The sequence below is a fragment of the Mixophyes fleayi genome, chromosome 5 (assembly GCF_038048845.1).
Source record: "Mixophyes fleayi isolate aMixFle1 chromosome 5, aMixFle1.hap1, whole genome shotgun sequence".
NCBI lineage: Eukaryota > Metazoa > Chordata > Amphibia > Anura > Limnodynastidae > Mixophyes > Mixophyes fleayi.
In genome coordinates, this window is record NC_134406.1 from 201,884,861 (window position 1) to 202,173,218 (window position 288,358).

Sequence of the window (288,358 nt, forward strand, 5' to 3'; positions counted from 1 at the left end):
AGCCCTAAGCTTTTAAGAATAATTGCATCAAGAATCACACTGTGAAAGCTTGAAAAGGAAAATTTTGAGCAGAAAAGAACTTCTCCTAGCAGTACTGGTCTTAGGAGATACAAGAAAACAGACGGAAATCTCATGGTACGGACATGGCATCTAATAACAACGCCTGTAAATTCCCCGTCATGGGGCAGTCACTCTCCACCATGTGGCTCAACAAGAATGCCGCCATTCCAAGGAGAAGGGCCTAGCTGAGAAAATCTGCATATCATTATTTCACCCCTCCATAGTGAACACTGCTGCAATAGCTGGAAAGTTTCATTCATTGCATGAAACTGTAGGTTGCTCTGAAGGCCAGGGCACCCTTGGTGCCTCCCTGATGATCGACGTATGCCACTCTAGTGGCATAGTTTGATGACCTTTTAAATGCCTAACTTCATCAGAACAGCATTGTCTAGGGCATTGAAAATCACTCGAGCACTCTGGATATTGAATACAACACTGAAGGGTGGCAGCCTTTCAAATTGGCATCCGTAGACAAAAATGTCCATTTCCTAAGAAAAGGTTGCTCCCTATGGAGGTTGTAATGCCCCAGTGACAAAATGAGCAACTGACACATACTTTGATAGAGCCTGATGAACTGACTGGGCAAGTGATCGTGCTTTTGAAAATATTTTCACCATCTGAAACTCTCTTGGGAGGAACTTTAAAAAAAAAAATAATAAAAAAATGAACAGGCACCCATTTGTGATCTTTGGCAAGCCCCTGTAATGAGGAGAATGTCCTCTGCCAAGAACACAATGCTACTGGGTCTTGGGAGAACTCCTTAGAGCCCTCTTAACCTACCAAAACTGAAGAGCAGTAGGAGCTTGAAGCTTCCACAGATTAATTGAGCAGGCAGATTGCATAATCTTTAGAGGAGATTCAACAATACTCTGCACCAACTTCACCAGATATTCTCCACAAGTTTGTCTGGAGATCAAGCAGCAGAGCCCGAGACCCATTGCTGTGTTTTATCAAAAATAAAGGGTCTGCTTTTAAGATCTACCTTAGGGGGTAAAGGAGGACAAGAACCCGCTTGGGCCCTGGGGAAAAACGAACAGCTACATAAACTCTGCAATGCACTAGATCAAAGCATGACCCATTACAGTAGAACCCACCCAGCTGCTGAAACTATGCCCCACATACGCTACTCCTAAGTGTCAGACTGACCACTAAACAATCTAGAGAAACCACTACATTGACATACTCCCCTTATCTGACATAATAGGAATGATGAGGGGAGATAGAAAGGAGAGCTGCACTACACAATGACAAACTGAAAGTGGATTGCAAAACAGACACAAACTTCAGAACAAAGCAGCACTGCACAATGCAAAACAGAAACAACGTTCAGAGTAAAAATGACAAACAGACCTCTGATCTTAAGAAAGATAAGCTGCTGCTATGAATATTTCTGGTGGGCATATGAGGATCGAGCACCCCCCCCCCCTCCCGTTCCCCCCACACACACACATACTATCCCATGCATAGAGTGGGGCTGCTTAAACAGGGAATCCCCCACCTGACCTCCCTGGCACTAGGGACCCTGCACCAAAGTCCTCCCTGGCAGGGCACAGCTCCAAGGGCTCACTGATTTTGAACAGCTACTCCAGTCAAGTGACTGTCCAGGTGCCCAATGGCACTGGCTGGCACTTGGATCCCAGCCACTACCTGTAGTGGAAGTGATCGGGTCCCCCTCACAAGGGGATGCCACATTAGGAGAAGGTACCTTTCGCTGTACCTCTTCTGCCCACTCAAAGCATTCCACAGACACCAGAGATCTCCCGGCGCACAATGAAAACAAATAAAAATACATTTTAAAGTAAAAAGCTGTCCGTGCAGGCTTCTGGGGGTACAGAGGGGAAGAGAATGCCATCAGAATTCAGTCCCCATGAAGCAGTGAGCAAGCTAGACTGATTCTACTTCTGTTGTGGTAAAACGTTAAGAGGTGTCCATCCTGGATTCATTGCTATCAGCACTATACAATGAAAGTCAACATTTTATCTGCAGACAATTCCTGAAACAGTGGAAATTGTCTGGGATTCCCTTTAAGAATAATATTTGAACAGACAACAGCACAATAAATTTATACCCTTCTGTTTATTTTCACCTAGTGACCTTTAGAGGATACTTCACACACATACACGAGAAAGAAATTCCATCAGTTATGCACACTATTATGAAGATTACATTAACCCAATCACTACAAGAATTATTACCTAAACTAGCAACCACTATTACCTTTTGATGCTGAAATCCGTTTTCTTATGTACACAGCAGATATCTTCTGAAATATGCACACTGCCATCACATATTGCCATGGTTTGCCTTAAAGTGCATTTATATTTTGTACTGAATTGCCAATCTCAGTGGTAAATGAAGACATTTTCCTTGCACTTCTATAATATATTGCTATTTATGTACCAAGAGGGGCCCTTAGCAATGTGCAACATCAATATTACGGTTTGCTGAGACTATTGCTTGCTTTCTTTATAACCCCACTGTAGAAGAAAAGGAGTTAATAGAACCCATATTACAGTGAATTACACAAAAACTAAGGAAATTTTATAGGAGATGGAGAAGTTTAGTTATATAGAACATGCTGTGCTTCAATATATTTATATAGGACCATCATTGTGAAGTGAGAGTTTAGTCTCCTAAAAAAACAAATCCAAACTACAAAACCCAAACAACACTTTATTGCTAATTTCATTTAATTTATTTCATTACAAGCTATACAAATACAGAATACTTTACACTTTTCTTAAAAATTGAAAATACAGCATTAGTCAAAAGGCATTAAAGAAAGTCTTTAGACTAGCCATTATTGCGCACACATTAAATACACACATACCACACGAAAAAGGAGAGAGCACGCTTTGGAGTTCTCTTTTCATACAGGCTAATTCAGGAAATGGACAACATTATGCACCTCCTTTAGAAAGATCTTAACACATCTCCATTTACTTAGGGGAAAAAACCCCCATGATGGCAGTTCAGGGAGTGAAATCTAAGCTGTAAAACAAGTGACTACACAATGTAGTAGGTAATGAGACAAAGTAACTATGTGTCTGCACTGCAGACATAGCTAGGAGAAGCCTACAATCAAGACAATTCTGGAGCTGTTTACTGCATGTGAGGGAGTGATAAAATATTAATTCAAATTGAATCAACACATGGTATACACAACTGAACTGCTACACTAACCATAAGGCACAAATTTGTAGCAATTGTTATGACTAGAAAAAACAGTGCTTAATGGTATAACATAGCAAAATAAAAATATGTGTTTAAAAAAAAATAAAAAAAATAATCAGGATTAGAAAGGGATGCTGGACTTGTGATTTCTCCATTTCCAAGTGTATGTTTTATTATAACCATAGAACATGTAAAAAGATTATTAGACACCTATCCTGTGCGCCAATGTATGTGCAAATCTGAAGGCACAAAAGTGGATTACTTACATGTAGAACATGATGGCTGAACTGTAAATGGCAAGTACAAATATTTAGTGTTATATGTTTTGACATTATGACTATTTCAGCAATGTTAAATGACAGCAGCATAGTGCGTTAGACAACAAAGGACACAACAGCACTTTACTTGGCCAGTGCTTCACCAACAAGTTGAATAGAGATATCTCCGGCGTCTGTCTGTACAACCAGGCGGCCTTCGAAATGGCCAGTGGCGGATGGTTTGAATTTCACTGGCAGGTTGATGTAGTGGTAGGCTCTATAAAAAGAAAGAACAATTAAATACAAAACAGTCAGATATCCATACAGCCTTTTACATGTAAATCCACCACTACAAATCCAATTTAAAGCAAGAGAGATATATTCCACAATACTTCACAAATATTATACAGAACTTGCAATACAGTACATAGATCTCCAAAAGTTAACATCTCAATTTAACAGAGACCGTCAATGACAAATTTTGTGAGTGGTGCTTTCTTTCACAGCAGGTCCTTCAACCACAGATCTGGAGGTTATTGAAGGTACCTACGAAGATGCATTGAGCACTTCAGTAACGTGGAATGCAAACTTCTCAGAAAAATGTAATAGGCCTCCTGGACAGGAATCCCAAAAGAGAAACAGATGATTGCTGTTGAATGATCGGTATCTATTATAAATTATTTTATTTAAGTGCAGAAGAATTTCCAGTAATTTAAGTATATTAATAAAACAGTAACATTTGAATGTTCACAAATAGTTTTCTATGTATTTAGTCTACCTTTCCATGTGGAAGGAACCATTAACATCTGTGATTTAACAAATAGTTGACTGCCACTTTCTCCTCTAAGAGCAGATCTTCCACATCTTAATCCTGAGGGTATGTCTAGAAGTGACCAAGGATTATAACATTGCTAATGGGGTATAGAGGGGGCTTCAAATTCAGTGCTAAATTTGAAAGTGCCCAAGGCTCTAACGATGACTCTATACCCCCAGTGCTCCCCATGGATGTAAGAGAAATACTTAATAGAACGTAAATTACTTAATTCTACAAGACACAAGCCTTAATATAGTCATTAATGCCCAATAGAGTATATGTCTTCTTTAGCATTCAACATAGCATTCTTCCCCTTGTTGGCAAGATGTCAAGTTAATGTCAAAATAAGAAAGGGTATGATAGAACATTAATAGAATAAGCAAACAATGAACAAACAGAAAACTCATGGAATATTCTGCATAATTTATAAAACTAACTTAATTATTTAGTTAACACATTTTGCAAGTACAAAGTTATTAAGACGCTAGGCAATCTAATTACAGGAATCTAAATTCAAAATAGCAAGAGCACCCACCACACACCATGCCAGATACCATTACTCAATGGTAACATTTACTGGGAAAAATAGCACTTCACTCAAAATAGGGAAAAACAAACAAACAACAACTTACCTTAGGGAATACTTGGAATGTTTCATGTGAAATGGCTCTTTGGGACTAACAAATTTCAGCTGAAAGTCAATACAAGATGCTTTTTAAAACACACACACACACATGCGGGTTATTTTTTTTCTAAGTAAAAACAAAAATCATGCAGAGAATATGACTACACATAGTATTAAACCAGTCTATTAAATAATATTGCTTGACAAATTCCAGAAGCCAGACAGCTAATGCGCCTGAAGATATCCACACAAATTCCTCTCTCACTCATTATCCTGCTATCTTTTAGCTTTGCCTGAACAGCACTTGAATACTACATTAATTTTCTCGCACACATGCCACTTTATCAGGTACACCTTTCTAGTACTGGGTAGGACCTCCCTTTGTTCCAGAACAGTCTGAAATATTTCTGGTATGGATTCTACTAGGTGCTGGAAACATTAAAGATTCTGGTCCATGTTGATATTGTTAGATTTGTCTGAACATTTATGATCTAACTTTCTAGTGGATGTGGAGCCCATTGGAGTACACTCATTGTCCTGTTCGTAGAACCAGCTTGAGATGGCATTTACTTTGTGACATGACTCATTATCCTGCAGAAAGTAGCCATTAGAAGATGTGTAGACAGAGGCCATAAAGAGATGCACATGGTCAGTAACAATACTTAGGTATGCTGTGGCATTTAAACTATACTCAGTTGGTATTAAGGGGCCTAATGTGTGCCCCACACCATTACACCACCACCAAAAGCCTGCACTGTTAACACAAGACAGGATAGAGCCATGAATTCATGATGGAAGGGTCAGGATTTGGCATAAACGTATATGTGGAATAGTTCTTGTAGGTGGATTGAATGTGCAGTTATGTCAAGAACAACCTGAGTACCTTGGCATGCTTGTTTGTGGTCATAATGTCCACTTGACAAAGTACAAATTTTAGTATTAGCTGGAACACTTTGTTAGGCAGAGTCCACTCCCCTGGAGGAACTTGTTTTGGACTGAGTTAATGGGCTATTATGTTCTGTTTACAAACTACTTGCAATGCTGAGAGTGACCTCCGATTTTTTTCTGCCCAACACATGATTTTCGCAACTACCACAATTAAGGTTTTGCTTAGATCCTTGGCGATTTAGGACACTCACAACGATCCTAATATCTGACAAAAATCTGAGACATTTGCCTTTTAATTGAAGATGACATGTGCTGAACGGCTTTCCATACTACTCGTGCTACCTGTGCAACAAAGGTGGGCTCCAAAGCCTGCAACACTTTTGCCTGTTGTCAATATGATCCACTCTGGTTCTGAAAGGGACACTCCTCACCTTTAATTTTGGACTTTGTCAAGAACCACCAATAGGTCTATCTGCTGGCAAAAGTGTGATGTTATGATTCAGAGAACTGTTTGTGATCCTACTGTGTTAGTAGTTCCAACTGTAGACTGAGCATGTGCCACCTTGCCACAGGATGATTTCTATGATGAAGGAAAATATTGCCCCCAGGAAATCCAGTCCAATTTCTTGTGATGAACTGCAAAATGCATATGAAAATAGGCATCATGAAAGTCTATTGATGTGAGAAAAATATCTCCCGCTTATGTCGTGGAGGACAGAAGTCACATATTCCATGTGAAAGTGTCTGCACAGACAAACCTGTTGAGTCTTTTCAAGTCCATAATAGTGCAAAAGGCTCCTGCAAATTTGAAGAAGTAGAGTCCGGAACAAAACCTACGTCCTCCTGATCTGAAGGAGCAAGAGAAATTGTTTGAGCCTTTCTTAAAGCTTGTAGGCTGTTGCGTTGAGCCTCAAACTCTGCTGGGATAAACGAAGTCCTGAGTTTGACAAAGAAGTTTCTCCTGGAATACTGATGTAACGATCTTGTAAACATTTCTCACAATGTGCAAAACCCAATGAACTGTGAAAGAATACTGATACACAAAAAATAACCGATCGCTAACTGCAGGAGTAATGCAGGAAACAATAAAGCACTCCTGATTTGGCTTACACAGAGCAGGTGCTCTTCGCTGGGGATGGACTCCTCAAGCTATCAAGTACATTCACAGTGAAGGTAGCAATCACTTTCCCCCAGAAGCTAAAAGCAGTTCAAAGTCCTTTTCTTGCCTGTTCCTTCATTTTGACGACCTGTGACCCATGCCCTGCACATGCATACTGACAGCTTCTGCAGACTGGAGCGTGATTTGAATTACACACCAGATCTCCTCCCGGAGGTAGCAGACTGGTATTCCCCAGGTAGAAAGTCCAGCACTTGGATTAAACAGATGGTACGTCGCCGGGAGCACAAAGTAAGCCCCTGCGCTACAGAAAACAAAAACACTACCTGACCTACCTAACTAGGTACAGGAAAATATGCAGAGGAAGAGGAGGAGGTGCATTGTATAAAGTCTGGGGTGTTTTTACTTTAAGTTCCATTCTAGGTAAGGTAGAAACAGGTATTCACTGTAACGACTGCCATGGATGATGATTGAAGAGAAAAAGGTTAAATAGGAAAGCACACATTTTGACAATATAAGAATCTCCCTACTTAATCTATGGTTAGAACAGCAGCAGCTAGTGCGTTGAGGAAATAGACACATTTGGGGATTTTTAAATTCCTCCTCTTACTAGGCTATGTAAACAGTTTATACCTGATCTACCACATCTTAATATGTTTACATTATGAATAGGAGGAATAAAAATATTACCATATAGGTTGCGAAAGAGTTGTTTTGTAGATTTACTTTCAAAGTGCTGGATTCCCCAACCAATGTAGAGGGAAAGGTATATAACTCTTCTGAGGCAAATACTCCCCGTACGGTTTCTTCTTGTCTGCGATATAAAATGCAAAGTAAGGAAAAACAGAAAAGGACCTTGGTGGTCCTTGGACCACCTTTGGACCAGGTGGTGCCAAAAAGATGCCAATTACTGGGAGGCGCTATATTTTTAAAAATAAAACATGCTGCTCCCACATAACAGTCCGTCTCACCCGTCCCATACATCCTCTGTCATAGCCAACATTGCACAGTGGAAAAGACTTAAGGATATACAACTCAACAAAGCTCAAGTGCAGGTAGACAGGTGTAGGAGTGATGAGGTTCCAGAGATATGTCCTTAAGGGAACTTTAATCGTACTGGAAACATGATAGATCTGTTTACTGATTTTAAAGATCAAATGAAACTAGTCAAGTAAATTGGGTCTGTATCATGCCAAAAGTCAACACAATCATGTTTGATCATTTTCAGACCACTAAGTTCTCACCCTTTCATAACCAGACCAAATTTCCCCTTTTGGAGGCAGGGCTTCTAAAGGACAATTTTTTTTTTATATTTTACCTATGACTCCACACAAGTGGATTTTTATATTGGTATATTTCAAAGTAGAAAGGACTAGCACAGAGTAACCCTGGGCATTATATAGGGAAATAACATAAAAATATAGTACCATACAATTACAACCAGCTCAGTTAGTTATTTAACTTAAAGATTAGTTTGCTACTTTCCTCAGCTAATAGTTACAGCATAATATATATATATATATATATATATATATATATATATATATATATATATATATATATATATATATATATATATATACACTTCTACAAAGTGTGCGAATGTCATGTTAACAATGTTTTTGTTCCATTTAAGGGAGATCCATTAAGAGCCTCCAATGTATCTTTTGTCCACACTAACATTATTAGATCCAGTGATATTTGGATCGAACAGCAGCTTAGATAATTAAGTTTTCATTAGGTCCATATAACTCTGGCAGGGTCATCAGAACTAGGACTCCCAATAAAGGGACAAAAATTGAACGATTATCTGGCAGTCTGGGTCCAACAATGACAACGTACAAGGCACAGTAACTATAGGTCAGGATAACTACATACTCAGCCTGACTCAAGAGTGGTCACAAGTAGTTTAACTACCCCATAAAAGGTAAAATGTTTACATACACCGGTTTGAGAGAAGATGCCTCAGAGCCAGATCTTCTCCTTGGCTTGACTGGAACTTCCGTCTTTAATAGTGAATTAGTTAAACTTGTCACAGATACAGTTTCAGATCTGATACCCTTAAAGCAAAAAACAAAATAAAATAACTGTAGTGTTTCAATGTGTTGATGAAAGAGAAAAGGGGCAAGTCGACAACCCTTCTCTGTCATTTTGAATTTAACCTAAACAATATCTAAAGTAATTGTGTTTTTCTAAACAACTAAACTAAGCAGAATCAATTCTATGTATTTTAAAGTTTGTTTTTTTTTTAAAACAGATTAGCAAAGAAAGAAAAAAACAAGGAGAACAAATTATAACACCCACTACAACGAATCCATCCTTAAATGTTGCGCACAAGCAGTAGGTAATCTGTAAGCCCAAATTAAAAGTTATATTATAGCACTCACAGGTTTAGGTGAGTTTTTCTCTTTCAAAAAATAATGAGAATGAACACAAAGAGAAACACACACAAAACAGCCCTATAAGCATAAAAGGTTGGATAAGGAGACACTGTGCAACATTGTATCATTCATTGCCGTTAGTGGTTAGAGGACACTCCAAATTCCCCAAACTGTATTAAACTTGTCTGAGCTATTAGCAATTACAGACAATTCTTTCCGCTAATCCAAATTTGAAATATTAAGTGAGAAAAAACGTCAAAGAGCATTTTTTTAATATATTTTTTTAACACTAATAACACAGTTTACCTATGTTTTCACAAGTACTAACTACTGCATTTGGTCACATAAAAGTCAAAATCAATACAACAGCTGTTGAGAACAGAATCACACTACTTACTTCTCCACAAAGCTGAAACCTTACTTTGTGCTTCAAATGTGGGTCTGAAATTGGATGACATTCAAGGTCCCAAAATTGAGTATAATCACCTCTATCTCTGGGGAAAAAAGTAACGGCTACCTAAAAAAACAAAACAAAGCGGTGTTTATTTTTTGAAATGAGTTACCATAGCCTAGGTCACTCAGTATAATCAAAAAAACAGTCTAAAACACACATAAGAGATACCTTTAGTTTGTCATGTGCTGCAAGCAGACCAGACACTCGGGAACATCTGAAAGCTGCATAGGTAGCACGATAAATATCACCACTGTTATCAACTCCCTGAAACAGACCAACGCACTTGGATTTAGTATTTTATATTAATGTTGATTACGATCAACATTTAAACAGTTTACAAATGGACTGATCTATTTGTGCCCTGTAAAATAAAGTGGTTTTGGGACAGTGTGTACACAGTTAATTAAACAAATGAAAAAAAAAATACCTTTACATAAGGAGGTGCAAAAGATGAGAGAAGCCATTTCACATCATCTTCACTTGGATTTTCAATGTCCAGAAAGGTCTCTAAAACATGAAAATAGTAAACAACCAACAAAATCTACAACTGAAAGTGTTAATTTTTTTGTCTCTCTCTCACACATCAAATAAGAAACTCAATCTTAAGGTGAGTAACATTTTAGTGCTACAGCGGGTGAAATAAGTATTGAACACATCAACATTTTTCTCAGTAAATATATATTTAATGTGGCTATTGTAATGAAATTTACACCAAATGCCAGCAACAACCCTTGCAATCCACACATGCAAAGAAATCAAAACCGCAGATATCAATAATTTAAGTTTTGTGTAATAATGTGAAATGACACAGGGAAAAAGTATTGAACCAGCTTCCTGAAGTTTAATACTTTGTACAAAAGCCTTTGTTGGCAATGACAGCTTCAAGATGCCTCCTGTATGGAGAAACTAGTCGCATGCATTACTCAGGTGTGATTTTGCCCCATTCTTCAATGCAAATTGCTTTCAAATCTTGAAGGTTCAGTGGGCTTCTTCTATGAACTCTGATCTTTAGTTCTTTCCATAGATTTTCAATTGGATTCAAGTCAGGTGATTGCTAGGCCATTCTAGCAGATTTATTTTTTCTCTCTGAAACAAATTGAGAGTGTCCCTGGCTGTGTGTTTGGGATCATTGTCTTGTTGAAGATGAAACGGGGGTGGACATTTTAGCATCCTGGTAGATGGCAGCAGATTTTTTTATCAAGAATATCTCGGTAAATTTTTCCATTTATCTTTCCTTCAATCATATGCAGTATGCCAGTACCGTGTGCAGAAAAACAGCCCCACACCATGTTGTTCCCACCTCCAAACTTCACTGGTATGGTGTTTTTAAAGTGATGTACAGTACCATTTCTCCTCCAAACATGGTGTGTATTATGGCTTTCAAAGAGTTCAATTTTGCTCTTATCTGACCAAACTATATTCTCCCAGTATTTCACAGGCTTGTCCAAATGTTGTGTAGTAAACTTTAAACAAGCTTCAACATGTTTTTTCTACAGCAAAGGAGTCTTGCGTGGTGAACGTGCATACAGGCCATGGTGGTTGAGTTCATTACTTACTGTTTTCTTTGAAACAATTGTACCTGCTAATTCCAGGTCTTTCTGAATCTCTCCACAAGTGGTCCTTGGTTCTTAGACAACTCATCTGATAATTTCTTCTCACTCCTCTGTCAGAAATCTTGCGAGGTGTATCTGGTCGTAGCCAGTTTATGGTGAAATTCTGTTCTTTCCACTTCCGGATTAAGGCCCCAACAGTGCTCACTGTAACATTCAGCAGTTTAGAGATCCTTCTGTAACCAATGCCATCAGTATGTTTTGCAATAATAAGGTAGCGAAGGTCTTGAGAGCTCTTTGCCTTTAGCCATCATGAGATGTTTCTTGTGACACCTTTGTAATGAGAGTTGAGGCTGAACTAGCTGGCAGGAGTGCTTTATATATATATATATATATATATATATATATATATATATATATATATATATATATATATATATATATATATATATATATATATATATACATATACATATACACACAGACACAGACATAAATAGAGAGGTATAAATAAATTATCTCTATCTATTATCTAGCTGATCCAAATTTTAACAGCTTTAATGCTATTGTGACAAATAAAATATTGTTAACTGATAAAGAGTAAAACAGGTTTTTCATTTGATAGTAACTAAGCATTCTCAATAATGTTTGGAAAGACATTCCAAGATCAAAGAAGGCATTTACTTGAATATTCAAAAATTACCTGAACTTCCACCAGCTGTGGTTTTAGAAAACACTAGGGTCCGGTTTTTTATTTCAATCTTAGCTGAGGGAGATTTAGGTAGAGGCTTAGCCACATGAACTGGCATTTCCTGTCGAAGTGAGACCTCAGACAAAGATTTTGGTCCTACTTCATTTGCAGACACAGTTGTTCCAACCTTATTACTTATTTGAACTTTAACAATCTGTTACAGAGTAAAGAATAAGCCTCATGAAATCCAGAGCATACAACAGCAACTTATCCAAAATTTAAATTGCAAAAATATAAATTATTCTGAACATTAGTGTTAGAAGAAATGGCACAGGTGAGCCAGTGCCTGTAGCAGCCGTTACCCCTGGTACCCAGGAAGTTACGCCCATAGGTACAGTTGCACTACAACAATTAAGAGACAAGCTTCATCAGCTCCCTGCTGTATGACAGCTAACACGAAAAGGGATTTGAATGTCATGTGTGCAAAATTTAATTCTAAGGTTTTTTCTTTCTTAGCGATTGATAAGGGGTGGGGGTTGGGTTGACTCTGCACTAGACATGCTCCCTCTGCATTTGTAGGCCCATTCAAAATTTTGCAACGAAGTCCACAGATTTCTAGTTAGTGCATTGATACTGTTTTTTAAAAAAAAAAAAAAAAAAGAAGAGAGTGTTACAAGGAAATTATATTAGTCGAGACAGATGTCAAACACTATAACAAAAAGTACCTTTTGTCCATTTTCACAATGCACATATATCTGACCATGCCATGGAAGTGTGGTCTGCTTTGTGGACAGAAACGGATTTGGACTCACAAGAATTATTGTATGACTCCTGTAAGAGAAGACCTATATTAACATTCACGGCATGACGCTATAAATAAATAAAACTTTAAAAGGCAGTGTAACTTACTGGGGCTCAATACTTCCATGCTGTGGTGTAATAGTGAGACAATGAGCCGGCCAGGACAGATCAAACTGTAATAATCTTGAAGAAATGTTCACAATTTTTATATGGCCCGTTCCCGCCAAGCCACCTAAAAAAAGAGAATGATTCTTAGGCTGGGTACACTACAGGGTTTATAGCCGATTATTGTGCCGATCAAATGATAAAACGACTGTTCGGCCCTATATCACAGAGTGTATGCTCTAAAGATGTACAAATATCGTTTCAAAGATCATTGTATCATTTCATTTGATTTCTAAACTGAACTAAAAATCTTGTTTAACAATGGAATGACATTTCATTCCTGCAGCGTGCATGTACTTAAGGCTGGCAATGTCCATAGATCTTTATGGAGTATGCAGAGTCACAACCTTTTCGGCCGATGGTTATGACAAATGAAGAGCATAGTTCTTAAGGTAAATCTTGTAAAACTTGTTTAGTGTGTACACATGAATCGGTATGCAGAGTTTTTTTTCTTCCAGTTATTGGTAAAAGCGTTAACAATATAGCAACGGGAGAAATTTTCTGTAGTGTGTACCTAGCCTTAGTCTCTAGAGATAGACTGGGTCTTTTGTTCATGTATTATGAAGTGTATTTTGAATGAGTATTTACAAATTTATCTCCCTCTCCCAATATCTTTATAAAGTCTCCTGCTCAAAAGCATTCACTTGGGAGAGCACTCAGAACTGCTAATCGCTTATCTGGAAGACACATCGCCTATCCAGTTTCACCAGCCCTTCTGCATAAAACTGCTATCAGCTTCTAGACCATTACAGGTTGGCAAAGGGGAGGTAGAACCATAGTGTTACACCTCTGGTGCAGTTTGCTGCATCCACTGTTAACTAAATAACAGTCAATATAGGAATCAAACTCATTTTCTGTACTCAAGAGCAGTGTGCACCCTCTATTTTAGGTCCACAGTACTTCAAAACTGATGTTTACCATAGAGAGAGAAAAAAAAAACCCCCTGTTTATTAACAGTCGCTCTAGCAGAGTCCCTTTGTAGACGCAGCTAACTGCACAGAAGATAACAGTAATGTTACCTAGTGTGTATTTATTTACGTAGGAGAGAAAACGCAGCAGTTAAGAATAGATTGGCAGTAAGTGGTTACTGGGCAAAAGGAAGCCCCCCCAACCATCTCTCTCAATATACAGTGACAGAGAAAACCTCTGTGAGAACAGCACTGCCGAATGTAGCGGAGGAGGGAACGTGATACATGTAAGGACAAAACCCTCCACACACTGTGTCTTACTGGCTTCTTAGGAAACTCCATAAACTTCCATGAAGGATATTGGTAGATTTTTTCATATGCAGTATCTTGCTTTGTAGGCCTAAATAAGGCTTTCATCCCTTCTAAAATAGTCTCTATTTAAGTCCAGGAACTGAAGGACACAGGCAAGAGAAACAACTAGGTGTGGTATAATAGTGGAGCCCTAAAGTGCATTACTGTAATTAATGGCTATCAATGTTCTCACTGTTTAATTACTATATAATAAACGGATTAAGTGTGAGTTTTTTTAATCCATCTTTAATATGACAAACAGAAATGATAAAGAGCCTAATGTAATAATCACCCACGATATGCATAACAATACACACCAGTAGTAGGAGCACTGAGCACTAGAGATTCAGGTTGGACACTCCATGTATGTACAGGGATGTCGCCATTCTGCACAGGTTTATTATTTGGCAAAAGAGATCCCTGTGGGCCCTTTACAGGTAGTACATCCAATGATGTATTAACAATGTGTCTTTCTGCATTTTCAGCAACACTAAAAAAAACAAAACAAAACAAAAAAACTTTAAAAAAAATAAAGTTAAAGGTCAAATTTAACAAATTTGCTACATGTTTAACTTGATGGCACAGCAGAGATCATTTTTTTTTGGTAGTCGTTAAATTGTCTCACATTTATGTTTTTTTTTCCTTTCTTTTTTGAATGAAGGACAGAAGTGCACATTTTTGCTTTAACATTTAGTAAATCGTTTCACATAAATGTACTTTAAGTTTCGCCTTGTGCTTCTTTCTAAAACGGTCTCTCAATAGTGTTGCACTAGGTTTTGCACATACACATATGTGGTTACTGGAAATGTACAAGGTTATTAGATGAAAGTTACAAGGAAAATCAGTTTAATGCCAAAGCAGGAGATATACTCATTTAAAAAGCGGTGTACTCATGCTTCAAAGGGAGATATTCTTCCAAAACAGTCTTCCATAAATTTCACTCTAAATGCTACCCAATGGCATTCCTTTCCAATTGAATAAGTTGAAGACTAAAAAAGGCACCGCTATACTTATTCACAAAGACAAGAGTTACAGTTACACAGTAAACATCCATACGTTGATAAATATGATAGGTTTGCTACAGAATCAACTAGTGAGTTTGCTTAGGTGTCTACCCCTAAAACAATTTCTAGATTACAGGAGATCCAAAACATGGAGATTGCAGATAGAAGTGACTTCAATGCCACTCTGCATGATAATTTAAATATATTAAAACAGATCTTTTGGACATTGGCTCCAATGAACCGCATTTACTTCGGGAGGAGAAACATCCATGCAAGCTCCAGGCTTCACAGATAAATATTACAAACAGTCACATTATCTCTGCTCACCTACTTGCTCACCTTGTAGACCTTTAACATTTCTAGACTGGAAACTTCCCATGGCTCACATGAAAACAGATACTTTTAAAATTATTCCTGAGGAGGGTAAAGCCTCTTCATTGATAGCTACTGGTCAATTTCACTAATCAATTATATAAATTGGTTAACCAAAATTCTTGCCAACAGACTGACTAATTTAATGCTACAGTTAAGTGCACCATAACCAAATGGCTCGGATTCATTACTGTTCGACTTTGCCACATTGACTGGATTTAAAACATTTTTGTTCTCTACTCCTAAGTAACCAGACTCTTTACTTACAGGAATATGCCAGTTACACTCATATCTTTATTTGCTGTCTATGTTTATATGTTTTCTCTTTGAGGTAAGAACTCTGCAAGGTTGTCACTTGATTTTTGTTTTATCCTTAGAAATCTTAGCTATACATCTCAAAGGGTTTACAGTGGAAGATACTGAATATAAAATCCAGTCTTTTTGCAGATGACAAAACTAACCATTACCCTTCCACAGAAAACTTTCCTGATTATCTTGGATTTCTAAACTCTCTCAAGCTATAAAATAAATAGGATTTTTGTACTTACCGTAAAATCTCTCTCTCTAAACACGAGTTGGGGACACTGCTCACCTTGGGGTATAGAGGGTGCTGTGGAGTAATGGCACTAAAAAAACTTGTCTAGCCTGCACCCCTCCTTAGGAAGAGCTCAGTTTATTTACTAACCAAGCCACAAGCAAGGGTTAAAACACAACCAACAGAACTGTCAGAACGAAGGGTGGGAGCGCAGTGTCCCCCAACTTGTGTTCAGAGAAAGATTTTACGGCAAGGACAAAAATCCTTTTTTTCTCTTTCACACTAGTTGGGGGACACTGCTCACCTTGGGGACATTCCAAAACTGCCCCTATGGGTGGGAATGCTCAGAATTAGTGGCAAGTAAAACTTTACGGCCAAAACTTGCGTCTTTTGAAGCAAAGACGTGGAAATGATAAAACCTGGTGAATGTATGAACAGAAGACCAAGTAGCTGCCCTACACAACTGCTCAGCCGATGCCCCATGCTGCGCCACCCAAGAGGCGCTAACAGACCTTGTGGAATAAGCTGTCAGGCCTTAAGCAACACTCCAAAATGTACGCCTGCCGGATAGTAACGGTGATCCATCTAGCCACCATCTGCTTTGGGGCCGGCCAGCCATGCTTGCGATAGTCATAAAGGACTAGAAGACCATCATTCTCCCGAACTGAAGCTGTACAGTCCACATAACACCTCAAAGCTCCGACCACATCTAAAAGAGACCGAGTCCTGACCAGGCGCCAGCGAATCCTAAAGAAGAACCAACAAAACAATATCCTGATTTATGTGAAACCTCGAGACCATCTTTGGTTGAAACAAAGGCTTAGTTCTAAGCACCCGCACTATCGTCATGGAAAATCAGAAGAGGAGCACGACATGACAGGGCTGCCAACGCCAAAACCCGTCTGGCAGAAGCAATGGACAGCAAAAAGGTCACTTTCCACCAGAGAAGTTTTAAAGAAAGACTCCAAAGGTTCAAAGGGCGACTTATGAAGCACCAAAAGGACCAAGTTTAGGTCCCACAGAGCCATTGGCGAAACAAACAGCAGTTGTACATGAAGTACATCCTGTAGAAACGTCTGCACCTCCTGTAGCAGAGCAATAAGTTTCTGAAAATACACAGACAACGCCGCTACCTGGACCTTAAGGAACGACAACCTCAATCCCTTGTCCAGACCATCTTGTAGAAAAGCCAACACACTGGCTAAACGAAAAGAATTAGTAGGCACTATGATCTTCTCACACCAATATATATATATGCTTTTCAAATGCGGTGCTAAATGGTGGATTATGACCGTTTTGTCGCCTGAATCATGGTTTTAACCACTCTCTCCAAAAACCCTTTCTTTCCGAGAATCAAGGATTCAACCTCCAAGCTGTTAAAGCCAAATCGATCGAGGTCCTGATGAAAGAATGACTGAAGATCCTTCCTGAGAGGCAGACGCCAAGGACGATCCACCGACAGGTCTAGAAGATCTGAGTAGCATGCTCTTCTCGGCCAATCTACTGCCAGAATAATCCCCGGAACACTTTCGCCTCTCACTTTCTGCAAGATCCATGGCAGCATTGGAAGTGGAGGGTAAAGGTAACCAACTTGAAGTTCCAGTGTACCGTCAGTGTCCACTAAGAACGCCTGAGGGTCTCTTGACCGGGCACAATACCTTTCTACCTTGCGGTTGTGCTGCAATCCCATCATACTTATTTCTGGCAGAACCCACCAGAGGACTATTTGAGAAAACACCTCCGGATGAAGTAACCATTCGCCTGGGCGAAGGGCATGTTGACTTAAGTAGTCGGCATTGAATACTGGCCGTAGTTCCAGAACAGTTATGGGCAATCGTGCTTCCTCCAGCGTCCAAGTACCTTGCAATCTGAGGTGAAGAGTGACCGCAAACCACCCTAACAGATTGGCATCCGCTGTTAACACTATCCAGTCCCACACCAAGAAAGAACGCCCGTGTTAGGATGTCCCTCCTCAGCCACCAGAGAAGAGCCTTTCTAAGTGGGGTTCCAACCTTGACCACTTTGCCAGAATCTCCTGCTGGAACTTGCGCGAATAGAAAAGAGCAAACTGCAGACCCAGTAGCTCCATACACTGAAGTACGGAGACACGATTTAGAGATAAAAGATCTTTCACCTGACGCCGGATTTTCCTCACTTTGTCTGAAGGGAGAAAAACCTTCTGACAATGTGTGTCGAACAATCATACCAGGAACACCATACATTGGGTTGGTGTCCAACTGGATTTTTGTAGTTGATCACCCATCCGTGTTACTGCAGAATGTCCCTGGTCAGCTGCAGATGTGACTGAAGCCGAGGTACAGACTTGATCAGTAAGTCGTCTAGGTAAGGTAAAATAGTCACCCCCTGTAAACGCAGGTGAGCTGCCATTACAGCCATCACATTTGTGAACACTCGCAGTGTAGTGGCCAAACCGAATGAAAGAGCCCTGAACTGAAAATGCTCCAGACCCACCGCAAACTGCAAGAGACTTTGATGACCTGTCCATATCGGAATCTGTAGGTAAGCATCCTTGATATCCAAGTGTCGAAGTCAGCAAATTGGATAAAGTCATTTCAATTAAAATCGAGCAAACTTGGTTGTCTTTGTTTGAAAAGATGCGTATGGCATGCTACGGCGTACGCGGCCGCAACACGTGGCACAAACAGTATTTACGCTTTTACATGCATTCGCACAAACACTCACATTTGTAAAATAGTACACAGTAATGGTAGTTGCAGCACATAGTTATTTATGTCGAAATATAGTAGTTTATGTGTAATATTATAAGTTATATGCATATCAGTAAAACATATGGTACACGTTGAAGGAATCATGTCATGTGTGGTATCATACTAATCCCCTTCACATTTGCGACTGTCTGGTTCACTCTACGAAGGGATCGCAGAGTGCATACGCAAGTTATTAATGTTAAGGAATTATGGACTATTATGATTAGAAATCTTGGCGGGAAGATCAGAACCCATCCACTGGAGAGATGACCCCCTCCTTTGGATTCCTGAGCTTAAACTAGCCTATGATCTGCAACCCCCTGGACCTTCCTGAAACCTGGACCAATAGAAGCAAGCCACACCTTCGCATTGTTTTACTGTATTCCTGTTTGCATATAAGCAGCAGCTCCTCATCTAGTGTTCAGTCACATAGACCACAGACTTCAGGACTGAATGACTGTTCACTGTATCCAGAGCGCCTGCTATAAGTAACGGCTGTACTTATTATCATTTCGCTTGAATTATTCTGCTACTTTTTGAGAATAAATATTTGTGCGTTGGAAACACAAATCGAGATTTGACAATCGTTATTGAATAGCGACAAAACGCTCTTAACACAAGGATGCCAAGTAGTCGCCTTTCTTCATGGAACTTATCACAGATCTAATGGACTCCATTAGAAAGCTGGGTACCCGTAAGCAAGTGTTGAGGTCATTCAGCTGTTGAATTGGTTTGAAGGACCGATCCCGTTTTTGCACCAGAAAAAGGTGAGAGGGGAAAAGCCTTGACCTCTCTGCCCCAACGGAAATGGAACAATCACCCCGGCATCCCAAAGTGACTGTACTGCCCCTGCAAAGCCTGTCTTTTCTTGGACTCCCTGGGAAAAGGTGTAGTCATGAAACAACGTGGAAATGACCCCACTAGGTCCAAGATGTATCCAGTGGACACTACACCTTTCACTCAGGCGTCTGTGGTGGACCGGAGCCACCACTCCAGAAAGAGCAGCAGGCTCGCTCCCACCACCAAAGCCCTGGTGGAGGATGCAGGAAGTCATGCTGCTTGTTTGTCTGCTGGCTTAGGGGCAGGACGACGTCCTGTCCAGGCCTGTCTGCCTCTTTGTCCCCCTCACCGTGTAACCGGGGCTTGGCTTCTGGAAGAACCACCTCTAGAGCAAATGACAAACTGAAAGGAGCGAAAATGCCTTACTTTTGCTTTTGGCGCAGCTACTGGAAGAAGAGCACTCTTTCTCCCCCGTGGCCTGAGCAATGAATTTGTCCAAAGGAGAACCAAACAAAGCCGCTCCGTCATATTTGACAGATTTCAAAGCTCTCTTGGAATCAGCAACCCCCTTCCAAGATCTTAACCACAATGTGCGTCTAGCTGCCACTGCTAAGGAAGAGAATTTTGAAAACCCCTGACCTGCATCGAGAACCGAATCCCCTAAAAACTCAGCAGCATCTTTAATATGCTCTGCCAAAGGAGCCAACTCAGTTCTAGCAACACCAGACTGAATTCCTGCATTAAGGGTAGTAGCCTATTTTTCAACAGCTTTGACGACCGAAGCCGCTGCCATCACCAGGCGCAGGGACACCAAAGACGCTAAATAAATCGATTTCAAAATCACTGCATACTTTGTCAGTACTGTCTTTAAGAGTCGCTGCATTCGGCAACGGAAAAACAGTAGACTTCTCAAAGTGTGCAATAAGAGCATTGATACTGGGAGGAGTCTCCCATGATCCTACCTCTGAATCTGGGAAGAGGTAGAAAAACTTTGTATCATCTGGGAATATGAAATTTATTACCAGGCTTAAGTCTGGCCTCGTCCCAAATTTCCAACAGTTGTGCAGAAAGAGGGAAGAAAACCGTTCTTTTCTTTGCCCTTTTAAACATGGAGGTCTGTGATACAGACTGATCCCCATCTGATATGTTAAGAACCTGTCGCACTGCCAAAATAAAGTATTCAATGTCCTGCCTATTTGACATTTCCTCCTCACCTGTGGGCAAGTCCTCAGTCAGAATCCTATAGAACATCACCATCTCCCAATTAGGATGGATCAGTGTCCGAATCTACTAACTTCTGTGCAATAGGCACACCCAAGTGTTTACGCTGTCCACCTTCCATACTCAAATGAAACAATTTTTTAAGGGAATTAGACACTCTGGTCAACCCCTGCACAGACCGTTCCAAACTACTCATCCAAACAGGCTCCTGGGAGACCCCTGGACCACCCTGCAGCAACTGAAATGCCTGTCCCGAAAGAATGGCGCCTGAAAATTGCGTACCGGGACAAGAGGAAAAGGTATTGCAGCACCTACCGTCCCCGGGTTGTCTCTCCTTAATTCGGCAATAGACCGTGCCAGCTACTTGGCCCAGGCTAGATGTCCGCCGCACCTGCAGACGAGTGCCCACTAAGGTCCTCAGCATTGCATACTGTGCACAGACCTTCCTGGTCTGATCGCCCACCAAGCAATTTGGACTCACACCTAATACAGGTGGAGTAGTACATTAGAGACAGCCTTGGATTTGGCCCCAGTCACTCTTTCTGACATATTGCAAAACAGAAAGGTAAATGAGAGACACATTGCAGAACTATCTTATAAAGAAGAACTGTACAGTGTATGGCAAACTAACACTATAGAAATACACAATACTACAGTACTTCAGCTAAGACTAGAACCAGAAGTGTTCTGTAATGTACCCCCAAAGGATGTACAGCAGACAGAAAACACACAAACACTGAAAAAGATATAAGAAACACCAAATCCACTCTATATCAATTGGTTCTCAATCCCCAGGGATGTGTCTGAGTGTCCTGCAGACAGGGTGGGAAATGGCTGATAAGCTGCCAGAGCCCTGTAAAAAAAACATGCAATTACATAAACACGCCCACTTAACTCTTTGCTAGCCTGCACAAAATCAGCAAAAACCATACATTTGTAATTGCAGAAAAAAAACACATCAGACCCTGGTGGGGACTGCGCTCCAGTGACAGCTCCCCACTGGCATAATATGCCCCACTATCTGTGTGCACCGCAACTTCTCCTCCAAATGCCGGCTGACAGGCTGGGCAACTGAACCGCAAGCAGCTCTGCCTCCACAGCAGTCACGGGAGAGCGGACCATGCTGCCGCGGCCCCGCATTGCCTCCCTGGAAGCCGATGGGTCCTGGACACTACTGGAGTGCCAGGTGACCCTTTTCCCGGGAGCCCTATATAAATCAGGTGGGGCGGAACTAAAGCTCCTCAGGCGCTCTCCCTGAAGTAGCCGCGGTGGTCACCCGGTGATCGCCACAGAAAAATCCTAGCTCTATAAAAAAACAAAAAAAAAACCTCTTCCTGTGGAGGGGGTATAGAGGGGAGGTAAGCAGGCTAGACAAGTTTTTTAGTGCCATTACTCCCACAGCGATTCTATACCCCAATGTAAGCAGTGCCCCCAACTAGTGAGAAAGAGAAACATTCATTTTGCTTACTGTTGACTTCCAATGGCAATCAACAATATACTTGGAGTCCAACTAGTGGCAGATTTTAATTTATACACCATAGAAACTACTCAGCACTTTTAAGGATACTGGTACAAAACATACACAAATAGAACATTAAATACTTAATGGTCTGCTTGTTTTGCATCAAGTAAAAGTCAATTTTTGAATGTTTGACTGGTAAAGTGTACATTAACTTTTGAACACTCCCTAGAAAATCACAGCCTCTACAAAAATATATTATATCCTTCATGTTGTGTGCGAAAGAAGAACATATTAAAATGCCCATTGTAACAAAATAAAGGAGAAAGGGGTTCTCACCACAAAAATGTATCAGATCAATCCTGAAATGCAATCCTTTAGATAAATAGGAAGGATATATCCAGGAGATCATCTTCTGAATGTACATACATGTAAATTAATTTCATGGGGCAACCATAAGTAAAGTAAGAACATGTACACAAGTTTAGCATGCCTCCTGTAGATGCAACCTAATTATAGACTGAAACATCCCAATAAACATTTCTTAGAGGTGTAGCTTTTGAAAGTACAGGAGTCCTGATATAAAGATAAGTAATAATGGTGAAACCATCAGCAGCACGATGCAGTTCCTGATAGTCTGTTTGTATTCTGAACCCTTTCAGTTGACAGCACTTAATTTGTTTATTATATTGTGAAATATTAGGGTAATGCAACTTTCACATTTATCATAACAGTGTTGAGCTGATTATTTTCAATGTATAAATACTGCTTTGTTTTGAGTGTTATATAAGATACTTATGACATAATACACACGAAAGACCACAATTTTTTTGCAACAAACTTTTACGCACACATATGGGGTGTAAAATGTATGAAACTAAATCAGACACTGTATGTATAAAATCTTGCATTGAAACTTTATGTATGAAACCATGTTTTGTTAAGATTATGCAACTTAGACATTAGAGAAATAAGTCAATACTATATCTAGCAAGATGCAAGCAGACATAGAAAACATACTAGGAAAATAGATTGCATATTGTTTTGCTAGAATGTGTAATCAATATATATATTTATAATGTAAGTCTTAGATGTTGCAATGCCAGCCACTGTTAACAACTTTAATTCTTACAGTACTATTGCCATCTACTGTCTAAAGTTCATAATACACATACATTATTACTATTAGACTAAATAAGCTATAGGGAAGTTTAAGGTGGGGAGTTCATTGGAATGAACTCTAGTAGATGAAGAAACATTGTGCCCACTCTCCTTGATGTGAAGATGGTCTTAAAAGCAAAATGCAATTTAACCTATAACGGGCAACACAGTTGAATCAGGGATTTGTATGAAAACCTTACTCATCAAAGTAAATCCTAAATTTTTTTCTACATCTTTTCTGCCAGTCAATATCCTCTCTCTGTGCTAGCATTTCAATATTGTAATCTTGATAATATTTAAACAAAGTGTTGGTTTCTACTCACATGTGTAAAGTCACTGTGTATTTCTGGAATGTAAAAGTCTCATCTGATCTCCCTTCTATACTCCGCATTAACTATTGAACATGCTTATATGATGAATGTAGAAAATAATCTCCAGAAGACCTCAAAAATGGGAGATAGAGAAAGCCCTCTGTATCGATGAAGAACTTCAGTGTGTGCAACTACTCAAGAGCAAGCATACAAGCTATTGCACATATTTTACTGGTGTACTCAATTGACACTGAGAAGTCACATCTACAATATATTTTATGGGATGTGGGACGGAAGGTTCCATCACATCTGAGGCGCCCAGACTAAACCACCAGACTTCAAAAACATGATGCCAGGAGGTGCTTTCATTAACAGAATTGCGTCACATTTCTTCGATTGAAACTTCCACAATCAAGGAAGCTAGTGATAAAAATAAACGAGCACCACAGCGTTGGAAATTTATTTGCAAAGTAAACTGGATCAGGGTATGGTGAACATTTAATATTAACTGTATGTGTTTGAAGTTTTCTGTTTGAATAAAAAGTGATTTTTTAAAAGATAATGCACTATTAGTGCTTTCCGTTTCTTCCACATATCATCTCTACTTTATACTTCACCGCTGTGAGTGACAACATAATTAATGAAGATTGCGGAACTCATATATATATATATATATATATATATATATATATATATATATCTCTAAGGAAATACAGATTAAAAAAGTGATTATAAAACGGATTATACGGTCAGATACCAGCACTCGCACATCGGGAGCTGTTGCGGTGTTGGCTGATTACCGATTGGGGGAGATTTATTTCCGTTTGGTGAGCATGTCCGCTTAGATCGTGTCCTGGAGGCAGCGGTGAAGTTTGGATAACAGTGCCATTATTGAGGAGCGAACTCCGGAGCGCAGTTCTCATTGTGGAGAGATTCCCAGCTGTTTGATCACGGAGGTCTGGTGAGTGCATTTCCCTAAGGGGACGCCGTGATGTTTTGAAGAATTGATCCATTATTGTGGAAGTTATATTGCTGCTCTATTTTGAAGTGACTTTGTACCCAGCTAGGTCCACTTTATTGCTGATAACTTGGACTTCTATGCCTATTTTAGAAAGGGAATTATACACTATAATATGTGTGATTACTGACTTAGAATTAGTATTTATTTTTAAGCGCCGTTTGATGTATGGGATCTGTGTTTTAGCTATTGTACTTTGTATCAAACTCCGTTGTGGATAGGAGTTACCATACATAGGCAGCTTTGAAATCAAGAGCCCGCGCTGTTTATTCTATCTATATTTGCTTTAATTTAATATTAACTGCTTGATATAGCCTATAGTTTTAAACCTGTCTGACTAGCATAGTATCAAACTAGATTGTTGATTTAATTTGGCTTGGTCATTCCACTGTGCACTTCCTCTCATATCCCCTTCCCCACTATGTATGTTTTTAAGTAAATATTGCTGACCTTCTATGGTCATTTAATAGGGAACTTGCATGCATATGGGAATCTACCAGAACATTCTAGAAGGTGAGATATGTAATTATTCTAGGTGTTCACTTTAACTCTACAATCATTTTAGAATATTTCCCAGCTACATATCAGTGATTGGTCACCCGAGCAGCAGTCAGTCGACAGTTTGCTTGAGAAGCAAAATGGATATACAACATAGCCTTGATTCATCTGTGGGATAGTAGGGTGAAGCAAGATCATTGGAATAAAGTGAAATGGCCTTCAAGAGACAATATGACTGTAGGTGGTGCAGCGATCATCATTAACGAGCCATTGGTTGAAAGAAAGTGGGGGGAAAAAAAAAAAATCATTCTCCCACCACTCCATATCAAGCTGGGACTAATGAAACCATTTGTTAAGGGCTTGGACAAAGATGGCGATTGCTTCAAATACATTTGTAGATCGTTCCCTGGACTGGAAGTATGGAAAAACTAAAAGCTGGGATCTTTGAAGGCCCTCAAATTCGTATACTTATCAAGGATTCTAATTGCACAAAATGTATAAATGTTGTTGAAGCTTCTGTTTGATGCAGTTTTGTGCCAGTTGTCCAAAAATTCTTAGATAACCAAAAAGCAGACAATTTTGCTTGGTGCAAAGAAACTGGTGTAAAACATGCTCCCAAATTTTTAACAATTTCGGTACTAATATGAGCATAAAAGGTACACTTTTTCCATAGCCATTTACACAGATTTCCGAGTAATCTTTGTGATTTTAGTGAGAAACAAGGGGAAAGGTTTCGACACGATATAAAAGGTGACGGAGGAAAGGAGTCAAGACAGGTGGGACAAACACAATGGCTGACTATTGCTGGAGCCTCCAACATGATTGTCCTGATAACCCACATAAAATAAATTTTAAAAAAAATCGTACAAACAGGGCTTTACTATGCACTAATTATCCAAATCAGCTTACTATGTTTATCTTTTATATCTATCTTTAATAAAATGACATTATTTATTTCATATGTGTACTTTTGTATGATTTGATACAATAGCAATGCAACTTGTAAGTTGGCTCTACCTGACCAATAAATTTTTTGCATTTTTGTCGTTTTCAATGGGGTACCAATTATCTAAAAAAAATAGAGGCAATCTAGCAAAACCATTGTCATTCGCAATTAGCAGCTCAAAGTTACCTAAAAAAATCACCCTATTATGATGCTTCCCAAAAAAAAAAAAAAAAAAAGAGAAGGATGAAGGACCTGCAAGATTGCTGGCCTTGCTTCACTTATTACAAGAAAGGTTGGCTTACCACATATGGTCTCACTAATGTTATCAAGCACAGCACTGAACAATGGCTGACCTGGAGGGAAGGATGGGGGGGCAAAGTGATCACTTTTTGAGAGCTGGTACGTAGACTAAAACTTGAGCCACAAAGACAAACTTGCCGCCTTAAGGGGCGACTCACACATATGCTGTCTTGAGGGTTAAGGTGAAACCTGCCACTGAGACGGTGGACTTCGCAAAGCCTTAAGGCCATTTATAAATAGGATCTTTACATGTCATCATGTACATGATGATAATAGTACTACTGTTTGACTGCTGTGAAATGGTTGGTTAATCTGAGGGTCTGACTACTTGTGTCAAGTTCTCCAAGAAAAGGATTGAGAATTGCAAAGCTCTTCGGAATAGTAAACTGTTTATTGTGATGTTTTCATTGGTAGGACAGGGTACCCCTCCAACTCCCTGTGTGTTTGGGAAAAATATGTAGGGACATTCTGACATTGAAAGACGACTTGTTCCTTGTCAGACAGTGGGCTCTCTGAGGCTACTCCTGGAATGCTGTGCCACATTGCCTTGGGCTGGAAAATTCTGTGCACAAATTAAATCACACCCTATGAAAGGACGCTATCCCCACCAGTGCAGAACGGACATGAACTGTGTCTTCTCTGGAGTTAAGCATGTCAGCGTGGACATGCATGGGACTGTCAGGGAGCATTTCGACTTACTGTCCCCAAAAACAAGGAGCAATCGAGATGAATCAACCCTTACATAGTAGTCTCTGGGTGCTACCCATCAACTCACATTCCTTCAATAAATTAGAGTAACATGTTAATGATGCCTGAACAGAGAAGCCCCACAGATCTTTCTAGGCAGAAATTAAAGACGTGTGAACAATATGCTCTTTAAAGTGAAAAAACTATTGGGAAGGCAAGGAACAACAGCCATATGGAGTTACGTGAACTCATAAGATGAATACGATGGAGATGAGAGAAACTATATAATGGAAGGAGTTGGTGATCATAGGTGCTGCAGGGACAGCCAACACTTAACTCAAGTTCTCAAGGGGTCGGGTGAGGAGGATTTAAGTCACTATGCATTCTCTTTGAAGCGCCTTAGATGAACATCTGATTTAGAAGACCTACTCAACTTTCAGGTTGTGTCAAATCTCCTACTTGAAGGGCCTATATTGCTGTGTACCTCAATGAAACAACAACATTATTTTTGCCTTACATACCTCCAAATTTATTGCACTTTCTATTTTGTCATAATAATTAAGTTTCAGGCTGTTCTATCCATGCACCCGGAGTGTGGTAAAGGATTATTAAAGACTAAACTAATTAGTGTCTGCTTAGAACCTTCATTTGGTCAAAAATAGGTGAAATGAATCTCTGTACAGCTGTATTAGAATAGTCAAAAGAGCTCAGTGAATGTGCTTGCCTTATAAATCTCATCAAAATACTGGGAAACCACCATATCAGTGACATTGATCATTATAGAGCAATACGAAACCTACCTTTGCAAATTATTGCTCAAACATGGCTGAGAATATGGATCATTTGTGCTCATTTCTGGAGCACTTCCAACAACAGAGAGTATAGTTTTTTGCATATTTCCATAGAAAAGCAGGATGTCATTTGGTCTTTGCGGCAAGTCATACACTGAGAATTGAAAGCAAACATTTAACCATAATAAAGATTACAGTAAATGATTAAAAAAGTATTAAACCAAAAGTAATGAATGACAATTCAAACATGCATATATTACTAAGATTTTTAAATGAAAAACTAAGCCTAAATATAAGTTTAGAATTTACTTTACCAACAAGAACATCAACAAGAGTAAGCTGTACACCGCATATAAAACATACCCCTTTTTTTCTAAATGGCAGTCCTATAAAATTCAGGGAATATATATATATATCTATATCTATCACACACACATATATACATACACACTAGCAATTATAATCATTGAAAAGAAAACAAATAAGAGAAAAATCAAACATAGGCTCTAGTAAGGTGGGTTTTGAGATAATGTTTAAAGATTTAAATGGTAGGGAACAAAATCTGATCAGGAATGGTGGGAGTGAAATGCTGTTATCATAGTGGAGGTGAGGTGTCAGTCAGATGCATATTTAAGAGGGTGCATGGTGAACGTGGATTTTAAGATGAGCTGTGAAATTTATTAAGGAGTAGTGCTTTTGGTTTCGAGGGTAAAAGTGAGTCATTTGAATTTTATTCTGGAGAATATAGGAAGTTCTTGATTTGCAAAGTGGTGCGATAAGACATGACGATAAGTCTTGTTGCTGCATTTAAGAAGGATTACTGAGTGAGGGAAATGCTTGATAGGGGTAGGTTGTAGTAGTCAAGTTTCACAGCGCATTGGAAACTTACTACCAGGTCCGATCTGTGTGGAGTTTGCATGATCTCCCAGTGTATGCGTGGGGGTGCTCTGATTGTCTCCCACAGTCCAAAAAACATGCTGGTAGGTTAATTTACTTCTGACAAAAAAATAATGGACCCTAAAGAGTGATGTAGGGAATTTAGAGTGTAAGCTGCAATGAGGAAGGGAAAAATGTGAATGATTATTTTATGAAGAGTGCTGGATTATAGGATTTGTGCTATATAAACTATAGTAAGAGAATGGATAAGATAATAACAGTTCTAGCATACATCAATATAAGCTCATTTTATCTTACCTTCAGATACCAACTGCTCACCAGGAAATTCTTCATCAAATCTTGTATTTTTTAACTTTGTGTTTTCTGCAATGATTTTTTGTGCCAGTTCAGGCTTGTATAGTAATGCCCTGTGATCATGTAAAATATATGTTGTGCATAAAAACAAAGTAAATGAAGTCTAGTAAGTCACAATTTCCCAACTACGTGAACTCTTAATGCTAAACAAGCAACACAACCCAAAGTAGAGACATCAAATTAGTAGAGAACACTCAGACTACCATGGTATTTATATTAATACTCCATAAGTCTTTTACTACATAATCTGTACGAATGCTATAGCTTGACATCTGGGTCGGTAATTCTATTTTTTCACACAAATACCATCAATTTGAAAAATTAGAATTTTGTACTTATGTTAAAACCTCTATCTGAATCTAATGGAGGCACTATATGCACTCCCTCTATGTGCTTTGTTGTTGTTTCTGTTCATCCATTTGTTGCCACCGATATAGTTAGGATCCTAATTGGAGAACATTATTTTCCTCCTCTCTGGTTGTATATTCCTAATTCTGTCCTTTGGGGCTTTGTAAGATAAATACGGCAGCCAGTGGGGTATAGAGGGGAAGGAGCTTGAATTTTTGTCAGTACATTTAAAGTGCCCAAGCTCCTGTCACCGCACTCTGAATCCAATGGAGGAAACTGGACCACTGGGGTATAGAGAAAAGGATTTAATCCAAATACAAAAATCTATTTTCTCATTCATCCTAATGGGGGACAAAGAGACAGATTTGGAATGTCCCAGGTGTTCCAAAAGAAGGGTATGATCAGTTTTATGCAAGACTGGCATCTATGGATGCAAAAGTATTGAACAGAACCTCATGAAGATGTGTGCTGAAGATCAGGTGGCTGTCCGACAGAGGCACCTACCGGACAAGTGAATGCGCCTGCACATTTTTAGAAACAAGATATCCTTTCCCATTGTAAGCCTAGCAAATTAACAGAGTAATCCATCTGGCAATTTTCTAACGACGTCCATAAAAGCAAGAGACCTCTTCATGTTGCGGATTACTCTGATGTAAGGCCAGAAGCACAATGTCCTGGTTCAGATGAAACTTGGAAACCACATTAGACTGAAAAGAAGACTTAGTGTGAAGGACAGCCCTGTCCTAAAGAAAGATGAGGAAAGGAGACTTACAAGACAGAGCATCCAGCTCCGAGACTCTCCTAACTGTGAACAAAGCCAGGAGGAAAGTAGTCTTCCAGGTAATGAACTCTAGTTCCACAGAATCCAATGCCTCAAATGGAGGCTGTTGGCACCAGGTTAAGATCCCAAGGAGCAACCAGTGGGATCTATGGAGGCTGCACATGCATGACTCACTGTAAGAAGGTGTTCACCTCAAGTGAAAGTGCCAATTATCTAGTAAAGATTGATGTCTGAACTTTCAAGGAGCCATGTATCAAGCCCCATCCAGACCTTCCCAGAAGAAGAGGAGTACATGGACCAGCCTAAATAAAATGGTGGAGAACCCCTTCCTTCTGATTGCATTACAACATGTAGAACTTGTGATAGTTTCTGGACGAAACAGGCTACTAGCCATGAGCATGATCTAGATCATGCTGTGTGGAAAGCCACTTGCCTAAAATATCATGGCTTCAATAGTCACCCCATTAAAACCAGCTGTGGAAATCTCTGGTGCAGAAAAGGACCCAGGATTAGCAGGTCTGGCCTTAGAGGATGATGCCACATAGAGCTCTCTTCCATGACGAGAAGGTCCATGTAATTATGGAGCCACCAGAATTACCCAAATGCCGACTCATTTTACGTTCTTGAACATCCGTGGAAGCATTGTTGCCAGAGGGGACAGGAAAATCAGGTGAAAATCCAAGGGTAAAGATATCGCGTCTATCAACAATACCTGTGGATCCCTTGGGCTGGAGCATTAGTGCCAACCCTTGTGGTTCAACAGAGATGCCGACACCTGGTGGACCCCACCAGCTGCTTCCCAGTTATGTACTGATGGGATGAACAGAGCATGGACAGCCATAACTTTTCTTTCCACCAAACACTCTCAAAGCCATTAGTTCTTCCTCCCGACAATGGGTAAGCTCTGACTGGGCCATGAATTCCAGTACAATTATTGGAAGTTTGCCCTGAAACAGAAGTGAAGTCTGATGGTCCCCCAGCCTTGAATGCTGACTTCTGTGGCCACCGTTGTCCATTCCTAAATGGTGAATGTGAGACTCCTATTGAAGTTGTTGCTCCACAACCACCATAGAAGCAAATGGCGCACCCATGGACACAGTCTGAGGTGCTGACAGGACAAATGTATGCCAGACGTGTACCATTTCAAAATTAGTTTGATCCTCGAGGGGTACCATGAAACTGTATTGCCTTGAGAAGGATACCGTTTTGCAAAGCACCTTCAAGCAGAAAACAACATATACCAAATCTACAGGGACTGGAACTTCCATATCACACAAAAAAAGGATATTGTCCTGTGTCAGGAAAAACCTCTGCTGTCAGGTGTCGAGCATCTGCCCCAAAAAAAATGCTTATTTGATGGGAAGGATAGAAGTTGGGTATCTTGTAGTTGATGGTCCAACAATGAGATGCCAATGTCTGGAATGTTGCTGAATATGGGCCTAAAAGAAGGTTGGACAGCCCCCCGTGATCAGCAGATTGTCCAGGTAGGGAATTGCAGTCACCACCTGGATCTCAGAGACCAGCCATTACTGTCAACACACTGAAACATAGTGCCTGGAACTGGAACTGCACAGCGAAGCTGAGAGTAAACTGGTGTCCCTCACAGATTGGAACGTGCAAGTATGCATCCTTGATGCCTATGGATTCGCCCCATTTTGAACTTGTCCACCCACAGCTAGACACTCAGGAAATTAAAATTGAGGATGGGTCGGAAGGAACCTTGTGGATACTGCACCAAGGCTTGCATAAAAACAGAACACTCTCTGATCTTCCAGGACAGGGACAACTAATTCTGAGGAGAGCAAGGCCTGAATGGGATTACTGCTCATCATGCTGACTACTTGTTGGCAGGCTTGGGTGCTAGACACCTAGCTTCTCAGGCCTGGTTACTTCTCTGCTGACCTCTGAGAAGCAGAGTCCAGACCTCTAAAAGTCTGACTTTGCACTATTCCTTAGGGGCAAAAGGAATGAAAAATAGATCCCTTAGGTTTAGGGATATTAGAAGAAAGAAAATAACTCTTACACCCTAAGGTCAAGGAAGTCGTCTTGTCCAGCTCAGGGCTGAAGGGCAGGGATTCAAATGACCTCTTGAAATCCACATCTGCCTGCCAGGTCCTAAGCTAAAGGGCACGGCATGCAAAGATCGCTGAGGCAGAGATCCTTGCCATTAATGGCAGACTCGGCTAAATGTTCTGAGGTTTGTCTGATATGGTCCACCAGAGTGAACAATTCCAATCTAGGTCTTCCTGACCACAGCCTCTCCGCCAACTGCTCGGCCTCCTCTCCACTGCCTGACTTATTAACCCAAGCCGAAGCGAACATAAATTTAAGTGAGGACCCCTCTACCATGAAAATAGACTAAGAGTGAGCTCAATATTCCTATTTGTGCTACATCTTAGTGTAACAGCGTTCAGGATCTGAATAATAACGGTCTTTCCATAAGGTAGATGCACCCATGGCTCGCATGTCAGAGATTAACATTTTAATGCATCCACGCTAGGGAATAGATAAAGGGACTGTAACCTGCGTGACACATTATACCTGTGATCAGGCCTGTTTCAACGCCTTACACAAAAAAGGTCCTATTAACTCAAGTGAGGAAATGGGAACACTAAATTTTCAGGAAACCGATACCCTGCTGTTCAAGTGCCTCGCAGATAGCTTGTACTAAAGCATCCATTACCTGTGTACTGCCGGGCTCCTTGTCAGTGTACGCAGGGAGGGGGTGTAAAGTTCTGTCTCCATGACTAATGAGGGAGAGGTGTGAGGGCCCTACAGGGCTCCCAAGAACTTATGACAAGCTGCAAAAGCTTTGCAGTTGCTAGAGATAAAGATTTTTCCCAGGTTGGCTGACAATCTGTGGGGGTACCCACAGTCAAGCACAGTCACTGGTCCCCTGCCACACATGCCGAGCATAGAGTGACCAGGCTAGATTGATCACAGGGCAAGGTAGAGTGCCGCCTGGAATAGGCAAAAACCTTTTTCATCTTTCCTCCTCCAGTATGGGCCCCAGAAATGCTTCCCTTCCCAGAAATAGAGAAAATGAGAATAGAAAGAATAGTTGCATTGCACAATCCAAACAGGTTCCACCACCCTCAACCAATGCATGCCTGCAGAAAAAAGGACAGAAGGGAAGGAGAAGAAGTTGCTGGTTGCTGCCATTGGCTACTGCTACTCCTGCTGTGTGTCTGTTTTGGTGGTGTGACTTAGCCCATGAGGGAAGCTGGTCAAGGAGGTGGTTGTATGTAGGGATGGCACCTCCCACCAGGGCCAGGGAAACAGTGGGACTGCCATCTGTAAAAAAAAAAGTCTCTTGTGCCTCCCATTGCCTAGTGCAAAGCTGCCACCTGATCCTGTTCTTGCACTCAATTCCTCCTTTGCCAGCACAACGGGCTGACCGCTATTGCAAACGCACTTTCCTCTCCAGGAGGAGCTACTTACCTTTCTGCCTCTCCATGGGTTTGTGTCCTTGATGCCGGTCCCAGATGACATAAGGATCTCTGTCACTACCTGTAACACCTGCCCCCCTCCCTCCCCGGAGGGAATCCCACACTGTGGGCAGAAAGAGGTGCCGATTGCAGCACTTCCAGTGCAGAACATCTGTGGCTGAGGGATGCTGATTCAAAGTTAAAATAGCACAGAAAAAAAAAAAAAGTTCAGAGGTTGCCATAGAAAAAAAGAGCCCAGCTCGGTGGGCACTGAAAAACACTGTAGTCCCAGACATACAATGAGGTATAGAGGGGGGAGGAGCTTGAACTTTTGCTGTTAATTTAAAAATGCCCACGTTCATATCATCATACTCTATATTTCAATTTTCCAGTGTCCCCCATTTGGATGAATGAGAAAAGTGTATATTTATTTAACTATGAAATGGTCTTGACTTCACGCCTTACCTGCGAAACTGTTGCCTGGAAACCTCATCACCACAGCAAAAACACACTGTACATAATACGGATGTGCTAGATAGATTAAGATTGTCTTCTAATTCTGTTGCATTGTAGAATATTGTAACCATCTGTTAAAAAAATAAATATACAGATAGAATACACATTTCAAAATATTGAAAAAATATATATATTCCGCAATATTGACCAACTGTGTAGTACAATTATTTTTCCTGTATATTTACTGTAACTTTCTCAACAAATATTATTCTCTGGGCATAACATTTATTGAAGTAGTATAGTGCTTCTAGGTATGGTGAAGCTATACAGTGCAAGACAAAGATGCATCTGCTCAAAAATGCCCCTGGAACTTATTTTAAATACTGACAACTATGTAAATACACCAGAGTCTGTTTGATGATTAACTCTGAAACAGTTGTTCACTATCAGATATTCTCAGTCTCCAAATCAGAAGAAAGAAAAATTAAAACCTACCTCCTGTGATCCTTCTTTTAAAACAAACTTCTCAGGAGTCACGCAACACGAATTTGGATCCATAATGAGATTTTTTTGAAAGTTTGCAAAACATACTGCTTTAACATAAGCTGCTCTGGAACCTGTATTTCTAACGGAGAAGCTAACTTTGTTCATTCTATCAGTTGATAACCCATTTACTGTCACCATATAGCTGTCAGACAGCTTTTTCACACCTTCAAGTATTATGTTACTTGTTCCACCATAGCCAGAAAGTGGTATCTAAATAAAAAATCAAATGTTGGTTAACATAGTTGAAAATTTAGGTTCAATAGCAAAGATCATCCAAACAATAAACCACAGAGCTCTGTGCAAAACTAATACACACACACACTAATATATATATATATATATATATATATATATATATATATATATATATATATATATATATATATATATATATATATATATATATATATATATATATTAGTCGACATGGCACATGAACACACACCCCCCCCCCCCCCCCCCCCACAAAAAACAAATAACTGCTTGTAACAACACTTTCATTATTATCTCCAAGAATGTTGACTTTAAATAAGTGCCATGCTATGAATTGCACTTATTGAGTGGTGGACCAACCCACACTACTAAGAGGCTGTGTTATTTTGGTGTTGAATTTAACGCAGGATATTTACAAAGTCGTAGCTACAAGTATTCCTTGGCTTGCTATTTATGTGCCTGGTTTGTAAATATATACATTTAAAAATATGCAGATATTGAAGTTTAGGATTCATGTCCTCTGAAACTTACAGTAAATTTTATTCCAGGTTGAGAAGATTTAATTCCTGACTGTTTTATTTCCAGCTTGGCCAACATGCAGCCTACATGTGTAGGAGAAAACATCAACTGAATAATGGCATCTTCTTTTGGACGGATAGTAAGTTCACGATTATTGGTCAAACGTTCTTCAGGGCCAAAAGTACTTTGCAACTGTATAAAAAGATCAAAGGAAATGTATAGCATTTTTCTAGACTGCACAAGAAAGCCAAGGGTCTTTTACAGCAAGCTACAAGGCTTCTTTCATGAATAGCTGAGCTCTCGACGCAACAGATTTTCCTCTGAAGTAAAATGACATGTCTAGCAGAAAGAACTGTTCTCAGTATTCACTGATAAAATCAAGAGGTTGCAACAGGAGAACCACCTAGAAATATTAAAATATGCAATTCATCTGGTTCACTTGACAATTACTTGATTAACAATGTAACAATGTGTTATGTTAAAGCTAAGGTTAACACATGAAGGAAAATCTTTTTGTTATATGCACAGAATGGACCAGTCTATTTTGCAAACAGAAAACCATATCCTATTAATTACCGGGGACGTAGTCCTCTATGACCAGCCCCACCTCTAGATTACAACCAGACATTGTGTATGAATATCATTTTGCTCGTTACTTCAATCCACTAACGTTGGGAAGATGATGCTGGGCGTAGATAGATGGAGAGGGGTAAGCCGAGAGTGGATTTAGCAAACAATTATAAATAGGACAGGGGTTCCATTTGCAAAATAAATAATTATGGTCTATTTTGCACATAACAAAAGAAAAAAAGTGGACTTCTCTTATCATAAGAGATCTCACATTTTGCTAGATGTTCAACAAAATATGCAATGTCATCATTGACTAAATCAGAACATTACACTATCGGCCATTATATAAAAGGAGTATCAGTCAAACATCTACAGCTCCAATCTACTACATGAAATTTCGCCTATGCATGATTATTCAACCAAGTTAGCATAACCAATACACTGTTAAACACTTTGTGGTACATTTACTGGATACATTTTATTCAATTACTGAAACTGTCCCTATACTCAATTATAAAATGGAACCCTTGTTTTACATGATCAACTTTAAAATACTGAACAAAGCATACAAAAGAAAAAGAAATTACTAAAAGGTAACTGGAGAGCATATGTCCCAATGTGTAAATCAAAGCGAAAACTAAAGTGGGAAAACGAAAAAAAAGTAAAGTGAAGAACAAACAAACAAACAACCCAAACACACTTGCCTGAAAGCAGTCTTGATCCTGACCCCTTATTAAAAGGCGCAGATGCTGGCTTGCTGCTGTTGAAGTGTTCCTTAATATTAACTTCTGTTGCCTGAGAATAAGGAAAAGATGTGTAATTGTGCTAATCTAAACTACACTTGACTAAATAAAGAAAAACAAAAAAGGGCAAATAACTGATTATACGTATGGCTTACACTAACCTAGGCCTAGCAATAAAAAAAGGGGTTTTTGAACATACCGTAAAGTCCATTTATCTGAATCAATTTCGTGGACACTTAACCACATTGTATATAAAGGCATTGGTGCGGAAGCAAGCACCTATTCAAACTATATACTTGTTTATATTTTATATCCTCCCCTTTACATCCTTGCATTTTTTTTTTACCAACAAATCCCATAGGATAGGACTGAAATAATCAAGCAAAACACCACTCATTATGAAAATAATAATAATAATAATAATAAAACAAAATGGCGAGACTGCAGCGTCACCCAAATGGATTCAGAAAATGGATTTTATAGCTCAGTACAAAAATCCTCTTTTCTCATTCTTCCTATTTGGAAATAGGCATATTTGACCTGTAGAATCTGGTATAGATTGATGCAGCAGGTATGCAGATTGCCATCCTTATGCAGAGCAAACATCAGCATTTAACATAGGCTCCATGCAGCATCAAGAGGCACTCACCAATCCAGAAGAGAGGGCTGTATAGTAAACCAGAACCCGAGATAAAGGGCTCGAGAATCTAACTTCTCACCATCTCGCGACTGCCTGGAATGTAGCTGGCCATTCTCTTTTGCACACAATATTAACAAAAGCAGAGGTCTGCTCTGCATAAGGATAGAAATCTCATACCTGCATTCTCAAGATCTAAGTCCATCATCTAGAAGGTGGGGTTTTGTCACTTTTGGATGCTCCTAACTCGGAGCGGAGAAAACTAGATGTTGGTTCAAATAAAAGTCTGACACCACCTAGGCTGAAAAGCACTATAGTGGCGAAAGGCAGGTTAAGAAATCCTCAAAACAGGACAGGAAACCAGACACTCTTCTTGCTGAAGCAATAGCCAGTAAAGCTTCAGGTTAGTAAATATGAACCACAATTTGTAGAGGTTAGAATGGTGGCCTCTGTAGCACAGAATGGAAACAAATCTTAGTGCTTTTATTTTTAGCGTAGATTTGTAAGGCGCCACAGTGCTTCGCAGCACCGTACAGTAGGGAAAACAGGACATACATAAAACAAGGACATACAAGGCAGACAAAATAAATGCAGACATGAAAACAAAGGGTATTGATGACCCAACTCATTAGAGAGTTTACATTCTAAATGGAAGAGGGCACAGCTGAAACAAAAGGACTTCACTTCCAAACACCCTAGGTTCCAGAGCAAGTCCATGCAAGTTAAGAACCATGTGAAGTAATGTGGAATAGAAGCCAAACTTCTCTGAAAAGCAGATGGGGCCAAACCAGTTATTTAAGAAAGACTAATCTTGGTACACTGTCTGCCCTGTAAGAAAGACAAGTGACATGCCTAATCATGGACAAGATGAACATTGTTGAAAGAAAGGAAGAGAGGAAAAATCCTTTCAGCCAGACTGGTGCTACCACAACAACTGGAAACATCTTCTCCAGATGCCTTCTTTAAGTAAATAATTAAGACGTATCGGTGAAAGCTCTGGAAAGAGGAATAGTTCCCCAGGATGAACGACCTGCCAAATCCAGAAAGTACAGAAAATTCAATTGTCAATCTCCCTGGATTATAGTGCCGAGAATGCTGGGGCAGACAGCCAACTCTTCACAAAATCTTGGCTGTCCCCCCTAGGAGGTTCACACAGGCTATAGCCATAGCATTACTGTGTCAAATGAGGGCTGGTCCTTGATCACCCAAAGAGAAACTTTCTGTGAATGTTCAAGAGTGGAAACGAGCAACAGTCTTGCATCGAAGCAAGGCTCCATTCTCCCCAGTAATATACTACAATGGAAGGTGGAGACCAGAGTGACATAAAGCTTTCACACGTGATCAAATGGTCCCAATCTTCTGCAGAAAAAAAAAAAGAAAAGAAAAGATTCTGACAACTGGTGTTAAAGAGGAGCTCCAAGGGGAAAATATGTACACATAGACCTACTGAGCTGGGACAAGACTGGAATCTGTCACGTGAAACCATTGTTTTCTCAGTCAAGTGCAATGGGTTAGGAGCAAGGGACATAACTTGCCTTATACAAAGAAGGATGGCCAGGTATGGGGATAAGCACCCTTATCTGCTCTGAGTAGATCTCCTAACTTTGTAAACGCCCTTGGTGCAGAGTTTAGATCATGGATTGTCGCTGTGAACCAGCAATAGTAAAAGGAAAACACATTTGACAGAAGGAGCAAGAAAATGGCCCACACCGCAGAAATATTCCCAAGAGATCAGTTAGCTGTGGGGAGGATGGACAGGATTATCTGCCAGAGTAAGAAAAACATTCCAACCACAGTTACCTCTGAATCCTGAGGTCTTGTCAATCACTACCACAAGCTCTTGACAGCCTGACTTCCAGAGGAGTTATGAGGATCTTGCATCCAGTCAGGTCCTTATAACAGAGTGCCCCAGAAACAGATTCAGATTCTCACAGGAAGAAGACCTTGATGGATCTTTGATGATTCCGTGACTTGTTGCATGGCTAGGTCTCAAACCCTACATGCAAGGAAGACATATGAGCCAAAACCCTGTTCTGTGTGTCCAAAGTTTTGAATCCAAGGAGAACCTTGGACTCCATCTAAAGGCTCTGAGACCAGATGAGGCAGACCTATTTGAGAAGGAAGATCCACTGCTGGAGATTCTAGGAGAAAGTTGGGGGGGTGTGTTCACTTACCTCCAAAGACACTCTGCATGTATTGTCAGTTCCATGATGCACTGAGCTAGCAGCCCAGCCCAGGCTCTGCAATCTCGGTTGGGTTCTACCCTCTTGTGTGGACTCTTTTCTACAGGAATGTCCTTTCCTCTGAGAAATCGCACATCAGCTGTGGTTCCAAAAGCCCATTTGGGAACTCAGGCTGACATTTGAAATGGAACATAACAGCTTTACCTCCAGCAGCCTTGGGACTGGAAGTAGACCTATGTTCTGACATGATCGAAAGAAAGAACTGTAGACCCCCACCTGGGAAAAGGGTTTGAACAGGTAGGGAAAAATAAAACATATCCAATATGAACATGTACATACACTGCATAACAACACAATACAATTTTAGGGTGCTAATGCAGAGTCTGAACCCATAGTGCAACTAAAAAAGTCAGTATAGTGAGTGACACAATGGCTAATAAGTAGGTACTTATAAAAACCTATAGGAGAGATTACGGTGACAGAACACTGACTAAATATGGTCAGTACTCTAAAACACACCTCCCCTTACCATGTCAGTTCCTAGTGGGACAGTAGGAGCGCCCATCTGTTCTCTCCAGGCATCTGGAGACCTCGCTGGCTATCTTCCCTGATCAGAACCTGGTGACCTGAGCTGACAGCAGCAAGCCCTGTCTCAGCTCACGGGAGGGAGCCTGGAGCTGCTTGAGAATGCTGCGGCTTGCTACCAGAGTGCAGTCCAAAAGCTGTAAGGGGTGGAGATCTCAGGAGAGCTGTCTTTTCAGATCACTGGTATAATGGCAACATCTGAAATAATAAAACTTTAAGGACTGCCATTGGTAGCTCAAGAGTAAAAAGCTCCTTACTCCAAGAGCACCTAGAAAAACCTGGGGAAATATGAATGAAGGGGTATAGCTGGGAAGGAGATAGAATACAAATGAATTTATAGTTTGAATAGGTGCCTACTCCAGCACAGTGCCCTCTATCTCCCATAGATAGGCAATGTCCCCCAACTATAATGAATGAGAAAAGCATTTTTTAATCCTCTCATGAGAAAATGCATACTAAAATAGTAGCCATCACAAAAGTCATGTATGTTGGAATAACAAACTTATGCATGCTGAAACACAACATGCCCACATTTAAATATTTAATTAAACAATATTCTTAAATCAGGTACATATTCAATTAAACCACATTTGTGTGAAATTGTAAAGTTTAAAAGCAGCACTACCGCCTACTGTAAAATTTTGCTAATGTTTCAGGGGGTCAGGGTAATCACAAGCGGCTTGCAATTGGTACTCCCACTCACACTTACCTCACCTCAAGCTCTCCCTGGTTTTGTCCATGGGCTGTAAGGAAATGAGACGTCCAAAAGGAGCACGTTTTGTACATTTTTTCCCAGTAGGTAATCGTGCAGCTTTAACTAAACTGAAAAAAAAGCATTACTTACACTGTTCTACCAAAAGCTACTCCTCCCCATGACATGAACTGCCGGTTGGAAAGAATTGGGGGAACATCAGAACAACTCATTGGAGTGGAGTTCATAGAATTCTTGTTTCCTGGAAGCTCTGTCTCTCCTACCAACATAACTTCATACTGTGGACCTGAGGGCTGCACCATTATTTTCACAAAACTGTGAAAAGATACAGTGATAAACAATTTGGAGATCGACATAATAGTACTGAAAAAAAACGTTCAAAAAATGCCAACTGCTAAGAAAAAGGTTACCTCTGTTGTGGTTTTGAATATTGAGGAGTGTATCTAATGGCAACTACTTGCTCTTCTCCTGGCACAAGAAACAAGTCCTCAGGATCCACAGTAAAACTTTTGTCTTCATCTGTGCACTGTGAGAAAAAGCAGAAATATAAAGATCAGTATAGGAAAACAATTTTAGTTGCATTTCCATAAGGTTAGAGTTCTTATTGTATGGATACAAGAAAAGGCATGAGATTATATAGGCGAGGCTAAAATAAACTGTAATCAATCAGATCAGAAGAATGTAAGCAGAAGATTATTATTTCAGCTCGGAAACTTCTGCACGTCCATGTGTAAGCAAGCTTAAGTGGAAGAGGCCAACACATATCCAACCTGAAGCGCAACAAAGCTTGACGTATACACCCTCCTCTCATAATTGATTAGGAAGCCCAATTTGTAACAAAGTACTACTTTTAAAAAAATAAAAACATTTTGAAACAGTCTTGGCTATTACTTCTCGGCATGCATTGTAACATTTTATCCTTACATAAACAGTCAGACCGGCAAAATAATTTTTTTAATCTGTAGTTAGAATGACAGAAAAAATTATGGTAACCAAAATGTGTATCAATATAAATACAAACAGTCACTTTCTACACTTTGTTTTCACATCTGCATGTATTCTGTCTACCTTGCATCTCCCAGATGTACTGGATCTTCTCCTCCAGGGTTGAAGCTCCTGGCAGGATTCATCAGGGAAAAATATTGGTGTATAATAAATGACACTACTCTTTCCCAAAGTCAACTCACGCATTGACGTAATGCGTTACACAGCATCAAACCCTTTTCCTAAGGCCAAGACTTCCTTATATCTCCTGGCACCACAGTGACAGGGTTCAACGCAGCAGCTGACTGCAGCAACCAGGTGCAGCACACCAAAGAACGGAGAGGGAAATGGGTGACTCACCTACTCCGGGGAACAGATTTAAGCCTGTTGAGAAAGGACAAGACCTGAAGCCAAGGGGAGATACCAAGCAGCACACTTCTATTTAAATAGTGTAAACTCTAATTTTGGCTCAAATCTACTCTGCTAGATTCCATTTTCATATGCACGACATATGGCCAAAGAGGTGTTTATTACCACCCATAAATTCGCACTACCATGACTATCTTTATTTAATATAAGGACAGTAATGATTTTTTTGCACAATTCATCTCAACTATAAACGGTGTGTTGCCATTTTATTATTGTTTAATTAAGCATTTCGCTGCCTTGGGTTTACGACATCTACTGTATGAATACTTGGAGGAGAGGGAGAGAGACACTAGTGTTAATTTTGATAGTAGCCAATTAACATACTAGTATGTTTTTGGAGTGTGAAAGGAAATCGGAGCACCCGGAGGAAACCCACGCAAACACGGGGAGAACATACAAACTCCACACAGATAAGGCCATGGTCAGGAATTGACCTCATGAACCCAGTGCTGTGTGGCAGAAGTGCTAACCACTTATCCACCGTGCTGCACAATACAGATCACTAACCTACATGTGTCACTGGTACATCTAAATATATTGAATATACACAAATTGGAAACCCATATTGTGTGGGACCAATAGGTTATACACATACAACCAGGGAAGGGCAGACAAGACACTACCTGACAAAGATCTCTCTATGTAAGAAATAATCACTGCAGTAAGTCTATCACTTTGCACGAATAGCAAAATTGATTTAGGAATCAGTTTTTAATGATAATATCAGGCGGTGCACCCAAAAATTACAGTTCAAATATATGTAAAAAGAAAAAAATGTGCTTGTTTGGGGCACTCAGTGATATATCCATATATATGATATATATATATGATATATCTATATATATCTATATATATGTCTGAGAGATCTTTATATGCAAGGGAAAAAAATGCACTTGTTGCCCGATATCTCTATCTATATCTATTTATATACTAAATAACACAATTCGGCTATGTGTCGGGGTCATTGAAGGTCATGTTCACAATGTTTTTCCTGTCTCTGTATCAAGAATGTGAAATGTGTATCGCCCACACTTCCCTTCCTTTTGTACCCCAAGTTTTCCCCAGTACCATTGAATACAGTGCAAGTCCCAGTAACCTTACTAGTGTTAATCAGATCAGGCATGCCTTTACATGCCTAAATAATCAATCATCCTTGAATTTATTAATGTAGTTTAGGGGGTGAGTTTGCTTTTACACCTTGTACATGAGCATATAGAGGTAGCTAACAAGTTTGTAAATGAAAAAGATGGCCTTACAATGGAGCTCTTCCCGTTTTCATCTCCAAATTATACCATGAGTTGAGCTAAAAAACAGTTTTAAAGACGGTCTTTCATGTGCCTAGGTAACGTTTAAATATATGGCATCCAAACAAAAAATGTACCCGAAAGTTTTTCTTTACTACAATTTTTCTCTACCCAATCTCTTTCAAAGAGAAAAATTATTACTAGTCATCATATTTCAGCTAGGGGTATCTGGCAAAACCTATTGTGGCAAAATCACTTTTTCTGAGGTGGCTGCTATCATCAAGAGCAACTTTTTGTTCCCAGCTGACAATTGTCAATTTGTCTCACTTGTATAAGATGTTCCAGAAAACAAGGCAAAAGCATTTTTAAACAGACTGCTGAGGGCAAGTAGAAAAAGTAAATAAAAAACAAGCTTCCCTGTTTGGAAAGAGGGTTAAATAAGAATAGGAGTCACCTCTCTCCCCAAAAATATACTAGAGTAAAGAAAATGAGCGTAATAACATTACAATATAAATTGCAAACCCCTTACCTTTATTTTTAAATGAGTAGCAATATTCCCTGCATTTTTTAGCGGCAGCAGTTGTTTGGCTGATGAACCCATACTACAGTTTAAACGAATAGTCTAAAAATAAAAAAACATGGAAAATACACATTGAAAATATGGATTATACACAATGCTGCATCATGCAAGCCCTGATCACATTGGAACTACTCTAGCCCAGATTTCCTAATCATCACAATGAACGGGTCAACTTAGTTTGGTCTTCTCAATACTTCCGACTAGGATCAGATGACTTTGTTATCGGTCATCTACAGGACTGATCAGGTGTGTGTATGATAATGTGGGAGGCAGTGATGTGTCCATTTGTGTGATTTTGTAAGTTAGAAGAAAGCTTCAAATTATGGGCTAAAGCTTAGTTTCTTCTATACTTTATATATAACACTGAAAGAGTGGAAGCAGCAGTATCCCCAAACAACAATACAGTAAGATTATAAAACCAATCTGGTTTTAAAACATGGTGTGGTCAGAAAGAGTGAACTGGCTTACATAATGGCAAAGATTGAAATAGTTATACATTACTAGCAAAAATAATACATTTTTACTATATTAACAAACCTGCAAGTCCTTAGGAGCATGTATCCTTGCACAACCAGCTCGTGCACGCAAGGGAATACTTTTCAACAAACAAGTAGGACCTGGGCTGTCCACTTCAACATCAACCCTTGCTATAAACTCTTCAGGTGGTCCAAGTGAACCTGTTATAGTGAAAATATGACAAGATAAAAACAAACAGATACCTAAATGCATTGTACCCAGTTACTTTACAAAATCAGAAATTTAAGATATTCCAAAAAGTGTTCTATGGTTTGTGTCGGTCTCATTTGTTCTACATAAATTTGGACATCAATGTGCAGCTATTACTATGGTTTAGCTCTATTTACATGAAAAACAGACAGACTGTTCGAGCCATTGAGTGTACAAATCCAATCTAGGTAGTAGGTAAATAATATACAGGCGAGGCCCAGAGAGAGGAGAGTATAAGAAAATATGATGGCATAGTCCCTGCAGACTGCCTACAGGTCACCACACACAAACTCCATCGGGAAGCTTTAAGATTTTAAATATGCTTTTGAATAATAACTGAATACATACCAGCTGAATTGTATGTTTGCGGAGCATGGAACACAACCCATATCAAAAACAGTTCTGGTTCCTGAAATAAAACAAAATTGGAATTATTTTCCTTTGTAGAATAAAGACCTACTCTAACTAAAAAGACATTGTTTAACATATAGTTCTGGAACACAGATTAATATTTCACTTTTTCCACCCAAAAATAAGACCCGAATAATGGTGCTCTGTGCTCACAAGTGATAGCAGTAACTGAAGAGAGTCCATTCACTCCTAAATCATATCAATAAACTGCTAAAGAACCAGATGCATTAATTACCAGCACCTAAAAGAAAAATTCAAATATTCTAACTACATAGATATAAAGTATATCCATTAAATACAAATCAGTTGGCTTAATAAAATAGCCAGCTTGCTGTTATTTATATAGTCTACTAACATGCAAAAATAAAAAGGGAAGAAATAAAGAAAGGCTGGACAGGCTACTGCATGGCACGCCGCTAGGCAAACTTCTGTGGAAGGCTGGAAAGAGACTGTAGAGGCTGAGTACAGCACTCAGATACCTGGAGAACTGAAGACACGCAGTCTGCATGGGAGGTTCTGTTATCCCTGCACTCCTGTAATTCGCTGGACTGTGTTAAGTGTGCAGAGCACAAGAGTAAGCATCCAGGGAAAGCCCAATGGATACTCACAATTTCACAGACCCCTCCTTCCATCTTACCTACTATCATAAATTGCTAAATAAGCCGTATGGCTGACCCCATTTAGGAACACAGATTGCAATCCAACAAAGAAAAGACTGCCCCTCACAACTATAGTGACTAAGATCAGAGAATCAGCAATGGTCAGGGTTCCACAGCAGTAACCAACAGACCTTGCCATAGGCAGCCAGAGGTCTATTCGAACGGAGGTTGAAGCAATGGACAGAAGTCTCGGCAATGGACTCATGAAGAGATCAGGTGGATGGGAGCAGGATTAAACAAAAAAAAAATTAAAACAAAACAAATTCGCAATCTGCATACGCGCAGTGGCAGCTGTAGCTGTCTCTCAAAGAGTAAAAAAAAATAGAAAAAAAAAGAAGAGGCAAACAGGCCAGTGCCAACATGTACAAGGTCTCTGAAAAATATAAACATATCAAGCATGGATGGAAAACTGGGCTGCCATGGAGAATTTCAAATAAAAGTAATTAACTGTAATGATAATTCACTACTTCCCCTGTTCAATCCTCCATGGCAGCAGCAACAATGGTATGTACACAAGCAATAGTAGTGTGGAGGGCTACAAAAGAACAGATCAGCCACATATGCTGCATAACGAAACAAATTCAGTGACTGTGTGGAGAAAAGGACTCCCGAAGTGAGAGTCCATAAAAAATAAGACCTCCAGATGATAATTACTAGTGAAGGTATGGACAAAAGCCAATGCCTTTCTTGACCAAGAATGTTTCTACAGCTTACGTTGAGTGGGGGCTCTCAGTATTTGACACCTCAGGCCCATTTCTCTTGTATGCCTGTATAAATTACTTTTCTGATCCATCCGTGGTTGGTTTACAAGGGGCATACTCTTTCTTTGGCCCTATAAGAATCACAAAAAGCAGTTCCATACTTCTAAACCCTTTAGTCCTGGATAAACAGATAATTGTTCAACAAGTGCAACTTTATTCCTTTTCATTAACAAAATTATAAAGATGGCAAAATGATCTCTTGATTAATGTGGCATGTAGATTCTACTTTGGGCAAAAACATTCTGTGTAAAAAAATCAGAAAGGCCTCATTGCACCACAATATACACAAAGAGGAATTTAGTGCACTAACCAGATATGGTTGTGTGTGCTGCATGGGATCTAGAGCAGCCCCTTTATCTAGATAGTCACCAATCCAAACAACAGAGAATTTCCCAACGCACAGCTTTATGTCTGTTGGATGCAATTAACTTAGATACCTCACAAATATACTAAGCATTCACATATTAGTTTAAAATGTATGTTAATAAATAAATCGGTATTAATATGGACTACATACACTATACAAATACAGAGCTTATGCTTAATATAAGCCGGCTGTGTGTGTTCTTGACCAACTGACCTACTGACCTAAAACAAAAGAAATATGTTATAACCAATCACTATGTGCAACATTCGCCAGATGCCTGATTTATCCTCTCCCAATGATAAAAAATATATAATGCATGTAAAAACACCTGCATATCACAGGTCTAATGCAAGGACGGAAGTTAGTGGTTGTGCAGAAACACCTGACCGTAACCTGCTGATATTAGAAAAATCTATAAATATATCAGAGGTAAGTGTGTGGTTGTTCATCCAAAATATTTAGGCGCATATAGTGACAATACTTCAGTGTAATAGGTCACGATAGTTGCCGATAATACCTTGCATATATTATGCCGAGTCAGCAAGCAGATGTGTTGGCCAGATTCTGCACCGGATACGATTGACAGGGACGTTCCACTTATTCCCTGGTTAAGTATAGTGTTTTTGAAATCCAAAAAGGTAATCCAGGGTGTAAAGGAATGGTATGTTCTGCTGTGGCCGCAGCCTAAATTACTGTATAATTCCTCCTCCAGATCCCTACCAACTGATTCCCTGTAACACAGATGTAATCCAAAACGTAAAGCACACTGTCCGATAAAGTTTATAACATGAACTGATAACTGTCTCTTCAACGCATTTCATCCACTATGGGGACTTTCTCATTGCACCACAATGCTTGAAATTCACCATTTCTGCAGCACAAGTAATGGCCACTAGAAAAACCACCTTCAGTGACATCCGTCTCCAAGAAATCTCTTTTAATGGTACCTTAGATTGCTGTGAAGTAAAGGACCTGATAGAGAGACATAACATCTTTGTTGCTTGGAAGAATGAAATAATGAACTCCATGTCAATAATTGTACCTTCAAAAGTAGATGAGGCAAGACACTTTCTGACGGAAGTCCAGGGTATGTGAAACAGTCGCTGCCGCTGAATAGAATTTAGAGCCACACCATGTGATAATCTATTACAAAGTTTGGAAGAAGTTTACAAAAGAGTTCTTCTTTCTTGCCTGCAAAAGTGTGCTGATCAGTCTCTGAGACATCCTTATGTCTGAGCAGCTCCTTTTCAAAGGTAGTGATCTGGATTTGGATGAAGCACTGGGCCTTTGTACGGTGCAGATCATGCAGAAGTAGTAGAGGCCATGGTTGTTCCCAGAGCATCTGACAGGCTACAGGAAACCAAAGGCGAAGCAGCCAAAGAGGAAGGATCTGCCTTCTATTTTCTTTTTTAGAATGTGAACAATGAGTGGAAATGGAGGGAAGATACAACCCAAGTGGAACGTCAACGGAACTGTCAAAACTACTAGAGATTTTCGCTGAGAGAAAAACCTAGGTACCTTGGTATTTTTTGTGTGGCAGTGATTGCCCTGTGGGGGGTAGTCTTGCTTCTTAAGGTGTTTGTCCCAAGCTGTGAGAACTTGAAGTGTTCTGGTGTGCTATATGGCCTCGTGTTACATTTGTGGAAACCACAACACAGAAGAATAACACATGATGTACATTCAGGCATAAAAATGTAAATGACCTTGATGTGAAATACCACTCACATGCAGATGACCTTGAGCTGGCTATTGCTGTAATTCTGACATGTTCTTCCATGCGGGAAGGTCAGGGTCTCAAGATGGCGTGGATGAGGTGTTTCGCAGTTGGCGTGTTTAAAAAATAAGGGAAGAAAAATACAGCAATGGTGTGAAGTGTCATTCTAAGTGGAATTAAAGCAAAAAACAAAATTTGTGCCCTCACAAAGCTCTTAAATGTTGTCAGCATAGTTAATGGTAATTGCAAATTTGAAATAAAATTGATGTTGAAAGGGTCCCTCTTAATTGGACTGTTTCAGTGTCCTCACTATAGTTGACTGAGATCTTCATAATGTGTGCTTAGTGGTGATGTCCCATGTCTCACACATAAAAAGAAAGGATAATAGTGAAGTACGTCCAACTTAGGTTTATTAGTTAAAAGAACAGAGTTTGCACTCAAAAAAAGAATGCGGTAGCTCACTATAGGACATGATTCAGCAGGGGATAATGCAGGTAATCCGTTCACTGTTTCAGGTTCTCTCCATGAGTGATGCTCCATTAAGCTTCCGCCGCACAGTTTTTGTGCTTACATTATTGTCAGTGGAAGCTCAGAACTCTTCAGCTATGGAATCAGCAGAGCGTTGGCACCATGCGCCCTAGCAGTCGTTGACCCCACTCTGATTTTATGTGGTCTTCCGCTTCGTGGCTGAGTTGTTGTTCCTAAACCTTCCACTCACAGATGACCATGGAATATGCAGGAGGGATAAACTTTCACGAACCGACTTATTGCAAAGGTGGCATCATATAATAGTACCACGCTTGAAGTCACTGAGCTTTTCAGAACGACCCATTTTGCATCACAAATGTTTGCAAATGGAGACTGCATGGCTGTGTACTTCATTTTATACACTTCTGGCAACGGATCTGATTGAAAGCCCTCAATTCAATAATTAAAAGAGTGGCAAAATATTTTTGTCCAAACAGTGTATGAACCAAGAGGCCATATAGTATTATTATTATTAATTTTTATTTATAAGGCGCGACAAGGTGTCCATAGCACCGTACAGTGTCAAACAAATTACAATACCATGGGAGACAGCACAGTACAGTAAGCACAGTAATTCAATAAGCTCAATGCACAGCTAGAGAGGGCGGAGAAGGGGAAGGGAGGATCCGCAAACGACGGGGCCTAAGTAGGAGGGCGCGGAAGACAGGGAGACCCCCAGGGGGGAGGAGGGAACGAGTGTGGATGTGGGGTGGAGGACCCTCGAGGAGGAGGGCTAAGTAGCTGGAGAGCAGAGTTAGAAGTGGTGGAAACAGGAGGAGAGATGGCCCTGCTCAGAGGAGCGTACAATCTAAGGGGAGGGGTGGACAGACAGAGACGCAGGGGAGAGAGGGAAAGTAGGGGGACGGAGGCAGTAGATAAGGTAGGAAGTTAAGTGGGAGACAGAAAGGCTTTAAGAAAAAGGTGAGTTTTTAGGGCCCGTTTGAAACTGGACAGATTAGGGGAAGTTCTGATGGAGGGAGGGAGCTTGTTCCAGTGGAGAGGGGCAGCGCGGGCGAAGTCTTGGATACACGCATGGGAGGAGGTTATAAGGGGGGAAGAGAGGTGACGGTCAGAGGCAGAACGGAGAGGGCGGGATGGAGCATGAATAGAGGAGGGTGGAGATGTAGGGCGCAGTGGAGTTGGCGAGGGCCTTGTAGGTGAGTGTGAGGAGCTTAAAGAGGATTCTGAAGGGGAATGGGGGCCAGTGAAGGGCTAGGTAGAGGGGTGAGACAGAAGAGGAGCGGCGAGAAAGGAAAATAAGCCTAGCGGCAGCGTTAAGAATAGATCGAAGGGGAGCGAGATGAGAGCGGGAGAGGCCAGTGAGGAGGAGGTTGCAGTAGTCCAGGCGGGAGATGATCAGAGAGTGGATAAGGCATTTGGTGGCATCTTGGGAGAGGAAGGGCCGGATGCGAGCGATGTTACGCAGCTGGAAGCGGCAGGATTTAGCGAGAGAGAGGATGTGGGGGTCAAAGGAGAGAGAGGAGTCAAGGATGACACCAAGGCAGCGAAGTTGGGGGACAGGGGAGATAGAGGTGTTGTCGACAGTGATGGAGAGGTCAGAAGGGGATGAGGTATGAGAGGGAGGAAAATTATGAGCTCAGTTTTGGCAAGGTTAAGTTTGAGGAATCGAGAGGACTATCCAGGAGGAGATCGCAGAGAGGCAGGCGGACACCCTAGAGAGGAGGGAGGGAGAGAGATCAGGAGAGGAGAGGTATAGTTGAGTGTCGTCAGCGTAAAGGTGGTAGCTGAAGCCGAAGGAGCTGATGAGTTCACCCAGGGAGGAGGTGTATAGAGAGAAGAGTAAGGGTCCCAGAACAGAGCCCTGAGGGACCCCGACTGAAGGGTGGACGAGGGGGGAGAGAGACCCAGAGGTGGTGACAGAGAAGGATCGGTGAGTAAGGTAAGAGGTGAACCAGGACAGGACTGGGCCGGATAGGCCGAAAGACTGGAGGGTGTGAAGGAGGAGGGGGTGGTCAATGGTGTCGAAGGCTGCAGAGAGGTCAAGAAGAATGATAAGGGAGAAGTGGCCCCTGGCTTTAGCAGAGAGGAGGTCATTGGTGACATTAGCCAGGGCAGTTTCAGTGGAGTGGAGGGGGCGGAAACCAGACTGGAGAGGATCAAGTAGGGAGTGTTCAGAAAGGTAGGAGGTACACCATTTATCTTATCTTACACCATTTGGAAGGACACAACTTGGGACACACACCTTAAGGAACAAAAAACTATCCCACAGGGCAATTACTGGACACACAAGTGCGACTGTGTGTTCAGAGACACTTATTGACAGTCAATTTACTGCCCTTATTAACCTTACATATTTGCAGCTATTAGCCCATACGGAATCAGTGTAGTGATCGAAGCGCTTGAGTATTTTGCATTAATATACAGTTAATTAATTTTGTATCGTAAAGGTATGGATAGCCCTTACCTCCAGCTGTTCTTACTATTATACTATCATATTCTCAGCACATCATCCTAAGAATATATAAGAGGATATACCTCAGGAATTGACCATATGAATACACATCTGATTGCAAGAAAGGAATTATACTAATTGAGACATCATACAAAATGAACAGGTTTCATATATGAACATTTATGCTATACATCTGATTGCAAGAAAGAAACCATATTTATTGAGACATACAAAATGAACAGGTTTCATAAATGAATATTTATGTATATATCAGTTACGAGCGCCGTTCTTATATTCTATTATAATTTTCCATAAAATTGCCATCCTTTACAATAGAAATTTCTCTCACGTGTTTCCTTATTTCTTGAACCATTACGCATAAAATTCTGAAAAAAGGTTTAGCATACAGGTGTTTGTTCTCTTCCTGGCACCTAAGTAGTTAACTGAAATAGGGGTTGGCTGGCATCATTTTATCAGACATGAGCAGCTGCAGTTCATAAGATAACTCAATATGCCTAGAATTAAATAAAACAGATTAGAATTGATGTATTCTGATCTCTTGAATAGGATTGGATGGGTTGAGTCTTCCTGCTAAATAATAGTAAATAATGCCACACAATAAAGGCTGTGGAGACTTCTTAAGAGGCAGAGTACCAAAAATCTTTGAAGAGTCACAATCAACCAATCAATAGTACCTGCGCACAGTAGAACAGCTTACAACAAATCAGTACAAATCTGGAACAAAAAAATTGCAAATGTGCAAAATAAGATAATTCAACTACTCTCACATCTGTGTTACAAGTGAACCTTAACAATTGATTGGGTACCTAATGAGTCCTTACCTTGACATCAAAGGATGCACGCATAACATGGCTTATAACAGACGGGGAAGACATCTTTAAGATCACATCTGAATGTACAGGAAACTCTTGCACCAGATTTACAGGATCTTTCGAAAAATTGAAGCAACGCCATGCAGTGGCATTCTGTTAACAGAAGATTATTTTAATACTCTTGAATTTCTTATTATGCAATCATTGTCTGAAACTGGGTCATAACATTTTTTTAGCAATGTGCTAACTTACAAAGCATAACTAATAAATACATTTCATTTATATCAAGAAATAAGTTTTTGAAGTGTCAGAAACCAGACACTTTGACAATACTGTGCTCCATCCCACCCGATCAGAGCTTGGCAACTATTTCTGTACATTGCCCATGGTTGAACCGGCCTTCCACATTTAGTTGGATCAAAAGAAACACCACAAAAATGTTAATTGTGTGAAATAAATTCAATAATGAAAAAGCAATAAATTCATTGTATTAGCATTTCACTTTAACTTAGTGGGATAAATGTTTTAAAATGTATGTCAACAAGAGTCCTCCTGGATCATTTGCTTCAAAGCATCAATTTCTTATTACTTAAACCAGCATGTCCAACTCTTACGCGATGGCAAAGTCAAGAGAACACACATTATTTGTATTGAGCAGTTAATTTATTGATTGACTTATTTTGAATCACACTCTAGACTTCAAAAATGCTAATATTTTTAGGGGCATGGTTTAAATGCAGACACAAAGGTGCAATATGGAGCTGGAGAACTGGGTCCTCCTCTTAAAGGAGCAGAAATATATCCCTTTATGGTGGAACTCGTGATTGCTAAAATTCATCTGTAATAAAACAGGCTCACAGACCTAGGAGTCACACAAAGCCCTAGCTCTGTTCCTTATACGGAAGACGATAATTAAACTCAACAACGTTGAGTTAAACGTTTTTTTTTCAAATAAAAAGAACACTCTTAGACAAATGATGTAACCTTCAATCAAAGGAGGGAAAGTCCAGCACAACAAATACAGCATTAGTCTTCAACTTGGCCAATAGATTTATGACTCACGACCAGAAAGGGCACTCTCTCCTATGAAACTATGCTGCAAACAAGCTGGAAAGCAGTCTCATGTGATACAGATGCCTTTATATATTTTTTTAAAAGAGGTGGAGCTTAAGGCTCCTTCTCCAAAATTGTCACATTCTGGTCTCATACCGGACTCTCCCAATCCTGACGTTGCTACACAAGACGCAAGTCAACTCCACAAACTCATGCGAGAAATGACACCTTTCAAACGGAGAACTCAGAGCTGCGGTAAAAGAACTCAAAAATAGAGATCCTATCTATCAGGGCTTGCACCAACATCCTGGACTGCAAAACGTATGACCTCTGTAAATTTCAAGAGGTGATGGACCAAGAGATGACCAACCACGACCAAGTAGAGGATCTTGAGACATAATAATCTCAGTATCAGAAACAGAGTCCATTGAAACCTCCAATTACCTACTTGGCAGGGTTGTTCACCCAATTGCCACCAAAGGTGCCCATGGAACAGCTAAATCTAGACTGTGCCCACCAAACCCTTCGTCCTAAGCATCTGATGGATCACCCACCATGTGATATGAAATTAGACTTTATCATAATTTAAAAAGCAAAACAAATAAATCCTAGCAGCCTGCAGAAATAATCAAGCAATACCTGAAAAAGCACATTTACTCGTCTTTCAGGACTTGGGGGTAAATGTATCAAGCTGAGTTTTCCGGTCAGGTTTGAAAAGTGGAGATGTTGCCTACAGCAACCTATCAGATTCTAGCTATCATTTTGTAGAATGCACTAAATAAATGATAGCTAAAATCGGATTGGTTTTTCAAGCCCGCCGGAAAACTCTCAGCTTGATACATTTACCCCCTGGAGTGTTTACACTTTCATTTTGCTTTCACCCATAATGGGAAATCATTCTCGGTCAAAACTTTAACCGAATGATCTTGCTACAAATAACTTAATCTTAAACACTCAATACATAGGAAAAAGATTGCTCTTAGACCAAACTTAACCAGATAATGTCAGCTTAGACTCTACACTACCGCCAAAAGGAATTCTACAAACTGGGAAACAAAGCAGATGCATTGTTGGTATCCAAACTCAGAACTAAACATGCACTTAAAACAGAATTTTTTCTGTCAAATAGGTAAATGGGCACAAATATAAACCTAATAAAATAGCAAAATGCTTTCAGAAATTTTATGCAAAGCTTTATAATATATCTTCTCGCTTCCAAAAGCAGACTGAATTAAATGCCAATATAGAGTAGTACCATGAATCCTGCATGCTTACCAAAACTATCACTCAGATAAACTTAATAAAAAACATCTCACCTAGGGAGGCGTGGCCTGGCAGCCAAGATGGCTGGACAGGATTTCTGCTCCTAACCCCTTGACAGACTACAGCTTGGCCGCCTTGAGAGGCTGGGGACCAGCCGACTGCGTCTCTCCATAGTTCCCCTTCAGCTGTAACCTGATCATTTTACCCCGCTGAGAATCGGAGCCACCCCACCCGGCTGTCGCCTCCACACTCCTCTGGTTGTCTCCCTCATAGCCGTTTCCACTGCTGCCATAGCACATTGGCCATCCCCCGCACACAGGTTGTGCGACATCAACGGCTAGTGGCACAGCATCCCCCATTGGACACAGACCCAGCACATCTGCTCTCCCTGGGGGATCAAGCTCAGGGGCTACCTGTGTGGTAACTTGCCCTTCCCTCCACCTGCAGCTCACGAACATACCTACCTGTGAACGGGTTTGTCTCCCCGCCGGCGATACTGCCTTGCTACCTGCTCTCAGGACCCTTCATCTGGCGCGCACAAAACGTGAGAACAACACGACACAACAATACAACTTACAAACAAATGTCTAAATAATAAAAATAGTTTTGGGTCTGAGTGGGCAGTCAGCACCTGTTCTGCCTTTTACCGGAGCTGCAGGCTCATACTAACTCTGCTATCACTTCACATTGGCTGACAGCTAATACAAAACAAGGCTAACTAGCCATCTGGTGTCACCTCTGTGGAACTGTATTTGGGACGTGCACCTTCCCTCCTACATAACTAACTCTGTCTGGTCCGGGCTACCCGGAAAAACTTTTTTTGTCACAAAACCTTTCTGGTGTTCCAATATCCATTATGCATAAAAACAGCTCCAGGGGAAGGAGGGGGACTCAAAACGGGGATCTTTCAACATATGAAGAGACAGGATTCTCCCGCACATACTACCCACCCCCCATCTCCAAGCCCGGCTGAATCTGCAGATGCTCTGGCCACTATTCAAGCTATGATGATGTCTTCAGAATTCCTTTACAGTTGAATTTCAAAAATTGGCGACTGATCTCCAAGGAGAAATTGCGTTGTTGTCTAAACATACAGCTTCTATTGAACATAAAGTGGACTCAAACTCTAAAACGCTGCAGGAAGCAACGCAAGATATTGATACCTTCACAGGGAGCTGATGTTCTTTAAAGATAAAGCAGAGGACTTTGAAAATAAAGAATGTCGGAACAATCTTCGTATCCGTTACATTCCAGAGTCGGTGGATCACCAGCAGCTAGAACCGTACCTGGTTAGTCTATGTCAAGCACTAGATCCCTAACTCTCTGATCAAGATATCCATATTGAACGAACCCACAGGGCCTTGCGCCCCAGGCCTAAAGACAACAAACCTCCCAGGGATGTTGTCCTTAAATTTCTATCTTTTAAAACTAAGGATAGCATAGTTACAGCAAGCAGGAACTTCCCCTATTATCTATTTGAAGAGTCTAAGGTTCAAATCTTTCAGGATCTGGCTCCCTCTACAATCTTGAAGCGCAGAGAGCTAAGGAAAGTCACGAAAACCCTACACGTACATGGATATAAATATAAGTGGGGCTTCCCTTTCCGTCTAATTTTAGAAGCAGGAGGTCCCCAACTCACCGTATGGAATCCTAATGAAGCCAAAGATCCCAACTGTGACGCTAGCTTTTGGCTAACCTTTATATACATGTCAGTCCCCCAGGTTGGGACTCAAGTTAATGTGATTTCTAGACACCTGTTCTGGTCCCACTTCCCGTGTTGTGGCACTCCAGGCATATACTTCTGGACCTAACAGTACTGTTAAGAGGCATTCTCCTAAGTTAATTGTTGTAACTGATTTATTCGCCACAGTTCAGTTATCTCTGATTTTAATACGCATAGTCTGTGCTTATATATTCACTAGTTATATCTGTTTCTACATGCCTAGAGTCTATATGCTGTTGACACATTTTGGTTTCTTACTCGTTTGTTAGTGTAGCCATCTATATTACGAGCTGCGGTCATTCCCTCTTGCCCCTCCTGGTGCTTTGACCTGTCTATTTACCCCGGGTCAGTTTGGGCAGAGATTTTGTTTCCATCCACTGTCCGGGCTCCTGGAGGCTGGTTACAGGGCTTGACCGCCCCATAACATCTTGGGTTAGGTGAAACCTAAGGTTTCCCAGGTTCATATTTTATGTCCTTACAACTGTTCAATATGTTCTTTCATTCATTTTGCTGATTCATTGTTACACTTTATAAGGTTTATGCTTAATTGTATTGTGTGTTTCTGGGTGGGTCAGGTTTGCCTACCTGGCCTTGCCACCTCCCCCCTATATTCTGGGTTTTAGGAGGGTGGGGACGATATAGTCCCCATTCTATCCTTGATACTATTACTCCACTTCCAGAAACTTGTAAACCCAATCTCTGAGCCCATTCAACCCGTTCCAACCAGGACGGGCCAAATTCCCACTTTTCCGTGGGCTCAATCCTGTGACCACTTCTCCCCTCATTTTTTTGGGGGGGGAGTAGTTGACCACTATCTACCCATATCCCTTTATTACCACCCACTTCCTGTTCCCTTCTCTTTCCCCCTTCTCCACTCATTGTTGCTCAAAACCTTAATCGTCTCTCCCCTCTCATACAACTCCTAGTGCTAATGTGTGGAGTCATGTCCCTCACTTTTGTATCCATTAATGTTAAAGGGCATAACAACCAGCCAGAAGAGATCACTTCTACATAGAACTGTTAAGAGCTTAAATGCAGATTTTGTATTTTTACAGAAAATGCACTTTAAGCAGGGCGACCACCCCTGCTTATCCTCTCGTAGATTCCTCACCGTGGAATATGCTTCCCTGCCCGCCAAGAGGAATGGAGTTGCCATCAGGATCAGGAATTTCATGCCTTGTCAACTGACCGCTTCTAGTCTAGATCGTGAGGACCACTTCATTATACTGGTGGGTCAGGTAGGACACCAAACTATTACTGTGGCAAATTTGTATTCTCCCAATTCAGGACAATTCAGCTTATTTAACAAATTATTTCTAGAGCTAAATAAAATACAGAGGGGCATTCTCCTGATCGGTGGTGACTATAATACAATTTTGTCAGCGGAACTGGACAGGTCCGGGGTGCGGCATATCTCCCCACTAACTACACACTTAAAAGCGTTAATCAGACACATGGCTGGGGCTGGTCTATTTGATTCCTGGAGGGCCCTTAATCCCTCATATCGGGATTATATCGTCTACTCACACTCACATAAATCCTACTCCAGAATTAACATGATCATGGGTTGCAGTAAAGCTATTCAACTTCTCACTCGTTCCGATATACTCTCCAACCCTTGGTCGGGTCATTCGGTAGTCAATGCTTCGTTTGATCTCCTGAATAATTCTTAAGGCAGATCGCCATGGAGACTAAACAAATCCTTGCTTAAACTTCCCCAGTTTAAAGAGCAGATGGGCTCCCACCTCCAAGAATATTTTGACCTTAATCTGACTCCTGAATCCTCTCTCTCCACCGTATGGGAAGTACACAAATCAGTCAGAGGGGCCATTATCAAAAATGCATCCTTACGCAAAAAGCAGCAAACCTTGAAAGTAAATTCTCTTACTGCCCAAATGCAGCAGCCCGAACATATCCATAAACAAAACCTTTTAAAATGAGTTTATAAACAAATTCTGTCAGGGGCGAAATTCAATCACTACTGGCGGAAAAAACTGAACGGGCTCGATCAAAAATTCTATGAAAAAAGCAACAAGTCAGATACTATGCTAGCAAATAAACTGAAAGCTAAATGAGCAGCACAGGCAATCATTGCAATAAGAGATAAAAAGGGTACACTTAATTATGACCCAACAGTTATCAACGACTCTTTTCACAGATTTTACAAATCCCTCTATAATTTAAATACCGATGGGCCCCCTTCATCCACCGCACCTGCAATCATTCAGCAATTTCTAAAGGCTTGTAAACTACTAAAACTAGATAGGACCTTAGCTTCCAAATTGAACGAGGATATCTCGGAGAATCAGATTCAAGTAGGGCTCAAGTCCCAAAAAGAATCTAAGGCTCCTTGTTTTTATGGATTCACCATCTTGTACTATAAAACTTTTGCGCATATTCTGACCCCGCATCTACTTTCAACTCTGTTCTCCACAGTGGGAAGTTTCACAAAGACCCCACACTTTCCACTATTATAATCATACCTGAACCCAACAAAAACCCCACAATTTGCGCCAACTATTGGCCCATTTCTCTGCTAAACATGGACATCAAGCTATTTGCTAAGATCCCAGCAAACAGGTTGAACAATCGCCTGTCACAACTTATCAGCCCAGATCAAGTTGGGTTTGTTCCGAATAGACAAGCCATTGATAATATCAGGAGGACAATAGACTTGATTTCCTATATAAATCAATCCAAAATTCCCTCTGTAATTTTAGTGCTAGATGCAGAGAAAGCCTTCAATAGGCTCTCTTGACCATTTATGTTTCAAACCCTTAAAACCTTTAGATTCTTTGGTAATTTTCTTCAAAGTATTCACTATACCATAACCCGTTCTCCTCGATCTCAACGAATGGCTTGAACTCCTCTGTGTTTCTTATTAATAATGGTGCTAGACAGGGTTGCCCTCTTTCCCCCATCATTTATGCATTATGTATTGAACACACTTGCTGCTCAGATCCGACTAAACCCAGATGTGAAGGGAAACCAGGTTAATAGTAGACAATATAAGATTTCTCTCTTTGCGGATGTCCTCTTAACTCTATTCTCACCCCAGACCTCCCTTCCAAACCTATTTGTGGAGCTGCAGAATTTTAGTTCTCTCTCCGGATATAAAGTGAATAATTTCAAATCGGAGGCTCTCGCACTATACCTTCCGCCTCACACCAAGTAACTATTGGAAATTAACTTTGATTAAGTGCAATTCGATACCTGGGCGTTTTTCTCGCAACTTCCTATGAAACTCTTTTCAGGCCAACTATCCCCCTTTGCTATCTACTATTAAATAAGATGCACTCACCTGGAATTCTCTTTGTATCTTGTGGTTCGGGAAAATCAATACCATTAAAATTAACGTCCTGTCCAGGTTGTTATACCTATTTCAAACCCTCCTTGTCAAAGTATCATATTCCTTCCTGATCTCTATTCAGTCTACCTGTGGTAATTTTGTGTGGCAAGGTAAAAGACCCAGATGTAATAGGCTCTGTTTAGCCAAATCTAAACATAACGGGGGCATGGGCCTTCTTTTATTTGAGGAATAATACCACGCCACACAACTGACTCATCTCCTCTCCTGGCTATCGCCTGTAGGATTCAAGAAATGGGTGGACATCGAAGAAATGTTGTCCCCAGACATGGGAGTAAGCGTTTTACCCTGGAGCCCTAGGATTATCAGACCAGCCTCAGCCTATGCCATCTCCTCCATACGTTTTACGTTGGAGATATGGGACAAACTGAACAAGCAATACGCACTGGCCGCCTACCCCTCGCCACTTACTCCGCTATGGAGACACACTCGATCCACACTGGGTTGCATTAGGGCTTTTGCTTACCCCTGGAGGAAGGTGGGTTTAGACCATTTCTTTCACCTGATGGGAGAGCATGCACCATGTTCCTTTATGGACGTACATGTGAAAAACGATCTTTCCAGCAACCTATACTTCCACTATATATAAGCAAAAAGTTTTATACAAGCCCTGACGCAATCATCTAAGCTTCGGCCCCCAAGGCCCTTTAAAAGTCACTGCATTTATAGCCTGGGCCGTTGAGGCTATATATCAATCCAGTACAGTTCTCTCGTGTCCTTCTCATCTCCTCCCACGGAACCGTTTGAACGGGCATGGGAGCAGGATCTTGGAGTATATCTGGACGAGGAGGAGTGGTCGATCATTCGACAAATATTGGTGATGACCAAGCGCTGTATATCTCCTCAAAGAGGTAAAAATACAGTGGTGTGTTGCTTATTAGGGATTAGAATGGTTTCTCTACCACTCAAGAAATGTAATAAAATAAATAATTGCAGTTCCCTGGCGCTCCACAACTGAATCGATCATTCGACAAAAGCTATCAAGGTTTTCCATTAGTACAGCCATTCGAGAAAACACCTACAAGATTTATACTAGATGGTACATGGTTCCTGCGAGATTGCACTCTACGTACCCCCACACCTCCGATCGTTGTTGGCGTAACAGTGGTTCAGTGGGAACCTTCTCCACATATGGTGGGAATGTCCTCTAGGAACTAAATTTTGGGATGAGGTCTTGCTCCTGATTAAGCAGGTTACTTCAATTAATGTGCCTAAGGGCCCGTTATCTATGCTCCAGTGTCAGCCTATCAAAGGGATCTGAAAATCATCAGATAAACTTATTCGCCACATATATAATGCAGCTAAACTTCAGGTAGCTAGCGATTGTAAGAAAGCTTTGCAATCCTCTAGAGAGGCTGTTATAAATAGAACCTGGCACACTGCCTCCATGGAATATGTGACAAGTCTCCTCCACGATACAGTCCTCGCTTTTCATAAAGTGTGGGGCCCTTGTATTCCTATAATAATAGCAATATGCCTGGCCTTCTCTAAGCCCTCTATGCTCTTTCCCTCTTCATCTGTACCTTTTGTCTCCTCTTTTTCGAGCCTCTCTTCTATCCACCTCTGGGACTCACCCCTTCCCCTACTCTCTCCCCTATTTTATCTGGATACGAAGGGTCTCTGCGCAGGGACGCACATCCACACTGAAGACACCCTTGCCACTTCCTTTCTTTTCCCTAAAATAATAAAAAAAATCCAGCAGTTTTTTACAAATTTCATATTTCCCCAACTTTACATGGTCTCTCTACTGCGGTGTCATGATCCTCACTACTATCTACGTTCGCTTGGCCTTTAACTCCTAGCTATTATCTGATTTATACCACATTGTGTAGGAAGCATTTATTCCTTTGTAGCTTATGTCATTAATATTTAAACGTACTCAACGACCTGTATTGTCATTATCTGCTGTTAGAAATAAAAAGTTAAAAAAAACAAAACATCTCACCTAAAGAAGATGCTCAAGTTATAAGGAGCCTCAAAAAATCATCCAACCCCGGTCACAATGGACTCTCAGCCATAGACAATAAGATAGTATTAAGTCTATTATAGTAGAGTTGCTGTGTGTTTAACAGTTATTAAGAGAAGCCAATGTTCCTAAAACCCAAACCTGGAAGAGACCTCAACAATTGCGTTAGTTATCGTCGGACATCTTCATTAAATGTTGATCTTAAACTCCTCACCAAAATCGTGTCTTGAGGTGGGGGGTGGGTGTACGGGGTCATGCTGTTGCTGGTCTTCCTGGCAAACAGGCTTTAGATTAAATCACCTTGTGATCTTATCAAATTCGAGTAGGTAACTCTAGAGCTCTCTCCCTCTCTGCCCTTACCCGATGATGGATTTTGATGCCAAAAAGGCATTTGATTAGGTCTAATGGCCCTTTATGTGGAAAATACTTCTCCACTTTGATTTCCCTGCAGAAACCACTCCAAAAACCTATGTTCTTTACCATAATCCCTCAACCTCCTTTTTGACCAAAGTATTTGTTTCACTCGCATTTGAAATCAAATGGTACAAGGCAGTGATGATGGATCCCTTTGCATCAAAACTTAGAACCAATCTGTACATCTCTGGTATTCTAATTGGCCACTGGGAGTGCAAGGTTGCACAACAGTGATTAACTACATTATCTCACTATCAAACCTGGCGCAAGAGATCCATTCTTTTAGCAAAATTTCTAAATTTATAATGTATTCAGAAAAGACTGAAGCTTTGGAACTAAATATGTCACCTATGATGGATAGTAAAGCTTTTCTCTGATACAAACTACTCCCTCTCTTACGCCAAATTAAAACAACCTCATTTTTCACTCCAGGCTTAATAATCATCCCTCATCTATATGATTGCGGCCAGATATATTATTCATAGTGAACATTGCGCCCCCTCGTGATGTACCCTACTTTACAGAGGTAAAAGACAGACGATATATCGCAGACACAGAACTGTATCAATATAGTCAACACATCTTTCCTTTCCTTTGGAGGCATTGCTGACAGGGGTATACCCTGCCCCATATCTGGTGAGTGTCTGAAGTTAACTCCACTATGAAGAGAGGTTCACCGTCTCATTTTATAGTACAAACATATGCCGGCTTCACTTTCTATGGTCCATACAAAGAACATGCCAAAAAACATGCAGAGAATAATTTAGCACATATTGAATTTAGTTAGGTGACAGATTGCTTCTTATTAGAGTTTAAAAAAACTGATCATTTATGTTCCTAATTATAGAAAATCTCGATTTGTTCATAGGATGGAGCATAAATCACAAACCCCTATCCATTTGGAACCCCTGGCATTAAATTCCAGTTAATAACCCCATGAAGAGTAACAGCCTGTAGACTGGATAACTCCTACTACACAACCCCCATGCATCTTGGACTTGTGAACTGACTGTGTTATATAGCCAACAATCATTCTACTCTTGTCTGACAGCCCTGTTCCACCCCACTGCCTCATACCCCTCCTTTTTTCCTTCTACTCTACCCTTTAAATATTTACTGAACCTAGTAAAAAACGTTTTGGTTTTTTTCTTGTTTTGTTTTTTAATCCGATCAGAGTATTGGGTTCAACAGTCTAAAGCAACAATGTTGTTCATACATGGCTAAAATAAATTCCACAAATAGCTATATATTTTAAAGTCTGAAAATCTGAGTGCAAATAAAAACTTGAATATGATAAAATAATCACCACCTTCATGATTTCCCAAATTATTGTTTCAATGTTAATATGCATACTTACAGCACTAATAGTAAGTCTGATAGGCACTGTAGCACGAGTCCGATTAATCAATTTTAGCGGAAGTGTCTTCCAACTGCCAGATGTCAGATCACCAAAATCTAAACCATCACTCTTTCCACTGTCCACCTGTGGGGGAGGGATTAGAGACAAAGATTTTTTGTTATTTATTCCCCAACATCAGTAACAGAAAAATATAACCTAGAATGCCCATGGGGTTTGCCAAAATGGGTGACCAACTTCAGGGTTTGTTAGAAGGATCCAATATTTTTAACAAAAAAGGTTTCAAAATTATTTTTAGAACCAATTTATTCAGGTTCTTATTTCACTGCACATAGCCCTGGTTGAAAAGAATACAGATAGCCATTTAGATATGAAAATCATATTTAAAGATCTAGTACTCAATTTCACAATAAGGTGATAAGAAAAATCAAGAAAGGAACGCATTTACTGTATCCCAACCTTAGACAGACGAAACAGGACTTGCTGCCTGCATTACATTTGCAAGCTACATTTTCATTTCAACTCTAAAAATGAATGTTTACTTATGAATCCTATCCTAGAACAATATTTACCTGAATTACAGGATATTCTGAAACGGCAGTAAGGAGAACTTTGGAAGCTGTGGTTTCAGCTCTTACAATTGTCTCTGTATCAGCAGACACAGGCCAGGATGACACACTAAGCACACACTGGAAAAGCCCTGGCCTCTGGGGTAAAAGGAGAATCTTTATGTCTTCAGATGCTCGTGGACCAATTATTGTTTTGTTTTTAAAAACCAAGCACTGGTCAGCTCCAATACCTATCTGAAAAATAAGATGGCCAATTCCAGGTAAGCAAACAGAATGCAATAGATCTTCAAAACTGGATTGGCATGACAAGATTTTATACCAACAGACATCAACAATGCATCTCTCAATAAAGTTCATGGGAGAAAAACATCTGCCTGATAATACTTCCCGTTATGTTTAAAAGTGTAAAACAATAACTGAAAAAAAAAACGCAATTCAAAATACCGGATTTTGTATAACAATTTCAAGATAAATGAAAACTTAAGTTTCTAAAACAATTATAGCTAATTAAATGTGTTAAGTTAAGTTAAGTGTTATTTCTTTCAGATTGATGAACATTGTAATTTTAAGCTTTAGAGAAAAATATTTTAAGAATATTTATGCATTACTGTGCACAGTGCTATATTATTACAATTCTGAAAAACAGTTAAAATCAAACAAAAGAAAGGCACTTACTTTTTCACCATTTACAGCAATACTTAGTATTCCAATATTAACTTGCATCCACCTTTCATTTGGGTTAAAAATATTTAAGGAGGCTTGAGAGGCAATTCCGACACAACATGCAGTAGGAAACGTCACCTCTTCAGTCACCAAAACTTGCCCTTGTAAAAATAGAAACAAAAATATGTTCCATTGATATTGCCATGACATACTAAAAGTTTGTTTAGTAAAAAAAAAATACAGCGAGCGCATAATGATATGCATTAAATTATATAACACGCATACTCAAAATGTAACGAGAAATAAAAAATTAAAGCTAAACCAATACTTACCAAATCCAGATGACATTCTTGAGGACCACTGATTGAATCCAGTTGTGCCACTCTGGGATTCTAGTAAATGCATATGGTGTCCAATGTGCTGGTTTCCTGAAGTGTTATTACTCATTGGTAGTGTGGCTAGTAATCCAGAACCAAAATGTGTACTCTGTGGAACTCCAGTCACTGTGCTTTGGGTACTTTGTGAATGAAGGGTACTATAGTAGCCTGGATGACTTTCTACTGGGTAGTGGGGGATTGGCGTAACACTTCCAAGATACTGCTGTGCAAATGGCGTGGTGGAAAGGGGCTGTCCAGTTAGGAGTGTAGGAACAGAAGACTGTAATTTCTGTAAGTCGGTGCCTGGCAAAACAGGTTTAAAACCAGGAGCAAATACATACTGATGATCACCAGGAATATTTTGCATTGCACTGCACTTATCCAGCAAAGCAGACTGTAGCATATTTGCAGAAGACAATCCTTGACTCGATTTTGCTATAAACTCTTGCCATGAAAAAGGATGATCTACTTGAGTGACAGGAGCTTGGCAACACTTCGCATCACTCAATAAATCGGAACGAAGGGTATTACTTTTGTCTTTAACATTTAAAACTGTGTGCTCTGGCTCTAGTTTCTTTACTTCTTGTTTCAAAGAGTCTCCAATGTTATCTCCAATGCTATGAGATTTAACAGTTCTAAATCCAGAAGGACTCCTGCTCATTTGTTTAGGGATATCACTGGACATTTGATCTTTGTTTTGTTGCCAGGACAAAGCGTTGTTCTGTACAATATGCATTTCTGAAGGTGTAGGACTGGCTCTCACTATAGTTGTGCTCAGCTCAATGGTATTGTTACTCTGGAAAACAAAAATAGCTTTAGACAAAATATAGAAATTTTATACTTAAAATCAGTTTCTCTTATAGTTAGAGTATAGAGTAGGGACAGGGCAAGCTGGCACTTTTAAGAACCTAACTCCTCCCTCTCTACACCCCACTTCCTGTTACATCAGTTTATGTTTAACCAAGCGCACAGAAAGCGGAGAGAGAAAACAGGAAAAGAGAAACAAAACATAGTCTTGAAACCAAGACTTGTCCAACAGTAGGAGAAACCAGAGCATTAAAGTTGGGCTCCCGGTGTCCCCAAATGGACTAAGAGAAACGGATTTTATGTAAGTAAAAAAATCTTATTTTCTCTATCCTCCTTTGGGGGACATCGAGGACATCCCAATGCCGGATCACTGGAGGAACGGCCCAAAGCACCTTTATTACAAAACTTGAATCCATGGATGCAAACACATTAAACTTATAAAACAGAGCAAATGTGTGCACAGACGACCACGTAGCCACCCGACACAGCAGCTCACTCAAGGTACCATGGTGTGCCACCTAGGAAGCACTCGCAGACCTTGTACAGTGCGCCCGAAGATAATCTGGTACAGGCCGCCAAGCCCCACTATAAGCCTGACGGATTATAGCCGTAATCCCCAACATAACAATTTACCTTGGAAGCTGGCCAGCCTCTCTTTGGTGCATCATAGAGAATCTAAACTCCTCAGTCCTGCGCACATCTTGAGTCTTAAGCACAAATGCGCATGGCTGGAACCACATTGGGAGAACGAAGAAAAACTTTGTCCTCTGAAGACCTCGTAATAATCAAAGTGGGAATGATGATGTCCTGATTTAAGTGAAATCTAGACAACTGTAAACAGGAATGAAGGCTTGGTCTGAAGAACTGCCCTATCCTTATGAAAAAAAATAGAAGAGAAAACTTTCAAGATTATGCTGCAAATTCTGAAACTCTTCTTCCTGTAGAGATTGCCAAAAGGAAGACAGTCTTCCAGGTGAGAAATTTGAAATCCACAGTATCCAAGGGTTCAAATGGCGGATGGTGAAAAGCAATCCACACAAAATTTAAATCCCATTGTACTACCAGAGGAACATATGGAGGTAGCATATGGAACACCCCCGGAAAGAAAGTCTGCACATCAGGCATCACACAACCTTAATAGAAATAAGGCACAAACCTGCATCCAGCCAGTCCTGCAACAACATAAGCAATCTGGACAATCAAAAAGAGGTAGGATACATCTTTTCACAACAGGCAATATATGTCCTCCAGACCAGATTATAAATTCTGGCTGAACCCGGTTTACTAGCCCTAAGCATAGTTTGCACCACACACACTGGGAAAAACCTTTAGCTTGCATGATCACGGCTTCAATAGGTACGGCGTTAAAGCCATACTTTCCAAACCTAGATGACAAAAGGGTCATGATCGCAGGAATGTGAGCTTCAACCCACTGAAAAATATTGTGCATCTTTCGCATAGCTAAGGGACTATTGGAGCTGCCCTGGTGATTGAGATATGCCACCGCTGTGGCATTTTCCGACCGAATCTTCACTACCCTTCCCTGTAGCAAATGTTGTGCGCTTAATAGAGCCCAGAACACTACCCGCAGTTCCAATTGATCAGGAGCTTGGATTCCTTCAGAATCCAAAGACCCTGAAAGTGACCGTGAGGACAGACAGCAACCCAGGCCCAAAGGCTGGCATTCGTTGTGATCACGATACAATCAGAGATCGAGAAAGGACAACTCCTGCAGAGATTCTGTTTATGCAGCCACCAAATGAGTGACTGATGCACTTGAGGAGAGACGGAAAACCTCACCAGGCAGTTTCAGATGGGATTTGTCCTGTTTCGACAGAAGTTTCAACTGGAATTCCAGTGCATGAAACTAAGCAAATTGGACTGCCTCAAAAATTTATACCATCTTGCCCAAAACTCTCATGCCGATTTGCATTTGAGGTTTGTTTGGCAGCCAGATATTTTACCATCTTCTGCAAAGCTAGAAACTTGTCTGGAGGTAAGAGCAAACCATTTTGGATGAAAGTCCCCAAAAATTAATCCATTAGGTTAGGGACAACTTTTTGTAGTTGAGAATACAACAGTGGTATTTCAGAACCTGGGGTACCGCCTGTATATGAGACAGGAGCACTGCCGGAGACTCTTATGTCAGAAAAAGATTGTTTAAAGTAAGGGATGATCGTAATCCCCTTTGACCAGCAGTGGTGGCCAGACCAAAGGGAAGAGCCTGAAAAAAGTAGTGTTCTGACTGAACTGCAAACCTGAGGAGAAACTGATGAACCTCCCAGATGGAAACATGCAGACAGGCATCCTTGACTCCATCTTGAATCTGGGAACACTGACTTGGGAGTTAAGACTTCAGATTCAAAATCAGTCTGAACGAGCCATCAGGATATGGAACAAGAAAAAAAAAAAGTTTGGAATAAAATCCCACACCTTATTGTGATTCCTGAACCGGAATAACTGTTCCAGAAGAAATCAGAAAGTGGATGGCCTCTTGCAGAGCCAGATGCTTCCATGGACATGCAGAAAGGTCTGAGGTAAAAAAACCACCTGGGAGAATGCCAGAGGAGATTGATGATATACCTCCGGTCCATAACTCCTCGTACCAGGCCATCCGTGGTAGACTGAAGCCACTGATCCCAGAATAGGAGAAGACAGGCTCCCACCACTGCCAACCGTAGAGGGGCAGAATATCAGTCACGATGACTGTTTGCTTTATGACTTAGCTGCCAGACACCACACAGACCAGTCCTATTGCAGACGCTGCAGACCGTCCCCCGGGACGGATGACAGACCCAAGGAGTGCTGAACTTGAGACCTTCCTGAAAATCAAAAGGAACGGAGCCTGGCCATCATTTGTTTGAGAGCATTGACCAGGAAGAAAAGTGCTCTTTCCTCCCATTGCTTGACTGGGGTAATGGAGTCAAGCTGAGGCCCAAACAAAACACACCCGGAACAGGGAATTGTCTCAAGTCTTTTCAGACTCAACAGCCTCCCAGACGAACCGAAACTGCAGAGGCATATATTCGTGCCTGTATGAGTTCCGTGTCCAGAGCCGCATCTGCTAAAAAAATCCATCACGCTCTGCATTTCCATACCACACGCAGTACAGAAGACTGTCTCTCTGCCAACAAACCTTCAGACAAACGTTCTACCGCTTTCTAGACCCATACAGACGCCAATGCAAGCCACAAAAATAGACTTAATAATTGCCTAAACATTACAGTCTGCACAGTACTTAAGAATGGCTGCGTTGGAGAGATGGTAGTAACCTTGCAACTGGAGCTTCCACACAAGGCAGCGCCTCCCATTTTGCAAGAACCTCAGAAGGAAGGGGATAACATGACAACAGCCAATGAGACACCTGGAACTTTCGATCTAGGGAAGCCCAAGGCTCAGCCAACAAATCTTCCAATTCGGAAGAAGCGGGAAAAGACAAAGATTGCTTTCTCAACCACAAAAAGAGAGAAAGCTCCGTAGCGACAGGGACAGCCACCTCAGGAATCTCAAGTACCTGACGCACAGCCCGTATTAAATCCTCCACACAGACTATCAGGATGAACTTCTTCCTCCACAGACATGTCAGAATCCATGGTTAATTCACCCTCCTCCTGGGAATAACAGTCAGAATCCGACATCGCTCCATGCAGGGGTGCCAACATCATCTTGTTTTTACAAGAGGAGGACTGTGTAGAAAATTGCAACATTCGCTCTAAAGAGGATGAGACTGAAGCCCTGTACTGAGGATGCAAGCCCACGTACCAAGGCCGGTTCGCCAAAAAACGCTACCATAGGTCCAGCCGAAACGGAATCCACCTCACTCGCCACAGTAGAAGGGGGATTATAAGAAGGACCACCCACAGACTGATTGGGCAAATTCACCCACAGCATTGGAAACAGACCGAGAAACAGACCGACCCCAGGCGGGTTTTGCCAAGTCAGAACCAGAACCCGCTGACGCACACATCACGAGATCTTGAGACTGACAAGCCACTCTCAAGGCGTGTCTGTCTGTCCAGATGGTAACTTAATGTGACAGGCAAAACAGGTGAACTTCAATATAGAAGTTACTTTAGCTTTATACCACATGGATTTTCCCCTGACATGTAAACAGGTGGGAAAAAACACAGATGAAAGTAAAAAAAAAAAAAAAAAATGCAGCAAATAAGACAAGCAGCACACAAATCAAGTACAGAATGTGAACCTGCAATACAGCCTAGCATCTTCACAGTCTAAAGTACAAAACCCTGGGAAACAACCACCCTCAAATAGTTAACTTAAAGGACAGAAAAATAGAAAAGCTGGAGCTGTAAAATGGCTGCCTATTCTGGTGTCTGCAAAGGAGTGAGAGACCACCAAGGAGGAAGTGCAATAGAGAAAAACCAGCTCCCACCAGGGCGCCAACACTTGGGAGGCCCTAGCCTGACCCAGTTCCCCAAGAAAAAAAACCAAAAAACACACAAATGGCTGCCCCTAGCAAGAGGCAGCCTAACCTAGGAAACACACTACATTTTACAACCACCCCCTCCTCCAGCACTATGATGGGAGAGGGTACACTTACCAGCTGCCATTCCTCCTCACACAGTGGCTGTCAGCAAAGGACAGGCACAGCCTGCAACAACTGTGCCCGGCTCCCAGGAGGGCATCTGGACATTGGGATAGGAGAGCTGGCAGCGGAGGCACCTCCAAGGTACCTCTGATCCCCTCCATCAGACAGCACACAGCCGTCCATGCTGTGCGCTGCAAATTAAACTACTGTGCGCACCTGTAAATCGCAGCTGGTAGTAAAATTACCAGCTGTGGCTGTAGTGTTTTTATAACAAACATGCCCAAGCAAGGTTAGAGGTTGGGGGCAGTGGCAGCTGGGGAATGAAGCAGTGATTGACAGCCTCGTACATGGCTCAGTGAGCCGCCAGCTTTCAGGAACAGGAGGCAAAATACTTCTATAGTAAAATAAAATAAAAGTAAATTAACAAGATTGGGCTGCTATTCAGCCCAAATACAGCCCATTCGCCGGGCTCTTAAACTAAACTGATGTAACAGTAAGTAAAGTATAGAAAGGGAGGACGTAGGGCTTATTTAACAGAAATTCTTAAATTGCCAGTTTGCCCTGTTCCTACTCTACAGTCATGGCCAAATGTTTTGAGAACGACACAAATATGTTTCAAAAAGTCTGCTGCCTCAGTTTGTATGATGGCAATTTGCATATACTCCAGAATGATGATCAGATGAACTGCAATTAATTTCAAAGTACCTCTATGCCATTACAATGAATTTTATCCCAAAAACATTTCCACTGCATTTCAGCCCTGCCACAAAAGGACCAGCTGACATCAGGTCAGTGATTTTCTCGTTAACACAGGTGAGAGTGTTGACAAGGCTGAAGATCACTCTGTCATGCTGATAGAGTTAGAATAACAGACTGGAAGCTTTAAAAGGAGGGTGGTGCTTGAAATCAGTGTTTTTCCTCTATTAACCATGGTTAACTGAAAGGAAACACGTGCAGTCATCATGTGCAGTCATCATTGCTTTGCACAAAAAGGGCTTCACAGGCAAGGATATTGCAACTATTAAAATTGCACCTAAATCAACCATTTATTGAATCATCAAGAACTTCAAGGAGAAAGGTTCAATAGTTGTGAATGCGGCTTCATGGAGCACAAGAACGTCCAGCAAGCGCCAGAACCGTCTCCTAAATTTGATTCAGCTGAAGGAACGGGGGCACCACAAGTGCAGAGCTTGCACAGAAATGGCAGCAGGCAGGTGAGAGTGCATCTGGACACACACTGAGGCGAAAAATTTTGGAGGATGGCTTGGTGTCAAAAAGGACAACAAAGAATCCATTTATCTCCAGGAAAAATATCAGGGACAGACAGACTGATATTCTGCAAAATATACAGGGAGTGGACTGCTGAGGACTGGGATAAAGTCATTTTCTCTGATGAATTCCCTTTCAGATTTTTTGGGCCATCTGGAAAAACGCTTGTCCGGAGAAGGAAAGTTGAGCACTACCATCAGTCCTGTGTCATGCCAATAGTAAAGCATCCGGAGACCATTCAAGTGTGGGGTTGCTTCTCAGGAAAAATTGTGAGTGTGCCCACTCCCTTGGCTAAGAAGATAGATAAAGAATGGTACCAAAACATCCTCCAAAAGCAACTTCTCCCAACCATCCAAGAACAGTTTTGGTGACGAACAATGCTTTTTCCAGCATGATGGAGCACCTTGCCATAAGGCAAAAGTGATAACTAAGTGGCTCAGGGATCAAAACACTGACATTTTGGGTCCATGGCCAAGAAACTCCCTAGACATTAATCCCATTGAGAACTTGTGGTCAATCCTGAAGAGGCAGGTGGACAAACCCCCTCCCCCCACAAATTCTGACAAACTCCAAGCATTGATTAAGCAAGAATTGGCGGCTATCAATCAGTATGCGGCACAGAAGCTGATCGACAGCATGACAGGGCGAATTGCAGAGGTCTTTAAAAATAAGGGTCAACACTGCAAGCATTGACTCTTTGCATAAACTTAATGTAATTGTCAATAAAAGCCTTTGACACTTATGAAATGCTTGTAATTTTACTTCAGTGTAAAATAGCAACATTTGACAAAAAAAAGTCTAAAAACACTGAAGCAGCAAACTTTGTGAAAACCAATACTTGTGTCATTCTCAAAACTTTTGGCCATGAGTATATACACCAATGTCCCTAGTGTCCCCAAAGACGGATAAAGCAGTAAAAAATAGGATTTTGGTACTTCCCGTAAAACCCTTTCTCTTAGTCCATTGGGGGCCACGGCTATATATAGGGGAATAGTAGGTGGTACCAGGAGTCCAGGCAATTAAACTGTTAAATCTGTGAGTTTAACCCCACCCCTGTTATACCCTTCCCACAGGAAGAATATTCAGTTTCTGTCTAATAAAGCCAGAAGGAGGTCAACTAGGTTAGCTAACCACAGTCAACCATACAACATTCAGAGCAAGGGTGGGCACGCAGAGTCCCCCAATGGACTAAGAGAAAGGGATTTTACTGAGAGTATAAAAATCCTATTGTCTCACACTTCCAATTGGGAGACACTGCCATACATTAGGGACCTACCAATGCTACCCCCTAAGTGAGGGACTGCTCTGACACGGACGCGCAGAGAACCCTACGGCCAAAGCTGGCATCCTGTGATGCAAAGCCTTGTAACCTATAGAATTTTACAAACATGTGAACAGATGTCCACGTAGCCACCAGGCACAGATGTTCAGCAGAAGCGCCGTGACGCGCTACCCAGGAAGCACCTACAGCCCTAGTGGAATGAGCAGACAATCCTCCTGGCAACAGTCTATCTGACCTCGAATAAGCCAGCTTGATGGTGGAGGTAATCCACAGAGCTAGAGACCTTACTCAGAAACTCAGACTCAAAAGGCTCAAAAGGATCTTTAATCAAAGTCTGACGAACCAAATTCAAGTTTCACGGCTGTACATGATGAACAAATGGAGGAAAAATATGAAGCGCCTTCTGCAAAAAAGTATGAACTTCCAGGAGGGAGACCAGTTTACAGCTGGAAATAAATGGACAATGCTGAAACCTGCGATTTCTAAGCACAACTTCTTGTCCAAACCAGCTTGAAGAAAGGCCAGCAACCCAGAGAGCTTGAAACGGGAAGTGTGAAATTGATTTGATTCACACCATAAAACATAAGTCTTCCATGTTCTGTAATAATTGGCTGCTGATGAACGCATCCTTGCCTTTATCATGGTCTAACTACCTTAGTAGAAAAACCCTTGGCCTTCAAAATCATGGTCTCAATAGCTACGCCGTTAAAGTCAGCCGAACTAATGAGTGGCACCACAGGGGACCCCGAGTGATTAAGTCTGGCCTGAGAGGTAGACTGAACGGAGGTTCTACTACCATTCCTAGCAGGTCTGAGTACCACCAGGCTCAGTGCAGTTAGTCTGGAGCCACTAAGATGGCCTTCACCCGCTCGTTCCCTCTTCAGGTTTCTTGAGAACCTTCGGGATCATAGGAAGGGGAGGGAATAAGTAAACTAAGTGAAACCGCCAAAGAAATCACTAAAGCATCGACGAATCCTGCTACAGGGTCCCTGGTCTTTGAGCAAAGAAAGGAACTTTGAAGTTCAACTTCAAGGCCATCAGATCAATTTCCGGACAAACCTAGCGTTGAACCAGTAGATCGAAGACCATTCTCCCGGATGAACTCTGTTTAGGCTGAGATAATTGGCCTCCCAATTGTCTACACCTGGAATGAATATTGTCGATATAATTAAAATGTGTTTCTCTGCCCACAACATTATCCTGGTTGCTTCGCTCATGGCCCTGGCACTGCACGTGCCTCCCTAAGGATGGAGGTACGCTACTGCCATCGCATTTGTCCGACTGGACCCTGATCGGCTTTCCGCACAGAAACACTTGAGCTTGTACCGGCACCCTGTATATAGCTTGTAGCTCCAAAACGTTTATGGGAAGAACTGATTCCAGCAGGTCCCACTGACCCTGGAATCTGAGGGTTGCAATGAGTCTCCCCCCCCCAACCTGACAGACTTACGTCTGTGGTGACAACCATCCAATCCCAGGTCTGAAGAGACCGTTCCCTGGGAGAGATGTGACCTGAGCATCCACCAAGTGAGGGACAGGCGGGCCCGAGATGATAGAATGATCATCTGCCTCTCTAGATGTAAGGAATAGCCTAACCATTTGCGCAGGATTTCCCACTGCAGAACCCGCGAATGGAACGGAGCATAAGGCACTGCTCTGAAGACTGACACCATTGTCCACAGAAGCTTCCTGTATCGCAGCAGGGACACCTGACGCTTGCTTAAGAAGTCTCTGATCCTGGACTGGAGTTATAGAATCTTGACTTCTGGAAGGAACACTGACACCTGGCGTTGAAATCTAACCCTAGAAACCGCATCTTCTGCGATGGGATTAAAAATGACTTTGGCAGGTTGATTATTCACCCATGCTCCTCTAGGAAGGATCTGGTCAATTGAAAGTGCTGTAACAGGATCTGAGCCAATGGAGCATTGAACAGAAGGTTGTCCAAGTAAGGCATTATCGTGACACTCTGGGAGCGGAGAAGGGCCACAATTACTGCTATCACCATTGTAAATATCTTCAGGGCAGTAGCTAGACTGAAAGGTAATGGCCCTGAATTCAAAATTATTTTCCTTTACTGCAAAGCGTAGTAAGCACTGACGGCCCTGCCAAATGGGAATGTGCAGCTAAACATCCCTTATATCTAGGGAAGCTAAAAACTCTCCCTGTTCCATGGCCGCAATCACTGACCTGAAACATTCCATCTTGAATCCCCTGACTCTGACCTGTAAGTTTAAGGTCTTTAAATTCAATATAGGTCTGAAAGAGACGTCCAGCTTTGGGACTAGGTTTTTGGAGCCGCGGCGGCCGCGAGCTCCGCCGCGACTCACTGCCCCTCTCCTTGGCGTCCCGGCCGTCACTTCCGGGTAACAGCCGGACGCCAAACAGAATGCCATTCATGCCCCGGCAACCAGAGCAGCCGGGCGCATGCGCTGGAACCATCACAGCCTGTGGGCTGATTGATGGTCACCTTTATTAATTAGCCTGCGCCTGAGTATTGTTTCAGGGCAAAGCCCTGATTGGCTAGTTTCTGTATTTAAGGCAGGGAGGGCTTAGCCTCCCTGCCAGTTATAGCGTTCCAGTCCTGTGCTGACCTGCTCTTGGATATCTATTTGCCTGATCTGCTGCTCTGACCAATGCCTGTACCTTGGACCCTGCCTGTTTCCCTGTGACCCTGACCTTTTGGCGTGTATTCCGGACTTTGCTGTTTGCTACGGATCTCTGACCGCAGCCTGCCTCTGACCACTAGCTCCAGTCTGCGCCCCCGGTTCCATCTGCGCTGCGGCCATCTTGGAGGAGCTTCTACTACTCTGAGCCTAAGTCCTGGGGGCATCTGAGTACCTGTGAGCACATAAAGCTCTACGGAAAAGGCGGCTGCTAAATGTGAAGATCACTACCCTCCTGTTCTAAAAGCTCATGTTGGTGGTCGTAGGCCATAACACTAGGAAAAGGATTGAGTAAAACCCCAAACCTCTTTCCAGTTGGCGGAAATGGAATGATGACTCCCGCGTCCAGCAAGTTCTGGATTGCTATCTGCAGGGCCTGGTGCCAAATACTGCAGGCTGGAAGCCCCGTGGTGAGAAACCGGCAAAGAGAAAATTGAGGCAAGTCTATGACATACCTCTCGTGACAATGATCCTGATCCATGGGTCTAATGATTCCAGCCATCTGTCCCGAAAAAGCAGAAAACGTGCCCACACCACAGCTCTGTGTATGGATGTCACGTCATGCTGAGGCCGACTCTGTTGGCTTAGGATGACCCATACGTGAGGGACCCCAGCCTATTCGCCACCCGCCCCTAGCAGGTGCATTTAACTGACACCTAGCAGGGGATCCTCTGGATCTCTGGAAGGGCCGAAAGGACCGAAACCTAGGCTGTGTAGGCCTTGTCTGAGAGACAGGCAAAAAAGGGCTTTTACCTCCTGTATCTTCCAAAATGAGCTGATCTAATCTAGCTCCAAAGAAAGAGATGCCAGCAAAAGAAACCGCTTCCAAGGTGCGTTTGGAATCCACTTCCAAGGACCAAGAACGCAACCATACAGAACATCTTGCTGCTATGACTAATGTCGAGAGTTCAGCCGCGTGAGAATTGACATCCAGCGAAGTCTGATCTACAAACTCCGAAGCCTCTCTAATCTGATCGGAGAGTGCCATTAAGTCGTCACTAGAGGCACCATCCTGGAGACCTTTTGACTACTGCTCTGCCCATGCTTGAATAGCCTTGACCCAGGCCCTGAAAATACTACTAGCTGCTTTGTAAGCAGATCTGAGCAAAAAAAAAAAAAAAAACCTATTTTTTTGGTCTGTGGCATCTTTGAGGGAAATAACACTCTCAACTGGTAAAGTGGATGTTCTAGTCAACCTGGCTATGGGATAGTCCATCCTTGGAAGTGCCTTCCATTTGTCACAATCTTCAGCTGGAAGAGGGAAGAGAGTTTTAAATTTCACTGGCCTGGTAAAACGCTGATCAGTGTTTCTTAAGTTAAGAAACACTGGATTAGACTGAACTAAAGTAGGCTGGCCAAAAGCGCTATACGTCAATGAAGACAGACCTCGGTGACTTTGTAAGTGTCTCTATGGTGTAAAGGCTAACAGCACACATCCTAATTTACTCGTAGTGCTGGGTGAAATGAGTCACACAGATTGCAGAGGATTATATGATTACGGGGAAGCACCCAAGCTTCGTGTATTGATGAGCATGTTTTCAAGTTAACACCTGGTACGCATATGCACACACTTTGGCTTTTTGGACTATATTACCCTAAATACTACACCATAGGCCCCTTCCCCTTCCACCCCGTTTCTGTATAAATATTAAATAAAATTAAACATTAATTCCGAAAACATGCCCAACTCCTATGGCACAAAAACTAAACTGAATATCCTTCCTGTGGGAGGGGTATAACAGGTGTGTAATTACACTCACAGATTTAACTGTTTAAGTGCCTGGACTCCTGGTACCATCTACTATACCCCTATGTATAGCAGTGTCGCCAAATTGGACGTATGAGAAATATTTGTAGCAAGGATTTTTTTCTATCAAAAGCAGACAAAATATAGGACAAACATTTAAATTGTCATAAGCTCCCATAGTCTAAAGATGTTAACTAGCAGATGCAGATTGTCAGGACAAATATTGTCAGACTATTTTGTATCTTACAGCCTCTTGGAAACCACACACCTAACCTTCTAAATAGAGCATTGAGTGGCACGTAAGGCTCCAACCTATGAATCCGCTGATACAAACAAATACACTAAGGGACGGTGAGAGTCAATAGTTGCTCCTGTGCTGAATAGGAAGTGCTCATCCCTGGTCACATGGGGGCAAGTAACCTCTGAAGACCCTACAAAGCTATAGTGCAATCAATGGTAAAAAAAAAAAAAAAAAAAAGCTAACACAACATAAGACCTTAACAGTTATCTAATATCCTCATTGCTTTCAGAACTGTGGGGGTCAGGGACTCCTAACAGCTAGAAGAAAACATGCTGCAATAGCTGAAGAATAGCAACGCAAATTATACAAATGTTTGTGAACCTCCTCTTTCTGCAGGGACAAGAAGTGTTGTGGCACTGGCGAGTTCTCCAGAACAAAGGTGTAGAAGAGCAGAGTGTAATATCTCACCTTCTTTTTCTCAGGACTTTGAATAGTGGTATTCTGTAAAGTACTCTCTGTGGCTGAAACATATGTTAATCTGCTTAAGCTAGGACTGAGACATGATGATTCAGGTGAAAATCCAGCATGTGAAGTTCTCTGAACTGATGCCACACTTTCTGGAGACATACCAGACCTGTGGAAGGGGGAATGGGATTGGAGAGATAAACAATTGCAAATGTTTAAAATAATAATAATAATAATAATCAAGAGTATGAAAACTGGCAAATCACAAGGAAAACAAAGAATTCCACCAAATAAAATGGTCCTTTTACAAAGCCATCTCCACTTCCCATTATGATCATGTACAATCACTCCCCTTTCACTTCTATGTGAGGTTTACAAGATCCACTTAAACTTTGCAAAAAATAAATAATTATAATCACCTGAACATACAACGCTCTGTCAGTGACAAATGATAAATCAACTGGTCCCCAGTACCATAATTCTAGATGCACACATATTTCCACACTTGTACATAGCATATTTATAACCTCATAGCAGTGATTTACATGACAATACAGTAACTAAAGAATCTATCAAAGTTTACAAAAAAGGGCCATAAAAAACAAGGCACATGCACAGGCTTCCATTTTGCAAAGGATAATTTCCAATGATACAAAACATGAAAAAACTCTGGTAAATTTAATTTGAACCCTTGTGACAATTGAGCAGCACCCAAGAATGAATGTTAATTATCTCGCTGTTAATTTGTCTTCATCAAAGTACTCCATGGCAGCTTTTATTATGGTTGCATAGAAAGAAAAGTAGTTCTCGCACAAGGAGTGGGACTAGTCTCATTCAATGGCAAATCAGAGTATTGTACCAATTTTGTCTTTGAAGGGGTACTCTTCCAATATAGATATAAAACATGTAAACCACAGAGATCAGAATGAGATTTATGTATATACAGTGCTCTGATGTAGAAAGCTAATCCTAACATCATTTCAAAAGTATGTCTTGTATTCCACAAATGGAAATTTAATAGCATATAAAATGATATAACAGATATAGTTAATATATTTTCTTATCTAAACCTAATAGTACAAAAGTTGAATAGAACATGGATCAAAATATAAGATGCATTTCTCATGGCGATTCCACTCCTGTTCTAACTGGAAGATTGGGTTGAGGCAGAAGATACTACACATATATATGGCCATGAGAAATACATCTTATATTTTGATCAATGCTCTATTCGTCTTTTGGACTATTAGGTTCAGATGAGAAAATATATGAACTATATCTGTTATATATCGTATTATATGCTATTTAAATTCCATTTGAGGCATACAAGACATACTTTTGATATGAGGTTAGGATTAGCTTTCTACATCAGTGGACTGTAGATTTACAGGGATTATGTAACAGTACTGATATGCCCCTATTTGGATGAATGTTATTGTGCCTAGTAAGGCAATAAATTATATCAATAGCCCAACAAAAGTGATCTCCATATTTCCACCTAAACTTTCATTTTGATGTACACTTAAGGGTCAGATTTAGTTTTTAATTCACTATTCTCTTCTTTTAACACACACTATCTATTGTTTAAAATATTTTGTCAACATTTGATCTCTGGAATAAAGGCTTATTTTGCCAATTAATAAGAATATTAATGTTGATTATGCACATGAAATTTCATTTGTAAAGAATAGACTAGTGGACTGGAGTGCCTTCTCTCTATATACTTAAGGACATCATTCTGGTCTTTTTGGTTTACAACCTTTACTATGGTTTTGCCGCTGCTTTATTTAGCTAGAGACATGTCAAACATGTCTCCCCTATGTGAGTATATATATATCATCTTCTTCTCTTCCTTTGTCTTGAGTACTTCCCAAGTGGTCTTCTGAAACATAAAAAATACATAGCAAGCAACCTTGGTGCAAATAAACTAGGAGGCCATAGAATATGTAGATGAAAAGAAATCAATGGTGAGACAATTCAAATTTTTCCTTTTCACTCCTCCATGGCAATCTTTACTATGGGATGTACAAATGCAACATTCAGGGGGGCAACAAAGAACTAATCAATCCATCAGAATATGCTGCACAAAGTATTTATTTAGTGGCAGACTGAAGAACATGTCTGCCAAATTAAGAATTTTCTAATGATCTATCTTCAAGATGATGACAGGAAAAAGGTATGGAAGGATGCCCATCCGGCTGCTTTGCACAACTCTGACACAGAAGTCGGAGTCTTCTTTGCCTAAGATTTAGCTGCCACTAGTGTTGAATGGGCTTTCATTACTTCAGGTACTGTCTGCCAAACCCTCTTGTATACCTGTATGATCACCCTTCCGATCCATTTGAACATAGCTTGGTTATAAGGAGCATATCTTTTCCGATGTCCTGCAGGCATCAAACAGTAGTTATGTTTTTCTGAACACCTGAGTCTTTGACAGAAATGTAGATATGGCTCTGACCAGATATAGAGAATGAAGTTTATTTTCTCTCTCATCCTTGCCCCAACAGCTTTCCTTCCGCAGCCTTACTGCTTGATTGATGCAGAATGTAAATACTACTTTTTATAGAAAAGCAGAATTGTCTCTCAACCACTATCTGAATACACATTTAGAAACACTTATTACACCAAAGTGCTTTCAAAATTCCAACCTTCCTGGCAGAAGTCACTGCCACTAGGAACAGTACTTTAAAATTATCCATTTCACTGATACTTCTTGTAGTGGTTCAAAGGGTTCATCCATTAGCAAATAGGGTACGAAATTGAAGTCCCATGGAACCACAAGAGGTCTGAATGAAGGTCGGATCCCTTTTACTGTATGAAAACGTACAATTAAATCTTCCCAAGCTAATTTGGTATCCAGCAGGACACTTGTACTTTTAGTGTGTCTAACGAAGGACCTTTGGCAAGTCCATTTTAAAAGAAGTCTAATATGTATGGAACAATCAGTTAAGTTGGATTAATTCTCACACCAAGATAACAAACTTTTCCATATCCTATAGTAGATAACGGAAAAATCCTTTTTTTTTTTTTTTTTTTTTAGAAAACAAAATATTTTATTCATTTTTACAAGTCAATATATATAATACATACCATACAATATATGTTATTGACAGTGAATTGTCAATAAAGAACTAAACATTGACCGGAGCTCTGATTTGTTACAAGAAAGTATGTATGTTACTACAACAGGGGTATCCTTTTTACGAGCTTGCAGGAATGTACTGAAAAACTGGGTATAAGACTCCTTTATTTCTGAGCAACTGCCGCTCAATCTATAGGCCATTAAATTTAGATGCATTACACTGGTTTATTAAATTATTAAAGAAGTAGAGGCCATGGCCTTTTGCTGAGCATTAAGCAGCCTACTGGAAATCAAGGACATCTTGGCCAGAAAGGGAAAGTAGAAATGATAGCTATTTTCTTCTATTCTTATTTACCTCAGGACACTAGGAATGAGAGGAAAGGGAGGGAAGATGTATCCCACTTGGAACATCCATGGAAGATTTAGAGCAGCTATGCTTTGTTCCTGAAACTTTGTGGAGAAAAATCTTGATACTCTGGCATTGTGGAAACCCGAACTTGATTATTAGTAGTTGAAACACTTTGCGATTTAGAATGAATTCCACTGTATGGACCTTGGTGCAACTGAAGTTATCAGCTAGTAGGTAGTACACACAAGCGGAACATGTAATGCTGACTGTGCCTTTATGTTCTTTTCTATTTAAAGCATAACTCTTACCATTTCCGCAAATATTGCTGTGGTTCTGGTCCCTTCCTAAAGATTTATGCAGATCAGAGTCCTGATGCCTGAGCTTTTTTCCCCCTTTTAAAATCGATAACGGAAATGTTAATTGCTTTCAAAAAATTCATATGCAACTTTTCTTTCTGTGCTATTTTTCCTGAAGATAAGCTTCACATCTTGTTGCGACCATCACCCAATCCGGCTCTGAAAGTTACATTCCTCAGCTCACTAATTTTGGACTTCTCCACCAATTTCGAGAACTCTTTGTCTGATCCAATAAAATCTGTTTCCATTTCTTTAAGAGCTCTAGTAGTAGAGCTCACATGTGCCAACTGGTCCAAAGAATTATTCCTGTTGCTGAGGAAAACATTCCCTACAGTCGTAACCCTTTTCTTATTGTTATTTGATGATGAAACTGCCCAAAATATAATCTTACACAACTTTCTTCTGACAAAAGATACCTTCTCCTGGTGCCTATATGGACTCCCAAAAACGTCATATGCTATGTTGGAAGAAGATAGCCCTCTCTCGTTAATAACCCATCCATGCTGCTGCAGGAAATATAATCACCTGGGTTGTTCTAGTGCTCATTGCAGGAGCTTGCATCCTAAAGTAAAAAAGCTTTAATACTTAAGTGAATTATGAGTTTGAAACATAATCAGGCAAGTATTTTCTATGTGCCTATCTAGTGATTGTAATCTGAGGGAGAAAACAAAGTGAGAATTTATATTGTGCATTCTTAGGAGGTGTAAAAACTAGATGTGAAGGGAAAGTAAGAGGAGAGGCTTGAAACAAACATCTGTCTGAGATACTCTATAAACAGGCAGAAGACTCATTGGAGCTTGCTCATTCCAGTAGCTTGCATCTTAAAGTGAAACCACTTGAATACTTCAGATAATTGTGTGTTTCAAACAGAATCAGATGAGTATTAAAACAGAAAAAAGTACACAAATATTGTCAGTACCAAAAACATCTGATACAATGTTTGGTCTAGTACAGTGCAGTGGATGTAAAGCATTTGTTTTGCGGGAGGCATTCTGTACTGTACTTCCATAAAAACAAGTAGCAAGTATTGTTAAAGCAAAAAAGATGGCCTTTAGGAAATATAAGTAGACAAAGGCACAAGTTGAAGAGAAAATAGCCCAGTCAGTAGGTAAAGGAGGCAAAACCTTTTTTTAGCTATATAAGTGAAAGGAGAAAAACAGAAGGAGGAATAACAAGACTAAAGATAGAGTTAGAAAGCCTTGTTGAGGGAGACATGTAAATAGATCATCTTAAATATTTTTGATCAGTATTCACTACAGAGAGAGAGGAAAAGGTGCCATTGTTAAGTTGCATGTATATTCAGAAAAATGAGGTAGATACAAGTACATTTACAGAGAAGAAGGTCCTAATAGAACTCTCAAAACTGAAAGTGGATAATTAATGGGGTCAGATGGGATAAATCCAAGGATATTAAAAGAAATTAAAGAGGTGCTGGTAACAGAATTATTCAGCTAGTCACTAACTATAGGAGTAATTCCAGAGGACCGGGAAAAAGCAAAGTACTCCCACTGCACAAAAAGTGGAAGCAAGGAAGTGGCAAGCAACTACTGACCAGTGAGCCTTTTATTAGTAGTAGGGAAGTTGATGGAAAACACTCTTAAAAGAAAGAGTTGCAGTATATCTGAAATCCAGCAAATAGTCAAAAAAGTCAATAAGAATTGTTTGATACTGAGTGAATAAAGTAATAGATTTGGGGATGGGGGGTATGATGTAGCTTATCTAAACTTCAGAAGTGTTTTTGTCAGTTCCACATCGTAGACTGAAAAATAAAATTGAAAGCTTGGGATTGAATAAGACCTTTGTTGCAGAATAGAAAGCAGAGTTGTAGTAAATGGAGTGCATTCACAGGAGGAAAAGGTTACCAAAGAAGTACCCCAGGGATCTGTACTTTGACTAGTACTTTCAAAAATATCTATTGGTGACATTGCCAATGGTATTGAAGGGAAAGAATGCCTTTTTGCAGATGACAAAGATATGCAAAAGGGTAGACACACCAGGAGGGGTAAAACAAATGACTGATGATCTAGGTAGACTAGAAGAATGGTCAAGAGAATGGCAACTACATTTCAATGCCAAAGAATGCAAAATCATGCACTTGGGTCTCAAAAACTGAAAAGGCAAAATATAGCATTAATGGCACTATAATGAAAACTACTGAGGAGGAGAGGGATCTAGGAGTCACTATTTCAGGTGACTTAAAGGCAGGTAAGCAATGTAATAAAGCAATGAGAAAGACAATTCAGATGTTTGGTTGCATAGGGAGTGGAATCAGAAGTCGAAAGAAGTAAAAATATCACTGTATAGCTCTTGATAAATATGCAGAGAAGCTGTCTATACAAATTCATAAAGTAGCCAGATGCCCAGTGGCCAAGAACTCGAAAAAATCCGATCCCCCATCTAGACAACATCTCATCAATAAAATATGGTACCTGTTAGGAACCCCGCTAGCCGGCACAACACAACCCATAGTCTACTCTACCAGTCACGTATTCACTGGAGCCCCTGATGGTGGGGACAGACTGGGCTGCAGACTGGCAGAGGGTCGTGAAGCGAGCACCGGCTAGGGAGAACCCAGGCCAGCGGAGTGGAGTCCAAGCAGAGGTCAGAGGCCGGCAGCAGACAACGGTATCAAGGAACAAGCTGAGGTCAGAGGTCACAAGCAGACAGGGATGTAAGTATTCAAGCCAGAGGTCAGGGTCACGAGATTCACAAGCACGGTCCAAATTCAAGCCAAGGGTCATACACGGGTAAGCAGTAACAGGGTCCAATAGACAGGAACAAGCAGGGAGCAGGCTAGCAGACTGGATACAGAACTATAACCGGCAATGAGGCAGCAGACCTCATTGCCTTAAATACCCAGCTGAACCAATCACAGGTTGAACACACTCCTGCAGGTTAATAAAGCAGTAACCAGCAGAGCCAATCAGGGCTTGCCTCTGGCCTGCACAGTTGCAGGCTAATGCCTGTAATTGCCTCCCATAATCAGCCCATATTAATTAGCCCACAGGCTGTAGAATGAACGCTGCGCCCGGCCTCCTCTTATTGCCGGGACGCAGCGCTGAAGCGTCTCCTAGTTGCCCCGGCAACGGCCGGGTTATGGCCGGAGGTGACGTCCCGGTCGCCATAGCGACGGCCGGGACGCGGGTGAGTGAGTCGCGGCGGCTGGGCACCGCCGCGGCTCGTAACAGTACCTGGCATCCATAGAAAAAATTTCAGCATACCTAAACAATAAGTCCCACAAATTCTCCCAAACCTGGTGCGATTGGTTTATATAGCACCTCCAGTACACACAACACTATCGCTCATAATCCGGATACATCATGCCACTTTTTATAACCTGTCAAATTTAGTGTTATATACTGATTCAGTTTTCCTCAAATAGAGAAACGCTGGCCGTTGGGAGTCCCATGTCTTGACTCAGTCTAACCCCTCCCCTCCCCTCCCCTCCTCTCCCCTCCCTTTCTCAGTACAGAAAATAGACCTCACACTCCGATAGATCACTCAATGTTTGGGATTTAATATTTTGATACAGTTCAGGCACTCTAATTGAACGTGTACTTTCCTTGCCTTCTTGTTACCTTTTTTGGAAGTTCTTTTATGCAAAGGATGGGGCCTTTACAAATATACCACTATATAGGTCATTGGCACGGCTTCATCTAGAATACTATGTTCAATTCTGGAGGCCATATCTCCAGAAGGATTAAAATACATTACAGACTGTACAAAGAAGGGAAACTAAAATGGTACATGGCCTACAGCACAAAACTTACCCAGATAGACTAATAGATCTTAATATGTATAGTTTGGAGCAGAGAAGAGAAAGGAAAAGGGAATGGAATAGTCTCCCATTAAACATGCTTGGGATAGACATAAGGATCAAAATAGGGCTGGAGGTTAAAATAGGTAAAAATAAATAAAAAATGGACAGATTAAATAGGCCAAAGGGTTCTCATCTGCTGTCAAATAGTATGTTTCTATGACTATTTCTTCTGGATCGCCCACTATCAGGATCTGGGGCAACTTAGGAGATCGGCTCGATTCTCATTAGATCTTGCAGACTTTCATGTAACATTTTTATCTTTTTCTTGCTTGGCATTTTGGACCGGACAAAGAAATTTCCTCAAGGATAATGACTGAACTCTGTTCTGTATCCTCTTTATGTCAAACATCCAATGAACTAAAATAGAGTTGGTTCACACCTCAGCAAAATTCTGCCCCCTATAGGAGGTTATTACTGCTCCTGATAGTCATTGTTGTGAACTTTAAATTGCTTTGCCATTCTTAGGTCCTAATAGCAGAAAAGACTGCCTAGATGCAATATAGATATGTAGTCTGGTATATTGCCTTTCAAGCCTATAACTCCTTCCCTCCTCAAATTCTTGACAGGATGACTGTGGGAAATTTCTGGCTATATGATCTTGTGGCAATCTGTCACTTTCCCATCTAATATGTGAATCACAGTATTTAGCTTTTCTCTAAAAAGAACACCTTCCAAGGGAAGTTTAGCCAGTCTTTTTTGGGGGGGTTTTGTGGTTTTGTTTATTGACCGAGCACCCATTGCCCAAGGCTCTAAACATATGGCCCTCCTTGCTACTGCTGCAGATGCCATAGCTCTTGCAGAAAAAAACTAAACACACAACCGGAGCCAAGGATGTTTCACAAAGGAAATAAATGCCTTTCAAAGTCTAGTAAAACTTCAACATTTTACTAGACTTTGTTCACCTTTTCTTGTAATCTGTCTTGATATTTTCACCCCACAAACTAAAGCCCTGGCTACAAAAGCTGTAGCCTCTTCAGACTCAAACATGAATTTTAACATTCCGCACTATAGAATTCATTAGTCTCCAAATGGAGAAATATTCTTTAACTTTTCTTAAAATTACATTGACTTTTCTCCAGCCAAGTCCATTATTTATAATCAACTACTGGATGCACAGGAAAGACCCTATTTTTCTTAATGCATTCCTCGAAGAGAGAACTATGAGGTGCAGTGGAAATTGAAGCTTGTCATTCACATAGACTTAAATATTTAAGTTATTTTACAGATTAAAAAACCTAGGTTTTTCTTTAATTTCTCCTGATTCATCACTGGAAGGCAACTTCCTAGAAAAACCACAGAGACTAGTAATATTGGGCATCCATATCTATACTTGCTGGAGATCGATTTCTTTTAACTCCTTCAATTATGTGCAAATTTTCTTTAGCTATAAATTATTCTCTTTCATCAATGTAAACAGTTCTTTGATTGCTGAAGAGGCTGCTCTTTCCCTTTGTTTTTTGAATTACATGTAGCACAAAACACTACTTCAGGAAAAAAAAGTCTTGTACAAATCCTCTGTTTCCATTTCTTTCTTGCTTCCACCAAGCTCTACAAGAGTGTTTAAAATGAGAACCCAATAACTATCTAACGTAGCAATGGATAATATAAAACCCCTAACTTAGCGCCTTACATGGAGCGGGTGTTCTTCAGTGTGACAAAACGAGGGTGATATGTGAATTATAGCAAATACTTTGTATAGCCCTTCTTTTGTTTCCCCAGCTCATCAGACTACAACTGCATTGTCCAATTACATGTGGTTAAGGGGACATTGTAATTCAATTTAAATATGTATATTTTGTATTATATATTGATGACTTGAAGTAATGTTATTCATTGTCCTTAAACTGAAGCCAGGAGGGTTATGGGTAAAGATCAGGTGGTGTCTAGGATACAGGTGAGAGGGCTTGAGCTGCATTCATTCTCCCCCCTCCTTCCTCTACAGGAAGCATGGAACAGCTGGGGACCCTGTGACATCACAAAGTATTGTAAGGGGTTAATTTTAGGAGGGGCTCACTGCTACCTTATCCTTGGAAGTAGGGGAAGCCAATTAAGCATCAATTGTTCTCCTTAGGACTAGTCCAGACGTTCTGTCTGCATCCCAGCAGGGGGCTTCTGTGAAAGGACATCTCATCTCCACTGCCCTGTCCAAACCCCCTAGTCCTGCACTGGCCAATGGGGAAGTAGAATAGATGCAGGGGTTTGTCCAGGGAGGGGAAAGACTGTGGAAATTAGACCTGTGATATATAAGGAACAACTCCAGGGGGGAGGGGTGTTCATGCTTGGATTTCATTCAGGAAGGTGCAAAATGGAGTTTTGAATTGTCGTTTTCTAACTCGAGTATATATATGCAGCTGAGAGGGATCCATGGGTCATGAAGTCTGGACAGCAGGTGACAATATCTCCTTAAGTTATTGGGGTAAGGGACAGATGATGTGGTAAATCTGCCTGGCATTTATTTACTGTGTGTACATAATATTCTAGTGTTGTTTGTATGACAATAAATATACTGTTGTATTTTTATAACTGCATTTTGCCTGAGTGACCATACGAATCCTAGAAGGTACTGGGTAGCACTGGGCCAGATAAACCCGGTATCTTCACATTTTTGGTGGCAAGCAGTGGGGTCACTCAGTCCCAGGTTCTCTCTGGGTAGAGCTGCAGGGGAACTGTATCGTGATACATTCCAGGGCTCTGCAAAGCAGTTAGCACTAGAAACCAGTTACCACATTATCCTGAACTTACTCCTAAAGGCTTTAAGGTAGAAAGTGTCACGAAAAGCGTTGTGGGCTTTAGGCGAGGGAAGATGCCGCCTAAGTGCCGATTTGATAAGGGGAAGCGCACCCCGCCAGAGGAGAGCGGAAGATGGAACCTTGTCTCAAAGAGTGGAAATCACAGTGAGGTGATCCCTGGAAGTAAAATGGCTGTGAGCTCTAGGAACAAGAGAGCAGATCACAGCCCAGTGTTGCAAAAGTTCCCAAAGGAAGGGATGAAGCAGTCCAGTACACCCAGGAGAAAGGCGTACTGGGATGAAGGACTGTGGGAGTGTCTGCAGGATGGGGATATGGATGTGTTGCACCACCCCACCACAATGCTGCACATTTTGGATTATTGGGATGAGGAGTGCCCAAAGATTATTATGTGGGAAGGAGCCAGTCTACAGGAGAAATTGGAGAACCTGTTGGATGTGTTCCTAATGTTGAAAGAGGAGGCAAGTGCCTGTAATTTTCAGGATGAACCAGCATGGGATGATTTTACACATGAAGTTATTTGTACTATGCAGAATCTGGCCAAGGGAGAATCCAGATACAACAATAATCAGCAGTACAAACAAGACGTAAATGGACTATTACAGCACAGGGACATGCCTGATGAATCCCCTGCAAATGTATATATAGAATCTGTCCCATTAGCAGATTCTACAGGTCCACTAGAGACAATGAGTATGGAGGAGCTGATAGTGGAATGCCAGATCCGGGGTGTACCTTACCTGTACTGCACACACATGGATATCCTGAAACGTTTGTTAAAAGATCAGGAGAATCCCATCAATGCCTTTAGTGTTTATAGAAAATGTATGCTCACTCTAGGTCCCCACATACCTCTCTGGGAACAAATGCAATGTCTGCAACAGAGTTTTGAAGAAGCAGAGGATGAGGTATGGCGGCAAGGATTTACAGACACTGAAATGTGGCAGGATCAGTGTTATCGAGTGAATACTGAAAAATGCCAATTGGAATATCTTTTGTCACACTCTAAAAAGATGGCTGTTCAGTCTGTTAATCAGGGGGAGGTCCATCCCAGTGGATTAAATACAGTTGCCCAAGCTACTATCTTGGGGGAGACTGGAGAAGAACTGCTTGGTGAGGATGTTGTACCTCTGACTACTCAGAAAGGATTAGGAGAAATTCTCCCATTTGGTGACTTGGATGGAAAAGAGCTACCAAGTAAGTACCATGTAGTAGCATCTTCTGATAATTTGCCAGTGTTATTGGAACCTGATACTGTGTCTGAGTTAGAACAGAATTACAGAAAAGACCAGTTATCCATCCCTGTTGTGCCTGAAAAGAATTTGTTTAATGAAGTAACGCAGAATACCGCATGTGTGCTCTCCGGGGCAAGTGATGTACAGCTGTACCCAATTGTGACAGAAGAGAATCATAAACTTGCGCAACATATGATCTCAGCAGAAATCATGTTTACAGACTGTAGGACAGAATTAATGGGAGAGGATAAAGGAATTGTCATGTCAGAGGCCACTACCATGGGGCCCTGGGAAAATTACACTTATGCCTTCCCCTATGCAGAATTGGCAGATGAGGAGATGTTGACTGAGTGGGTGTCTGAGAGGGCACCAGTACAGCAAGATTCACCAGCCCCACCAGCTTTGATGCATCGCACTCCAGCTCCAAATCTGGGAATCCAGGACCCAATACCAGAGGCCTGCACTGGACCATCCACTTTGCTTTGCTGCCAGGAGGACAAGTCTGTGTCCAATAAGGATTCACACTACCCCGATGCGCCAGAGGCGAGGGAAGTAGTGCAACAGTTGGATGTGGTAGCAGGGGAGGGGAGATGCACACCAACATACTTACAGGGGCACCCACATGTGGTTTGGGAGGGGGACAGAGGATTCCCCATAAGCAAAGTATTAATGGAGCCCCCACGCTTGCCTGCCACTGGGCAGTTGTCCCTTGAGTGTTTGGGGGAGGGGGGATTGGATCTTTGCCAGAAACAAACAGACAAGGAGCCAGAAAGTTTGCCTGCCACTTGGCAGTTTTCACTTGAATATGTGGGGGAGGGGAGCATGGTCTCCAGAAACAGAGGACAGGCCAAGGGACTATTTGCAGTTGGGCAATTAAGGGTGGATAAGGCACACAAGGGATGTTGGACTACAACTCTCCTACCATGGATGTGTGCACAGGAGTGGCCCAGTTTTATTGTTGTCTCATCTTATGACACAGGGCAGCATAAACCCCCACTCCAGCTGAGTAGGAAGATATGCCGGCAGCCATGGGACCCTGGTGGGAGATTGAGGAACTGTGTACTGCTGTCTACCTTGCCATCAGACCCAGGAGAAACCACAGCAGGCCAGAAACTTTGGACTTGGAAGAAATGATTACTTGGGGCTAGGGAGCCACTGGGAAACAAGGGCTAAAAAAGTAGGGGAGGAATGTGACAAAACGAGGGTGATATGTGAATTATAGCAAATACTTTGTATAGCCCTTCTTTTGTTTCCCCAGCTCATCAGACTACAACTGCATTGTCCAATTACATGTGGTTAAGGGGACATTGTAATTCAATTTAAATATGTATATTTTGTATTATATATTGATGACTTGAAGTAATGTTATTCATTGTCCTTAAACTGAAGCCAGGAGGGTTATGGGTAAAGATCAGGTGGTGTCTAGGATACAGGTGAGAGGGCTTGAGCTGCATTCATTCTTCCCCCTCCTTCCTCTACAGGAAGCATGGAACAGCTGGGGACCCTGTGACATCACAAAGTATTGTAAGGGGTTAATTTTAGGAGGGGCTCACTGCTACCTTATCCTTGGAAGTAGGGGAAGCCAATTAAGCATCAATTGTTCTCCTTAGGACTAGTCCAGACGTTCTGTCTGCATCCCAGCAGGGGGCTTCTGTGAAAGGACATCTCATCTCCACTGCCCTGTCCAAACCCCCTAGTCCTGCACTGGCCAATGGGGAAGTAGAATAGATGCAGGGGTTTGTCCAGGGAGGGGAAAGACTGTGGAAATTAGACCTGTGATATATAAGGAACAACTCCAGGGGGGAGGGGTGTTCATGCTTGGATTTCATTCAGGAAGGTGCAAAATGGAGTTTTGAATTGTCGTTTTCTAACTCGAGTATATATATGCAGCTGAGAGGGATCCATGGGTCATGAAGTCTGGACAGCAGGTGACAATATCTCCTTAAGTTATTGGGGTAAGGGACAGATGATGTGGTAAATCTGCCTGGCATTTATTTACTGTGTGTACATAATATTCTAGTGTTGTTTGTATGACAATAAATATACTGTTGTATTTTTATAACTGCATTTTGCCTGAGTGACCATACGAATCCTAGAAGGTACTGGGTAGCACTGGGCCAGATAAACCCGGTATCTTCACATTCAGCATGTTGGGATTGGGCACCGGCTTCATCTTACTAACAAACATGAGGCTGCTGCACTCCTAAAATGTATTGCAGCGCCTTTTTCCCAAACAGGGAACGTTTATTTGGGCGCAGCCCAAAGTTCCTGCTGATGCTTCCTGGAGCTCTTCAATGGTGCAGCACGCATACAAGCGCAGAAGCCAGTACCAGCCTGCAAAGCCACGATTTTAAAGTCCTCAGTATAGCAAACCAAAGCTGCTCCAAGAGGTAGCAGCGCAGCAATTCTGGTGTTGCCAACCCTACCACAGCTTACACCTCAATGGTGCGTCACTTAGTGGAAAGCCAGGTAAGGCCTACACTAAAGAAGAAAACAAAACAAAAACAAAACTAAAAACAAAACCCAAACCCTAGCTGACTTGTTGGGCTTGGAGAGACAGACAAGACATGGAAGAAAGGGAAGAAGCTAGCTTATATACAGCCCCTGAGGGGGCGGTTTTATTTATTTATTTATTTTGTACATGTCTCTAGCTAAAGAAAACAGAAGCAAACCCATAGCAAAGGCTTCCATGTAGGAGTGAAGAGGAATCAGAATTGTATTGGCAAAAATAAAAAAATATAAACAAAATAACTTCTATTAGCAGCTCAGAGTAATGAGTAACCTTAGTGCCAGCACATGCTAGACACCTCTAACAGCCACTCTCTTCATTGGCTTATAATACATCACACATCATCATATTGTCTTTTTTTTCCACTTGAGCATTATGATAGACTTCCATCCAACACCCCTGTAAAACAACGAAGACTGAGGGCGGTCTACACCATAGCAAGCTTGTAATCAACAGGGATAGGATACTGGATGCTAATGATTGGCTGTTTACTCTCCATTTTTGTTTAAAACACTCAGCATCATGAGACGAAGTAAGAGGAGTGACTGCAATCTTTTCTGTCTCATTACCCAATAACAAAAAAATAGCTGAAATAAATATAAAACATTCATTACCCGTTATCAGATATTTTCAGTGAATCCTGGCTAGGAGAGGAATGAATCAAAGGGCAAGTAGACGGCCTAAAACTGTACTGCTCCTCCTCCATTGTATGTACAGCATAGGCTGAAAAAGCTTTACTTTCTGTCGAGACAAGACACAGGGATTATGGGTAGAGTACATCACACAGACACCAAAGCTTTTCTCAACAGACAATATATCAGGTTTCAAATTCTGACAGCATATTACTGCACTCAAAAATTAACCACAAAACGAGTGGATATGGCAAATTTACAGAAAGAAAACTCATATACCTGTGCTGAAAAATGACTTCATAAAGAGGTGCCAATGACTAGCACACAGGTTGCCTGGACCTCACATTTTGGGGCTCTCCCTCCTCTCCAAATTAGGCTCATGTCCACTTCGCTTAGAACCCCTTAATAACAGTAAGAACCCAACCTCCCACTTTTCTCAGTTCCCCTTCCCGTACACTTCATAGCTCCTTGCCACACACCTCCACACACTATAAACACCTTATATTTCACATTCATAGAAAAATCTGCTCAAGTCAAATGCATGGTACACAACTGTATCCATTACCCTTTCTGCTATAAACCTCCCCCCTCTTTATCAGACTTAATATAATTCAATAACATTAATATTGGTAAACAGCCTATTTAAATGCTTGATCTTTTAAAAAATGCTGAATGCATGTAAAATAATGTCTTACAGGAATTGCTACCCATCAGATAGCATTGCAGGATCTGAAAAGCAATCATTGCCCTACTAAACATTTATTTCCCATAACTCCACAAGAAGCTATGCTTAAAGTCTGCAAATAATATTTGTTTCAGCATTTTAAATACACTGTTCTAAAAGATAGATTGACATGCTACTAAAAAAATACAAGCAGCATTTTTCCATTGAAGGAAAAAAAAAAAATCTGTTTGTACACTCCTTGAGACACACAATCCTCAAACATTTTCTATGCTCAATAATGTCTAACATAAGGCATTCTTTGTGTTAAAGTTTTAGGTTACCCCTCTGTGCAGGCTACAAATAAACTTCAGGAGATTGTCTACTTAGGAGACAACTATAGTCTTTGTAGACTCTACTACCTCTGCAATGTCTGCGTTACCATCATATCCAGCTCTCAACAATGTGACATATCCAGTGTCATTAGAGAATGCTGCCAGGTGTATTGAGACACAATTATCACCTTAATAAGAGTGACAGCAGGTTCCTGGAGGAGATAAACAATGGCTGAATATTGAATTGTGAGCTCTGCAAGCAGACCTACCATAACGGTCATTTAAACTACGTAAAATCCATTGTTATAGTCAATCATATTTTTATGTTTTTATTCCTAAATAATTACATTAGAAAAATATAAAAAATATAAAAAAGGGACGTAAAATATATCGTTAGAGTTCATTTAAAGTACACAAAAAAAAAACGAAAAAAAAAAAAATATTTGACAGATAAAAGTATTACCGTTATCTTTAGGAGATGGCTGAAAAGTAACATGCTTTTGGGTATTATCCTCATGAACTTTATAGCAATCCTTTGATGATGGTGGGCAGTTTATATCATTTGATAAATGAGAACTCTCTCTCCTTGGGGACTTTAAGATCTTTGCATGGCTTGGAACACTAGACTTCAAGGAACCATTTTCTTCTTGGCCTGGTTTGAAGTCTGATAACCGACAGCTATCCTTTGCTTTACCTTCTGAAGTATTTGAAGTCCTGTTAGGTGGAACAGTAGTAGAGGTATATGGTTTTTTTAACACCTTTTCCTTATTCTGTTCTTTGGTTTTTTCACTGACACTTGCCCCAACTGTGTCAGTAGGCCTGTAGGCTGCCAGTTTTGATTCAGACATTTCTGCAGAATTTAATGCACTCTTCCTCAATCGTGAATGGCTGGTACTAGTTTTGCGATTGTTTCCAAGAGACCCACCTTGTTTCACTGCAGCAAGTTTAGAGATGTCATTTATAGGCTGAGGCTTAACACAATGAGCTTGAATGTCCCTGGAGTTCTCAGGTTTTCTCAAGTCTTGCTTTTGAACATCAGTGATATTGGACAGATCTGCAACAGAATCCTGCAGAGGATGCTTTAACCCTAGAGACATATCCCAAGTAAAATCCTTTAAAGAGTGTGCAAAACTTTCAGATTCAGTATCTTGGCCACTGTTAACCGTAGATTTGAGATATCTCTCCATATCAACAATATTTTCAGGGCTACTCTTTTCTAGGGATGTATGCAATAACCTGTTGATGGATTGTTGGTGTTCTGAAGATTCATGAGCAGAAATCATTTTTTTATGTTTATTTGACAGTGCTATTAACATAGCTGCCAACTCAGAAGGGTCCGCACTGCACGATGCATTTGCAATTGCCGATGCAATTGTGCTCATGTTAAGTTGTGTCACTTCACAAATTTGTTCAGATTTTAATTCTGAACAGTTTCCTTTGCTGAAATGTTGGTCCTACGTGAAACAATAACATTCAAATATTTAAATTCAATTTTACAGTTACATTTTTTTATTTTATTTTTTACAAAAAAAATTCACATAGAATGTGTGCCAACAACTGTGCAGAAAAGGTGGTGTTACTCATAATAAACATGGGTTTTCTTTAATTTTCTGAAGTGTAAAATGATTACTATGAAACAACTCTTTGAAATTGTTCTACAGGTAACTATATTTATTTTTAGAAATATTACCTGTACAATTTAACAATTGCTGTGTGACATCATATAGCCCACCAAGTACTTTTACCCTTGCAGTCTGGCTGGAGCAAAATATGAAGCACTTAACCTCATGCATCAAACTCCAATATTCCTACAAACTGTAAGCTTGCGAGCAGTGTCCTCCACTTACCACTCTGTCTGTAATACCCAGTCTTGATTTATTACTGTGTGTTTTCCCAATTATCTTTTAGTTATATGGCGCCAGAAAGGGTCCACAGCACCGTTCATAGAGTATAGGAAAAAACAGAAGACTACACACAGGGCAGTGCAAAAACAGGATCAATAAAATATCAACTTAGCTGAGAACGGGTGCGGCAGGCAAGGAGGTATAAGTGAATTTCAGAACACTTAAAAACTAGGAAAGGGAAGGAGGAGAGGTGGTGAGAGAACTAAAGCAACCTGAACATGTGCCCAGAACACAACTAACAGGATCAAAGTCAGTGATGGAGATGCAAAGGCAAGGGAGAAGAGGAAACCAAGAGCAAGAGGCTTAGTGCGGTGGCAAAGGTATCAGGAGGAGGACACGAGGATTAAACAGCTCTGCTCACGAGAGCTTACAATCTAAAAGGAAGGGACATACTAACAAGAGACAAAGTTTGGGGGTCAGGGTGAGGGGACTAGAAATCTGAAGGGAGCTATGAACAAGAGTGGGTAGTATGAGGATTGGTGGAAGAATGAGGGTGAAGTATACTATGACTAGCGACGAAGGATCATGAAGAAGCGGGTAAAGGAGGGCATATTATTAACATGGGCATAGGCAGAGGTTAGACAGAGAAAGGGTAAGCCTGAACAGGTGGGTTTTAAGGGTTCGTTTGAAGTTTTGCAAGTTGAAAGGATAGTCTGATAGAACAAGAAGATCGCTCCAGAGAAGGAGGCAGCACTGGAGAAATTTTGAATGTAGGAGTGAGACATTGTAACCAGATGGGAGGTGAGGTGACGGGCGTTGGCTGACCGTAGAAGGCGAGATGGAGAATGAATGCAGCTTAGGTTGGAGATGCAAGGAGCAGTGGAATTAGAGATGGCTTTGAAGGCGAGTTGGTAGAAGAAGAGTCTGTAACGGAGGGGGAACCAGTACAGTGCTTGACAGAGTGAAGGCAGATGTAGATATGCGAGAGAAGATTAGTATGGCTACAGCATTTAGTATGGACTGAAGAGGAGTGAGACAGGTGCGGGGGAGGCCACTAAGACTGCAGTAACCAAAGCAGAAAATGATCAAGGCGGGAATGAAAATTAATGAGTGTATTGGTGGCATCCATGGAGAGGAAGGATTTCATACGAGGTTTATTGCAGAGAAGGAACCCTTAGAAAAAAATCACTTTGCAGAAAGCTCGCAAGGAGTTCTTATTGTATTGTGCACATATTTGAAGGAAACAAAACATCTCATTTGCCAACTGGAACAGTATCTTTAACTTGCCGCAGGAAGCGGCCGGACAGATTAACTGCATGGAAGGTAATTCAATTTCTTCATTAATGTGCAATATCTGATTGGGACTGAATCATTATATCCTATTTACGTATTTTGGATCACTCATCACAAAAGGTGCACCTTTGGATAATATTTAATAATAGATAATTGTATCTATTTACATCAGCACGCCACGGCTTTCCCTAACAGTCTCTACATGTCATTTTCTTAGTTGAATTCTCATTCGTGATCTTGGATATTACAAAATCAAATGAGTTATTGAGTTATCATTTTTCAAAGTTATTGGAACAGTGTTATCACAACTTACACTTGTGTTTGTTTTTATCATCTTGAGCTCACATTCAGCTATTTTTTGTGTATGTTCTATGTGTATTTTTAAGATACTCATCTATTTATATGCAATACTGTTTATATATAAATACATTTTATCTAAAATACCTTTCAGCATCATGTTTGGCATGATTATATTTTGTCCAGTTGCAGCACTAATTTTTTTCCTTTGCTAATTAGTTTGTTTTATTTATTGGGGCCTTACACACCCCTTGTTACAGCTGTGCTACGGGTCAATTTTAAAAAATGATATTTTAAATCCCTACACCAGGGGTAGGGAACCTGTGGCTCTACAGGTGTTGTGAAACTACAAATCCCAGCATGCCTTGCCACCTCTCTGCTGGTTATCTACTGGCAAAGCATGCTGGGACTTGTAGTTTCACAACACCTGTAGAGCCGCAGGTTGCCTACCCCTGCCCTACACTTTTATATTTTTATTTTATCATTCAATTAGACTTACGGTGCGCCAATCTTTTTCTTTGCTGTGTATTTTATCCTATTGCGGAGATGAAAGCAGCAGAATTGGGTGAGGAATTGGATGTGGGGGGGTGAATGAGAAGAAGGAATCCAGGATGATACCATGGCATTGAACTTGGGAGGAGCGGTTTACATTACCAATAGTAATGGAGAGATGGGAGGGAAGGAAGATTTTAGCCATGTTGAGTTTAAGAAAATGTTGGGACATCCAGGAGTAGATGGCAGCGAGGCAGCAGGACACCATAGTGAGGAGGGAACGGTCAGGAGATGAGATAGATTATGGTGTGATCTGCATAGATGTGGTACTAAAAGCCAAAGGTACCGATAAGGTCAGGGCAGCCATCAGGGGGGTACAGCCAGTACAGCTGTGAGGGGCCCGGACAGACCTCTCCATTTGTCCGGGCTCCCTGGAATGTCCGGGCCCCTCAGTCTGACAGACCTTGCTGCTCCTTCTTCTCTGCGCTGCTGCAGCTCCCAGGCTCTGATAGGCTGTGAGCGTGGTGCGGTGACGTCATCACTGTGCACCGCTCTCCCAGTCTGTCAGTGACCGGGAGCTGCAGCATGGCGGAAGAGAGTTAGTTAATTGGGTATTCATTTGAAAGCGGAGGAGAGGGCCAGGTAGAAGAGGGGCACATTTGCTGTGACTGCAGGGAGTGGAGAGGGGCACATTTGCTGTGACTGCAGGGAGGGGAGAGGGGCACATTTGCTGTGAAAGAGGGGCACATTTGCTGTGAAAGAGGGGCACATTTGCTGTGAAAGAGGGGCACATTTGCGGTGAGAGGGGAGGGTTGACATTTAATGTGGTTGGGGGGGGGGGGGGGGGGGGGGAGGACATTTACTTCGATGAGGGAGTGGAGGGAGGACATTTACTGCGATGAGGGAGTGGAGGGAGGACATTAACTGCGATGAGGGAGTGGAGGTATGCATGTACTGTGATGAGGGAGGGGGGCACATGTATGGGGATCGGGGGCCCTGCCAGATTAATTAGTACTGGGCCCCACCGTTTTTGATGGCAGCCCTGGATAAGTTTACCTTGTGAAGAAGTGTACAAAGAAAAGAAGAGAGGCCCAGGACAGAACCCTTAGGGACTCTGATGGGAAGTTGGGGAGGATGAGATGGAGGTAGAGAGCACATTTAGAGAGATAGGAGGTGAATTGAAAAGCGCTATGGAATATGCCGATTCTATATAAATACATTTTAATATTAATAAAAACTGTGTGAACAATTAAGGCAAATTAAAACTCAAACAGCTCATAATTCCCTTGAATTAACTGAATTCAAATTCTGGACACCAAAAACTTTCCAGGCTGGGAGTTTTGAACACAGTGAAAGAGGGGAATATCATTGAGGCAATCTCCTTTGCAACATCCTTCCAATATTTTAGCAAACTGAACCAACTTTTGAAAGCAGTCATGAGATGCAAATAGAGAGTATCTACCAATGAGGAGACGAGCATGGTTTTTGCTCGAAAGATTTACATTCCAAAATCTGCTTATTGCTGAGGTTGTAGTTGTAAGTCAGTACCAATTTAAACCAGGTAATGTAAACCATCAATTAACCGCTACATACAGTCAGAATGAGATTAGTACTTATGACAACACTGCAGAGGTAGCTTTCAAAATATCTTTTCATTACAAACTATATTTAATATACAGATGTACCTCCGTATTTGATGCCAAACTCTCCTCTTCTTTAACATGTTTATCTGTATCTGGCTTATTGCCTGGTGCTCTTACATCAAACATAGCAGACGCAAACTTCTGATCATCCGGTAAAGATCTGAGGTCCTCTATAGTAAAGCAGAAAATATTCAAAGTACATATTGGAAAACCAATTACCAATTTATTATGTGCACAAGAAAAAAAAAAAAAAAAAAAAAAAAGGACTTTGGGCCAGAGGAATATCCTTGTTGAAGCTTTAGATTTTCTTTTGGCAGAAATAAAATAGAAAAATAAAAAAAACATTGTTTTGCTTTATCTGTCCAGCTGAAACATTAAACATTTCAACACTTCAAGCCTTCATTCATCACATAGCAGAAGTGCTTTTTCCAAGCATAATTTTATATTCCCTACTATACATTTTCTGCATCCAGATGGTACACATGTCAGATGACTAAAACAATCTAAAAACTAAGCAATGCATGCCAACTGTGCTTTGTGGATCTAATTACCATTTCCATTTCCTGACTTAAATAAATTAATCAGCAGCATATGTGGTCTGAGTGGAAGTAACAGTCATTTGCAGGGGAAATAAAGTTTGACAATGATTAACAATCACCTAATCAAGGCCACACCTAAGCTGTGGTTGCTTGGGTAATTAAGATTGTAATTTAACCACAGTGGTCCATGTAAAAAGCACATGGTTGAAAAAGACTCCTGCCTAACATACCATAAGAGGAAAAAGAAAAAAATACTCTTGTTCAACACTTTAAATAAATAATCTCTCGAATGCTCATTAAAAAATGTTTTATTAATGTATCTATCTGGCTGGACTGGCCCCTGATGTTTGATAGACCCACTCCCTTTGTTGGTGGGGTGGAGCAGTGAGCAGCTAGATATTTTTTTTTCTGTTCTTGGGTTTTTTAATGCACAGAGGAGGGATGCTGCCTCTACTAAACTATAGGGGGCACTGCACAGAGAAATCTATAGGGAGAGGGAGGCTACACAGAGAAATCTATAGACCAGTGTCGGCTAACCTGTGACACTCCAGGTGTTGTGAAACTACAAGTCCCAGCATGCTTTGCCAATATATATAGCAGCTTATTGCTGGAATGGTATTCTGGGACTTGTAGTTTCACAACACCTGGAGTCACAGGTTAGCCAACACTGCTATAGGGAGAGTGAGGCTGCACAGAAATCTATAGGGAGAGAGGCTGCTATAATGTATGAGGGAATGGGGTGGCTGTCTTAATAGTACATGGGTGGGAGGTAGGCTGTTAATTTAAAGGTGGAGTTTAGGTGGGGGCTATTTACCTAATGGATGCTATTATATTTGTGGGGTGATAGTGGGGCAATTTAATTTAATATGGGGTGACAGGATATTTAATGCTAGGGTGGTTTGGGGCTATTAATTAAATATGAGGCTGAATTTGAGGAGGAGGGCTCTTTATTAAATGTGAATTTTCATTGTTTAATGCCATGGATGGTTGTGGGGGAAATGGTTATATAAAACATAAATGCTATTAATTCTTTGCCGGGGCTGTTTGGAGGGAGGGAAATAGTATTTCCATTCAATGAATAAGCCTATCAATTTAATGTTGGGGTTGGTTGGAGCAAAAAAGGTCTATTTATTAAATGTGTATACTATTAATTTAATGTCAGAGCTGGATGGAGGGAGATAGATTTGTTAATCAAATGTGAGTACTATTTTAATTTTGGTACTTGAGGAAGGCCTAATTATTAAATGTGGGTGCTATTGATTTAATGCCGGGGATGGTTGGAATTTTCTAAATTTCATGTACCCATTTTTTTTATTATTTTTTTTTCAAATAGGGCCTCCAACTTTCCAGGATCCAGACAAGAAGCAACTGATCTACAGTCATGGCCAAAAGTTTTGAGAATGACACAAATATTATTTAAAGTCTTCTGTCTCAGTATTTACGATGGCAATTTGCATATACTCCAGAATGTCATGAAGAGTGATCAGTCCCTCTTTGCCCTAATAATGAATTTTATCCCAAAAACATTTCCACTGCATTACAGCCCTGCCACAAAAGGACCAGCTGACATCAGGTCAGTGATTCTCTTGTTAACACAGGTGAGAGTGGGAGGTGAAGAATTTTGGAGCATGGCCTGGTGTCAAGAAGGCCTGCAAAGAAGCCACTTCTCTCCAGGAAAAACATCAGGAACTGACTGATATTCTGCAAAAGGTACAGGGATTGGACTGCTGAGCACTGGAGTAAAGCTATTCTCTCTGATGAATCCCCTTTCAGATTGTTTGGGGCATCTGGAAAAACGCTTGTCCGGAGAACGAAAGATGAGTGGTACCATCAGTCAGACCATCAGTCCTGTGTCATGCCAACAGTAAAAAATCTTGAGACCATTCATGTGTGGGGTTGCTTCTCAGCCAAAGGAGTGGGCTCACTCCCAATTTTGCCTAACACAGCCATGAATAAAGAATGGTACCAAACCATCCTCCAAGAGCAACTTCTCCCAACCATCCAAGAACAGTTTGGTGACGAACAATGCCAGCATGATGGAGTACCTTGCCATAAGACAAAAGTGACTCATGGATCAAAACATTGAAATTTTGGGTTCATAGCCAGGAAATTCCCCAGAACTTAATCCCATTGAGAACTTGTGGTTAATCCTCTAAAGGCGGGTGGACCAACAAAAACCCACAAATTCTGACAAACTCCAAGCACTGATTAGGCAACAATGGGTGGCCATCAGTCAGTATGTGGCCCAGAAGTTGATTGACAGCATGCCAGGGCGAATTGCAGAGGTCTTCAAAAAGAAGGGTCAACAATGCAAATATTGACTCTTTCCATAAACTTAATGTAATTGTCAATAAAAGCCTTCAAAATTTATGAAATGCTTGTAATTTTACTTCAAAATACCATAGCAACATCTGACAAAAAGGTCTAAAAACACTGAAGCACCAAACTTTGTGAAAACCAATACTTGTGTCATACTCAAAACTTTTGGCCATGACTGTAAAGAAAGCAGGAGCCACAGGTGGTGAACAACGAATAATAACAGGTAGGAGAGAGAAGGATTGTCTGACACCTGTCCGGAATCTGGTGGAGCAGTCCCGATTTGGGCAACTGCCTTGCTTAGTCAGGATTTGGTCCGACTACAATGACAAGGAGATATGTCCCACTTCACACTGTACTGTTCGTGAAGGCAGAGCTACGAGCACCTAACTGTAGTGCACACAGTTTTGCCTTTGTATTTGTCTAAAATAAGATTATGTGCACCAGGCCCCCCAGAGCCTTAATCCAGCTCTGCTCACCGGTACATGGATTACATTTGAGCTCCATTTCAGCCAATTTAGTATTAGCACATTGGCGGTTCTCAAATGTAGTTAGTGAGTGAGAACTACAATTGAAAAGCACTGTAACCTCAGTACTGATACTAAAATGAACGAGACTGAACTGCTGCGCATGCCCAGTGGCAGCAGCTCCTCCTACCTAATTGGGCCTTTTTCAGATCTGAAATCTGAAGAACAGGACAGACCGATGTAAGGACCACTAAAATTTGGTGCATCCCACCTGCCAGTATTGTTAATTTTAAGTATGTTTCCTCTGTTTTTAATTGCTTAAGTACATTTAATTTGTATGCAGGCATATATGCACAGGCACAAACTGGCTATTGCTGGAAACTTTTTCATTCAAAATTGCATTTCTAAAATAACATTTAGTTGGTCTAATCCAGGTTTAAAAACAGTCCAGACCTAAAGTACCAGAAGATTAAGAATTGAAAATATACTTTAAATCTAGAACAAATGTAATAGAGACCTTTAATATTGTAATTAAAATATGCAGAACAGGTGTCAAAGAACCCATTGTAGTCAACATAAAAAGTATTTAACCAATGCTTTTGCTTATTAAGCCAGGGCAACTTTCATGCTGCAGGCCTAAGTATAATTATTTTAATGTCTAGATTGATGACATTTCTTGCAGATTTATGTATAAAAGGACACAGACACAGTGTACATGTCGACTATTAAAAAGTATGAAGATAGCATGCAAATATGCTGCTGGCATATGGTTATTTTTAAAGTTTATTTTCAATAAGGCTGTGTGTTTATGGATGGAAAGGATTTATGGATGTGCAAGCTTGACTGTAGAGTCCCAGTAAATGATATTTTATATCTGCAATTTTATTTACATAGAGTATATGTAAATAAACTTGTAGTTATAAAATGTGGTGCAGGTAAAGGGGGATAAACAACAAATGAGGAATATATAATATATACACATACTCCTTAACATCCCATATATTCTTTAACAGAAAAGTCACTGAGAGGCAATGGGGACAGACAGAGGCAAAGAAGCAGGGCAACCAATTGGCAGACAGAGTATGAGGTTCAGGGGTGTTATGGACTGAAAATTGAAAATAGATCCAAATCAACAGGGAAAGACAGTGATCTAAGAGAGGTAAGAGAACAAGGAAATAGCAGGAAATTAGTTCTATTAGGGGACGTGGACCAGATCAGCCTGAATCCAGCTTCAGCACAGTCTGAGAATCAGGAGGTCACAGATTTTTGTCTAGTACAGGTAGGAATAATACATTTCTCCATTTTTTACACCTAACTGCATAATTCACTTTAAATGAGTAATGTGTATGTAGCTTTATGATTTGAGCACACAATCAACACCCTCTTTGAAGCGCTACATTGTATTAGGTGGGCCCAAATCATTGGTTTCCCCGATGGGCCCTTCATGCCCCAGTCTGAGATAGATAGCTGTCCACTGACAAAGAACAGATGCAAAAAGACTGAGTAAATGGGGCTGGAGATAGACTTTCCCGAAGGGTGAATTTCCTGGATTTTTTATATTTAACACCCAACTTGAACTAAATGTATCAAGAAAGAAAATAACAATGTATTTTATATTTAATAAAGTGGTCAACAACAGTCAATGTTCTTTTGTTAAGGGTTATTTGAAAACAGTGTTTGCAATTTAATTTTCCTTTTATTTGTAATAGCAGACCCATTCTACTGGAACCACTGGGGTGGCAAAGTCTATAGGTTTCAATCTTGTTCATTAACTTGGGCCCTAGAGCCCATATGGAGGCTGAGTGCAGGGCTGGTAGTATCTGGAAGAGGGAGGAGATGTACAAAAAAATTTTGTGCCCCCTCACCATAGTAGCAATGGTGCACTCTGAGGACCGAATGCTCGTGTTCTCCCTATTATAGTGAAAACTAGCTGTCTAGTGTGGAGGCTTGTAGATGAATAGGAAAAGAAGCATGCATGTGATTTGTGGGAAGAGGCATACCTAGTGCAGTATCTATGTTCTAGGCCAGTGTTAACGAACCTGTGAAACTCCAAGTGTTGTGAAACTACAAGCTGCACAACACCTGGAGTGTCACAGGTTAGCCAACACTGGTCTAGGTAAAAGTAACTACCACTTAGTTTTCTGCTATTTGACAATGTTTTTTTCTGCAAGTTACTGACTGTTGCCTCAATTCAGACCACAGATTACGATTCATTCATTTAAAACAAAAGGTTTTTAAAATTTGTCAGCAGCATCTGTCAGTGTGAAATGTGGTCCTTTACTGCAAGCTTATATTTACAATTATGCAAAAGCAAACTATGCTGTAAGACTTTATATTGGAAGAAGGACTTACCAATGGTTTAAATTAAATGTGGGGAAATCATACTGCATGGGTTATGTAATGGGCAGCAGAATCGCCCAGAGTCAAGATAATTTGACAGTTGCTACATCTGTGGTTAGCATTTTTGCCTCACAGTGCTGGGCTCATTAGTTCAATTCCCGACCAGGGACTTTCTATGTAAAGTTTGTATGTCCTCCCTGTGCTTCAGGTTCCTCCCACACTACAAAAACATACTGATAGGTTGTGTTTGTATGTTAGGGAATTTAGATTGAACTTCAATAGGGAAAGGACTGATGTGAATGACAAATCAGCTGTTTACTGCGCAAGTGGTTGTGCTATATAAACAAAAGATAATTAAAAGGCTGAGCAAGTATGAAAAGATTTGCAGTAGGGACACTAAAGTAGAAATACGTTTTTAATTAAACCTAATTAAAAGAAAAAAGTTCTAAATAGGTACCAGAATCCAAACTTAAAGTGCCTTTAAAGTGAGGGGAGCTAAACACTGGCTTAATATTGGAGTGTTATGCACAGCCGAAGGACCTCTCACTCCAACTCCTCTCCAGTCTGTATGTTTCCTGCAAAGCAAGAGCCACGTCTGCTTATTCTGTCTACTCTCTCACCACTGTGGGCTTTTCTTATGCACACGACTACTTTAATGGAATTACATCATTAACTATAGTCACCCACCGTATATGTAGAAGAGTTTTTATATATAACCATATCTTCAGACTTTTTCAATAATAGATAACGCTATGTAGTTCACAAACAAATCAGAAAGTTACCAGTACTTTATTGTACAAAATATGCCCTTCAGCAGCTACAAAATTGATGCATTATAAAAATATATACTGAACCAAGATGTTACACAGTGCTTTACAAAGAATAATCAATCACATCTGTCCCTGTCCAGTGAAGCTTACAGTATAAACACTACCACACAAACACACTAGAGACAATTTAGTAACAAGCCATCTAACCTACCAATATGTTTTTAGTCTGTGGGAGGAAACTAAAAGACTTGGAGGAACCCAGCCAAACTCCACAGATAATGCATTGGTTGTAATAAAACCCATGGCCTCTGTACTGCAAGGCAGCAATGTTAATCACTGTGCTGCTTGCATCTTATTCATGATATATTTCAAACAGACATAGTTTTATATGTATTGCCAACAGGATTGCATTAAACATTTAACAGGCAAAGCACAATACACTACTTTTTACATCTTGTAATTAATCTATCCAAAAATCCTACATATGTAGAACTTTTCAAGTAAAAAAAAGGACAATAGTATATAACACAATGTTTTGTTAAAGAGTTATCACTCAAAGCACAAATAGTTTATAGAGAAAACATCTTAATTACTACACTAGGGCATGTGATAAACGTGGATTAAAATTTGCATGTAAGTAAAATTATATTTGAAGAGCTCTTTGTTCCTTTTTTGTTAACCAAAAAAAAGCTTTTTGGCTAATGTTTGCCAACTTAAAATGGAACAAAGTAATGTACAAAATAGAACATAAAAATGTATCTACAAAACAAATAAAAGTAACAAAGTAAACTGCAAAAAAATATTCCATACCTGGCGTTAAGGTATTGTCACAGAACTTTATGGTGTCATCATGTTCAGAGTTTTTAGAAGTATCAGACTCTTTCAGTAATACAATAGGTTCTTGCTTTTCTGGTGAAATGATATGATAACCAAAAGAGGGCTGTGTAAAGTTAAAAGAAGAGAAACACGCAAATAAATTACATAGAACAAACACTTTGATGGGAAAATAAGATTCATCATATGCCTTAACTTTGGCAGAGGGGCAGTTGTGTTCCAAAACTGCGCAGCCCTGTATACTTTTATTTTCGGAGTATTTATGTCACTTGTGAAACTGACAACTAGGATAGTGTACCACAAAGGAATGTATTACTGTCAGTTATGGTAAAAGATGCAGATATTTGGAGCTCCACAAAAGTAACCGTATCCGTTTCAAAACAGAATGTGTGTACTGCAAGGAACAATATATCCATAGAGCAATATAAAAGCTTTTTTATTTAATATGGTCATGGAATGCCACAGAGCACTGAAATTTGTTTATATTTTGCAGACTGTGGCACATCATACCTATTATTTTAAACCCCTTCTGCCTGTCAGCAGGAATTGAAGAGGAGCTATGTCCCTAGCTTCAATACTCTCGATGTACGAGGGATTATCAGCATTGCAATCAAAATGGTCCATTTTAGTATGCTAGAAAGTAGGGGTCCCAAACATTGAATTTCTGCCCTACTGCTAACTTGGGGGTCAGAGGTTATTACAATAAAAAAAAAAATCAATAGTTACCTTTTTAAAAGTATCAGAAATAATATTGTAAATATCCTAAAAATGAACAGCTGCAGTATGAAGTCACAAAAAACAATAAATTGACGAATGCAACCTCTTGCAAGTCTTAAGGTTTATAGAGCTCTACAATTTCTACAAATAACTTGTGAATTGCACAATGAAACTATGGCAAAAAGGTATACTTCTGGGCAAACACCTAACTTTTAAACTTAAGGAAAACAAAAAAAAATCTCTGAATTCCCCATAAGGTTAATCTTCACACAACAATTTTGCAAAAACAGACGTTTAAACCCACAACTGAAAATGTGTTTGCTTGGAGAGAGAGTGACTATGTAGCATTTTTTTTTTGTTTCAGGCTTCAGTTTATTGGTGTGCACTTAGAAACAAACAATCAAACCTTTAGTTGATTTGAAAAATTTTATAATTTACCATGAGATGTATTGATGAAAGCAGATGATCATGTGGTTTCTTAAATATCTATAGAATGAGCCAATATAATTCTTTACACTTTTATAGAAAAACTTTCTCTTTGTTGTTGATTTACAAGTTATGGGTCAAGACAACTGTTTTATCAAGAATATAAAACTCAACAGTATTGTACTAACCCGTTTTACATCCTGTCCTCCGCCAAGACACCCTAGTGCTTCTGATCTTTGACCAAAGAACTCCCCTAAGGAGAGGCGCAAGTAGCTTACATCTTCTTGGCATAAATCAGACAGCTGAGATGCTTTCAGTAACACGTTACTACTGATTGGTAGCTTCCATGATGTGTCACCCATGTTGAGAGAGATGTTCTCTAAATCCATTTTTTCCTCCTTAAAAAAACCAAAACCCATGAAATAAACACTGTTTTAACAAACTATTGTCTTTTCCTAATAATCATATAATTACTTCAGCAGATCTTAAGATGATGCAATAACTCAAAATGTCCTTAAGATCAATCGTGTCTTCACAAATGTCAAAGCTTGTAAAAATTGTACAACACAAATAGTCTGCTCACATATGAGGATGGATATAAGGTATGTTCAGCATCACTTTAAGCCCCAAAGCATTCATTCTTAATAAAAAAAAAAATGGGGTGTAAATGTAACTTGGAAACCACCTAAGACAGAAAATATGATAATGGAGAATTGTAGGACAGAACTCACAGCTACAAAGCCCTCCCTGCTGTTGAGATAGTTCACACAAAAACAGTTTTTCCTGCAAGAAATTTCAATTTCACCGACTCTAAGAGTTCAAAGGAGTATTGATGTAATGCCGACCACACTAAATTAAAATCCCAAGGAGCTCAATTTAGGACTGCATGGAGGCTTTAACATGCACCATTGCTTGCAAAAATAAGAGACAGAATTATGGTCTCAAGAACCACAAAGATGATACAGGAATAGGGATAGGCGTCACAGATTTGTGGTCAATAAAAGAAAAAAGAAAAACAACTCTTGCTCTCTGTAATGCCATGTATGTTTGTTCTTTTATGTCACTTCTAAAGCTTGTACAAATAAAGGGGCATATTCAATTGTCCGAAAGTCCTGCGGCATTAAAACTATTACAGTTAATACGGTAATTTGTAGCTGGATTTCAGCTCGCGGCTCAGGGAGCTGCGAGCTGAAATTCAGCGAGTAAATTACCGTATTAACTTTTCCCGCGCACGATTACCGTAATAATGGTAGTCCTGCGCGGACCGCGAGATTTTCAGTGTTTCCGCTGACAATTGAATATGCCCTAAAGAGTTTAAAAAAAAACTTTTGCAGAAACACACCACTTTGTTCAGGTCAGAGCTAGTACTATCAACAGAATGCCTTGCTATCAGCCTGAAGACTCTGGGAAGAAGAGCAGTAAAATAAGATAGATAATTAAGAAGAACCATTACATCACCTGGAAAGGATCCTGGAGGCAGACAACAAGGAGGTTTGTAATTTAGGCTTGAGGTCATAAAAGTATATTTCTGCCTTTATTACTTATGAGCAGCTATAAGAAACCTGGATGCAAAGGCCACTTTGTGTCCCCTTTGGCTGGTCAGCTCTGTGACAAACACAATGGGGATGTCCCTATTTAACCTATTATCATAGAGGGAAAGGGGTGGCTATTACACAACTACCACCTGCAACACTTTCCTGTCACACCATGCCCTAATGAGGGAAGCATCATTGCATTCCCCAGAAAGAAAGGAATAGAGAAAAGTTAGAAGCTTAACTCCCAAGATCCTGACTGCCTTGTCAAAAGTACTTCAAACACTGAGGTCTCTGGCTGGAGAAGAGAGTCAAGCAGGAATAGGAGAGGTATGTTGCTTTTGAAACTGTTCTGTTTCCTCTGAGTGGTGTTTACTCCACTGGGAAAGTGCCTCCCCTTGAAGCAGAAAATATGGTAGGCACAATGTAAAATACACGGTAATTTGTTTCCCAAACAGGGATTAAAAACACTTTATGGCCGTGGAGAGAGACACAAAAGGGTTGGTGGTAAAACTAGTAAGTTAACATATCTTCGATTTCATTACTCTTTCACCATGATCCATGTAACATAATTCTTCAAGGAATACTTCTTCAAGGCTATGAATACAACCCCAGAAATATACTCTATACTTCTGCGAATCACAGGCGTACCAAATAAGCACATTTTTTTAATGAACTGTTACAGTATCCAGGAGTTTGCAGTGTTAAAAGCATTAAGTTTTACCTTTTAATTAAATAGCATAACTGCAAAGGGTATCATTGGCATTTGCGTACAATCCCATAATAATGTGAAAGGACCACCACACATTTGAGTAGCAAATTCTGTTCTAAACAATTTTAAATGTTTGCAGAGTAGGTCAGACAAATAATGTGTGTGCAAACAGCAAATGAAGCATGAAAACAAATTGAGACAATGGTGCGGTCTACTTTTTAATCCCTATAACAAAGAAAGGGGTGCAAGATAAAGTAGACTTATAATCATTAGGAAGACCACAATTCTGTTTTCACAACATTAAAATAAGTGACTGTTAAATACAAGTCAACTTTTGTAATTTTTTGTCAATATATTTTATCTAATTGCCAAAAAGAATTACTCTTTAAACTACCAACATTCCTGCTGAAAGTCACCACACCCTTATTTACATTCAAAAAGGAAACAATACTGAATGAGCTTTAAAGCTCTCTCTCTCTCTCTAGTGAAATGCCTCAGATAGGTAAGTAAAGAAAAAAAAGTTTTTTATATTTTATTGGATGCATGCTACAGATTTATTTTTGGAACTAACCAACCTTAACATCTAAAACCTAAATAAAATACATAAAGGGGGGAATTCAATTTACCGCGAGATTTATTTATTTTTTTAACACCGTGTTAAGTCATTTTAACACTTTTTTTTTTTATCATTTTCGAGCGGGTTAACATTACCCACGATTCAATTACATTTTTAACGCTACGTTTTTTTTTCATGAAACGGTCCTCTCGCGCGCCAGTAGACGGTCTATTGAAAGTATAGGGTGGAAGCCTCGTTAAAAGCTATTCAATTGTTTAACGCGGTGTGCTAAACAGGCCAATATGCTGTTTTATCTCGCACCTCTTTGGGGTGTGATAAAACTAAAAAACCTATGAAAACTATTTGAAATCATGTAATAATGAAAAAATTTAAAAAGAAACTATGTTTAGCAGTAATCCCTAACATGTAAAAGTTGATATTCTTGTGGAAAAAATGAAAAATATAAAAAATAATAACTAATATATTTATGTATGTTTCTGGTACAAATATGTATGTACGAATGTGTTTTGACATGGTATAGATGATTCTATAGTAAAGAATAATTAAGTAAAAAAATATGCTAAAGAAAGTACTGTAGTGTAGATATCATCAACTAGAACGGTTGTGTAATGCAATCTAATGTATGAAAATGTATGCCAATTTTTATTTTGTGTTATACATGACCGCTTTAAAATTCCCCTGCACGCCCCTTAAAACTCGCAAACACAATGATTAATGCGTGGGGGTAGCGTTCCCTCTTTTTCAATTGAATTGCACGAGTTTTCACGCTGCGTTAACTAAAAACAGTCGCTATAGCAGTTAAAAACTTGCGTGTGATTTTTTTTATTATTTTTTTTTTTTTTAATGCTGCGGGGAAAAAAAGAAAATCCCGCGATCAATTGAGTACCCCCCAAAGACTGCAATAATGTGAATTTTAATTCTTCTTTTTTTTTTTTCTTTTTTAATGTGCACGTTTACCTGAATAAATCTATGTTCTTTTTCAAATTCTTCCTGGTCTTCATCAAGCATAGCTATGGCATTAGCTGTTAAAGAAAAAAAAATGATACATTAAAACATAGAATGGATTATAAGTCCTTCCATAATATCCATTTACAAGATAGCTGTTTTTTTCCCACTCCCCACTTTACTAGCTAGCATATGCCTCTGCGAGGCTAAATATATTTACATTTGAAAACAGTTTCTTCCAATTAAATACATCAGCCACTCCACGATCTGTAAATAACTTCTGAAGACAAAAAGCCTTCTTTTGGATCAGACTGCTTACACAGACAGACACGGGATATTTATCCCTATTTGGACACTGGTAAAGCGTAAAGTAAATGGGTCCTTTAATGTGGCTCTGGCAACATTTTGAACATGAGGGAATAGATTTATGGTTAAATATATTTCCATACTGTTTCAGTATAAGAGATATGGTTATACAGAAAATGAAATGGTTGGAAGTAACAGTTTTGTTGTTTAGCAATTCAGTTTTCTTTCGTGTAACACGAAGCATAAAAGGTGAAGTAGCAATAGTTGTAGATAATAATAGTTATAGAGTTCAATATTGTAGCAAATGTTATTGTGCTTAAGTAGTAATGCAGTTTAAGTTATTGAAATTAGTAATACTTTAGGAGCTTGATTGTGCCACTACAATAGACCTTCATGCCCCTGCTGGGCATGAAGATGTTATGGAGATGTGGCTTAAGATAGAAAAGGCTCTTCTAAATTCAGTTTTGTTATTTAATATGGAAGCAAGGTGATATTTACAAAGAATGCGGTGTTGTTAAGTTCACTATTAATATTGGCAAACACTGGTTGTTTATTTTGATACAGCCTGCATTCACCTTGCTAACATGTGCTCCCCCCCCCCCCCCCCAAAAGATCTGAACTATTTATGTTAAAGAAAGAGATCATTGCATTAGATTGCACTAAGGAGGTATCATTTTAAAATCACTTATTTTATATCTATATAAAAAAAAATAGTTCAGTTGTCTTTCCAAATAATTCAGGGAAATATAATCTTATTCACTATATATTTATATTTTTATAAGTGATTAGAAAAAATGAGTGTTTAAAAATTGGCTGCAGTCTCTGAAGTTTATAAACTTTCTTATGTCTGATATTGAGTTGCAATATGGGTACTTCGCATCTAATATTGCTTACGGAATAATACTTTATATTTGTCAAGAACATCCACTATTTGAATCCCAGCGATATATACGCATAAGGTTTCACAAATTAGCAAATTATTTAAGAAATTTGACAGTCCTATTGTTTGTTTATAGCCTCTTGTCTGGATGTTACACTAAAACTATATGCGTACGGTCACTGAGTAGTTTTTAAATTATCTATAGTGCATGACTGACTAGTCATATCTGTGTATCTTTCATACATGAGCAATATGATTAGGTTTAACTAGTGTCTGGATTCTTAATTCCCTAAATATGGCTAGATTTGAGATTCCACTATTAAGATTTTTTGTCCCTCTAGATTTGGTCCATATGGTAAGAAACCACATTTATTATAGAACACGTCTTAATTGTACTGTGTATGCTTCACAGGTATTGCTTGCGTTAAATAGTTAGCTACATTTATCAAATGAGGGAAATTACAGAACAATGCTCTCTATTATAGTACTTAGCGTTGTAGTGTAATTAAAGTATTCGTAATTTACAATTTGAAAACTTGCCTTCAACATTATTAACTTAAAATTACATATAGTCAGGGTGCAGCCACAATTCCATTATTGTAACTATTTATGTGGTCCCTTTGATTCTCCTGCTGTGTTTGACAGGTGACTCCTTATGTTTATATAGGTGCTACCTCAGTATTTAACAATCAGGATGGATATTTCTCTCTCGTTGAAAAACAACATTAAATAACGTAGTTGTCATATATATATATATATATATATATATATATATATATATATATATATATATATATACACACACACATACATATATATATATATATATATCTCTCTTTTGCATCATTGATTTACTCTATAACGCCTGTGTATCAAGCATAATGGGTTCTATCTTACAAAATATTTATTGCAAATATTATTTTAGGTTTTGCTTTATTGATAATCATTGCTGTATCCTGCATTGGACTCTATTCTTTATTGGTATTTGTTTACGTTTATTTTAGACACTTTTGTTGTTCTGTTACCACACTATCACTAGTAAGTTTCACAAGTCTGTTGCTAAACAAAAGCCAGTGCAGACAGGGTATTTTTGGGATTAATGCCTGTCAAGTTTTGAATCAGGATACTCTGCACACCACTACTGAAATTAGCTGAAGATCAAGCAGCTAGTCTGGGGGAATCAAGGACGATGGATGGATGGTTGGTGGATGGATGAATATCTCCCAAGTAAGAAAATGCATCCAATATATTTAAGGAAAGTTGTGGAAGGCTTAGAACAGGGGAGTGTTATCTTGACACTTCCAGAAGAGGTTCTACCCAAGAGAAAGGCTTTTCACCAAAACAGTGCCAAAGACTGGACTGAGCACTGAAATAGGTGTATAATAGGCTCTTTAGAAGTTTGTCCAAAGTCTTCTCCAAGAGGTCTGCATCCGAAGTATCTTTCATCAAGATCAAAAGGTTCCACAGCTCGAGAGTACACAACGCTAAATCACCCTGGGGAAAAGGGTGTAGGGCCCCAAAACACCATGAGGTGCAAAACATTAAGCTGATCTGAAGATACAAACTCATTGAAATGGAAAAAGTGGGCAACATGGTCACTTTCTTCAAAGAAAGCTTACAGGATGACCTTGTTTTTAGAACATGTATACAGTTCCATGCAAAATTTGGGCACTGTGGCAGGAGTGAAAGTTAAACAGAGTTTCATGTGTGTTGAGAATTGCACACATTCTATTTGAAGAGAAGCATCTTCACTGCTACACTGCACTCCATGTGCTATATACCTGCTAGACACAGTGAACTGCTGTTCAGAGAAGGCATATTAGAAATAAGTATTATTATTGGCTGAGCACTGAAATTCTTATTGTGCCATTCAGGATGGTTGGTCATACTTTTCCCACAGTAAAATAACGAACATGCATATAGTGTACATGAGCCCTTTTCTTCTTTATAAAAACCTTCTGTGAACATGTTAGGGGGAATTCAATTCCAGGAAAACTTCAATTGGGACCTTAAGGGTACCCAACAAAAATCAACAATGTATTGGGTACCATAATACCTGGAAAACTGGCGCATCTGAACCTGCTGAATGAATCTCCCCGTGTGCCCGTGCTGCCATCATGTGAAAAAGCTCTTCATATGCAGAATCGGATATCAAAATGGGGGCGGGTGAATTTTGATACTGCTGGATACTATTCTTGTGTGATAAAAATTTTTACTTGGTTCTGGGTACAAAATTTATCTAATTTGCTGTGTTGTGTGGTCTTATTTTTTTCAGAGATTTTTCTGAGGTACAACAAAGCAACCTGACCCAGGTACCTCTTGTCAAAACCTGCATATTTTACAGATTCTCTAAGCGAAATGAAGTTAACAAGCCATTCTGCAGGTCATAGAAGGTTTAAGTCCCAAAGATCATGAAAAAAAAAAAAAAAAAAAGGTTGGATATTTTAGCAAGACATCAGAATTAGAAAAACTCAAAAATCAACCATGACGTTCCAAAATGAACAAAAGTTTATTTTGGAATGGTCTTCCCAAACCTCAATTTTGATTATTATTGAGAATACATGGGGAGACTTAAATACATGTTTAAACTAGAAGAGAAAGAAAAAAAATTCCAAAAGCAAGAACTGAAAGACTCATGGCAGCACAGTGGCTCAGTGGTTAGCACTTCTGCCTTACAGCACTGGGGTCATGAGTTCAATTCCCGTCCATAGCCTTATCTGTGTGGAGTTTGTATGTTCTCCCTGTGTTTGCGTGGGTTTCCTCCCACACTCCAAAAACATACTGGTAGGTTAATTGGCTGCTATCAAAATTGACCCTAGTCTGTCTGTGGGTGTGTGTGTATGTATGTTAGGGAATTTAGACTGTAAGCTCCAATAGGACAGGGACTGATGTGAGTGAGTTCTCTGTACAGCGCTGCGGAATTAGTGGCGCTATATAAATAAATGGTGATGATGATGGCTGCAAGAAACATGTGCAAGCTTTATTTCTGCCAAAGGTGTTACTAACGAGGTGCCCAATCTTTGGCATGTGTCACATTCAATTGTTTTTTTTGTTTGTTTTTCCCCCCCCACTGTGTTATATTCAGCAAATGAGTATTAAGTGTATTGAAATTAGCAGAAAGGTTTAAGGGTTTAGCCTGCTGAGGTTGTGGTAACCTATTTTTACTTAGATATTTAATGGAACATACAGGTTGTATGCAAAAAAATGTTGGCAAACACTGTCACACACAGAAAATTTTAAGACATATACAATAGACAGCAAGACTAGTAGAATGCCTTACAACAATGCACAAATATTTTAAGTTTGTATTTTTCATTACTTACTTCCAACAACAAAGTCTTCATTATTAAGCAGGTCATTAACTTCTCCAGAGAAACTTACACCTTTTTCATTTTCAAATGATTTATAGTATGCAAGATCAGTGACCCACTTGCCATCTTCATTTTGGTAAACCACACTATGTGGTGTACTTCCCACTGTAATAATAAAGAACAAATTACCTGAAGTAAATCAGAAAACAAAATTAAAGTCATCAACATTCAAATTACTACAAACTGGTATGTTCAGAGGTTCCATATAGTTGCCTTTCTGGAGAATCACAAATTATATAGCATATCCTCAAATCATTGTTGTACTTCTATGGACCAATAATGTAAATTGTATTAATTGGTTTAAATGTTTAGTTGCTGGGACCATTTATCTATAATGTCTTCTTTTAGGTCTTTCAAAGTGAATTTGTTTTTCCTTTCTTTAAGCTTAAAACTATGGCCAAATCATTAGGATCTGACATTGGCACAGCTAGTGAGGTCCGATGACTAATAATGCATTACGCAACTGCATATTCCACCAGACTGGATCAATCTCTAAACAATCTTGACTAAATATTACTTGGGATCTGTGGTCTTTTTGGGCCAACCCACTCTGATTTGCAGACAGTTAGATTTAAAACAATGTCAGTAGGTGCATTTGAACTTGTCAAGTCAATCTCGTCAATTAAGCCACTTTAAGATGTAACATACTTTAAAACATTTGAGTAGTTGAACCTGATCTACAAGACAATTCTACTATAAAGGGTCATTGTGTTTCTACACATAACCTCAATGGAATGGAGATACATGTGGCCAAATAGCAGAAGATGGTAGAATAGTAGAACATATTCTTGGCTTTATCAAGCAATACAATTTGATAACACCTCATCTAAAAAGATTGGAGCACACTTATGTCATTCAGCAAGTAATACAATATAAACATACATATCGATTAAGGCCGTGTACACACTGTCACCAAAATACATCCATGGTGCATTGTACACATGGTGTTTACAACTAACTATGGATGCTCAGAAGATTAGGGAGCAGAAAGGGTTTTAGCAAATGCTTAATATGCACACACAGTAAGTGCTATGAACGCAAGGCAGACAAACTAGGTTCAGCTTCCTCCTGCACTAGCCACAATTAAGAAAAGAACACTGCCTTATATTATTAAAATAAACTGACCGGAAAAAAAGCACAGAAGTTACAAGTTATTTATTCATAGCTTAATCTAAGTCTAATTGAATTTATTATGAACCTTAACATGGAATTTACCGTTTTCCCTGCCATCATGAATAAAGCTCCACTGAAAGAATTGAGATTGATCAGACTGCCAGATATCTGACGAGTCATGAGTACCCCTTTGGTTTTTCAAACACGAAGGTGATAGATATGCATCTGCTAATCTGTTTACAGCTCCTCTGTCAACTGTGTCCGCATCAGTAGTTGCCATAACCCCAGACACAGGATATTTGTCATCATTCACAACACCTCCAAAACTGGATGAAAACATCTGTGACAAGTGGACACTCCTCTTGGAACCAGACTGATTAATTGGTGTTCTGCCCTCCTGGAAGTAAAGGGAGTCCAGTTTCTGTGTCACATCGCCATTTGAATAATCCAGTGTAGAAGAACCCTAGAATTAAAAATCAAATTGAATATACGAATGTCAATTTTTACAGATGCACAATTCACACACATTTTCCAGCCATATGTAATATATATTTGGATATTTGATAATGGTTTCTGCACTGAATCTTTAAAAAACACAATCACACTGAGCTTTAGAGAGTCAGTGAAAGATGTCAATAATTTTGAAGTGTTTACACTACCCTACAAATAATTTTAAAAGTTCATTTCCATTTCAAGCTGGGTACAATTGCTGGTGGCATCTAGTGGCCAGCCCCAGTAATAGTTTGAGCGCTCTAGGTTTAAAGAAAAAATGAAATTTAGCCAGATAGGAGAATATAAAAAAAAAAGAAGATTGGGTGTAGAGGAGCTGAACTCTCTCAGAGATGAGCCACACTTCTACTTTCAAGGATCTTTCAAACACAAATCAATGAAGGTTTTAATGCTTGAATAGTTCCTGGTTGGTCTAGGCCTGCCCACTTTAAACTATTTCACACATTGACATGAAAAATGGTTGAAATAAAAGCAGTTGGTTGTATAAAGATTCCAAGTCCATTTGAGAAGAACCTCACTGCTCTATGCTGTTGAAGAATCCTGCTCAAACGCTGTGACCTGTTGCTTGCCTCCATTCACTTTCTGCACATGATACTTATCGTACCGAACACATTTTTGTGAAAGCACGGCTGCATAAGAACCTAAGTAAATAGGTCACCACCTCACAGCAGATCAACACATTTGCCTCCTGAAATATTCTGTGGTTTTGTAAACATTTTGGGGCATATTCAATTGACGGCAGGATCGCCGAAAATCCCGCGCACTAAAAATATTACAGTTAATACGGTAATCCTGCGCGTAAAAACCGTTAATACGGTAATTTACTCGCTGGATTTCAGCTCGCAGCTCCGGGAGCTGAAATTCAGCGAGATATTACCCTACTAACTGTAATATTTTTAGAGAGCGGGATTTTCGGCAATCCCGCAGTCAATTGAATATGCCCCTTTGACTATTTCATTAACTACAGGTTTTTCTAACCCTTCCCACTTAAATTGTGAACAAAATAAAAAAACAGGAGGTAAAGCGTGAAAACCAAAAGGAGCTCAGACTCTAGCAAAATGTACAATACACTAGGTGCTTACACTCTACTGACACATGCTTAAAATGCCAAGGGAATATGGCTAGTTAGCTAGGAATTTTTTTTTCAAATTGTGCACTGTAATGGTTAAAGCACTTGTCAATTTGAAAACTTGTTTCCCCTGAACAGCAGGGAAAAAAAGCAAAAGATCAGGCATATCCACGCAGCAAAATAAGATTTTTATACTTGCGTAAAATCTGTTTCTCTTAGTCAATTGGGGGAAACAGAGGACTTTGGGGGGTTGGGTACGCATTTGCGGTCCTTAGCAGACTGACACTTACTTTAACGACCAAAAATGACCGAAGGTTACTTGGGAGACATTAAAAAAAACAGATTGACCTGAATAATGACAACTGAACTATTAACATTGTTGTGCAAAATCCTGAGCACAAGTAATGACAGCACAGGGTTTTTAAAGTCATATAAAATGGCAACCGCCACTGTTAAAGCAGCAAAGCCGGCTGTCATCTAAGGTAAGTGTTACGGTGGTATACATAGAGTTAGGGCTAGTGGTGACGAACATTTTATATGATGTAAAAACTCTGTGCAGTCATTATTTGGCCACGGAGCAGAAGAGGTGAACCTTGTGATTCAACAGAGACGCCATCATGTCGATGTCAGGCTGATCCCAGCTGTCCACCAACTGGTGAAACACCTCCGGATGGAGGGACCATTAACCTGGATGCAGAGTCTGCATGCTTAGGAAATCAGCTTCCCAATTTTCTACACTTAAAAAGAAGGCCATGAGAGTCTGAATGTGAGCTTTGGCCACTGAAAAATTTTGTGCGTCTCTCACATTGCTGAAGGACTCTTAGTGCCACCGTGGTGATTGAGGTATGACACTGCGGTGGCACTGTCAGACTGAATCATCACCGCCCTTCCTTGCAGCAAATGTTGCGCACTTATACGAGCATGGAATACTGTCCTTCAGAATCCAGAGACCCTGAAAACAAGCATGAAAACAGATGGCCCCCTTCAACCCCGAAAGCTGGCATCAAGTGTAATCCAGGTCCAATCCCAGATCGAGAACAGACAACCCCTGCAGAAATTTTGTTTCTGCAACTACAAAAGAAGCGACTGACGCACACAAGGCGACACGCGGAATACCTGGCCAGACAGATTTAGATGGGATTTGTCCCATTTTTACAGAAGTTCCAACTGGAACACCTGTGCATGAACATAAGCAGACTGGACCGCCTCAAAAGTCGAAACCATCTTGCCCAGAGATAAGAACACCCGTTGTTATAAGGTGTCGAATACATGTCCCAAAAAGATCATCTGCTGGGATGGGATTAATTTAGGCTTTTTAAAGTTGAGAATCCAACCGTGGGATTCTAGAGTCTGTATCATTACTTGGATATGAGACCGAAGTACCTCCAGAGAAACTGCTTTCAAAAGATTGTCCAGGTAAGGCATGACTGTAATCCCCCTGAACCTCAACACAGCAGCCATGACCGCCATGATCTTAGTGAAGACCTGTGGGGCAGTGGCCAGACCGAAGGGAGAGCCTGAAGCTGAAAGTGCTCTGACCAAACCGCAAACCTGAGCACAGACTATGACCATCCCAGATGGGAAACAAGCAGATAACATCCTTGATGTCCAGAGCCACCATGAACTCCCCATGTTCCATGCCGTGAATCACTGACCACAAAGACTCCATCTTGAATTTGGTGACCCTGACCTGAGTGTTCAAAGATTTCAGATTCAGAATGGGTCTGAATGAGCCATCTTGTTCTGGCACCAGAAAAATGTTGGAATAAACCCCAGTTTTGCGATTCCCGCACCTCTCGCATAGCCAGCTGCTTTCGTGCACATGCAGGAAGCCCTGTGGTAAAGAACCGCCTGGGAGAATAACCAAGCAGATCGATTTTGTACCACCGGTTCATAATTCCCCATACCCAGGAATCCGTGGTAGACTGAAACCACTGACCCCAGAATAGACTAAGACATGCTTCCACCACAGGTGAATGTATGTGGAAGGGCAAAATTCCCATCAAAGGACTGCTTTTTTGCCAACGCGGAGCAGACCAGGCCTGACGCCCAGGCTGAAGACCACCCATGGGAGTGGAAGACTGATCTCTGGAGGATTGGCCTGAGGAATACTGACCGTGAAACTTGCCTGAAGACCAAAACCTGAACATCCTTTGTTTGGGAGCATTGACAGGAAGAAAAGTGCTCTTTCCTCCCGTCGCTTGACTGACAATGGAGTCAAGCTGAGGACCAAACAAAACACCCCCAAAAAAGGGAATATCTCAAGAGCCTTTTTTCGACTCAATATCATTCTCCCAGGACTTAAAGCCAGAGAATCAGACGAGCTGAAACCACAGAGGCAGATATTCGCGCCTCTATCAGTCCCGCATCCAGAGCCTCCTACACTAAAAAATCCGTAGCCCTACGAATTAGTTACACCAAAGGAAACCATTCAAAAGACGGTCTTCCCTGCCAACAAACTTTCTTTCTACAACTTTGTTGAACCACGCCAACATGGGACTTACAGTCTGTACAGTAAGTAAGAGTGGCTGCATTGCGAAGAGGGAAGGAAGTAACCTTGGTCAAACTGGCAACTGGAGCATTCACACGTGAACACACCTCCCATTTTGCAAGTACCTTAGGAGGAAAGATATAACATAACTGCAGCCAACAAGACACCTAGAACTTCCGATTTGGGGAAGCCCAAGGTTTAGCCAACACATCTTCCAATGAAGAAGAAGCGGGAAAATAAAGATTGATTTATCTGCTGCGCAATGAGAAGGCTCCGCAGCGACAGCAGCTTCTGGAATCTCAAGTACACAACTCACAGCCTGTATTAATTCCTCCACACTGATGTTCAGGATGAACCTCCTCCACCACAGAGGGAGCATTCATGTCAGAACCCATCTTTTTTAATTCGCCTTTCTCCTGGGAGGAAAGGTCAGAATCTGACTCATTTCCCTATAGGCGTGCCGCCACCTGCTTGAGCGAGGACTACGGTGTAGCAGATTGCAACATCCGCTACAAAGAGGATGGAACCCTGTACTGAGGATGCAAGCCCTTGTACCCAGGCTGGTTCGTCACAATCTGCAGCCACAGGTCCAGTCGGACTCTGTGGCGAGCGAGGTGGATTCTGGTTCAAAAAGTCAAACAGGGATTTGAAGAATAAACGCCCACAGAGTGAAACCACACAAATTGGGCAAGTTGTCACGCTTCAAAGTAAATCATAGCTATGGAGTCCAGGATGTGGTGAAGCATAATGTGTTCATTGTTCGAAAAATACAAATAAATTGTATGAACCAAATATAGTTGAAATTGCACAGGGATCGCCGATAAGGCTGAAAACTGGTTGCAAGGAATACTGCAGACACTGGTAGAAAGGTAAGTGGAGAAAGATCTGGAGAAGTGGTATCAGCAGCAATATGTGAGGGTCCGAAGGCACAGGAGCAGCAGGAGAACAAAACCATAGGAAGGGCAGCAAAACAACAATGACCAGCACATAAGAGGGAGAGAGTCAGGTATAAGTAGGGAACACCCAGGTGCAGGAGATAATTAGTGACATGTTAACCCCTAGTAATAACAAAGGAAAAGGCACAATAGCAGCACCTCTGGTGAACAGAGGTACTGCCAGGTAAACATAATACAAGTGCAAGATCCTGGAGGCAGGAGCTGCCAATAAGCAGCATGCGATGCAGAAGGCTGCAGGCAGATCCTGACACAAGTTCAGCCCCAGTATTGAAAAGAGACAGAGCCCAGGCACTCTCCGCCGAGTCAGAACCAGAGCCTGTTGATGCAAACGGCATGCGATCTTCAGACTGACAAGTCGCGCACAAGGCGTGTGCACTTGACTGTCCGGACGCTAACTTAATGTTGCAGGCGGCACAGGTAAACTTCAACATAGAAGCTACCCCAGCCTTAACTCGCATTGATTTTTACAGATGGGACAAAACACACAAATAAATCAGTCAAATATATAGTGAACAACACAGATAAAAAGACAAGCAGCACACAAATCAAGTACAAAAAGTGAGCCTTCAATACAGCCAAGCAATGCGCACAGTCTAAAGGACAAAACCACCCTCAACCCGTTACCTTACAAAACACAGGACAAAAAAAAAAAAAAAAAAAAAAAAAAAAGGGAGAAGCTGGCTGCCTATTCTGGTGCGTTTGGAAGTGGAGGAAAAACACCCCTACCCCCACCCAGGACCTAGCACTGGATTGGCAGGCGTCCAGACGAACAACCCCACCACCAATACAGTGCCTAGCATGGCTTACTATATCAGTGACCCTAGCCTGACCCAGTCCCTAAAAACTAAAAAGTTTATTAAGTAAAATTAACCCACTGGCTGCCCCTAATAAGAGACAGCTTAACTTAAAGGACATACTGCTATTTAGGATATCCCCCTCTACCAGCACTGTGCTGGGATAGGGTACACTTACCTGCTGACAACAGTTCTCACTCAGTGGACTGCGGTTGCATACATGCAGGAGCAGCAACCGAAGACAGGCACAGCCTGCAGTGACTGTGCCTGGCTATAGGGGAGTAGCAGAGGTACCTCCATGGTACCTGTGATCCCCTTCTCCAGGCAGCGCACATTCGTCCATGCTGTGCTCTGTCATTACATAGAAACCGGCAGGGCCTCCCAGATTGCCGATCGTGGACGCGATTCTGTAAGATGCCGATGCGGCAATCACCTAACATGAGGTAGAAGCCTCCAATTGAAATAAAACACTAAATAAAGTATAATAAAACAGAAGAGGGCTGCAGTGCAGCCGAAAACACCACATTTCACCAGGCACTTTAGTGACTGACAAAACAAGAAGGAAATAGAGAGGAATGAGCTAGGGCTTAGATAACAGAAGTTTTAAAGAACCAGTTCATACTGTCCCTATTCTATACTCCAATGTCCCTATTGTCCCCCAAAAGAGGACAGCGAAAATGGAAGTTGCCTGGGAAAGGCTGGATTGTAGAGACAAGATTAAGTTGTCGTTGTTCTAGCATATAACAACAAAGATGAATTAGGAAGACAGGTTAATGTGTTTTATTTAAAGGACAATACCACCTGCAAGATATTCACGTCTGTCAATTGGAAGCAACAGTCACGTGTTAGGACTTCTGCCAAAAATTTGCGCTTGAAGACCATTTCACAAATTAGATATTAGGCAAATAAGATGCAGTCCCCTTTAAATGACCCCTCCCACACCCAATGAACACACACTTAAAGCAATTATAATACTTATTGAAAGCTGATTAGTGAAATCATTTGCAATTTCCACAAATCACTTACTTGCTGAAGATCATGGCTGAAAGTTTTATTTTTTTCTTGGCTGGCAGCATTTTCTTTAGGTTCCCTTGATGTTTCACCATTTCCAACAGGGTCTATCCGGTCCTGTGGCACCTGTAAAATGTACCCATTTGTTTCAATGAAAGAAACAAAACAAACTTTAAAAGCACATTGTATTGTTACAAACCTGAAATTGGAAAGCCACACTTTCTTCCCCAGCCACATTTCTTGTAACCATGTCCGTATTCCGTGAAACGGATGACTGTGTCTTTGAAGATTGTAAAAATTTCATCCCATCACCGCTTTCACTGCAGCCATCTCCAAATCCAAAATCAACTCCTAGAAAACAAACTTACATTTATAAAAAAAAATAAAAAAAAATCAGGGTATGCATGTATAGTTTCAAAACTGCACTAGCATGGGGGCGTAGAACTGCTGTGAAATACAGAATATAACTGATGCAGCTCTAAAGTCAACTATAAATTGTCACAAGCTACCAGTATCTGCCCTGTCCTGTGGGTAGTAGAGAAGTCATCATGCAGCTAATGGAAATAAACGCAAAGGTCCCCATTCGAAGTAGACTCTGCACTGGAATGCGAGTACTTTAAATTTGTCTTTAAAAAAGTCTACACACACGTAGCCTGCCTAGATCTTCAGTACTTTTTTTTTTCCGTTTAACACAGTCCCAAGGATAGAATTGTTACCATATAGACAATTGTGCAAAATAAAATAATGTAGTGTGTAGTATAGGAAATTGTTTACATTAAAATTAATTCCCAGCCCCCTATGCACCACAGCACTGTATCCTAGACATACACTATCTATAGTATCCTTATTGAATACTCTTTTAATAAGCGACCCACCTTCATGCGAGATTGGGAGCAAGAATTGGATTGCTCAATAACAGAGCAGGATTGGAATGATATTTTTTTACGCACACAGTCTAGCTCAGTTAGTGTAGGAATAATTGAAACCCGGTACAAAGTTTTGACCAGATGGTACCGGTGTCCCAGCCTATTAGCCAAGATGTTTCCAGGGCAGTCAAACCTATGTTGGCGATGCCAGCTGGCGCCGGGCACCCCACTACACATATGGTGGGACTGTACAGCACTTGGGCCTTTCTGGGACGCAGTTCTTCTTGCCAAAGCCATGGTAGGTGTTGAGTTACCCAACTGTCCTAAATACTGGTTACTAAACGATAACAAAATGTCTATCTCGCAGTATAAAAAAATCAACAGTTAAAAATCTTTGTAATGCGGCAAAGTCCGTGATCCCGGTACATTGGAGATCGTCAAATGCCCCTACCATTAAAGAATGGTTTGCCCGTTTGGAGTTTTACAGGACAATGGACGATTTGCTTTACGCCTCAATGGACAAATATAGAGAATATTATCTTTTGTGGTTCGAATGGCTTGAATTCAAAGATACGGCATTATACACTCAGTGGAATAGATGAAGCCCCTCCCCTATTCTTTCCCCCTAGATTTGCCTCCCCTTCCCCCACTTATCCGTCTTTTCTATCCCCCATCCCCTTAATTGCGCCTGCAAAATAATATATTTTCTGTTGTTCTTTGGCGTTCAGAATCACCTTTAATCTTTTGTCTGCTGTAAGTCAAGAACGTTTGTATAAGCTGATTTTTCAATAAAAAAAAAGATTTACAAAAAAAAAAAATTAATTCCCAGCCTTGCAGGGAATCCAGAGCACAGATGCGACAGCTATCATCTGATATAGGCCTAAGGGACTTACATAGATACAGGCATGTGACAGATTACCTCCACATCAGCAGCAGACAGGAATGCACAGCGCTAGTTACAAATGGCCACAAACAAATGTAGCAAGACTATCTAATTGCCATTGAAAAGGATCTAATACCATTTGGAAACCAATATACACTAAGTGCACGAGATTGGAGTAAATATACATGTTCCAAGTGACACAGTCCTGGTTTGAAGAGCACATTTCAAGTAGAGTTCTGGTATGCCTTTACTTACACCTATGGATTTTGGATAATTTTCCATAAGCTACTACACTATTGGACGCTCCTCAACTAACAGGTAGCTATACTGTTTAATTCATATTCTTGCAAGGATACGATATGTGTATTAATGTTTGGGTTTTTGTTTTTAAAAAATTTTCTCTCCTTACCAAATAAGTCCACAACATTGGGCTATAACAAACAAAACTAAACCCACGGAGGGGTAAAAGCAGTAACATAAAGTCATACATACATTTTCAAACGCATCATACATAAGAAAATATAGTCAGCCCGTACAGCTTGCCTAAATACAGCAATAAATGAAGTATTGAATTAAATAACAACGGCTGGGTGCCTGCCCCCGGAATAATATTTTTGAGAGGTCCACCTCCCTCAATCCCTCTAACACATATGGAGATATTTTCCATCTATACCAGATCTTCTCATACTTATCAAGTAAATTACATGCTCTCCAGTCCATATATCCTGCTAATCTCCTGAATGGGGGAATAGACGAATATTTGGACCCAGAATCATACCTCTCATTTGCTGCCGACACAGTGCACCTGCGGCAATATAGTTATTAGCCCCGAGGGACAGAAATATTCTGCATGGCCGGCGGGACCTTGCCGGTGAACGGCGAGTGAGGTCGAGACGGCGAGGAGGCAGATAGCTGGTGTCCTCTGCCTATACTGGGTTGGTACAGAAGGTCGCCGCTGTAGTGGGCGGTGGGCAGACGCGGAATAGGGGTGGTAGCGGATACCACCCACACTGATATATACTTACAAGTTCCTTCTTGTGACAGTGGCTCCCATGCTGGATCCGGTGAGCCAACTCCATGACTGGCGTTGATTTTCCTCAGTAAACTCCTGTGGGTGTAGTCTGCAGCCGCTGGTCTCTCTTTTCCCATCGGTTCGTGCCACAGATGCCATATTGCTCAAGACTGGGCGAGACAGCGCGCCGAGCCTCTGGGTGACTGGAGGAGCCCTGCTGGCATTCTTTGGCGGCAAATGTCTGCAGAAACATAGCACTTCTGAAGTCCGGCTGTATAGAGAGGGTCTGCGGTGTCTGCCCCGAGGAACATCAAGCTGACAGCTGAGTGCTAGAGAAATCCTGTCTTTGTGGTGTGCAGTGCCACATACTAGCCTGTGTACAGCTGATCACAGCCTGTGACAACCATCTGATGCAGGTATATATTTCACATCCTTTATCAATTGAGGAATAGTCCAATTGTGCTTTGGACTTATTTGATTATTACTGCCAGCGTTGTTGGAGGGCTAAGGAGGTCTGCCCTGCCTATATTGTGTGGTGGAGGGTGAGTGTACCTGACTTTATGAAGATAACTGGCTGTACTGCTAGCAATATAACTTGGGATACACACTTGTCTGATTGAAGCTGGACAGGCTACTGTGTCACATACAAGTTTATAGGATAAATTTTATCCCATCTATCCTCTGAAATTATGGGCAAACATAATCAGTCTACCGCAGCAGGAAAATTGGAAAGTTTTCCTTGCTCTTCCACTACTGCCTCTGGTTCAGGAGATGCATCACATTCCGTCACCCCCTCTTTGTTGGCTCCACCAGCGGACCCGGAGGTCACACTGCAGCAGGTCTTGCAGGCTATTGGGGCATCTGAAAAACGTGTAACGGATAAAATAGGAGTGGTGCAGGTGGACCTCTCTCCCTCCGGCAAGATGTGCAAAAAATCAGGGAGAGAGTGGGTGAAGTGGAGGCCCGTGTGTCCAAGTTGGAGGATACTTCTGCACCAGTAGGGGGGCGGTTGGAGGGTCTGGAGTCTCAGGCTTCCCTGTTAAAACAAAAGTTCACGGATATTAAAGGGCGCTTACGCTGCAGCAACATTCGTCTGGTTGGGTTGCCCGAGAAGGCAGAAGGTGCTTCCCCAGAGTCTTTTCTGGAAAAGTGGTTAATCCAATTATTTGGTACAGATTAGTTTACAGACCAATTTGTGGTGGAGGGGACTCATCGCATCCCAACCCAGGCACCTCCTCCTGGAGCCCCTCCGCATACCTTCATAGCCAAATTTTTTTTATTACCGTGACCGAGATGCTGTTCTGCGTCTGGCTAGGCAGAAAGGCCCAGTGAAATACAATGGTCAGCGAGTAGAGGTGTATCCTGATTTCGCCTTGGATGTACAAAAGAACAGGGCTCAGTTTATTCCGGTGAAGAGAAGATTGAGACACATGCAGATCCCATACGCCATGATCTTTCCTGCCCGGTTGTGGATTGTACATCCTTCTCCGATACGCCCCGAGGCGCTGCTGTTTAGTTGGATCGTCTGGTTGCTGGCGGTCGTGTGATGCCTGATGAGTACTTTCTCTGCCTTTTTCCTTTGTTCTTGGAATAGTTGTTGCTGACCTGTATTCTATACTATGCGCTGTAGTTGCTATACATAATGCATTCTCTATAGTACAAAAATGTTGTTTCTCAGTTGGTTCTTTTGTATTTTTCAATAACGATCAACATGGGTGGATAAGTAATAGCGTGTTATTAGTGCCACCATAAGATGTAATGGGCTGGAGAACCCATGGCTTTAAGGCTGATTTTGGTCTCAGTTTGCCCCATCTTTTCTTTTCCTACTACTTTTTGTTTCTCTATCTTGTCTCCCCTCTCTTTGGTCTGTCTTTGTAATTTGCCACTTTGCTGGTTGGCAGACGGCCCCTATTGGTCGTGTGCTGGCTTGCCGAGTATCCCAAGTTAACCACAGTTAGGGATTAAGGTATACTTAATTTGGGTGCAGTATAGAGGGTGGGGGTGTGGTTTTAGTGGTAAGGTTATTTAACTCAATTCGTGGGTAGTTGTAATGTTATGGCAAATGTATGAACAAGGTTTATGTGTGCTTACAATTATATTTGATGATGTATGCTCTGCAGGGTTAGGAGACACGGGTCACAGTTATGTGGTTTTTGTATGTGTTCTGGTGCATCTGATGGGGAACTGAAAATTCTCTCCTAGAATGTGTGGGGCTTAAATAATGCTGTGAAACGCTCTCTTGTGCTACGTCAAATCAGAAAAAATGATCCTGATATAGTTTGTTTATTAGAGACTCATTTGCATGGTGAAAGAGTACTCTCCCTAAAAAAAACATGGGTGGGTAGGGCCTACCACTCTACGCACACAACTAACTCTCAAGGGGTCTCTGTATTGGTGCATAAACGTCTTATAATGCATTCTCAAGAATTGATTTAGCTTTGTTGTCACATTCTTTGGTGTCGCTGGTACGGGGGATGGAATATAAGTCTAGAGGGATCTCTGATCATTCGCCCCTTTTGACTCGCCTTTACGGGCACGGGAGCATCACTGGTGACGCAATGGGAAGGTTTTTCTATGGATAACTGACAGCACGGCCACCGATAGTTTGGCACGCTTTCAAAGCCTTTTTGAGGGGGACATTAATCGCTGGTGTGGCTGAAATCAAAAAGTCATCTAGACTCAAGGAAAAGAAATTAGAGAAAATATGTAAATCATTAGAAGCGCAATACATAGATGATAAAACTGAGGTTGCATGGCGATCCTGGCAGTTGGCACAGAGGGAGTGGGTTGACTATGTCTTTGATAAATCCAAACGTAAAATTTATTTTTTCTAAGCACACGCAATATGCTGAGGGTGACAGAAATGGTAGTTTTTTGGAATTTCTGACAAGGGTGGAGATGGCTTATGTGGCTGTACCGGATATTTGCGATGATAGAGGGGTAAAGAGGTATCTGATGCCTGATATTATTGAGGTGCTCTATAAATACTATAATACATATAGGTCACAGGTCCGGTATGACTTAGCTGCCTTACAAACATACTTGAATGTTATTACTATCCCCGTGCTCTCCGTTGATAGTAGGGAGTATCTTGATTCACCTTTCACTCTCGAAAAAATTGATATGGCTATTATGTCGTTCCCTAATGGCAAGAGTACTGGAGTGGATGGTATACCAATTGAACTATATAAAAAACAATTGGCCCTTTTTGTATCCAAGTTGTTGGACACATTCAGCGAGCTTTGTGAGGCCGGAGCCCTCTCCCCTTCAATGGCAGAGGCAATAGTGGTGGTGCTGCGTGAATCAGGTAAATATCTGTTGAACACCGAATCCTATCGCCCAATTTCACTTCTGTCGAGTGATATTAAGATTTCGGCTTGGCTAAACTGCTGGCTCTAAGGTTGAATAGGGTGGTACTGGAATTGATTCAACCGGATCAAACGGGATTTATGCCAGGCAAGTCTACATCCATTAATCTTAAGAGGCTGTATACTCTCCTACAGGTTCTGTCGCCTCCCTCAGGGAATGAAGTTGTGGTGTCCTTGGACGTAGCCAAGGCGTTTGACTCAGTGGAGTGGCCTTACCTGTGGGAGGTGTTATCCCGATTTGGGGTGGGATCGGAATTTATAAAATGTGTTAAGCTCCTGCACTCACCTTCAGTGGCACGGGTCTGTGCTAATGGTCATATTTCTCAACCATTCCAATTGGAACAGGGCACTAGACAGGGATGCCCATTGTTTCTGGCTTTGTTTGCACTAGCAATAGAGCCGCTGGCTTGTCTGATCCGGCATGATAAAGAAATTAAGGGACTTAAATTAGAGCATAGAGAGGATAAGGTGGCGTTATAAGCAGAGGACATGCTGCTGTTTGTTTCAGACCATAATACTTCCCTAGGAGCCCTTTTGCGAGGGGTGGAGGGATTTGGATTCTTTTCCGGTTTAAAAATCAATAGGGATAAATCCAGTGTGCTCCATTTGGGTTGGGAATGTCCAGTGACACCATTAAAAGATCTCCAATTAAAATGGGCATCGAAATTCAAGTATCTGGGAATATGGATTATAATACCTATATAATGATATATAATACGAATATAATATAAATACCCCCTCAGAATATGTAGAACTTAATTTGCGGCCCCAGATTGAATATCTTAAAGCAAAAATTCATGTGTGGAGGAAGCTCCCGCTTTCTATTTCTGGCAGAATAAACTTAATTAAGATGGTGGTGCAGCCAAAGTTTTTGTACATACTCCAGCAGTCACCCGTATATACTGCACCCTCCATTTTCCGCGGCATTGATAGTTATTTGATTTCTTTGGTCTGGGGAGAGGGAATGGCTAAGGTTAAGTTTAGCTCGCTGTACAGGTCCAGATCCTCTGGTGGACTTGCATTTCCCAACTTGAAACTGTATTCTATTGCCTCTCAAGTGGCTCATCTTAAGACATGGGTTTCTGATCCTGACTACCATGATTTACACTGGGTGTTGGTACACCAATTTAATGCCAACCATACAACTTTTACAGTCACTATTGGCAGGACTGCTTGACTTACGGGCTTCCCCGTTCCTGATCCAGGCAATTAAGATTTGGACAGTTCGTAATAAAATAATGACACACTAACATTGACCCATGTACTCCTATCTGGGGAGCAAAGGAATTTAAGGAGTTGGATACTGTGGAGGGGGTCCAGGCGGTGGTCCTGGTTGGGTGTGGTGGGTGTAGGTCAATTGTATGACACGAATGTGCTCAAATCCTTTGAACAGTTGGCTAGGGAATTTTCCATGCCCAGAACAATGATTTTCTCATACCTCCAATTGTGACATGCTATAAAACACACAATTTAAGGAGGCCACCGGTGATTGGTATAGCCCCACTGAGAAAATAACTACAGCCCCTGGATTTCCCATATGTACTCTTGTCTTTTATGTGAATCCACTGTAGATGATTTGAATGATCTGAGAAATCAATGGGAAATAGATATTGGTCCTTTAACAGATAAGGAATGGGAAATGGCCCTAGATAGAACTAGTGGTTATACATCGTCATTAAAGTTTCAACAAATACAGGTGTTTGTGTTAGCAGCATCGACACCACCACCTACTCCTCTGCCGGGTGGGGCAGCTGCAGATGGCAAACAAATTCTGCGCAAGTTTATAGCCGTAGATTTTCCCGGCATAAAACCAGTTTGGTCAGAATGAACACTCTGTGTATTAATGTTTAGTGTTTTGTTACATAGTCTTGTTTTGTCATGTAAGTAAGTACTTAAAGGAAGCATAAGTAATTAGAAGACTTATGATTGTATTTTAATATTTTGTATAACCACAAGTAAATAAAGAATAGTAAAAGTAGAACTGAGTTTCCATGTCGAATTACTTTTGGAATCATTAAAAACTATAGAAATATATCAAAACTGTACACAAATATATTTATGTCAGATTGCAAAGGTTTAGACCAGGCCTTTCCAACCTGCGGCCCTCCAGATGTTTGTGAAACTACAAGCCCCAGCATGCTTTGCCGGTAGACAACCAGTTGATAGCTGGAAGGGCATGCTGGGACTTGTAGTTTCACAAACATCTGGAGTGCCGCAGGTTGGACAGGCCTGGTTTAGACAATTAAAATTCTGCATAGTCAATAAGCCAAGGTAATATATCTGTGTATATAGTATATTTATTACTGCATGGATATATTTCTTAGACCGCAGTGATATACAGTATTTTTCCTTACGTGATAAATGTGTTTGTATAATGTATGATTGGACTAGTTAGTAATTTCAACCTTTAAGTTTGAGCCAAACAATTACAAGCCTGATATAATACATCTTCAGACACATAAGATTATCTATATAGATATTTATTCTATTTTAAATATAAGTATTAATATATATATATACACACATACATATATGCATATATACATACATATACACCACATATACATATAACAATTCCGCAACAAGAATAAAGGAGGAATTTAACAACTATTAAATTAGAACCTGTGGAGATAGCCAAAGGAAACGTTGTCTTCTAGGAAAAGAATATTAACTCCACTGAATGCAAAGGTTTGAAAGGAGGGTGCTGTAAGGCTGTCAACATCAGGCTAAGATCCCGAAGATATATAGGGTGAATGAATTGAGGTTGCACATGCATCAATCCCTCAAAGAAACTTTGCACTTCCAGAAAAAGTAAGTGCGACCGAGAGGGCCGAAACCCTCCTGCAATAAAAGCATTAAATGGGCTAACTGAAAATAAGAGGTATTAAATACCTTCCTTTCACACCAGTAGATGTAGGTCTTTCACACAGTGTAAAAGTGTTTGTCCGAAATTGGCCTCCTAGCCTTAAGGATGGTCTGAACGACACGGTCAGAGAAGCCTTTAGCTCTAAGGATTATTGCTTCAACAGCCACTTCATTAAAGCCAGCAAAGATAAACCTTGACAGTCTCCTGTACATTGTTATGTTGTAAAGACTTGAATTCCACCTTGATCAGCAGATCGTCCAGGGATGACATTAAAGTCACTCCCTGGACTTCAGGAGGTTAGACATTACTGCCATGATCTTCGTGAACACCTTTTCTGCTGCTGCCAGGCTAAAAAGGTAGAGCCCGAAATTTAAAGTGATGGGACGAAGGGCAATTTTAGAAGGACTGGCGTCTCTCAATAAAAATATACAAGTATGCATCCTTGACGTTGTATGGATATATATCATGAAGTCATCCTGTTCCATGCTATCAAGCAATAAAAAATATATTGGGCACAATGCATCATTAATAAAAGTGTTTAATCTGAACTGCAGCTCTCCTTCACAGGAGTCTGAAACGGGTATAGCAAATAAATTTAAGAAACATAAAAAAAGAACGGCGATGCCAAATAAATACTATTTTATTAAAAAAGTCCAACAATATAAAACACTGTAAAGAATATTAAGAGTTATCTGCGTAATTAACCACAATGCATAGAAATGGATAGTACACAACTAGTAGGCTATCCAACAACAGCAAGTGTTGCACTTGTAAAATAATCTCTCTAATTGTAGCTCAATAGAGAAGAAAGTTCTCAATAGGGAGGGATCAGACTGATGTCACCAAATGTTATTGGTATATACAGTAAGTTTCCACTCTTCTTTACTAATTCATTAAGGAATAAAGGCTGTGTAGGGAACCCATATTTATAAGGGAACAAATCAAAGCACACATTCAACAATACTGCGAAGAATATGAGTATTAAGTATCCTTCTCATTAGCAGCTTGCAGTATCTATAGAGGTGTATAGATAAAAAAAAAAAAAAATTAGTCCTCAATATCCACTGAAATGTCCAAAGAGAGCCTGAGGAAAAAATCCCAACAACGATTCAAAAAAATGTATGTGACCGTGTCTTATCCCAATAGCAGATAATGAACCCCCAGGATTTTAGTTGGGCAAAAACTTCAACTGTGCAGATGGTGATGCCTGTTGGACAGACTTCAAGGGCTCCATATGTTGAACCCAAAGCTGAATGTTTTGAGATTTATTGGGCAGAAATAATTTTTTCGGCTTCAGAACCAAAAGGAGATTTGAATAAACATACCCACCTCTTACCCCCTTTTGCTCCTCCAGGATTAAAAACTTTGTTTTGTTTTCAGGAAGGCTGGTAGTAAAAACTGTCTTGGATTGGGACTTCAGGATATCGATTATGTATTTCCAGCTTAAGATTCCTCTCACAGAGACGTCAAACCACTAGACCCCAGAAGAGAAGCAGACTGGCCTCATACAGACAGCTTGGCTGCCCAAGTAGTTTTGGACTCAGCTTCCGCCTAAGCCAGATGGCACAGAAACTTTAAATAGTTACCCCAATAAACTCTGCATCAACAGCGGTGTTATAGGTGCCTCACAGATGAGTTCCACCAAAGCTAAAGTTAGCAAATATGATCTGTCTACAAGTCTGCAAATCCACGAGCAGCTGCTCTGAACACCTCATCTGCTTTACTGACCCAAGCTGAAGCTAAAATGAAGGAAGATTAAACCTTGACCAGACTTGGCAAGATCCATTTCAATGGGAGTGCCTACAAACAAGAAAAGCCACTGGTCCTCTAGTCCCATAGGACACACGTACCAGACTGGGCACTGAGCAATATGTAGTGGCAAAACCCTGTAGTGGCTGGCAAAACCCTTGCTATTGGTTCCTCTTTCAGGTTTAGCAATGGGTGTACTGCCCTTACCAGATATGATCAATGATCAAAAGTTGAGGGACACTAGAGATGACGGCTGCAGTGCACAATCCAAAGATGAATTGGACTCTCATTACCTACCCTAGCTAATACACATTCATTTACAGCCCTCAATCATGCACCAACTCAATTTACACTTCTGTTTATTTTGACCTTACATCTATCCAAACTGCTCTTCTCTCATTTTCATCCTATTTCCCCCCCCACCCTATTATTTCTCCTTCATTAATTCCCTCCTCGCTAGTCTGCACACATGAACTGCTTTTTCCTGCACCGCCACATTCGCCAGCCTCAATACACAGAAATAAACCTTACATATTCACTTTTCACCATTCTCCTCTTCATGGTTGTTTGGGACTCATCACCTAGCCATGGGCCCCGTAAAAGCCCCACTATCTACTCACGCTCTTCCCAGTTCTCCCACCTACTGTGATAGGGCACTACCTTGAGCTTGTCTTCTCTCGCTACTGCTCAATCTCTAGTACCTGCAACTTAGCCTTCCCACTCTGACCACAAACTACCTTCCTTCATTCCCTCCCAGCATGTTGCCTCTTTGCCAGCTTCAACTCGCGTCTCTGCCCACCTACTCCTCCTCCCCCTTAATTTCCTAACAAACAATTATTTTGTCTACTTCAAAGACAAAATCAACACCATTTCACAAGATACTTCCTCATACCAAATTTACCCACTACTTCTCCACTCCCTTTAATCCACTGCATACACACCTGTAGCCCCCCTCTTCAATTGGCCTCTCTTCACTGGCACATTTCCATCCTCCTTTAAACATGCACTCATCTCATCAATTCTAAAGAAACCATTTCTTGATCCAGCCTCTCTCCAACTGCCGCCCTAGTTCTCTCCTCCCCTTTGCCTCCAAAAATTCCTTGAGCAACTGATGATGAACCGCCTGCCTCACACTCTTCTCTCACTCCATTCTTGAAATGCTGCCTGCAACATTCCACTGAAACTGCTCTCAGAAGTTTGATGATCTACCTCACTATAAAGTCTAAGGGGTATATTTACTAAACTGCGGGTTTGAAAAAGTGGATATGTTGACTATAGCAACCAATCAGATTCTAGTTAGATTCTAGCTTTCATTACGTAGAACGTACTAATAAATGCTGAATTGTTGCTATAGGTAATATTTTCACATTTTTTAAACCCGCAGTTTATGTAAATATAACCCTAAGGGGTCATTTCTCCATACTCATTCTACTAGACCTCTCTGCTGTTTTTGATGCTATTGATTACACTCTTCTTTCTACATACCATTGGCCTCCGTGATATAGTACTTTCCGGGATCAATTTCCACTTATTGAGCCGCTTGTTTAGCCTTTCTAACTCTTGCACATCCTACGCTCTACTACTTCTATCTGTTGGGGTCCCACAAGGCTCTGTTCTTGGCCCTGTACTTTTCATTGTACACCTCGTCTTGGGGAACCAATTCGCTCACTCTCCAGGGCCACCTCTACGCTGACAACAAAAATCTACATCTCTTCTCTGACCTCTCTGTGTAACATCTCAGGTAACCAAATGTCTTTCTGCTATCTCCACTTGGATGTTGCAACACTACCTAAAGCTCAACATGTCCAAAACAAAAGTTATGATGGTCCCTCCTCTTAGAGTTACCACTTTCTTTCAAATCTCCCTCTCTGTCAATACCACCACAAGTTCCTCAGTCTCCCAAACCCACAGCCTTGGTGACACACTTAACTCTGCCCGCTGCTTTATTCCTTATATAAAGACTCTTTCCAAGTCTTGCTGACTTCTTAAAAACATTGCCAGAATATGCGCTTTTCTTACTCAACATGCTACCAAAACGCTTATCCATTCTCTCATCCACTCCTGTCTGGAGTACTGCAACCTCCTGGTATCTGTCATTGCTAAATGCTACTGCAAGACGGATCTCTCTCTCACGCTCCACATCTACGGCACAAAAAATCTCTACACTGGCTCTCTGTGTCCTCCAGAATCAAATTTAAATTACTCACCCTAAGCTACAATGCACTTAACAACCCTTCATATATTAGATCTCATATCAAAATACACTCCCTCCTGCTCTCTTAGATGTACCTCTGCCCTGCGCCTCATCTCGCCTCTGATAACCACCTCTCACTCTCGCCTACAAGACTTAACCCCATTTATGGAATACTCTAAACACGCCCAATCAGGCTTTCCAAAGCCTTCAAATCTTTAGCTGCTCTTCGAAAGCATATCTCTTTAGAGCTTACCGTATCCCCAATGATACTACTTACACTAATGCACCCTCACACAACTGTCACAATCGCCACTCCAAGCAACACTCACTCCTCTTGTTCCAGTTGGGTCCTCTTCCACTTAGAATGTAAGCTGTATAATGAGCAGGTCCCTCCACACCCTATGTTTTCATGTTTGCATTTATTTTGTCTACCATTTATGTCCCTGTGTTATGTATGTCCTGCAATACCCACTATACAGTGCAGCAGAGCACTGTGGCACCTTATAAATCTACTATAATAACTGTAAAATAGACTCAAGTCCATAGCAGATATTGAAGAACCCAGGCACTACATCCATCAATCTCACATCACTTCCCTGCAGATGGAAGGGGAGAAGGAAAGGAGAGCTGCAGTCTATTTGTTTTGGCAGGTTGTTTCAGTGAGGGATGACAGCCTCCACAGCCTACCTATGTGAATAGTGCAGGGCTGCCATAGATAGGGGTCCTCTCCCAGCATAGGCCCTGGCACTGCTGGCAACTAAATGCCTGCATTCTTCTCCAGGAGAAGGGCACCACTTACCTTAAAGTCATACACCCAGTGATGGGCAAGTGCCCGGTGGCTCTGGGAGGACTGTGATCCCGGTCATTAAATGCTGTGGCAGTGACTGGGTTTTTACTACTAACAATAATACCATTATTAAAAGTGAAGTTATAAGTAAAAGATATGCACATACCAGCAACAAGTGAAGGTCTAGGAGATGAAAGACCATAGCCTTCTGCAGACTGTCTACATGCTGACACAGCACCATTATTAGGAACAGCTTGCATATCGTTTGAGGATTCCTCTTCAGAACTGCCACCTTCTAAACCAGGCCGAAAACTTGGTCTGTGCTGCTCATCAGTCTATAATAAAATAACATTAATAGTTGTGCTAAATAATATCAAACTATTAATAAAGGTGCCAAAAGATTCACTTAAGTCTAAAAAATTTAAGCAGTATATAGTTGTGACCCTATCAATTAAAAAGAACAGCAGTTTCAATAGTAAGAAATGTATAAAACGTGTAGACTATAAGTATGATTATTATGCAAGGAACCTCCTGCATGTGTTTAATAAATATGAACTATGCAATAACTGCATTCATACAGGATATATAATGCATTAAAAGAAAATTTTGGTACTTAAGTCAAATCTCTTTCTCTGGATCTACTCTGGGGGACACTGCTACCATGGGGTTGTATGAGGACGATCGGAGTTGACACTTAAATAGTTAACTAACTGAACAGCCTGTTCTTTTTCTCAGACAGCCACTTGTAGTGTTGGGAAATATCCAGCCTTGGAGCAAACCATATAGCAGGCCGCCGTGAGGTGCACACTTTACATGATATCTACCTACGGCTGGGCATATCAAAGCTCAGCTTATCTGCAGTCTGACCTAATCAGGCACTACAATGGACCTGGTCCTCGACCGGAGATCCAAGTTCCCCCTCCGCCTAAGTGATAGATCGATAGATATAGAGATTAATAATATATATATATATATATATATATATATATATATATATATATATATATATATATATATATATATATATATATATATATATATATATATATATATACATATACACACACACACACACACACACACACACACACATATACACACACACACATACATATATTTATATATACACATATATATATATATATACACATACATATATATACACATACATATATATATATATATATATATATATATATATATATATATATATACACACACATACATACACACATATATATACAGCTAGCAGGTCCTACCACTCTAATACAAAGCTTGTCTATTGTGGCTAGTATAGATCTTTATCAGTGTTTCGATGGACCACTAACAGATAATAGTGCTGCCAGCAGAACCTATTATCCACTGCTACACTCAATACTCTTGACAAGGAGAACTTGGAAATAAACTAACACTAACTAATGTGCTTGAGCACCGCAGCTCAATTAGAAAAAGCCTTGGGCATTTGAATGAAACTTGGGCGAACACCGGCTGCGGAGGGGAGGAGTCACCAGCAGTTCAGTTAGTCAACTATTTAAGTGCCAACTCCGATCGCCCTTATACAACCCGGTAGTAGCGCTGTCTCCCAGATTGGATGACTGAGAAATTTAGGTTTTTCATCCAACTTATTCAGACATTGTACACTCAACCAAGTATCACTCTCTTCCGAAAATAATTCTCAAAACTCCATGGACTGGAAAGCACAAGCCATGGCTCACCACTTAAAAGAACTTTTGAATCGTTGATCTCCCTTGAACAGTCAAGCCAGTTGCACAGAAGGCAAGCAGAGATTTAGTAGGGCAACTCAACTAACACCCAAACAAACAATGAAAGGCAACCAGTTACAAGTTTGGAATGAGAATATAATTTAAGAATATCTCTCTCTCTCTCTCTCTCTCTGTATCTATTTATCTCTATCTATATAGTCAAGATGCATAGTAGGAATATATACCAAAGTCCTAGTTGTATTGTCCAAGAAACGCTCTCTTTGTAAATGTTGCTGTGCAGCTTTTTCCAGCTCAAGCTCCACATCCTCATCATCACTGGCTGGGGCTGAATCCATGCCTGTGGCAGCCAACCGTACACAAAGCATCTGGAAATCTTCCTGAAAAACATTACACAAAGCACACAGATCAAAAATTACAGTAACGGATTCACGAAACATGCTCCTGAAACATAAACATAATAAGTCCATAGTCATTACCTCATATCCCTCAAGATATTGTAGACGCTCAGATTCTTGATTTTTTGCTTTGCTTGAAAGACTGTTTAATGCCTGAAGAAAATACACACGTCATCACTAAGCAATAAAACAATGTTGTTTTGCACAAATTACACAAACTTGTTAGATGAAGATGCTAAAGAAATCCATGCAAGAAACTAAGCATAACCTTATCTTTACTAAAACACTATAATTTGACCTTCAAAGGGTCTTTTGGTGTAAATGGTAAAACCAGAAGTCTTCCAAATAGAACAATGCTTTTCGGAGGTTCAGTTTGTTACACAATAAAGTAAGATGATACACCTGAAAACATTTGCTCAAATTTCTACCTGACTTAAAGCAAATTCTTGGGAAAGGAGGCACTAGGTGGACTGCACTGGCTGAAAACTTGGGTGGTAATGGTATCAAAAGGGTAAGCCCGCAATCTACCTAGCTAAATTATTAAATATTTCACCAACATTGCCTCTGCTGTAGAAACAGAACGTCACCAGAACCATATTGTTACCAGAACCATATTGTTGAACTGTTCTGCAAACCCAGCTTTGACCCATCACAGTCATTCCCCCCAGGTACAAGCCAACTATTGCTCATATTCTGTAAGTAACCAAATTTTGAACTAATAATATATCTATGTTTATTTTCAGGAGTATAATCACTAGCTGCACTAGCTGCAGTAACCAAGACAGATAAGCGATTGTAGAAAATGAGCGATGAACTAATCAGAGTAACTGAGGTATATCTATCATCTTCACTATGACATGAATGAGGCATGTAATTTTAATAAGATATTGTCGTACTAGTGTAATGTAAATATAACACTGTTGTGTTATATTTACAATGGACATTTCTATTGTAAAAAAAGAAAAAAAAAGCATTCACGCCATTTATGTATTATAAATACAACAGCATTTTATACCATGTAAGATGATCTTTTTGGCTCCTGAATCTCTTGTCCCTCAATAACTCCTCGTTGCATTCCTAGTGGGAGAAGCTTTTTAAAATAGGCTTCTAACTGGTCATCATAAAATTCTTCATCATCCAATTCATCTGCAAACAAAAGAGATACTTAATTGTATTTTCAAATACTACAGCATTCTAAAAATCACAAATAGCTAGAAAATATTCTTTGCACAAACAATTCATGAGTGACGACAAAAAAAAAAAAAAAAAAAACACATTCATGCAAACAAGCAAGATCTATAAAACTGAATAGCCAATTTTTTTTAGCTTCAAATGTTACATAACATAAATAAAGTTCAATGAAGATGTCTGGAATTCTCAAAACCTCAGGTTTAAAATAAAAAATACAACATATATAAAGCAACAACAAAGAATCCCATCACACTGCAGTCACTAGGTTTAAAACAAATAGCATAAATATGCATATTAAAACAAATGCGAATAATTATGTCAAACATTGCTTACAACTTCAGTGCCAACAGATGGTGTACACCTTATAAGCAAGGTTATTTATTAGTAACACAGTCCCAACATGGTGTCTTCTCTTAGATACCAAATTTAAATATAAAAGAGAAGTAGCTATTGCAGATTTCCATCAGTTATTTCAGTTGTATGCAATATAGTACAGCTGTTTGATTGGTGGATTGGATATTGAGCACACTGAGCAGGTATTTTTTGGTTTTTCATCAAACAAACCTGAAGAACTGCCGTCCAAACTGGCAACGGACATTAACTTTTCATTTTCCAAGAAACTTGCTGCAGAAGTACTTAACTCCGCATCTGGTAAATTGTGTGCTTCTTCCTGGGAATCTTTGTAAAAAGGTGATGCACTGGAAATCTAAAAAATGATCAAATATTAACTCAAATTATCACGAACGCAGAGAGCAAAATTTTATACAGCAGTTGTCACCCTTGTAATTTGTGCAGTCGAAAATTCAAAGAGAGCAGAAAACACATTAAAAGGGGTTTCCCGCCTGACTATGTATTTACTTGTAAATGCACACAGTTTTAAATAAATACATTGTTTAATATAATTGGCTTCCTTCTGTGCACTTCAGCAATGCATATTTATCAGGTTCATATATAACAGATGTATCTGCTTGATGTCAAGAATGGCTGAAAAATGAGAGCAAAACAAACATTAAAGCAATGTACAGAGTAATAAATAGAATAGGCCATGTAAAAGCTAAAAAACTGCAGTCATCTGAAGGAGCAAAAAACCCATTTAAAGTAACAAAAATAGAACTTGAAAAAGGTAGAAACATGCTATTAAGGCAGCAGTGGACACATGCAGACCTCAACCTATTTCAAGTTGGCCGTCACTGTATTAAGATATATTTACCTTGTTGGTTTGGTTCCTATCTACAACCTTGCACTGGCCTCTTGAACAATCTGGTGAGAAACAAATTAAGAGTAAAAAACCATTCCACGAGTCCAAACAGTGTGAAAATGGAAAACTAGCATCCAACTGCATAAACAGACAGTAAATGTCAATACTGACCTTCAAAACGCTCAAAGAAATTAGGTCTACTATACACAAATTAAAAATTATATTTTTATTTTGCACACACACTGCTTGCCTATTTGGTAGTACATATACATATACCTGCAGATACAACTCATGTTTCAAGTTTTGAAAACATTCCCGACCTTACAATGTTAACTTATAACTTTTTAAAAAATTATCCTACTTAATAGAGAAACTTGTACATTTAATTTGCAAATTCCAAAATTTAAGTTTCAATACCGTTTTTTCGATTCTGAGTTGGCAATTCTTGCAACTTGTTTTCTGGCAAATTTGTTATCTGCAGATGAGTTTCAACATTGCTGGCCTTGATAAAAGCATCAAAATCTTCTCTATAGAAAGGAAATACAAGGAAAGTAGATACATTAGAGAATAAATACGGATATAAACAATAATATTCAGCATCACAATCTAGTAGGTCTTCATAAACTATATTAATCCAGCCCATTCAATAATTCACAACCTCAAAAATCGAGACTTTAACTGAGAGATTACATTAACAGGCGTGCTCTGTAAGGAACACCCCAAACTCAGATGGACAAACGTTTGTATATTTTTAGCAGGTAAAGCAATGCCAAGTATCTACTTTCTCAAGAAACATTACATACAATCTACAATTAGAAGGCGGTAAGGAGAGGGGCAAAACTACCTAATAAGAAGGACTTTATTATTCCATAAAAAACAAAATTTCCCCATGGCTCCTCCATAGGATAGCACTAGTAATTTTTACAGCATGTATGGATGTGGCTACAAATACCAGTACGAAGTCACAAAGACGAAGCTTGCGTCTTCATATTACTCCTCCTGCTAACACCATTGCAGCAGCCATTTTAGAGTGGTGAAGAAGAATCTTTTATCTGGTGCAATGCTATGGAGCAATGGACGAAGGTGTCCTTGTTGTATGAATCACATGTTCTTTCACATCATGTGGACGGCTGGATGCATGTACATAGTTTATATGGGAAAAGGATGGCACCAAGATGTGCTATGGGAAAAAAGCAAGCCGACGGAGGAAGTGTGATGCTCTGGGCGATGTTCAGCTGGGAAAACTTGGGTCCTGGCATTCATGTGGATTTTAATTTGACATGTACCATCTAAACATTGTTGCAAACCAAGTACACCCCTACAAATCAACAATATTCCCCCGATAGCATTCATGACTCACTGTCACCGACCTTGGCCACCCAAGCAGGAAAATATGGGGAATGCCCCTGTCAACCATGTGCTTGTTAAAATGACCTTGGTCAGAGTTATTAGAATAAATATGTAAAATGTATATCTACCCAGACTCTCCTCTAAAGTTAATCCAAATAGACACATTCCTGGCTTATTTGAGGGATATCAACACCTGTTCTATGAACAAATTCCCACACCATATGCCAAAATGAAGCTATAGGATTCTCATTGCGGTCCCACTCCTTGTCTGAAACTTGATGTCTTCCACCCATCTAAGTCTCTGTTAATACATGTGGTAAAAGAAAAGAAAAGTGTGGAGTAAATAAATCAATATGCAGGAGGCTATATTACAAAGAAAGCTATCAAAATGTGCTTCAGTATTTCAAAATATTTTAAATGAGTATCAGTATATAACAGCCCAGTTTGGCCAACTTGCCAAAGCAATCATTATTTTGTAAGGGAGTGTCCAACACCAGAAACATCCACAAATTTACGTGTAGTAAACCAGACCTCCATCCCCTGCCTGATTGGGCCAGATCTTAGTTTTCTTACCTGCCAGCAAAACATGCAAGGGCCATTTATTAGGGGAATTAACCGATCTGAATTCCGGAAATATGCGAAGAGGATCTGAGCTTATATGCAAACAACTCCATAAGCACAAAAATGAAGAAGGAAGAGCAAACAATCCTGTCTGGTGCCATTGTGTGTATCGAAAGGAGGCAAGACAGTCATTGGTCAAGAAGAAAGCTGTGGAGATTAATTTCCCTGACCCCTAGGTAAAGCAGCACAAGGCTCAGTGCTAGGTGCTCTGCTGTTCTCTATCTATACCGCTTCTCTTGGAAATCTAATAAAGTTCCTTTGGCTTTCAGTATCATCTCTATGTGGATGATACCCAAATCTATCTATCCTCTCCTGATCTCTCGACATCTGTGTTGTCCCGTGTAACCGACTGTCTTTCTGCCATTTCATCTTGGATGTCCTCTCGCCAACTCAAACTTAATCTTTCTAAAACAGAGTTGTTAATATTCCCACCCACCAACAAGAGCATACCTGATGACATTTCTATCTCTGTTGATAACATGACCATAAATCCCACCCCACAAGCTCGCTGCCTAGGTGTAATCTTTGACTCACACCTATCCTTTGTTCCCCACATTGACTCTATATCTAAATCCTGCCACATACATCTAAAAGAACATTTCCAGAATTCGCACATATCTCACGCAAGACACTGCAAAAACCTTAATTCATGCACTTATCTCCCGCATTGACTATTGCAATTCCCTCCTTACTGGTCTTCCCAAAAACAGACTCAAACGCCTACAATCTATTTTGCACGCTGCGGCAAGACTGATTTTCCTTGCAAATCGTTCTTCCTCTGTTGAATCACTCTATGTCTCTACACTGGCTGCCTGTTTTGTACCGAATCAAATATAAAATACTTTTACTAACCTACAAGGCCATCAACAAAGCTGCACCAACATACATCTCCTCTCGTCTCAAAATATCTCCCAACTTGGCAACTCCGTTCTACACAAGATCTGCGTCTCTCACCCACCCTCATTACATCCTCCCATTCCCAGTTACAGGACTTTTTTTCGGGCTGCACCCACTCTATGGAATTCTCTCCCTCGCACAGTAAGACTCTCCTCTGGTCTACAAACTTTCAAGCATTCTCTGAAAACCTACTTCTTCAGACAAGCTTATAATATTCCTCAGCCACCCTCTTAACCTTGCTACCTTTAGCCTGTTACACAATTTCACACAAGACAACTACCCCCTGACCAACATTGTTGTGTGACGGGTTCATTTAGCTTATGAGTCACTTTTACCTTTGCAGTCTGGCTGGGCCAAAATGCAAAATGTAGACTTAACCTCATGTGTCAATCTCCCATTGTCCCATAGATTGTAAGCTTGCGAGCAGGGCCTTCTCACCTCTTTGTCTGTTTTACCCAGTTTGTTTATTAGTTTATTATGTTTGTCCTCAATTGTAAAGCGCTACGGAATATGTTGGCGCTATATAAATAAATGAGGATGAGGATGATGAAGACCAGGAAATCTGATCAAATGTCTTCTTGGCATACAGAGCCATCAACGTGGGGAGGATCTGGGAGTTGACTACATGACTCAAACTAATTTACCCAATATCATCCATGGCTTGGCAACCCGAAATGAAAGCAACCTGATCCAGGTGGACCTACGAGGGGATGAATCCCTCCAAGACTACTTGCCAGGTTTTTAGAAAAAAGCTTAAGATAGATGTTTAATAATGAAATAGAGTGACAACTGGTTCCCTTCTGGGTCTAGAAATAACAACAACCATCTCTACCCTGGTAGTGGCTCAAACTTAACCCACTGTAGGATAGATTTAAATAGACAAACTAATATGGAAGTGAGTTTTGAAATTTCTTATCATTACAGAGTTAGAGTACAGGAAGGCCAGACAATTTTTTTTTTTTTTTTTTAAGATCTTAATTGTTTGGGTGACCTCCTAAGGGGAGATGTTTTTGTGGAGATCTGTCAAAGGTATTTTTGGATGAAGCCAAAATATTAGCAAGAAATATATTTACATTGTTTTGTTTATTTGATGCGGTATTCTTGATCCCAACTGTAACTGTTCATGTGACATAAGAGAGATGTGAGCAGCAACCGAAGAGTTAATTCTAAGAACAGATGTTGCCAATTAACTCCTGGTGAACAAAGCCATTCTTCACTCTTCCAAATTTCTTAAAACCCAATCAGACTTGGGACCGTAATAGTATATAGACGTTCCGTAGACAATCTCAGGCAATTGTAATATGGCATTTGAGTTGTAAAACAGTCTACTATTCAGTGTTTATAAAAAGGAATGCTTAATTTGTAGAAGCAGAATTTCAGATTGAAATTTTGGGTAATATCACTGCGCAAGTTTTTATTTTGTTAATAAACCTTTTTATATTTTTTCTAAAGTTCTTTAGTATATAAATTTAATTGCTTTATCAGTCCATTTCATTGAGAATTAGTCATCCTATCCAAGGGAGCAAGCAGGAAGCAAAGTATTGCTCAAATTTGTAATTTAGAGAAGCCACGTTCTCGAACCAAGTGCATAGTTTAAAGAGAGTTACATAGAATTCTTAGAACGAGTCCAAAATTTTTTTAGGTTCATAAAGCAATTTGATTGTTTGTCTCCTTAATTGAGAGAATTATGCTTTAGGTGCACAATATATAGCTCATGCACAACCACACAAAATATTTTTTTAGTTTACCTTTTTAGAATATATTTAAAACTATTTTGGGAAAATTAGACAGTGTCTAATTTTTTTTTAGTCTTAAATTGTGTGTGTGTGTGTGTGTGTGTGTGTGTGTGTGTGTGTGTGTGTATCTTGCTTAGGATTGTACAAGTTTTTGTAAGAATATACAATGATCTCTATTTTACTAGCCAACCACACGGTATATTTGCAACAGAATGATTAATAAAGCACTCTTTACAATACCCCCAGTTTGGCTCTGTGTTTTAAGCTGGCATTTCAAAAAGAAGAAACAATGCAGTTGCAGATCCAGAAACGAATTGGAAACATAAAAGATGTTCAATAACAGAGCTCTATTCAGTAAAGGAAGCAACAGTTTATGCATCAGACAAGAATAAAAGGACCAGTAATTTCAGTTATGAACAACAAAGGTAAAATATATTTACGAGACAATCCACTACATTTGTTAAAGTATTACTTCCATAATGCTCCTCACACATCATTACCCTAATGATAAGCAATACAGGTGAAAGAGTTGATAATGCAGAAAGTTCAGATACTGGGACATTACAGGATGAATTAACCAATTGACACAGCATTTCTGCAAAGGAAATCTTCCAAGCAGTTACTTTTGTTTAGTTTTAGAAGTACCTCCCTCTTAACGTGACAAACTGCTGAGGAGTGAGAGTATGGTGGACAAGTATAAACACTGCAGGGTCATTTCATGTCAGTTCAACCAGGGGTGTCTACCACCCATCTCAGATTTGTTTGAAATTTTTTTAGTAGAGAGGATGTCAAAACAACTGTTTCTGCCAAATATCTTGACTGTCTGACAATTAGTTGATTAAATATTGATTTTTCAATCTATTAAATAATTTACTAATCGCGGCTTCTTTATCCAGTTTGAAGTATCACGGGTGTTTGTTAAGGAATCAACACAAAATTTGGACCCCTAAGGTAACTCTTCCTCCCAAAAATCCAAACCAAATTACTTTACCTGCCTCATGTTTTGCGTTAGGGCAAAAATGTACGTTTTTCGAATAGAATTAAAAATGCTAGGTTCCATCAACATTAGGGATCCCATTTTCTTTTGGGTGTTTAAATAGGGGATACATTACTACCACAAAAAAAGTCAGCAGGGTACTCTGTTTCATAGTGGAGAAAAAAATAAATAATGAAGTGATACTCGATTACTGTTGTACCGCATACATAATTAACACAAGAAACCATGAAATTTAAAACCTTTAACATAAATTAAGTCCTTAACTGAAGTTGACTCAACAATCTCACTATTTTTTTTGTTTGTAAAGGTCTGTAATTTTCCTTGAAGCGTCAGCAGAAAGTGTATACTGCCTTCCAGTACTTCCTTGGATAGTAGGCACTTCCGTTACACAGAGTACGTGAATAAAAGAATCAAAACACTTATCTCTTGTTGGCCAGGACAGCACATTTGTTGATTGGATTCGTTTCATGAAATGTACCAGCACATCTTGTTCCTCTTCATTACATTGAATGATATTACCCAATGTACCAGATGTTATCATACACTGCTGCTATGTATGTTCCAGATCACCTTTGTCCACATTTTTTGTGGCTGTGGTCATAGTGACACTAACTTTTGTTCCTCCTGTCTATGTCGTCTAATGACAATTGATATGTGTAGCTCATCATTACCAATAGGCCAAAATCTGCGATGAGAACGTGTTCCTGCCAGCCTTTGTTGTTTCTAGATGGCTATGCAGCTTGGTTTTGCAGTCTTGTATTTCGTTTTGCGACACGTAAAAAAACTTTATGCCATGTACATTTTCATTTGCCCAGCTATACAGGTCCAAAGGTGTCAAGATGTGATAGGTTTCCACTGCTTGCAGACTGGTGCGTGTGGCTAGACGTTTAACTGTCCCCTCCAAAGCTATAACACGGATTCTACCATGAGATGTGGCAAAAAAAAAAAAAAAATTTGCTTGAAAGTTGAAGTCCTCCTTATGAAAGCATAAGTTCTGAAAGTTTTTGCAGTTTTTGTGCACTAAAGTAGTAAAAATACTCCAATTTGGGTAATAGTTTCGCCAAGTGTTTCATAACTTCCGTAATGAAGGCATGCACAGTTATGGCTACATGGTCACGGGTATCGCTAACAACGCACAGGCTCACACAGTTTAAAGTGTCACAATCATCTTGCCTAAAATATACAACAAATGGGTGGAGTGTTGCTTGTGAAGTGTCCCAGTGGAATCCTTGAATTGCATCCTGACACACGAATGAATAATGTTCTGCAAAATCTAGTAATACAATAGCTTCAGTTTCTGGGCGAATGGTTTCCCCATTAGCTGGTGTAGGTATTCAGACTGCGACTTTTCTGTATACAGATGGGCTGTTGAATCATCTACAGCACTACAAATAACTTCACACAATTGTTCCACATTACTAGTGATTATAACCAATTTAGTTTGGCCATTGTGGACCCACTGCTTATAAAATTGTGTCATCATCCATGTCACCATCATGAAAAAGTTTTTTAACTGTTTTCTGAAGTGCTTCCAGACCTGGCCATTTGTCACATCGATGAAGCATACAGGTTTTTGAGACTGAAGAACAAACAACAATTCAGTTAGGTCTTTGTAGCCCATCTTTAGTGGTAAAGCAGCAACCAATAATTTAAAGTTTTGGTAAATTTCGCACACACGGAATGCATACCTCTTGCTGCAACACTAACACACCACGTAGGTCGTAAGGAACAAAACAGACAATCCAACTTGAATGTATGGAAAACGGTCTTAGAAAGCAAGATAAAGCTCTTTCAAGTTTACTAGGAGTAGTCTTTTCGGTTTTTGAATCCTTTTTCCTTCTGGAACTTTTACAGAAACTCTTTCTTTCCAGGGCACATGTGAGAATGTTTATCATCTTCGCAAAACTGCTGTACCTGATGAACGATGTGTATAGGAAGGGCTTTCCCTCTATATTTTTCAGGTTCTGCCAATATACCATGGGTTTCTTTAAGTTTTCTTGATGTTGTTTTACCATGTATTCTGTGACATTAAATTCTTCTGCAGTCTGCTTAATTGTCCAGCTGTTAGGTGCCAGAGTTAATATTTTTATTACTTCTTATTGTGGCGCCTCTTCACACTTTTGCTTTAATTCATATATCACACTCTGTAAATCATCATAACCTGAACATTTGCTTAGTTTCTGGGGTGATTCTAGTGATGTGCTAGGAAGAGACAACATTTCAGTAAGCTTCTCTTGAATGGCTGTACTTGCCTGCTCCCTTTCTTTCTTTTAGCGTATGTCTCCCGGTGTGTCTTCTCTTTACCCCATGCAATTTCACTGGTGAACAACCAAGCTTTGTAATACTTTCATTTAGCTCATCTGTTTCTACTGGTTCAGTTACACCCTCCACCAGGGATTCAACTTCTTCTGTTGGGATATCTATGTCTGTTTGTTCTTTACAGTGTAACAGTTGAATTCTGCATTTTGGGCAAAGTTTCTGTCCTGGCTTAATAACAGCATGAAGCTGACAGTCACCATGTTCTTTGGCCCATTTCAGCGACATAACTTTTAAGCTTTCTCCGGCTCCTTTTTTGTGAGAAAGGATTACAGCATGTGTTCTGAAATTCTTCATATCTTGGCAGCAGAAGCTTTTCATGACGGTAGCAGACTGAGGTTTTAGGGTCATTGGTTACTGCATTTGAAATTTAAGTTCTCAGAATCAAAAGTTTTTTTTCTTCATCTGTAAAGTGGTCACAGCTATGTAATCCAATGGTTTTTGATTTTTTGAGTAGACAGTAATATGGCAGTCTGTATTTAAAAGACTATCAAATGTGCACTTTTCTTGAGCAGCTGCCATGACTGACTATCTTTCTGTGTCTGCCTCTTTCTCTGGAAAATTTCAGTTTTGGTTTCTCTAAAGGGAATCCCCTTCCCATCAGTTTGTTTCATTTTGTGTATGGGAGTTTTATCCCACTGCCTCAGTTTAGCTCACTTTTTTAGTATGGTTTTTAACAGTGTGTAAATTATGTATGCTTTACACCAGTAATCGAACATCAAATTCATAAATTTTTTAGCTCAGTACCCTGCTGATTTTTTGGTGGTAGTAATGTATACCTTTTTTACACGCCCCCCCCCCCCCCCCCCAAAAAAAAAAATGGGATCCCTAATGTTGATTGAACCTAGCACTTTTAATTCTATTCAAAAAACATTTGTTTTTGTTGTAACCCAAAACATGAGGCAGATACAGTAATTTGGTTTGGATTTTTGGATTCGTGAGGAAGAGTTACCTTAGGGGTCCAAATTTTGTGGCGATTCCTTAACAAACACCCGCGATACTTCAATCTGGATGAAGCCGCTATCAGTAAATTATTTAATAAATTCAAAAATCAATATTTAATCAACTAATTGTCAGACAGTCGAGATATTTGGCAGAAATAGTTATTTTGACATCCTCTCTACTAAAAAAATTACAAGGAAATCTCAGATGGGTGGTGTACATTTCATTTTTTGAGGGTGATCTGATGTGGAATGACCCTCCAGATATTTCATACATATTATGCATATCAGTTAAGCACAATCTTTGTAATATATTAATGTTATATAGTGGCTTTATCCTAACTAACAATTATCATTACATGTTGTTTAAATACTTATGCATTTATTAGGACCAAATAGGCACCATTTCATACGACTAATGTAGAATACTGCATTCAAATAAAATCCAAAACGGTTTCAAAGAATCCAGCAAATTTCCTTGTTTTTTTTTCTGGCTCTCCTTCCTTATCACAGTGCTTTCACAGAGTTACCAGCAGGTAAATCCATATTCTGTGCACACGCAGCAACCTGCTCCAAATCCCTGTAGTCCTGACTTGTCCAACATTTACATTATGTATGGAATGAACATAATACAAATACATATCTCAAGGCAAAATAAAGGTCATACTGCTGAGAGAGGAAGAAAAATAACTTACAGGTCATCTTTAAAGCTAAGGGCAAATTTTCCATTTTCATCTCCACCAGAATGATTTAACAGAGCAGAGTTGCTTGTTGGCAGCTGCAATTTCTCATTTTCCAAATAAGATGCCTGGATATCAAGTGGTCTGAGAACAAAGCAAAGCAAATTAAGAAGATTCTAACATTAAACCAAGGTTATGACACAGGTAATATATTTATCAAGTTAAGCAGAGGCAACAGAGAAGCATGCCTGGTAGACAGGTTAAAAACTAGTCGAGCTACCAGAAGGCTCACCCGCTTGTTTAGGGCACAGGCCCAAAATACCACACCTACGGTCTGTCAAAGCATCTATGTCAAGGAAAACTAGATTTTATCCAGTTTATTAGCTCAGTTTGAATATTTACACTACAAGAAACACCAAGATTGCATCATTTAACACTTTGTGCAATGGGGTTTAACAAGCTTTAACTGAGAAACTATAGCAAACGACATAGATTTAAAACAATGAGCTTCATGAGTGGCTAAGAAGGTAGTTTGAAATTTTGCTGTGGTTTTTTTTGTTTTTTTTTTTTATTTGGTTGCAAAATGAAATTGAAATAGATAAGCAGTGATCACATTGACGCGTTATATCACATAGTTTTACAGTTAAGAAACTCAGTTATAAAAAATGACAAGGTCCAGCAGAACGTTCGCATAGCGAGCAGCCATACCGCTGGACTACCAGGCAGGGAAAAAGTACAGGCCAGTGGGGGAAGATGTGCGACTGTGCTGTAGAGGGTTCCCCATCACGGGCAGAAGGGACATGTAATAGCTCCCTTGCAGTGACAGAAAATTCTACGTAATTCTGTACAACTTTCACAGTACACAAACAAGGAAGCAGTCATGATCATTCTGGCATCATCATAATGGTGCAGTAGTATGTGAGATGGGGTTCATAGTCTGGGTATCTCTACTAAATGCCTTTATTTGCATTTGTTTTGTGCCTCAATAACTAGGCTCCTCTCTCTATATGTCTGCTCAACATTAAGCTTAGCCTCCTTTATAAATGTTCAACCAGCATTCTCATTAAGGTCAGATTGTGCTGTGTAAAAAATAAATAAATAAATAACCGGGTCAATTATAAACGGACCCAGAATTATTGAGGTAAAATCCCAAATATTTTAAAAGATGGGTCAATTTTAACCAAAATGTTTAAATACCTACAAACTACAATTATTCTTATCCCAAAATGTTATACACTCTGGATGCACAAGAAAAGTATCTATCCATCTCATTTGGTAAAATGTGTTTATGCAAAGAAATGCCGGGTGCTCTCCATTACCCATATACACATGCAATAACACCTGGATAAATGAATCATGGTGCTTATATGGCAGCGTTTAAAGTGCATATAGCTGCTCATGCTCCAGAAACTCAGCACTTATACTGCCCGTTATGTCCAGAACCATTAAAAATAACCACACAAGAACATTAACTTTTTATTACCCTCCTATGCCTTCAATCATTGGATTACATATAAAATTCCCAAACGTTTAATACTGGCCTGTATATTATGCTGAGGATTAATATCATTGCTATTTTCTTATTTTGAAGGTTCTTGCTGTTTATTTTATGCTTATATATTAGACATACAGCATGCTGTTTAGATTGTGTTTTGTTTTTTAGCCTATGTATATTTTGCTAACTGATATATTAGGGGTGCATTCTAGAATGAAAATCTAGAGCTCAAAAAGAAAGACATCCTAATTATGAGGCACTCACTGCAGCTATATCAACATAATACTATGTACATTAGTATTCAATCCTTTATTATAAATATTTAAAATCAGGGGGATACAACTTTCCAAAACAGATATGCCACTCTGAAATATAAAACCATGTAAGTGGAAAGTACAGTGTTAAAACTTGAATTTTTTTTTTAAAAAATAATTAAAATCAGAGAGGCTCCCTAATCTGTAAACTATCCGTGAAAAAAAATATATAATCAATTTCGGTTGCTCTCTCTCTTCTGTGTTATTAAACCAGTCAGAGAATGAAAATTCACCTTCTGTAACAGATATTAATCCTATTACTATGCATCATGTAAGTTTTTGAAACATTGTATATGAGCACATTATAAACTCTTAAGTTTGACATGAAGCTATATTAGACACCCTATTCAGTCATTTAACTTCTAACTATATCATTGCAAAATGATTTGGAGTTTTTTTTGGGGGGGGAGGGGGGGGTTTGGGGTTTGTTTGTTTTGGGGTTGTTGTTTTTTTGAGTACTCCCTGTTATGAACAAGGAAATACAGTATTTAAGTAACAAATATTTATGTGTGCCTCTAAAAAAGATAAACAGTCTCCAGCAGACACAAGCTACTTGCAAAGCTGACCCTGGTAATTAAACAGTGAATTTCCCAATTGGCAAAAAAAAAAAAAGTTTCTTACAACAGACTACTTTTGATGTAATATTATAAATTGGAGTTTTGTCACTTTTATATAACAAACTTGCAAAAAGGCTGATCACCAGACTAGACAATTAGATGTCCATGCCAACATATGTTTCAGGAAATATTAGCCTGTGTATAAAGACAAAGTATCCGCAATATAAACAATCTAACATAGGCACAAAACAAAACAAACAAAAATCGCTATCTACTAATACAGCAATGGGTGTCTGAAGAATCTTGCCAGTTTCTATATTTTTAAGGTAACACTAAAAAGAAAATTGGAATCTAAAAAATATTACAAATAAACTAAGAAACAGACTTTTCCTGTCAAAGTTATTCCATTAGGAAGGTATGTGCTTCAAAGTCCTCTAGCGTGCAGTTATGTATCATTCTATATTGTGTTTGAGACCAGTCACAAATGCGTAGGGATTTTTAAATTAGCGCTGTGTGGGCAAACATTCCTGGGACACCCCTCAATGCCAATGTACTTAAAGGTGGCTCCTGAATATGACAGAATATGTTTATTTGGGGAACAGAGGTCATAATTCTGACAGTACATGGGCTTTTTACTCTACTGACAACTATTAATGATCAAGATTATTAATTAAAAAGCATTTAACATAAGGCTGGCGAGTGAACATATAAGAAACTAAGGTTATTCCACATCAAATCAACACATGGGGGTAAATGTATGAAAGTCCGGTTTTTTAAAGCGGCGCTGGCTTGTAAAGGCGTTTGCCTTTACAAACCATCGCCGCTTTAAATTTTAGCTGCAAAGTCGCCGATTTCTGGCGACTTGAACAAATCGGAGTATAATACATTTACCCCAGGGTTTCAAACTGACCATTTCAGATTGTAATGAAATTTGGTATAATAAATGTTGCCACAAGTGTAGAGAAAACACCCAAATCTTAGGCTGATATGTACACTGGTTTTGACGTTATGTGCCTTTAAAACTGCACTTTTTAACGTAAATTTTGCGTTTAACAATTTTATTTAATTCCATTTGTAGATCACCTGATTGACCTAGAGAGGTTCATATCATATAACAGTGGTATGTTTCAATGAAAATCAAAAATTTTAAAATTTTAAAAAAAAAAGTTCATTCCCTCAAAGTCATTTTTAATTTTTTGAAAAACATCTCGAACATTGTTCATACTGTTGTTAATAAATTCCCAAAGTTTTATGGGATCATCTGCTACAAGATCTTTCAGTTTTGAGTGACTCATGAAAATTGTCTTTATAGAGGCACTACACATCTGGGAAAAACAAAACAATATATTTCCAAGTTCACTTCATTAGACGAATGCACATTCCTCTTCAGGTGTGATTAGGGACGAGATTTTACAAACAGCGCCTGCTCCCACTTCTGCGCAGACGGGAAAACAAGATGAAAGATATTCTACATGGAAAGACATCAATTGTGCTGAATAGGCCCGCCTTTTACATTTCCCTGGACCACTACAAGTGGTCAGATTACGTTTAGGTGGGTTTTAATTAGTGAAGAAAAGCTCCTTGGTGACTAATTTAAGGCCACCCAAACCTAATCTGACCCTGGACCATTTAGGTCACATTTGAAAAAGCAGTTTAATTACAGTGGACTATCAGACCGGGAGAATGTGTGCTCGGAGCAGGGAGGAACAGCAGATTGGAGAAAGAGTGCTGGGAGGCAGAGACCCAGCAGACTGGGAGCAACAATGTACTCACAAGAAGAAGCCTCAGTCACCCGGCCAGACAGAGAAGAGAAGGCACAGCCCATGAGGCTGCTGCTGATCTCCACGGGTCAGAGGAGCATGTGATTGGCTCCTCCAATCAGAGACCAGCACATGCTCCTCTCACCCCTCAGCAGCGTCTCATGGGAATTATTTCCCCGATTCCCCGACAGTCCAGTCCTAGCCTGCTGTGATGTTAAAATTGGTTTAGAGAAGCAAAGAAGAATAAAAATGGAGAAAAGTGACAGGTACCTTATGTTGCATTGTTTCAAAACATTTAAAAAGGCTACTGATACTTCTAAAAATAAGGGGTTGAGAACAATTTCAGAATGGATGTGTAAATTATTTTCCGAAATGGCAAAAGTTGCAAAACTTTGTGTCAGCTGCAGAAAAATTGGGACACTACGAAAAGAGCAATAGGGTCATTGTTCAGTTCCTCAAGATAATGTAGTATCAGCACCCACTTGCTGTCATTAGAGGGTATGTAACTGCGGTCTATGACAACAAATAGTGGCTCATATTTATTATGGAGAAAGATGAAAACATTGATGAAGTGAGTGACATTTCTCCATCCAGCTGGTCCATCACCATCTTCATCATACTCCAAAGCCGGATGCTTTATGGATCATTATGGTAGATGTTCTGTGTAAGGTAAATCCGTTAACTCCAAGAGGTCGAATGTACACCCTTTCTAAGATGTTAATACTAAAAACAAATGAAGCCTTCAGCCAGTTCCATGCCATCAAGTAGCACTACCACATTGAAATGATCTGTAGTAAGCTTTCTTAAAATTTGTGAAAGACATAAAATTATCACAAATGTTTTTAATAATTTCAGTATTAATATACTGTGTCATTGTACATAATATACATCAAAGGGATTGTTTAAGGAGATAAGTTAAAAGTAATTAACAGGTCTAGATAGTTCTCATTTTCATTGTTTTAACAGTAGTCTAAAGTGAATGCTCTTGTGTCAGATGACCCCAAAAACCTTGGGTATTTATTAACAACAGCATGAACAATGTTTGAAATGTTCTTTGGGGAAAATATATCTTATCTAACTATGTCTTTTCCAGAAAATCTAAATTTTGATCTTGACAATTTTACATTTTTAATTTTTATTGAAACATACTGCTGTGTTATATATCAATTTAAAAAAACATTACAACTAAATTTTTCGATAAAAAAAGGGCAGCTTTAAAGACATAAATTTCATAACCATCGTAAACATCAGCCTAAGATTTGGGGGGTTTCTTTACATCCATGGCAGCATTTATTATAACAAATTTAATTGAAATTAGAGAATGTAAGTTAGAATTTTTTCTAAAATTGTGTTGATTTGATGTGAAATGACCCACTACAGTTGTAGCATGCAGTAAATAAACACCCATTTGTGTGTGTGGACTGTTCAGATAGCCGTTTCACGTGCAGTTGTGTGTAGGTGACAGATAATCTTTAAGGAATGGTGGATGAAGACATGCAATTTACTCCTTACCTAAATTTAATTCAGGGGGGTAATGTTGCCGATTCACATCCTGTCAGTTGGATTGTAAACCCCTTTAAATGTGAAATTGCTGTTGTAGCAGAAAAGCCTTAAGAGTTGGCAGAGGCACTTCTTCAGCTTTGATGCAATAATAAAGCATGTATTGCATTTGAAAACAAAGCAGATCTGTCATATTTTTGGATGTCAACAGCTGCAAAGGCATTCAAAATTGCACATGAAGAGGCAGTCAAAAAGTTGCTGCCTTTTGCAACAACCTAACTTTGCGAACAAAGATTTTCCACTGTAACGAACATAAAAACAAAGCAGAGAAATCGATTGGACGCTGAAGACTGTATCCAAATTGCTCTGACATCAAAATGCCCCAATATTGATGCGCTCGTATCAAAAATGAAGCAACATCATCTCTCCAAAACCTGAAGTTTTGAAGTTGAAGCTTTCAAAGAAATTTTGAATAGATTCAATAAAATTTTGAATTCCAATAAATAATAATATATGATTTCCTTCCTTTCAAATCAAGGGGGTAACGTCTGCGTATCTAAAATATATTTTGGGGTAAAGGTAAAAAAGTTCCCCGACCCCTGCTTTAGGCTACCTATACATCTAGAACCACTGTGGCTATATCAAAGACACAGGCAGAGAGTTCTAAACAAAAAGCATAAAATTTCATCATGCTTTGCTCTCCTATCTGCAATTAAACCTTTCCTATTTCATACAAACAGCAATGTTGTTGCTGCACCTTACCATGAAATTGCCATTCATGCATTGCTATGGGATGAGGAGATAATTAGCGAGGAACATCAACAACATGGCTGTCGCCAGGGCCTGATTAAGGGTTCTGGCCGCCCTAGGCTAATACGGCCGCAGCGCCCCCCCCCCCCCCCCTCCTCCGAATATATAGGTGTATAGGAACACTCCTGAATATGAATGTTCAGGTGTATTCTCCAACATTCAAATTTAGACAGATTGTGCCATTGTCTCTTACCTGTCCTTGCTCTTCTCTCTTGCAACTTTGTTATCCTCTTGCTGGCTTCTGGAAAGTTGGCGTCCTTTTTTGAAAATGCAAAAATGTATTATAATGTAAACCCTGAATGATTAGGCCCTTTAGTTAAAACAAAACACTCCATTATGGCCAGCTAAAAGTACCCCATTGGACAGGCATATATAAGCAATATCTGAATATTTGTTGTCAATCAAATACAAACCTCTACCAGCCCCATCTCACTAATATTTAGTATTCTAGTGATTGCTGAGACCACCCATGTGACCACCACACAATCATGAGATTCTGCCCCCAAAGCTACTCTATTTTTTAAATACCCCCTGCAGCCATTTTCCTTAACCACAACCCCCCCGCACAGCCATTTTCATTAACCCCTGCTGCAGCCATTTTCTTTACCTCCCATCCTGCATCCATCCCCCTTGCAGCTATTTTCCTTACCTCCACTCTGCTAGCTAGCTATCCCCCCCCCGTCACATCAAAACTCCCCCAGTCACATATATCAGCCCCCCTCCTCTGCCCTCCTTCATACAGATCAACCTCTCTCCCTCCCTATAGATTTTCATGGCAGCCCCACCCCCCTCCCACCCTATAGATTTGTATGACAGTCCCCCCTCTCCCTCCCTATACATATGCATGACAGTCCCCCCCCCCCTATAGATATGCAGGGCAGTTCTCCCCCTCACTATAGATATGCAGGGCAGTTCCCCCCCCTCCCTATAGATATGCAGGGCAGTTCCCCCCCCCCTCCCTATAGATATGCAGGGCAGTTCCCCATCCCTATAGATATGCAGGGCAGTTCCCCCCCCCCTCCCTATAGATATGCAGGGCAGTTCCCCCCCCCCCTCCCTATAGCTATGCAGGGCAGTTCCCCCCCTCCCTATAGATATGCAGGGCAGTTCCCCCCCTTCACTTACCTGTAGTTGTGCCAGCATCGCTCCTCTCCTCAGATCAGCAGATAGGAAGTGAAGACGTCCTGCTTCCTGTCTGCTGCACAGCAACAGGCAGCCTGGCGATTGGCTGTGTGTTGCTAACCACTGACCACCAATGCTTTTGATCGTCGAGCCCTCCACCCCCCCCCCCCCGCGGCGGCGACCCCCCCCCCCGCGCGGCGATCCCCAGCGGCGACCCTCCCCGAAAAAAAAAATGAATGAAGAAAAAAAAAAAAAATTTAAAAAAAAAAATAATATTTTTTTAAAAAATAAAAAACCACAGTGCCGCGCCCCCCGGGACCCAGCGCCCCAGGCTGCAGCCTGGTCAGCCTAGTGGTTGATCAGGCCCTGGCTGTCGCTATAAAACAGGCTTCAAAAAACAGAGTACAGCTAAACCATCTCTGGATATAAGTTGGGGTAATCATATGTTGAAGTTTAATAATTGGATGAAGGTGGTAATCAATATTTTCTGTACATTAATATAAGTTGCATTGCGATTAGTATGCAATAGAATAATTATTATTGCAAATAACATACAAATAAGTTTAAACAATATCAGTTTTTCATACACCAATAGCCAGCTGACAAGGATCATAAAAGACAGTTTATACAGGTCTAGAGGCAGGAGCCTGAGGTCAGGACACCTGGCAATCTCAAGGAACAATGACCAGAGGAATCCACCAAAGCCACATCGAGTTCTTGGTAGGTCAAGACCCTTAATTCTGTAACTGTGTATCTTTGTGATGTCACTACTTTTTACAACTGTACTGTGTATAAATTGATCCCCTCTGGCTTTGGAAACCAGAGCGTGCTCATAGAAGCTTGTGTTAGTGCTAGCAGGCAAATGCTTATACATACCAAACTTTGCCTTGTAATATATTTTGTAAATAAAACCTTTGTGCTTTGGAATCACAGCGATCGCATCGGACAATCTTTATTGGCAATGATAGTTACTGACGCAACACCAACTTGTGGGCCACAGACAATAGTGCCCACCCCATTCCCCAAAGACTTTTCCGTGTTTTTTTAAATAAATTATATCCACCTCATGAGGAGCAATAGACAGCAAAATCAGTTTTTAAATCTAATATTATAGGATAAATGTCTGTACTTACCTGCTGAAAGCAGTACAGGCTTTGGAAACAGTAGATGCAGCAACTGGTAAGCCTAAATTTGAAGAGAGGGTGCAGTTTTCTAGAGCTTCACTGAGGTTACTGTTCATTGATTCTCCTAAAAAACTTGGAAGAGTTTCATCTTCTATGTTGTTGTAACGTTCAGTCATTGTAGGACTTCTCCCTAAACAGAACAGGCTTCATATTAGGGTTATAAATTATTATAGTAGCTCAGGCAATATACACTCTTGTTAAATGATTAATTACCTGTTCAAATTGTGGGAATTAAACATAATTTGCAAATAAGTTTATTTTAATGCATCTAGATAGCATAATATACCAATAGCAATAGTAAGACAACTTTAATAATGAAGACAATAACTCCTGCAAGTGATGACAAAATACTAAACAGTTTTTTTCTTTTGGTGTGCAATCTGTTTTTTAAAAAAGTGCTTGTCCTGCTTGAGATTTTGAGGCATTTCATTGTGCCTGACTACCCAACACAAAGCAAAATTCAAAAATCATTCTCAAGTAAGGAGCCACCTGGATTTAAAAATGGATTTTCAGACAACCTTAATTTGTTTGTTTAATGCACTCATACTAAATGCATTGCTTTACCTTTTTGGGCTCCTGCTCTGCTTCCCCCAAAAGTCTTTACATCATATAGACATGTTACTTTACCCACGGATACAACAAAGACTGATCTGTGGATACAATTGTATCCAAAGCACAAAGTGTAGTATCATCCGATAACAACTAAAAAAATAAAAAAAATCTGCTAACATTATGCAAGAAATTATGCAAGAAAAATAATGACAAATGGTTACTGAAAGTTACGGGAGGAAAAGTACAAGCCAATAAAGTGATTTCAGTCTTCATATATCTTCAAGAATGGTATACTTTTTATTTAGTAAATGTTCAAAACTATGGATTTCATATAATTAGCTTATTTACCCTCATCTGATGAGGGAATATACAAACAAGATAATAAACAACAATCTCAATCTAAGAAAGTAGTGCCTTCAAAAGATTGCAAGTTATTAAATTTAGATAGCATGTCACACTGTTTGGAAACAAAGCACAAAGTAAATGTAGTAAAATATATCAGGTACCTTAACCAAAGTATGAGGAATAGTGTACATTATAACCAATACCAGAAGGGGTCTTTAGACACTTAAAAAAGCATAATCACTCAACCATACTCACGAATTATGGACAAAATATTTAAGTGTATATTATGAATTCCAAAAGAGGAACCTATAAAGTAATCATTTAATATACAAGTACAAATATAATGAACAGCAATTCTGACATACAACGAAACAAGGTTAGAAATAACCAGCAGACATGGAAGTTAAGGTTTGTTTTAAAGTCTTGAGTGAATGTGCTATATTATAATATATTTTAAAAAATAAAAATAAACTGTCAAGCAATAGGCATTTTTTAGTCATAAAAATTTTGCTAACACACATTTCCTTGAGTGAATTTCTTATTACATGCATCTAGCTCAAGCCCTGCCACAGAGTAATTTTACTGCATAACATCAAAATGGGTTTAAAACAGACTGCACAATCAAGGAGAAAACAAATCCCAGATGCCACCTGTCGTTCAATAGTCACAAAGACAACATGCCTTACATTCCCCTGAAACAAACTGAAAATAATTGAAACTGCACTATTATATTTATAACAACTTCAACACAGTTTCAAAACAGATCTGTATCATATGCTTGCAAATGTACACCCCCATTCTCTGTACCCTTTTCTTACCCTCCTCATACAACCCTTTCCTTTTGCTCTCCGTACCACTAAATGCAAAATTTTCAATAAAAACTATTATTGAAAAAAAAAACAAAAAAAAAAAACAGATCTGTATAATTGATGCAAAGCTTTTTTTATTTTTATTTTTTAAAATTACTTGTTTCACCAGTTAAGGTAAATGAATATAATGTATTCAATTTAGCAATTGTTGCCACAGAATACATTGCAATGTAAGACCTCATGACAGTAATGGCATGTACAATGTATGATTTTGCACCGTGGCAGAACCATGCTGCACTGCAAGGAGGGCAGTATTTCTCTAACCCGCCCCCCTCCCTCTTACTTCACAATGTGGTTTGTGCAAATTTGCACCCTTTACCTGAATTCACTCCTAACACTAAGGCTGGGAACACACTGGAGCATTTTCGTCCAATAATCAGGCGACATAAGACCATTCGGTTGGAAGTCGGGTTAGTGTGTATAGTGACACGATGGTCGTTCCAAAGTGTCGATTGTCAGCTCAATTCTTTGGTCGTACGGTTTAATATTCTAAAACCAATCATCAACCGATCATGTAGTGTGTATGCACTTATGCTCACGATCTCCATAGAGTTTAGAGTCATGTTCTTTTCAGCTGATGCTAGCAATGAATGTCCTAGTGAATAAATGTAGAGAGTGCTGTAGAAAGAATAATACATTTGTTCCTTCTGAGACAGAATGTTGTGTAACAGAAGCTAACGAAAGTCATTAGGACATGTGTATAGCTATAACAAGGCGTTTTAATCAGTGTGACAAGAATGAATGAATATTGTGCTGTCATTCTCTGAAGACTAGAGGACCAGATGAAGAGTACAGATCTGAAGGTAAATTGTGTCAGTGTGTATGCATGAATCGCCAGACTGATCGGTCGACCTTCAGTCGTAGGTACAATCATTTGAGATAACACGTGGGTCAGAAAATTCTTCAGTGTGTACCTAGCCTAAGCCTGGCTCATTAGGTCAATAAAGTACTCAGACTTGTCAAGCCAACAACAAAAGAAAGGCTGGCTACTGTCTGGATGCAGGCACACACAAGCAGGGGACCCAGACTATTCTAACATGGCACCTGGTGCAATTTTTCTAATGGAGGGATACATGTGGTTTACGTCTAAATCTGCTACAGTCTGCATATTGCAGCAAAAAAAAAAAATTTTCGCTAGACAATGCAACTTTTTCCAATCTTCAACTATCCAGTTTTGTTGAGCCTGTGCCCACTGTAGCCTCAGTTTCCTGTTCTTTGCTTACAGGAATGTAACCTGGGGTGCAGGGCCTGATTATTTAATAAGCTGAGTAGACTGCAACCTAGAACATAGCAATGTTGGGGGGGGGGGGGGGGCAAAATTTTGACAGGGAGAGGTACAAACTTTTAACCTTGACATATACCCATGGTAAAGGTTGAAGTCTTAATTGGGCAGATGCTTGAGGATAAGCAAGGAGAGACAAGGATGGAGACAAGCACAGTTGTGACAGCCCCCCCCTTCCTATTTTCACCCTCCGTACCACTTATTCACACATCCGTTCCGTTACACAGTTCTGCCATGAAAGGCATGTGGGCGCTACGAGCATATTAGCCTAGGGTGGCCTGAACCCTTAATAAGGACCTGCCCGAGTGGTTGTCCGCTGCTGTGAGACACTTCAAGTTTGACATGATGATGCTCTTGTCCATACAACTGTGGTAACACGTAGTTATTTCAGCTACTGTCACGTTCCTGTCAACTTGGACCGGTCTGACCACACTCCTCCAACCAGTCTCATTATCAAGGCATTTTTGCACACAGAACTGCAGCTCGTCCGTCCGCTAGTTGTTTATTTGTTTTGAGCATCATTCTCTGTAAACTCTATAGACTCTTGTGCATGAAAATCCCAGATCAGCAGTCTCTGAAATAATCTACCTTCCTGGCAGCAACCACTCCACAGTCAACATCACTTGTATCACACTTCTTGCCCATTCTGGTGTTTCATCTGAACGACCCGATATGTCAGGTAAGAGAAAAACTACCAGAAATACAAAGAAAAGAGGAGGGTGTTTCCCAAATGGGGATCAGATGGTATCAAAACATCAAAACAATGGCAGAAACAAACATTAAAACATAATAAAAAAGTTTTCTGGTGGAGAATCGTGTATGTAGAGATTGGGATCTTTTAACAGAAAAGGAAGATAATGGGACTAGAAGTAAATGAGCCAATCAAACCACTTTATACATTAACTACTAAAACCACAAGAGTGTTGATGGCAGCTGAGCGCAGACAAACACGACTGGTCTCACGTACACGTACTGACACTCCCCCCTTACGTACGTTATCCCGTCTCCTAACTGGCAAAAGTTTGCAGAACACGGTGACCCGGCCGGATACACACACAGCACATTTGTATACCTGTCTGGCGCCGCCGGTTCCCCGGGACAGCGCACCAGCCCCGTGCAGCTCCCTGGAAGTGCGCGAGAGAGTAAACACCGCAAACAGCGAACTCCGGTTTCTCACACTCAGCTCAGCTGGGGGCGGAGTCTGTGCGGGAGGGCGGCTCGAGCGGTACAAACTTCGCAGCCCGCGTCACAAAGCGATCAGTCAGCTGCGAGGGGCGGAGTCTACGGGCAATCTGAAGCCGCTGGTCGGCTTGCTGGGAGGATTCTAGGACGCCGTGACGCGAAGGGGCGTGACTAAGGATAACATGCGTGTGATAGGCTTGGCGGAGAGGAGAGAGCAGTAACGGGTCTGGTGCGCGCCTTAATATTTCTGGCAGTGGAGTGACACGTTGTTATTAGTCTAATGCATTTAAAAGATCAATGTGCTTTAGGCAGTTGGTGTTACAGGATGTATATACAGATTACAACAATCTGCGTGTCAAACCCTTATTATTGTACAAAGGCTGCAGGTAGCAAAGTTACTCATAAATAAGAACAAATTGTATTCTATTTATATGCATTCTTAATTATGTCTTACAAGTGCATATAGCCTCTGCAACTTGGATGTCTCTCGTTCACTCATTTATACACAATTTTGTACCGGTTTAACATTACAGGATGTGCATATTTAAGATGTGTATTACTATTATGACAATCAGAATATTTTTTTGTTATCACTACACCTTCACGTGTCTGTGTACGATGTAGAAGTGGGCAGGCATAGTAGAACCTGTAATTAATCTGATTACACAGGTCTGCAACTAAAAAGCTGTTTTCATAATTTTATCTGATTCATTTGTTTTTTTTGGTAAGCTGAATTTGAAAATGACCACTGGTTTTTCCTGGGACGTCAGGTTTTTTCACAATCGAAATCTGCCTTGGTCAAACAGGTAGCTGGAAATCGCTAAATTTCAAATTCATCATCCTTTTGGGGGGGATGGGGGGAATTAACATGGGAAAACAAATTTATTTTCACTGCCAGTGCTCCCAAAAACATGCAAATACATGTTTATTGGTCCTGATGGTGATCACTGCAATGTTGAGTGTGCTTGCTAGGGCCTGCCTGGACATGCATTAACTTGTTCTCTGATTCCTCCACAATCTTGTATTTCATTTCAGTCGTCATCCTGTTATTGTCTGTGTGGTTCAAAATTGGTGCAATGCCTCCAAGAAAGTGTGTAAATTCGCCTGATAGTTTCTGTTTCATATGTGGAGAGTTCATGGTGAAAAAGCAGCAGTTTAATATTAACGGATTTTGTTCAAAAAGTTTATTTTGTTTGTATTATGTACCTCAACGTCTTCAAAAGATACTACCTGATATATATTTGTTAGTTCATAAATAATTATGGGGGAATATCAATTATGTAATATATATTGTTATAGATTAATCCCTAATTGAGTTTAAAGAGAACAAAACCTTGTTACTGGATATTTTAATCCCCTTCTGTTACTGTTGTGGTTGTGACAAATGTTGCTTACTATTTGGCTATTTCCATTTAAGGCTTGCATATGTATTAGATGTTCCGTCATGTATTAGATGTTCCGTCAGTAAGCTGGCAGCATATGATAGTCTATTTAATGCTGCTATAGTTCAATAGAATTGATTTATTTGAATGAGGATCTAAATTAAACATGGACTGTGATCCTCATAAGTAGATCTTGAATTGATTGGTTTAATTATCTAAAATGCCGATAATTTTCTGCCCAACTATCTCTGGATAGTATAGTGTCCACCTAATCAGTGGCAGCTCACTATAGTGGTTATCTGACTAAAATGATTCTCCATTATTAAATCTCGTATCACTGAGATAATGGGAAAGTATTGTCTGCTTAGTAAAGTCTAATTCGAGATAGGAGCAATAGAGGATTAATATTCCAGATATTATTGTAAATATACAGATCAGATCACACAGCGTGAACGCCAACGCGCGTTTCACTGTGAAAGCTTTTTCTAGGCCTAGAAAAAGCCTTCACATCGAAACTTGCACAGGGATTTACCTGCATAGGAAGCAGAGATCAAACATGTGGCATAAATCCCCAGAGGCTGGCTCCCACAAACACTCATTCCAGTCGTAGCCTTTCCATTTGGTCAGGCATTGCAGTGTACCGTTGAAGAACCTATAGACGAGAATATTTTCTATTATATACTCTGGATAGATTAGATTGGTTTCACCTTTATAATAAAGGTTCATTATATTGTGGTACGTGTACTAATATAGGACATAGCCTAAACTGTCTGTTTATTCATATCTAGATTGGGAATATATGTGAAGCAACCATCTATACTTATAGGTACTCCATTTTTTGCAATGCCCCTCTGGTGGTGTACTAATTAAACACGGAACCGTTTGATACCAATATCATTCTTTATAATATATCTGGTATTCCCCTTTTCTCTACACATGATGAGAGATATATAAACAAAAAATGGAAGCGTTTTATACATAAATACACGCCCATATCTCAATCTGTTTGAGATTTATACCATCCCATGTTAGCCATAGAGGAAATTGCCTATGCATAAAGGCTCTTTCTGGAGAGACACTTTATATTAGGTCTTAAGGGTCTTATGAATTGTTACATTAAAATTACATAATTAGAGGACCAGACCTAAATTACTACCATCAACTACAGCACAATACGAGTCTTTCATTTGATATTGATCGGCTCCCCTTTTTGGGTCATTTTTTAATTCTCTTTACACTTTATTTCAATTCTATTCACTTGTATGTTTTAAATTCACCGATCCAGGTGGGATTTAGCTATTTGTCTATGTCATATTTTTAAGTACTCATCAATAAAGTTGATTTTATATTGATATATTCTCCTCGGACAGGAGTGCCTCACACACTACTTTGTTCAGTTGATATCTACTATCACCTGTACTTGTTATTTCCTAGATATTTCTATTTATGAGAGCACCCCCTCAGATTATGTATTATAATTAAACATATTCAATTGAGGTTTGTCCGGACCTTGGAGCGGACTAGTTCATTTCCCCTTTTTTTCGTACCCTTATACTTTTACAGTTGTGGGTACAGGGCATTGAGAAGATGAAGGCCAGACAGGTTTTTGCAGAAAGTCGCGGAAGTTGGGGTGGTACATGGAAAATGTTGACGAGTCAGAAATTGAATGGTGAAGTTTGTTCCAGAATTTGAAAAAGTCCTATAAAATCATCTGCCAGTTTCTGTGAGGGTCTTTCCAAGTGAAGTTCTTTAATAGAGAGCTAGACCCCTGGTCTACATGGTACAGATTTTGATAGGATTATGTAACAATTGTATCGGGAGGAGAATCCGGGGTGATGGATACATGTGTTAGCCTGGTTTAGCATTGGCCAAACAGGCGTGTAGTCTAACGTGTCCCCTGGTCTTCACCAAGAACCGCCGCAAGGCGCGATGGACTTTGTGGCCAGGAACACGCAGGTTGCAGTCCTCTGATCGGCCAATAGGCGTAACCAGTGGAAAAGAGGAAGGGAAATCCGAAAGCAGGTCAGCTGACCGAAGACTGATACAGTGGCGGTAGCGAGGTACAAATTTAGTATGTAGAAGGAAGTACATTAACGCCTCAAAATTAGGTCCTGGGAGAGAGTGGTCAAAAGAAAGCAAGAACTGGTACATTAGGAGTTAATAGGTAGAGAAGCAATCCAAGGGCAAAGCACAGGAAAGCTCAACTTCTGCAACATAACAAGGAGTCAGACTGGTGTGGAAACCTATTGCTCTGACACTGATGCAGTGTCGGAGTGAGCTTTATATACTCTGTGGATTTGAATATGCCGCCTCCCGGCCACGATCATATCACCGCCCAAACCAGGAAGTGCTGACCTCTACACAGGCAGAGAAAATCAGCAGTACAGGAGAATGGAGTAGGTAAGTTTTGTGACAGATTGTTTTTTTGTAAGCTTGTTTCCTCAAAATATATTGTCTTTTTTTTAAAAAAAAAAAAATACCTAATGTTGTAAACATAGAGAACTTACAGTTATTTATAACAATTAGCCCATCACATAATTGTGGGGGATCAGGCCTAAATCATAACTGCAGTGTAAATATGGGATATTAATTGACTCCATTGATAAGTTGAGCTACTAAGTGTTTATGTGAAGACAGAAAGTCTGTTGTATGTATATTTGATGGCTCTGCACATCATGCTCAACTCAGCATGGATTCTGGCTCAAAGAGGGTCAGTTTTAAAATATGCCATTTAAAATCAAAGAAAGTAGTGATCAACCACATATTCCTCAATAGCATGATGAAGGGCAGCTCATATGCCAAATTAAGCATTCTGCCACACAGAGAAGTTAAGGAAATGAGGGTAAGCTCTACTAAGACACTGTATATAGACCTGTTTGGTATCAAAAGATGAACAAATTCATAGGGAATTAATAATAAAATTGGATCTGTGTGACGCTCTGCAAAAAAGTTAGGTAACATAGTAGAATTGGGTAGTAAATCAAGCAACATACAAATGGTGATTGAAATAAGTATCACAGACCCCAACCCCCAGGAGGTGGGAAAGGTGTAAAGGTGTCTTTAAAAAGCTGAGACCAGTTACAGCAAATTGTCAGTCTTTTGGGAAAATCAATCCACATCGATAAGCTGTCCATCTTCCTAGCCAATTTCCCATGACGCAGATTATACAACTCATGTAAGTGATACTCTGAATGTAACCCCTTTTATTCTAAACTGCTTTGCTTGTGTATGTTATATCAATTGTTTATCAATTGTTTGTTTTTATATCTGAATGCCCTGTACCTTTGTATATTTAATCTATAAATTTAGTAAGTTGCGTCCTTGATACTCTAAAAAATCCATTAGCCTGTTAAGAAAAATATATCTTGTGAAGGAGCTCCTATATCGTTGCTGATGATGCAGGTGCGGTGGGTGGAGCTTGAGCCACGCATAATGGTCACTAGCATTCCACTGTTGTTTACATGCGCTGAATTTATGCAGATTAAGATATGAACTGGCTGAAAGCCAGAGCATTTCAACCAAAGAAATTGTCTCTCATATGTGGTTTCACAGCAAGTTAGGTTCAAACAAAGGAAAAATGTGCTCACAAGACAGGAGGTTACAGCTAAGAAACGGCAGTGAGTCATCATTGCAGACAGTGTCCAGTTGTGTGACTGTGGTAAGGGTCACAACCCCCACCTAAAGCAATGCATTCTGGGTAAAGGTTTATAAGCCACTGAAGCAGGCAAAACAGGCCTCTTTTGACCACACCACATACACACCTGGAAGTTGGCACATCTTTTCTACCTGGAGCCTACACGACACACACTCCACAGTACGCTTATACCCTATTTGTCTGTATCTGCTCTTCATATTATATGTCCATCTATTTCTATTAACTTTCCTTGCTTGCATGCATTTCTATTAGCTTTTCTCTGAATCTTTATCAGTTTATTTACCTTATATGTATTCTGCCTGCAACTTAATATATTTTGCTTGCACATATATGTAAAGTTTATATCTATTTCTATTAACTTTCTGAATCTTTAAGTAACCTTTTCACACTTGCTTTACAAAGGCTAGCTTCTTCCCCAATCTCAGGAATGCTTACTATCTACACTACAATGGACTCTAGCTTCCTCCCCCCACCATCTCTTTCTCTCCCTCTCTATGCTTGACCACATATTACACATATATGCACTGTGCAACCTTCCTATATCGCTCATTTATTTCATATCTTTCTCATTTAATTTTTCTTTATCTTAAATACATTTCTCTTTTCACATTTAAAGACACATGATGAACATGTGCTTGCTTAAACACATTCTCTTCATAAATGCTCTCTCTCTTGCTACATCTAAACACACTACACAAAAGAGCAATAATGACCATACACACATACATTTCTGTCTTACAGCATATACACTAGTACGTGTATATATATATATATATATGTATGTGTGTGTGTATGTGTATGTGTGTGTATGTATATATATATATATATATATATATATATATATATATATATATATATATATATATATATATATATATATATATATATATATATGAATTATTAAAGTAATTTTATTGTTTTCCAGTAAGCATTGTCTAAGCGATTTATGTGTTCCAAAGCACAAGTAATTTATTTAGCAAAAAGCAAGAAAAGGTTTAGCAGTTCCATAAACAAGTAAAATACAGTATAAAATAGCCGATACATGATATATAATAAAGATGTTACATTAAAGCAGGAAAGTATAAAAACCAAAATATATTACATCTTCCTTATAGGGTTCACCTAGGTTCAATGAATGCACCCATGCTCTCACGTTCCCAGGATCAAAAAAGATAGAATAAAAACCAGCATGCTTATATATACTTGTACAGATAACACTTAGTGAGGTCTTCATTGATCCAAGGTTAATGGTATTCCAGTTCCTTGCAAGTTAAACGTCAGTTCATTTGATCCTTACAAAGGGTGAGGGAAAACTTCCCCCACCCTATTGTTCCCAAGATTTGACTCTGAATGACCAGTTCAAACTGACCCACATAAAAGTATTTTTGAGCATTAATCTAATATTGCTTGTATCTTGCGAGCGCTATTCTATTATGAGAGATAGTTAGTGCAAGGCAAAAGTATTAAACATTTACACAAATAGTAGATATGTATTCTGTGCATTGTGGTGGTTTAGAGATTGTCTAACTGTAGTAGGTACTTCAATAGCACATTTTCAACATGTGAAGAAGATGCTAGATGCTATTCAGCTGTCATTGCAGGTAGTGATTAAGTGTCAAGTTCACACAAGTAATACTGATCAATTGCATTAGGTAATAAAAGGACAAATTAAGTTACAATAGGTGTAGTAAGAAGTCCATTACTAATTAACATTTATTCACAGGACTTGAATTTGTTGTTGTTTCAGTTAATTACTGATCAGAAATTAATCAGAATGTAAAAGTTTTGTTATTCACAGGAATTGGCCCTCTGCAAGTTGAAGGGATGTGTACAAGATACCAATGGTACATGGAAAGATGGCAAAGATAGATCAGTGGCCCCAAAGGCTTATCTACCAACAATGGCAGAAACAGCCTATGGTCTGACTCATTTAGACAAGTATGGTATGTGTGGACTTGAGGCCTACTGGTGTGCACCTGGCGTCTGTTCTCATGCAGGTAAAAATGTTGGTTCATGCTTTATTTGCCTGAGGGAAGAATCCAGGTAAAGCCATATCTGTAAAACCATCACATATCCCTCCTGCAGAGACTTAGTCCAGGTAATATAAAATTGACTTCATCCAAATGCCAAAAAATGTCATAATCTACAGTATCTACTAATGTTTGTAGACATGTTTTCTAAGTGGGATAGAAGTGTAATTCCACTGCAAGTTGCACTGCAGTATTTGCAGCAAAGAAATTGGTATATGAATTTGTGTATAGATAGATATGGTATATCACCAATGATGGAGAATGGCAGTGGTACACATTTCAATGTTTAAGTTTTTTTTAAAATGTATTTTACTAAGAATAAAAAAAAAATAAGTTACTGAAACTATTTTAATGGTATATAAAATACACTGAGTAAAGCGATGAAGAATACAGGGATGATTTCATTATTGGTTTTATCTCTAATATTTTATAGTATCAGAACCACTCCTAGACTTCCATTCAATTTTTTTCACCATATGAGATTTTGTTCAGAAGACAACCCAATATTATTATCAGCCCGCAAAAGACTTTTAAAATGCATTCAAGATGTAACTGTTAAGTACCTGAATGAGATGAATAAGCAGTTACAAAAGCAACAAGAGACTTAGAAACTGATTGTACTACAAATGCCTATTGAGAACTGTCAGTATATACAACCAGGAAAATGTCATGGTCAGAAATCTAGTTATTTGACAGATCAATGGGAATAACCACAGCATTGAAAGTTGCTGAAATAGATACTTGGATTCACGTATCCCACTGCAAGAGGGCAGTCGATCCGACAGTGACCTGAAAAGACGCAGAGAATAATAAAGTTTTGGAACCATATATAACAATTTTTTTTCAGGACTTGGATAAAGATGTGGTTCGAGAAGAAGAATCTGACCCAGAAGTCAAAGGAAAATATCGTTATTATTGTTGTCACCGCTGTAGGCATGATTTATTTTTATTGTTATATTTTATATTATTTTTTTATGGACATTTGGTTATGAGAACCTGATGGTATGATGCGGTAGTGGTTTTGAGCATATAGTCGTAAAAATAGAGAATCAGAACTGTCTTCATTCATTCTACTCATAACTAATAACACATACAATAATGACACATATAAGATAGAATTAAAAGATAAGTAATTGGAGATGAATCTGAAGATTGTAATGAGAGACTGTCAACTGAAATATGTATATGTTAATATTGTATTAACCTGAAAATGTGTTAAAATGGTATGATATGACGAACAATTAAACTAATTGTTGGATATGTACACATACACTACATGGACACCAATATGTTGAATTGTTGCCAATACCTTTAAATCTTACAGAGTTGCTTAATTTGCCAGACAGAGGAAAGACCAATTGATGGGAAATTGGTCCTGCATTATAACCTCAAGGGTACCTCATTAGATGCAGGTCCTACACTGACCTATATGCTTTAAACACCGTTAAAATCAGATGCACTCACCTCCCAGGTATAGGGGTTTACATCTAGCAAAGGCTGGCTTGTGAGCCACACCCAAGTCTGCCTTAAATAGGCTGATGGACAGCTGCTATGACAAAAAGACAATATTTTAAAACAAACCATCAAGGGTACCTCATATGAGGTACCCTTGACGTTGGGATGCAGGCTTAAGTCTTTTCATTAAAATATGAACTAATACCTCATGTTTTCATTTTGCTAGACACACACAGATATGCCGTTTAAAGGATAAGCACTAACAACTGTCTTTGTTTTGTATGCATATATGGGCATTGATATTGCCACGCAGCTGGTACCACATACAATATGGGATATACCGAGCGCGGGCTTATTGCCAAACAGCTGGTACCATATATAATGTGGGATATACCGAGCGCGGGCCTATTTTTCTCTGCAACTCCCAGTCACCCTAGTTTGCTGCTACGCCCAAAAAAGTGCCCAAATTCCCTTTCTCCAGAAGCTATTTAGTCTTGTAAACAAACATGCCAAAGGCCACTTGCTTATGGGGGGGTGACTTTAATATGATTATAGTCCCCACACTGGATAGGTCACCAACAACAATAGCCTCTCCTCAACCTCAAACACACTAGGCTAATCGGTTCGCTTTATTACTCAAAGAGCATTCTCTCTTAGATTTCTGGTGGGCGGTTAATGGCATTGGTAGGGGATATACTTTCTATTCTCATCCCCCTTCCCCCCTCCGAATAGATTATTTCTTTCTAGACGCTAGATTAGCTACCACACTCCACAGAGCTGGGGTCCATCCGTTTCCCTGGACAGACCATATGGGAGTATCTCTCCAACTAGACATTGTAAATCTCCCCAAACAAAACCCAACTTGACGATGAGATGACATTCTTTTGCTCAACCCTGCGACATGCCTAGAAATAGCGGAGACGCTTACTGAATTCTTTGCCCTAAATGAGACCCCCAACATATCATTGTCCACGGTCTGGGAGGCGCACAAGGCCACAATCCGTGGGTGCTTTAATATCATAGCAGCCTCCCGACACAGAGAGTAACGGGAGCAGATATCCGCACTAGAAGCTCGACTCCTCTTCACCCAACATCAGGGTTCATTAGACCAGTCACACCTGAGGGAACTGACAATAGGGAGGGGCCAGCTCAACGCGGTCTTCTACAAAAAAAACAGCCCGTAATATTAAGTGGACCCAACAACTTTATTACGAAAAAAGCGACAGGACGGATTCCCTCCTAGCCCGGAAACTACATCAGAGGCATACACGTAATGCAATCTCATCTATTACAAGTTCCCAAGGGCAGCTAACATATAACCCAAACTCGATATGAAAAGAATTCCAGGCATATTATTCATCACTATACGATTTGAATGCCTCAGTCCCGCCACCTTGTAACCTGGACGAGAAAATAAGCACTTATCTACACTCTTACCACATTCCGCAGCTATCTGACTCAAAGATCCAGTTCCTCAGCTCTGATATAACAGAGGAAGAAACTACCACGGCTCTATGTAGCATGAAGGTAGCCTCCGCCCTGGGCCCGGATGGCCTCACCGCCAAATACTGCAAAAAGTTTGCAGGTATTTGTAGTCCAAAGCTAACCACCTGGTTTAATTCTATTTTTGACGGGACTCTGACCCGGCCACAACCTGAGTCCGGATCACGGTCATTCCGAAAGAGGGTAAAGACCCCTCCCTTTGTAGTAGTAACCGCCCCATATCATTACTAAACGTAGACCTGAATATATATGCCAAAGTTCTCGCGAATAGAGTAAACTCTGTACTCCCAAAACTAGTACATCTAGACCAGGTTGGATTTGTTCCAGACCGTGAACAATACCAGGCGGACTATAGACCTCATCCAGCACATTAACGAATGTAAACGACCCTCCCTCGTCATGTCTCTTGATGCCGAGAAGGCATTTGACCGCGCTGGATGGCCCTTCATGATGAAAACTCTTACAGCCTATGGTTTCAAAGACCGCTTTCTCAAGGGGGTTACCACTTTGTAAGTTAATCCAACTTCTGTCCAGGTGAATGGGTGTTCCTCTCCATCCTTTCATATCCGAAATGTGACCCGACAGGGTTGTCCCCTGTCCCCCCTCTTATTTGCATTAGTCATAGAACCTCTAGCCATGAAAATACACCAAAATCCTAATATAACCGGCATACATCTGCCTTCTAGCACATACAAAATTGCACTTTATGCAGATGATATTCTCTTTACCATCACCAATCCTCTAACCTCGCCACCCAATCTATTTCAAGAACTTCTCTATAGTATCAAATTTTAACTTCAACACAGCTAAGACAGATATCCTGGATCTCAATATCCCACCTAAGCTAAAGCAGCTTCTGGAGCTGAACTTTCCTTTTCACTAGAATTCCGACTGCATCAGATACCTGGGTATAATACTCACCAGAAACGTGGAAGATCTCTATTGAGCTAACTACCCACAGCTTATAGCTACCTTTAAAAAATACATGATATCTTGGGACAAACTCATGATATCTTGGATGGGGCAGGTTACATCAGTGAAAATGAATTTGCTTCCTAGGTTGTTATACCTTTTTCATACCCTTCCTATTATAGTTCCCCCCTCAACCTTAAAAATGTTACAAACTTCTATAATGCGATTCATCTGGTACAACAAGAGACCCAGGATCTCTGCTCGTATCTTGCAACGCCCTCCCAGGGCAGGTGGCCTCAGCATTCCCAATCTTCGCAATTATTATTATGCGGCACTGTGACAGGATGGACCGCCTATGCCACCCTGTCTGTTGTTGCGAGGAACCGGCTGGGCTTACTTTGCCACCGTTCCCTTTCGTTATCCAAAAAGTGCCCTCTTGCCGCAGTAGGAGGGGCTTACACGAGCTGCCACCACTGGGCTCCTATACCGGCACCCAGAACCGGGTTTCTTCTGCGTAACTGACGCTGCTAGCATGTCTCCTTGCTGGTGTACCTGGCTGGTAACTCTGGACCTCTTACTATGGATCCGGGTTGCTGTGAATGGATCCCCCCTGGCCTATCACACTAACCAGGGCTGCAGGTAGCAGGCAGGTGATGGTACCGGAAGCGCTTGGGTCCAAACCGCAGACACAGCCGGAGAACGGATTAGATTTTAGGGTCTAATCTGTAGATCACAGGAAAACAGCAATATTGAAGATGATTCCAAGCAGGTCTATGAAGCAAGATGGTTTGTTTGCTCACGCACACTGATGGAAGGTCCCAGTGTGATCAGGTCAGATGACAATTCAGAAGAACACCTATATGCTCAGAGCTCATATTTTATACCATACAGAAATAGTCTATTTTTAGAAACAGGATATACTCTATTGAAACCGAAATTTACATGCATTTCAAGGCTAACAAAATTTACACTTATCTATGAAATTCACTCTGGCAAAAGGACACACAGTAACGACCCCCTGCTGGGCCTTTGGCCAGAGCAGGCATGACACTTCATCACAAAACTTCGTTAGCACTTTCTGCTATCAGACTTCCTTGCACATGTCCTAATTGTAGGTTTCCACAAGCAACCTTATCCATATCCTAAACAGACACTTCCATACTAAATACATCCCAATACACACAAGACCTCCATCCACAAAGACTTATTGTATCAGATATATGCATCAGAACTAAGGCATATCCTTTAGCAAGGTTAAACAGAGACACATTTCTTCCCTGGTCTCAGAAATAACGACTTCCTATCTTACACTAAATAAGAATAAGTGCAAATGCAATTACATAAGTGCCCTGCGCTATTCGCTTTAAATAATTTTTACCCAAAGTTATTTAATACTGATCCAGTCACAGGCACATCTAGCCCAATGTGTACAATAGCATTCCCCACCTGGAACCAGGGTCTGGGTTGATATAGAATCGGACCTGCTGGGTGGCTCGCCGATCTGCTCTGTTCTTTGGCTACCAACTACACAGTGCCCAGTCCCTGCTCGAACCCACCCTGTAATAGCCCTATACCTCTCAATTTGGTCCCGGTCTAATAGATTGGCATCTCTTGCTACTGCACCCTCGATACGGATACCCCTATGGTCTACGCCAGCATTTGCGCCCGGACTATCAAGCTCTATGTACACAAAGTGGGCAGGGGGGGGGGATTATTGTTGCTAAATCATATCACCGGAACTCTAATATTTCCTCAATTCGCGGACCGGGGCGGGCTTGTGATGGGACAGTTCCACCAATACTTACAGATTAGACATTATCACCAAAAGGTCAAAGCCCAGCTATCATCTAGGTCACCCACTGTGTTTGAAAATTTGTTTCTTCAAAAGGACTCATCTCCACACTATACAATAGTTTACTCCCCATCTCCACGGAGGTGAAGGACCGATTCCAAACACAGTGGGAGATGGACTTGGGGACATCTCTAGATCCTGAAGAGTGATCGGACGTTTACGAGTGGACAGCGCGTTGTTTCATAAATGTCCACATTAAGGAAAATGCCGGTAAATTGCTCCATAGATAATACTACGTCCCCTCTAGGCTACACGTTATATATACAGAAACAAGCGCCACATGTTGGATAAATTGTGGCCATACAGAAACCTTTATGCATGTTTGGTGGGACTGTCCCAGGATACGCCCATACTGGACAGCAGTCCTTTCGCTAGACTCAGCAGTCCTCGATACCCCTATCCCCTCTGACCCTAAGCATGCTCTACTGCCCTTATCACTCCCAGACCTCCCCACACATACCCATAAGCTTCTCTGGCATATAATTAGTGCAGCTACCTGTCAAATAGCTGCCTCTTGGAAAAATCCTACACCTCCAACACTTCAAATGGTCTGTGGTTGGGTTTGGCATACTTACAAGATGGACCACATCACCAGTGTGCTGAGGGGCTCCTCTGTATCTTTCTATAAAGTTTGGTCTCCATGGGCTTCATACTACAACCAACCTCTGCTCCAATTTTAACAGAGAATGGACCTTTATTGGAACCATCAGATTAGACTACTCCCTCTTATTTAACGCGTGAACTCCCCTTCCCTCAGTCCCTCCCAACTCTATCTCACCTCCCCCTTTAACCCTATATCATACCTTATACCCCCCCCCTCTCCCTTGTTTATACTGTTCAATAAACAAACATCTTTATGGTACTAGATTAACATGGTTAAATTTATATTGTAAAAGCACTGAGTGTGTGTTGTACATCCTGATTTCTACATGTGCGTATACTATCTCGCTAATGTACCTTTCAAGAATTCTGTAACATTGTTCAAGATAAGATGATTTTTTTAATATTTATTCTCATTTTCTTGATCTTAAAAAAAATGAAAGACGAACACAAAGACCAAGTAACAGAAGATTTATTGATCATGCATTAAAAAAAACCCCAAAAGAAACATGGTACAGTTATTTTTTTCAGAATAAAGGCTTCTGCATACATTATGCTGTATACAGCTTTATTGTGTACGGGAATGACCAATTTTTATAAATAAAAAAAAGTGCTACACAAATATTTTTTTTTAAAACCTAGTAATATTCTGTATTTTTGAAGGCACTTTGTTGAAAACAATTTATATTCTAGAGCAAAAAAACAGCAAACCAGAGAATAGAGTTCTATACTAACTTTGAAATGGTCTGATGTTAAACACTTGATTATATAGATTATAAATACATTGTGCCCCCGCCAAAGGAAGTGTTATTTGCATTTACATTCCTTGATATTCAGGTAAAGGTTTGAGAGGTGGGGGATTGTATCGTCTGCGTTGGTGGGAACAGGAAGGACTTGTTGGGTCAGCCTCACAAGGGTTCACTAGCAGAGACGGTGAAGGAATAAAATTGGCATTACTGGACCATCTTGATCCAGCCCTTGAGTTGTCCAAATGGGGAAATGAATACCTAAACCAAGGCAAAGAACAAATACAGCACAGAAAAAAATAAAAACAAAGATATTGTAAATTACATAGAGGAGAGATTATTGCAAATTCCATATTAGATACACACACAGCTCTCATAAAACACACTGGTTTAATAATGTACTTCCTGTATCCAGTGTCTTTACAGCAGGCAATTTCAGAGGGATGACTGCCCAGTGCAATATTTTATCTGGACTTTGACACGACTGTCACAGCTACACTGACTTGCTTAATTAAATCGTTCACTATATCGCTTAATATAGACTTCATCTACATAGTGATGATTGCGCCACTAACCTAAATATGAGAGATCTGGGTAACGGAAAAACCTTAAATATACTGAAATACTGGATCACTACATATTTTATCATTATACATCTGCTGTGGAATTGGTCCATTGAGTTGAGCCCAAGTACAGGAAAGACCCACGTAATAAAGTAATGGTGAAGCGGTCCAAGTTCCATCTCTCATAGGACTAATATATGGGACAGACAGTTCCCAATGGTGTGCTAACTTACCCTCGCCTAACATTCCAGGCAGACAGATTCCTTCAACTGGCAATCGGAGTACTAAACCTGCGCTCTCTTTGGTACCCATGTCTATATGAGAGAACTCTCACAGTAGAAGAATAAAGTGGAGACAAACATATACTGGAGACATGGAATCAAATGTGTAGAGGTATTTATCTGAAGACCTGGATTATACAGAGATCCATATGTAAATTTTACAGTATGCAATTTTATGAATAAAAAGTAATTTGGTTGACAGTCAATTTGCATTATCATACATAATGATTATAGCATAAGGGATTCTTAGCTCTGTATTTGTCTTTTTATCTTTTCCTTATTGCTTCTCCCATTCTTACATTACACATATCAATGTGATAGCTTTGAGGCATATATATAATTTTTATTTTTATACTTGTGTAGTAGTTATTAAATCATTGCTTACACTTTACATATACATTGAAAGGGAGGAGGCATGAAAACAAAATAGTAGTGTACAGGTATACAGGAAACACAAGCATCAACAATTCTACTAAAACAAAAACACCATGCTGCTTATGTTTAGAGACACATACAGACAGACATTTTTTTTTTATTATTTTTTTTACAATGTCTTTAAGGCAATTTGAACCTCCCTGCAACTCAAGCCAATTTTTTCTTGCCGTTACCCCGGCATTTACTTAATTTTTACCCTCCTGGATGTGTGAGAAAACAGAAGTATCTGCCATTTAAAAAAAAAAAAAAATGTAATGCCCAATGGTGGCCTCAAGATGGACAATTGAAGTGTAATTGAAGGTTTATACTGGCCAGTCATACTGGTCTGGTTAGAAGCTTTAATGCTGCATTAGTCCTGTGCACAAACTGAAATATCAGTTCTATATTTTCAACAACACTCTAGGACCCCTAGTTACATGAATGTAAATTACTAAACATTTTAGTGGGAACTGTAAAGGGGACTGGGGAGAGACATCATGTCAATAGAGAATTAAGACAAAATTAGTTATGTTTAGTGAATTTAGATTTAAAGTACATACCAGTCTCATGTATTATTTCCAAGGGTTGCAAATAGATGAAAGCATCCACTAGTAACATGTCATGTGAACATAATCTCAGTTTCCTTTAGGTGGACAATTACTAGATCTTAGAAACTGGAATTTGCTAGTTTATGTACAGCCAGGGATTCAAAGCTATTAGTATACTATAGGGGAAAGAGACACCATTGGCTAATTGCCCGTAGTGAGTGGAAAGGAGTCTGACACCCAGTGACCGGTAAATACTCTAGCTTTGACATTGTATTCGGAACTACATTACTGTTCAATTCTCATGATGGCAGTGAAGGTTTTTAACCACTTTCCCTATATTTAAGGAGGGAAATTCCCCAGCATAAAGCTGGTCTGATTGGAGTATATAACAAAAAAGTGATGTCTAAACGAAGAATCTCTGCAATCTCTTAAATCCACCGTGAGTAATAAAATGGGTCTGTAAGACTCAGAGGGGATTATATCCACATAAGCAACCACAGCAAGGATTCCATTACATAAGGTGGAAATAGGAACTGATGGAATATATTTTAACTTATCCCAGTGTTAGTGAAAAATCTTGCAATAAAAAGGCAATAATATGTTTTTAAGCAGGCATTGAACAAGGGTTCATAGGAGGAAACGGCTGGAGTTTTCTAACAACCTGAAGGCAAAGAACATATTTGCATTTATGAATCTCAGCTACAGATTTAGTAGACCACATCTTTAACCCAAAACAAAAACAGTGTTGCCTCATCAGATTTTCTGCTATGTATTTAAGTGCACAGAACAGGAGTATTTGGTTATACACTAAACACAGACTTCCTCTCAACAATGAAAAGATTTAAATATAATTTTAGTCTTTTATTTCAGAACATAAAGTATCAAACATACATAAAAAGGATTTTCTGAGTTACATTTAGTAGTAAGTAGACTTCATGTGCATCTCTGGAGGATTCACACTGCACTGGGGAAGGGGAAATATAGGAACTCTGCATCCATTCCTGTGTGCATGCAACAAGCAGCAAAACAACAAAGTTACTCCAGTTAGCTTGGCATCAACTGTGCTGTCTGTTAGAACACAATACAAACAGAGAAGAAAAAAAAAGCATCACTGAAGTAAAAAATGTTATGTCAAAAGCAAAACAATTTAATGTACATATTAGATATAAAACATTGACAAAGCCAAACCCTGATCGCATATTTTTAAAAACCAAAATAAAACGTGGCAATGGAAATTTATTTGGTAAAAGGCAATTTTGGATCACACAGGACTCTTAAGGGGGTTGTTCATTCACCCTCTTTAGGTCCAACAAGTGAAGGGGTCCATCCTACTTACTGTTTTTCAGGAGAATATGTAAAGAAAATCATAAGTATATGGTTTGATACGCATAGCTGGACTCCATTTGGCTAAATTTATTGCAATACATTAAAAGTGATGTCAAAACACACCCCGTTCATATATGGATATACATCATAAGTGTAAATACCTACAGTACAAACAGTCATCACTTTGCTGTACAACCTTCACTCTACTACCAAGTCTGAATTTAGATGTTGTTGCAATGGTCCATGCTTAGATTTACTTTTTTTGCTCCCAAACTTCTTCATTTTTAGTGGTACTTTATATGTTTAGCACAATTTTCTTTCTGTATGTCTGCACTTTAAATCTAAATAAGTACGGAACAGTGTCGGTACAATATACTGCATCCATTGTGGGAGAACACAGAGTCACAGCACGGTGGCTTAGTGGTTAGCACTTCTGCCTCACAGCACTGGGGTCATGAGTTCAATTCCCGTCCATGGCCTTATCTGTGTGGAGTTTGTATGTTCTCCCCGTGTTTGCGTGGGTTTCCTCCGGGTGCTCCAGTTTCCTCCCACACTCCAAAAACATACTAGTAGGTTAATTGGCTGCTATCAAAATTTACCCTAGTCTTTCCCTGTGTTTCCCTCTGTCTATTTGTGCGAGTGTGTGTCTATATTAGGGAATTTAGACTGTAAGCTCCAATGGGTCAGGGACTGATATGAGCGAGTTCTCTGTACAGCGCTGCGGAATTAGTGGCGCTATATAAATAAATAAATGATGATGATGAGTCAGATAATTAGAGGACAAGTTTACAATGATCAGGGTTTAGCTTTATTAAACTTCTTTGATCTACATAAAAGACATTACAAACATGTTTAGTGGTTACAAATTTACAATCAAGTACACAAAAGAGGTGGGAGCAACTGCTGGCTTAGTATAGGTCATCCCCAAAATATAAAAAGCATTCAGATGTGTTAAAGGAGCTACAGTATTAGGAGTATGCAGCACCTGAAATCCCACTAGATGTGAAGCAAAAATTAATAATTTTCTTATAAAATGTGTAGGTATCCATGTACACCCACTTGAGCACACCTAATTTTTAATTTTAAGCCTGGGAAAGTAAAAAAAAAAAAAAGTGTACAAAAAAGTAGGGGTAAAGAGAATAAAGTATACATCTACTCGATTAAAAATACAAAAAAAAAACAAGTGATTGTGTTGCTCTGTGGTATAGAAATTAGGGAGGGTCTAAAATATCTAAACTATTAACCATCAGAGCATGTCATGAAACGTATTCAGTTTTCATTACATAAGATTGAAAATAAAATGAATCTCCCCAAAAAACGATGGGGAAATTTTTTTAAAACAATGGATTTGCCACAATAAAAGGTCATAAACTATAATAGCAGAATATCAAATAAAAGATTTAGATAGTAATTTGTAACTAAATCGATGCTCAATTAAAAAACACATGTATACGTTTTATCATATTTTTGGGCATTTTATGCGCTTACTAGCACTTGCTCTTAATGCAGTGTACATGTATATCTGGGATACTATAGCCAGTTTAGCCTCTGATGAAGCCGTTGTATGTGCATGAAACATTTGAGGCTGCCAAAACTCAGTACACTCTTATTAAAGGCATAAGGTCAAGAATGGCAAATCTCTGACTTTGTCAGGGTATGGAAATCTTCACCTATGTATTTATTAGTTTTATAAGCTGGTCTTATAAAAAGACAAGATGTAGTTTAGATTTTGTAAGGAATTAAACTGTAATTTAATATTTTAATGCAAAAAAACAAACAGTTATAAAAATGCAAGCTTGGCCATTACATTTAGAGAACATACATTTTCCTTTTATTAGATAATTTTCTTTTCTGAACACGAACTCCGTGCCAACATATGCAGCCTACATACATTTTCAGTTACACAAACCATTACGCATGCCTTACCTGCCAGAAGATGATCCATTAACAGAGTTAGGCAAACTCTGATTGTTGGACCCAACAGAGGACACAAGGAATCCTTGATGGCTGGAATTCACAGGGTTCCCATCCCCCTTCAGCACACCAGTGCACTTCCAATTGTCCATGTAGTTAGCTGAAGCAAATGCCAGACGAGACAAGTCAGGTAAAAGTAAGCTATGCTTTACACTACAGCTTTCCTAAATATAACCTCAATAACAATCCACTTTTCCTAGTGTCCAACCCTTTCACTGCCATGGACTTCATAGTTATTGTAGCATTAGTTAAAAAAAAACAAAAAAAAAACAAAAAAAAACAAACACACACCACTGTCCCAAACCTTATTCTTTAATCAAATATCTTTTTTTTTTTTTTTGTTTTTTTGTAAAGTAGTGAGATTTTTTTTAAAAAAAAAAAAACCTGAAGCTTTGGGAAAAATTTGTTTCAGAATTCTTTCCTGTTTCACACTGGTGGAGGACAAGTATAACATCCAAACTGCTCTGTATCAACCATGGGAGTCAACAATTCTGGGAGCAGAGGTTAAACTGTTTGGGGTATGTTGCGTGGCATACAATAGGACACTTAAATCCACTAGAATAGCCTTTTTAACACCACGGGGTGGCATCTCTATACTTAGCAGCAGTTTAGTAGTTTACAGAGGGGGCAAAATAATGGCTAAAAGCATGGCCCGAAATGGTCCCAAGAACATGATCATGCATTCAGCTTAATGCAGATGTATACCCAGATCTAAAGCATACTAAACTTTGTGGGACGAGATGGAACAAGCTATTAGGAGTATTGATCTTCCACCAGATAAATTTCAACAAATAATTGGACGTAGTTTTAGTTGCCATGGGCCAGCATTCCTCTGCCACACTTTAAGGTTGAGACCTGACAAATTCAGCCTGCTGCATCTACCTAGCTGCTGCTTCCTTGTTTGGCCACAGAATAAAGACAACAGACAATGAATGCCTTACCTTTCCACAGCCGAACACTTCCATCGTCACCTGAGGATGCCAGAACAGTCCCAGTTATGTTCCAACTCACTCGCCACACTTGCGAGTTGTGATTATCAAATTGTGCCACTGTGTGAATTTCAAATTTTGTCACACCCCCTGAAGAGGTCAACTCTTTTCTGAAAAGCAAACAAAATACTCCTCACTCATTTATATATAGGAAGACTTCTAAATATTATTTCAAAATATGGTTTTATCACAATTAAAACAATGGTGTTATAGGTCTCATGGACAAGGCTGCACAGTAATAAATGTAGGCTTGGGGTTAATCATTGTACAGTATAAATACTAGATCTCAGTCTGCATTCATTACTGTGATAGATGTATTTTAGTGATCAAGCTCAAACATAAAAACTGGCATTTTAAATTGTTCAAGCAACATTACCCACAGGGTGGAACAAAAACTTGGAGCAGGTCCCAAAATCCTAGTAACACTAGGACTTTGGGGTCTGTGGGGACGTACCAATGTTTAAGAACGCTGCTGTTGGTGCTAGTTATTTTGCATTTCATGACACTGTACTTTAATCAAATGAGTACTTCAAAGAGGTCAGATGAAACTTGTCTATCAATTTTAAAACATACAAATACGTTTATTTAACTACTGATCACCAGTATAACAAGTGAATAAATTCTCAGGGGTTGGGTTTTAACAGAACACGTCTACCTTAAAGAGATAGCCTCCTCCAGTGTACTGAATGGGACTGTTTAAAGATTTCTCAGTGGTGTATTGGTTACATGAATAGTGATCTTCTTTTACCCTCACCAAAGGTGCCCACTCAAGAGAAAAACTCCTATGAGCAGTTTGCAATCACAAGATCAGGCACCTACTATGACAAGCTCAATACCTTTCAAAAGCTTCACATATGCTTCCATCTATTATCTGAGCAAATACACTGTCTGTGTTCCCCATGATCATGAACAACTGTTTTTTAGCCATGACATTTATACATAAACATACTGGTGGAATAGTTCAGACAAAAACCTTGGATTCCAAAACCTCACCTTAAAGGCTTCATGGTAAAAATTCTGACATCTTTACTAGCTACAGCGAGGATGTGAAAGGATCTGCCCAAGTTTGGAGCAAAAGAAATGTCATGAACAGGATCCGTTACAGTCATAAACGTTTCAGCTTTGACATATTTTCTGCAGACAAAAAAAGATAAAAAGTATAAAATTGCTTAAATTAAAAGGAGGTAGTGAAGACTCCAAATGAATGAATGTAATTAGACTTGTCCAGGTAAAGAGCCGCTTTGGAACACATGAGAAACCAAAGTAAAAATATAAAACACAATCCACACCACTACTTTCTAAAACACAAAGTCTCTAGCATACATGGAACGGTAGCAAGTAGTGATGGGGAACAATTTTTTTCTTTGTAATTGAAAGGGTGGAAAATTAACACTTTCCATTAGTGAATCAGTGTGTCCCCCAGATGGGAAAAAGGAGAACGGTTTCCCAATTACAGGAGAATATAATTACAAAGCAAGGCAAAAAAAACCTATTATTTCAGGCATCATACACAAATGAAAGTTGGCATGTAAGGACTCCACTCATACATTCTGTAAATAAGAGCAAGTGGACATAGTCTGGCAACGGACTGGTGGATGTATTTTTACGTGCAGCATTTATAAGGTTTTATTTAAGAACATTCCCTACTTGAGAGCAATGGGAAACAAGGAACTTTCTAAGGCTAATGCACTGCACAGAGCTGGTTTAAGTTATCGTTCGCTATCTAGACAACAGGTTGATGTATCTGTATCTGAAACAAGTACAAATAATCAATTGGGCAACAAAGAATATGGCAGGAATGATTAAAGAGCTATAAAAAGGAAAACAGAAATGAGTATCACACTGAGTGAGACAGTCCTTTGCAGATGTGTTTTTATGTTTGTAGATTTTACATAAAAGTTCAAGTAGTTGTAGAAGAGTAAAAGCTTGTGAAAATACAATGGTAAGTGATTTTACCATTGTACTTGTGGCACCGAGGTTACCCTACATTTTAATCATGTTTTAGAATGATCTTTGAGTAGTTTCATTAGGGTCAGGAATCTGCAATGTAAAAGTGGATTAATTGGCTATAAGAACCCAAGATGCATTCAGACAATCTAAATGTAAGCATTTGACCAAGCATTTGAGGCGTTTTAGTTCATAACTAAACAGACTTTGCTTAGGTCGGAAGAAAGAATCTTGTTGACTTATGACAACATTGACATGTGTGAGGGCGTTCACAACATGATAAAGTGGTCACATCTTTAGTGATGAGCTGTTAAGACCAAATCACACCAGCCAGCTTTAGAGAATAAGTAACACCATAAAACGCAATAAAGTCAAACAAAATAAAAGACATGACAAAATGCAGATAAAGTGCTCTGAGAGTTACCTTGTGTTCTCATTGTACTCATATATCTGAACTTTACCCATTATATTAGGGCTGGTGTCATCACTACCCACAGCTATAGTAGGAGAATGAGCTCGTGAACTATGAAAAAGAAAACACAAATAGAAGAATAAAATACACACACCACAGACAGATGAACAATGTCAATCCCACACTATAATCAGAATGTACAAGGTAACAAAGTTGAACAGAGCAGAGGGTGAACAGAGATTTTTAAACCAATGCATCTGGTAGCACAGCTTAGTGGCTCTTGTTTTTATAATATGAAATAATCATTTTCATCCAGTTTAATTGTTTCCAAATTAATAAATTCCATTGAAGCACAGACAAAATAACAGACAAATTGTAAAAATGCTATTCGGTCTTCAGTTGTGTATTTAAGAACCCCTGGTAAAACTGAATGTTTTAAATGAATATTAAAGTAAATAATACACAGCATTACTGCTAAGGGTACATGACAACTTTCAGCAATTTTTTACATCTAATTGGAATTTGTTTTTTATAAATAGATTCAAAAGGAGAATTGCATATGGTATGTGCAATCCTTTCATTAAGTACTTTATAACAAAGACCATGTATAGCTGGCTTCTTTCGATTGGAAAGTTTACACTTTTCTAGTGCACATATATTGGTCTCCATATATGCATTACACGTTTCAGATCTTCACATGCATGTTTCACAACATTCATCATCATCATCATCATCAATTTATATAGCGCCACTAATTCCGCAGCGCTGAACAGAGAACTCACTCACATCAGACCCTGCCCCATTGGAGCTTACAGTCTAAATTCCCTAATATAGACACACACACACACACACACAGACAGACAGAGAGGGAGAGACTAGGGTCAATTTTTGACAGCAGCCAATTAACCTACTAGTATGTTTTTGGAGTGTGGGAGGAAACCGGAGCACCCGGAGGAAACCCACGCAAACACAGGGAGAACATACAAACTCCACACAGATAAGGCCATGGACAGGAATCGAACTCATGACCCCAGTGATGTGAGGCAGACATGCTAACCACTAGGCCACTGTTCAAGTCTGTAGAGAATTGTAAGCAGCGTCATCGTACCTCTTCATATATTTAATACTCTATTACCGTGTTTGGTCCCAACGGCAAAATTATATGAAGTACATTTGCTCTAAATATTAATAAATTCAATATAAATATTACTAGAAGTTAAATTGTCTGGTTACTTGATGTTTAGTCAAACACATCGTTCCTTCCACCCACGCAACACTTTCTATGCTATTAAATGTTGCACAAATTAAATCCTAATAGATACAACAGGTGCTTAACCCTTCTGGAACAGCATAAAGTAGGAGCTACTGTACATTATATGGGAGCAGGCACTCGCACATTAAGACATAACTCCTACTTCTTATGTATTTTAGAGGCAGGTGCAGTCTTTCATTGACCTTTTTATTTCTAACAAATACTGTATTTTTTGGTTGTTTTGTTTTTTTTTGTTTTGTTTTTTTAAGAGGACACCGTCTTCAGTACAGAAGAAGGGTTGCTGCCTACAAGAGGTATTTAAGGGAATTAATAACGGAGTGTTCTCTGCTGAAGGCAGAGCCAAGGTCTACGGAAAGAAAATACTGACATTTTGTAGCTTGTGGTCACATGCCGTTTTATGTTTATAATTGGGTCACTACGAAAAGTCTCAACGGCAAGAAAAGTAAATTCTAAAAAAAAAAAAAAAAAAGCAACACAAAACAGACAAATATAATAGGCATCTTTAACTTTCAATAAGGTAACACATTCAGTGTCGCTACAAATGTTACTAGTTTCAGAAAACAATTAGTGGGTAAATTCGTGGGGTTGCAAAAAGAACGACAGGTCCCAATTTAAAGGTATTTTAGTCTTCATGTTCATCTTTCTTTATTGTATTTGGGTTAAATAGGGGACTTACTTAAATATGCTATGAAATTAAAGTCTACTCTATTCTAAAAGAACAATGTAAAAAACTTACCTGTACACAAAGCAGTTCAAAATAAAATATACAATATATATATATATTTATTTATTTTTATTTGTGACTAACCCGGAGACCTCGCTGCCAGCGATCCAGGACCTGCTGTTACAGTTTGGAAAAGCCTCCCTTTATAAATTGAATACTTCAAAGACAGAAGTGCTCCCTATAAATGTCCCGGTAGACGTATTACAGGCTTTAAAAGATAAATTTAATTACTCTTGGAAAACTACTGGACTTATCTTGGGATTCAAATAACCCCTCTTAGATTTAATTATAGAACATAATTTCTTTATATTACATCAACAACTATTGAAGCTTATAGGCTCATGGATGTGCTTCGAGATCTCCTGGTTAGGCAGGATCTCAGCGTTCAAAATGATGCTTCTCCCTAAATTAATGTACTTATTTCGCATGCTCCCATTTTGCCTTCCCTCGGGTCTGCTAGTCAAATTGACCTCCCTGCTGAAAACATATGTCTGGAAGTCCAAACCCCCCCGTATTGCTATGCAGCGTATGACTAGGGGGAAACGGCAAGGGGGACTGGCCCTCCCTCATTTGACAAAATATCATGAGGCTTGTATTTTATCTCAGATTTGAGACTGGTATCTCCCAGGAGGAGTGAAGCCTTGGGTAGATCTGGAGGTAGCGTCTATTCCAGAGTTCCCCTTGACAGATCTTTTATGGATACCTGTCCAGTGGAGACCTCCTGTGGAGACCTTGCCGGCTCTTATCAGAGATACTTTGACTGTGTGGGATCGATTGTTGCGTCCCACGACGGGTGTGTCTCTACGAATAATCGCCAAACAAATACCAGACTTGAATCTTTCTGGATGGATTGGTAGGGGTATTCGGACTCTAGGACACTTGCTGGACTCGGGTGGGCTCTGCTCCTACTCATACCTTAGTGCCCTATATTCGTTGCCCAAAGGTGACTTTTACAAATACCTTCAAATCAGGCATCTATTAACTTCCTTACCGTTGAGCATTCCGGCAATAGGCCCTCCTTTAGCCAGGTATTACTCCCCATTAACTAAAGGTAGTAGTAGAGCCAGTATTACCCTCTGGTATAAAACCTTATTTGAGCCTTGATATTGCTCCCAAATCCAAACCTCAGATCCAATGGGAATCAGACCTTCAGTTAGATTTGTCAGAGGAAGACTGGGAACATATTTTCGCCAACTCCTTTAAAATGTCCAAGTGCCTTAATCACACTGAGATGTTGGTAAAATTATTGAATAGAATATATGTTACTCCAGACAAACTTCATAAGATCTGGCCTTCCATATCCCCACTACGCCTGGACTACTGCAACCTCCTCCTCACTGGCCTCCCCCACTCTCATCTCGATCCCCTTCGATCCGTCCTTAACGCTGCAGCTAGGCTTATTTTCCTCTCTCGCCGCTCCTCTTTTGTCTCCCCCCTCTACCTAGCCCTTCACTGGCTCCCATTCCCCTTCAGAATCCTCTTTAAGCTCCTCACACTCACCTACAAGGCCCTCGCCAACTCCACTGCGCCCTACATCTCCACCCTCCTCTCTATTCATGCTCCATCCCGCCCTCTCCGTTCTGCCTCTGACCGTCGCCTCTCTTCCCCCCTTATAACCTCCTCCCACGCGCGTATCCAAAACTTCACCCGCGCTGCCCCCCCTCCACTGGAACAAGCTCCCTCCCTCAGAACTTCCCCTAATCTGTCCAGCTTCAAACGGGCCCTAAAAACCCACCTTTTTCTTAAAGCCTTTCTGTCTCCCACTTAACTTCCTACCTTATCTTCTGCCTCTGTCCCCCTACTCTCCCTCTCTCCCCTGCGTCTCTCTGTCTGTCCACCCCTCCCCTTAGATTGTACGCTCCTCTGAGCAGGGCCATCTCTCCTCCTGTTTCCACCACTTCTAACTCTGCTCTCCAGCTACTTAGCCCTCCTCCTCGAGGGTCCTCCACCCCATGTCCACTCTCGCTCCCTTCTCCCCCCTGGGGGTCTCCCTGTCTTCCGCGCCCTCCTTCTTGGGCCCCGTCGTTTGCGGATCCTCCCTCCCCCTTCCCCGCCCTCTCTAGCTGTGCATTGAGCGTACTGAGTTGCTGTGTTTACTGTGCTGTCTCCCATTGTATTGTGATTTTGTTTGTCTCTTTACGGCTCTGCGGATGCCTTGTGGCGCCTTATAAATAATTAATAATAATAATAATAATAATAATAATAATAATAATAATAATAATGTTGGCATAATTGCTCTGAGCGTGGCGATATTTTTCATATATTTTGGTCATGCCCGGTAATAAGGCCTATATGGAATAAGGCCTTTCAATTGATAAGCTCAGTACTTCGTCACTCGGTCCTCCCCACACTAGAGTTAGCTTTATTGCAATATTATCCCCCCCTCTCTTCCCAGTTGGGATAGATACGTGACAGGCCAGATACTGATAGCAACCAAAGCAGCTATAGCCCAGGCCTGGAAGCAGCCTCTCCCCCCTACTCTGGCCAAGATAATCTCCAAAATTAATTTAAATTTTGAAATGGAAACCCTGGGTGTCCCATATTCCACGTCAACATCGTCCCGGCTGATTAAGTGGAGAGCCTGGCATAATTATGTGACAGATGGGGAGGGAAAGCCATCACATTTACTTACCTCGCCCTCTAATGACAATGACGCTGGTGAATGATCTTTTGTTTGATGGGGTGTAAAGTATTAATCAAGCCGAATGTACACAACGTATAGTCAATTGCATTTGATTTTGACGCTGTATTTTTTCTCAAGGATATTGTGTATGTGTTCCATCCCCTTTATGTACCCCTTTTGAAAAACCTTGTAAAAACCAATAAAAATTTTATTTGTTAATATATATATTTTTTTTATTTGAACAGGGTATGTCGGGTGGTAAGGCTGGATAATTACATTTTGTTTTATTATTTTATCATTAATAACAAAATATTTTGGGTTTATCAAGGTTTCATTTATCATTTTGATTACTACTGGTGAGGTTGTACAAAAAGCTTCCTATAGTCAAACATAACTTAGAAGAATGACACACTGATACTTGGTGTTCGTCTCAGACCCCAAAAGATGTGATTCTAATACAATGTACTGCAAATAATACATTGCACTATTCATGTTGCAACTTTCTAGTGGTGACAATATTGGGATTAATACTACACCTGCAAATCTCTCAGCCTTCACCGACAGATCCTCAACCCACACTAAAAGATGTCATTTCAGCTCTTAATAATGGAGAACCTACAAAATGGACTCTAGAATCGTTGGAATCACTGGGAAAGCAGATGGGAGAAAGACCCCTTATGTTCAAGGACACAAGGCTATTAGAGTTGCTTCAGGGAGGGGGGGGGGTAGAGGTACTCTTTTTTTTTTTCCTTCTGGAACTGCACCCTCTTCAATGTTGATGATTGGTCAACCATCAGGAGATGCAGAAAGAATTCATGCAGGAATCTAAGTTTCCAGACAACACCAACATTGCTGTTATTGTGTTAATTTAGAGTGCAGTTAGTGCTTGCAGAATTATTATTTTTTTAAAAAAAAGCTGTTCCATTAAGGTTGCTCCTGCAGTAGTATACAAATGTTTTTACCAGGGAGTAAGTTTTTGTTCAATACACAAGTGTGTATTTAAAACATCTATTTATATAGACATATCTATATAATGATCATGGCTGGTGAACTTCAATAGATAATGATTTACTGACATATGAGGTAGGCTGGATACACACTACAGGTTTTTCAGCCAAGTATGGGGCCACCAAACACCCGATAAACAACCATTCAGCCAGATATCGCATTAGTGCTGTATACTTACATGATGGACAGTCGTTCCAAAGTACTGATCGTCATTTCATTTGATTGTTCAGAAAAATCTCTTTCAGCTATGGAATGACATCCTTCCAATTCTGCAGTGTGTATGTACTCACCATCAGGATCTCCAGTGTTTACAGAGTCGTGATCTTTTCAGCCGACGGTTTGGAAAGTTGAGCACAGAACTGAGGGTAAATCTGTTAAAATATGTATACTCTGTACACATGAGTCGGCATGCTGATCGGGACATTTCTTTTGTTTTTTTCCCAGTCTTTAGTGTAGTTGCTGTAGATAACAAATTGGTCGAGAATTTCTGGAGTGTGTACCCAGTCTTAATTGGGAGCAAAAACAAGATAGTCATCTATACTAATTAACCTGCAATGAGTAAATCATTTGCACAAAATCCCCATTCCTCTGGCAAGTGTCAAAATCACTATTATGTTTAGTTTTATAAGTTATAGAAGCTACAAGTATAATATTGGCACATCTTTCAATATGGCCAATTCATTATTTAAGTCTCAATTCAGCTGGGAACCAAGTGGCAGAAACAGAGGCAGAGCAAATGTTTTAGTGAATTGGGTCACATTAGGAACTGTCTGTTCATTAGCTTAATATTCTATACTCTGAACACTGTCAGGGGAAGAAAATGCAAATAGGCCTTTAACTCTGTACAGGAACTAAACTGAGATAATATTCCGGGTGACCTTCAAAACCACCCTAACCTTGGGGTGAGGACACTCCTCTGCACCACCTTGTTATTTCCCACTGTCTATAGTTTCAGAAGTGAAAAAATTATTATAGGGAAGGTATGGCATAGACCAGGTTTAAAGCACAGCCGTGTCTAAGACTGGGTACACATTATACAAGATTTCTTCCAATGCAATACCTTTAACAAATTTACAAACAATTAAGAAAAGAAAAAAAAAAAAAAAGAAAAGTCCCGATCAGCACGATTCATGTGTACACTAAACACTTTTTACACGATTTACCTTGCGACTTGTAAACTCCATAGAGATCTATGGACACTGCAGGTGGCGAATGCATACATACTGCGGAGTTGAATCGAGAACATTCCGTCGTTGAATGAGATTGTTAGTTCAGTTTAAAAATCAAATGATACAATATGAAGCTTTGGAACGATAATCATTCATTGTTGCAGTGTACACACTAATGCGATATAGGGCTGAACGCTCGTTTATCATTTGATTGAACCGATAATTGTCTGAAAACCCTGTAGTGGGTACTCAGCCTAACAGATGTAAATTAAAATATTAGATTAATATTTTAGTTTTATTTATTTTATTTTGTACACTGGAATTGGATTAATACTAACAGAACATTTTTTTTTTCTAACCATACAAAGCTTTACCATCTAATAGGTCTAAAAATGTATTTTGGAACAAATTAATAAATTCAGAGGTAATGAAAATAAATAAATAAATGGCTTGATAGCAAAACAATAACACCGTTGCTACATTTATTTATTACGGTACTACAATTGCAAGCTTCAATTATATTTGAAGAACCAAACTTTAATTTTGAATACAGGAAACAAACAACCCCCTACACTTTGTAACCAATGAACAGGCAGATATATTATCCTGGGCATCTAACATTGAGAATTTCAGCTTGCATAGCTGCTTAGACAGCTGAGCAAGCTGAAATTCATTTTATTATGTGTTAAAAAAAAAAAAAAATGTATGTCCACAAACACTGTAAAGGGGACTTCAAGTATAAAAACTGTATTAAGACATTTTATAGATTCATTCCTATTTTTCTGCGTTACACCTTCAACAAACAATGCAGCCATGAGATTCAGCTTGGGTAAAGTACCGACTCACCTGGAAGGATTCCAAGAGATGCAACTACAGCTCAGCTTGCAGGATATTTCATGCTGCAGAGACCATTGGCTGAGATTCATGACATCAGGGGCCTCATACACCCGCACTACACCATCTGCAGAACAGGTGGCCAACATTAAGCCCATGTGTTTGGGGGCAAATTTAACATCAGTGACAGATGTTCTGCTGTCCACAAGCGTAGTTCTCTTAACCTAAAAGGTAAGATGTGACAAGTCATTTTTAAAAAAAAAAAAAAAAAAAGTTTTTTTTTTTTTCTTTCAATAGAACTTCTTTTTGCACATGTGGATACTTCCAAGTTTTCCTGTGTATAAGGAATACAACACAGTTGAGTAGAAAGCATCAAAAAAATATTTAATGTGTTAGATAAATACGATTGGCGGTGGATGCATTAAAGCAGAACTAATATATATACACAATTCTTAATACAATAGTACACTAAAAATGTAAAAAAAAAAAAAGGTACAAAACAACCCATCACTGCAAAAATCCTAAATATGGGAAAGCTACACTTGTGTACAGGAACACAAAGAAACTGGTTATCACTAGGTTTGCAGCAAGTTTTCCCAATCACTCCTCAGTTTGTATTGCCAACTAATAAATCAGTTTTTCAGAGTATTTTAGCATTTTGCTAATTACCTATTTTTAAAGGCCAACTCAAATAGTAAAACATAAACGCAAAATATTTCTTACCTGTTTTTCGTCAATCCACCTGATCCAATAGGTCTTCCAATGTCTGTGGCAGTCAAAGGAAGCTGCCTTCAGTCATGCTGATGCTGCTTTTATCACACAGGCAGTATGTTCTCTATAAACAACATACTGCCAGCAGGAGTGAGGGCAGTCTCCCCTAACATCACCCATCCTGATTGATGGAGTGGTTAGCTGCAACACATATTTTGCATTTATGCTTCGCTAATCGAACGCCAGTTATCTTTTAACAGCTATATTAAGACACACTTACGTTGAAATCAACAATAAAGTAATAAAAAAAATACATTTTCAGAATTAAACCACAAGTCCCAGACAAAAACAGAACCATTTAAACTGTAGCCATTACGTTCAGATAATGATGCAAGGTTTATCAAAACATGTATGTATTGAAGATCATTTTCGAGTTGCAGTGAGACTAGCAACAAATCAGCAACATAACAAAACACACACAGCTGATTCCAGTAATGTAATTCCCTGGCTTCCTACAACTTATATGCTGGAATCCACAGCTCAATACTTTGATAAACTGAGGATTCCAGTAAAGGCTAGATCATGTATACACTGGACTAGAAGGTGATCTTTTCAATTTGCAATACAAGTAAGGGGTAAAGAATTGCTAAACAAGACTGAGGGGTAAATTTATTAAGCTGAGAGTTTGAAAAACTGGAGATGTTGCCTATAGCAACCAATTAGATTCTAACCATTTATTTAGAACATTGTACAAAATTACAGCTAGAACCTGATTGGTTGCTATAAGTAACATCTTCACTTTTCCAAACCCGCAGCTTGATAAATTTACCCCTGTGTGTAGCAAGGTGTTAGGTACATTTAAAGTGTTATAACTGTATGGCTGGCCACAAATATTTTCTCTCTTTAATTGTATTATGTACAGTAGTATAAGCGTAAAAGAAATCATAACACTAATTTTTTCTATGCTTATGCAGATATTTTTTGGGGTGGTACAATGTGTACGTGTAGACACACACGCAGCTGTCCTGAACCCTTTTTCTCTTTCCCCCTAAAAAAAAGCATGTCCAGACAAGTACTTGCCCAAAAGTTTTCCACATTGTGCACAGGTTTGACGGGATGTCCAACTGGTCACTATAACGACCTCCCTTCTGGAATATAGAGCGGATATGAGGTGCTAATACAGCTGGAGATTACAAATAAGACTACTGCTACTCCCTTCTTATTAATGTCAACGGCTTTAATATTGGTGGCCGACAACGCTTCTGCCTTACAGAAGCTACACACTCTAGTCTCCAATAGCAACAACTGTTATTCCACTATCTTAAGTATCAATTGTTAATATGCCTCTTCGATGTAAGCTCACTTTGGCAGGCTAATTTTTACCATCTGTTTCATATAATTGTATGTTATCTGTCTTATGATCCCCTCAATCGTTTACTGACAGTAACGGTCTGAAATCCTGCAGGTTAGATTGGCTGGTAATATCTTCCCCATCCCCAATTCAACCAGGACAGCACTACCAAGGTAGAAAGACCTGCTCCAAGGTGGTTCCTGCCTTTCTGTCCCCAAGATAGTAGCAGCTCTAGCTGAACGAGCAGTAATCCTGAAAGGCTTCTTTTCTGAGAGCTTTGTAGGATTCCAGAATAGTAAGACAAATCCATCTTGCTATAGAAACATCAGATGAACCCTCTCCCAGAACAAAAATAAACATCTGGTCATCTTTTCTCCAGAGATTTAGAACTCCCTGGTACTTGGATCAGCATATACTACCACCTAAGATTGTAGAAAGCTAGCTCTCTTTTGAACTTGGTAGAGGGAAGGATGATCACCCGAGCCCAAAGATATTTTTATGGGTGTCAAGGTTAAAAATTACCTGGTCATTAATATTACTGAAGCACAAATTAAAGAAAATTGCCCGAAAAAGCCATTTTAATAATGAGAAGCTACAGGCATTTTTTCCAGTCTGGGTCCAAAAGAAGACGAGATTAAGCCTGAAATTACCCAATTTAAGTTATATGGTGCTAATTCTCTGAAGAAACACTGAATAAAAAAAGGCCCATTTCCAGTTGAAGAACTTGCATAGATATTTTTCAAAGTGAAAATTTCATCTTTAAGGAGAGGCCCAAGCCTGAATCCAACTGTAAGCAAGAGGAACTTCAGGATGCCTCTAATGCTATTTGTAATCAATTAAAAAGTTTGCAATTTTCTTACACCAGGATGTGGAGACTTTGGAAGCCAAGTTCAATCCAGACTAGAAGAGAACCTTTTCAGCATACATGACATAGCTGAGGGATTATCTAGCTAGATATGCACATTTCTGTTAACTCCTTTCTTACAGCATACAGACTGGATACCAGTCTCCCACCAAATGCACGTGTATATCACAAGGATTTAATGTTACCCTGTCACATTCATACACTGATTAGCTAACTTCTCAATTACAAAAAAAAACAAAAAAAAAAAAAAGAGTAAAACATGCCAAAAAGATAAAATTTCCTTGGGAGGAGTGGGGATTGTGGGAGGTTAAAAATCCTGGCGACAGAATTGGAATGGTTGAGATAAAAGGGAGGAAAGAAAAAAGCGGCTTAGATTGGAATTTGCTATGCACATCAAGCAGGACTTGGAATGTGAACATTATTCAATTATCAATTGATTGGGTGTCCATTGCACAGCAGCTCACCACGGACACATTAAGTAAGGAGATTTCATGACAAGTTGCCATCATGGTCTAGCAGCATAGAGGTTATATCATAAAGACTTTTGTCAATATACCCAAGCTCCCATCTGGTTGCGGATATGAAGATAAAACAGCAGCAAGAACATTTGGCAAATCTACTCTATGCTGTGTGTGTTATTCTCTATTTTAGTGCAATTTACTATTGTGTAGTATGTTCTATATTTTTCATGCCTAGCATCTATTTTGTGCTATTAAATTAATTGTTCAACAATATCTGTGTGAGCCATTACCTCTAATTGTACAGACACTTTGCACTTATTGCCACAGTAAAGCAAAAAAACTCTACTGCTCTAGACAACTTAACATCTGACCCAGAATGCTGTTATAGCCTTGTGAAGTCCCCATGTCTTTGGCAGACAAATAAGAACCCCTCTCTTTTCTCATCAGATGAATTATCCAGCTGTTTTTCATCTTCCCGATGCAACAAATCATCTGCACTAGACCCTCTGCTTGCAGATAACAGTGTACCTGGGGGCTTTCCCTGTGGTACTTCTATTCTGGACACATTTTTAATTTGGAAAGTAGATATAATTTTTTCTTTAATCCATCCCATAATTTTTTTTTTCAGAAAAACAAGGGAACCCATTCTTCACAGGCCTATTAGTACATCAATGGGACCAAGGTTTCTTGTAGACATCTTTCCACAAATACAACATTTGTCTAAATGGCATCATTAAGAGCTTCTGGACTTTTATATGTACCTCTGCTAAGTACAATAAAGAAAATAAGGGACGGATTTATTTTATTTAAAAACTACATAAAAACAATCCCCGTGTTAGGAAAAAATATCCTCTACTAGCTTTCCAGAAGCAGCACAGTGCCGTGTGAAAGGGAGGACACCAGAGTCCTTAAAAACATTCAGAGGATACCTACCACAGAGAGCCCAGATTGTGCCCACCTGGTCAACCTCCTCAATAGGAAAGAATGGAAAACATTGAGGAGAGTAGGACTATTTTTTTTTTTAACGTTGTCAACTTCCTGTTTTAAGGTGGCAGCCAGCTTCTGATCTCTGACTGGTGGTTGCATCCTTGGGGTATACGTGGAAAATATGGCCAAGAGATAGATGTATGTACCCACAAAACAAAGGTTTAAAACTTTAACAATTCAAATTAGAATTTATAAAGTTAGGAGTTTCTTTAAATACAAAGGCAGGTACGTTCCTTGTGTTTGTCCATTAAAGGATTATCAAAAATTCAAGAAAAGTCTTACCCAGTGACTCTGTCCTCGAGGTCTATCATTTGATTCACCAACTATTTCTTCCCACACAGCAGCCGTTCTGTCAAACGAGCATGAAGCCAATACCTGCCCAAACTCTGGATGAGCCCAAGTTACACGCCAAACCGATCCACTGTGTGTCTAAAGAGAGAACACACAATAGAGTCATCCATATAGACGGTGGAAGTTGGGGCAAAATGGACGTGGCAAACAGATTTGACAGCATAATTTAGCCTTTAATAAGAATAAAAATAATTTTGGCTATACTATCCACTTAAGATTTTATTTTGAAATTGTACACAACACAAAGAAAAGTTGGATACCATACACTGTCATTTTATTATTTATCAACAAAAACTTCATCAGATAACAAAACCAACAGATAATTGCATTCAATATCTTACCTTCCAGCTTGCAGTACAATGCCAATCACCATTTTCACTTTTGTCCCAAACCTTCAATAAGAGCATGAAAAAATATTTTTAAGTATTTCAATTAAACACCTTTATACATATACTATGTCAAGATCTGCGCAGCACTTTGTAGGTGTTAATTATAATGACATTTTTTTTTTGGGGGGGATTTTTACAAATAACAAAGTTTTCACCCTAATTCAGGGCACAGTGATCAGTATTATACACCAAACAGTTGTGGACCGTGGCCACAGGTTAAATGTAGAAGGCCACAACCTCACAGAGGAGAATTAAAGTATAATTTAAAGGGAGATGCATATAAAGGTCTAATGTAAAGATCACAAACAGCACACCAGGCTTAGTCAACCTCTGGCATGTGTCATTATGGGACCTTTAGTTCTACAACAGAATAGCCAAAAGGCTATGTCACACTGTGCACATTACATCGATAAAGAAATTATATTACAAAAACACCGGTTTATACAATCAGTAACCTGCCATTACCGACCATATATCGCTAGCCCATGCCACTATCCATGTGCTCCCTGCCTCCGCCCTCAATCACCTTTACGCTCTGATCGCTGGAGCAGGTCGCCATTCTCCTGCCATGAAAATCGAACGACACATCGTGGATGAGATCCTTGTGATCAGCAGCGATACTCCGAGCTACAAACATGCCGGCAGCTCCGAGCTCTCACTACCACTGACTGTTGCTGTCCGGTGACGTCATAGAGGAACGGTGCGAGAATTCCAAATATGACGTGGGATCTACAGATCGTAAGGACCGCTTACTGCGCATGCGTCACTCCGTCCTAGCCGCCTTATGCGTAGTCCAACTAGCGGCCCTTGTTCATATCACGTGATGTTATTGTTGTGTCACGTGCTCTGCGGCCAATCTCAACTGAGGACGGGAGCCTCAAAAATATTACAGCACATAAAATACATTTATTTACTTTCAGGTCTCCTATAGAGCCTTAGTAATGTGTGTCCATGGTACCTAAATCAGCGTCAGAGTTTGTATTTATTATAGCTGAGCATGTAAAAGAGAACACAATAGTGCGAGCAGAATAAATGTGTTATACGTATCCCAGATATACAATTAGATACTAAATTATATGTAGAACGGTTTGGAAGTTATATAATTGTATATTTCCTTACCTTACAACTGGCCTAGTTTAAGCAGCACAGTTATTATTTGAAGGTACTGTTTTGCCATCCCACAAGTCAGCACATTTGATGATACCAGGAAGTTGGGGGTTATGTCACCCTTCACCATGACTCCCTAACTGTCATTGGCAAGCTGCAGCCAACAGCTTCACATGTAAGAAGTTGCTGCTTCTCCTTAATTTCAGTGGTCAGCCATCTGTTTGGGGAGCCGCTGGGACATTAAAAACACTTTAAAGCCCAATTGCCGATGGTGCTAAATATCATCAAACACCAAAAAACAGTAATAAAGCAATAGTAGGTAATACAGACATAGAGGTAAGAGGGCTCTGCTCGCAAGTTTACAATCTATAGGACTGTGACGTTTATGTATTATTGTTATTTTCCCTTAATATTCAGGTATGACAATGTATATTGTATGGAACATTGTAATGTAATCTCAACGTGAACTTTGCTAGATGACATGAGTTTAAACCTATGCAAACGTCAATAATCTGTTGAAACTAGCCAGACCAGGGAGAGATAAGCATCTCTGAGGAGTTTGAAGCCCCAAAGTTGTAAACCATCTAGCCAAGCAGAACGAGCAGCGGTGAGAACTCAAGGTCCTGTGAACATTCCTGATCTCAGGACATCCCTAGCTCACTTCGAAAGCCCTGTGACATTTAGGAGATCAATCTGTCCCTATTGACAGCTAAACTCCAGAGGTTGGGGGTGAGAGCTATGTGGAATAAAGTTTGAAATCTTTTGCCTTAGACAATAACGTGTGCATTTTCATGAGGGGGTCTATCAAGACTAAAATGTCCCATATTTCTCAATTGTGTCCCTTCACACACCTGGGGGTATATTTACTAAACTGCGGGTTTGAAAAGTGCAGATATTGCCTATAGCCTATGATTCTAGCTATCATTTAGTGCATTCTGCAAAATGACAGCTAGAATCTGATTGGTTGCTATAGGCAACATCTCCACTTTTTCAAAACTGCAGTTTAGTAAATATACCCCCAAGTCTTAACTACTAAGTAGTGACTCTGGTTTATTTCCTATTTTATTTCTGAAACTTATTTGTGCAATATATTGTATGTCTTGTCATTAACTTTTTTGTAACTAAACCATGGAAACATTTTTCAGATTAAATAAATTTAATCTAGTGTATTCTACGTGATTCTTTGTGAATTGACGAAGCCCAGGGAGGCTCATGCTACATGTTTATGTGATTTAAGTGTGAAACATTAAAAAGTGGTTTGGTGAATGTAAGGACACCATAATAAATCCTTCATGGTGGCAGAAAAGTTGTATTCTTTGCTAAGTTACTAAGGTGATGCCAGTCACGACCAGCTGTTCAGATTGCTGTATCTGGAACAAGCTGGGCGTTCGTGATAAGCATTCGCCCCCCCTAGCAGCAGAAAGCCTACCTTTACAATAGGTCCCAACCACCGATCAAAATGGGAGGGGGCGGCGCCAATCGTGAGCGGTAGGTGGGGCTAAACGCAGGCCAGCCAATCAGAGTGGTCCCAGCCGCTGTCGAAAATGGGAGGGGCGGGGCCAATGGCGAGCGGTAGGTGGGGCTAAACGCGAGCCAGCCAATTAGAGTAAAGGAGGGGCGTGATTATGCAAAATCACCCCTCCCCTAAACATAAAGTCTAGGTCCGCCCCTGCGGTGAACTAAGATATTAGACCCTTGACCTGCCAATTTACTAACACTCACCGGAGGTGCGGAGTCTAACGCAGCGCCTGGTCTTCACCAGGAACCCCTGCAAGGTGCTATGGACTTCGCAGCTGTCACTATGCAGGTCAGGGCCCTCAGGGAGTTTGAAGCGAGGTCAATGGAGTTCAGTAGATTGGAAGTCTGCGGACTGCTGATATTGCCTCAAAGATAGATGGGGAGATGAACTGCGGATAGCAGGAATGTCACAATGAGGTGCTGATGATCTGCACACTGCAGGTATTACCGCTGGGATAGCGGAGTGGATGATCTGCGGGTATCAGGTATGGCACGAAGAAGAGGTGAAGGTCTGCGGATAGCAGGTATGTCACGAAGAAACAGCGATGATCTGCGGACTGCAGGGAAGCCACAATGAGGCGGTGATGATCTGTGGACTGCAGGGATTACCGCTGGGATAGCGGAGTGGATGGTCTACGGATAGCAGGTATGTCACGATGTAAACAGTGATGATCTGCCAACTGCAGGGAAGCCACAATGAGGCGGTGATGATCTGTGGACTGCAGGGATTACCGCTGGGATAGCGGAGTGGATGGTCTACGGATAGCAGGTATGTCACAATGTAAACAGTGATGATCTGCCAACTGCAGGGAAGCCACAATGAGGCGGTGATGAACTGCGGACTTCAGGGATTACCGCTGGGATAGCGGAGTGGATGGTCTGCGGATAGCAGGTATGTCACGAAGTAAACCGATGATCTGTGGACTACAGGAAAGCCACAGTGAGGTGGTGATGATATGTGTACTGCAGGGATTACCGCTGGCATAGCGGAGTGGATGGTCTGCAGATAGCAGGTATGTCACGAGGTAAACAGCGATAAAGGGAAGCCACAATGAGGCGGTGATGATCTACGGACTGCAGGGATTACTGCTGGGATAGCAGAGTGGAAGGTCTGCGGATAGCAGGTATGCACAGGCAGAAAGGAGTGGCATCCACGAGTAGTTCCACACAAAGTGAACCCAAGAACAGGCTCAGAAGGAAGGAGGAAGCTGCTTTAAATAGAAAAGAGGCTGCCCGGCAGCCAATGGAGAGGCAGGGAAGTTTTTATAAGAAGTCGGGTCTGCCCATGCGTAGACCCGTATCCCAGATGTCAGCGGGGACGGACGGGTGTGGGGAATGAAGGATAGATGTGAGTCAAGAATTACACCTAGGCAGCAAGCTTGCAGGGTGGGATTTATGGTTATATTTTCAATAGAAATATCAGGAAGGAAGTTACTGTTTTTGGGTGGGAATATTATTAATTTTATTTTTGAAAGATTGAGTTTGAGATGGCAAGATGACATCCAAGATGAAATAGCAGAAAGACAGTCAGTTACAAGAGACAACACAGATGGCGAAAGATCAGGAAAGGATAGATAAATTTGTGTATGATCCACATAGAAATGATACTGAAATCCAAAGGAGCTTATTAGTTTTCTGAAAGAAGTGGTGTAGATAGAGAATAGCAGTGGATTGAGCCTTGTAGTACTCCAACTGATAAAGGAAGAAGAGCGGAGGTGGATCCAGAGAAATTAACACTGAAAGAGAGATTACATAAGTAGGATGAGAACCAGGATAGGACAGTGCCTTCAAGACCTAGGGCTAGAGCCGTAACTAGGAATTCTAGCGCCTGGGGTGAGAAAGACAAATGCCGCCCCCAAGCACTACATTTTAACCAAATGAACCTAAAATATTCCTAAATTGCTCCCCCCTTCAGCTTTGTGCCCTGGGTGATCGCCCCTGTCGCACAGCCCTAGTTACGGCCCTGCCTAGGGCTTGTAGCGTTTGTATGAGGAGAGAGTGGTCAAAAGTCTCAAATGCTTGATCAAACCTTGATCAGCTCAGTCTCTGTTGAGTGTTGAGAGTGAAAGCCTGACGGAAGAGAATCCAGTACTTGGTTTGTTGTGAGAAAGTGTGTGAGGCGAGTGTAGGCAATTCTTTAGAGAAGCTTGGAGTTGCATGGAAGCTGAGATGGGGAGGTAATTTGAGAGAGAGTTTGGGTCAGAATTATTTTTTTTTTCAAAATAGGAGTAATCACTGCTTGCTTGAATAGTGATGGAAAGATATCAATAGAGAGTGAGAGATTACAGATTTTAGACGTGGAATGAGCACAGGGACCTATCAATTTGTGAGGGTATGAGATCAAGGGGACAGGAGGTAAAGTAGGAAGATGAGAGGAGGGTAGATACTCCCTCTCATTTGTGGGTTTGAATGAAGAGAGGGTGTCAGAGGGTGCTACAAAGGAATTGAGCTAACTGCTTGTTGAGGGAGATGATACCATTTCAAGTCTGATTTTATCTTGTCCTTGAATTAGGAAGCAAGATCCTGGGCACTGATGGTAGTCGGAGGGCTTGGGAGGGAGGGTTTAGAAGAGATTTAAATGTGTTAAAAAGGCTTTTGGGGTTAGAATACTGAGCATAGATGAGCGATTGGAAGTATGTTTGTTTTGCAGTGTCCGGAGCATTTCGAATGGAATGGTATATAGCAGTATATGTGATGAAATCATTAGAAGTACAAGATCTATGCCTGTGACATTCTGCTTTGCGAGAGGTTTTGTACATGTCACCAGGTTACTTTAGTGTGGCACAGTGGACCATGAAGTCTACGTGGCGCATGAAGAATCGCTGGAGCTACTTGATCAAGGGCAGTTGCTAGGGTTTGGTGAAAATGAGGAACTGCCATTTCATATCAGGGGAGGAGAATGTAGAAATTGGGGAGAGAAGGTATTGAAGAGAGGTGGAAAAAAGTTAATATGAAGAGGCTTGGAAGAGTTTGACAGCGGGGAGGGTAAAGAACCAGGGGTGAGCGAGTAGCTAATAAGGTGATGATCCAAGAGAGGGAAAGAAGTGTTAAGGAAATCAGAAACTGAGCATAGTCTAGAGAAAACAAGATCAAGACAGTGGCCATCCTGATGAGAACAGATTCAATCCACTGGGAGAGGTCAAGTTAGGAGGTTAGAGAGAGTAATTTTGCAGCAGCACTGGAACGTGGATTAGCAATAAGGATGTTGAAATCACCAAACATGGTGGGGATGTCAGAGGATGGATTAGAAGTTGGTGGTCCAGGGGGGCGATAAATGACAGCAACACGCATAGAGAATGGGAAAAAAATCCTGACAGTATGTATTTCAAAAGATGTGAACATGAGTGATGCAACGAACTGTGAATGTGCACTGTGGGGAGAGAAGTAGTCCAACCCCACCTCCTCATCTGCCTCCAGGTCTGGGGAGGTGGGTGAAATGGAGGCCACCATGTGAAAGGGCTGCAGGTGAGGCAGTATCTGATTGCGTGAGACATGTTTCTCTTATTGCCAGAAGGTTGAGGTTGTTTGAGAGGTCAAATATGGAGGTAAGTTTGTTACAAACAGAACGTGCATTCCAAAGGGCACATTCAAAAGACTTTGGAAGAGATGGGAGACAGGTGATGCTAATAGCAAACAGTCAGTATACCGAGACCAAGAGTACCAGAATCAGGTAGCAGTAGCTGAACAAAGTGCTGCAAAAGTTTCAGTCAGGAAGTGTCTATTTATAGGTTCGAACAGGAATCAGGTTCCCAGAGGAGATATTGTCCTAGGCTATTCTTACAAATAAGACCAGCTGATCCTCTTACCTAGGTCCATCTCGCTCATCCACTGCAAGAGATCTTTAGCACTGGACTGTCCCTGCTCCGGTGGCTTCCTCCTCTGCTCACCCGGCTGAGCTCATTGAAAATAAATGGACACGTGCGCATGCGCACTTCTGCTATTTGAAATCTTGGGCTCTCATTCATTTGATACAGGGAGTCTCCTCCTCTTCCCCTGCATTAGTGAAGGCACCTGTGTCTATGGATAGGTGGCAGATCTTTGTGTCAGTGTATGTGCTAATACAGCTGTATGTTTTGGCTCCCATTTCCTATCTATGTCATGCAGCGTATTTCTGGTATCTCATCTCCAGCAAATTTCTGGTCTCTGTCATCTCCAGTGTATTCTTGGTATTTAGGAAGAGAACAAGAGAGTTCTGATAGTGGTGGAACATAAAGTTTATAGCCAGTATTTAGATGTACAAATCAATAAAGATAATGCTTTTAAAATGACCAAATAAGAGTTTACATTTTTGTCCTAATACTGGTTATAAAATTTACATGCCTCCAATATCAGAACTTTCTTGTTCTCTTCTGCTATACAACATAGTGTGTACTATTCTGGCAGAGACCCCAATAATAGTTTTATTTTGGGAAGAAATACCAGTAATAAGTTATTACATAAAAGACACATCTGGTACGGATATTTTTCTGATATAAATTATATTCCTGATATTTGTCATCTCCAGCTTATTCCTGGTATTTTCAACTCCATTGTGTTCCTGGTATCCATAATCTCCAGCATATGCCTGGTATGTCCATTACCAGTGTATTCTTGGGGGTAAATGTATTAATGTCCGGATTCTTCAACTCCGGCGTGTTCAGCGTCTTCGGCGATTAAATTTAAAGCAGCGCTGCATTGTAAAGGGAAACTTCCCTTTACAATGCAGCGCCGCTTTAAATTTTAGTCGCTGAACATGCCGGAGTTGAAGAATCCGGACATTAATACATTTACCCCCAGGTATTTGTTCCAGCATCTATTTCTGCAATTTCGGTACCTATTACAGCTTTCCTGGTATTTGTTCCAGCTTTATGTTCGGTATCGGCATCAACATTCCTGATGTCATTTCCTGCACTTTCTGCTATTCTTGGCTGGCACCTGCATGGAGGGCAGCGACCTGCGTGGTGTTAGCAGCAACGTCCATACCTCCTTGCAGGTGGTTCCTGATGAAGACCTACACCATGTTGGATTCCGTGTCTCCATTGTGCGTAGCGTTAAATCAGGGAGATTGCTGTGAATCCAGAAGTTTCAGTGCCTTTCCTGACACACTCTCAAAGCTGATTAGCTGATTTTAGGCATTGTTATAGCAATAATTTGTCAGCCTACCAGCTGAGAGCTTACTGTCACAATAACAGTTACTGCAATTGACTTTAGCACAGCTCACATCATTGACATGTGCCTCACTGAGGTTACAGAGTATGATGTAATAGAATTTATTGTCGCACAAGTTCTGCGTTGAGAGACTATTGTTCAATATTTAAATTGTATACTTATTATCAACTTGTTTCTGCTCTTGCAGATATCATTTTAAGCCTTTTAATTGTGGATTTATTGAGGTGCTACTCACCAAATTTAGACTGAGTAAAACATTTGTAAGAGAATAATTGATTTTGATATGTTGCACGAACAGTCTCTAAATGTCAAATATCTAGGTACTGAATGTGGAACCCAGTTATGTTAAAATTAGGGGTTTGCACCGGGCACTTTTAGTGTTTTGGGTTCTGATTAGCTTGAGGTTTTGGGTTCTGATTTGTTTTGCCAAAACACCTGATGAAAGGTTTTGGTTCTGATTTAGGGTTTTGGGTTCTGATTTATTTTTAAAAAAGCATAAAAAGCGCTAAAATCCAGTTTTTTGTTTTTTTTACACTCCTACGCTATTATTAACCTTAATAGCATTCAATAACAATCATTTCCACTAATTTCCAGTCTATTCTGAACACCTCACAATATTGTTTTTAGTCCAAAACGTTGCACCGAGGTAGCTTTCTGGACTGCGTAGTGGAGTGGCCCCGGTACCAAATTGGGTACCGGGGCCACAATACCTCCTCCAACTGCTATGAATTCCACTGCACAGATGGCTGCTCCTACATCCTCTGCAGCATATAGAGGGTGGAGTTCTAGCGCGTCAATACCTCTTGTTTTCGATCATGACAGTGCATTTTAATTATTTTTGGATTTGGCCCCAACACTGAATGTAGTTTAGTATCTGATACGCATCTATCTGGACTGCGTAGTGGAGTGGCCCCGGTACCCAATTTGGTACCGGGGCCACAATACCTCCTCCAACTGGTCTGAATTCCACTGCACAGATGTCTGCTCCTACCTCCTCCAACTGGTCTGAATTCCACTGCACAGATGTCTGCTCCTACCTCCTCCAACTGGTCTGAATTCCACTGCACAGATGGCTGCTCCTACATCCTCCAACTGGTCTGAATTCCACTGCACAGATGGCGGACACCGGATGCACGTCCAACATAGCTGTTAAGGCCGCAGTTATTTTTGGGTACAGCAGCAACAGTGAACGTAGTTTGACTTTTAAATAGCAGTACCTAGTATTTTTTGGTACCGCCGCTGGTCTGCCTGTGACAGAGCACATGATCGCAGGGGGAATGATTCCTCCACCCCTGCGATCGGATCGTGGTGCCTGGCTGTCACGGTGACAGCCAGGCTGAAGACAGAATAGCGGAAACCAGCGGCGGGCCCCCAGGTAAGTATGAAAGTATGTGTTGCTCATGGGAAGGGGGGGCGCTCATGAGGGGGGGGGGGCACGGGGGGCCCGTACTGGGCCCAATTTTTTCTGAAGGCGGCCCTGGCAGTACCTATTATTTTTTGGTACAGCAGCAACAGAGAACGTAGTTTGACTTTGAAATAGCAGTACCTAGTATTTTTGGGTACAACAGCAACAGAGAACATAGTTTGACTTTTAAATAGCAGTACCTAGTTTTTTTTTGTACAGCAGCAACAGTGAACGTAGTTTGACTTTGAAATAGCAGTACCTACTATTTTTTGGTACAGCAGCAACAGTGAACGTAGTTTGACTTTTAAATAGCAGTACCTAGTATTTTTTGGTACAGCAGCAACAGAGAACGTAGTTTGACTTTTAAATAGCAGTACCTAGTATTTTTGGGTACAGCAGCAACAGAGAACGTAGTTTGACTTTTAAATAGCAGTACCTAGTATTTTTGGGTACAGCAGCAACAGAGAACGTAGTTTGACTTTTAAATAGCAGTACCTAGTATTTTTTGGTACAGCAGCAACAGTGAACGTAGTTTGACTTTTAAATAGCAGTACCTAGTATTTTTTGGTACAGCAGCAACAGTGAACGTAGTTTGATTTTTAAATAGCAGTACCTATTATTTTTGGGTACAGCAGCAACAGAGAACGTAGTTTGACTTTTAAATAGCAGTACCTATTATTTTTGGGTACAGCAGCAACATAGAACGTAGTTTGACTTGACCTATTATTTTTAAACTATTTTTTTTATGTTTTTTTTCAATTATTTTTGTATAATTTTTTTACATTCTTTTTATATTTTTTTAAAATAAATTTTGTATAAGTTTTTTATAATTATTTTTTAAATTTTTTATAACTTTTGAATAAATTTTAAATAACTATGCCCTTAGCAGAACAGAGCACAGGACACAGGCAGCAGCACTGGACTCAGCAGGACAGAGCACAGGACACAGCACCACTGGATTCAGCAGGACAGAGCACAGGACAAAAGCACCACTGGACTCAGCAGGACAGAGCACTGGACAAAGCACCACTTGACTCAGCAGGACAGAGCACTGGACAAAGCACAAAGAACAACTAAACTGATCAGGAGCTCCCTAACTACAACCTCCCTCACGAGTGATCACAGCCAGAATGAAGATGGCGCCCGCAAGGTGAGTATTTATGACATCCGAGTCTCGCGAGATCCGACGCGAGACTTGGATGTTATAGCCTCGGTTTGGTTCCGTTTGCCACCAGGAAGTTCCCGAACAGTGCTCGGATCGGCCTCGGATCCGCACTGTTCGGGTGGGCTCGGATTGCAAGAATCCGAGTCCGCTCATCCCTAGTTAAAATGTAACTTTTAGTAATAATTTTTTAAAAATTAGAATACTTAGAACAGCAAAATAATGACAGGATAATGTGAATAAAGTGATATTAAAATCTGCTGAGTGTACTTTGTGATCTCTTTATCTTTGTTCCCAATAAATTATATTTGAGATGATCTTGTTTATTGTCTCACTTTATTATTTAAACTCAATATTTTATAATTCACAATATTATAATCTTTTAAATACAGTTCTCACTGTCATAACACTGTGGGATAAATATTATGCAAATATTGATACAATTTATGTGAGACTTAATATATGAGTTATTTTCATATTGATACTATTAGGATTTAGATTAGTATGATTGTGATTATTCTAGAATTGTATTATCTGATATAACTCATTTGTAACACACAGAAAAATGTAATCAACTTATATATTAGTATAATAATTAGGGTGAAATATAAAAGCATTAGCTGCAAAAGCAAAAATTGTGTTTAACAATTACCACATAGATGAATGACAATCTTCAAGGGATACGAGGGCACACACCTAGGATAACTATAGGTCACCCTTACCTCCTTAAAATCCAGTAGACATCCAGGGAAGTGATGCTGTGAAAAGCCTAAAAGCAATATGGTAGCTTATACTTTAGTCACTAGACAGGGGGGTTTATTTATGAAAACCCTGCGATTTTGAAGACTTCTTAATTTTTGATCACACAATTTATCAATAAAAGGTCACCAGGGTAATAGCAGGCGATAGGTCCATACCGGCCCAGGGACTTTGATAGATAGGGAGAAGCCCTAAATTCAGCAAAAACTTTTAGCCTGAATAAGGATGTATCTCCCTTTGACAAGATAGACCATTGTCTCTTTGGGAACTGGTACTTTATGAGAAATAGCCTTGCTAATTCAGCATTGTCAGCAATGATCATTCTTCTTAAAACAATAAATGCCCTAGATAAGCATATTTTATATATGTGCATTTTTTAGGGAAGGTGGTTTCCAAATGTATGATTACAAAACAAAGCTAAAAAAAAACACTTGTATATACATTTAATAATGTATGTTAAATAAAAGAATGAGGCATAAAATAAGCTGTACAATAATAGCGTTACATTTGCTCACCCAGTACTTCACACTGCAGTAAACGTACTTTTATTGTTTTATTGTTTTTTCATGTAGGATGCAAATACTTGATAGCTTTATTTTTACACTGACATTAAAAGTTGATCTAGAACATGCCCTACCCCAATTATAAATCTGTCCTCACATTTTAAATTTACCTCTCCCTCCAATACAACATGGTTTTGCCAAGGTCCAAAGTCACTATTTTTTTTTGCTTTACTTTCCTTAATGATTCGGGCCCATTGTGTGTACAGTACACATTAAGAGCATCTTGATTTATGTATTTAATGTAAAAAAAGAATTATAATAAAAAGGTTTTATTAAACGAAAAATATTTGTGTTAATGATTGTACTGTTTATAGTTTTCCATTTGTTTTATAATATACTGTATAATTTTTGTATGCGTTCTGATGCGACCTTATATTGCACTTTTACTTGTGCGTATACTGTACTCTGTTCTGTTAACATACGACAAGTACCGTTTAAGCTCAGCATACTTACACGACCCAGATTCAAATTGAAATGCATCTTGAGATCTGCTTGAATTTAAATATGGTTGGAACTACGCTGAAGTTCCCTGCTCTTAGTTAAACCGCAACTTGCATGCAAAAATGGAATTACCTCATACCTTACGGGTACCTAATGTGTTTCACATCTTCCTTTTTTATCCTTTGTCACTAATCATTTCCACCTTCATCTCCAAAATGAACTGGAATATGAGATTAAACAAATTCTTAATTCTCCCATCTGCAGAGGTACTCTACAGTATCTTATTGACTGGGAAGAGTATGATCCCAAGGGTCCTTGGTTGAAGTGGTTGATGTATATTCTCCACGCCTTTTAAAAATCTTCTATAAAGAGGAGATGAACCTCTTTAGGGTGTTCAGTGTCCACTATTATGAGGGGGGTCCACAAACATGATTCCCAGCCTGATTCACCAGAGACTGCGGCTGCATAATTTAACCTCTCACCGCTCAGGGAAGAAAATAGGTGGTCTTTATAAATCTGGTAGCAGAATATGACCTGATTTGAGGAGGTCCCTACACCAAGACAAAAAAGATCATACCTACATGTCATCAGCTCATGGCTTTTATTTTTGAATACTGTGAAATATAATGAAAAGAAGACAAAAAACGAAGAATACATCATAGTGTAACATGTATTTCCTTTGCTTAAAAATAAAAAAACACAACATAGGGGGGGCGTGGTCTGGACGCCATTTGAGCCGGACGCAGTGGCACTGAGCTACGTCTCCTATCCCCGACAAACTCCTCTAATTAGAGCCACTTTCCCCTCCAAGAAGCACAACTCGCTAGCGGAAGGTTCAGAGAACCAAGGGAGCCCAAAAGAAGACCAACTGGTCCTCTCACCCATGCTGCCTGCCCAAGCAACAGTTGTGGCCCAGCCCTATACCCCCACCTGAGGCGCACACACGCAGATCGGGACATCCCCAGCTCTCCGTCTTGAGAGTAAGTGACTTGCGTGGTCCCCGGAGCTCCCGCACCTTGTATCCTGCCGGCAGTCACCTGGGTACACTCCAGCGCTCCCCTGCCTGACTCCTATCCACACAGCTGGACAGAAGGAGAGGCCCCCACACGTGGCGCAGAGTCCGTGACCCGCGGGATTCCCCAACCCCCCTCTGCACCCAACTACATGATCAGTGCATGCCTCACCAACATCTTACATTTAGACACTTACCTCACAGCAGGAAGTGACCATCTTGCAGTAAGATCGCCTACACTGCAGGGCCTGCCTGGTGCATACTTCTGCCCCACACCTTACTGCACAGTCCCAACTCCAATAGCACTTACAACCGTGCTGACACCCTCCCTGGGACAAGGAAGAAAGGCTCCAGCAGTTAAGAGGTTATTCACAATCAAAAGCACTCTATCATCCTTCCTACCTAAGATTTGCTGCCCTCTGCTGGTCCCTCTGAAAACTACGGCTGAAACTACTATCTAACTCAGCACGCCTGGTCATAGACCATGTATCAAACGACAGGGCCCTGTCTACCCAAAAAGAACTTTAACATTGTGCTAAAAATCGGTTAGATGGCGGAATAGTCCACCCACTGGGGGGAGACGACATGTGACAAAGCAGATCATTGTTTTAAAGCAAGGCTGTATGCAACCTCTGTACTTATATTCTATACTGGGAGACTTTGGTATGTAACTCTAATGGGCAAAGATAAGAAGAATCAGTCCAAGCGGAAACCTACGGAAACACCTAGGCGCCAGGATCTACGGCAATATCTCCATTCTGCAACCACTCCTTCAGAACAAGATAATAGCTCGCCGTCTTCACCAGAAGTGGCTAAGGCTGCAGAAATGGCCAACTCAACTGAATCCGCCTCCACTGATTGCTCGATGAATACAAATCAAGACATCGGGGTGATTTTGCAATTAGTAAAATCCTTACCTACAAAGGCAGAGCTCCCCTCTAAGAAAGACTTTGAACATCTGGAGTCCAGACTTAAAGAGACAGTTAAGAAGGAGGTAGCCACTCTACAAGCAGATCTGGCCCGACTGTCATCTAGAATGTCTAAATTAGAGGATTTCAGAGAGGAATGTGCGACATGTCATGATACTCTTAGCGACACAGTAGCTCAACAAGCTCAAGAGATACAACTGATCAACAGCAGAGTTGACGATCTCGACAATAGAGGACGTAGGAACAACCTACGAATTCGGGGTATCCCTGAGGACATACCCACTCAAGACCTAATTGCCTTCCTCACTAAGGTCTTCAATGAGATCTTAGAATAAGACCCTACCTCCAGTATTCAATTTGACAGAGCCCATAGGGCCCTCAGACCACGAGGGTCTCCGTCTGATCGCCCAAGAGATGTGATCTGCCGCCTGCATTACTATGTACAGAAAGAAGCTATTCTCCAGAAATCTAGGAAACTGGATACTATTGACTATGACGGCAATAGACTTCAGATCTTCCAAGACCTCTCGTGGCAAACCTTGCAGTTACGCCGGATGCTTAGACCTTTGACAGACATACTGCGTTCTAAGAACATTAAATACCGCTGGGGGTTTCCTCTTAGCTTGCAAGTGTCTAACAACGGAAGGATGGAGATCTTGAGAACACCTCAAGACATTAAACCATTCTGCTCACACTTGGGCTTACAGGAGGTAGCACTTCCGGACTGGCATCAACATTCCGTCCGATTACATCCAACTAGCAGTGAAACCTGGCAAACAGTTGGAAGCCCCAGAAATGCGCTGAGGAGACGCCGAGACCCACTGGAAATCCTGGACCCTTAATCTTACTTTTGCTGTAGGCCCTCTTACAAATGTCTACACTTTGCAACTGAAAATTCTTAGTGACCTTCGGACTGTCTCATGTCACTTGGGCGTTCCTTACAGAGGGGGTTATACCCGTCCCTGTATCCCTCTATCCTGGCTAGGCTAGAGAAATTGAATATCTGATCTAAGTTTCAGGTCAACAATGGCCTTATATGCTGACTTTTTTTTGTAGTCACTCAAGTCCTTTATTGTCAGAATATATAAATCCTAAAGTGACACCACATTAAGCAGATATGATAGTTCAATGTTCCTGCTGTTGACCCAGATCTCTCTGGTTTATACCTGCTGGAGGTCTTACCACTAACTGTGAGACCTGCTAAGTCGTTATTGTTATTGTCATTACCACTTCTACTGGTCTTGCTGTTTAGGCCATTACAATTATCTGATATACTGATAAGATGACTCTGTTAGTCACTGTCGTTAACCCCCCCTTTACCCCCCACCGCTGGAAGAAACCCGAGAGATGGTTGTGGCTCCTCCACACCCGTCTCCCTGGAGCGGTTTGATGGTATACTATCTGTTGTGTTTATTTCTGTTTGTTCGTTGGTGTCTGTCAGTGTTGTGTCCCCTCTCATGTGGCTTCCCTACCCCCCCCCCCTTCTCGCTAATTTCAACTTATATAACATTTTATTTATTTGCAAGGTTCAAGGTCATTTATTGCTTTCAAATGCCAACCCAACTGCTCAGTTATGAGACTGACAGAAGCGCGGTTCTGAGATACTTAGATCCACCATGACAAATAAATTTAAATTGCTTTCAATTAATGCCAAGGGCCTTAACCTCCCTGAAAAAAGATCACGGGCATTGAGAGAGATGAGACATCTGGGAGCAGATGTTGTCTTTTTTCAAGAAACCCACTTTAAGCAGGAATCTGCCCCACGGCTCTCAGATGGCTTCTACACTTCCTCATATTTTAGTAACAATAGAGAGGGCAAGACGCTGGGAGTGGCTACCCTGTTCTCTAAGAGATTACCCTTCTCAGATTTTCAGAAAATTTGTCTAGTGGAAGGAAGAGCACTTCTGATAAAATGTCGATTATTTGATGTTACATATACTTTTGTGAACTTATATCTGCCTAACCAAGGTCAACCACTGTTTATTTCACAGGTATTAGATAAGGTCGCGGAATATGCGGAGGGAATTCTGCTTGTGGGAGGCGATCTCAATTGGACCCTTCAACCAGAAACTGACACCTCCAATGGCCGGACGGGGGTGCGCAGATCGCAACATTGTAAGGTTAGACGTACACTTCATGAACACCAACTGGTCGACACATGGCGCCTGCAACACCCAGGGGAGAGGGACTATTCCTTTTTCTCCCACCCCCATGAGGTTTACTCACGAATTGACTATCTGCTCCTTCCACAACGGTTCCTAACTAACCTCCTAACAACATCTATTGGTCAAATAACTTGGTCAGATCACGCCCCCATTTCAACTTTCTCATTTAAAGACAAAAAAATGCACTTGGCGCCTAAACAAACTTCTCCTCCAAAATACATATTGTAGGGACCAACTTACTGCTGCATTAGATGATTATATTTCTGACAATGTTACTCCAGACATCTCGAGTATTACTATCTGGGAGGCGCATAAATGCATTATCAGAGGGAAACTTATGGCTCCCGTATGAAGAAAGAAAACATTGCGTATCGAGATCACTTACTTCAGCAGATTAGGGACTTAGAGATGACACATAAATCCAACATGTCTAGGGACCTGTTGAACAAGCTCAAGGAGACGAGGGCGGCACTTAACAAATTACTTTATGATAAAGTGAAACTTGACTTCCAGAGGTGTCACCATCGTTTCTTTCGCTGGGGAAACAGGCCGGGAACAATGTTGGCTAGGGCTCTGCGTAAACAGCGAGCTAAGGCTTACATTGCCATGATTAAGGATAACAATGACCGGGAGTGCAAATTAACTGCTGACATAGCTTGTGCATTCCACACATACTACACCAAATTATATAATCTCGAAACTCAAGAACCTGCCCCTATAGATGCCACACGCTCAGCTCAAATTGAGGCATATTTAAAGGAGATCAGTTTTCCCACTCTTTCAAGATCAGATAGAGATAAACTGGAACAACCTTTCACTGAAGGGGAGTTGAGGGAGGCAATTAAATCAACACCTTCGGGTAAAAGTCCGGGCCCTGATGGCTTTTCCATGGCATACTATAAGACCTTTAAAGATAAGTTGATACCCCTGATAGTGCCGGCCTTTAATGTAATCTCCAACGACTCCGCTTTCTCCCCACAGAGTTTGGAAGCCCATATAACGGTGATCCCCAAAGAAGGAAAGGACCCCTCTCAATGTGCAAGCTATAGGCCTATTTCCTTGCTGAACGTAGACGTTAAGTTGTACGCAAAACTTATCGCAAATAGATTAAAATACCTACTCCCAGATCTGATTCACTCAGATCAGGTGGGCTTTGTCCCGGATCGCGAGGCACGGGACAACACCACCAAGGTGATAGATTTGATTTACTCTGCTTCATGCTCAACAACGGCTTCAATGCTCTTGTCTACAGACGCAGAAAAGGCCTTTGACCGTGTGAGTTGGCCGTTTACGAGAGGGCTCCTGGAGCATCTTGGATTAGGCCCATTGGGACTTCATAGAATCTTAGCACTTTATCGACAACCCAGGGCTATAATTAAAATTAATGGTGATCTGTCGGAACCGGTGATGATTAATAATGGCACTAGGCAGGGGTGTCCGCTGTCTCCGCTCATATTTGTGCTGTGCATGGAGGCGTTGGCAAGGGCAATCAGGGCCAATCCGAATATATCTGGTGTTCAAGTGGGTGAGAGAGAACATAAACTCGCTTTATTCGCGGACGACCTTTTGGCCGTTATTACCAACCCGGTTGTTTCCCTACCCAACTTGGTTAAAGAATTCGGAAGGTTTGGTTTACTATCTAACTTCAAAATTAACTATGGCAAGTCAGTGGCTCTGAATATTAATATCCCAGCCCCCGTGGTGGAGGGTTTAAAATGTGCCTTCCCTTTTATTTGGCATCCCACCCAATTGAAATATTTAGGCGTGGTACTTTCTAACGATCTCTCGCGCTTATACGACCTCAACTTTAAACCACTTCTTGGGAATCTCCGGACTGATTTGAGAGAGTGGCAGAGCAAGAATTTCACATGGATAGGTAGGGTTAACATTATAAAAATGAATGTCCTACCTCGACTTCTCTACCTCATACAGACGTTACCTATTTTAATCCCCGACTCCTGGTTTCAGGGCATCCAACGTTTGGTGCGGGACTTTGTGTGGAGTGGGAGGCGCCCAAGATTCAAGCACGAAACTTTATTTAGACGAAGACACTTGGGGGGTCTCCAGCTTCCCCACATACCCTCATACTATGATGCTGGAATCTTAACCAGAATAATGGAGATGTCAGTTCAAGAGGGTAGGAAACAATGGGTAGCGATCGAATCATCATATCTCGACTCTTCTAGTACTACGTTAATTTGGTTAATCAAAGTACCCAGAATCTCACACCCTACCCTAGGGCCCACTCATATTAAATGGTCTAAGTTAAGAACTCTTACTCATATATCATCTTTAACATCCCCACTTCCGCCATTGTTCAATAACCCTAAGTTCCCCCCTGGAACTACTCCATTAGCGTTTAACCTGTGGTTGCGAGCAGGAATCCATCGTGTCGGCCAGTTGGTGGGAGCTACTGGGGTCCTCTCATTTGTAGAGATTCAATCTAAGTGGAAACTACCGAATATAGAGATCTGGCGATATCTCCAGCTTAAACATTTTCTCTCCTTTAGTCTCTCAAAACATGATATTAATAGGAATCTGACAGTCTTTGAATCCCTTTGTAGCAAACCTCACCACACCCCACACTCCTTATCGACTATCTACAAACTCATAATCGAGTTTCGCTTTAGATCTCCCCTGAAATTCCTCTTGGAATGGGAAAGGGATCTAGGAATAGAACTACGAGAGACTGATTGGTCGAAAATTTTCCAGGCAATCCATGCTTGCTCACCTAACGTCTCAATATTAGAGACCCACTTTAAGGTTCTTACCAGGTGGTACAGATGCCCGGAACATCTTGCAAAAATGTTTCGCGGTCTGTCTAGTGCCTGCTGGAGATGTAGTTCAGGACCAGGATCTTTATTACATATCTGGTGGGATTGCCCCGTACTACAACCCTTTTGGTCGCAGGTGATAGACATCACACGGAAGATACTTGGCCAGGCTATTCCCGATACCCCGGTGTACTGGCTCCTCAATAAAGTAGATATGCCTATTTCCTGCTTTAAAAAATCTCTGTTAAAATTTGTGATATCAGCCGCCAAGGCAGTCATACCTGTGAGATGGAAAACAACCACGCCACCAAATGTTCGGGATTGGATCAGGAGATTAGAATATTACAGGTCCATGGAAGAACTATACTTGTCAGATAGGGACTCTTTTGTAACATATTATACTATATGGAGACCTTGGTTGGACTTTATAGATTCGCCAGAGTTTGCGGCTTTGGGTACATCCGTCTGAAACATGTATCTTTAGGTTACAAGGGTGAACCAGCCGTCTGTAATGGTTGGATTAGGCTATTTTCTATATCTCCTCTGTATATGCTGTAGGCCTTTTATTATTATGATGACTTGCATCATGCTATCCCCCATTCTTTCCTTATGTTTCCCTGTTATATCCCCCCCCCCCCCCTGTCTGTCTCTATGTTTTATATGTCAGGTCAGCTACACCCACCTTTCGTGGATGGGAATGTTCGCACTCTCTGACACATTTAGCCATCTTTGGCTTAGTGCTATGTTGTTATGATGTTATAATCTCTTTATCACTCGCCATCCAAAGCGAATACTGAGGAAAATTACATATATGTAACCTGTGTTTGTTGCTAAAAACCTCAATAAAAACTTATTTTACAAAAAAAAAACACAACATAGTGTACCCTGTTTATAAACATATCTTTTTCTAAATTAATAAAGTGCTTCTTAGTTGCCACAACTCAAAATAAATGATATTTAATTTGCTTATAAATAGAAAACAAGGTATTTTAATGCATGGTCACACTTCTCTGGTATTTATAATATGTGAAATCCTAATCAATAAATATGTATCCTCTTATTATTTAATATAAATTGTGCAGACACAATTATAGTAATCCATGAGGTGGGTTAAAAAAATATAATATATTTATTACCAAAAACAAAATAGATTATCATAATAACTACAACACGAATTCACTTTAAAAGCATCTGATGATGGTGTAGATGGATCCTATCTGCAGATGGAAATAATAATAGTCACGTAGAGAATAGTGTCCTAAACGGCTGCTGGATGGTGGCCACCTGCAGGTGTTTAGATAGGTAGTTAGTTTAGTTCTTAAGCTGGGTACACACTACAGAAATTTCGACCAACTTTCTATGCCGAGCGATTTTACATGTGAACGATGGTCCGATCGCTCAGTCCATGGACTACATACACACTAGCCTTGTTTAGGATGATAAAGGGAAGAGCGGACGTCCCTTTAGCGACTTTTTACAGCCATGTTGTCGTGAGCAATGACTGTAATTTCGTACTCACTGTTGTGGATCGGTCGGAAGTTTATACACACTACACAGCGGAAACGAGATTGGAACGAAAATATTAAACGGTACGACCAACCAAATGAGGCAATAATCGTCCATTTGGGCAGACTTTCGACCATCGTGTCACTGACCCGACTTTTGAACGAGCTGTCGTATGTCGGCTGTTTGAGCCGATTATTGGACGAAAACAGTGTAGTGTGTACCCAGCTTTAGATAGATTAGTTTAGGTAGATCAGATAGGCAGATAGATTAGATAGGTATTAGATAGGGTAAGTTAGGTCTGTTCTCTGTCAGAATCTGCCCTCAATTCATGCTGTCATTTCTATATTATGCCTCACCTGGCCAGCCTGTTTCTCCTAGCTCATTCACCTGGCTTCATTATCACCTGCAGCCTATTGGTTCAGCTCTCCTTTAATAGCCGGCTAATCCTGTGCAGGATTGCTGGTAATACGTGTACCTTAGTGTTCTGCTCCCTTGTGTTTGCCCTGTTACCTGCTCCTGTTGTTTCCTGCCGGCTTAGTGTATTCCTGTGTACCAGACTGTTTCCGTTCCTGACTACTCTTGATTGGATTTCCCTGTGTACCGACTCGGCTCTGCTTTGACTGTTCTCCTGTGTTGATATCCCGTGTACCAGACCTGATTCTGTTCCTGACGATTCTACTACCTGCTCGCCAGTTCCAGTCAGTTATTTCCTGGACCCCAGTAAAGTCGTGCTCCCAGGCATGGCTCCGGTGTGATCTGCAGCTCCTCTGCTCATCCTACCTTATACGAAGACACAGCCCCTGCAGCATCTCTGCACTCAGATTTCAACAATCTTTCTTTGGCTCCAGAGTCAACCTTGCCACAGGTACTGTTGACTGTTTACATACATCACCATGTGCCTATAATTGTAGTTACCCCTGGCAACCACCAAGGAACTGTTTCCCTCCAATCTCCGGACTCTTATCAGTACTGTGGGTTGTAGTTACCCCTGGCAACTGCTTAAGAACTGTTACCCCTAAATCTCCGGACTCTCACCGGTACTGTGGGTTGCAGTTACCCCTGGAAACCGCCTAAGAACTGTTTCCCTCAAATCCCCGGACTCTCACCATTACTGTGGGTTGTAGTTACCCCGGGCAACTGCCTAAGAACTGTTACCCCTAAATCTCCGGACTCTCACCAGTGCTGTGGGTTGTAGTTACCCCTGGCAACCACCTAAGAACTATTTCCCTCAAATCTCCGGACTCTCACCTGTACTGTGGGTTGTAGTTATCCTTGGCTACTGCCTACGTTCAGTTTCATCATCTTTACCTATCACTGCAAGTTCTGTTCCTTTCCGGACAAGCACCGGTACAGAAGTCGCTTTGGATCAGGGGACTTCTCTATCAACTGTTCCTTATTTATTCCAGTGGCCAAGAGTGATATATCAGTCTTGACACCATCCACTCGGTGTCTCACAGGACTCACTCCTGCACTTCCTATTCTACGGCCTCTGTAACTCTATTCCTGGGTTATCCCCAGCCAGTGCATATCTCACAACCCTCTGTCTGCAGGCAAGTCTGTCCCCACCACTAGGGACAACAGTGAACAACAGACTTTCGGAGCAGACTCCAGGTTTTGCTGTACTGGCTGGAGGGGTTTCTAACATTATTGTCATGAAAAACTGGACATTTCCAGGTTAACTAGAAAAAAGTTTTGTCATATGAACCCAAAGACAGAAGAGTATAAAAGCAACCGAATTGAAGAAAGGGGGAGAGAGGAATTAATATGCATTGGTAAAACAGAGGGTAAAAAAGGAGGGTTAAAGAAGAGGGATGGCGCAAAGCTTGTATCTCTGCTTAAGAGGAAAAAGATGCAGGCGGAGTAGGGAGCTAAATCTAGCGCATCCTAGATAAGTTATATGATTGGTCCAAATGTGATTCTGCTCCACACACTAGAGCCAAGAGAAATCATAGGCATAAGAAGGAGGGGGGGGGGGGGGAAGAAAAAACGGGATCTCATTTCTCACTGCATTACTTAAACTACTTTTATTTGGCCTTTCTCCAACAGCTTGTCCTAAGTGTAATACTTTTGTATATTTTGTGCTCGGAATAGAGCAGCTTCCCACAGAAAATGATGAAGGCACAGATTGTCTCTATTCCTAAACCTGTAATACAATGTGTTACCATATATACTGCCCCACAGCTTTAAACACAGATATTATTTATCATAAGTTAATAGCGAACAGATTAAATATGTTTCTGCCTTCCTAGGTTCATGACAATGAGTTGGGGTTTGAAACTTTTATTATTTACAAATTTTGTTTTCCTCGTCAGAATAATGGAGTTGATCCTTGCTTTATATACCTCCCCAGAAGCAGAAGAGGACATTGCCTGGCCACATAGCAAAAGGTGGGGGGGGGATCAGACGACGCCAGACCAGATCCGGATGCCCCCACTATACTCTTCTGAGCATGAGAGGCCAGGGGTCAACACATGCACAGTGAATTCCAAAATGGGCATTTAGCACCTGCACCCCATGCAGTTGTGGTAGTTCTGCCACTGTACCCACCCCTCTGGTGGAGTATCTGACAATGGTTTTAAAGCCACTAAATGTGCTATATGTAATTGTACTCAACAGGGGTGTTCATTCTCGCTCCTATTAATTGTTGCAGCAATAGAACTTAGCACAATCCATAGATCAGTCTACAGTCATGGCCAAAATTTTTCAGAGTGACAAAAACATTATTTTTTACAAAGTCTGCTGCCTCAGTATTTATGATGGCAATTTGCATATACTCCAGAATGTCATGAAGAGTGATCAGATGAATTGCAATTAATTTCAAAGTCCCTCTTTGCTGTGACAATGTACTTTATCCATATAACATTTCCACTGCATTACAGCCCTGTCACAAAAGCACCAGCTGACATCAGGTTAGTGATTCTCTCGTTAACACAGTTAAGAGTGTTGACGAGGACAAGGCTGGAGATAACTCTGTCATGCTGATTGAGTTAGAATAACAGACTGGCAGCTTTAAAACGAGGTTGGTGCTTGTAATCATTGTTCTTCCTCTGTTAACCATAGTTACTTGCAAGGAAACATAGGCAGTCATCATTGCTTTGCACAAAGAGGGCTTCACAGGCAAGGATATTGCTGCTAGTAAGATTGCACCTAAATCAACCATTTATTGGATCATCAAGAACTTCAAGGAGAGAGGTTCAATAGTTTTGAAGAAGGCTTCAGGGCACCCAAGAACGTCCCGCAAGCGCCAGAACCGTCTCCTAAAGTTGATTCAGCTGCGGGATCGGGAACCCACCAGTGCAGAGCTTGCTCAGGAATGGCAGCAGGCAGGTGTGAGTACATCTGCACACACAGTGAGGCGAAGACTTTTGGAGGATGGCCTCGTGTCAAGAAGGCCAGCAAAGAAGCCACTTCTCTCCAGGAAAAACATCAGGAACAGACTGATATTCTGCAAAAGGTACAGGGATTGGACTGGTGAGGACTGGGGTAAAGTAATTTTTTCTGATGAATCCCCTTTCAGATTGGGGCACCTGGAAAATCGCTTGTCCGGAGAAGGAAAGGTGAGCGCTATCATCAGTCCTGTGTCATGCCAACAGTAAAGTATCCTGAGACCATTCATGTGTGGGGTTGCTTCTCAGCCAAGGGAATGGGCACACTCAGAATTTTGCCTAAGAACACAGCCATGAATAAAGAATGGTACCAAAACATCTTTCAAGAGCAAATCCTCCCAACCATCCATGAACAGTTTGGTTACGAACAATGCCTTTTCCAGCATAATGGAGCACCTTGCCATAAGGCAAAAGTGATAACTAAGTGGCTCAGGGATCAAAACATCAAAATTTTGTGTCCAAGGCCAGAAACCTCCCCAGGCCCTAATCCCATTAAGAACTTGTGGTCAATCCTCAAGAGGTGGCTGGACAAATAAAAACCCACACATTCTGACAAACTCCAAGCATTGATTAGGGAAGAATGGGTGGCCATCAGTCAGTATGTGGCCCAGAAGTTGATTGACATCATGCCAGGCCGAATTGCAGAAGTCTTCAAACAGAAGGGTCAACACTGCAAATATTGACTTTGGCATAAACTTAATGTAACTGTCAATAAAAGCCTTTGACACTTATGAAATGCTTGTAATTTTACTTCAGTATATCATAGCAACATCTGACAAAAAGGTCTAAAAACACTGAAGCAGCAAACTTTGTAAAAACCAATACTTGTGACATTGTCACTTTTGTCCATGACTGTAGTAAGGCATCAGATCTAGTGACATCTGCCATTGAACATAAATTATGTTTATTCTCCGCTAATTTGCTGCTTACCAGTAAGAAGTCACCTTGCTGCCAGCCTTGCATGACTTCTATAAGGTATCATTATATAAAGTGATTATAGGTAAGACAGAAGCGTTGCTTAACAATAATTCATATACTTTTTAGTGCAATGGAAGCTACTGTCACAAAGATTTAAGACGTTGACGTTTCTCCTAAATTAAAGATACACTTACTGCATGATTTTACTTTGATATTTGTGTTCGGCCAATTTGCAGAAGTAAAAATGGTTGTTTAGCCAAAGATGTCCGTTGTTATTGTCCTGTATTACTGCTATTTACTCAACTATTTTTCTTGCTGTTGAACTACGTTTAAGGTATAATGTACAATTCCCCACTGTACAACGCCATATAACTAAACTATAATAATATGAGTATTATTAAACAGGATAGAGACTATTATCATTTAAGACACTTTAAGCAGTTATTTAAAAAGTTTGTCAACAGACAGTATCATCACTTTACAGGACTACACCACTTATTAAACTATTTAGAGACACCACTCTACATGAGCTTGAGAAACACCCATACCAGGTATAGACATTTGAGCATACATGACATATAGTCGGCAGTATGTAGCTATGCCCACAGTAATGATGGCCGCTCCGTGCCAGTGCCCCGAGAAAACAGTTTTTCCTCGTAATACAGGGGATCTCCAAATGGGTGGAGCATGAAGGAAAGGGCGGGGATAGCTGTCACAGGCCGCTGCTTATTGGGTTAGAGACTTTTGTACCGGTTGCCAAAGCTAGGTTCAGCCAATGATGGTGGGAAGTGGGCGTGTCAGTAACCGGAAAGAGGCGTGTGGTTGGAGGCCGGTGCCACGGCTGGTGTCGCAGATCTGGGACGTTGATCGTTTCCTCTTGTCTTCCCGAAAGCAGCGCTGCTCTCTCCCGAGCCCACCTAGACAGCGATGCGACCCGGCGGGGAGCTGTGACAGCGAGGTTCGTCCCGGGGGATCTGAACACTGGAGACATGGAAAACGAGTTCAAGAGCATAGACGAGGAAAACCGCTGGAGCTCCCTGTATGGAGTGAGTATGGACTATGTGTATTATTTTTATATATATATATATATATATGTATATGTATATGTATATGTAACATGTCCGTCAGTGCTGAACCTCCGTTGTGTACATAGTGATGATGGACAGGTACAAAGACTTACACACACCGGCGGCACACATAAACTATAACATATATATATATATATATATATATATATATATATATATATATATATATGTATGTAATCCTGTATATATTATTTCATAGTGTATAATTCTTTCTATTCTCGGTGTTTAGTGTCAATCAAATGTTGCCACAATATATATTATGTATAAAGGTAATGTAATGGACGCTGTTTGAGATAGGCCATTCATTTGTTTTACCACATCACATAGGACTACTTAATGTGTTTTGGCTTTTACGTTGACGTTATATAGTGTAGTTTCTGCATAATGTTTTATTTGTTATTTGTAGTGTGCCATTTTTTCTATTCATTGATTATAATAAGAACTGAAACTTGTAACCAGTATTAGTACAATGAATGTTCCCTACATGCAACATATATAAAATGTGTGTTTTATTAATTGAAGTACATAAAGCTTTTTCATTTATTTGACCAGAATACAATAATGCTGGTCTGGGGTTTTATTTCAAGCTAGTGGTATTACTAGGAGCGACTTTAGTATGTAGGAAAATATGTCCAATGTATGCTATATAGGTCTGATTATCAGGATCTCTTTGTCTGAGCATGTTAGGAAGTATGATGACAATTCTTAAGGGTTGTGGGACATACACAAATGTAATGTAGTATTTAATTGTTGGCCAATCCCATGAAACTTCTTATAATTTCTTGTAAACATAAATCCACTCTTCAGTTACATGTTTGATCACAGCATAGTTTGTGACTTAACATTAGTTCTTTAGGTACATTGTAATCTGCTACTATAGTAGCAGCATTAATGAGAAATGTTACTCAATAACTGAAGCTTTCACATGCTCGTTGTCAACGGTTTAATTTCTGCCTCAACTAATTTAGTTGTTGCATACACTCTTACATTGCACAAACTTGGTTGTGGTGTTTGATATATGAATGACTAGATTGCAATGTATAGGTACACCTTATTGCTATCAGGCTAACTGTTAACCTCACACATTTGCCTGTGTAGGTAACAGACTAATTTGATTTTCCTTTCTTCCTGATCTAAAATTATCTGATTTGGCCACAATTTTATCTAGAATCATTGCTTGTTGGGGGGATATGGTTTTCTACCTGCTGGTGTCAAAATAGATGCCTTACCATGGGTTTTTAAACTTAAGTAAAAGCATGTAAATAGGTATGTGAATGGAACACTTTCACAGTAGTATGTTTTTACTATCCCCATTGCTTTCAAATATATTGTCTATTCAAATAAATGAGATAAACAGAGTAAAATTACCTAAAAGCAAGAAATATAAATAAATAAATAAATAAATATATATATATATATATATATATATATATATATATATATACACGCAAACACTGATCAGTTAAAGCATTAAAACCACATGGCTAATATTGTGTAAGTCACCTCCGTTCCACCAAAACAGCTGTGATTTGTCGAGGCATTGGCTCCACAAGACCTCTGAAGGTGTCCTCTGGTATCTGGCACTTATACGTTAGCAGCAGATCCGTTAAGTCCTGTAAATTGTGAAGTGGGGCCTCCATTGGCTTGTACTTGTTTTTCCAGCACAGCCCACAGATGCTCGATCGGATTGAGATCTGGGTAATTTGGAGGCTAAGTCAATACCTTGAACTCTTTGACATGTTCCTTTAAACAATTCCTGAACAAATTTGCAGTGTTGCAGGGCGTCTTATCCTGCTTAAAGAGGCCACTGCCATCAGGAAAAACGGTTGCCATGAAGGGGTGTACCTGGTCTGCAACAATGTTTGACATGTACCACCTACCTAAAGTAACATCCATATGAATGCCAGATCCCAAGCTTTCCCAGCAGAACATTACCCAGAGCATCATGCTTCATCTGCCAGCTTGCTTTCTTCCCATAGTGTATTCTGGTGCCATCTCTTCCAGGTAAACGATGAACACGCACCCGGCCATGATGTAAAAGTATCAGACCAAGCCTCTTTCTTCCATTGCTCAATGGTCCAGTTCTGATGCTCATGTGCCCATTGTAGGAATTTTCGGCAGTAGGCAGGGGGCAGCATGGGCACTCTGACCAGTCTGCGGCTATACAGCCCCATACGCAGCAAGCTTTGATGCACTGTGTGTTATGACACCTTTCTATCCTAGAGTAAAATCCCCCAGCACACTGCTAAAGCCAGCAAAGGACCTGCCATTTCTACTGTAAATAAAAATGCAAAAGTCTGTTGCACACATTTGCAAATGTATGGTAAGCCACCTGCCACTCCACAGTGCTTTGCTAATAGGGTGGTCCTAACCTCTAAACAGCAAGAGTCCCATATATTTGGGCCATATATATGTGTTTTTAAATTGAGAGCTAACTTACTAAGAGGTACCCCAGAAACCTCCAAATGGCAATACAGCGCCAGCACTCCCCCGCAGCTACTGACACCAGACCACCTTCTTCCATTGCTCCATGGTCCAGTTATGTTTTTTTTTTGGTTTTTTTTGCTGACTACTATACAGATATATATACATACTTTACCTCCTGAGGAAGTCTTTTACAAGACGAAACGCGTAGAGGACATTGCGGTAAAGAGGGAACTTGTGACTACACATCTCATCAGCGGTGATGTATACTGGAGCAGTTGGAAATAGCTGATGTGTTTATATGAAGCTCCTTTGTGATGGTCTCATCCCCTTCCTTTTAAAAGATACCCAGATAAGCATGCATTGTTTTTATTCATGTAAGTGCAATTCTGCATTTTGTATGTAATAAAATTGGTGCTATACAGTATCACACTATATGATTCTTTTTCCGTCTACATAATCTGGCTACTATTGAGTATCCACTCTGGACTCCAGAAGCACTATTCATGACTCCTGCCTAGTGTACATCTGAGGGGTGATAACGGAGTGGATTCTATGTGAAAAATCATCATCCATTATACAGATAAGCTTTAAAGAATTTTTATCTGGTACGCACATCTTATATTGGTGAGGTGCAGGAGTTCCAGCGTTTAATCCATCTACTTACATTCACCCTTGCTGTTTGAGTGTTATAGAAACTATCTCTTGCTCTCACTCATATGGATGACTGAGCTTCTTATTTATGGCACACCTTCTGTATACCTTCCAATATATACAGTTTTATACTATGTGGCGCCCCTCCCTATTTGTTTTATTATAGATTATTCCAGGTCACCATCTGGCTTTTGTGGGAACTGTGGCTGCCTCCTGTACATAGGAAATCCTATGTCCAACTTGGACTGTTATTGAACCTTCTTGGTCAAATTGGAGTTACGCGCTGTATTATCTATTTTTGATTTTATATATATATATATATATTATATAGTGAAGCTTGCTCCATGGTCCAGATCTGGCATGCACCTGCCCATTGCAGGTGCCTTCTGTGGTGGGCTGGAGTCAGCATGGGCACTGTGACAGGTATAAGACTATGCTGCAATGCACTGTGTGTTTTGACACCTTTCTATCATAGCCAGCATGAACTTTTTCAGCAATTTGGGCTACAGTAGCTCTTCTGTGGGATTGGACCAGATGGGCTAGTCTTCACTCCTATCTCGTATCAGTGAGCCTTGGGTGTCCATGACTCATGTTGCCAGTTGTCCTTCCTTGGACCACTTTTGGTTGGTACTAGCCACTGCATACTGGGAACACCCCACCAGATCTGCCTTTTTGGAGTTCTTCTGACCCAGTTGTCTAGGCATCACAATTTTGTCCTTGAGAAAGTCGCACAGATCCTTACACTTGTCCTTTCTTCATGCTTCCAGCACATCAACTTCAATAACTGCCAGTTCACTTAGTGCATAATATATTCCACCCTGTGACATGTGCCACAGTTGCAAGATAATCAATGTTGTTCATTCCACTTGTCAGTGGTTCTAATGTTGTGGCTGACTGGTGTCTGTGTGTATATCTATATGTGTATAGATAGATAGATATATTTAAAACAAACAAATAAATACAACAAAACTTTGATATTTGGGGAATTTTATTGTCAGAACAAAATTATCGGTATGGAGATCGGAGTAATGCATTATTTCTCAGTTGTTGCATTACCACCTCTTCATCAGTGCTACCTGCAGATCTAAAACATTCTAAAGAAGTTCTACATTGGAGGAGCTGAAATTTTCAGCATACAATACAAAATTCTTTGGCCTTAAGGCCTATTTTAATTGGGCTCCATTGCTCTGCTGTGTAAAATTGTAGCTATGCAAATAAAATATATATTTTGAGTTTTGAACAATGTTTTACCAGAATCCTTTAATAAGAGAATGATCTTGCAACCTTAGTGTAATCTGAGGACTGTCAAAGAAATTGTTTGCCCTGTTAGCACAACCTTGCAAAGGTGTGTTTTGTTTTTATGTTTTGTTTTTTTTGGTTTTTTTATTGTGAAATAGCTGGCCATTAATATGAAGTCCCTGTACATGTTTTTTTTTTTTTTTTTTTCAGAAAATAGTATGTGTGTTGCTACACTGTTTGCTTTCCCTATACTTGTTTTGTAATTTAATTATTTGTTGTATTCTTTTTTTTTCCCCACTTGTGAAACCCATGAATTACCCATCTTTGTGTATACTAGTGATGAAAAGTAACGGGCCTGCAACTTTTGTATTAATGTTTTCTGTTATGGGTTGTGTGACTATTAACAATCACATTTAAGTTACTGTTTGGTTTAATGTTGCATATGCTGCATTTTTTACTTTCTTGGCCTAGTTCTTGTTTTAAATCTAAAATGAGCCATTTAATTATATATTTTTAATTTTCCCATTTAGACCTGCAGTGAGTTGTAAAATAAGCTTGTGAGGTTTTTTTGTTTTCTTTGTACAAAACACGTTGGACTATTCATTCATCTATAGCGATGCGTAATTATGTTTTTTATTTTCATAGAAACAGTGTGCATGTGACTTTTATGTCGCATCTGCACTTGTCTTGTTCCCTGCAGGTCACTGTCCAGTGCTGTACAGTATACAAAAAATCAATTGGGGAACATCACGTGCAGCTTCATGAATAAACAGTGATGATATGTGTTTGTCGATAAGCTATGACACTGTGAAACAGTGTATTTCGAGGATAATGTACCTCAATCCTTCCAGCACTACTGTATTATGTTGACATCTGTCCTGATAGAAGTAACCAATATAGGCAGTGAACTGAAGCCCATTCTACCGTGGGTATGTATGTGTGTGCTTTAAAGTTCTGCAGCACCGCACATGATACTTACAGTAGTATACAATACTTGCAACAATGAGCCATAATACCTAAAGAAAAGAAGACCTCACATCTACTAATTAAGAAATTTTACACGGATAATGTTAATAAAGATAAAGTTATTTGCAGGATAACGAGTGAGAGTGATGGTAATGTAATGTGAAATAGGCCTGGGCTCAAGAAAACGGGCAGGGAAGCAGGCCGAGAGGAACAGAGGGTGATGAAATAGTAGGAGATTACAGAGAGCCCTGCTCATGAGAGATTATATCCTCTCACCTTTGAGAGAATACCCTCCCCCAGTGTACGGGGATCTCTGCATCTTCCAGACATAGCATTGAGTATTGTGAAGCGCTATTACCATGGAAAGGCATGTGGTTGTTCTTGCGCTTTTGTGTGTAAAGTAAGATTTGATGTAATATAATGAATGGCAATAAATGCCTTTTTAGCAACATTAACTTAAACGGTTAAGTGTTAAAGGTCTTGTCCCTCTGGTGTATGCTTGAAAGGGTACAAAGCTACCTATGTGATTTTTCAATTTTTCTTTTTGTATGAAATCTTACTGAAAAAGAAAAGTTCTAATGATAAATGTGTTGGTAGTTAGTGTTGAGAATGTTTCATGCGTTAAACACAAAGTACATTAAATAAGTATGAACCTGTCCAAAAATGGCATGTTTTTCAATGACAGAAAACATATCGTAGGTGGTTATGTACCCTTAAAACATTCTTTTCAGTTCTATTTTCTGTTTCCTATACATGCTTTGCCTAGTCTACCTGCTGGGGAGCACTAACTGAAAGACAGGAATAGTATCTTTACGGGGTGGCTGGTAAGGACATGGCCAGGTGATCGTACATGACACAGGGAATTACAGAGTGTATCACAGTTTGTCCAACTCTGTAAAAATCATAATATCTCAGGTCAATGGCGAGAACTACCTATCACCTAATTGAAAAGAGCTGTAATAATTATCTATCTTCTGAAGGAAAAAGATCCTTCGTTGGGGGTTTGGATAAGTGTTTACCTTTACCAGTAATGCCAATTTACACCAAGCTTTAGTCCATATGGAGGGCCCTGCTATTACAGAGATGTATTTTCACTCAGCTGTCACTAGTTTAATTGCCCTTTTTATAAAATGTCCTTCTGTCTATTGCAAAGTGTGCTAATCGTCTAATAACAATGTTTGCAGCGGATCTCATGTCCTGTACAAACTACTTGTTGACTGATTATGATGAGCATACACATTCTCACCCATCCCATGTTTATGTACTATGTAAATTACTAAATCTTCAGTACACATTGTTAAAAGATCTGTTTCCTAGCTGCTTAGCTGACAGTCATTTTATATGAAGGAATTGTGTGATATGTTGTACCGGATTGCTCTAATGCACATTCTTCTGTTCTTATATCCTTTTCAATTTTAACTTCATGCTGTTACGGCCAATTAAGGGTTCTTGTGTGTAATATTTTCTTGCTTGATTCTTGTTCCCACATCAAACGTGGTCTGAGGCATTTCCTGGTAATAGCAACATATTACTTACTGTGTCTAATAAAAACATCAAAGCTCATAGCCTGTCATATTTCATATTATTGTAATGCTGGACATCTGCAGTGTTCGTCCTAGAAAATTTTAACAGCCGAGTGGCATTAAGAAGCAGCCGGGTGGTGGCAGTTTAATTCTTTGCAATAATAATGAAAAATATTGGCGGTTATTGCCCACAACTGCCAGGACTGGTCAGACTGGTGGTCAGTGGTCTAACACACACTGCTGGCTGTAGTGCTCACATAGTGCCTGTTCTAATGGGAGAAGCAATGGTATTGTTATAGGACTCTGTTGGGCTCCAAGAACCGGGTGGCAAGTAAAACCAGCCGGGTGGAGCACCTGGGGAGACCACTGATCTGGTAGTTATGCAACCTAAGGAAAACATTAGAGGGGGAGGAAATGTGAAGGTTTGTGCTTGGTCTACCCTGGGCACAACAGTGTTAACCATAGATGTAGAAATAGAAAAGTGAAGAAAAAAAACTAGTTAGCATCACTTGCCTTTCATATGTTTGTCCCATGTGTGGTCTGAATCATGCAGTTAATATCCTATGCTACTGCTACTTTAAAGACTTCTGATTTTACATAAGTCCTATAGTCCAGTTTTTGCACTAAATACATGTCTGACATAAAACAGATAAAACTATTTCAATCACCTTGTATACCTAGGGAGTGTCACATTTCTCCCCCTTTTTCTTTTAATACTACACCTTGACACCTGTATTGAAGTTTAGGACAAGCTGTTGTGTAATGTATTTGTTGCTGGGAGAACTCAATTACGTATTGTCCTGCCCATGCATTTTCTGAGGATGTTTTTTTCAGATATGTTACAGGATTTGTATACAGGTTGGATGTGGAGACAAAGGACAGTTCTGAGTGAAGCATGGCAGCATTCTGGAGGGGGAAGGGTTTATTGTCATGTGGTTAACATAAAATATAGACATGGGGTAGTAGGTATCTTCTGTTGACTGGTGGGAATATTTGCTCAGATTTTGGAAGATGAAGTTTATTGCTGCTAGAGGACATCCAGGATGAATGTGCCAGAGGGTACAGGAAAGGAAACGAGCAGACAATTGCTTGGGGAAGAAGATACTGTGTCATATCTTATCTTGTCTGATCAGAGTGGTTGTTTTGGGATTGTTAAGAAGAGATTTCTTGTAAAGAGGCACTAGAAGGCTGAGCAAATGTGAGAGGTAGAAAAAATATTGTAAGATTTAAACAGCCTTTTTTTGGGCGAAAGATGGTGGATATTGCAGTCGAGGGGAAAAAAGTGAAAAAGATAGGAAAAAAAAATTCATGAGTGAGGTGGAATAGTTGGGGGGGGGGGGGGTTGCATTATAGATAAAGGAGTGTGATGCAGATGGCGATAGAGCACAAACCCTTTCACATACGTTACATTTAAAAGCAATTGTGGTTGGTGTTTTTTGGTTACCTGCATCCACAGAGACTAGTATCCTAACATGCATGTGTCTGGGAACACTTACTCCCTGTAGTAGCAATAATCCTAAGTGCCTGGAAAGCTGCACAATGGGCTATTGCTTAACTACCTTTTTTTTTTTTGTAAATGTAGTGTGGAATGGAAAACATTATGGTTGTGTGTGGAGATATAGTTATGTATATCGAGATATAGTTATGTATGAGAGAGAGATGTAAAGTGACATTTTTTCTTTTTAGCCGTGTTTCACTGATAAACGTGTCTTTGCGTTTGATTGTCAACTGTCCATGTTGCCTCCTCCTTTGAATCTGTGTTTATAACCTTCAAGCACCTGATTCAGATGGAGCAGGCTGTGTTGTACCAAGGTGCAAATGTCACAGTTAATTCTTACTTAGATTAATTGGTGAAAAAAATAAGTCTAATTGTTCAGCCAAAGCATCTCCAGTAACGATAGCTCTCTTTAACCAAATTACCACATATTAATTTCCTCTCAACTATTTAATTGTGCTCGATCATGTTCACGTAGGTTTCCTCCCACAATACAAAGACGTACTTGGTTGGTGCATTGCTTCTCACTAAACTGACTCTGGTTTGTGTTTTGTGAGTCTTTATATGGACATGCATGAATAAATTTGACTGCAGAGTGCTGCTGAATACGTTAGTGCTTTATAAGCAGAGGATAACGATAACTACTTTTTCACTTTTAATAGTTTGTGCTCAAAACACTTATACATGTTGTCACACCTACCCCTAATAAAAAGTGGTGTTGCACTCATCCCTTTCAATTCCATTCCATTGTGTGTCAGAACATTCGTTTCTGATGTAAAAGGAAGGTATAATTGCTTTAAGCTGCTAGATTGCCTTCAAGTTTCCTGGGAACATTCCTCCTTCACTGACATACTGGAAGATAACAATGTATACACATACTGTTGAATTGTTTTTGGAAGTGTTCTTGTATCTTTCCTATTTTGTTTGTATTTTTTTGTATTTGCATGCAAGTATGTATATCTGTTTTTTGCAAAGTCTGTGTGTCATTATTTATTAGTGTGTTATTGTGTTTCAGCAAATAATAAATACCAACCTGACCTAATTTCTTTCTGCATACATTTTTCTTCTACTAATTTTAGTACTTGCTGAATAAATTAATCTGGGCTCACTTAATTTATTAATGAAATGCTACATTGACTCAATGTTATGTCATTTAAAAAGTGCTAAGTACGGGAATAAATAAAGAATCTCCAGAAAGAAGTTGGTCAGTTTGGCATGTGGGACTTGTCTGTCCTTGTGTGTGTTACTGGGAGCTAATGTTTGAATCCGGCAATGCTCTCCATGCTGCTGCTGAGGTGGACATTCATTCAAATTGTGTGTTGTCAAGGTCCATCCTGCTCCTGTTCTTAGGGAGTGCACCTTTCCTCTAGGGCAGGGATCGGCAACCACTTCTTTTCTGGCACATCGGAACTCCGCAGCTGCCTTAGGTTCTAGGGTGTTGTAGTCCACTTTTTGTGGAGTGGGGTTTGCTACATTGTGTTTAATGTTTGGGGAGAAGTTCTCCTACAGAGGAGTTGGTGTCTGATGCGTATGTCAGTTACCACTGTGATGTACATTTTACTTTACATCACACCTTGCCAAAACTGTTTACCTTCTTTCTTTTTGTTTGTGTTCAACAAGAAATTTTGCATGTTCCACTTGATATGTATTGAAAATACATATTATAAAATACATCCATAGCAGGAGCATAGTATATTTGGGCATAGTTTAGTACTTTATAATGTGCAGATAATGTATTTTCAAATTTGTAAAATGAAAATATGAAGTTAAAGGGATAATTGCCCTTTAAGATATTACATTAGTGTGGTATACAGCACTGTACTTTTGTTTCAGTGTGTAAAGTATGATTAGCACCAGGCAGCGTGTGGGTCTTTATATCACCCCACATTACTATTTTTATGGTTTTCATTTTTAATCTTTATGTGAACTTGTATTTTAATAGATGATAATCCAGTATGCTTGGTAGTTGTTGGGAACAGAACCATTATGGAATAGACCAGGCCTGTCCAACCTGCCGCCCTCCAGGTGTTGTGAAACTACAATCCCCAGCATGTTTTGCCAGTAGACAACCTGTTGATAGCTGGAAGGGCATGCTGGGACTTGTAGTTTCACAACATCTGGAGGGCCGCAGGTTGGACAGGCCTGGAAAAGACCTCTTTGCAGGCAGCAGCAAAAATGGTGTCCAATGGTCTGTAATTTTCTAGCTCCTCTTGTTTCGTAGGACAAGTTACATTAAATACAATGAGCACATTTGGAGTGTTTTTTTACTTTTTGGTCTAATAAGAACTATAAAAACTCAATTTTTTTTTTTTAATGTTTTTGCAAAATTTTTATTTTTTGTAATAAAACAATTATGGCTGAGCAGTTCCTGTCGCAGATGTATCTAAGCCACAATGTTCACTGACCCACCCTTTCCGAAAATGTTGCAATAACTTGTTTTCTATATATAATTTTTATTTATTATTTTTCCAGCAATCAGAGCATCATTGCTTTACATTGATGTTTGTTTTAACAAGGTATTTTGAAAGTAACGTCTATAAGCAGTGTGATGCAAAGGCAGGAAGATACGGTATGTGGGTCACAGCTAACATACTGACTCTCGCACTCCCTATTTAAATCTCTAGGTGCTTTTCTGTTTTCATGTTGGAAGGTGATACGGTTAGCTTTTCTGTGCTGGTAACTGTCAGCTCGCGTGAGGCTTTATGTGCTGTAATTTGTTGTTTCTGGAAAGTTGTAGTAATTTGATCATCTGGAAGATTATGTTCTGGGAATACAACTGAACTTTGCCTGGGAGGAGGTCAACAAGCAAACATACATACACACATTCTTCTTGCTATTTCCTACACATTTGAGATGCTATTTTCAATGCAGACAGTCTTGTTTAACCAAGATTGGTCTTTATTTGAATATTTTGTAGGGCAGGACTACCTATGGAAAGAAAACCTTTTTCTCTTTCCACCATACATTATTATGTGTCCTGGGTCCACCGAAGTGTTACATTTTAAATTTGTCTTACAGTTTTTGTGTGTCTTGAGCGTTCTTAACATTTTTCTAATTATTTATTTCTACTTTCAAATTTGCGAAGTGTATTTGGTTTGAGTGGAAAATTCAGGAACTGTAACTTATCAAACTGCTACAATAACTGACCTTACAAAGCAAGAAAACCTCTTTTTGGACTTTGAAGTCTCTTTTTTTTTTTTCTTTTCTTTTTTTTGTTGGGTATCTTCTGGTAATTAGGGATCTTATCCCCCCAACACATTTGTAAGGTTCCAGGTATTGTCATTTACTGTGACAAGTCCAGTTAAATATTATGGCAAGTTCATCTCTCTGAATATGTGGATGCACCGCAGTTATCTTTTAGTATTGGGTCCTCCAATCGGGGGGATTAAAAAAAATCCTTCACAGAAATCCATTCTCCAGGGTGTTCAGGAAGTGAGCTAAATAACACAAAAAGGCCAAACACCTATGTACTACTGAAATAAATAATATACTTGAAATAACTGGTGTATCTACTTGAGCAAATGCTTTCTCTTATGCACTTTGGAGGTAACATACTGTTTCCATCAATAACTTAGGAGGGTGTTTCTTTCTTATTCTTAAATTACTGTAGGGAAATTTTAAAGTCACAGCTCATTTTGTTAGCTTGCTTTGTTAGGTAACATGCTCTGTACAGCCCTCAGATTGGTGATCAAAGGGGCAAGACCATATTGGCACAAATAACTGAATTGACAAAGCATAGGAAGTAAAAAAAAAATTATCAGACCTAATTTTTACTATTTTTTTAATTGATCATCACATTTTAGTGTCTTTTTTTGGTTTGCTTCATAAGTTGATGGCATTAAAATGTAGATTTTGTTGTATTAAATTACAGTTGGTTATCCATACTGTACATCTGTCTTGAACTACTTTAATTTTATGTTTCTTAGGAAATAAGATTTAAGTCACCTGTGTTGCCCAACAAGATAGCAAGGAATCCAGAAAACAAGAATCGGAACAGATACAGGGATGTTAACCCATGTAAGTACATTTCTGCCATGAGATTGTTGGCTTGTTTTTGTTTTTTTTGATAAATTCAAAAATCAATTTCACTTTTACGATTTTTATGTTGTAAATCTAAATGGAAAGAGCAAACAAAGGTGTCACACTAACATGGTGAAACATGCAGTATGTGCGTTAGGTAGAGAGAGCAATAAAGCTTTCAACATCATTATCGAGGATAATTTGTTTGAATCGCTCCATAGATTTGTGCTCCTGGACAGTTCTTTACTTCCTTAAAAAAAACCGCTCTGCACTAATCCCTAAACACCAGTAATAATAACCTTTTCCCAATTATTTACCATTTAAAGAGGAACCAGACAAGGTTTTCCTTTATCCACACTTCTGTTGCTCTGAGTGCACAGAACATACAGGAATATGTGTATATAACCTAGAAAGTAAATTTGAGTTGTTCACCGACTGCATGTTGTTGATAATATCAAAGCCAGATATCTCTATTCCTCTGATCAACTTAAATACATTTTGATTCATTTGCTGGGTATAAAATTAACATTCATAAGTCCGACGTTCACCCTCTCTGCTCATCGTTCCACCATCAGCTGACTTCAATCTTTCCCAGTTTAGGACAGTCAAACAGAAGCTTCATTACCTGGGGATCTTTATTCCATCATCACTTCTAGACAATGGCCAAAATTGAGGCAATTCTTGAGCACTTGAAACATCTGAGCTTATTGTTATTGGGCAGGAAAGCAGTGATCAATCAGCGAGTTTCCTGAAAACTAAGCCAGACATACACAAATGTGCCAAACTCATTGCAGAATAGAAAGCAAAGTATAAACTGCGGACTGCTACAAAGGAGTAGAAATAAAGGACAGGGCGGGATAGGGCTGTTTTTATGATTGAATCAAATATTGAGCTGCTAAGGATCTATATTTTGACAGAAAGGCAGCTATCCCTGATATTAAGGGATTCGTTTCTAAATGTTATTCTAAGTGGGGCCCATACATAAAAATCCTGGAAGAGAGTATAAGAAACAGCATAATGAACATGTTTGAATCCACAGATTGGTTCCTATACAGGCAGTATGGGGATGCTTCATCAAAGGGAGAGATTTAGGAACGGTGTAAAACTATAAGCAAGTACTAGATTTTATAGAGGTGCAAACCTATAACTATTAACACCCATATGTGGGTGCCCCACCCTCGCTCTCCTCAGACTACCACTGTACCACGCACTGTAATCACACAGGTTGGCGAACCGGGTGAACTACTTTCAATTTTTGTTTGAAGTTCTTTCCTTGTTTGTTTTTTTTTTTTGTCTCACCCAAGGTTTAGAGTGTTGTAACTACTGCTAAGAGCGTTACATGACTTGTACCCTGCAACTCTGCTATACCCTGACTGTTACGAATGCTATTGGCTTTAATCTGTTGTTGTTACTGTTCTTTCAAAAAAACACTATAAAACAGAATAAAAAAGAAAAAAAATCATTACAAGTCCTTGTCCACAACTAAATGACGACATACACTTTTTGTATCTGTTTAGTTATTAGGATAATTTTTTCATGTCATACAGCCAGTTGGCTGCTTCTGCAGTGACGCACAATCTCATAAAATTATGTATTTATGTCATTAATGCTGTAATTTGTTTTACTAGACCGCAATCTCTTTCTTGAAACTACCTGCAGGGTTCATCCACATGAGTTATTTTAAAAATAAAAAACTTTAAAAAAGCCCTTATTCTATTCTGTACAGAAGAACTTATCTGATTGTCTTGGTTTTTATTCACTTTTGCTACCATTATTTAGTCACTTGACTGCAAGAAGGTACATAACTGCTCTACTTTAACATTAGCTTTGTGTGTGTGTCATTACCCCCTTCCCCCCTCCCCCCTCCCCATATATTACAAACATTTATGTGTTCAAACAAATAGGAGAAACCTGTTTTACAGAATCCCTATAAAATGATATGTTACTCGGAAATGTGCTGATGTGTTCAAGCTGTTCTCATTGCGTTATATGTATATTTTGAACATAATGCTTTTTTTACAATTATTTGTTTGTGTTTCAAAATATAATCTGTAAGCATGAATAAACAATCTCTATTGACCTGGCGTAAAGTGGTAGCCCTGGTTAACTGAGCCATATCCAGACATGAAGATTAATGAAAGATCATCATTGTCTGAAACACTTGCATTAAAATAGAGGGTACTCCTTTCCCCCCCATGTTTCTGCTCTTCTGTTTTCAGTCCTCTTTGGAATCTTTGGTATCAGGTGGTGTCTTTATCTTCACCCCTCTGCTGCTTGGCTGCTCCCTTTTTTATGCTGTTTTAATTGTATCTCTTTGTAAAAATAGGAATCAGACCTTTCTCCAACAAATGTTATGTTTTTTCATGGCAATAGGATTAGTGGAATATCCAAAAATTGTAAAAGGGGAAAACATCACAAACGTCAAGTCAAACTAGTGAACAACAAAAGAGGACATTTTGCAATAGACTATAGTGGTTTCATGCTTTATATAACTTGTTCCATGTAGAACTGGTGGCGTTTCCCGGAAACAGAATGTGTACAGCAAAATAAAATGGGAAAGGAGAATATATTTTGTGCAAACATATCCAGCCCTATATATGTGATGTACAATAACTAAACATTAACCTTTGTCCTGAACAGTTTTTTAAATGAATAAGGAAAAGATACTGTACAACACTATGGCAAAGTACTGTACCTGGGACATTTTTTTGGCATTGTAAATTCCAGATAGGTGTAAAAGTGGGATTTGACTGTCATATTGTGAACTTGTCAAGGCATCCGTTAACCAGTGCTCTGGCCTAGATTTAGTAATTAAGTCCAATGTATTTTAGTACATGAAAAAACAGTCAATATCCTCCATCAACGTCAATCCACCAGACTCCACATCCAAGCAGAAACAGAAGATACACTCCCTTTATAGCCCTCTTATGGCCTGTAATACCCAATGCTCCTAGACCCTGCTAACCCTTCTAAAACAAATACTGAAACAATTCTCTGACAAGGCTTTAATGTGAATTTAGATTGCAAGCTTGCAAGTGTCATGGTGAGTATACTCTGTTACTGGAAGTGCATAAGGTCTTCAGTATTTAATGGAGTATATGACTTCACAAAAAGGACTCCATGACCTGGTTACATCTGTGTAATACCCTGCCCTTCCTTTACAAATAATTTGAGTTTTTCTTACATTTCACATTGTTGCGCTACAAAGTCTGAGCTGTCCATGTTCCCTCAAACCACCTCCAAAAGGCCTAAATTAAAATCTGTCTGGAAAGTGTTAGTAATATTAGAGCGATGTACTGTTGTGTATGGAAAGAGCTTAGCCAAGCATGTGGAATAGAAAGGGTGACTCATGATTCTTTCATTATGAGGTTTTCTGACTGATCATCATGAGTTTTGCATTGAACGTTTTGTATTTCTTTTTGCTTAATTTGATTTGAGATCAGTTTTCATGGCAGCTTTGCATTCATCTTGTTTACTTCCCCAATAGAATAGTGGTCACAGTGCTCTTGTAACACCTACATACCTTCTGTAGACAGCAATCTACACATATTCATTGTTCAGCTCTAGTTTACAAAATATTGACCAATTTTGTATATGGGTGAATGCGATCTGGTATCTTCTATCTCCTTAGATCAGTTGGATCCCACTATTAGGCCCACACACTTTATAAGATTCAGGCAATCCACTGTTTGTTTTGTGGTTTAGGCTTCAGTATCTCACATTGATATCACTGGATTGCACAATGGATGTAACCTGCAGCTTGTTCTAGAGAACTGGAAATTGAGGTGACACCCACCAGATTTTATTTTTGCTATTTAATATGCAAACAAAAATCACAATAAGTGCATGAGCGTACAGACACTTCACATGCAGAGGAGCTACTTAAACTGCCTACTGGAATTTCAGTATGTTTATGAAGTTGAAAGACCATTCCTGATAAAAAATTTGAGTATAGTCTCCATTAAACTACATTAGTGTATCACCATTTATGCCATTTACCCACTGGCATTAAAATGCATACTTTTACTAGACTTTTTGCCAGCGATTGACACCAGTAAAGGCATGCATATGGGTATGGAACCTATTTCTGCCAATGACCTCATACCCACTTCAACCTACACTTGTGATTGGGAGCCTGGCAGCATAGCAATATCTTTATTTATTTCTTTTTACACCTTGCTTGCTCTACACTGCAAATTAATCCAGGAGTATCCTTGGAGTGACCTCCATCACTGGCAATGCCTTAAGACTAATGAGAATAATCTACTGAGAACCGGCTAATAGGGTGGGTACATTGAAAGAAGGAACAGTAACCTTCCTGGTGCACGACAAAGTCAAATGAAATAAGAGTCTGTCAATCCCACATAATAAATTTATTCATAAAACCCATTGCATTTCCCTGCATAGTGAAACTTATGTAGCCACACCTGTCCTGATGCAGACATTTGGCCAGAGAAGGGAGTGATCATTGTTTCTTTTGTTACAGTAGTGATTTAAGTGCAAATCCATCTGACTTTAACCTCCAATAAACAGAGTAGATAAGGGATTTATTGTAGCGTGAAGCATGTGTTGGCTAGGTAACCTAATGAATTATTTACATGAAGGGAAGTTTCACTTTAGTGATGAGGGGGGGTGTGTGTGTGTGTGTGTGTGTGTGTGTGTGTATATATGTATATGTGTGTGTGTGTGTGTATATATATATATATATATATATATATATATATATATATATATATATATATATATATATATATATATATATATATATAAATTTATTATGAATTCTATGCTTAGGGTAATAATGTTATATGAAGGTAATTGATCAGCAGCAGACATAGGTGCTCAGAGATTTGAAAACATTTTATAGTAGTCTTAACATTGGTGATTTGGGAACAAATGAAGCCTTGTTGATTTGTGACAGACTGACCTTGCTAAAACCTAGAAGATTATACACCGATCTGCCACAACATTGAACCCACCTGCCTAATATTGTGTAGGTCCCCCTCATGCCACCAAAAACAGCTATTACCCATCGAGGCATGGACTCCATAAGACCCCTGAAGATGTTGGTGGCAGATCCTTTAAGTCCTGTAAGCTGGAAGGTGGGGCATCCATGGTACGGACTTGTTTTTCCAGCACATTCCATAGATGCTGGATCGGATTGAGTTCTGGGGAATTTGGGGGCCAAGTCAAAAACTTTAACTCTTTGTCACACTCCTCAAACCATTCCTGAATCTGAAAGTTTTGCAGTGTGGCAGTGTGCATTATCCTGCTGAAAGAGGCCAGTGCCATGAGGGAATTGTTGCCATGAAGGGGTGTGCTTGGTCTGCCGCAAAGTTTAAGTAGGTTGTACATGTCAAAGTTGAAATGTATTTCATATGCAATATCTGTAACGATTTTACCAACGAGTGAAAGTCCCAATGAGCATGCATATTTATGTGTACTGTACACACCTAAAGAATTTACCTTCAGATCTGTGATCTTCATCTGCCATAACAATCTGCTGAAAAGATCGGGGGTTGGGGGGGGGTATATTTACTAAACTATGGGTTTGAAAATGTGGAGATGTTGCCTATAGCACCCATTCAGATTCTAGCTGTCATATTGTACAGTGTTAATGATAACTAGAATCTGATTGGTTGCTATAGGCAACACCTCCAATTTTTAAAAACCCATAGCTTAGTAAATATACCCCCGGTACTTTGCCTATACGGCTGGTTGTGAGTGCCTACACACTTATACAATTGCTTGACATCTTTCTGTGATTGTGATTTTTAGGAAGCTTAAAAAAACAAATTAAATGATACGTTGTGCTTTGGTACGATAAAACATGATCGTGAGAGCGTGCGTATATCTTAAACAGTTGTTTATCCTGTGATCTGTACGATAGTTTCATCAGTGTATCCAGCTTAAGTCAGATTCAGAGCAACCAGCTGGGGGCTGCAGATGAAGTCTTGCGAGAGCCACCTCTGGTGTGGACGGAAAAGAGAGGGAGAGTACAAATAGTGTATTAAGTTTGTGCGACAAGTAAATCGCTGGTTCAATCTGCTTACATTAGAAATAATTAGTAAGGATCTCTTAATGGTAATACATTCAAGTGTGTACTTCTGTGTAGACTGTAGAAAGCCAACTAATAGGGTAGTAAGTTTAAATATACTTTATAAAATTGAATTCTTATAAGTCTGTGGCAAATATATCAAACTTCAAGGTTTTCTTCTTCTCCCCTGATTGGCTGAGCTGTAACAGTGTCTGTGTCGTGCAGAGGAGATCACATGATGCAGAAGTCATCTGCTCTCTATCAGTCTCAAATGAGATGGGGAGCGGCCTACTGTCGTTCAATCCTCCCTTGTCTGTGCCTGGCTAGGAGCCACCAAAAAGATTTGGCTACCACTTTCCTGCCTAGTGATTTGTCCCCCACATCCCTTTTTTTCTTTTTTCTCTTCCGTCTCCTTTTCCAATTAGAATGGTCACTTACATATATGTAGCTAATAGATGTAATTAGCTTGTACTGGAAAATATACTTTAAAGGAGGTCATACCCCTGATGACGTTACAAGGTCAGTCTTTCCAGCAGTTACTATGCCAAGCGGATGCTCCCAGTTACATTAGTGTGTACTGGGAGCAAAATATTGCCATCTAACTTAGGAGATATCTACATATACTTCAGTTATGTTTTAACTTAATGTAAAATAACGAAAGTAAATGTTTAAACTCACTGCCATATCTGTTGCCTTTCTGGCATTCTCCACTATCCACTGGAGTACACACTGGGAGTTTTTCCAATTCAGACGTACTTACCTAAGATCTTACCTGATCTTACAGGTCCGCAGCACTGTACAGAGAGTGTAGGACGAAACAGAACATGGCAAACAGGGCAATACAAAGAAAGTGCAATTATATTCTCAACCCGGCTGAGAACAGGTACATCGGGCAAAGAGGTATAAGTGCATTCCAGAACAATTAGAATCTAGAAAAAGGGAAGGAGGAGGGATGGAGAGTGAACTAAAGCACACTGAACGTGTTCTCAGGTGTGTGGGGGCGCAACTCACAGGATCAGAGCCATTGATGGAGATGCGAAGGCAGGGGAGAAGATGAGATCAAGGGCAGTGGCCTAGTGTCCAGGTGCAAGACTGAGGCTAGGGTGCTGGAGGCAGAGGTCACAAGAGGAGGAGGACAATAGGAATAGAGGGCCCTTGCTCGCGGGAGCTTACAATGAACAAGAGCAGAGGAAGAGAAAGGGTGAGGTGTACTATGATTGGTGAAGAAAGATCATGAAGAGGCCAGTTGAGGAGGTTAGACAGAGGAAGGGTAGGCTTGAGGGATTATTTGAAGATTTGCAGGCTAGGGGATTGAACAAAGTAGATCATTCCAGAGAAAGGGTGCAGCACAGGAGAAATCTAGAAAGTGGGAGTAAGACATGGTAACCAGATGGGAGGTTAGTCAGCGGTCGTTGGCTGACCACAGGGGGAAAGAGGGCGTATGAATGGAGAGGAGGTTGGAGACGTAAGGATCAGTGGAGTTAGAGAGGGCTTTGTAGGAGAGGGAGAAGTGTTTGAAGAAGATTCTACAGTCTAGGGAGAGCCAGTGGAGTGCTTGATAGAAAGGAGAGGCAGCTGTAGACCAGCGAGAGAGGAAGATTAGTCTTGCTTCAGTATTGAGTATGGACAATGATTTATTCAGTAATGGAGGTCACAAATTATTGTTACACATCAATCATGAAATAGAAAAGAAAGATCTGCACATACAAAAGTTCCCATACCATATTCACTGACCAAGTCTGCACAAAATTTTAAAATATAAAATTGTAGTTGCTGTGAAGCCGAGAGAAACCTTTTCTTCCTCTGTCGATCATATTAGGCCAAAATAGGCTGTTTTGCAGTTTATTAAGGTCAAACTGCCTTTCTCGTATACTTTGTTTTGTTTTTTCTCTCTGCTGTATACCTGTGAATAAAATTGTCTCATAAATAAATGTAATTCTTTTAAGTTTAGCATTCCTTTAAAGATGAACTACTATCAATCTGAGAATTTGTTGTGCAATATTTCATTTTGTTTGAAACTAATTATATAAGACCTAAAACTCTCTGGTGCCTTGAATAAGGTCTTTTTGGGTATGAAATGTAGCAGCTGTCTCAGGCCAATATCTTATTTCAGTTGTCATTTGCAAATTTTGTAGAGGGTGGGGGGGGGGGGGGATGTGTTTTGGATTAATAAGACCCATCAAGTCTGTGATCTTCCAAATAGTGAACTTTGTTTATTTACTACTTTTAGAGTCTTAGACATTGCATTTAATTATGAAGGAAAAAATATATTTTTTAGTATTAGAAAAGATTTGTCTCGGAAATCCTTTTTGTGCCGTTTCCTTGAATTATTTGTTTAACAAGTCAATTATATTTATCAAGTGAAGGTTTATACTGAGCTTACTGTAAATCTATTGAAAATAGTTGATGAGTGAATCATAAGTGTCTGTGTGATATTCCAGTAAGGAATGAATGTTTGCACTCCCTAAGTCGATAAAATGCCTTGCCAGCTCAATAGAAGCAGAAACCATGAGAGAGTGTCGCCACAATACAACAATGCAGCACTGTGACACAATTTTGCATTAGTATTATACATAGTCTTCTAAGAAAGTAAGCGTTTTTCTGTGTATTGTTTTTCTTATTCCCCCATCCTTAACTGTTTCACTGTAAAGAGCTGTTGCCTAGGACAGGTCAATTTGCACATTTTCTTTTTTCCTGTTAAGTAACACTGATGCCCTATCTGTTTGCTTGTTCAGGCTTGTCTTAAGGAATTCAAGTTGACTTTAGTCCACAAGAGAATTTATTAAGCATGTTGGGCCTTGTTTAATAAATCATGTTCCGATACTCCATTGCTTTTCGTTAATATAGAATTCCTTCCCCGATATTAAATAGTTTTGTTTATAAGTGTTGATGCTGAACACTATGAAAGTTATTTAAAAATTTGAAGGGACTGCACCTGAAAGTAAGGCACACTGCAGATTTCAACTTTACAATATACCACTATCACCTGAAAAGTACATTAATAGTAGGATGTGGTACATCTTATTTCTTATGCTTAAGTTTGTGCCACCGGTAGATCAGATTGTATTGGTAAAACGCAATTCATAGAAACACGTTTAAAAACCCATCATCAATAAAGCCTTGCTTTCCATGCATTTTTGCCAGTTTCCCCATTTCATAGGTGTGATCAAGCTCTGAAACTCTGGCTTCACACTACAACTCTGCGTGTAATAGCATGGTGGATTACTTAACAGTCAGAGCATGGTTGGTTATTTGTTTTCACTTTAAGTTGTTGTATTTTTCCATTCCATGCTTCCTGACAAGAGCCTATCTACAGCTTTGGACAGGAAGTAGAGCGTTCAAAGAGCCCTCCCCAGACAAAACTTCTCAGTAGTTTTCTTGTTCCTGTCTCCACTGGAGGGTTGTAGGGAGTCTGTGTACGATTTAGGTTTTACCACTGTGTCCTAGCTGGATCCCCATAAATATTTGGAACAAATTCTCCATCTGGGTCAACTATTCCTCAGTTATGGTAGTTGAAGAAACCCAATAAGCTTCATCCAACACCATGGTTTTCCATAAAGTTGCATTTGTAGAGAGTGGCAAAAAGTGGCTGGCCTTTATCCTGAGCTATGTGGGCTGTGAGAGAATTGGTAACATGAGCCTTGTTGGTTCTGGATAATACGAACCCTGCACAGTAAAATGTGGCTTCATTCCACAAGGTGCGTATGTTCTTAGGATGTTTGTGAGGTGAACTGATCGGGTGTGACTGTGGGTTGTTCATTGAGACATATCCCAAGCCTAGCAAGAATTTGTACTTCTTGGCTAACATCACTGGTGGTGTGTGAGCTTGGGATGGTGCTTGGAAAAGTACAGCACTTCTTAAATTTGTTTGAGACTTTTTTCCTGTGCAAACTCTTGGGAGAAATCAGGCACAATCTATTGAGGCATATTTCAAGGCTTCCAGCAAGACAATGTTTTTGCTATATGTATGATATATTTTATTAGGAGGTGTCTTTTTCAGCTTAGTCTAGGTCAGATGTGTTCAAACTCAGTCCTCAAGAGCTGCCAACAGTTCATGTTTTCAGGATTTCTTTAGTCATGCACAGGTGCGTTAATTTATTTGGCTGGGACAGTAATTATCCCACCTGTTTCTACAAACAAAAATCTTGAAAACATGAACTGTTGGTAGCTCTTGAGGACTGAGTTTGGACACCTCTGGTCTAAAGAATGACTGTTCATGTGGCTCTTCCCCCTGTTGCTCTCTTAACAAACATAAGAAAAAAAAATTGACAACTTCTAGTGGGTACAAAAGAGTCTGAATTACCAGGTTATCCAAGCTTGATAGCTAAAGTTCTCCTTCTGGATTAAACTTCGAAACCCACAATCTCTAGTTGTTGATATATTTTTCTTCTTTTTGTCTGTGAACTGATTCTCTAGGGAAGTGTAGATGTGCTTAGTTTATATTTCCTTTCTCAGGGACCATGTAGCCTTGTCATAAGCAGGTTGCAGGGTTGTTTGGCCAGCACTTGTGCCTTTGGTAGATACAATAAACGGGTTATCTAGATTGATTTGTACTGTGCTTTTGCAGTGTTCTCTACGCTATATCCTCACCCAAATCTATCAATGTTGTTATATTGCTGGTGCTGTCAGGGAGGATGAAATGGAAGTGTAGAATTCATTTACTTGTAATTCCATTTCCAGGAATCCTCCATGACAACATCATATATTTACATCCTTCCCCTAATTTTAAATCTAAGCTTTATTACCATACCTGAGGTTGTTCTTTGAAAATACACAGAGGAAGTGTATTGGGGGAGGGCTTTTTGAACTCGCAACATCAATAAGTAGGCAGGATGTCTCATTATTGGTGCGATCACGGAGGATTCCTGGACAAATGGTTACCATGAAGTATAATCACACCAGGTGTGTCCACTCGTCTGCAGTGAGCATTCCTCACCCTCTTTTATGCACGTTACTATTACTATTCACAGCCCTGCCCGCCCCCTGCGCTCGGCCAATGACCGTCGCCTCTCCTCCACTCTGATCACCTCTTCCCACTCCAGAATACAAGACTTCTCCCGTGCTGCCCCCCTTCACTGGAACGGCCTCCCTCGCTCCATCCGTCTTTCTCCCAATTTGTCCTCCTTCAAGAAGGCACTCAAAACTTACCTGTTCCTAAAAGCCTACCAACCTTACACCTAACCCCCTCATCTCATCTCCGCCTGCTCTCCTCCTCTCTCCTCCCAGCCCCCCTGTTCTCTCCCCAATTCTTCAACTTGCTCCCTGTGTGCCTGTGTTCTGTCTACCCTCCCTTAGGATGTAAGCTCATTTGAGCAGGGCCCTCTTCCCTTTGTTCTCCATACCTGTTCTTCTGCTCCGTGTTTACTGCATTAGCCTGCCTGGAGTCTATGAAGTTTTGGTATTTTTTGTTTACTGTGTGTAATGTTTCACCTTGGTTAGTCTACTGTTTGTGCTGTGTACGGCGCTGCGGAACTCTTGTGGCGCCTAACAAATAAAGGATGATGATAATAATAATAATGGGGTTCTATAATTTATGTAATATAAGTCCTGTCTTCTGTTTTTCGCTGAACTTTGTCTAAAAATCATAAAAATAAATTATGTAGGAGTTTGTTCTTTTGCAGAAAGTATCTGTAGGGAACATGTTTCAATTATTTGTATTTTTAGTGTCCATTGTTATATTTATTTGTTTAAAATATTCTAAGGTTAATCCTTGTTTTTTGTCATTCTCGTTAGTCCTTTTTCTCAACTTGACTTAATAAACCTTGTTAAATTAGTTGGTAATAATGAATTGACTTAAAAACTTGATCTTTAATTTTTCTTGCCTTTGTATTAAAAAATACAAAACTTGTATGTCATCATTGACATTATTACAGTGCATCCCTGGCTTAAAAATGAATACCAAAGTGTGGTGTGAAATTCAGAGTTTGTTTAGCTAGACCTCGCATATCCTCAGTCTGATTATGGACTGTATTTTGCCCCAGCGAGTTGGTGTGTAGTTAATGTTGAAGTTGATCATCTTATTATGGTAACTAGAAACAAGGTATTGAAACATGGATGTTTTTCCCACTTGGATTATTAAGTGCAGCTTTTCAGTAACTGCTGTTTGGGTTTGTTTTTGCAGATGACCATAGTCGTGTCAAGCTTCAAAATGTGGAAAATGATTACATCAATGCCAGTCTTGTTGTGGTTGAAGAAGCCCAAAGAAATTACATTCTTACACAAGTAAGTGTATTAGACAGAAAGCTTTGCTTTGGTGATACTAATGTTGGGTCTTGCTACATTGACTTCCACACTCCCAAGGCTGTCTAAGAGTACAAAATTTCATGGGGATAAAGCTTCCTAAAGAACGAATATCTGAAGTTTTTTGGTTAATTAAGAATGGTAATGTTAATGAGATTTTAGAATTATTTTTGTATTTATTAATATAGTAGAAAAATGTTCCAGAAACAAATGTGGGTTTGCAAATGGGGTTTCTGAGGCTCAAGTGGATTTAGTTAGAAGGTTCTTCTCTCGCACAAACAAATTCAAGCTTTCAGCGACAGATAAGATAAATACACTTGTGCATTGAAAGATAACTCCCTTCCTTAATAGGGCGTAACTAACACACACAATTACATAGCAACGTGGTTCAATAGTGTTTTGAAATTTAGAGGTGTGATTTGTAAGAGAATTTTAGTGGCATCCTATTGCAGTTGCAGGAGGGTTAGTGAGCGGTAGGCTTTATTATCTGACATGTAAATGTTTATCAGACCATAACACAGGTAGAATGGAGCAATCACTGTTTAAGATGGAATGTGATGAGTACATTAGTTTTTGACTAACACAGTGGATCCCAAACTTTTTCAGTTCAAGGCACCCTTAGGGTATCCATATTTTTTTCAAGGCACCCCTAAGCCAAAATAATTACCAAGTAGTCCCCCACCGTGCTTACAACTGGCCCTGGCCAAGGCACCCCTGTGAGATCGCCTAGGCACACAGTTTGGGAACCATTGGACTAACATATTTTGGCATTTGCAACCAGGTAACACACCTAACACTTGCATAGAAGGACATAGAATACAAGAACAAGATGAGCCCGTAGGCTGCATACTCTGTGTTGTCTAACTACTAAATTATACAATAGGACGTGATTATTGAAATGTTTTAAAACCTATCTTTTTCAAGAAAGATTGGCTAAGGGTTGATTAATAGAAAATTGTATTAGGCACTAGATCTTTATTAAAACAAATTTAAAAAAAGGAAAAGCTCTAGTGACAAAATTAGAGTGATAAATTCCAGTAAACAGACATTAAGCAATAGATCCTCCCAGGAATTTGCTGGATAAGTAATTGTGCATATGTGCAATGCCACTTATTATAGAAGAACTCATTCTCCCCATCTAGGAATGAAATACTTAACTGAAATTGTTACATTTTATTGTTAGAGTACATGTGTGGTCTGTTCAACAATGCTATTTCTGTTGATAGATTTGGGAATCCTGGTTCCGATGCACTAAATCTATTATGCCTAGATTGATCTAGGCAGATAATAAAATATGGACATCTGTTATCTCCACTTTTATACCATGTTAACTTCATGTTTCCCTACCCCTTCTGTTATCCTGTTTTCCTTTATATTACTTAAGAGAATCTAGCAGTGTTAGTGCATATAACCAGGAGGTGCTTAATCAGACGTTCTGCCTAATATTTGCTCCATATTATAGTTTTTTACTTGTTTACTAAACTTACAGAATTATTTTTAATTGACAATTCACCGTAAACATAGTATGTACCATAACTGCTAAAGTAAATTTAAAACATAATTAAGATTATTTTGTTTTTAAGGGTTAAAAATTTGCATTACAACATTCAAAATTATTTTTAGTACGGAGTAAGATTTAAATTACAATCCTTTCTGGGTTATGTTGTCGTTTTTAAATTGAGCTTCACATTATTCAAAACTGCATGTGTTCTAGTGATAATACGCATTGCTTTGTAACTGTACAAATCTTGAAATGTTGTGAAGGCTACATAGACCCTGCCCTTTGTAATACATTTATATTTATGCAGGGTTTAGTTAAGTATATAAACCACATTGTGTGCTTCTATAGTGTGCGTTCTACACGCTTTGTGACAGTGTCCAATTTTTTTTTTTTTTTTTTTTTTAAACGAACATGTCTGGCTTGAACAAGAAACCTTCCTGCTTTGTCAAATACATGTTGAATGCATATGTAAAGGCTTCTTAGCCGCATCTTATTGCCTTTTACAGTGTGCTCTCATTGAGACTTAGGGCCTGATTCATTAGGGATCTTAACTTGAGAAACTTCTTATTTCAGTCTCCTGTACAAAACCATGTTACAATGCAAGGGGTGAAAATTAGTATTCTGTTTTGCACATAAGTTAAATACTGACTGTTTTTTCATGTAGCACACAAATACTTGATAGCTTATTTGTACACTGAAATTTACAGTTGATATTTGTGTGCTATATGAAAAAACAGCCAGTATTTAACTTATGTGCAAAACAGAATACTAATTTGCACCCCTTGCATTGTAACATGGTTTTGTCCAGGAGACTGAAATAAGAAGTTTCTCAAGTTAAGATCCTTAATGAATCAGGCCCTTAGTTTTTAATTGCGTTGATGTGCTGAAATGGACCTAGAAGCGTTAAAAACACACTGGCACACCACACGCATTAAATGCTCATAAAAAGGCAAACATGCATCACATTTCGTGCATTGATTTTAATGTTTTGCATCTGTTTACATGCGCTCAACTTAAGATAGCAATTCATCCTCATTGCAGAATTGTTAAGCTACTGTGTACGTAGCGTAAGACAGGCGTTTTAATTTTTTTTATTTACTTTATTTTCTCATGTTGGTCATTTAGAAATGTATATTGTTAAGTATTTGTAATTTGATTCTCTTTGCAGGAAATCTAGTTTAGTGTTAATATTGATATTTTTATAATGCTTTGTTAAAATATTTCAGGAACTTGTCAGAACTTTGTAAACTTGAGACAAGGTTTAGAGCGTCTATCAATAACATATGCTTTTTTTTTTTTTTTTTTTTTTTTTTACTGGATCTATTTCTATTGCAGGTTTGCTGACCTTTTTAAGAAGATTTCTACAAAAACATAGTGTTTAATATTAATGTTCTAAAATGCACTTATCAGAGGCTGTGTATTACCAAGCCGAATAATACGTATGAAATATATTGAGTCATTGCAGGGGGTTAGGGTGAATAGTTCAATAGAATTGCAGCCTGTATCCTCTAACAGTAAACTAAACTATGCCTTGAACATTCTAAGAAACAACAAATTGAACTTTTGCTTTATAGAAAACTGTAAAATAGCAACCGTTGGCCAGATGTGTTTTTTTTCTTTCCTATTTGTGATGCTACAGTCTGTCACATGATGTATATTTACAGTAATTAGTACAGTGGTTGATGTGATATGCCACGTGCTTAGAAATGTTTCTTTCAGATGCAGGTCAAGCTGGATGCTGTAGACAGATTGATAGACTCCATGAAATGTTGGTATAAAGACTTCCATCTAATTCTGGCAAGCTAAAGTTAACATCAGAGGAATTCCCTATTTAGGGAATTTTTTGCATCGTAGCAGAAAATTAGTATCCTCTGTCTATATTTGTGGAGCCTATTTTATATAGTCGCAACTTTAAGTTTGGTTCATTTGGAATAGTGACTAACCTTTATTTGTTCACTTTTATTTCTTCCGGACAGGGCCCCCTTACCAATACCTGCTGTCATTTCTGGTTAATGGTCTGGCAGCAGAAAAGTAAAGCAATTGTCATGCTTAACCGAATCATAGAGAAGGATGCGGTGAGTGTGCAGCTTGGTGTGTATTTCTCAGAAATGAAGTCATATGTTCTAACAGATGCAATCAGTTTCACATCTCCATCTGCTGTCTCTGTTGTAGCAGTATTTCCTGGCCTTAGTTTGTGTCACAAATTTCACACTCTGCTGTTTTGCCTCGTATTTAGAATATTTTGGAAATGAGCACAAATTAATTAACTAACGTAGTGCCTGACCGGATTCTAAAGGTATGTAGAGAGAAGTTCAGTGGTAGACGGTCTTAATGTGGTTTTCACATTGTATGATTGAACAAATCTGTTACAGTAAGTTAAGTAATGCCTTAAAGTAGATGTTCACCCATACTAGCTGTTTGACAGTTAACCCTTTTCCGTCCCCCGCCCAACTAGTGGAGCAGCGGTTTAAGACCACTGCCAGTCAGGAGATAACCTCAAGTGACTCTGCAGGGCCTTTTTCTCTTGTGGCTGGCAAGATGTTTGAATTTCATAGCTGCTGACACCTCTTGTGCCAATAGCGCTGATAGGATGTCTATTCAGCCGCCCTCAACACAAATTATCAAGAGCCGTGAAATTCGATATTCTCGTTGCAGGAAACTGATCCTTGTACGGGTACCTGTGGGTGTTTAAACCCTTTCCATTCTGTTTGGGAAAGTGCGCTTTACAGTTAAATCTTCAATAAGATTTGAGATCACCATTGACTATTTTAGTAGACCCTCACAGGCTTCTAAGATACAGAGGCCACATTTTTCAAGAAAGATTTAGCTAAAACCTGCTAAATTTTTCATTGGTTAATTTCTAGGGTAATGTTTCCATTTGTTGATACAGGTGAAATGTGCACAGTATTGGCCTACGCCAGAGGAAGAAATACTTCTCTTCAAGGAAACCGGACTCTGTGTGAAACTGTTGTCTGAAGATATTAAATCTAACTACACAATTCGGGTGTTAAAGTTACAAAATATCAATGTAAGTTCTTGTGACCTCGCGCTACTAACTTTTCTATAGAATATTAAAACAATGTGTACTATTTACTGTTGTTTCTCCATAGGAGCACTAGTAAACTCATAACATTCCAGTGTTCAGCATATTATAATATGCTTTATGCTTCAGACCGCAGAAACCAGAGAAATTTTCCATTTCCATTATACCACGTGGCCAGATTTTGGAGTGCCAGAATCACCAGGCTCATTCCTAGACTTCTTATTTGAAGTACGCGACTCTGGTTCCCTTGATCGTGAATATGGGCCCTCCGTTGTACATTGCAGTGCGGGGATTGGACGTTCCGGGACATTTTCTTTGGTTGACACCTGTCTTATCCTGGTATGTATTTTTTTTTATATTTTTTATTTTTTTTAGTATGTTTTTAGGTTTATTTGTTTGATTTTTGTTGTGTGTATGTGCGCACATGTACCATGAACACCATTGTTTTTTTAAGTGTTCCACAGTGTAATGTATGACAATTACCCAAATTCCTCTAGATCTGACAAACGGCTCATAAAACATATTATTTTAGGTAATTTTTGTACTTGAGCATGCATTTATGTGAGTGAACTTTGACCTCTTTACTGTGCTACAGATATGGAAGACTTTGTAGCCTCTTAAAGCCACATATTGCCCAGAAATAATATACTAGATTAGTATATAGCCTTTATGTGTACATAGGGTTGGCTTTGTATGTGTGCATTCTGTGTGATGATTTCACGTGTGCTGTCCTTACAGCTACAAGCCAAGCTCCATCTATTCTGGGTTTGGTAGGTGCAAAACCTATATTTATTCTGCTGGCCAGGAGCAGAGGAGAGTTGAGGCCAATCTAAACTGCCAGGCTCTGTGTTTACTCTATCATTTTTGCGCCTTAGATGGTGCAGTTATCAGTTATTTTGATGGTAAATGTTGATTTATTTTTTTTATTTAGAATTAAATGTATGTGCAAGGTTTGGTGTATAAATAAATGGACCTGTACAACTGTAAATTTAAAGGGCAACTAACACCAGCCCATCACAAACGACTTATGCCAACACCAGTCATACAAGTATACAGGACAATGATTAAGGTGGAAAGGTATAGCTAAAGGGAAAGAATTGACACTGGAACTAAAGATGGGCAGATTGAAGCAGAAATAGAAACCGTTGTGTATTTGGAAAGCTCTGTGGATGTGAATTTGTTCTTAGAATTTTCATCTTTCCTGTTAGATTGAAAAGAGGGAAGATCCTTCTACGGTGGACATTAAAAAAGTGTTGCTGGATATGAGACAATACCGAATGGGACTAATTCAGACACCAGGTCAACTGAGATTCTCCTACATGGCTGTAATAGAGGGATCCAAGTCTATAATAGGAGGCTCCAGTCTACAGGTTATTATGTTTTTATGCTACTGATGTTTGAGAAGCAGTATTTTGTGTTCAAATCGGGTTATACTGACGTTTTTACTCTAGAAAATATGTATTTTTTTTGTATGTTTTCCTTGATAACTTAAAGTGCCACTAATGTTTAAAAGTAATGTGTTTTTTGGGGGTCTTCCCTGTTCCAGGCTTGGGGTTAGGGTAGTCTGAATGTATAAGCAAATATTCAACGGTATTCCCAACACGTGTAGGAACTGTTTGGCTTTTTAATATAACAGTCACGAGAGACAAACCCAAAACTGAAATAAATAAAATCTATCTCCTATCTCTCTGTCTCGTATCTTTCTGTCTGTAACTAATTAAAATATACAGAAACAGCTGATGAGGGTGAATAACGGCTCCGCTTGTCACATCATAGACTGTAAAGGAAAATGATTTAAGTATAGTGGTACTAAGTCTCCATATTGTTCAAAATATAGCCTACCAACTAGCTGCTCAAATTCTCCAACTTGTTAGCCCTTCACTGATAATGGTACATTTGCATGTAATAGATTTGTAAAAAGGGAGTCCAACATCTTACCACTGGTCATGGCAGAAAGCCACAATCCAGACAAGGCTCTTTGGCCGGTAGAGGAATCCATTCTACTAGCAATAGTTTATACAGAATAGCTGCCTTGTGGTGTTGGAGGATCATTAATGAGCTCTTGAGGTATCCAGGTCTGGAATGTTGCCTCATGTTGCTGCCATTTTATTTGTGAGCTCTTGTGGGCTTCAGTTTCTGGAGATCTCTGTGAAGAGTTCTGTCACTCAGTCAGACACACCAGAAAGGTGAAAGAGATTGTGTCTTCTAGGAGAAAAGTTCTCCAACTCTTTCTCTCCTTTTTCTTGGAGTTAATGTCTCATAAGCGCCATCTGAATGGATCACCCCTCTCTTTTCAGAAGTGGATATAGCCAGTAAGACTGGTTGAAGGCTGGTCTGATGGTACTATTGAGGTGGACACCTGTGGCATCAGAATTGTCTTCCTGTGTCACGTCAGTTTTGTACTTTGGTCAATTTGCACTTGTAAATGTGCTTTCCTGTATAAGTTGTGTCAATTGAAAGTATATAGGCTAAAACCTGATCAGAAAATGGGCTTGGAACTCGCTTAAATACATCCTCCCTTAACAACAACAAATCTTGTTTTTGCATTGGAGGAGAAATGGGGGTTGGAGAATGAGCCGCTTTCCTGGTGGATCAGGTATTCAGCAAGGAATGCCTGACCTGGCTGTACCTCCAATAGGAACACAACATTTTACACTCGCCACTACTGTGGCTCTATAAATCATGCTCTTACCCCTACAAACAAGTATGATAGAGGACAAAGTACAGCATTTGATAGTCTGCATTTTCTGCAGTTTCAGTAGTCGCTTCCTATTTCTGAAGCCATTCACTTCGAAATAAATTATCGCTGGAGTGGTGTAATTACTGTTTACTTTTTAATTTTTTATTGTTGTCATTTATTTCTTTTGCGTTCCATGTAACTGTCACTGCTTAAATATGCACTTGTACTCTGTGTACCTTGTGTTGCCTTTGTCTTGTATGTGGTTCATTTTTTGATCAGTCTTTTGTTGTTTTTTATTTAAGAAAAAGTAAAGTAGCAACGTGGAATGAAATGTTTCTGTGTGTTTTAACCTCCGTGCCATTGCTTTAACTTACAGAATCAGTGTAAGGGACTTTGCAAAGAAGAACAGCATCTCAAAACAGACGGCAAACAGGCTGGTGAAAGGTACAATGGAAAAAGACTCTCTACAGAAGAACAAGAGAAAAGTGAGAAGAATTCAGATTTGTATAATAAACAACAAGAAGCTGATGGAGAAACACAAAGGTAAATCAATGTGGTTGCCAACAGCTTGTAATGTATTTAGTCCTTTAAAGTTGAACAGCTGAAATCTAGAAAGCACATTGGCGGGGCGCGGGGGGGATTCAGTTCTGAGCGAAGTCCCATAGTAGGCTCACTTGATGTGCGCCAGTACTCATATCTAAGACATCACTGATTTTGCTCGTACCATATGCTGAACTATCCTTTATTTGTATTGCAGTACACGGAAAAGGGCCCGAGACTTTAGAAAAGCCAACACTGCACATAAAGTGCAGCAGATGAAGCAAAAGATGACTGAAGTGGAACGAAAAAGAAAAAGGTGGTTATTCTGGGAACCTTTTCTCATTCCAGTTGGGTTGGCTTCAGTCGTAATAGCGGGAGTTTATTTCTGTTGGAAAATCTATTCTCCCTGACTTTCCAAATATTATGGTGCTTGTCTGGGTGTGTGTCTCAACACCCTAACATATAAACCCTGGGTGCTGTGACTGGTGCAGACCTAAGCCTGAGGTATGGTGTGTGCTTTCAAATGGATACAATCTGTGTCTGATGTCTTAAGCCATCTCAGGACCTTTGGGGTCATTATGTTCCTAACTGAAGCTGCTACTGTTTTGTATTGACGAAAACAAATTGTATGTTTTATGTCTTTCTTTTGTTGTTTTGCATAATATCACCAAATGTTGTTGTGAAGATATTTGATTGTTGCAATGTTAAACTGTAAGGGTTGGTTAACTGTAGCTTCTGTGTAGGCTACTCCATGGGATCATCCATAGAGCTGTGACTTCTAATAAGGTAGTTCCTGTCCTATTGTAGCTTTTTTAAGGTGTTGATATTTGCAAAGAAAATATCCTTAAAGTCTCTCTTCGGCACTACATCAAATATGTGCCAGTTTTTCCAGAGACCTCAACAATATACATTTTAATTGACAGTTTCACATTTTGCTACCTGGTTTTAGAAAGAATAAATAAAATTAAAAAAAGAGCGCTCAATGTTATATGCAAAACTGGCTGTTATTATTAATGTACTTCCCAATAACACATCTGTCAGTGTGCCAGCCATGCACGAATACCCATCTTACTACAATCTAGTTGTGGGTATGACCCAGTCAGGTGAATGGGTAGATGATGATATTTGGCTGTATAGCAGGCAATACTTTAAATCTATTTAAAATAATGTTTCCTTATGATTTACATGTGGCTACATTTAAAAGACTAGTGTTTGCGCTCCGTGTATGGATCACGTGTGTAAAGCACTTGCATAACTTAAGATCTTCCAAATGCATACATGTTAGGTGGTATTTTTGATTAATTTCTGTGTTTCCCATGGGGTTTTTTTTTTATTCTAAAATCACACAGATTTTTATTAAGGTTTTTATGATAAACTAAACAACGCTAAAACTACACCCAGGCAGGGGCAATAAAACATGTCATGTCAGCCAATTCTATACAGTAATACAATTGGTGAACAAGGAAGAAGAATATCCGGATAAATGAGAATAATCAGAAATAACATACAATACAAAACGGATCAGATAAACATAAAATATAGACAGTGCAATATAGAATGCAAACACTCTAGAACCACAAGAAAAACAAATTGTGAGCAGAGTGTGGCTGGGTGTCTACCCGGAATACACCGCTACGACCAGTCCAATTCCCGCAACTCCTCTAGGACAAAGGGAGATTTCCTCCGCCTGCACCAAATTTTCTCAGATCTGTCCACCATATTTTGGCTCATGACATAAATCTTTCATGTCCAAGATTAACTTTTAACCAGGCTAATTCAGTCATTCAGTCAGTCGCTCAGGTGAAATCCTTAGAAATAAGGACTTTGGCTAACATGAGCAAGGTAGAAATTAATTGTCTAATGAGTTTGTGCATTTTCCCTGCCAGGTTGGGACCCAAAAGGCACATTCCGGGACTAATGGGGGGCACCCCCACTTCCAATTGTACTATAGTGTCTGTTTCCCATGTTTAAATGGGAAAGGGCAGTATGGATTTTTTAATTATTTTCCAAGAGGTTTCCATGCATCATAGTCAATCCGCTAAGTGCGAACAAGCCATAAGTGCTCATTCATACATTTTATGATTGTCATGTACATTGTAAATTTCAAGTGGTTTGTCTGCATAACAATCTGGTGAAAACGTGATGTCGGGTAAAACAAGTGAAAACCAGTAGGTCAGTGGACGTGCACATTCATATACAGCATGTAACATATTCTAAGCATATATAAATGCATGCAGAACACATCACATTTGCATGAACACGGTATCTGTTTTGGTGAGCTTACCGCATTCTCTGTACATGTTAAATAAATGAATCAGAAATGCAATGTGAACAAACGCATAGTGGTAAACTTTACATATATTTAGCATTTTACAAACTGACTGGCTGGATTCACACTATATATTTTTATAAATATTTTTTTATGGTCTTAGAAGTGTAGTAGTGTGCTGTCATATTCAGAAAAAAATAAGTTTGTTTGTGAATTTATCATTTTTAAATCTTAGCAAGAGAAGCGCTTACATGCAATAAACAGCTTTTCAAAAGTTTTTTTTTTTTTTTTTTAAAGCTTAATTTGTCACGTTCAAAGAAGAAACTCAAGAATAAGAATACAAAAACACAATTATTATTGTGCAAATTGATTCCGTCCTACTTTTAAGACTGCTTTTACACTCTTCATTCCCCCCCCTCATTTATTTCTTTCTAAATACAGCAGCCACTTTTGTGAATTCGGCTTCACTACCCTCATGCTATGTAAGCCAACCTGCCAGTGCTTCTTTTCTCATTTAAAAGGATTAGTCACGACAACTGTTGTTTTTTATTTTGATAATTTGTGCCCTATATAAATCACACCCCTCTTGCTACTGATTTGCGAATTAGATGAGTGAATAGAAGGTGGAAATAGAACAGAATTGGCCGTAAATAAGAGTGGAGGACTTTTTAAGTTAAAATTAATTTAAATGTGATGACTTTTTGATAATAAACATGGTAAACTTTAGTGTAAATAATTTAAAACTCATTCTATGTGTCTCTTCCTCCCCCCCCCCCCCGTCTTTCACACAACCCCCCTCCCCTGCTCGCTCACTCCCTCTCTCCAGCCCCCCCACATTTGCACGCACCCTCTAGTGTTGCATGATGTTGTTTGGGCCATATATGTTGTAGGTCATTGCCTTCAGCTATGAGTGCATTTCAAGTCTCCTTCCTTCTTTATCCTGTTCATAGCTCAAGACTTTTACATTGCTAGTTATTAGTTTGTGTCACTACACCTGCTTGTATGGCACTGGCTGGGGGCCTAAAACTCCACCCTATTGGACAGCGTTGATTTCTGATTGTTTCAAGTGGGTCTCTTACAGTAGGAGAATGCCTTGACGTTTAAAATGCACAGAGTACGGTGGAGACAAGACTGCCCATAGCCAACTGTAACTCTCTTGAATTCACTGGCTCCAAGCACTGAAAACACAAGCGGACAAGCTTGCGTAGAGTATCTATTGACCCAAAATAGGGTTTCTACACTTGGGGTACTCAGTACTACCAGCAGGTCATATTCTGAGGATTGTCTTAATCATAGTAAAAGTAATTTAATCTACTTGACTGTCTGGTATTATCCTACCTGAAACTTTCAAAACATGACTAGTTGCAGGCACTTGAGGACTGGAGATGAGAAACACTGAGCTAAAGGTCACTGGTTGGGCTTTTGGGTTCTAAGCGAGGGGTACACAACCTCTTTTGGTCCAAGGTCCACATTGTAATAATGTATAACTTTGAAGGGACCACAATGAAACTTAACTTGAATAAATAGCTAAAATACATAGAATATTCCCCACTAAAGAGAAATCTCTTTGCAGTTGCACCATGCTTCCCAGCATACAGAAGGGTTTGCTGCTGGAGGTGAAGTGACTTTCTTCTACACCAGTCCTGTACCACATCACTATACATTCACCACCACACCCCCCCTCCACACAACTTTGTAGTAACACATCTCCCATCTTTGTAGTAATATTTCTTCCATATTTCTCTCCTAACATATATCTGCTGCATATCGTCTATCTGTCCCATGAGGAGACTCGGGCAGCGAAACTTGGTCTCATTCTCTCAAGCCTAAGCACCGCAGTAGTGTAATGGCAGTTAGTGCAGCTCATTGTCTGACCTCGTTGATGGATAGCCGGTGCTCACTGTAGCGCTGCAGCGGTGGGCATCCCCACCACCACATTAGGATTCTGTATGATACAGCACAGGACAGAAATACAAGTTGACCAGGAAAAGAACTACTACAGTGGTATTTGTTCTGCAGGATGCAAAAGAAACGACATTGCAGGGTTTGAGGGGAAAAAAAATAAAGTGTTAAATTCGGTCTCCAAAACACTTTTTTGGTCAGCCATAATGTGACCTGAACCAAATACATCACTGAGGCACAAACTGTGTCCTTCAGTGAGTTAATAGACTGTATGATCCTAAATCATGGTTCACTTTGTTTGCGATATCTCTACACTACTGGAGATTAATTATCCTTAGTGTTACTTAGTCTGTACTCTTATATACCTGGTATTGGCAATATATGCAGCATACCCAAGGATTATGGGGGTTTTTTTTGTGTCGTCATTGCATATTTTTTCTTTTATATTCATTTCAATTGCTGGAGGAAGTTGATTTGTTTTAAATTTTGTATTTTAACGATTTCATAATCCTTGAAAGGCTAAACAGATCAAGACTGATATCTTTGTAGGATTTATGTTGGTTTTTTGTTTTTTTTTAAATTCTGCTGTTCTGCATCCTGATTATGTGTAGCTTTGGAAATGATATAAAAAGCAATGTATCATTTTGACTGTTCTTCTGATGTACATACTGTATTAACACTAAGGATTCTCCAATGATCTATTTACCACTGGCTTACTTGTTTCTTGTGGCCAGCAGCACAAACCTATTCCTCAAACTACAGACCACCCTAAGATATTTTCATGTCACGATGAAACACATCTGAAAATGTGTGGTTTTTTTTTTTGCCATAACCTCCTTCCTGTAAAGTTAATGGGGGGAAAAAATACTTAAGAAGTGCAGCCATCACCTTAACAGAACAGAGAAAGCAATTTTCTGAGCTAAACTAATATTGATCTCAAACTATCTAGGCATTGGTAACGTTTCAATGCGCTGCATTCTCATGAATGCTACATGTTGGTCGTCTACCTATAGAATATGGTTTAATCAACCCAGAGGCTTGTTTGTAGTATGTATTAGTGCAAACCCTTTATCATTGACTAGATAAACAATCCCTCTGTTGTCAGACCCACCAACAGGGTATCTAGCAGAGGCAGAATGACCTACATTTTTAGTATAAGGAATATGTAGTGTGTATGTCCCTTTGACACAGAACTTTAGATGTTTGAGGCGATTCCCTTCGGACCAAAGTTTTTATGCTACTTCGCTATTAACCGATGTTTGCATAGTGCAGCTAATAGCTGGACGGCCTCTGCATCTTATATTGTATGGCTCTATTAACATGTATGATCACTTCCCAGCATAGAGCCCCCTAAAAGATAAACATGTTAAAAAAAAAAACAAAAAAAAAAACTTATATAAGCATTGCTTCATTTGACTGTAAATAGTTAGTCTTGCTAGACATTCGCTTTTATGCTTTATTTTCCGTTGAGTCACAGATTATTTGGTACGTACTGTACAGTTTGTTTTGAATAGTGGGTAGCTATAAATAATATATTTACTTTGATTCATGAGGCCCAACCGGGAATGAGATCATTTCCATTCATGAAAATGGCTGTAGTGACGGCAGAACCTGCAGATGGACCACACTGACTGTGACCAATTTCACGAATAGGATTAAAAAGGAGGATCCATTGTTTTAATAACTTTATCTAGTGATAGTGTTTGGCACCTTTTGCAAAACGGCATCTGCCTTTGGAACGAACTATAATATGTTACCTGGCAATAGACCTGAAAGTCTTCCTCTGTTAGGTTTGGTTCATGTTATACTTTTTCACCCTATTTTGTATTCGAAATATAATAAATTGCTTACAAGCACATGATCTGTCTGTGTCTTTTGTTCTTGGTTAAATTGGTACTAGGTTTCAGGTGACTCCCCTCCAGGAATCCATAGTTTTGGGAATGAGGGTGAACAGAAGGTGAGGAGCTTGTTCTCTTCCTGTCCTGGAAGCACAGCTGACTGTTCTAGTTTTTCTTATTGTGACTCTCAATCTATGGTGCTAAACAAAGGAAATCTTATGGTGTATGTGATGAGAACAGCAGCTGACACATGATATAAGCCAGAGAGTGAACACAAGGATCCCTGGAAGAGAGCGTTCTAGTACCCAGAAACGCTTTTTCCTACAATAGTAGAAGGTGCTTTCGGAATAAAAAATAAAATTAGACTACAAAAAAGGGTCTATACTAGTTCAGCTTTAAATATGGAAACATTAAAAAGAACTTGGCACTACACTTGCTGTTTATAGGTAGGTTACAACTATGTGTATATGTGTTTTTAGCGCATTATAATAACAAATGCACATAAAGTTGTCCTATTTGATAAATCCCTATTAAATCAGGTGTTCTAAAGGTCGGGAATCATCCAGCATTCACCAGATCTGCAAAATGTTCAAATCTCTCCCACAAAATAAATCCCTCAATCAGCATTTGGCTGCAAAATGTTTCACGTTTCAAATGCAGAATTTGGCCTTAAGTATTTCTAATCTTACAAAACCACAGAAAGATTGACAGTCATTGTCCCAGCCCTACTCATTCTGTGAAATGCACACTTACAAATACATTGCAGAATGGCAAAGCAAAAGTGGATTAAGAGGATTGTATCGCTGGAACTTTACTCCTTTGTGACATTGCCTGTACATCTGCAAAACATGTATTGCATGAAATGCTGCCACAATATCATTAATATCTCTCCCACATATTAAATCCAAATCTCAAATGCGTGTTGTACACAAAAATACCCATGTGTTTTGTTCACTTACATACATGATATAAGAATTACAAGGGCATGGATTTTTTTATTTTTTTTATGGTGTCAACAATTAATCATCTTGTCATGTAAATAAGTGTTTTCATTCCTTTTTATGATTACAAAGGAGGATGTTGTGTTTTATTTTGCCAGTTTAAGCTTTTATTTTCTCGCATGTTACTGAACTAGTCATTTTTGTTTTGCATTGTGTCATAGGCCAAGGCTCCTCGACACCTAAACCTCCACGGCTTGTGACTATTCTACAGCAAATATACTGCGAAACCATTGACATGCAAAGCAAGACATGAAACCCTCTTCAGGAGCAAATGTGAGGTTTATTAATGAGATGACCTCATGGTGTTATCTGTTTACCACGTAAACTACTCCATCCAGGGGGTGAAGAACATCACCAGCATGAATCTTTGCAGAACAAGTTCACTTCATGTTTTGTCGGGTGTTTTCTAATGCATGTACTTTAGAAATATATGTAAGATACCTTAGGGAAGTACTTTGTATCATTCTGCCAGTCACATTGTATTTTTATACTTTTTTTGGCAGCATTAAATATTTTCTTTTTTTCTTTTTTAAATGTCATTGTGCGTTTTTTATTGGGAGGCTGCAGCGTTTGGATAGGTTACATTTAGGAGCAAGAAAAATAACTTGAATATCTGGTAGATTCACACGGTTTGGCGTTTCCCATTCAAATACCCACAGGTGTATTTCTAATGGGGCAGAAAGAGATGCAGGATGTAAAGGTTACACATTCAGATGGATTTAATGTATTGGCTTATATTTGTCCGCCTGTAAATTTTATTGCTCTAACTTTAAGGTTTCTGTGCTTCTTAACCATGTCTTTGTACCATCATATTTTATTTATCTTTGCAGCCCTTGGATTCCACAAACGTTAGCTCTGTACCCTTTGTGATGGATACAGTTGTATACAGTTAAACGCCTAATGATTCAAGCACATGGCTTATACAGCACAGAATGACCCTAGAAAATAAAGCTATGGATTGAGCAAAAGTTGCAAGGGAGCATGTTCAAGCCAATAAATGGGTCATCTTGGGGCAATACCTTTAATGCTTCTCCTAATTGAATGAACATCCTGTTAAAACATATAACAAAACCATTTCTCCTTAAAGGCACGTTGTCCCCAAACCTTTTCTTTCCGTATGATGGTAACCTCTGTCTTTTACCAAGCTGCTGTGTTTAAGAGAACTGCCACACATGGAGCACTGCGACAGAATATAGTGAATATTAGGCATGGACAAAGAAAATGCACTCCTGGCTCGCCACAGTTATTGTTGTTATCTTTACACCTTTGTAGAAATTAGATTATGCCCTACAATATGCAGCCGTTTGTTGTTTTTGTTTGTTTGTTTGTTTATATATACATATATATATATATATATATATATATATATATATATATATATATATATATATATATATATATATATATATATATATATATATATATAATTTTCTCTACCTGAAGTTTACTCTAGACAGACACTTAAAATAGGGTTAATGCCTTTAATTCCAAGTGTCCTGGAAAACACTTTGGGCACAATGTGGGAATTAATATTGTTACATAGTAACAGGGCTGTATATTAAAACTAAATGAACATAAGCAAATTGCAAGTATGACAAATAAAAACTGCAGACACTTAAGATTAGTGGTGACATGTTGATGTCATTAAAACACTTTGGATGTCAGGATAAAAACACATTTTATTTTTATTTAATTCTCATCAATAGTTTTAAATTAAATCTGTAAATTACAAAACAAAGAAAACCTAGTACAGTATAGCACAATATGAAATATACACAGTGATTTCCTGTAAAATTACCCTATAAACGGAGATAATGTAGACATGCATTATGCTAAATCATGTTTTTGGGGTTTTTGTTCTAGTACAGAGAATTATTTTACAATCAATGCCTATTTCTGGAGTGTAGAATAAACACAAAGTTGGGTAGAAATAGTTTTTATTCCGGAGTTTAAAGTTCTAGTACCCATAAGTGACCTCCATTTACTAATCTAGTATTGTCTTCACATTTCACAGGGTGTTTTTTTTTTTTTTTTTCAAAATGTTATATATAATACAATGCAGATAACATTTAAATATAAATATTTCTGCAATAAAAATTTGTTGCAGAAAATCTCTTTTTCTGAGCTAGAATTTTTTAGTTAAGTTGTAAAAGGTTTTTGCTATCCTTGCTGTGGTTATTCCATTGAAACGATGATATGTAATTTAACATGCCACTTCCTGGGTCAGCAAAATAGTAGTTTACCATGAATTGAAAAACACAAGGATTTATCAAGTCACAATGTCCAACATCAGATTAAAAATAATAAACACTTAGGCAATTGAGCACTGAACAGTACCTATCAGTCTATAATTTTAAGAGGCGTTCACCACATGAAATGTCTCTTCCCCTTACACTTGTAAAGGATACCTCCATATTCAAACACAGTATAGTGGAATATAATGATCACTTATAGCATAATCAGCCGGTATTTGCAGTACTACGTAAGTCATAGCTGACTGACTGCTGTTCTTTGCATAAGTACATTGGCTAGTGAGCTACTGCTTATAAATGGCTGCTAAATGTAGTACATTGCCTAAACACGGAACCTGCCTTTCAAATAACAGCAACACTGAGCAAACAATGTTTTGTTGCGTGGTATTCTCATGGATGTATGACACCAAAATTAACGTTTAGACAACGATTGCCTATTTCCTATTCATTCTATACAATTCAAAGCATTGCAATTAACTTACCTGTCTTCAATAATTGTACACATTTCAGCATCTGATGATTCAAATAGCTCTTCCTGCTGCACAGCCTCAGTTACAGGATGTGGAGTGACATCTCCAACAAAGTTAACACTGCTGGGCCTTTTTATTGCTGCTGTTATCGATTTAATTCATTCAAGCTTAACCATTTCACCAGCAGGTTATTTTTCATTGGGAAAATATATTTTCACTTTCATTTTATTTCATTATCTATAAAAAGATGCCGTGCTAGGAAAATATGAGTGTTTTATTTTCACAGTTAGTCATAACACCTTTTATACCCATACATTTGTATGTGGATTTTTATATTATCTGGTAAATCTTTTACCTTATCTGATTTAAACCTAATTTTAGTCTAGAAAAAAATCTTATGGTTTTCTTCTAGGGCTTTGTAAGAAAAGGAGGAAAATTCAAAACGGAATCTCTCAGCCTAGTGATCAATCTCAAGTTTATACTTTTGACTGGTATCAATGCCCAGGGTGTTTACAAGTTTGATGGATTGAGTGTGTACTATGTAACTGGGAATAATGGGAAAGTCCTAAATGACCACAAGCGCCCTCTCTGGGACTGGTGAATACAGTAATACAAAGATGAGAGCAGCATGGTTGGATGACTACTGAAACTTCTTCATAAATCCACATTGCAGAATTCTGTTCTCTAGTTTTTGTTATTTCCTAACCTATAGAAAGTATTTCTTCCAGATATGAACATAACAGCCATGTGGATGGCAGACTTACCTGCACATTACTCATCCCTATGCCTTACCTTACACTTTATTATTCTCACAAATGTAAAGCTTCAATTATATGTCTATACTGTTGGTAAATTACACAGTAGTGCTAAGGACTGACATCACACCTTAACCAGACAGTAGTATCTACTGGACTTCCATCGCTATTCATCAGCAGGACCCACTATGGTCAAATGTCATTGCTATTGACATAGCTGTTCGGCTGCCCACTGAGATTGCTTTTGTCATCTGTGATTAGTGGACCCTCTGAGCCCAACTGTCAACATCCTGGACCACATGTCAAAGCAGCAGAGACTAAATACTCTATTAACCCCAGTGAGGTGGTGGTAAAGTAGCTTCCACCTCCTTCTTTGTCCTGCTCAACTTCAATTGTTCCTTCCCATTGTTTCAGTAACTGCCCTAGCTAATCACTCTGCAATGCAACTAATCAATTTACCTTCTCTCTTTCACCACACCTCTCCAAACACCTCTTCTCTCTCCAGCATTCTATAGCTTTGTTCCTTATTCTTTCTCCTCACTAGTCTGCACCCACCACACTCACAGGCCTACATAAGCACAAATCATCCTTACATGTCCTCTTTCTTATGGCCATTGGCTGCATCTCACCCAATCCTGAGCCCTGTGCAATCCCCAAGATCATCTCATGCTCCCCCACCACTTTCCAGCCAACTATCCCTGCTTTAATCTATCATAGCAAAATTGGTCTGCCTGTCTCCTTCCAGCACTTGATATTCCTTGCACTGACTTCCTGTGTCTTCCAGAATCCAATTCAAATTATTTTTACCTTCATAGCTCTTAACAACTCCACCCCTTCATACATCTCAAAATACTCTCCTTCTCAGCTCTACCCCTGGCTTATGCCTCACCTCTAGAAATTACTAACATGTCTAATTGAAGATCCTTTTTGGAAAATTATGACTAAAGAAGGTAGTCTTCAGTGCTGGGAGCTGTACACCTCCATTGTCCATAGTAGAAGAAACTGTTTTTCACAACGATGTCCAGGATGTGAAAGCAGTCCTATAAGTGTTGGCTCACTCAACTCATCTGCAGTGAGGATACAGTTAAACGCTTACCATATGTGATTATATTAACCTTCCTAGAGGAGCTGTAGTAGTTTGCCATTGCAACGGACAGTAGACATGATTTTGGCAAACAATCATGTTATTAAAATATAGGCTGAGGAAGGTGCCGGATCTTGTGTTTCTGGACTTGCATTCCTCTGTCCTCAAATTTGCCTGGCGTGGTAAGCACCCTAGAATCTCGGTAACAGTACTTAAGCAGCCCAGGGCTCGGGGAGGAAGAGGCTTTCCAGATGTTAAACTCTATTACCCGGCCGCCCATCTGACTCAAGTTGCGGTTACTTATGTCCCATGTCCCATACCGGACCGTAGCATGGGTGGATTTGGAAACCCATTTTACGGGGGGCCTCTCCAGACTAGACAGACTACTATTTTGTTTGTCCTTATGGGACTCGTGCCGGCTCAAGCACAAACTATCCTCCCTTATTTCCCCTCTAACTAGGGATGTGCACCGGACACTTTTGGTGTCTCGTGTTTTGGATTCGGATTTGCTTGAGGTTTTGGGTTCGGATTTGTTTCGCAAAACACCTGACGAAAGGTTTTGGATTCGGATTTATTTTGAAAAAAACATAAAAAGTGCTAAAAACCAGTTTTGTGGGTTTTTTTTTCACTCCTACGCTATTATTAACCTCAATAACATTCAATAACAATCATTTCCAGTCTATTCTGAACACCTCACAATATTGTTTTTAGGCCAAAAGGTTGCACCGAGGTAGCTTGAGCACATAATGCCAAAAAAAGAGGTACAAGATGGAATTGTTCTGGGCCCTCCCTCCCACCCCTCACGAGATTCGACGCGAGACTTGGACGACAGAGCCTCGTTTTCAATTTTTTGCCCGCCGGAAATATCCGAACAGTGCTCGGATCCCGTTCGGATCCGCACTGTTCGGGTGGGCTTGGATTAGTGGAATCCGAGCCCGCTCATCTCTACCTCCCCTCTGGAGCAACCCACATTTAAACCCCGGGGGTCAGTCACAGCAATTTAAACACTGGATACGTGTGTGGTCTCGGACCTTGTGGTCAACAGAACTTGGGCATCTATGTCAGATCTTTATTACAAGTTTGAACCTTTCCGCCCGCTTTTCTTTGAGTATTTTCAGGTCCGACACTTCACTATGTCCTTGCCCGCCTCTGACACTCTTCGGCCCCTCATCCTCTTTGAGCACATGTGTTTGCATTCCCCACTTACCAAAGGGATGATTTCGAGGATTTACAATTGGCTCATAGAGATCACCTGTGACGTTCCAGGGCGGCACGAGCGGGAATGGGAGAGAGATCTGGGACCCCCCCGGCTGAGTCTTGTTGGAAAGTGGTCAGAGAGGGGATTGCCAAGAGCTCAATATCCACACTTATTAAAGAAACTGCATATAAACTGTACTGTAGGTGGTACTATACCCCAGATAGGTTATCTAGAATGTTTCCCACTGCTATTCCAAGCTGTTGCCAGGAATGTGGCCCGAGAGGCACAATGCTACATATATGGTGGACCTGCCCCTGTATAATCCCTTTTTGGAACATGGTTCTTGCACTTATTAACTCTGTACCTAAACAACAGGTCACTAAAGGATCCCAGGTCATTCCTTCTCTCTCGCCCTATCCCTGATGAGAACGTCTCCTTCAACAAGCTGATCTCTCACATACTGGCTGCTGCAAAATCTCTAATAGCCAAACATTGGAAAGATCCTAATCCTCCCTCCATGCAGGCTGTACATCTGGCATATCGTAAGCATGGAGAGTATTACATGCTACCGTCACAATATATCATACAACTTTGACAAGGTTTGGGCCCCGTGGTATCTACATGAAAGCCGTAGCTGCTTACCCACCCTATAATGGCACATAGATTCTGGGCTGTCCCCGGATCCTCCAGGCTGGGGGCCGTGCACCATGGGTAAGAGAACTGTGTGTGTTGATGTTTGTTTTTTAATTACATAGGTCATTAATCCTTGGACATGTTGCTTATATTCTCATTAGTAATCGTTATAGCGATATACGTGCCTTTCCCTCCCCCCCCCCCCTTCCTGATCTTTCTCTCCTCTTCCTCCCCCCCTGCTTTTATAATTAAAATAAGAGGAGACATCTAGTTGACTTATAATCCTATTTTATTTGCTGTTTGTATTTTTTCATGGTGTTTGCTCTTGTGATAAACAAGGGTTTAAAAAAAATAAAATAAAAATAGGCTCTGGAGAACCTGTAGGGGACAGGTTCATAAGCATAAGAAGTGTGTGAAATCCCTGATATGTAAATGTTTGTATCAAAACTTAACAGAAATATGGATTATTAATGCAAGAAACACAGGGGATCCAGCTACAGCCACAATGGTGGTTCCAAAAAAACTCTTCCAGTAATCCAGTCTAGCCAGACTTATTAGAGGATGAGTTCACTTTAACACCTTTGTCCCCCCACACCCATAACACATTTATCAAAATGCGGCATCTGCTGCTATAGACCTCTCACTCCTCTCCCTTCCAGTCTGTACTGAATGCTTTGCGTTTAGTTCCATATATGGCTTTTACATCTCTGGAATGCTGCATTTTTATGCTGGCCCATGTCTTAGCTCATAAGTTATCTGCACTAGGAGCACTGTGTCCGGTTTCATCATTTCTAAATGTTTATGTTGAAACGGGATCCTAAATCCTCCTTACTGTCAAAATTGGTGTCTAGTTTATACATTCATTATATTGATTTTGCCATCACCTAATGCTTATGTGACATAGAGAGATATTGACTTCAGAATGACTCTGTAGGCAGGACATGGTTATATGCAGGTTACGGTTCTGTTTGAGTAAAAAGATGTGACAGATGTACCCGTTGTGTACCATTATGGCTTCTCCACAATGTGTGTGGGGTTTTTAGTGGACGGATAGGTTTAATACTAGCAACAAAGCTGACACCTCACACAAACCACTATATAGCCCTACACTGACATGTTCAATTTTAATCTTTTATGTGTTATTTTCTACCAGTTTTGTATTCTGGTCTCATCAATTTTATAATTTCTACTAAACAGACTTCTGTGATCAAATCACAGTAACCGATAACTACTCCACAGCCTATATACATTGGTGGTGTCCACAGACCACTGCATCAATGTAGTACTCAATAATCTCAAGCAAACGTTGTATCACTTTTCATAGCTTCTATCCACTGTAATCTGTGAACTACCTCCCATTATGACTCAGCAGAGCAAATAGTATGACAGTCCTCATTCATATTTACAGATACATAAACAAATATAGGGTTCTGAAAAAGTGTAAACTATGTACAAAAGCTCTATGGTTATATCACATTAGAGGAAAGTCACACAAGTGCCTTATAGCGCCACAATTTTCTAACCAGGAAATTGCGGTGGTCTAAAGCGCATACAAAAGGGAATGCAAACCACTGTTACCTCGACACACCATAGTAATCTCACTGTCAAATCACTAACAGTGGTCTCCCTTGACTACTATGTTGCACTGAGCGAACATATGTGCTATTCATAAAGCCAGTTTCCTAGTCTGAAAATCATATCATAAAAATGTTTGCGTAACTATGTCCAACTTAATTCGAAATGTTTTTAATTCTCCCACTAGACAATAATTCTATATTACAACCTGTGTGCAGAGTTAAATTATAGAATATGGGGGGTGATCTTCCAAAACAATAAACCTGTAGCCTTCTAGGTAACAGGGGTGCTCTCTACAGATTAGTGTATACATTTCCATGCACGTGACAAGTGTAATCACAGCACGCATAACTGACAAGCCGTTCTTGTATTGTCCGCAGTATTTTCCTATATTGGCACCAATTTAGACACTGTGTAAGGTTATGGGAATGTCATTAGTGGTTTTTGTTCTCAGGGGTTACTCCAGCTTAATTTCATTATTATCAAAACAGCATTAAAAGAGTTATTGGTAATCCTGAACATTGCATTTTACCTTTATATATGAACAGTCTGATTTTGGATACACTTTAAACTATTTCTTGCAGCACTGAGAGCTTGTTATGTAATTCCCTTGATCATAACCACTGTCAATTGTTTTTGCTGATGTTTTTTTTGTGCTAAAATAATTATGAAATTCTAGTTCCTGTTCTCATTTGTTTATTCTGTTTATTTTGAGGCGCATTTGGGTTAGTGATTTGCATAATCACTGTGTGACTGAAGCCTCTTAAACAAAATGTAAAAGTTTCACACAACAGATTGGGAAAAATAACATTTTATTTCAAGCGCTTACGAGAAGGAAGTCTGCTGACCAGACACCACAGTATACATTCTGTTTAAACAAGTTTTGCTGTTTCAGTCAGAAATCATTAAACCACAGGAGAAAGCCAGACAATGTCTTCCCCCTCAACCTCCATCTTCATGTATTATGTGGCTTAATCATACAAAAAGTTACACTGAAGAAACAAAGCAATGTTTTCTGTCCCACAACTAAGCCAAGAATAGTCCACATTCATATAAACTAAATAAAGGACAATAAATGGCAAAAGCTGCCCATCTTTGGGGTAGGTGGCAATATTTGCCAGTGGTTGAATCTATTGGAGTGTATGTAAACATGCAGCAGTAAAAAGACATGGTTCAAGGCTCCATCGTGTGTTGTTTAAACTACACACTCGCCTTTACCAACGTTCAATTATTAGCTAATACACGCCCTGCAGCAGTGTCTGTATATCAGTCATGGATAGATGCCACTGGACACAGCACAGAATAACATTCTAGCCTAGCTGCATAGCACAGAACCAAGCAAAAAGATGCAGGAGAATACATAAACAATGGATTACAACTATCAGAAAGTGGACAAGAAACAGTTACAGTTCTAGCATTTGTTATTTGTAAAGTAGGATATAAAATTAAGATTGGAGACCACACCCCCTCTAGGCAAATTTATTACAGGAGAGTCCTATTGTAGAAGTTCTTATTGATTCCATTACAGGAGAGTCCTATTTTAGAAGTTCTTATTGCTCCATTGAAGCCACCAGCTGTCAATGCTTGGTTAAAAAAGCATAGGTGGCAGACCGCTGCCAAATAGTAATCTCCAAGAACTTGGCGTCTTCCAGTGAGGGGCGACATCATTCTGTAAACAAGCAATGAGTTTATGTTAGATTTGAAGATTTTGTTAGTGGGGTCACCTTTTGTGTATGCCTATTTACTGGATATTTATTTGTGCAGCAAAAATAGTTCAATGTCATTTGAATAAAATGTTGTCAAGTAGAAGAACACATAGTTATGGTAAAAAGTCAAAGTAGACCCAGTATTTCTAATATATTTAAGTACATGTGAATTTATACTACCAACACAGTAGATATGTTTCTATCCATTGCGTTTTTAAGATCAGCATCCGGTTTCCCATTATACGTAGAAGGAATGAAGACAATATCACACCATTTTGAGATAAAGTGGATTTATCATCCCTACATTGATGTAATTAAACCACTAAATAAAAATTTGCCAGGCTGACTGTATGTTTAAAAAGAGAAAGCAAGGCTGGAAAACAGTCTGGTCACCACGGGGCCTATTATTACAGTGCTGGGAACCAGCGGACAGCCGGTCTCCCTTCTCTAATACTGACTAATGAGATGCAGAGGTGTTTTATTAGCAACCCAAGTCTGCAGAGAAACATCACTTCTCCCTCCACAATTATCCTCCGCGCAGATGGTTTCTTTCACAGAGCAGGACACCAATATTATTTCCCTTTCAGAGACACTCAAAGCCACTTTACAGGGATATTATCTGCCTGAGCACACAGCGCACCTACGCTGAATTCACACGAGGACGAGCTACAATAATGAACACATTTTAAGTAGACCCTTTCTTTATTATTTCTAACTCAGCAGAGCGATGTGCATTCAGGCAATACTTAAATACAAGTTTAAGTAGAAACTACATTTATTAAGCACTGATTTACTCTCCCTCTAGAGGTCATCCATGAAGCAAACTCAATGCAGGTGTTGTCTTCAAGCTTGCTAGTTCCTAAGTTTTTCAGATTCTTGTGCACCTCTGACCTAATGTTCCATTGACTTACACAAAGCTGCACTGCTAGAGAATGACTGGACCTGTTAGTCTTAGACTGTTAGTGGCATTATGCATAAAGTGATATGGTAGATTAAGAACTCTGTCATAATGGGCTTTACTCTGCCACCGTGTCTTGAGGGAGCAGTTTTAAAGATTTGTCCTGGGGTTCATCTTACGGTCAATAAACTGCCATTACTGACCACTCTTACTGGTGCTACATGCCACCACTCACCGACTAAGTGCCAACTGCACACCACCTTGGTACCCCCATTCATTTGAGGGTAGCTGCTGCCACAACCAGACTCCCTCACATTACTTCTACATGATGTGTGGCTGCTGCAGCCCATTTTTGCTGACGATTGTGACTGGATCCTCAAAGCCCTCTATTTTGGATCTGGACTGCAGTGTAGTAGAGAGAGCGATGACTTGGGACACTGGGGGGATGGAGTAGAGGGGTAAACACTATCTGTAGAATCACAGGATTAAAGCAGATATAGGCATCTTGTCTGAATACAGCAGGATCTTTAGGAAGGGGGGGTGTTTAAAGCTCAATAATAGCTCTTACAAGAGCTGTTACACACCACTATGAAGTAGCGTTGTTACACACAAAGAGAGACAGTTTATACAGGGCTTTGCTACCCCTTTTTATACAAGTATATATTAATATTGCACTCAGTAACAGGGTGGTTTTGTACCCCTTCCAAGCACTGCCAGGGTGAGGAGGACAGCTTCCTCTCTATCATGGCACCACTAACTTTGAACTGGGTAATTTATCTTTAAATCTCTTACCAAAAGTATCTTTCAGGAGACCAGCTCCAGTATATAGCCACCCCCACCCAAAGCAGACATTGGCTCTAAGAGGTAAGATAGTCAGTCACTGGAGCAGTGTTCTTCAGCCTCCAGGGGGCAGCATACAGGCAGTATCTGGCTTCTCCTGCCAGGACAGTCCAACTGCATTTTTGTGGGTTTTTCCATACTTATGCCTAACGTCACTGAAAGACATAAACCTGTAGTTGTGAGGCTCCACCACACCAGTCTACCATTCAACCCTGAGCTGTGTTGCTGCCGCGTTACAAGGTTGTAATCAGTCACCATGGTTACGTGCCGGCCTAAAAAATTGAGCTGAATTTTATTTCCCATCCCACACAATAGCTAAACATCTAATCTCATATTTTCTGTTAAAATATGGCCACTGGGTGCTTCTGTCCACAAGGCCCCTCCCAGCTGAGTACAGCTTGTGTCCATATTGTAACTCATCAGTCTGTGAAATAAAGGCCTTAGTATAATTTGGCCCCACAAGCACCATAGCACTTACCAGGCTTTTCTCAATGACTGGAATGTAAGCTCACAAGCAGGTGCCCAGTCGCTTCTTAGTGATATTTCTCAGTGGCCTTGCTACATCACTAGAGTTAAGGATACATTGTCCTTAGTACCCTACAATTCCTAAGCACACAGTACCTGTTTCTGGGGCCAGACTTGGACTGCCTCTTACATTCTCTGGTTCTGGCCTAACCAGTCCTACCACAAGATGATGCTACAGGTAGTGCATCACACATTCATATCTGACACTTGTCTGACCTGATTGCCAGATCTGCCACCTGTATCCAACACCTGTCCTGCATACTCTAGGTAATCTTCCCAGGTCTTACTACCAATGTTAATGTTATCCAAGCAAGCCTAACCAGATCCTTCAAACCTTTCCACCAGGTTGTTGACAAGCTGCTGAAATTCTTTACCAAAAACAGCATGTCTTTGAACTCGTACAGGCCACATGAGCATCTGTGGTCAGTGGCATCTGCTAATACCCCTTACTGAAGCAAGAGTGGAAATATACTTTACTCTGGCCAACTCATCTAACAAAGCATCAATATGGGCTAGGAGATATGCGTCAGACACAGTCGCATCGTTCAACCAGTGGTATCTACACAAAACCGTGGTGTCTTGTCCAGGCAGCCTGGAGCTTGTTCTTACTTGTAGCATCACAACAAGCCCCGGCTGCCCAACTTAAAAAAAACTATAATGCATGCTCTCTCATCATGCACAGTTTTATGCATGATCAGCACTTCTGCAAGCTCAATGAGATTCCCTAACAGATCGCTGAACCTTACTGCATACTCCACCACAGAAACATTGCTTTGTGAAAACTCCGGAGCAGATTGAGTAGTTGACTGCAGCCATCCACTAATCCAAAAGGCATAAAAGTGGTAGACTCCCTTGGCTCCCAATGGTAAGCAAGGAGATGAAGTGGCAGGTAGCATTGCCAGTCTGACCTGAAGTTACAAATGCCTGTAGCATATCCTTCAGAATCTCATTGGACTGGCTGTATAGCATAAAAGTCTGTGTGTGGTATGGGGCAGTACAGAGTTCCCTCAGTTCGCACTTTGCCCAGAGACATTTGTTCAATTCACTCATGAACTATGTACCTTGAGCAGGTAGGATCTCACTGGGGAATCCTACTATGCTAAATATTCCTAGCAGCGTGTCCACTACCTTTTCTGCAGTGATCCAGGACAGAGCCACAGCATCAGGACACTGGGTAGCGCAATAGATCACTGTGAGGATGTACTACTTCCCCAATCTATTAGACACAGACGAGAACGTACTAGATAAGTTTATCCAACTACTGTAAAGGAGCTGAAAAGAGCATAAATAATCAGGGTCGTCTTAACAGCATTATATGCCCCTGGGCAAAGCAGTGCACTGGGGCCCTACTTCACCTACCACAACTACTCACAAATAAAAATGTAAATGACCGATAAAATTAAGCTTATATTGGTACCTTAAACAAAATCAGGGGTTTAACATTAAAAAACATGCCATACAGCAGATATTGCATGTACAGATAACAGCTGATTAGTCCACCTAAACATTTTAATAAAATGGGTTTCATGGTTCTGAATAAGTCTCACAGAATAATACATTAAAAAGTTGGCAAGCTTATGGGGGCTCCTATGCTCGTAGGGTCCCTGGGCAACTGCTCAGCGTGCCCATTGCGATAAGATGACTCTGCAAACATTGGGGTGCCCCAGCTATAGACACACACAATGGCCTGGCCTTACAGAAGATCTGAACATCATCCAACATTCTGGACCTTCTGCTCCATGGGACATTTCTGTCATCCCTGAGCTTGCTTTAGGATACCTGCATTACGGTTTGACAGGTGTACCGCTCCAGTCAAACTCCCCACCTGCTACTGTCCTCGAAGTGTGTCAGGCACTTCAGTTTTCATACCATCTGCTAATGACTAGCCAATGGGATTTTGTGGGTAATTGACATTTCTGGCTACTAGGTACATTAGTATTTTCCGTCAGATCACAGTCAACACCTTCATCCTGAAAGGCCGTTGTCAACTTTGTACCTCATGTATAGGTGGTAATCCAGCCCTCTGTTCCTTTAGCCAGTCCAGGTTTATCCACTTATGCATTTGTACCAGCCTGACTCACACTTTTAATATTGCACTCAGTGGCGAGGGGGAGTGTGGATCCCACTGTCCAAGCACTGAAAGGGGGAAGTGCCACTAAGCCTGGACTGGGAGAATTATCTTTAAATTTCCTGCCCAAGGTATCACTCTCCAGTGTATAGCTCCCTCTCCAAGTGGAATGAGGCTCCAGAAGGATGATAGCCAGATCCGGGGCAGAAGTTTCCCTGCTGCTGTGGCTAGAGATCTTTCACTCAACTGCAAAGCTCTAATGGATACTATCGCTCTGATGGAAAGGTGTCTAGCACTGACGCTCTCTGGTCCTTATATGAGGAACCAGGTCTCAGCTGCCCAAATACCGCTGACCCCCTGCTCTTCCATTCACCCCTGCAGTGTTTAAGCGTTGAATTCACCAGTTTCCAGCATCAGTGAGCAGAGAAGGCAGCTCAAATACCGCAGGGACCTGTCGGATATACACTGAGGTGAGTTTCACTCTACCTTTTAAATACCTTTCTATTTTTAAAACATTTAAACACTTATCATTAACATGACTTACACATTCTGCATTGGGCACACTGCACTGAACATTTAAATTAAGATACGTCCCGCAGTATGTTAGGTAGTGGAACAATTAAGTGATTTTAATCTGAGTTTCAACTAAGTATGGAGATAATGTTAGACTTGGGTATGCAGCGACTAACATTAAATCCTCTTACAAGGAAACCATAAAGCCGAAAATAATATATTTTATGCAGCATACTGAGCTTAAACAATAAGTACATGATTATCTACAATAAGGGGAATTACTTTATCAGATGGCAATAAACTAAGTTTTGTTAAGCTTTTCTTGTATCAATAAATGTTAAGCAGTTCACAGGCTTGAGGACTATCAGAAGAGCCTCTAGTAATTTTAATTACTAGTCAAAGTCAGTACAGAAGGATTGTCATAATTCGTTAATATGCAGTGAAAAGACAAGCTTCAAATCTAAGTATGTTATGTACCATTGAATGTCATTGCAATCTAATCAATTTATATTTAAGGTGACTAATAATAACATGACAAACTAGCTTTATGGATTTTAAGATTACTTACTGTGGGTATGTGCAAATGAAGCCATTTGTTGAGATGATCAAGAAGAGCAAAAGCATCAGGAATGTTGTCACCTTCTGAACAGAATTTTAGAACAACGGCCATGTGTATGTCTTCTGAACAGCTGGAGAGAAAGGACATTTATAGCTAGTAGCATGTACCAATTACTAGCACTGTTCATGAATGGTACTATCAGAGACTTTCCTAGTATCCATATCAAACTGTATTTGCAACCATGTGTTTTATAATGTGCATTGTTTCATACCAGGCACCTGGTGAATTTTGGTTTAAAAAAAGTCAGCAACAGGCTAGTACGGATTAAAACTAAAACAAGCACATTTTCCATATCTTTTTCTCACCAAGTCGTATAATTTCATCTAATCTCATGCAACAATAACCCCTGCCAGGATAACAGATTTTACTTTGCTCTTTATTTTTTTCAATAGAAAACATGAAGAAACCATAATTGAAAAAAAAAAAAAAAAAAGGATTTTCTACTAACTTTAAAAAAAAAGCCTTTTTTTTAATCTGTAGCATTTTATAGAAGTGTGTACCGAAGCCCAAGTGGCCATCCGACAACTGCTAAGCCCAATCTCCATGCTGCCCAAGAGTCACCCACTGATCTGGGTAGCTTTACCTTCTAGCTTTTCTCCAGGCTGTAGATAACTTGAAAAAGTACATAAGTGTAATTATTAAGTTTCTATGTTTTATTTACATCTATCTGTTTTGCTTTTATACTGTATGTCAATATGTTATCACTATTTTTAGTCATTAAACATTGTGACTGTCATATTACATCACAGTTAATAATGTTCTGTCTTCGTGTTCTTAAAGAATTCATGTGTCAGATAGGTTTGGTTTTTATACTACTACATTTATGCAGAGAGTTGTTTGGTTTACAGTATCTCTGATAAATTTAGGTTGTCATTGCACTTTGAACTCTGGGAGTAACTGGAGACTCCCTAACAGTGTCAGCTCTTGAACTAAATCTTAGTGGTGGCAGGATTTTGTGTTTAATAAGGAGATTATTGGGGGTTTTAGTCCGTTTTAGACCGACAGAATTTAAGATCTACTAGGGCAGGGACCGATATAAAAAATTACACATTCTCTGTAAAAATGAATATGTTGGAACAACAATAATCTTAAAAGGGTTGAGGACTAGTCTTTGACCTGACCATTTCAAGATGCTATGGGGTGGCCTGAAGAAAGCACAAACAAATGGTCTCAAAATATGAAACAACTGAATCAGTGTTTGTATGGAGGAGTGGGCCAAAATTCCTCAAATACGATGTAAGAGACTGATAAACTCATACAGAAAACAAAAATGACTACAGCTACTGCTGCTGAAAGTGGTTCTACAAACTACTGAATCACGGGATGTACTTAGATTTTGCATACATCTTCTTCCTTTAGCTTATTTTGTGTTGAATAATTAATGACAGTTAAATCTGTTATTTGTCATATGAGTTTAAAATTTACATTTTAGGAATTTGTGTGGTATATATAAAAACTCAGATTATGAAGGATAGTACTTTCTTTTACATGTGTCATATATACATACATAATCAAATGGTGCATACATGCATACCTAAATAAATGTACATGATACAAACCTGATATTACCAATGTACGAATCATTAGCTAAATGTTAAACATGGAGTAACGGTTTTGGAATTTAATTGTAAGAAAGACATTGGAGAAATTGAGAGGGTCCAGAGGTGGTCAGCTTTATTAGTAGAAGTAATGGAGAGGTTAAATGTTAGCGAAGTTAGAAAAACTAGGTTTGTTTACTTTGGAAAAAAGGTGTCTTAGAGGTGATCTAGTTAATATGTATAAACACATTTGAGGTTAATACAAAAAAAGTCCAACTACAAAGACCATAAAGTGGACAAGGTGTCATCAGTTGCACATGGAAGGAAGAAGTTTCATCATCAGTACTAGAAGAGGTTCTTTACAGTAAAAATTAAAATTCCTTACCACATGAGATGGTTATGGCAAATTCACTCTCACAATTTAAAAATTGACGAAACGTCTTTCTTACAAGAAATGGAACATGTAGCTATGATTAGCAGTGGACATTGTTTTGCTATCCTCTGCAGCAACACAATTAGGATCTATAAAAGGCTGAACATGATGGATGTGTGTTTTTTCATTCACATAAATGTCACACATAAGAGTCAGAGAAGGCACAACTAGGAGGAATATGCGTGTTATGATGAGACAAAGGATTAGTAATTTAGTGGAGTCTTGTGTAAAGGACATATTCATGAAAGTTATAAACTGTAACATGACTTAATATTACAAAAAATTATTATAACTAATTACCAGCCTTCAAACATCTGCTTTGTAAAACCTCCCCCAGGGATAGAAATCTTCTTTTCTTCATCATTTATTCCTGGATATAAAGACACCTTCTCCATTTCCTTCCACTGTAATTCTTTCATGATATCTGCCACAGATGTCTGCAAACCTGGAGTAACCAAGTAACGGAATGGACTCCTGCAGATGACAAATTATTTCTCATCAACAGATGTGGACATCACTAGCTGCAGATTATTCTTTCTTGACATCCCATGGCTAACTTGATTCAAATTATTGTTTTACTTCTTGGTTACTGAAAGTCAGAGTGTGCAATTCAATTTCAATGGATCATGTTTACAGCAGCATAAACACATACCCCAAAATCTGCTGGTCATCTCGTTGGTACGCATAGCTGCTTGAGAGGAGAACCACTTTGGCAAAGCCACACTTCTTAATCCAGCACGTTAAAGCTTGGCGGAAGGGTCTCGATTTTTTCTACACAGATAAGAGAGAAATGCTTCCCATGAAAAATAAATGATGATCAACTGATTACCTAGAGCTGGCTGTTAAAGAATCACTTGTCAGATACAAATACATCAGTAAATAGAGTAACGTGCTTAATAAATTATTATCAATATCTAAGTGTAAGTACTATATATTTCTGTGCAAACTCATCCAGAAAGATGTCTGAACTTATAAAAAAAAACCCACACATATTCATAGCTTATGGTTTAATACTAATTTGTTTACTTAAAATGGTGTGTTCTAATAATTAGGTTTATTGTTCTGGTTAATACATATACAGTAAACAAATGTATCTGAAAAACATTTTACCTTTATGAGCGATGATCTGATCTGGAGAACAGCAAGACTCTTGGAGGGCAAAGCATACACTATAGACAATAAATGTAATTTAAATAAATATTGCACTGAGGGTAATCAAATTTAAATAATTAGATAGTCTTTGACCATTCAACATACTGCTATTAGTAGCAGACCTCCCAATGAGAACTCTGTGGAATCCCAATCCAGGATCCTTGTATACTGGATCCAATATAAAAAAAAAAAACCAGAAATTTAGACACCTAACACTCAAGGTTCTAATCTGATAAACCGGAAGATGTATGTTACTGCAGTATTGGGACAGAGTCATACATATGACTGCTTCACAGCAATTCACATAATGGCTCCAATGATAAAATGACCAATAATCAGTCTGACAGCTGTTTCAGCAGGGATCACTGCACAGATCAAGAAAGTACAGTTAATACACGTGTAGCTGCTCTTGCTATCGTGGGACATATTATGCAGTGTCCATGTTTACTCACTACGGTTTTATACAGAAATTACCAATAAAAGGATTTATTTACAGAACGGATATGTAGCCACAACTAGAATTCTTTTTTACACATCTTAACATGGATAATAAAGAAAATAAAACCACATACACTAGCTGCTCTCACCTAGTATAGAAAACCAAAATAATAAGAAACATTAAAATTCCTGCCAAAAGCAAAGTGGTAGGAAATGACCATCTAAGTCTTTTTACACTTCATTTTCTAGAATTTGTTGGAGCAGTTCTTGTATGTGGGTTCATTTTCTCCAATACATTAAACGTAGTACTGTTTTTATGTCATTCTGCCATGGTGTTACTATGAGATATTTGGGGTGGTCCACAATTAGCAGACATTAGTATCTCCCTGACCCTTCAGTTATATTATCAGTGTATTTTCTCTCTGCCCTGCCATGTGTTTGAAAGAGGTAATGTACAGGTCAGTAATGTAAAAGAACAGATGCAAGTACTGTGAGTGATGGGGGGACATGACTCACTACTTTAATCACATATAGATGTGTCAAAAACATTTATACTCCTTACGGTCACCACAGAAATCGGGACTTTTTTTATGTTGTCGACTGTTTTTTATTCATTTTACTTAATCTCTTTGGAACTAAAATGATCCCAGACTACTTCAGAATCACTATATCATGTTGTTCAATAATTTGTTATGTGTTCTTAGAACTGCTCACGCAGGTCTGTCTTTGTAGAGACACCGTTGCAGTATCAGCAGGTTAGAAATAGCAAATTCCAGGCTTGCTCATGAATTTGTTTGAATTGATATTACCCAATGCATTTTTATTTAGAAATGTTGTTACATTTAATTACTTGTATAAAGTTATTCAGATTTGCATAGCGAACCAATTTTCACTACTAATAGTGAAACAAAGTAAACTGACATTCTGATGGGTAAAAATGCAATAAAATGAGGTCTATAGTTTAAGAAGTGTAGTGTACCCATATAGTTCCTGATTTGTACACGCTGCAAAACACTCTCAAGCAAGCACAAATTAAAACGCACTATTGCTTTTAACAAGCATATTTTATTTTCATACAGGCAAAAGTTTAATAACATGTTTTACTTGTAATAAGTACTTGCCTTCTGCATTTGTACACAATTCCACCGAGTTGTCTTCATTAGTAGCATATGGGTTATTACCCACCATAGGTACAAGACAGTCTGTGTAAAAATAACCAACTTTCGGCATATTCAGCGTAGAAATGATCAAGTCAATGGCTAGCTGTCCAACATTCCCTACAGACACTGCAGGCTAAAATTAAAAATAAATGATGTCACCAGACAATATATACACAAGATACATATTCATACTTATGAATTTTGTATCCAATTCCCATATAATCCGGTATATGTTCATTTTGTAAGTAGAAAGCAACTTTTTTTTTATTAGACCTGAAATGTCCACAAAAACAGTTTGGTAAAACTGTAAATGAATTCCAGAATCAGACCAAAATCTATCACAGTCAAGTTCCATGCCAGGAACATTTTTTATTATTATTATTATTATGGTCATCACAACATGGAATTTAAAACAATAAAAATAAATAATTCCAAGTAAATACTTAAGACCGCATGATACATTGTAGAACGCTGGGGGGGGCAGGCAGGATGGGGAGCCAGGTGGTACTGGAGGGGGGTGCAGGTGTGTGCGGGCAGGGCAGGGGGCTGGGGCCAGGTGTGTGTGGACAGGGCAGGGGGCTTGGGGTAGGTGTGGGCAGGCAGGGGGCTGGGGCCAGGTGTGTGTGGGCAGGCAGGGCAGGGGGCTGGGACCAGGTGTGTGCGGGCAGTGAGTGAGGGCGCCAGCCAGGCAGTGTAATATGACATTACCAACAACAGGGTGCAGTCCGCTGGGGGACACCAATCTGAAGCTGCCGGTATGAACATGACTGTGCTGTGTACAACTACAAGGCAGCAGCGCACACAATACTCGTCATCCCTTCGCACTGCTGGGGGCCTAGTTACAGCATAAATAGCTGTCCTTGTAGGTGCCTGTCAGGCAGTGCTAGGGGCACACTCCCGCCGGCTCTCCCGCCTACCACCAGACAACAGTCACTGTAATACAGTGTATGCTGGCGTCACACACAGTACAGGTACACATAGATCGCCTAGACAGCAGAGTTATCAATACATATAAACAGGGAATGCCGACTGATAGAGAACTATGAGTTACTAATAGACAACGCATTACTATACTATAACATATTAACTGTGGTAGCGCTGAGCACAGGAGAGCTGGCACTGTATGTTGTCCGCTCTGTATATTGTCCGCTCTGTATAGACAGGTTGGGGTTTCATGTTGCATTCAGGGGGTATATGGGTGACACATTGTAACTGCATTGTGTGTGTATGAGCAGACACTGTCCAGGTACAGGGCACCGACATTTCCCTCTCCTGCAGTAAGATGTCTCTGCCTCCCGAGAAAGCCACTGAGCTGAAACAAATTATCCACGAGCAGCTGAACCGTGTAAGTACCAGGCAGGTAAAGTACTGTGACCTGTCCTAAACCTGGATTCAACTCTCTGCATCCAAACCTTGTAATGCCACAATACAGCTAGTGGCTGTTTCACAGTTTTGTTTTTACATTTAAAGATTTTTTATCTTCGCCCCTCTTCAGCTATTTCACACAATTGCAACAGGTCTAGGTAAAATGCGATTAGCAACATATCTAGGTGTGCTCTGACTTGAAAGTAAATCATTTTCATCCTGTACATAAGTCTAAAACTGATATGTAACTCCACTTAAAAATATATATTCATGCGGGTCATTTACTTCTTAGACAATTGATCAGCAAATTCTATGCTGTTTATTTTAATATAATACTGTGCATCATTACTAGAGTAATACTATAGCTGTGCAATATTATTGTGAGTTTATATCTTCAACCCTTTTAGATGGATGTTCATGGCAAAATACGAGAGGTCCTTGCTGAAACATTAAAAGATGAATTGGGGAACGAAAGCCATAATTTCTCTGAAGAAGATCTAATGAAAGCTTTAAGGAGGAGAGGAATCATTGATGATGTCATGAAGGAACTACATTTCCTTGAGGTGAGGAACACAGGATTTTTCAGGAGTCATAACGGTTGCCATAATAAATTATTCCAACAACAAGAGATCATTCATATGATTCCTAGCAGATAATTCCCTGCTGTAAAGAATTAGGCAGTCATAAGGGTACCAAACCACTTTGTTTTTATTATGTATTTTAAATGCATTATTAATACATTTGAATGGTCGTATCATTAAAAATCATTGTTCCAAAGGAGTGCATATCCATGTATTTTGTAATGATATTTTAGCCACATTTGAAAACATACAATAGTAAAAATTCATATTAAATATCTAATGGATGTTTTTTTGTTTTTTGTTTTTTTTTTAAAAAAAAGCATCTGATGCCAGTGGGTATGCAGTCTAAGTTAGGTGTGTCACCCTATCCACCACTAAGGAGCAGATTCAGTTTGGTGTGAGGTGACACAATGTGTCTCCGGAGACGCATCGCATTGATGTTTTTTCTCAATCTGCAATTTCACGTAGGGATGCAAGGGAAAAAATGAGGAGAGATTCCTTACCACATTGGCTGGCAGTGTGCACAGCCGGACATCGAAGTGGTGTCTGGTGGCACCTCACGGCCAATTGAATATCCCCCTAAGAGTTCAGTGCTAAGCTACTAAGATTTTTTTTTTGCGTTTTCCAAACCCAGAGTCACTGGACCAGTGCCATATCGATAGTTGTAGTCTAGCTACAAGAAATTGGGTGTGACTATGATTAATTGTAATTAGAACTCTTTTCAGAATGGGATTCATATACTTTTATGTTTTTGTTTTGTTTTGTTCTTTAACAGGACAGCCATTTAAGAGATCTCACCTCAACCC

The 288,358-nt window shown here is 39.8% G+C and overlaps 4 protein-coding genes across 6 annotated transcripts in view; 2 read left to right on the forward strand and 2 right to left on the reverse strand.

Annotated features, from left to right (window-relative positions):
* Positions 1–2,732: 2,732 nt before the first annotated feature.
* Positions 2,733–201,294, reverse strand: CEP192 (centrosomal protein 192). Its single transcript, XM_075214402.1, has 57 exons — positions 201,023–201,294; positions 200,449–200,499; positions 200,039–200,185; positions 195,394–195,605; positions 187,763–187,861; positions 186,385–186,525; positions 185,344–185,501; positions 184,355–184,502; positions 179,371–179,557; positions 163,017–163,140; positions 160,881–161,061; positions 152,205–152,333; positions 143,069–143,178; positions 142,664–142,713; positions 142,018–142,159; positions 141,278–141,408; positions 140,344–140,415; positions 140,092–140,244; positions 138,310–138,478; positions 124,618–124,769; positions 124,434–124,544; positions 117,690–118,050; positions 116,427–116,579; positions 111,930–111,994; positions 108,340–108,549; positions 106,985–107,114; positions 99,785–99,912; positions 94,637–95,627; positions 93,160–93,286; positions 78,451–78,616; positions 65,377–66,217; positions 65,057–65,205; positions 64,385–64,615; positions 63,813–63,938; positions 52,679–52,822; positions 45,332–45,392; positions 44,795–44,934; positions 44,207–44,299; positions 41,431–41,546; positions 41,153–41,335; positions 36,865–36,955; positions 35,603–35,782; positions 34,808–35,068; positions 34,322–34,443; positions 29,243–29,352; positions 28,058–28,202; positions 14,554–14,726; positions 12,921–13,044; positions 12,737–12,842; positions 12,024–12,225; positions 10,198–10,277; positions 9,939–10,034; positions 9,714–9,833; positions 8,880–8,995; positions 7,626–7,749; positions 4,938–4,996; positions 2,733–3,768 (listed from the first exon to the last, which is right to left on the reverse strand). Exons 1-57 carry the CDS (start codon positions 201,131–201,133, stop codon positions 3,636–3,638), a joined length of 9,435 nt encoding a protein of 3,144 aa, XP_075070503.1. The 5' UTR covers positions 201,134–201,294; the 3' UTR covers positions 2,733–3,635.
* Positions 201,295–226,095: 24,801 nt separating this feature from the next.
* On the forward strand, positions 226,096–266,283 carry PTPN2 (protein tyrosine phosphatase non-receptor type 2). Its single transcript, XM_075213265.1, has 10 exons — positions 226,096–226,335; positions 238,605–238,695; positions 250,857–250,957; positions 254,453–254,551; positions 255,367–255,504; positions 255,649–255,858; positions 256,728–256,889; positions 258,576–258,742; positions 258,957–259,055; positions 265,911–266,283. Exons 1-10 carry the CDS (start codon positions 226,279–226,281, stop codon positions 265,930–265,932), a joined length of 1,146 nt encoding a protein of 381 aa, XP_075069366.1. The 5' UTR covers positions 226,096–226,278; the 3' UTR covers positions 265,933–266,283.
* Positions 266,284–274,511: 8,228 nt separating this feature from the next.
* Positions 274,512–286,439, reverse strand: PSMG2 (proteasome assembly chaperone 2). Its single transcript, XM_075213270.1, has 7 exons — positions 286,315–286,439; positions 285,568–285,739; positions 283,967–284,025; positions 283,509–283,627; positions 283,157–283,330; positions 280,835–280,955; positions 274,512–275,385 (listed from the first exon to the last, which is right to left on the reverse strand). The coding sequence occupies exons 1-7, from the start codon at positions 286,369–286,371 to the stop codon at positions 275,305–275,307; spliced, it is 783 nt and encodes a 260-aa protein (XP_075069371.1). The 5' UTR covers positions 286,372–286,439; the 3' UTR covers positions 274,512–275,304.
* Positions 286,440–286,463: 24 nt separating this feature from the next.
* CEP76 (centrosomal protein 76) overlaps positions 286,464–288,358 on the forward strand; it is a 13,725-nt gene continuing 11,830 nt past the window's right edge. Inside the window, exons 1-4 of one of the 3 annotated variants that reach the window (XM_075213268.1) lie at positions 286,473–286,577; positions 286,885–286,951; positions 287,379–287,534; positions 288,328–288,358. The exon at positions 288,328–288,358 is cut by the window's right edge and continues 51 nt beyond it. In XM_075213268.1, coding sequence (XP_075069369.1) covers positions 286,889–286,951; positions 287,379–287,534; positions 288,328–288,358 — 250 coding nt within the window. In that variant the 5' untranslated portion in view covers positions 286,473–286,577; positions 286,885–286,888. Of the gene's footprint in view, positions 286,952–287,378; positions 287,535–288,327 lie in introns of all 3 variants that reach the window. The other 2 variants (XM_075213267.1, XM_075213269.1) reach the window with 2 other exon arrangements.

Excerpts from the sequence above, each read along its gene's own strand:
- PSMG2 (XM_075213270.1), bottom strand. The coding sequence starts at position 286,371 with ATGTTCATACCGGCAGCTTCAGATTGGTGTCCCCCAGCGGACTGCACC. Across the intron at positions 285,740-286,314 it reads CGGACTGCACCCTGTTGTTG|CCTGCAGTGTCTGTAGGGAA; the intron begins GTAATGTCATAT and ends TTTTAATTTTAG. Across the intron at positions 275,386-280,834 it reads TTCATTTGCACATACCCACA|AATGATGTCGCCCCTCACTG; the intron begins GTAAGTAATCTT and ends GCTTGTTTACAG.
- PTPN2 (XM_075213265.1), top strand. The coding sequence starts at position 226,279 with ATGGAAAACGAGTTCAAGAGCATAGACGAGGAAAACCGCTGGAGCTCC. Across the intron at positions 238,696-250,856 it reads ATACAGGGATGTTAACCCAT|ATGACCATAGTCGTGTCAAG; the intron begins GTAAGTACATTT and ends TTGTTTTTGCAG. Across the intron at positions 254,552-255,366 it reads GAATCATAGAGAAGGATGCG|GTGAAATGTGCACAGTATTG; the intron begins GTGAGTGTGCAG and ends TTGTTGATACAG.
- CEP192 (XM_075214402.1), bottom strand. The coding sequence starts at position 201,133 with ATGTTTGTAGCTCGGAGTATCGCTGCTGATCACAAGGATCTCATCCAC. Across the intron at positions 142,714-143,068 it reads AACTCAGAATCGAAAAAACG|ATTGTTCAAGAGGCCAGTGC; the intron begins GTATTGAAACTT and ends GTTTCTCACCAG. Across the intron at positions 108,550-111,929 it reads AAGAACATAGATTTATTCAG|GAGGAAAAAATGGATTTAGA; the intron begins GTAAACGTGCAC and ends GGTTTTTTTAAG.